Genomic DNA, 242,586 nt, shown 5'->3' with positions numbered 1-242,586 from the left:
AGATTGAAAATTGAAAGAAACATTGCTGACTTACTGTCCGAGGCCTGCCTCTTGCTATTTTTAGGCCGTGAACCCTGGAGCAGGCAAAGAGGCCTGATGAATTTATTTACATTGAGTTCCTGAGACATAATTTGAGCACGGAAGGTATCTGCAGGGAATTGTGACCTGAAATGACTCGTTCCAGTGATAAAAAAGAGACACAATAGCCTGTTGTAATTTAAATTCCTATAGGCAACTTGCTGTTATTTCTCATTATTTCTGGGTGCAGATTTGTTAAGTTTTTTTTGTTTGCAGTGGGTAGATGGCAATCACAAAGCTTGAAGTCAGGAACAACCACTGGCTTTTTCTGAAAATAGGAATCCCTTTTCAACATTTATTCTAACTAGATGAAGAGGAACTTCAGCAACAGGCGTAAGGACCACATGTGCAAGATTGTGGAAATCTTTATCCTCCATTACGTGGATAATAGATTCAGAATAACGTACGTGCACTTCTCAGAGCAGCAAATGTTTAAGGAGGTTCTGCTTAATCAGGAGGGCTGTCACAGACCCGTGCTACCACCTACTACTAGATCACTGAATATTGCCGCAGCTGGCAGTACATATGACAAAGTCACTATATTGCTCTGAACATCTTTGCCTCCAGCTCCGTCCAGGTTGCAATCGTTAATATCAGCAACATCAGTTTGCAGTTCATGTCTACATTAGGCAAGAGATTGATGTCATGTTTGCTAAAACAAATATTTTCACCATGTTCCCAATAGATATCTGAAAACAGCAACAGATGCAACACTTGGCTCAGAACGTTTCTTTGGAGATGAATGTAGCTCTAGCTTAAGGCTCCAACTAAATCCTATCACTTGTAGATAGGTCAAATTCATAGCCTGTAGCAGTTATCATGTTTTCCGGACATACAGAGGATCTTTTGTTCAAAACCTGGAAAATATGTTCTTAAAAACAGACACAGATGAAATAGGAACATAAGAATTTGGAGCAGAAGTAGGCAAATTCAGTCCTTCGGGCCTGCTCCGCCATTTAATCAGATCACGGCTGATCTCTCCCTGGTCTCAAATCCACCTCCCCATTTGTTCCCCATATCCCCTTATCCCTTTTTTTTATTAGAAATGTATCTGTCCTTCTTGAAACCATTCAACAATTCAGACTCCACCATGATATGGGCCAACGAGTTCCACAAATTCACCACCCTCTGTGATAAGTAGTTCCTCCTCATCGCAGTTTAAAATCTACCACCTTTCAACCTATACCTGTGACCTCTTGTTCTAGATTGCCCCATAAGAGGAAACATTTGGTCTACATTTACTTTTTCAATCCATTTTAGAATTTTATATACCCCAATCAGATCCCCTCTCATCCTTCTAAACTCCAGCGAGTATAAGCCCAAACTGTTCAACTTCTCCTCGTATGCCAATCCTGTCATCCCTGGAATCAATCTGGTGAACCTCCTCTGAACTGCCTCCAATGCCACCACATCTTTCCTCAAATAAGGAGGCCAAAACTGGACACAATACTTCAGATGTGGTCTCACCATCACCCTGTACAATTACAACACTTCACTACTTTTATATTCCAGTCCCTTTGCAATAAATGCCAACATCCCATTTTCCTTTTTTATTACCTGCTGCATCTGCATACCAACCTTCTATGATTCATGAACATAGACACCCAGATCCCTCTGCCCAGATGCATTTTGAAGCTGCTTTCCATTTCGGTAATAATTTGCCATTCTATTTTTTCTGCCAAAATAGATAACCTCACTCTTATCTACATTAAACTCCACCTGCCAAACTTTGGCCCATTCTCCGTGCCTATTTATATCCGTCTGTAAAATCTTTACATAAGGAAATAGAAGACTTTTAAATAATTAATTGCAGAGGAAGAGGACAAATTAGCAGCAAAGTAGCAATAAAGAGTTTTGAAAACAAGTAAAGTGAATGGGGGAGTTTTCATGTAAAGAATGCATGCATTCTTCGCTGCTAATTTGTCCTCTTCCTCTGCAGTTAATGATTTAAAAGTCTGCCATTTCCTTATTTTCAAATATAATTTCCAGAAGGCGTTTGGCAAGGTGCCACGTGTAAGACTGATCCAGAAGGTGAGATAGTAGAGGATTGATCTGGGTGTCTATGTTCATGAATCACAGAAAGTCGATATGCAGGGGCAGCATATAATAAAAAAGGTAAATGGGATGTTGGCATTTATTGCAAAGGGACTGGGGTATAAAAGTAGAGAAGAGGGTTGTTAAATCGACTGAAATGTCAATGTATCTGGGAGCTAGCTTCAAAACATTGACTTTGGGCTTAATTCCAGCCTGTTTCAATTTGTGTGCCAAACCAATCTGGAGAGGCAATTACAAATGAGCAATTACAAGATCTTGTCCATCATATAAATTTGGCATCACATGCTTAGGTTTCTCTGGCATCCTGAAAATTGTGTGGCTTTTGCTACCAAATAAAGCTGTTGGACTTTAACCTGGTGTTGTTAAACTTCTTATCCTGAAAATTGCCATTGGAGAAGGTTGTAAAGCAATTCATGAAGCTAATTAAAAGTTACAATTGGGAGCATCAATTAATTCTCAATACTCACTGATGCTTCATTACTCCCAACAAGAAGGAGTTCAATGAGAATGCTTGTATTGAGAGACTAATTTGTGGACTTTGGGAGGTAATGGAACTTTCAAGATGAGGATAGGAACCACCAGATCTGGCTTAGATTGAACGACAGAGAGCAAATTGTCCATCCAGAGCAAACACTGCACATTCAGATAACTGTCATGACAGGCAAAGTTGACATAATTGCCAGCTGTGGCAACACTCAGTCAATCAGTCAACAAAGTCATGCAATCATAGGTCGAAACAGGGTTGCTATGGAGATATTAGCAGTTGATCAGCAGGGAGCAGAGCAACAACTGAGAGGAAAGCAGCAGGAAGGGTCAGGTTACAGGGAAGATACAACCCACAAAAAACAGTGAGAAAACTGTAGGCATTGAAAAGCAGTGAGAGTTCCAGAGATTGGTTTATTTCACACACACATGCGCACGCAAGAGAGGTGTTTCGCAACGGCTACCCCTTTTTGTATTCACACGATAAAGGTATAAGGGAAGTAAGGAGGTTCAGGGTCAGAGTTCCAGAGATTGAAAAGCAGTGAGAGTTCTGGAGATTAAGGGGGCGATCTTACGAAAATATTTCTAAGTCCAGGACGAGTGTGAAAACAGGAGATTTTCTGATCCGTCTTTTAGGCAAGTCCAAATCTGCGATCTTATGCACTTAGACAAAAAAACCTCAAAAACTGCTTCTTATCTGTAGAGTGAGGGAGCAGGGCTTAAATCCCTCAAACGCTGGCAGAGGGCACCATTGTGCATGTGCAGGCCCCTCTGATGTGAGAACAAAGAAGCCTGTCACTCAGCCTCTGCTGCTCTCAGCCATGCCTAAACACAGCAACCCTCAGCTACCGCGGGGACCTGCGGCTTATCTTGAGTTCCGCCACCCGCCTGGACTGAGCTACCCCTGCGGCCCCCCCACTCCCCCCCCCACCCACCCACCCAGACTGACTGACCCTGCAACCCCCCCACCCCACCTGGACCGATTTCGCCCACACCCCCACTTCCTCACACCCCCACTTCCTCTCTCCCCCCGCCAATCACAACTGCAGAGTGCGCAGCGCCCCCCGCCCCCCCACCGATCGGCCAACTCTAGTCTGGCCCTACTCCCAATAGGCCCTGCCCCTTATGCTCCACTCCATGGCACTGCCCATCGGCTGAGCATTCCAGAGATGATTTGTGCATGATGTTGCCCACAGCATTATCCTTGTTGTTTATGAAACTAATTTTTATTTATTTATTTTCTTTCTTTCCTACCTTTTCTTGTTATTGACAGAAAAATACATTTCTAGTCTGTAGATGTGTAAAATGATTTTTATCAATTCAAGGAATTAATGGCCTTGTGTCAATTTTTTTGCCTACTTTGAGAATGGTGCATAAGTAACATGCCGAACATACTGATTAGTGAATCCAATTTGTTACGGGCTTGAAGGGGGTTAATTTAAACAACCCTGATAAACAGAAAGGTGTTTTGTGATTTTGATTTCCCCCTTTATAAGTGGTGGTGTGTGTTCAATCTGGTGGAGTTTTTTGAGGAAGTGACAAAAACGGTTGATGAAGGAAGGGCCGTGGATGTCGTCTATATGGATTTCAGTAAGGCATTTGACAAAGTCCCACATGGCAGGTTGGTTAAGAAGGTTAAGGCTCATGGGATACAAGGAGAAGTGGCTAGATGGGTGGAGAACTGGCTTGGCCATAGGAGACAGAGGGTAGTGGTCGAAGGGTCTTTTTCCGGCTGGAGGTCTGTGACCAGTGGTGTTCCGCAGGGCTCTGTACTGGGACCTCTGCTATTTGTGATATATATAAATGATTTGGAAGAAGGTGTAACTGGTGTAATCAGCAAGTTTGCGGATGACACGAAGATGGCTGGACTTGCGGATAGCGAAGAGCATTGTCGGGCAATACAGCAGGATATAGATAGACTGGAAAATTGGGCGGAGAGGTGGCAGATGGAGTTTAATCGGATAAATGCGAAGTGATGCATTTTGGAAGAAATAATGTAGGGAGGAGTTATACAATAAATGGCAGAGTCATCAGGAGTATAGAAACACAGATGTGCAAGTCCACAAATCCTTGAAGGTGGCAACACAGGTGGAGAAGGTGGTGAAGAAGGCATATGGTATGCTTGCCTTTATAGGACGGGGTATAGAGTATAAAAGCTGGAGTCTGATGATGCAGCTGTATAGAACGCTGGTTAGGCCACATTTGGAGTACTGCGTCCAGTTCTGGTCGCCGCACTACCAGAAGGACATGGAGGCGTTAGAGAGAGTGCAGAGAAGGTTTACCAGGATGTTGCCTGGTATGGAGGGTCTTAGCTATGAGGAGAGATTGGGTAAACTGGGGTTGTTCTCCCTGGAAAGATGGAGAATGAGGGGAGATCTAATAGAGGTGTACAAGATTATGAAGCGGATAGATAGGGTGAACGGTGGGAAGCTTTTTCCCAGATCAGAAGTGACGTTCACGAGGGGTCATGGGCTCAAGGTGAGAGGGGCGAAGTATAACTCAGATATTAGAGGGATGTTTTTTACACAGAGGGTGGTGGGGGCCTGGAATGCGCTGCCAAGTAGGGTGGTGGAGGCAGGCACGCTGACATCGTTTAAGACTTACCTGGATAGTCACATGAGCAGCCTGGGAATGGAGGGATACAAACAATTGGTCTAGTTAGACCAAGGAGCGGCACAGGCTTGGAGGGCCGAAGGGCCTGTTTCCTGTGCTGTACTGTTCTTTGTTCTTTGTAACCTTTAAATTTGGAGTGTTCCAATCCTCTATGAATAACGTGCTGCAAACTCAAGCTAAGATAAAACAAAACAGGTTGGTTTGTTTCACACACACATGCGCGCGCAAGAGAGGTGTTTCGCAACGGTTCCCCCTTTTTGTATTCACACGATAAAGGTATAAGGGAAGTAAGGAGGTTCAGGGCCAGAACCACTAAAAAGTACACATTAGGGTTACGTACGCCCCGAATCCTGAATTAAAAGTGATGGTATATTTCTTTTGAGGGCTGGATGACTCTTGCTAGGTGATCCGTCTTTCCAGAAGTGAGACCTCCCTGATTGGAAAAGACACGTAGAGTTGAGGTAGTCTTGAAGGCATGAGTTCCAATGTTCCAGTAGTTTTCAATTTTGATGAGGGCCAGAGTTCTTTCTGCTACAACCTGCTTGATGGCAGGATGGTCCACAGTGCAGGCTGCTTGCACGGAGCTGCTGATTCCTCTGGAGGTCAAATCGCTGTATAATTGAAGGAGTCCAGACAGCGCAAGTCTCGGTCATGTGATACTAGTTTCAAGTTGTTAAGGAAGGCCCCCTGGTTGAAAACCACTGTGTGTTGGAACAAGTAATGCTCAGACCATTAGCAGATTAGAGACGAGGAGTTGCAAACCACTGCCTTTGTCCATAGCTGGGATAGACAGCTCATCTGCGAAGCCATTTGTGTTGGTGAGACTGAAATGTTTTTATGAAGCAAGGAATGTTACATTCCAGGGCCTTTGTTTGCTTTAAACTGCTCAGAAACTTCCAGAAGCCAGCATGTAACCAGCTGAAGCCACCCTTTCAACCCAACAATAATCCATTTGGAAAACAGAGAAAAAATAATAATTTTATAAAGAAGTCAGGCCGATGGATGTGTATATATAAAATGTATACTATTCCCATTTGCAGTGAATTCCAGTCTGCCAAATCCAGTAAAATGTCACCAGAGGCCTACATCAATGTCCTGACCAGACACGATCAAAAGTTCAATATTTATCAGAGGTGTGGAATGAATGTTTTGGTTCTTTTGAAGATTTGCAATATCTAAAATCCAGGTCACTGATCCTGCACCCAATGCCTGTGTTTTAAAGGGTCCCAATGATGGCAAGATTCTTGTGGCTTTCAAGTGAGGTGTATAACCTAGATGATTTTAATTGTCTGATGCCCAGTTTCCTCCAATAAAGTTGGGTTAAAATCAACTCCAATACTCAGCTTCACCGATCCAAAGGAGCATGTGTAAAAGTAACCTCTTTTTCATCTTTACACTACAATGCGGTTGCCACTGAGGCAGCTTTCATGCCTATTTGACTGTTCATTGATGGATAGGGACCATTTACCTCAAACCACAAGATTAAGGAGATTAGAAACATGTTTTGATACATTGCTGTCAAGGATTATGTATCCATACTAGACTTCCAGGAAGTTCATTTTTCCATTAGCTCACTAAGAATGAGATCATTCCTCCCCCTCAGTTAGGCCAGCTGTGTCTTAGCTGGTAGCACTCTTGCCTCTAAGTCAGAAGGTTGTGGCTTCAAATTCCAATCCAGGACTTGATCAGAAGAATGAGGGTGCTCACTCTGGAGTGCTGTTGGTGGTGCTATTTTTTTTGGATGAGCTGTTGAACCTAGGCCACCTCTGTCCTCTCAGTAGATGTAAAAGATCCTGTGGCACTGTTTTGAAGAAGTGCAGGTGACCTATTCAGTTGGCTAGACAAACAGCAAGTAGACCAGATTAATGTCAACATCGAGGTCTTCCATCCCAATGCCGGCTGAGGTAGACTCAAAGTTTGCCTCCTTAGCCTACCCAGAGTAAGGATCACGGCACTTTGTCCTTATTCAGCTACTAATTGCCAAAGACCTGCATTCAAGAAGAAAAAGGGGAGTTGTCTCACAGTTTCCTAGCCAATATTTATCCTGCAATCAACATCACAAAAACAGATTAATTGGTCTGATTAATTGGCATGGTGGCGCAGTGGTTAGCACTGCTGCCTCACAGCACCAGAGATCCGGATTCGATTCCCGACTTGGATCACTGTCTGTGCGGAACCTGCACATTCGCATGCCTGCGTGGGATTCCTCCGGGTGCTACAGTTTCCTCCCACTTTACCGTGCTGGTTAGGTGCATTGGCCATGCTAAATTCTCCCTCAGGCGAGGCGCCGGAGTGTGGCGACGAGGGGATTTTCACAGTAACTTCATTGCAGTGTTAATGTAAGCCTACCTGTCACTAATGAAAAAACTTTTTTCACGTTACTATTTGTGGGAGCTTGTGCACCTTGGCTATCACATTTCCCACAACAATTACGGCACTTCAAAAGTACTTCATTAGCTGAAAAGCGCTTTTGAAAGTCCTGTGGTCTTTGGAGGAACCATATAAATGCAAGAGGGGATCTCATAGAAACATAAAATTCTAACAGGGTTAGACAGGGTAGATTCAGAAAGAATGCTCCTAATGGTGGGGGAGTCCAGAACTATGGGCCATAGTTTGAGGGGTAAACTTTTAGAACTGAGGTGAGAAGAAATTTCTTCACCCAGAGGGTGGTGGATGTGTGGAATTCACTACCACAGAAAGTACTTGAGACCAACACGTTGTCTGATTTCAAGAAGAAATTAGATATAGCTCTAAGGACTAAAAGGATCAAGGGATAGGGGAGGGAAGGGGGAATAAGGATATTGAATTTGATGATCAGCCATGATCAAAATGAATAGCAGAGCAGACTCGAAGGGCCGAATGGCATACTCCTGCTTCTAGTTTCTATGCTTCTATGTTTTTAAGTCTTTTTTCAATGCATAGGGTGTCAGGTGTAAGGCAAGGTATCATTTGGAAGAATGGACATGTTTTGTGAATAATCCACCTTTTTGCTTTAGCATATATTTTAGGCTTTTAAGCATTGAAACCAATGGCTGACAGGGCAGTAAGGATGAAAGCGGAAGGAAGAAGTGCCTACTTTACAGAAAGGTACAGGAAAGGAATCTGGAAACATGTGACTATGCAGATTCTGCCATGTTACCTTGTAAATAATTAGTCAAGACAGACAGGGAAGAAGATTATTGCAAAATTTTGCTATTTGATCTTCATTTACAGAAAGTGTCAACCAGACAATTCCAGAGAGTTTGAGGTCAAAAAAGAAGAGTGCAGGAGGGCATGCCAGGAGCAGCATGAGGCATACCTAAAAATGAGGTGTCAACCTGGTGAAGCTGCAACACAGGGTTACTTGCGCGCCAAACAATGGAAGCAGCAAGTAATAGACAAAGCTAAGCAATTCCACAATCAACGGATCAGATCTAAGCTCTGCAGTCCTGCCACATCCAGTCATAAATGATGGTGGACAATTAAATAACTCACTGGAGGAGGAGGCTCCACAAATATCCCCATCCTCAACGATGAGGGAGCCCAGCACCTTAGTGTAAAAGACAAAGCTGAAGCATTTGCAATAATCTTCAGCCTTCAGTGGATGATTCATCTCCACCTCCTCCTGATGTCCACAGTATGGGTAGGCTTGGTGGATTAGCCATGGTAATTGCATTGGATTACAGACAGAGATAGGGCAGGGAATTGGTCATGGGTAAGATGCATTTTCACAGAGTCGGTGCAGACTCAATGGGCCAAATGAATCAATTGAAATCACTACACATGATATCAAGACACAGCAGTATGAAGGCACTGGATACTTATGGGTCCCAAAAACATTCTGGCAATAGTACTGAAGACTTCTCTACAGAACTAACTGCGCCTCAAACCAAGGTGTTCCTATAACGCTGGTATCTACCTGGCAAAGTAGAAATTTTCCCAGGTATGTCCTGTCCACAGAAAGCAGATCAAATCCATCCCGGCCAATTACCGCCCATCAGTCCAATCATGATCATCAGCAAAGTGATGGAAAGTTTTATTCACAGCACTTACTCAGCAATAACCTGGGAACGCCACCACCTGGAAGTTCCTCGACAAGGCTTTCATCATCTTGACTCAGAAATATATCGCGGTTCGTTCCTTGTCACTGGGACAAAATCCTGGAACTCCCTACTGCTCAGAGATGTGTAGTTTGGGTTCGCCAAAGCTACTCAACTCCTGACCGCATTATAGCCTTGGTCTAAACATTATCAAAAGAACTGAACTCCAGAGGTGGGGTGAGGGTGACTGCCCTTGGCACCAAGGCAGCACTTGACTGAGAGCGGCATCAAAAAGCTGTAGCAAAACTGGGGTAAATGGGGATCAGTCAGGGGGAAATCTCTCTACTGGTTGGAGTCATATGTTGCACAAAGGAAGTTAGTTGTTGTTGGAGACCAATCAGCTCAATCCCAGGACATCACTGCAGGAGTTCCTCAGGGTAGTGTCCGAGGCACAACCATCCTCAGATGTTTCGCCAATGGCCTCCCTTCCATCATATGGTCCGAAGTTGGAATGTTCACTAGTGACTGCACAATGCTCAGCATCATTTGCGATTCCTCAGATACTGAAGCAGTCTGTGTCCATATGCAGCAAGACTGGGACAATATTCAGGCTTGAGCTAATAATTGACAATATTCAGGCTGTGCAAGTACCAGGCAATAACCATTTGCCTGAAGAGAGAATCTGACCATCGCCCCTTGACATTCAATGCCATTGCCATTGCTGAATCCCCCACTATCAACAACCAGGGGGTTGACCAGAAACTAAATGTTCATTTGCATGTGTTGACCAGAAACTGAACTGGACCAGCCACTTAAATACTGTGGCTACAAGAGCAGGTCAGAGGCTGGGAATTTTGCGGTTAGTAACTCACCTCCTGACCCCCCAAAGCCTGTCCACCATCTACAAGGCACAAGTCAGGAGTATGATGGAATATTCTCCATTTGCTTGGATGAGTACAGCTCCAACAACACTGACAAAGCTTTACACAATCCAGGACAAAGCAGCCCGCTTGATTGTAACCACATCCACCACCTTAAACATTCACTTCCACCACCACTAATACACAGAGGGAATTTTACTGGGTCGCCCCGCCCTTTGATAGACAGAGTGAGCCAGTAAAATCGCACGAGAGCCAAGAAATCAGAAACACGCCTGATTTCTCAAGCTCTCGCGATTTTATGAGAGCTAGATTTCTGGTGAGGTTAGCCTCTCACTGGAAATGGGAGAGAGGCTGAATAATTCATTTAAATACAGTGGAGCCCCGTTGTAACGCGATGGTTGGGGTCCATAAAATGTTATCGCGAATGTTATCGGGGGTCGCGCTAAATCACTAAACCGGAAATAGTAAAAAAAAGGGTCCAATGATTCATCGCGTCATATCCGATTTTGCGCTAAATCGGGGCGCGTTACAACAGGGCTCCACTGTATATTGTAATATTCATACATTGTGTGTAGTGAGCCCGGCACTCAATCATCTGGGCTTACTTGCCTTTATGGCCTCGCCAGGAGAGGTTCTCTCTGGCAAGGAAAACTCCTGCTCCTCACAAATGGGGAACAGTCCAGTTGACCTCGTGGGTGAAACTAGAGACCATTGAGGCCCCCCGGGGAGGCCGAGGGCAAGGGGGGATGTTCTTTGCGCAGTGCCAGCCAGGCAGTGCCAGCCTGACACCTGGGCAATGCCAGTCTGGCACCTGGGCAATGCCCAGTGGGCACCTTGGCGATATCCAATGGGCAGTGCTGGGGAGAGGCCTATGGGGGTGGGACCTGGGGTGAGGCATATGGGAGCAGGGCCTATGGGAGCAGGGCCTATGGGGTGTGGGGCATGAAGTGGGGCCTGATCGGTGGGGAGGGGAGCCTGCTGCACACTCTGCAATGGGATCAGATGGGGGGGAGGATGCCTGCTCTGGTGGGGAAGGGGGGGCTCATTGGTCTGGGCAGTGGGAGTGGGCAGCAGGGGCTAGAAGTGTTGTGGGACTTGTGATCAGCCACGGGCCCTCGTGGGCAGGGAGCTGTGTTCAGGGTGGCTGCAGTAGCAGGGGCCTGACAGCTCTCTCTGTCGTCAGACCTCTGCAATTGCTATTGAGTACATGCAGAATCAGAGGTCTGCACATGCGCAGGAGCTCCCTCTAAGGCTAGCTGATGAATTAAGTCCAGCCCACTGCCTGCAGCAGCTGGAAACAGTCTTGACCATTTTTTCAATGCCCAAATGCATAAGATTGGGTGTGAAAACCCACCCAAAAAACAGATCAGGAACTCTCCCATTTTCACGGTAGCTGGACACTTAGAATCAATCTCGTGTAATTCCGCCCACAGTGGCAGGAGTATGTACCATCTACAAGATGCGCTGCAGCAACTTACCAACTCAACTCCTTCCAAACCCACAACCCTTACCACCTAGAATGACAAATGCAGAAGATACATGGGAGCACCACCACCTGCAAGTATCCCTCCAAGCCACACATCATCCTGACTTGCTTCACTGTAGCTGGGTCTAAATCCTGGAACTCCCTTATTAATGATATTGTGGGTGCTGCTGCCTCGCATGGACTGCAGCAGTTCAGTAAAACAGCTCACCACCATCTTCTTGTGGGAAATTAAAGATAGGCAGTAAATACTTCTTTAGCCACTGGTACCCACACTCCAGGATCAAATATTTAAAAAATACAAGCATCAAAAAGGAAAAGATTAAATCATAGTTAATATTTGAAGACAAATGTATCATAGCCAGAAAAATCACAAGATAGCTGCCTTTACTCATGTGGCTAACCGTAATTCACTTTTGACCTTGTTGCTTCTTATTTCACTTCCTGGTTAAAGATTCATTCTGTGCCTTTACAATTAGAAATAACATTATGCGAACCAGAGTACATCGAAGCTAGGTTAGTCAGCAAATGCAGCTGTCAGGTGATCATAAGAATGTCACCAGAAAGGGATATGAAAAAGCAATTTAGGCTGCACAGTTATGTTCCTTCCCCATTACACAGCTTAATCACAGGCCAAGTAAGTGGATAATTACAGAGGATAACCTAAGCAATCCGTTTTTATTTAATTCAGCATCTACATTTCCTCAATATTCATTTACTCTTCCGCTGCCTTGTATCATCACTGTGCATTCTCCTTCAATCACATTGGAAATTTACTCTTGGAACAGTGAAACATTGAAGGGATCAAATCTAAAATATCCCCTTTAAAGGTTGACATAGACCTAGAATCTACAGTGCAGAAAGAGGCCATTTGGCCCATTGAGCCTGCACCGACAACAATCCCACCCAGCTCCCATCTCAATAACCCTCAATATTTACAGTCCAAATCCCTCTGACACTGAGGGGCAATTTTAACACGGCCAATCCAACTAACCCGCACATCTTTAGACCGTGGGAAGAAACCGGAGCACCCGGAGGAAACCCACACAGACACAGGGAGAACGTGCAAACTCCACACACCAAGATAGTGACCCAAGCTGGGAATTGAACCTGGGACCCTGGGTGTTGTGAGGCAGCAGTGCTAACCACTGTGCTCCCTTCATGCCCTGTGCCCTTTATCATTGGTAAAGCATAACTGGGTAAGAATTCATACACGACTACAAAATGAAGGAAAGGAGAGAAAGGGAACTAAAACTTAGCAGCAAAAATAGAGAGAAGTAAGTTCAATAGGCAAACATTTCCAGAAAAAACATGGTGAGTTTGTGAATGATCAAAGTTTGCATTTTTGAATAGCTATGAAACCAAGTGAATAATTCAGCATATATTTATTTCTTGAGTTTATTGCAAATTTTTGTAGCATTTTTAAGGAATTTATCATTTTTGCCCAAGTTACGAAGAGCATGCTTTCACAACCTTTAAAGGGGTGTTTTAAATTTTAACTCCTTTATTGTTTCATCTCCCTTTCCATAAAAGACCATTCAGTTTAGAGTATGCTGCCACGTCTTGAAAAGTTTAGATAAAGTTTACTCTCCTCCTGCAAAGATGCAGGCTAATGAAATCATTTTCATTGATTTGACATCATTCGGGTTGGTAATATTGTGCTCATAAAATCTACAGATAATGCTTCTGATCTTCATAACTCCCTCCCTGATCTGCATCGAAATCTCAGTCTTGTGTACATGTTGGGCATCCTGAAGGTTGGCTGGTAATGTCTGTGATAGCCAGCTCTGTGAAATGGTGTACACATCTGTCCTGAGTATTTAAAATAAACTCAATTTATTTGATCTCACGAATGAGCAAACACCAATTAATTAATGAGATGTTGGTTATCGAAAGGTGTCTACAGAGTGCTGCTGTGAGCAGTAGAATTCCCAGAAGATGCACTACTGCTGCCCCTGCTGATCTATGGCAAGAATGACCCTTTGCTTGTTTGACACTAATATTTAACTTTCACTAACATTCTTGTCCCAGTTTTATAAAATCAGCCAGAAGTGGTGGGAGCAAAAGCATGAGGGGGAAAAGAAACTTGAAGCAAGTAACGATGTGACCTACAGTACGATGTGTTGCCCACTTGAAAGGTTAAGTTTCTTTATGACTTAAAGTTTAAAACACACAGAAACAGCGACTAGATTTTTTTCCAGATTGGTTTAAATTCCCCACAGGAACTGAACTATGAGAAGAATTTGAACCCGGAACACTGGAGCAGGTTGACAACTTCAATTACATTTTGGTTGAAATTGAGCTTGTTATTAAAATGATTATATATTTGCGAAAGAAAATTGGAAATGTTATGATAATACTTCACTTTAATTTCCCTTTTGCCAAATTGTTTGATGTTTTTTAAAAAAGGTTTTGGCCATTGCTTGAAATGATTCACGACTCAAGAAACTGTTGGAACATCAGAAAATAACTGAATAAGTGAAAAAGTATTTTGAACAAATAAAAAACACTATTATTGGAAGTCTATATTATAATTTCTGATAAACTAAGCAAAATATAAGATTTTGTTAATACTTTAGGGAATCATTGCTTCACTGCAGTTTGTTACTGAATAATACAATACCATATTGGGACAGTAGGCATGAAGGAATCTCCATGGTAAGTCATGATTTCAAAAACCTATCATAAGGTTTAAAAAAAATCCTGGGATGTGGGTAGGTAGGCTTGCATTTATTGCCCACGGGCCTAACTCCAAGGGTGGCACAGTGGTTAGCACTGCTGCCTCACAGCACCATGGACCCAGGTTCGATTCCTGGCTTGGGTCACTGTCTGTGCGGAGTCTGCACGTTCTCCCCGTGTCTGCGTAGGTTTCCTCTGGGTGCTCTGGTTTCCTCCCACAGTCCAAAAGACATGCTGGTTAGGTGCATCGGCCATGCTAAATTCTCCCTCAGTGTACCCGAACAGGCACCGGAGTGTGGCGACTAGGGGATTTTCACAGTAACTTCATTGCAGTGTGAATGTAAGCCTACCAGTAACAATAATAAATAAACATTAAAAACTTAATTGTCCTTGAGAAGGTGGTGATGAGCGGGTATAGCAGGGATAAATCCAAACCAGTCAAACTGGTCTTTGGAAATGTACGGGTTAATAAAGGAAAGCCAGAAAGATCTTGTTGGAGGCAAATCGTGTTTGACCATCTTAATTAAATCCTTTGATGAAGTAAGGGAGAGGATTGACGATGTTTGTATGAACTTTCAAGAGATTTGACAAAGTAACACTTAATAAATCTGTTATCAAAGTTAAAGGATCAGTGTCAGTGTGGATACAAAGTTTAGCTGAGGGACACAAAACTGCGAGTAGTGGTAAAAGATTGTTTTTCAGACTGGAGGAATTTGTACAGTGGTATTTATTCCCTTGGAGTTATGTTTTTCTGAATTAGTGTTAGGACCAATGGTCTTTCTGATAAATACTAATGTCCTGGACTTTGGTATACAAGACACAAATTCAAAGTTTGCAGATGACAGAAAGCTTGGGAATATAGTAAACAACGTAGTAACAGATTTCAGGAGGATATAGACAGACCAGTGAAATGAGCAGACAAATGGCAGATGCAACTTAATGTAGGGAAGTGGGAAAAAATTAAGTTTTTTAAGGAAGAATGAAGAGAGGGAATGTAAACTAAATGATGTAATTTTAAAAGCGATGCAGGAACGGAGAGACTCGGGGTACATTTACCCCAATATTTGAAGGTGGCAGGATAAGATAAGAAGATTGTTCTAAAGCATATAGGATCCTTGGCTTTATTAATAGCGGTATAGGGCCCGAATGATAAGTGGGTGGGTTTTGAAGGGGTTAAAATCCAACCTGAAAGTAAGGAGGTCATGTTAAATATTTATGAGATACTGGTTAGGGCTCAACTGGAGTATTGTATTTAATTCCAGGCACTAAATTTTAGAAAGGATGCCAAAGGCTTTGAGTAGATGCAGAAGAGAGAATTACCCCAGTTCAGGAATGGTTTGGGATAAAAGACTTCACTAATGTGGAGTGGCTGGAGAAACTGGGATTTGCCCCTTAGAGCGAAAAAGATGTAAAGGAGATTTGTTGGAGCTGTTCAAAATTGTGAATGGTTTCGTTAAAAAACTGTATCCAGCGGCGGAAAGATCAATAACCAGAGGACACAAATTTAAGAAACCCATGGCGAGAGATCCCACCAGTGAGACAGCCAGAAAACTTTGGCCATTGTATTTGACACGCAATTGGTGATAAGGCTTTCATTGTGAACTGCTTAAACCAATGGAAATTGTATTAGATGGTGGATTGACATTTTTTTAGGAGCTTTTAGAGAGAAAAGGTTTTTGCTAGAGGGTCATTCAGTTGGAGACAATATGAGGTGTGCCTCAATTTATTATGTTGTATAAAGGTATGCCGTAACATTGAAAAGGATGGGAACTAATAATATACAAGAATGTTGCATAATATAGAGAAATGAAACACATCTAGATTTTCAAACTTTACAATTAGCCCTCTCATGCTATAATATATTGCACTGTGTATTCCATTCAACTGGTGTAGGACTTAAATAAATAAGAGAACTGCACAAGATATGTGTAATTTAGATATTGCATTCTAGGAGTGGTTCATGGTCCATAACTAAGTAATAACTTCAAAACTGACAATGTAATGTACATATGTAACCTATCAATTAGAGATAGATGATGCAAAATTCGAATCATTCTATAGCACAGGAAGATCCCACCGCATTGCTCACCGTCAGTTTTATCACAACAAAAAGGTTAAATCTCACCGGATCCAGGGTATGGTAGTCAAATGGATACAAAATTGGCTTGATGACAGAAGAAAGGTGGTTGCAGAGGGTTTTTTCAAACTGGAGGCTTGTGATTAGTGGTGTGCCTCAGGGATAGGCACTGGGTCCACTGTTGTTTGTCATTTATATTAATGATTTGGATGAGAATTTAGTAGGCATGGTTAGTAAGTTTGCAGATGACACCAAGATTGGTGGCATAGTGGACAGTGAAAAAGGTTATCTTGGATTGCAATGGGATCTTGATCAATTGGGCCAGTGGGCTGATGAATGGCAGATGGAGTTTAATTTAGATAAATGCGAGGTGATGCATTTTGTTGAAGTTGTACAAGACATTGGTAAGGCCACACTTGGAATACTGTGTACAGTTCTGGTCACCCTATTATAGAAAGGATATTATTAAACTAGAAAGAGTGCAGAAAATATTTACTAGGATGCTACTGGGATTTGGTGGTTTGAGTTATAAGGAGAAGCTGGATAGACTGGGACTTCTTTCTCTGGAGCACAGGAGGCTTAAGGGTGATCTTATAGAAGTCTATAAAATAATGAGGGGCATAGATCTGCTAGATAATCAATATCTTTTCCAAAAGGTAGTCTAAAACTAGAGGGCATAGGTTTAAGGTGAAGGGGAGAGATACAAAAGGGTCCAGAGGGGCAATTTTTTCACACAGAGAGTGGTGAGTGTCTGGAACAAGCTGCCAGAGGTAGTAAAGAGGGGGGTACAATTTTGTCTTTTATGGGTAAGACGGGTATGGAGGGATATGGGCCAAACATGGGCAATTGGGACTGGCTTAGGGGTTTTAAAAAGGGGTAGCATGGACAAGTTGGGCCGAAGGGCCTGTTTTCATGCTGTAAACGTTTATGACTCTTTAAAATTTAAATTCAGGATCATAACAGTCACAATGCATTGTGGCTGCAGGGAAGGCAACCAAAACAGCAAATGAAGAATCAATTTATTATCAAGGCACAATAATCAGAACCCCCCAAGACTCCATCCCTCACCAGAACTATGCAAAATCCATTACAAAGTTGTCAATTGGAGCTTTATTACAAGTGTGGATCAAGTTAGAGACCATGTACATGTAAGATTAGGTCCCATAGAAATCATAGAATAGAAATCATAGAAATCTTGACATAATGCGGATAGAGCAACAGTGTCATCAAATAAACATTTAACAAATATTATAATGTTGCTGTAAAATTGATTAAAAGAAAGGAATTTTGATTGGATATATGTTGAATGTGGAAAACAATGCACATTAATTATCAGATTGCAGTTCAAACCAAGAAATTCTACCTAAACCAGGAAAATTAGAAAATAATGCAAATGAAGCACAGAAAAACCTTCGGCAATTGTGTTGAAATCATAGAAACCCTACAGTACAGAAAGAGGCCATTCGGCCCATCGAGTCTGCACCGACCACAATCCCACCCAGACCCTACCCCCATATCCCTACATATTTTATCCACTAATCCCTCTAACCTATGCATCTCAGGACACTAAAGGGGCAATTTTTAGCATGGCCAATCAACCTAACCCGCACATCTTTGGACTGTGGGAGGAAACCGGAGCACCTGGAGGAAACCCACGCAGACACGAGGAGAACGTGCAAACTCCACACAGGCAGTGACCCAAGCCGGGAATCGAACCCAGGTCCCTGGAGCTGTGAAGCAGCAGTGCTAACCACTGTGCTACCGTGCCGCCCCTGAAATGAAGATTGATTGTCCCAGAACGCTTAAGATTAGAAATGCGACAATATAAATTGCTTCAAGGCAAAAGAAAACAGGCAAAACAACTCAATGTAAAAATGTACTATGCAGTAAATCACAAGGAGACAAGTCCTTTTGAATTCTCTTAGACATCTCAATGGAAATTATATTGCAGCAAGTTGAAACACAAAAAATACCTTCTATGCATAAGTTTCATGATTATTATGTGAATTATTTTGCACCCTTTTTATTTTAGAAACTTACTAAATATTTTAGATTCAGTGAGAAACCAAGATGTCTTCTGAAATCAGCTTCAAAATATGTTTCAAAACTGAAGAAAGGTAATTGACCTGAAACATTAACTCTCTTTTTCTCCACAGAAGCTGCCTGACCTGCTGAGCTTTTCCAGCATTTTTTGTTCTGATTTCAGATTTCCAGTACTTTGCTGTTGTGTCAAAATCTGTTTCAAAGTATTCCACAGGTGGCTTGTTCCTTATTCATTGTGATTCTTTTTGCATTTCCATGTTAATTTTCTTTTTTGAGTAGTGGTCATGTTATATGTGACAGACAGTGATAAGTTTCACTTTGACAGATCTGTGTTAGGTATCAAACTTGGATGGATGGATGTAAAGCTAATTTTTTTTTGTTCATTCATGGGACATGGGTGTCACTGGCTAGTCAGCATTTATTGCCCATCCCTAGTTGCCCGAGGGCAGTCGAGAGTCAACCACATTGATGTGGCTCTGAAGTCACATGTAGGCCAGACCAGGTTAGGATGGCAGATTTCCTTCCCTAAAGGGCATTAGTGAACCAGATGGTTTTTTTCCCGACAATCGGCAATGGTTTCATGGTCATCAGTAGATTCTTAATTCCACGTATTTTTTATTGAATTCAAATTCCACCATCTGCCATGGAAGCTGAATTTCAGGATTAATTGTCTAGCAATAATACCTCTAGGCCATCACCTATTGCTTATCTTCCAATATCAGGTGTTCAGAACCAGATGAAGCTTCACTTTAGATCCTCCTGTCATTTCCCTCTGGAAACTGTCTTATTTTTAGTTAGTAATGAATGGAATTGCCACACTCAGTTGAAAGGGAACATCTGACAATCCCTGTCCCCTTGTCAAACTGCCGGTGACTGGTGAATGTCAAGAATAGGAATGGTGTATATTTTAACTTTATGAATGTGTAATCACAAAATTGTAGAGCAGCAGAATTTTGTGAATTAGTTTTTAAAAAGATGACTGCATATTTTCAAAAACACAAAAGAACCCACACTGAATGTTATTTCGCTCACTCACTCACTTAACTCACTTAACTCACTCGCTCACTCACTCACTCACTCATTCACTCACTCACTCACTCACTCACTCACTCACTCACTCACTCACTCACCTAACTCACTCACCTAACTCACTCACTCACTCACTCACTCACTCACTCACATAAACTCGAGACAAGTTACAGGGATTAAAGATAGTGTGCTGTTACAACTTACAAACCAAAAAGGAAATGTACACTTATCATTTGCCTGATGGTAATCAGAAAATCAAGGTCACGGGCATGATGAGAGTTCTTAATTAGTTGAAGAGTCAGTTAAGGGACTTCAACAGCTGGGGTAGAAGAGGTTTGTAGGAAGGGATGAAGTTGCTATCTGGTCATTTCTTCGACTGATGAGCAGTCAGTCCTTGTGAAGGGGTTAAAATCAGATCCAAAAGTAAGGAGGTTATGCTATTTATTAGACAGTGGGTAGGACTCAGCTGGAATGTTGCATTTAATTCCAGGCACAAAATTTTAGGAAGGATGCCAAAGGCTTAGAGAGGATGCAGAAGCGATTTACCCAGTGAATGCTCTGGGATTAAAGACTTCACTTATGTGGAGTGGCTGGAGAACCATAGAACCGTAGAGTCTCAGCAGTGCAGAAGAAAGCCATCTGACCAATCAAGTCTGCACCAACTCTCCAAAAGGGCATCCCACCCAAGCCCCCCTCGTGCCCTATCCTCATGACGCCACACATTTATCATGGCTAATCCCCCTGACACTAAGAGGTAAATACAGTAAGAGTTTTAACAACACCAGGTTAAAGTCCAACAGGTTTATTTGGTAGCAAATACCATTAGCTTTTGGAGCGCTGCTCCTTCGTCAGATGGAGTGGAAATCTGCTCTCAAACAGGGCACAGAGGCACAAAATCAAGTTACAGAATACTGATTAGAATGTGAATCCCTACAGCCAACCAGGTCTTAAAGATACAGACAATGTGAGTGGAGGGAGCATTAAGCACAGGTTAAAGAGATGTGTATTGTCTCCAGACAGGACAGCCAGTGAGATTCTGCAAGTCCAGGAGGCAAGCTGTGGGGGTTACTGATAGTGTGACATAAATCCAACATCCCGGTTTAGGCCGTCCTCATGTGTGCGGAACTTGGCTATCAGTTTCTGCTCAGTGACTCTACGCTGTCGTGTGTCGTGAAGGCCGCCTTGGAGAACGCTTACCTGAAGATCAGAGGCTGAATGCCCGTGACCGCTGAAGTGCTCCCCGACAGGAAGAGAACAGTCTTGCCTGGTGATTGTCGAGCGGTGTTCATTCATCCGTTGTCGTAGCGTCTGCATGGTTTCCCCAATGTACCATGCCTCGGGACATCCTTTCCTGACGACGAAGGGTACTCTGAATAGGATATGGCGCTTGAGTCATCGATCGACAGTTCCGACACGCCACAGCGAAAAACCTCACCGACCTCCTCAGAAGACAAACATGGGACACGGTGGACAGAGTACCCTTCGTCGTCCAGTACTTCCCCGGAGCGGAGAAGCTACGGCATCTCCTCCGGAGCCTTCAACATGTCATTGATGAAGACGAACATCTTGCCAAGGCCATCCCCACACCCCTACTTCTTGCCTTCAAACAACCGCACAACCTCAAACAGACCATTGTCCGCAGCAAACTATGCAGCCTTCAGGAGAACAGTGACCACGACACTACACAATCCTGCCACAGCAACCTCTGCAAGACGTGCCGGACCATCGACACGGATGCCATCATCTCACGTGAGAACACCATCTACCAGGTACACGGTACCTACTCTTGCAACTCGGCCAACGTTGTCTACCTGATACGCTGCAGGAAAGGATGTCCCGAGCATGGTACATTGGGGAAACCATGCAGACACTACGACAACGGATGAATGAACACCGCTCGACAATCATCAGGCAAGACTGTTGTCTCCCTGTGGGGGAGCACTTCAGCGGTCACGGGCATTCAGCCTCTGATCTTCGGGTAAGCGTTCTCCAAGGCGGCCTTCACGACACACGACAGCACAGAGTCACTGTGCAGAAACTGATAGCCAAGTTCCGCACACATGAGGACGGCCTAAACCGGGATGTTGGATTTATGTCACACTATCAGTAACCCCCACAGCTTGCCTCCTGGACTTGCAGAATCTCACTGGCTGTCCTGTCTGGAGACAATACGCATCTCTTTAACCTGTGCTTAATGCTCCCTCCCCTCACCTTGTCTGTATCTTTAAGACCTGGTTGGCTGTAGGGATTCGCATTCTAATCAGTATTCTGTAACTTGATTTTGTGTCTCTGTGCCCTGTTTGAGAGCAGATATCCACTCCATCTGACGAAGGAGCAGCGCTCCGAAAGCGAATGGTATTTGCTATCAAATATACCTGTTGGACTTTAACCTGGTGTTGTTAAAACTCTTACTGTGTTTACCCCAGTCCAACGCCGGCATCTCCACACTAAGAGGTAATCCAGATACCCTGCACATCTTTAGACTGGGAGGAAACCGGAACACCAGGAGGAAACCCTCGCAGACTCAGCGAGAACGTGCAAACTCCACACAGACAGTGACCCAAGGCCGGAATCAAACCCGGGTCCCTGGCGCTGTGAGGGACCGTGGAGAAGCTGGTTTGCTCCTTGGAGCACTCCCCTCACATCTTAAAACACTACAAAAGAAGTTCAAATGCTCCTTCCCCTTCCGAAGGGAAGTCAAGAAGACTTTGTGTGGGATTTCCATCCCCATGCAGGGTGATTTATGGATGCGGAGATGGCTAGCTATTGGCCGCCAGTGGGAGTTTCAGGTCCTGCTGATGTCTATGCCATTTTACCTGGCTCACCCACCCCACCCCCAGGGAACCTGCCATTGGAGGGGTCGACTTTGGTGCGACTAGAAGATCCCAATGGTGGGAAGGGGCAGAAAATCCTGCCCTTTGATTGGGTAAGTGATCCATTTAATTCACTTTCTTTTGACTCGTCAAAGAAATTGTCATTAAGAGAACAGGAGGAATTTGCAGAGTTCAGGCTGGATGATACACGGAAATTAACGTTTGCAGAGGTGCTTCTGTACAATCTTGGTTGCTGGTGGAACAAGAACGTCCAGCTATTTCAGATTGTGCTGAACTGGATAAGAATTTAGTAGGCATGGTTAGTAAATTTGCAGATGACAACAAGATTGGTGGCATAGTGGACAGTGAAGAAGGTTATCCAGGATTGCAATGAGATCTTGATCAATTGGGCCAGTGGGCTGATGAATGGCAGGTGGAGTTTAATTTAGGTAAATGTGAGGCGATGCATTTTGGTAGATCGAATCAAGGCAGGACTTACTCAGTTAATGGTAGGGTGTTGGGAAGAGTTATAGAACAAAGAGATCTAGGGGTACAGAGTCATAGTTCCTTGAAAGTGGAGTCACAGGTGGATAGAGTAATTAATTGAGTGGAATTTTTTGAATCTGCATTCTTGCTCCTGTTTGGTGAGCTTTTATTTCTGTTCTCTGGTACTTATTGGTTATGTGGATTGTACTATTCTTTTTCCCCCATCCTTGCTGCAATTTTGAGGATAACTAGTGTCCTTCCACTATTCTGCTGAATGTTTGTTTCTGACTTACCAGTCCCCACATCCAGCCTGTGATAAAGCATGCTTGGTTTCATTGGGCAGAATATTGAATACAGGAGTTGGGACGTCTTGTTGAAGTTGTACAAGACATTGGTAAGAGCACACTTGGAATACTGTGTACAGTTCTAGTCACCTTATTATAGAAAGGATATTATTAAACTAGAAAGAGTGCAAAAATATTTACTAGGATGCTACCGGGACTTGATGGTTTGAGTTATAAGGAGAGGCTGGATAGACTGAGACTTTTTTCTCTGGAGCATAGAAGACTTAAGGGTGATCTTATAGAGGTGTATAAAAAATTGAGGGACATAGATCAGCTAGATAGTCAACATCTTTCCCCAACAATAGGGGAGTCTAAAACTAGAGGGCATAGGTTTAGGGTAAGAGGGGAGAGATACAAAAGGGTCCAGAGGGCCAATTATTTCACACAGAGGGTGGTGAGTGTCTGGAATGACCTGCCAGAGGTGGTAGTAGAGGCGGGTACAATTTTGTCTTTTTAAAAGCATTTAGACAGTCACATGGATAAGATGGGTATAGAGGGATATGGGCAAAACACGGGCAATTGGGACTAGCTTAGTGGTTAAAAATAAAGGCGGCATGGAAAAGTTGGGCCGAAGGGCCTGTTTCCATGCTGTAAACCTCTATGATCCTACAGTACTCCACCCATTTCCCACAAACTGTGCAACATGGCGTTCTTCAAACTGGCTGATGTGAAAAGCAAAAGGATGAAGCACCTGTCAGTGGAATAAGCTCTGCGTGTTTCTTTCTATCGCTTCTCCCTGGATCAAGAGACTCTGCTCACAGAGGCAGGTCCACATGTCACACTAATGTTGCCAGCAAGATGCTGCTCACAGTATTATCTTCATTTGCATTTTGCTCTGATTCAAATGTAATTACATTTTTCATTTTTCAGATATCGATTTGATTTATTATTGTCACATATGTTAGGATACAGTGAAAAGTATTGTTTCTTGCGCGTTATATAGACAAAACATACTGTTCATAGAGTACATGGTGGAGAAGGAAAGGAGAGGGTGCAGAATATAGTGTAACAGCGTCATCAGCAAACTTGAAAATGGAGTTGGAGGGGAATTTGGCCACACAGTCATAAGGTTTAAGGAGTACAGTAAGGGGCTGGGGACTCAGCCTTGCTGGGCACCAGTGTCGAGGATAATTGTGGAGGAGGTGTCATTAACTACCCTTACTGATCTTTTTTATTTGTTCATGGGATGTGGGCGTCGCTGGCTGGGTCAGCATTTATTGCCCATCCCTGAAGGCATTTAAGAGTCAACCACATTGCTGTGGGTCTGTAGTCACATGTAGGCCAGATCAGGTAAGGATGGTAGATTTCTAAAGGACATAAGTGAACCAGATGGTTTTTACAACAATTGACAATGGTTTCATGGTCATCATTTTAATTCCAGATATTTATTGAATTCAAATTTCCCCATCTGCCATGGTGGGATTCGAATCAGGGTCCCCAGAGCATTACCCTGGGTCTATGAATTACCAGTCCAGTGACAATACCACTGCGCCACTGCATTGTGGTCTGCGACTGACCCTGTTGTGTACCTCCAGCATTTCCTTTTTATTGCAGATTTCCAGCATTTGCAGTTTTCTATTTTGTATCTGTATGGTAAGTACCAGCCTGTAGTTCACTGGAAACCATATCAAAATTGGAGCACTTAACCATCTCGTTACGTATGAAGCTGTGCCCTTTCCTGACGTAGCAGGGGGTAAGTATCAGTTGTCCCAATCCTGCTTTCTTTCCTTTACGGAAATCTACCTCCCCGTCATGCGATAAGCCAGTTATCATAATCTGTTCATGAAATAAGTGATGTTGTGCAAGTGGCAAGTCACATTACCATAACTGTCTAAATCTCTTTACTAAAGCTCTTTCCTATGAATCCTGGTTAGAAGTTCGATTATCATCAGTTGTGGAGCTCAAACCTCATTTCAAATCACTGAGAACAGTTGTCCCAGGAGGTCTGTAATAATGTAGCTGCATGTTAATACTATACAACACGAGTCTTCACCAAGAGCTGACACTTTGATTGATTGTGCAGTACTCATTATTGCATAAATTGATCCTTATCAATGGATCAATATAAGACCACAGCAATAACTGGTGACATCTTCAGGCAGCTGAGGCTCCAAAAGTTTGGCTCAGATTGGGCCCAGGATCAGGTGCACTGCCTTCTCCTTTCAGTTTGGATCGTGTACGTCTCACTTGTGGGAAGAAAGAAAACCCATATTCAGTAAGGACATTCAAAAAACATGGTAGCAACTATAGTTTAGAGAAATTTCATGTTTTATGCTCTGAATAGATGAATAAATGTGAGAGTATGAAGTGGTAATGACCTAAATTGGACCCATGGTCTGCAGCTCAACAAAGTCCTGCACAAGACCAATCCCCCCCCCCATAATATATAGTAGGATATAAAGTTCGATAACAATTCTCCGCCCATCCAGAAAATATTGCAACCTCCTGGAGATTGGAAAGTGACACAATTTTTTTTACATACTTTTGTCAGCTTCTGAAACTTTGAAGAAGAAAAGGTTGCAAAAGACAAACAATTATAGTTTTTTCTGTGAACAGCTGCTGTTTAAATATGTTTCTGTATCATACTGGCCAGTGACTGTCCTACTTTGGAGCATCTATTATTTCCCATGGAGATAATGAGAGATGTCTGCTTGGTGAGGAAGCTCCATTTAGTAGTTTGGCTGCTAATGTTTCCCTTGTTGTTAGCAGTATGGAAGACAAATTGTAAAGCTAATGGTGAAGCAATGATGAATGCAGACCCCCCGCAGTGCGTAAGGCAACATTTTGTGGAGACTATCAGCCATCCATCAAACAAGTGTAATTGAAAGATATGAGGAAGGAAATCCACTGCATTATAATCCAAACAAATGATTCTATGGCCTGGACTTTCTGGTTATCACTAGGTTCCCATTGTCGATCCCATTTGGAGATCCCACAGCCGACGTCATCGGTGTTCCTGCCAGTGTAACTTTCAGGGAGCGACTTCCTAACCATCTGTATAGATGGGGTTAGGCTGGGGGGCTGTGCCTGGGTAAGACGTGGTTTTGGAGAGTCGGTGCAGACCTGATAGGCCGAATGGACTTCTTCTGTAACTGTAACTCCACATTCCTGCCTGCCCCCAATAATCTATCTACCTCTTCCTTAAAAATGTTCAAAGATCCCACTTCCACTGCATTTTCAGGAAGAAAGCTCCAAAGACTCACAATCCTCTGAGAAACAAATGTTCTTCTCATCTCTGTCCTAAATGACAATTCCTTCTTATTACACAGTGACCCCGAGTACACACTGACCCTGTCAAGATCCTTCAGGATCTTGTGTTTCAATCAAATTACCTCTTATTCTTCATAATTCCTGTGGATGCAGGTTTAGCCTGTCTAACCTTTCCTCCTAAGACAACCCACCTATTCTAGATGTCAGCTTAGTAAATCTTCTTTGAACTGCTTCCAACGCAGTTTCATCTTTCCTTAAATAAGAGTACCTTACACATTCCAGATTTTCCGGCCTCGCTCATTCCGAAACCGTAAATCCCGCCCGAGGTCAGCAGACCTTCCCATGCTCCGCTCCTCGCCAGCTCGGATTCCCGGGCAGGCTGGTAAAATTCCAGCTGTGGTCTCACCAATACCTTGTATAACTGAAGCATGATCTCCCTATTTTTGTATTCAATTCCCCTCACAATAAACAATAGCATTTTATAAGCTTTCCTAATTACTTGCTGTACCTGCATACAAGCCTTTTGCATTCATGCTCTAGAACTCCCAGATCCCTCTGCTTTCAGAGCTCTGCAGCCTCTCGCCATATAGATAATATACTTTTAATTTTTTTTCTCTGCCAAAATGGACAAAAGGAGCAGGGCTCCTTGATACCACAGCTAGTCAAACCTTGCCTTGATGTCAAGAGCCGTCACTCTCACCTCACCTCTTGAGTTCACCTCTTTTGTCAGTACTTGGACCAAGGCTGTCAGGAGATAAGGAGCTGAGTGATGCTGGTGAGCAGCTGCTGCTTGATAGCACTTTTGACGACATCTTCCATTACTTTACTGATGATGGAGAGTAGACTGATGGGACAGTAATTGGCCAAGTTGGATTTGTCCTACTTTTTGTGTACAGGACATACCTGGATAATTTTCCCCACTGCTGTGTAGACACCAGTGTTGTAGCTGCACTTAAGCAGCTTGGCTAGGGGTGTGACTAGTTCTACAGCACAAGTCTTCAGCACTATTGCCGGAATGTTGCAGTACCTGATGCATTCAGTTGTTTCTTGATATCATGTAGAGTGATGTCAGGGAGTTCAGGTGTGAGCGGGGATGAGTCACCCACCCCACACTTATGGCTGAAGATGGCTACAAATGCTTCAACCTTAGGTGGGATTTGTTGGCTGTTGCTGTTGGTGGGATCGTCTGGTCCTGCCAATGGCCACCACGCTCCATGGGTTCCCTAGTGACAGATGGTGTGGAGAGCAGGAAACTCTGTTGACAGCTGCAGGACTGGAAGACTCTCCGCCATCGTGAAACATGCCGTGGGAAGGGGGTTGGGAGTAGGTGTGGGGGTGTTGAAAACACTGCCCCTTATCTTTTGTACTGAAGTTCTCAGCTCCCATTATTGTGGTTGGGGATATCTGTGGAGCCTCCTCCAGTAGTTAGTTACTTAGTTGTCCATCATTGAGCAAACCCACGCAGACTCGTCACAAACAGTGACCCAAGCCGGGAATTGAACCAGGTCCCTGGCACTGTGAAGCAGCCGTGCTAACCACTGTGCCACCATACCACCCAAAACATATTGGGGATAAGCCAGGAAATGAGATCGCAGAGTACAATTCTGCGGCTGTTGATGGTCACAATGCCTCATGGATGCCCAGATTTGAGTTGCTAGATCTGTTCGAAATCTATCCCATTTAGCTTGGTGGTCATGCTACACAACACAACGGAGAGTATTCTCAATGGGGAGACAAAGTCCAGTCTCTTCAAGGACTGTACAATGGTCACTCCTCCCAGTACTGTCATGGACAGAATCATTTGCAACAGGTAGACTGCTAAGGATGAGATCAAGCAGATTGTTCCCCTTTATGAAGGGCCACTTCTCTACTGTATGATTCTATGATTCAATTGGTTCCCTCACCACCTGCCACAGACCCAGTCTAGCAGATATGTGCTTTAGGATACAGCCTGTTCAGTAAGTAATGGTGCTACTTAGGTGAGGCAGCAGCGCAGTGGTATTGCCACTGGCCTCGTGATCCAGAGACCCAGAGAAAGATCTGGAGGACCTGGGTTCAAATCCTGCCTTGGCAGATGGTGAAATTTGAATTCAACAAAAATCTGAAATTAAACGTCTAACGGTGACCATGAAAACACTGTCTATTGTTGTAAAAACCCATCTGGTTCACTAATGTCCTTTAGGGAATGTCCTTACCTGGTCTGGCCTACACGTGACTCCAGGTTCATAGTAATGTTATTGACTTTCAAGTGCCCTCTGTTTGGGATGGGCAAGTAATGCAGGCCCAACCAGCCATTGAAGCTCCCCACCCAGAATTGTGCTCTTGTCTTTGCTTCCTCCAAGTAATGCTCAATATGTAGTACTGATTCATCAGCTGAGGGTGGGAGGTAAGTGTTAATTAGGAGGGGGTGTCCTTGCTTGATTGACCTGTCTACATCAAAAGTGATTGAGTGGAAATGGTCAAGAGCTTCTAGTTTCTAGGTGACCAGATCACCTACAACCTGTCCTGGTCCCTCCACGCTAATGCTATAGTTAAGAAAGCCCACCAGTACCTCTACTTTCTCAAGAGGCTAAGGAAATTTGGCATGTCCACTACGACTGTCACCAATTTTTACAGATGCACCATAGAAAACATTCTTTCTGGATGTATCAAAGCTTGGTATTGCTGCTGCTCTGATCAAGACAGCAAGAAACTGCAAAGGATTGTGAACGTAGCCCAATCCATCACGCAAACCACCCTCCCATCCATTGACTCTGTCTACACTTCCCACTGCCTCGGAAAAGCATAATCAAGGACCCCACGTACCCCGTCAGGAAAAGGATACAAAAGCCTGAGGTCACGTACCAACCGATTCAACAGCTTCATCCCTGCTGCCATCAGACTTTTGAATGGACCTTCCATATATTAAGCTGATCTTTCAGAAAGTTTGCCCCCTGTTGTCAAGTATTTATCTAACTCTGCCTTAAAAATACTCAATGGCCCTCCCTATTTTTAAACTGTATCTCTTAGTTCCAGTCTCTCCCCAAATGGAAAAATCCTCCTAGCATCCACCCTGTCAATTTCAGGATCTTATATGCTTCAATCAAGTTACCTTTTACTCTTCTAAGCTGCAGCTTAGACACAGACTGGCCTGTCCAACCTTTCTTCAAAAGACAACCCGTCCATTCCAGGTATTAGTCTAGTAAACCTTCTCAGAACTGCTTCCAACACATTTATATTCTTCATTAAATAAGGAGACCAATACTGTATACAGTCATCCAGATGTTGTCTCATCAATGCCCTGCCTAACTGAAGCAGAACAACCCTATTTTGTAATCAATTTCCCTCATTATAAATGATAACATTCTATTAGCTTTCCTAATTACTTGCTATACCTACATACTAACCCTCATTATAGACCTCAGAAGAAGTTGTATTGTGGGTGATAGGAATAAGGTATAGCATTGAGTTTTAGCTTTAAGTTTAAGTGTGTCAGAACAGACAGGACATGAAAAGGGACAAATAACAAGCCCCAAACTAAAGAAAAGTCCAGAAGTCCAGAAGTAGGACAAAAATAAAGTCCCAGGAAAACATTTAAGTCAAGGAACGAGAACAGGAATTTGAACAAGGTCCTGTTAAGTGAAGTCAAGAATGGGGAGCAGAGGAAACGGTTCCAAGGTATAAGACAGAGTTTCAGGAAGCAGATGTGAAGCAAAATAAGCTTGCGAGAAGCCAGGAGATCTGAGGAGACAACAAAAGGTGGGTGACTCCTTCTCTTGGCACGGCTGAGTATCCCGAGAGAGGTGGGCGGTATCTTAGCATCTTAGGGGCGGCACGGTGACCCAGTGGTTAGCACTGCTGCCTCACTGCACCAGGGTCCCAGGGTCGATTCTAGCCTCGGGTGACTGTGTGGAGTTTGTATGTTCTCCCTGTGTTTCCTCCGGGTGTTCCGATTTCCTCCCACACTCCAAAGATGTGCGAGTTAGGTTGATTGGCCATGCTAAATTGACACTTAGTGTCAGGTGTATTAGCAGGGTAAATATGTGGGGTTACAGGATAGGGCCTGGGTAGGATTGTTGACAGTGCAGGCTCGATGGGCCAAATGGCTTGCTTCTGCTCTGTGGGGATTATATGATTCTATCAGAATTTGTGCAAGGTGAAGTCTGAACGCACGTGGCGATCCAGGGGAGAGGAACATCAAAAACTAAAAGGCAGAGCTCCTGTGAGACCAGTTGCTCCAGACCAGAAACCAGATGCTGCCAGACCTGCTGAGATTTTCCAGCATTTTCTCTTTTGGTTTCAGATTCCGGCATCCGCAGTAATTTGCTTTTATTAATAAATGTGTTTCATTACTTTGCTACAAGTTCATCAGCAGCCCCTGTGATTCTGTTCAGTTGCTGCCCTACACATTTCTAGATTAAAAAATAAAAGTTAGGATCTATCAGGCCGGGTTCCACCCTGTGATCTGACTTGTCCAATAGTAACATCAGCTGGGATCAGAACACTTTTTGCAATTCATTCACTGGGACAACCTACAGCTCTCTGCGACTCAGAGCTCACCAAATAGATAATTATTTTTCTTTAAATCTTCCTGCCAAAATGGACAATTTCACATTGTACTCCTTTTACTTAACCTTTGCCTACTCACATAACTGACCTACATCCCTTTGTGGGGCTTGGCAGTGTTGGCAGGGCTGGGTGTGCCATTGTTGTTTCCAGTAGCGAGGTCGATGCTGGGTTATCCATTCCATTTCATTCCTTTTAAACACTATAGCGCTTTGATACAATTGAGCTGCTTGCTAGGCCATTGCATAAGAGTCAACAACATTGATGATTTATTAGTGAACCAGCTGGTCACTGATTTTTAATTCCAGATTTGTTAATGAATTTAAATTCCACCAGCTGCTGTGGTGGGATTTGAACCCACGTCCCTGGAGCATTAGCCAGGGCCTCTGGATTATTAGTATAGTGACATTACTATGATTTCACTGCCTCCTCTTTGTGAGGGAAGCAGGGCTTTACAGGAGCCTTCAATGTTTCATATGATGCCCAGCTCAGAAACTGCACCATTGGCTGCAAGGGATGGTGTGCGAGTTCTGTCAAAGGGATGTTGTTGCACAGTTATGGGCTCATCCAGTGCAATGTGCTTAACTGTACGTTTGCTGGTGCTTATAATCCTATCAACATTTAAAGGGTGTGAATCTTAAGTCATGTTACTGTCAGCTTTGTGCGCATGGTTTGATTATGCGTGAGGTGGTGGCTTTGGCACCTCATATACAGGCATTGGTGATTTTCTCATGGGGCCAGGTTGTGAGCATTTTTTAACCATCTGTGTTTCGAATACGTTGAGTCCAATGATTATGATGGTGAGGGTTTCAGCCATTTTTATGTAACTGTGTTAAACTCATTGATGCTGATTCTCCCGTTTCCAGCACTCCCCAGAGTAATTGCCATGTCGGGGTAAAGGGTTCTGTGATAACCCCCATGAGATCACAGAGTCAAAGAGTCATAGAGGTTTACAGCATGGAAACAGACCCTTCTGCCCAACTTGTCAATGCCGCCATTTTTTTAAAAACCCTAAACTAATCCCAATTGCCCGCATTTGGCCCATATCCCTCTATACCCATCGTACCCATGTAACTGTCTAAATGCTTTTTAAAAGACAAAATTGTACCCACCTCTACTACTACCTCTGGCAGCTTGTTCCAGACACTCACCACCCTCTGTGTGAAAAAATTGCCCCTCTGGACCCTTTTGTATCTCTCCCCTCTCACTTTAAACCTATGTCCTCTGGTTATTAGACTCCCCTACCTTTGGGAAAAGATATTGACTATCTAGCTGATCTATGCCCCTCATTATTTTATAGATCTCTATAAGATCATCCCTCAGCCTTCTACGTTCCAGAGAAAAAAGTCCCAGTCTATCCAGCCTCTCCTCATAACTCAAACAATCAAGTCCCGGTAAATCTCTTCTGCACTCTTTCTAGTTTAATAATATCCTTTCTATAATAGGGTGACCAGAACTGTACACAGTATTCCAAGTGTGGCCTTACCAATGTCTTGTACAACTTCAACAAGACGTCCCAACTCCTGTATTCAATGTTCTGATCAATGAAACCAAGCATGCCGAATGTCTTTTTCACCACTCTGTCCACCTGTGACTCCACTTTCAAGGAGCTATGAACCTGTACCCCTAGATCTCTTTGTTCTGTAACTCTCCCCAATGCCTTACCATGGGGAATCACTGATTGATCTCCCTGTGGGGCTCATTGAGTATGAGTTCCCTTGGTAACAGGAAATGGCCTGCCCAGCTGGAACTCGTGACCTGAGCCTTTTATAGGGCAGGCCCAGGACTGGGCCTGCTGAATCAGTCCCAAGCAGGAATTATTGTGTGTTTACACCACGGTTATGATTTCACTTTGTATTCTATAATAAACTGTGTTCCTTTCCAATTGTGCTTCCTGGGTCATTACATCGGTGAAAATTGCTGGAGTCAGGCCCATACAGAGGGCTGCCGGACTCAGAAAGGCGATTACGATTGCCAGCTGCCTTAAACAATTCCATGGAAGGGAAACAGAGATAAAAATAATTAAACGGGACAGAGAGGCCAAGTTGAAGGAAGAGAGAGGAAGAGTTTAATCAAATTAAAGAAGACAAGGATAGCCATATAATAAAATTACAGCAGTACCTGGTGGGCGCCACCAAGCACCTCCACCAGCTAGCCGAGATAGCAATGAGAGAGGAACCGTGTCAACCTCATACATACACGTCAATTCCAGGCCCAGTATGACAAGGCGCATCAAAAAACACACCGCGCTATCGGTAGAAAGATGCCGCTGTTGCCCAATTAGAGGAACCAAACTTAAAATGCAACGACCTGCAGGCTGTGGTAAAAGTCTTACACCTAACAGGGAAAGAGAACAGAACCTGCACTGTGAACCATACCAAATGCCTGCGTGAGATAGATTACAATCCCAATTGGCCATTAAAAAAGGAGTAATGTGCGCCTTCACCACATATTCCAGAGACAGTGACTCGGGGTAGAATGACAGGAACTAGAAGAGGATGCCTCTGACTATGCAACGGCAAGTCTCACTGCCGACTGGGGGGCGCCTCCCCTGTTCCAAGAGGCAAAACCAACCACATCTCCTGAACAGACCCCGGAACTGAACCACATCCCTATGAATCCAGTCACCACCCGCAGACAGGACGGAGATAACCCCAATGTCACTGACATAACGCCCTACACCGTGACCTAGCTCACTGACATTGCAAAAGCGAACCCACCAGGGATCCAACTGCTCTTTTCGAGAATGTCGCCCAATACCGTATCCGAAACGGGTTAGACGAGGCAGAGGAGGTCAAACTCATCCTCCTATGCCTAAGCCTCGTAATCCACTCCGCCCCATCCCCAAAATGTAGCAGGGGGAACCTTGCCCCAGTGAATGGCCTCAACAGTTGTCGACAGAAGCAAGGGGAACATCCGACGCCATTCGCAGGTCTGGAACCAGTTTATTGGGTTTTCAGTCAAATAAACAGAGCCTAATTAGACCCACATCCTGAAAACCCACACCACGGACACCAGTCATAAAGCTTGCTAGAATTACGACCCTGAGGATGATACACACGACGACGCCTGGGCTATCCGGAAAAAGTCTCGCGCTTGGGAGTGGGACATCAAACAGATAAACACCCCTAAAGTCACCAAATCAGGAAAAATGAATCCCATCTGCCCCAACCCAAATCCCGGCCAGGTGTGGCGAAACGAGGGGGGAGATAGAATCAGGGGACCCAAAGTCCACACAGGACATACATCCAACTCCCGACACCGGGAAGCGGACAGAGCCAAGCCCAGAGGTCCACCCCCACAAGCACAGTGTTATAACTGCGGGCAACACAACCATTTCACCTGGGACTGCAAGACGCCACCCAACTACCCCACATGACCGTCTCAGCATTTCCCTGACAATCGACCCTGACCCATGCCCCTCAAAGGACCAGCCTGACAAGCCACTATAATCCACATCCTGTACTATAGGCCCCGAACCTCCACCCAATGCCTCCAGAATCGATTCCGGCCCACCCGGTCCCAGCTCCGATTCATCGGATGCCAGGTGGAAGGCTCCGTCTGAGAGGACCTCGACCAAAAGGACTCCGGGGTGCCAGAAAGCCTTACCCGCTATGGCATCCCTGGTACAGAGACTCTCAGAACCGCCTGACCCGGCGCTCGCTAGCAGAGGTGGTGGCATCACAGATACCAGACAGCCAAAGCCCATCCACATATTTTCCCTCCTGAGGAGATATTGGGACACCGCAGTCCTAATGGGGCGGCACGGTGGCACAGTGGCTTGCACTGCTGCCCCAGAGTGCCAAGGACCTGGGTTTGATTCCTGGCTCGGATAACTGTGTGCGGAGTTTGCACGTTTTCCCCGCATCTGCGTGGGTTTCCTCCAGGTGCTCCGGTTTCTTCCACAGTCCAAAAGACGTGCTGATTAGGTGCATTGGTCATGCTAAATTCTCCTTCAGTCTACCCGAACAGGCGCTGGAGTGGCAACTAGGGGATTTTCACAGTAACTTCATAAACTTGAAACGAATGGTAAAAGTTTCCACCCTCTCCCGCATAGACCCAATTGTAAAATCATACTATTACTGTGTCACAACCCCTTGGCCGACAACAGTCTGGTTGTGGAATGAAGGAGGTATTCACGTCTTCCAGCTGTGGAACTCTGTGCCCACTCCCAAGGGCAGTTCCTTAAGCCCCACAGCCCAGCGGCCCAGAACTCCTAACCACTCCCTTGCCTGTGAGTGGCACTCATCCCCACTCCAGGATCCACCTACATCACATTAAATACTAATGTCAAGACAACTTTGACTTTAACCATAAAACAAGAGGGGAATCTGAAAGAAAAAAGGCGGGAGGGAACCAGGTATTCGATAAGAATAACAGACACTACTCTGATCTCTCCAGAATGAATTAAACGTGGCTCTGCTATCTGGGATTAATCACCCCAGCATGGACACAGCAGCCCGGGACTGCAGACTCTACACAGATTGAAGAACAAAAGATCAACCTGCGATACCCAGGATACATGTTGTTCATCCCATCAGCCGCAGGCAAGTGTGATGATGGTATCCTATGGGTACACCCAATAAGAGCATCACCTATGGGTGTAACAATCAGAAGGTGGTGTACAGGAAAGACAATGGGAGCTCCGGTTATTGCACCCTAAGGGCCACCCTGACCAGTGATTGGTGGGCCTATACCAACCATGGGCGCATGGAGCTAACTGGCCTATGACCCGGAGAAAGGCCTAGAATTAGGACAAGAGGTGCCCCTCTTGTAAAATAATTCAGGGTGAATACGTCCACTACGCAATTAAAAATGGATTACGGCCAACAGCCAGCACACCCCTCCCTACTTGTTCTGAAGGCACACCAGGGCTCCAAAATGGGTTGATATTAAATGCACAGGGAAAACACTATTCGACAACACCCACTACGAATTGGTACCAGTAGTGGTGGACCTAGCCAGGACACATTTACAGGACTAGTGTCCCTCCCTACTCAGGAAATTATACCTCCACTTTACCTAAAGATTGTTAAATAAGAAAACTGGGACAGAAGAAACACCCAGGTCAAAGGGGCGCAAGAGGGAAATCCTGAATGATTTAGCAACTGCATACGGGGCAGGGGTATCCACCATTAACACGCGGGATTTGGCTGATATGGACAATAAGCTTAGAGTCTGTTCTGGGACCCTTGCTGTTTGTCATTTTCATAAATGACCTGGATGAGGAAGTGGAGGGATGGGTTGGTAAGTTTGCTGACGACACCAAGGTAGGTGGTGTTGTGGATAGTTTGGAGGGATGTCAGATGTTGCAGCGAGACATAGATAGAATGCAAGACTGGGCGGAGAAGTGGCAGATGGACTTCAACCCGGATAAGTGTGTAGTGATCCATTTTGGCAGATCCAATGGGATGAAGCAGCAGTATAATATGAAGGGTACCATTCTTAGCAGTGTAGAGGATCAGAAGGACCTTGGGGTCCGGGTCCATAGGACTCTTAAATCGGCCTCGCAGGTGGAGGATGCGGTCAAGAAGGCGTACGGCGTACTAGCCTTCATTAATCGAGGGATTGAGTTTAGGAGTCGGGAGATAATGCTGCAGCTTTATAGGACCCTGGTTAGACCCCACTTGGAGTACTGCGCGCAGTTCTGGTCACCTCATTACAGGAAAGATGTTGAAGCCATTGAAAGGGTGCAGAGGAGATTTACAAGGATGTTGCCTGGATTGGGGGGCATGCCTTATGCGGATAGGTTGAGGGAGCTTGGTCTCTTCTCCCTGGAGAGACGAAGGATGAGAGGTGACCTGATAGAGGTTTACAAGATGTTGAGAGGTCTGGATAGGGTAGACTCTCAGAGGCTATTTCCAAGGGCTGAAATGGTTGCTACGAGAGGACACAGGTTTAAGGTGCTGGGGGGTAGGTACAGAGGAGATGTCAGGGGTAGGTTTTTCACTCAGAGGGTGGTGGGTGAGTGGAATCGGCTGACGTCGGTGGTGGTGGAGGCAAACTCGTTGGGGTCTTTTAAGAGACTTCTGGATGAGTACATGGGATTTAATGGGATTGAGGGCTATAGATAGGCCTAGAGGTGGGGATGTGATCGGCGCAACTTGTGGGCCGAAGGGCCTGTTTGTGCTGTGGCTTTCTATGTTCTATGTTCTAGTCCTAACCCAACAAGTTAAATAGACCTTAGACAGTTTAAATAAGAAGACACCAAGGGAGATTTGGCTAGGAACAGGGCCAGTAGCCTACGGTTGCTGTGCCAGAGGCACACACCCAGATGAAGGGAGGGTGGAAGATGATGCCGGGCAACAGAACCGAACCCTGTGTAGTATCTATGGGCAATGGATGGTCGAGCAGTTAAGAGAGACACTCGACCAAGTTAGCGGGGGAAAGTTCCGTCCTGGATCAGTGACGAACAGATTGAACATCTTTACCGGGGACCAAAGCACCCCAATATCAATAACTGCGAATTGCGGCAACTGACCAAGGTCTGGTCTAATGATAGTTGTAGAGGTATCCCAGAAACCGCACGGGGAATGGTATTCTGATCCCAGTAATTTTAAATTAGATTAAGGCTCTTTGAGGCAGAAAACATAGGAATTATCCAAGGAGGGATGTGGATGGGATATCAGGGAACCCTACCCTATGTGGTTCAAAAACGAGGGAAGCTTATAGGCATCAGTCTGGACAAATGTGTACACACAATCAAAACAGTTGTGTGCCCATATCTGGTACACACAAATGAACACCCCCTGTGTGGATTCAGGACAACCACCGATCTAAATTGTACACTGAAGGTTCGCAATCTGGAAAGGGGCATCTCCCGAGTAGCCTACAGGGGGGAGGGAGAATACGGTGTCACCACCTCACTAGCCGAACACCAAAATGGGCAGCAACATGTTGCATTCCCAACTCTACCTTCTGAATTAGGCCACACATTCCTGCCCGGATAGGACTAGTCGAGATGGTAGACGTACATAGAAGAGAACAAACACTGATAAATGCTGGCGAGGAGTGGACGCAAAATTTGGGGACATATTTTGAAAAGTTTGATATCGGGATGACACTTCTGCCCGACAGACTTCCACAAATCCGGACACAATTTAGGACCGCACACAAGACCTTTGTCAAAGTGGTGCAGCAAACAGGGGAAATAAAGCAGAAAAATTATGAGATTAAAGTCACTACAAGGTGGGATTGGGATTCAAATATCCAAATTCGCGCACGGTCCGCCTCCTGTCCCACCTGACTGTAAGAGGCATCCTATTCATGGCAATGTACCTAACCATCCTCACGCTCAAGTTCTCCGATGGAAGAAGGAATTCTTCTGACGCCTGGATTCAGGAAGGGCGATCCAAAACCGTGAAAGACTGCATGATGAGGAACCTTGACACTCCCTCGCATGCACGACCATGTATTTATTTCGAACCACCCTGTATGTGCATATATATATATATATATATGTGTCATTGTATAATATAATGGGCTAGGGAATTAGTATTGTGAACCCAGGATTCAGATACTTGCTCATTTAAGATGGTTTGGTTAGGATTGTGTGATCTGGTTCGCTGAAGCTCACTGGATCAAGAGGAGGGACTGTAGTGCTGAGCCCAAAATAAAATTGGATATTTGAAATTAAAGAATTGGGCACTCTAAATTAAACTACAGTCAGTTCCAGCAAAGAGTCTGCAGAAAATCGTACCTGGCCAGAGTACACAGTACACAGAATTCAGACAGGCTGCGGGGCATGTCTGGATCAGCCCCCCGGTAACCCATCAAGTGATTATCGCTCCTATTTGATATGCATGTGTGTATTATCCACAGCCTAGATGGGGCCAGACTCCAAGGTACCTGGGATGGGTTCAGGTGTCCTGTCAGCAGATCATCAACTAGACCATTGGGCGGTGAGACCCCATTGGCAGAAGGCCAAGGGTAGGTGGAAAAAAAAAGTGCGTGGCCACAGGGAGATAAAATAGGCATTCCGGACATCTTGGGAGTGAAGACTCGATACGGGAGATGACCGAGACCAGACTAGAGAAGAAAGGAAGGAAGCAAGCAAGGAAGAAACAGCCAGTGAGAATCACCTTCGCGAAGACAAACCAGAGAGACTCATGGACAAGATCGCCAGCCTACCAAACCATCTTTATGAGTAGTATAGCTGAATCATGGGTGTTTTCTTGTATACGTAGTGGGTAATTTACAGGTTAACTATATTTAATAAAGTTTGTTGTGTTATATCTGTATCCGTACTTTGTTCTTCTCATAAATAAAGGCACATGGGTTAAACCTTGATTAAGAAGCTGGTTGAAATATCTGATTTGGACAGGTACAACAAAAGGAACATTTGCGGTGCTTGGAGGAGGTCTTACAACTTTCTTCTGATGCTGATGTCTGATTAAAAAGGGAAAAATGTATGTTCCAGGTCAACAAGGTAACATTTGTTTGGGACCAGATCAGAAACTTCAAGGTATTTTATGAAGTTAGCCTCAAAGCTAACATTTACATTTGACTTTGGCATTAGGGTGGGCATAAGATGTTCCACTCCAGGTATAATTCCAGTGACTCACGAGGAAGCTTTTATCATAGTTAGAATATAACAAAAAGAATTAGCATAACATTTACCAATTAAATTACTTAAACATGACAAAGTACAATTCTTAACAACTAGCTATCTCTGCTGTTCCAATTTAGCTGTAACCCCACATAGACATAAATCTCTACTTTAGAAGCAGTTAGCACAGAAAAACAGAAAACAAATATGCTTATGTAGCTCAATTTCTGGCCTTTTTGCACCTCTGGAGTGTGATCCGGACAGACACCTGTCTTTGAATTCTAATGCAGCAACCTCCTGAGAAAGCTCCACTGTCAAACAGTAGAATCACAAAGAGATTTAGACCAAGGGAAGTGAAAGTGGAAATGCAGAGATACAAGAAATGCAGAGAAAGTGGCCGCTCTCCAAAAATCTCAAACAGCAGACTGTATGGAGTTCTCTGTGAAGGCCTAGCCCCACCCAGTCATCTGATCTTACTTGTCAATCAACCTAATCAAGCCTTACTCTGCAATATCCCAGGGGAAGACACAAAACACAGAATGCTGCATTAGTTCAGGTTAAAACAAACATTGCCGCAATCAAGATCAATTATGCTGCTATGGTAACGATAGGGGATACCAATTATAGACAGAAAAAAACTGCTACAACAGATCCTGCACAAAAAACATGATAAAGTGGTACCCTGGCTATCCAAAAAATGCTCAAAGATTAAACCTGTTCCCACCAGGTCTACTCTGCACATGTCATGTTTCAGGCACCTAGGTAATATTTGCAATTCTCCAGTCCTTTTTACCAACCCCAAGCTAAGGAAGACTGAAAAAACTATGGCCAGTACCTCTGCAATTTCCACTTTCACTTCCCTCAGTATTCTTGGATGCATCTCATCCAGTCCTAGTTTAATTACAGATAACCTATAAAATACCTCTTTCTTTTCAATCTAAAATCTATGATCATTTACCTCATCTTTTACCATGGTCTGGGTAGCATTGTCTTCTTTTGTAAAAAGAGATGCAACTTATTCATAGAAGCATAGAATCCCCACAGTAAAGAAGGAGGCTATTAATTCAGTACCTCAGCTATGCCCTCTGCCTTCATGTGTAATTCCCCCTTTTGGTGCTGAATAGGCCCAACTGCTTGACTTACCACCCTTTTACTATTTACATGCCTGTAGACAACTTTGGGCTTCCCTTTACATTAGCTGCCAATCTCTTTTCATATCGCTCTTTGCTTCACTTATTTGCTTTGTCACCCCATCCTTACTTGGTCTGGCCTATATGTGACTCCAGACCAATAACAATATGGCTGACTCTTAACTACCCTCTGGCCTAGCAAACAAGTCAGTTCAAGGGCAATTTGGGATGGGCAACAAATGCTGGCCTTGCCAGCGACGCCCAGATCCCATGAAAGAGTTTAACATTATTTGAACTGAAATTTCACTTTTGTTCATTTCAGATCTATTCCCAGAGCTGCTTTGTTACATAGATAGCAATCTGTATTTTTTAACTGCTTCCCTTAGGGCTCTTCTTGCATCATGTAACTCCTGTGTGAGCTTCCTGTTCTCATGCAGACTTCCTGTAACTTGCTGTCTCAGCTGATATATCAGCACCAAAATGGCTGCCGCGTGCAAACGGCATATGCTCTGTTGTTGCAATAAGATACCTGATTTGTTCAGCTTCTAATTCCAAAGTACAAACCTGCTTCTTTAACCTATCTAACTCCTGCTTCTGTTTAAAGCTTCATCGCTGAGCACAGTACTTTGCTTCGTAATCCATTAGGTCCTTTGCCCTTTTGGCTCTTAGCTTCTTCTCATCCATCTGTCTCTGGATGAATGCAATTATCTCTCCAACAGAGACACGACCCCCCTTTTCAACTTTTCTCGCCTCTCTTGGTAGAGAGAAGAGACCATTTTAACTGACATCTTTGACAGTCGTATCAGTCACTGGTGAGTTCATAATGTTTAAGTTTATTTATTAGTGTTACGGGCGGCACAGTGGCACAGTGCTGCCTCACAGCTCCAGGGACCTGGGTTTGATTCTCGGCTTGGATCACTGTCTGTGTGGAGTTTGCACATTCTCCTCATGTCTGTATGGGTTTCCTCCGGGTGCTGCGGTTTCCTCCCACAGTCCAAAGAGGTGTGGGTTAGGTTGATTGGCCATGCTAAATTGCCCCTTAATGTCCAGGGATGCGTAGGTTAGAGGGATTAGCAGGGTAAATATGTGGGGTTGCGGGGATGGGGCCTGGGTGGGATTGTTGTTGGTGCAGACTCGATGGCCTTCTGCACTGTAGGGATTCTAAGTAGGCTTACATTAGCATTACAATGAAGTTACTGTGAAAATCCCTGAGTCTCCACAATCCTGTTCGGGTACACCGAGGGAGGATTTAGCATGGCAAATTCACCTAACCAGCATGTCTTTCGGACGGTAGGAAGAAATTGGAACATCTGGAGGAAACCCACGCAGACACGGGGAGAATGTACAGACTCTGCACAGACAGTGAGCAGAGCTGGGAATCAAATCCAGGTGCCTGGCGCTGTGAGGCAGCAGTGGTAACCGTGTGCCACCGTGCCGCCCTCCCACAATCCACAACCTTGTGGGCTTCCCCTCTCCAATTGCACTGCAATGGTTCGATTAAGCAGATGCACCATGGATTCATGAGGGGAAAGTCGTGCTTGACGAACTTGTTGGATTTTTATGAAGATGTGACTAGTGCGGTTGATGGAGGGGAACCGGTGGATGCGGTGTTTTTGGATTTCCAAAAGGCGTTTGATAAGGTGCCTCACAAAAGATTGCTGAAGAAGATTGGGTCACACGGAGTTGAGGGTAGGGTGTTAGCTTGGATTGAGGATTGGCTATCCGACAGGAAGCAGAGAGTCGGAATAAATGGGTGCTTTTCTGGTTGGCGGATGGTAACTAGTGGCGTGCCGCAGGGATCGGTACTGGGGCCTCAACTATTTACCATTTATATAGACGATCTGGAGGAGGGGACTGAGTGTAGGGTAACAAAGTTTGCAGACGACACAAAGATAAGTGGAAAAGTGAATCGTGTGGAGGGCGTAGAAGGTCTGCAGAGAGATTTGGACAGGCTGAGTGAGTGAGCGAGGATCTGGCAGATGGAGTATAACGTTAACAAATGCGAGGTTATTCACTTTGGAAGAAATAATAGCAAATTGGATTATTATCTAAATGGAAAGAAATTACAACATGCTGCTGTGCAGAGGGACCTGAGGGTCCTTGTGCATGAGACGCAAAAACCCAGTCTGCAGGTGCAACAGGTGATCAAGAAGGCAAATGGGATGTTGGCCTATATCGCAAGGGGGATAGAATATAAAAGCAGAGATGTCTTGCTGCATCTGTACAGGGCATTGGTGAGGCCGCAGCTGGAATACTGTGTGCAGTATTGGTCCCCTTATTTGCGGAAGGATATATTGGCCTTGGAGGGAGTGCAGAGAAGGTTCACCAGGTTGATACCAGAGATGAGGGGTGTTGATTATGAGGAGAGACTGAGCAGGTTGGGTTTGTATTCGTTGGAATTTAGAAGGCTGATGGGGGATCTTATAGAGATCTATAAGATAATGAAGGGGCTGAATAGGGTAGAGGTGGAGAGATTCTTTCCACTTAGAAAGGAAACTAGAACTACAGGGCACAGCCTCAAAATAAAGGGGGGTCAGTTTAACAAACAAAGAACAAAGAACAATACAGCACAGAAACAGGCCCTTCGGCCCTCCAAGCTCGTGCCGCTCCCTGGTACAAACTGGACCATTCTTTTGTATCCCTCCATTCCCACTCCGTTCATATGGCTGTCTAGATAAGTCTTAAATGTTCCCAGTGTGTCCGCCTCCACCACCTTGCCTGGCAGCACATTCCAGGCCCCCACCACTCTCTGTATAAAATATGTCCTTCTGATATCTGTGTTAAACCTCCCTCCCTTCACCTTGAACCTATGACCCCTCGTGAACGTCACCACCGACCTGGGGAAAAGCTTCCCACCGTTCACCCTATCTATGCCTTTCATAATTTTATACACCTCTATTAAGTCTCCCCTCATCCTCTGTCTTTCCAGGGAGAACAACCCCAGTTTACCCAATCTCTCCTCATAACTAAGCCCCTCCATACCAGGCAACATCCTGGTAAACCTCCTCTGTACTCTCTCCAAAGCCTGCATGTCCTTCTGGTAGTGTGGCGACCAGAACTGGACGCAGTATTCCAAAAGCGGCCGAACCAACGTTCTATACATCTGCAACATCAGACCCCAACTTTTATACTCTATGCCCCGTCATATAAAGGCAAGCATGCCATATGCCTTCTTCACCACCTTCTCCACCTGTGACGTCACCTTCAAGGATCTGTGGACTTGTACACCCAGGTCCCTCTGCGTATCTACACCCTTTATGGTTCTGCCATTTATCGTATAGCTCCTCCCTACATTATTTCTACCAAAATGCATCACTTCGCATTTATCAGGATTGAACTCCATCTGCCATTTCTTTGCCCAAATTTCCAGCCTATCTATATCCTTCTGTAGCCTCTGACAATGGTCCTCACTATCTGCAAGTCCTGCCAATTTTGTGTCATCCGCAAACTTACTGATCACCCCAGTTACACCTTCTTCCAGATTGTTTAGGACAGAGTTGAGGAGGAACTTCTTCTCTCAGAGGGTGGTGAATCTCTGGAATTCTCTGCCCACTGAAGTGGTGGAGGCTACCTCGTTGAATATGTTTAAATCACGGATAGATGGATTCCTGATCGGTAGGGGAATTAGGGGTTATAGGGATCAGGCGGGTAAGTGGAACTGATCCACTTCAGATCAGCCATGATCTTATTGAATGGCGGGGCAGGCTCGAGGGGCTAGATGGCCTACTCCTGCTCCTATTTCTTACGTTGAGCTTGAAAATTCACAAAGATCCTTTGTTACAAACATCTATTCAGTCTCAAAAAAATTACTCTGAGCTCACCAATTTGTAAGTTCTTGGTACTATTTGAACTTAAATTCCACTCTAGTTCATTTGATACAGGCAACAGGAGGAAACTTTAATTGTAATTTAGCACTTATCACAGCCAGTAAGGTGTAACTAATGATCAAACAAGTTTTTTACATTAGGCATTCAGCCAATTTCATCACCACCTTGCTGCTTTGGGCATCCAATGGGTAGAATGCTTAGCATAGCAAAGGGTTGTTGTAGGTCACGCCGGGGGCTTGAACCTCTCAGGAATTGCAAATGCTTGACTGGGTCTGGGAGGAGTCAATAAATGTACATATGGGAACTTTGATTTATGTGTAGAAAGATGCACATAGTTAAAACACAACTCAGTTGGGACGAAATTAAAGGAAACCCAAGTCCAGAGGGATGAGATGGACTAAACTGTAAGAAGGGGTGGCCCGATGGTATAGTGGTTAGCACTGCTGCCTCACAGTGCCCGGAATCCAGGTTCAATTCAGGGTTCGGGTGAATGTCTGTGTGGAGTTTTCACTCTCTCCCTGTGTCTGCATGGGTTTCCTCTGGGTGCTATGGATTCCTCCCATTTTTCTCCGAAGATGTGCAGGTTAGGTTGTTTGGTTATGCTCAATTGACCCTTACGCCGGGAATCTACTGCCTCGCCTGCCACGGAATCGGTAATGTCCGTTGAACTCGGGTGGGAATTTCTGGTCTTGCTTGAATGATCCCGTAAAATCCCACCCTTGGTGTCAGGGGGATTAGCAGGGTAAATACATGAGGTTGTGGGGATAGAGCCTGGGAGGGATTGTTGTCAGTGCAGCCTTGATGGGCCAAATGGCCTCCTTCTGCACTGTAGGGATTCTATGGTTCTAAGCTAAGCGACGTGTTGGGGCGAACCTCAGCAACAAACAGCACAAAGGTCAGAGACGGAGCTGCGCGCTCGGGTCAGAGTGACGATCCCCGAGGCGGAGCTGCACGCTGAGACCACAGGGAATCATCCCAGAGGCGGAGCTGCGCGGTGGGGGCCGCAAGTGATCTCAGAGGCGGAGCTGCACGGTGGGGACCTCCCTGGGGTTTATAACCCAGCGCGGCCGCTGCCGCCGCCCGCTACTCGGTTGAGTGCTGGCAGAAGGGACGGAGCTTGAGAGCTGGCGGCAACATGATAAGCGAAAAATGTGATGTGATTATCATCGGCGGCGGCATCTCAGGTCAGTCTCAACTTGACTCAACCCGCTTGGCTATAAAAAAAAAACCCACATTAGGTTAAAAACAAAACTGCAAACGGCCCCAGCGAAATGAGGTGAAGACGAGATGTGGAAGGAAGTGCAGTGGGAATATCTGTTAATTCCATGGCTTTGCCAGTATTGAATTTACAAACAGAGGGTTTATTATGAAGGCTGAGATTAAGCTCCGAGCTGTCAAATTCCTCCTGTGCTTGGAGAGGGTGGAATTTGGCCAGAAGCTGCTGCTGTGCGGATGGATCCAGCATCTTGCTGCTTTAACATTTCAGCTGGATTGTGTTTTTCATCCTTTCCCCCCCCACCCCCCAGTCTGCTCTGGGCGAGCTGTGTTTATATAGACCTCACTCTTAAAAATAGCGACCAGCAAACTCCCCAGCCGCTGCATTGTATACAAACACTCAGTGTGCCATTATTGATCCTAACCCAGCCCCACACTGGCGGTTTAACATGTCAGATTTGTCTTGTGTGTTTTTTTATTATTAGTTCTAGCTTTTACAATGCGGCCCTTTTTAAGAGGGGTTGTGCAATCAACATGCAGCGCTATTCCTGAGCTTTCATCGCTTCTGATTCGCACTAAACCGCAAAGCCAATATCAGTTTCAATACCAGAGGTGATTGATCAATATTCAATTTGGTTTTTTTTTTAACCGCACATCCTTGTTCATTGCTTCGCATTGATATCCTGTATTGTGGTATTCAGTGGAGGGAGGGGTTGAGGACCGAATGGACTGTTTGCTGAGTTGCATTTTTTAATCCCGTTGTGTTGGTTTCACCGGAGAGTTGGAGACAACTTCCACAATCAACAGGCTATTCAAAGCAAAATCTGGCAGTGTGTAAATAGAACCTAACAATGTAACCTCTGCAGTCATGACCAAAGCTCATCAGTAAGATTATGATTCAGCTTCTGATATCAGAACTACACAAACTAATGTGCCCTTCCAAGAGTATTCCATGTGTGCGACTGCCTCACCACAATGTATTCACACGTTCGGAGTGCGGTGGCCCAAATATTTGCCTTTCTGTCTTTGGAAATGTTTTCATTGGATCTAACCCAAACAAACTTGCAATGAGCACAGTTTCACCTTCTGTCCCCTTAGTCAGTATAGACTGACATGAGTTGGTCGTCAAAAGTTCTTTCAATCCTTACAGCAAGCGTTGCAGTGCCGTTGGAGATCCTGTATTGTAAAATACAATGGTTGCAGAATGAAGGCAGATTCTATCCTAGTTGAGGACATTGCAGCAAATCTAATTATGTGTTCTGATTGTTGGAATATTAATGTGCAGGGGATTGAATGTGGGAGTTTAGTTCTGTCCATGATGGAGCCTAAGAGCCCAGCTGGAGTCATGTGAGCCCTAGAAATTATGCTATTTGGAATAACTTGCAAGTCCCTTAGCTCCAGATTGGTTTTCCATGGAGTGAAAACCGCCAAGCCAATATCAGTTTCAATACCAGGGAAGGTATATGGATACACTTGTGCATGGAGAGCTGCCAGATGCCGCACAGTTCTCCGCTGAAGGTCTGAAAGGACCCGGTGGTAAAGAAGTTGAGGACCATCGTGACCTTCACTGCCAATGGGAGCGGGTGTCCTCTTGTCCCACGAGGTGCCAGGTCCCCGACGACCTGACAAAGGTGCCGCACTGTCTCCTTGTTGAGACACAGCCTGCAGCGATACACAGCATCCGGCAGCCCATCGGAGGACATGCGGGTCCTGTACACCCTGGGCCTCCATCTACGCTGTCCTCTGGGCCCCCTCTCGAGCCCATGGGCAGCCGTGTCCTGGCCCTGGTCAGCAGTCCCCTGCCCTCCTGCTGCATCTGGCCTTGCAGTGGGCGGACCTCTCCCTCCTCCTCTTCAGCAGCCATGAGAATCATTGTCAGGTCCATTGGCCTGGATGCTGTCCGTCTGACACCATTCCCGGTGCCATGTGCCACCTCAATGGGCTGCTGACCATTCCCAAATCTTGGCCATGGTGGGCACGGGGAGCATAAGGGGGGAGGGGTCTCCAAGGGGGGGTTCCCACTGGACACCCTTGCAGCATAGACATGGGTGCATCAATGTGCACATTTAGTGCAGTGACGTCCAGGAATGGCATGCAGTTCAGACAGATGGCCGAGAAGCTCCCTCATGCCTTTCATGTGACAGATTATCATCATAGGGCATGCTGCAGAGTCCAGGCAGTGTGAGGAACTGTGTTAACACCTGTGAGTGGGGTAACAGCTGCCAAACTTGGTTCCTGTCACTGTTAGTGGGCCTTGGGATGGAATGTCAGCAGTAGGCCATAGAGCATGTCCAGCAGACAAATTAAGAAGTCTCACAACACCAGGTTATAGAAACTTGATGTCTGTGTCGATATGCGCGATCTTCTTGGAGATCCTGTCCACTTGGAGCCGGCAGTTTGCGGTGTCGATGGTAGTCATGATGTGGAGATGCCGGCGTTGGACTGGGATGAACACAGTAAGAAGTCTCACAACACCAGGGTGTTGTGAGACTTCTTACTGTGTTCACCCCAGTCCAACGCCGGCATCTCTACAGCAGACAAATGGCAGGGTAACCATTTGTGGGGTTGGTTTCCTCATGTAAAAGGAGGCAGGACTCACAGTGGCCAGGGGGAATGCACGGAACACAAGCCCCAACCCAAAGGGTGACATCTGACTTGAGCACCCCCCAGACTGGCACGAGCCCTGCCAAACCCCTGTACCCATGCAAGACCCCCATCCCAACCTGCACCATGGCAGAGGCTGAGAACCCTCCCCCCTTCCCCTTGCACCCCGGAGGTTGCTGCTTGGTGGTACTCACCCCCTCACTCCCCTTCGTCGCTGCTGTGCCTGACCCACAGTTTATAGAACAGTAGGGATTTGTGCCGGCATCACGTCTTGCCAGAGAGGTGGGAACCATCCAGGAGAAGGGAAGTGTACGTGCTGACTTCGCTAATGATATTGTAATCCATTCAAATGCATGCTAATTAGCTTCACGCCCAAATTCATGGTTCATGCCAGTAAGAAGAGGCTGGGAAGATAGTAAAGCATTTGGTGCCAGTTGTGAATTATTTTAATATCACACGCTAATTTCCCACCTTGCCATGCTGATCAACGGGCGTGACGGGGTGGTAAGATTGTGCTCCCTGGCTGCGATTTTACCGGTTCGCCGCGTCCATCGATGAGCGGAGTGAGCTGGTAAAATCACGCAAGAGCCGAGAAATCAGGATCATGCCGATTTTTCAGCTCTTGCGATATTACTGACACCGGATTCCCGGCGAGAGGCTAAATAAATTACTTCAATCCAGCGAGGAAAACACCTGCCCCCATGAACAGGGAACAGTCGTGCTGCCCTCACCGGTAGAACCGGAGGCAATTGAGGCCGCCGGGGAGGTCAAGGACAAGGGGCTTGCTCCTTGGGCAGTGCCAGCCTGGCACCTCAGCAAAGCCCACCGGGCACATTGGCACTGCCCACCTCGTGTGTCAAAAAATCTGAAAATGGGAGTGTTCCACACCAGTTTTTTGGGTGAGTTTGTCACTGCGGTCTTCTCACACTCAGTTTTTCTGATAGCTGGGAGATTTGCGCTGGTGGGGGGTGGTAGGGGGGTGGGGGTGAACCTAAGTACGCGGGGAAGCCGACTGCAGACTGCCCAGCGCGCCATTGGACATCCCATTTTGAATAACGAGAGGAGATCTTATTGAAGCAGGTAGCAGAAACCTGAGGGATTTGGAAATGAGACCACAATCAGATCTTATTGAATAGTGGAGTGAGGGCTGAATGGCTCCTGCTCTTAGGTCCTGTATTCCTATGCGCCAACGGGCAGCACGGTAGCACAGTTGTTGGCACTGCTGCCTCACAGCACCAGGGATCTGGGTTTGATTCCGGCCTCGGGTGTTCTGTGTGGTGTTTGCACGTTCTCCCTGTGTCTGCGTGGGTTTCCTCCGGGTGCTCCGGTTTTCTCCCACAGTCCAAAGATGTGCAGGGTAGATCGATTGGCCACGCTAAATTGCCCCTTAGTGTCCCAGGATGCGTAGGTTAGATGGATTAACCATGGTAGATGTGTGGTGTTACAGGGATAGGGAGGGGGAGAGGGCCTCGTTCGGACCCTCTGCTGGAGAATTGGTGCAGACTTGATGGGCCGAATGGTCCCCTTCTGCACTGTAGGGATTCTATGATTTATCTACATTAAACCTTCAACTCAAGAGCTACATTCCTAAGACTAAAAAATATATTCTAAAACATATAAACCAGGGGCTAAATATTATTGATAACTGGTCCAAATATAGAGGCTTCTATGAGTTTGCATCTGCTTTCTTTAAAAACAGGCTTGCCAGAGGAATAAATAAAAGCTATTCTCATTCTTAAGGAAAATTACATGCTTCCACCTTCTGTTTAACCCCATATCCTTCCTCTTGCCCACTAAGCAAAACTTCCAATCAGGTTCCCTTTAGCCTTTTGCCTTCTCTCTGAACCTGTGTCTTCCTCACTAATTTTTTATTTTATCTCTCCTCATGCCCCGTCTGAGCCCAATTTGTTCATAAGCCTCCTCCTGTTTCCTTGTCTTCATTCCCAGTAAACAATTGTCCACTCAACTTCCATTCTTCCACCTCATGTAACTGACATTAGTTGGGAGTTGGGGAAAGGTTTTATTTATTAGTGTCACAAGTAAGGCTTACATTAACACTGCAGTGAAGTTACTGTGAAAATCCCCTAGCCGCCACACTCCGGCGCCTGTTCTCACCGGGGGGAGAACTTAGCATGGCCAATGCACCTAACCAGCATGCCTTTCAAATTGTGGGAGGAAACCAGAACACTGGAAGAAACCCACGCAGACACTGAGAGGACATGCAAACTCCGCATAGACAGTGACCCAAGCCAGGAATCGAACCTGGGTCCCTGGCGCTGTGAGGCAGCAGTGCTCACCACTGTGCTACCGTGCTGCCCTGGGGCTCATCTGATCACGACAGCAAGGAGGGCTTGCGACCCGCAGATGGTTCGCTTGAGGGGCTGCTGTCAGCATTCCTGCTGCGCCTGCACCAGATGCATTGCTGTGAAAAGCAGTCGCCTGCCTGATCCAACTGCTCCCACCTCAACTCTGCTGCTGAGTTTTCCAAACCCTGGGAAACCCGGCCAGCTAGTGTTAAATTTTAACCTGACTCCCAACTGCACAGATCTGAATTTTATAACACAGGTCACTATCGTGGCAGATAAACTACGCTTGCATGAAGCAGATCTGCGCTGGGAAATACTGGAACTGACAACTTGACAAGTTGCTGCTCCTGCTGTTTGTCACTTAAAGCCATTCAAGGTAATTTTCCCTTCCTTAGATATTGGTAATCTGCCAACTGAGTTCTTCAAATATTCATGCATCATGAACCAGACGCATCTCGATAGAATACAGTGTTCTAGGGAGAGTATTCATTTTAAACATAAGCAGTTTGCCCAGCAGTGAGTTACTTTAGGTCAAAACCTTATAAATTTAACATGAAATAGGAGAGCAACAATGGGATTAATGTGGGAAATGAGGGCAAAAAGAGATTGTGCTATGTCCAGCTTTATATTTCAAGAACAATGAACCAAGATAAATAGAAAGCCAGGAAAGCAGGCTAAGTAATCGTTGAACAACAACAATAAAAAATGAGGTTAGGATAGTGGGCAACATCACAAACATTTTGCCAAGTATATATTCACAGCGGCTAGCTTAAAAAAAGTTGGCACCATTTAAGATCCCAGAGGCGACATGATATCAAGTCGATAGTGAAGATATGAAAGTATAGATAGCAAAGATATCAAATTACTGATTTCCTGTGATAATGAAGCAATTTACAGGCAGCCTTCGCAACGCAAAAAGTGAGTTTCCTGGGGCTGGAGTTCGAAAATAAAATAAATATTTTCATGCACGTCGATTACTGGTTGAGGAAAATGGAGGACGATCAGTCACAAAACTTTATACAAGAGTATTTAAAGGAATGCCTTGTGAGATTGGCCACGTTTTGTCCAATATCTTTTCGGGATCTTTTAGGATGCTGCAAAGTAGAGGCCCATATACGCGGGAATGAGGAGTTGTGCCCACAGTTGGGTCGGCCCTGAGCGAAAGGCCCCATGACCTGCTGCTGCTCTTAATTCAAATGTTTTTGATGTTCTACTCCTTTAATTTCAATTTGATGCTGGCCGTCATTCACACGTTTTCAGGCTAAAAGCTGGTGTGAAAAGGGGAGTGAATTGTGCTGGTGCTGGGAGCGTCTGTCAGGTGGGATTCACCCACCAAAAGCTGTAAATGTCTGCATCCTGCAGTTCACAGTGAGAGTTTTAACAACACCAGGTTAAAGTCCTGACAGACTCACACCAGCCAGCCCAGCTGTTCAGAGATCGGGGCACTCTTTTTTTTTAAAGGCCTCGATCTCCGTGTTTGCAGACAGGCCCCCCCTCCCAGACCAAAAAACCAACATGGTGCCCCACTCCTGCCGACCAGGGGAGCACCGCCATCCCCGAGGAGGGGCGTCCTCCACCCCACCACCGCTCAGACCCCTTCACATTTCACAGCTGACAGGCTGGAATGAAGATGTTAATCACTGTGCTGCCTGAAATCACCATTGGCATTTGCTACCAAATAAACCTGTTGGACTTCAACCTGGTGTTGTTAAAACTCTTACTGTGAAATCACCATGCCAGAGGTCATCTTCAGGCATGCCAGGGCTAGAAGGGGCAGTCCAGCCCCTGAGACCCCCATCCCGGGAGAGAGTGGTGAGGTCAACCGCTTGCTCCCAGCCAGAGCCCACCCAACCGCCAGGATCCTTGGGGGACTCTTTCTCTGCAGCCTGGCAGTGGCAGAAGGGAAAATGGTCACTGGGTATCTCCTTTAACGACCTCATGGTCCATCCAGCACACCAGTCACCAGGTCTACTTGGTCATGACCAGCACCAAAGTCTGCCCATTGTATGTCCTGTTGGAGAGGCTCGTGAATGGCAGGGGGCGGGGAGGGGTGTTGATGGCGGTTGGTGAATGGAGGGGGTGTGTTTGGAGAATGGATGGGGGGGTTGGTGAATGGGGGGGGCAGTTGGTGAATGGACGGCGGGGTGTTGGTGAGCGGGCCATCAAGCCTGCTAATTGTACTACAATTATCATGTTTGCATAATAATCGGGTTGCTGTCTGCTATGGGCAGGAATCCAATCACGGCTGGCGGGTTGGGTGAATCCCGAAACCTCTCACACCCAGTGGGAATCCTGATTTTTGGCCAACATCCCATTCAGCGGGGTATCGGGATTCCCACTGGCCATCTGACGAGGTCGGTGAATACCCCCCCACCCCTCCACCCCCACTATCTTTAACTTCCCTAGTTAGCCATGATCCTTCGCTTGGAGACTTTCTCAATGGAATGTATTTTTTCTGAGTATTCTGAAATGTATCCTTAAATGTCTGCCACTGCATCTCTACTGACTTATCTCTCAACCTAATTTCCCTGTTCACTTTAGCTACCCCTGTGTTCATGTCCACATAATTGGCCTTCTTTAAGTTCAAGTACTCATCTTGAATCCACTCTTCTTTCCCACAAGCTGAATGTGAAATTCAATCATATTAAGATCACTGTTGCCTAGGGGTGCCTTCGCCATGAGGTTATTAATTAATCCTGCCTCAGTGCACCTTACCAGATCTTGTATAGCTTGCCCTCTGGTTGACTCTAGAAAGTGCTGCTCTGAGAAGCTGTCCCAAAACCATTTTACGAGCTCAGCATTCAGGCTACTTTTGCCAATCTGACTCATCCAATCTATATGTAGATTGAATACACCTATGATTATCACCCTTCTCACAAGTTCCCATTATTTCTTCCTGTATGCCCTGTCCGACAGTGCGATTACTATAAGGGGGCCTATAAGCAACTCGCACAAGAGATTTCAAATGTCTATCTAAACTGATTCTACATCTTGAATTCCAGAACTAAGATAATCTTTCTTTATTGTACCAATGTCATCCTTTATTAACAGAGCTACCCCTCCACCTTTTCCTAGCTTCCTAAATGTCACCTTGAATATTCAGGTCCCAGATTCCTCTGTAATGGCTATCTCTTCACACATATTTTATTTCTATTTGTTCATTTATTTTGTTATGAGTGTTATATGCATTCAGATACAGAGCCCTTAGTTCTGTTTTTTTATTAATTTTGAAACCTCTAGCCTTATCCGTTGGTGCGCTCTGTCCCTTTGCCACATTCTGATCATCATTTCCCTTATTGCTACCTTGCTCTCTTGCCCTGTCTTCACAATTTAATGTATCACATGTTCCCAAACTTGATCCCTCAACCCCACTATTTAGTTTAAAGCTCTCTCTACTGCCCCAGATATATGACTCAGCAGAGGACTTGTCTCAGCATGGTTTAAGTGAAGTCCATCCATCCCAACAGTAGAGCTCCCATTTTGCCCAATACTGCTGCCAGTGCCCCTCAATCAGCGCTCATTTCTCCCATACTAATCCTTGAGCCACGCGTTGGGTCCAGAAGGTTGTAGAATGTCAAAGAGGTACTGCTCCTCAAGCTTGCATTGAGCTTCATTGGAACATTGTAGCTGGCCAAGGAGAGAGAGGTTGGGGTGAGAGCAAGGTGGAGAAGTAAAAGTGACAGGAAGCTCAGGGTCATGAATGGAGGCGTTCCGCAAAGCAGACACCAAGTCTGTAAATGGTTTGCCCGATGCAGAAAAGACCACGTCTTGAGCAGTGAGTTCAGCACACTAAATTGAAAGTACAAGTGAATCGCTGTCATTATTGGAATACCCTTCACCCTCTCACAGACTCCCCCTTTTGTTCTTCCTCCATGCTCCCTGCTATTCTGTTTTTATAGGAGGGATAGCTTGCCTTTGTCATAGTAACATAATATTGTATTAGGCTTAATATCCTAAGCTTTAATATAAGTATATTAGAGGCTGGTGCACTGATATTGCCAAAAGCAATTCCTAATCTTTGGTTAAATCTTGAACTCGCTGCCACTGTTAATGTTTGTTTACTCAGCATAATGCCTGATCAATGTGTTAAATGAAAACCAGCTTCTCTGGAGAAAGGCTGAATTTTCCTCCCCTCCTGTCATTATATGTTGCAAATGTAGTAGAATTGCATTGGCTCAGCTAGATTTGGATGCAGAATTTCTCAATAGCTGTTGTGATTTCTAAACAGAAAAATCACAAACATAAGAATCTTGAAACTGTTTTATTCATCAGTCATGTATCTTGAAATAACATTTATTTGATAAATATCATTAACATTTGACAGTCATGTTAAAGTGTGCAGGGCCAATTTCAGCATTCGGGCTATTCAATTTAAGCATATGGCTATTTTTTTAAGCACAAGCTATGGAATACCTGTACAGTTTATGGATCGATAGGCTGACTATTACCTATTATAATATGCACAGCTCAGAAATTGGTTAATAGGTCTCAACATTTTAACTTCCTGTAGGTCCGGCGTAGCTAAACATTTTTCATATTGAACAAATAACCCAGTTTGTTACCCAGTTCTTCCTCGGTCATTTCTCTTTCAGGTTTTCTAACCTGTTAAGGGTTTTCTATGATTTCCCAATTGCAGCAAAGCGAGGGTTTGTTCATCTTCTGTTTGTTTTCTGGCAGCAATGCTAGGTCCTCAAAATATTTTCAAATTATTTTGTTAAATTCTACAATGTAAGAGCTATTAAACTTGACATCTAGAGCAAGAGAAGGGAAGTATTGCCTGGCTGGTGCCTGCTTTACCCCGCTGCTGATCTTGACAGCCTCTGATTGTACCTGTTGCAACTGTGCAGATTTTCCTGGAAAGAAAAGAAATGACACCCAAGAGTCCAGGAGGGCTCCCTATTTCCCACAGCAGTTTGAAGAATCCATTCCTGATGAGATTGAAGGCCATTATAAGGTCTAAGATGGCAATGCAGAGCAGTCGATGCTGTTTGCGGAACTCCGTTGTAACTGCTGAAATCATAGAAACGCTACAGTGCAGAAGGAGGCCATTCGGCCCATCGAGTCTGCACCGACCACAATCCCACCCAGGCCCTACCCCCACATATTTTACCCGCTAATCCCTCTAACCTACACATCCCAGGACTCTAAGGGGCAATTTTTTAATCTGGCCAATCAACCTAACCCGCACATCTTTGGACTGTGGGAGGAAACCGGAGCACCCGGAGGAAACCCACTCAGACACGAGGAGAATGTGCAAACTCCACACAGACAGTGACCCGAGCCGGGAATCGAACCCGGGACCCTGGAGCTGTGAAGCAGCAGTGCTAACCACTGTGCTACCGTGCCGCCCTGTTGACATGAACTTCTGTTGACTGTCAATCTGCCAGCTCTGAAACTGCAATGAGACTGGGGATAGATGTGTGACAGCAGGAATTGAAATCTGGTCAGAGCAAGACAAAGAACAAAACAAAGAACAAAGAAAAGTACAGCACAGGAACAGGCCCTTCGGCCCCCCAAGCCTGTGCCGATCACGATGCCTGCCTAAACTGAAACCGTATGCACTTACGGAATCTGTATCCTTCCATTCCCATCGTATTCATGTATTTGTCTAGTTGCCCCTTAAATGGCGCTATTGTACCTGCTCCCACCACCTTCCAGACATTCACCACCCTCCGTGTAAAAAAACAGTGCCTCACACGTCTACTCTAAACTTTTCCCCACGCACCTTAAACCTATGTCCCCCAGTACTTGACTTTTCTATCCTAGGAAGGAGCATCTGACTATCCAAGCAAAGACATTCCCCATTGTACTTAGCAAGGAGATACCTTGGTAATTGCTGCAGTCACTGTGGAGGACACAGAAGCTTATGGAAATGCTGCAGCAATGCCAGTTTCCCATTTTTAATGACTGCAGGTGGAATGCCACCATTTTCCTGGCGGGACGGTCGGTCACAAAATTGTCACGTCGAGCTCTGCTATGGTGGGCTTGCGGTTCATCTCCTCCAAGACAAGAAACTATGGAGCGCTGCTGAGGGCTTCCTCAGTGACAATATTCTCCATTGCATAGAATTTGAGGTAATACTCCACTGATTTTTCCACCTGCATGCTAAATTCAGTGATGATCACTACTGTCTTTGCCTTTAAAGGAGCTAATTTTGTTGCTACCCGGCCTGGTGTTTTATAATTCCTTCATACATCCTGCATCCCTGGATTCAGCAACAGAATGTATGCAGTTGCAGAGTTTCAATCAATACAGACTGGCACAGTGTCAAACAGTCTGCTGAGACTTGCTGCTGGCAGCTTCCAGAGCATTTTTGTTTTGTTTGCGGGAGCTTGCTAGTAGTTCATGAGGACTCTTTTCTTGGTTGCTGTAACTGGCACCATTTCAGTGCAATAAGCCTCAAACCAGTCAGCAGTCCTCTGATCTCTTTTCCGATATACAGTGAATGCAGAGTTGTAGACGTTGTCACAGACGATCCCACTATGAAACTGGACTCGAGCCTTGGGAGTTGTTGCCCAAAAATATCTGACCAAGGATACTGAGAAACCGGTTGGTTCTCTTTGGGTCAGTGGTAGGCCAAGTGTTGATCTGAGGATGACCTTTCTTTTTGAATTGGTATACTTTCCTTGGTTGAAGCCTCACCTCACTACACACAGAGAGTGGTCAGTAACACAGTCAGCGCTATGATAACTGTGAGTACTGAGAACACCGTTGAGGGTCGTATGGCTGGTGATGATGAGGTATAGTTGGTGGCAATGGTATGATCTAATCTTCAGCCAATTTCAAAGTCGGTGTGTATAACAACCTGCATTGAAGAAGATGTGAGAAATTGGAGTCTCCAAACGATATAATTTTCCAGTGATTAGTGTAATTATTCATATAATAATTAAAGCTTCCAGTAATTGGGTTACTGCCATTTAATCTTTCATTTAGGTGTTGTTATGCATCAGTTACGGGGTGGTCCATTTAGAACTAGAGTGAATGAAACTTCTTCACTATTCTTTAATTTTCAATGGCATATGGTGAATGTGCTGGACATGACTAGCTAATTCCATTCTATAGCAACCTTTCACCTTACCCTGAGTATATTAAGCTTGCAGTTCCTTGAAGCCTCTCTGGAAGGTGCAGATTGAGCATACTCAAGTGTGGTGAACCAGTGGAGTTCTCTACCATAGACTGATGTGGAGGCCAAATCACTCAATTTATTTAAAGAGGAAATGGATAGATTTCTAGACTCTAAAGGTGTCAAGGGGTATGGGGAGGGTATGGTGTTGAGATAGAGGATCAGCCATGTTCACACTGAATGACAGAGCAGGCTCACAGAAACATACTTAGAAACATGCATAGAAAATAGGAGCAGGAGTAGGCCATTTGACCCTTCGAGCCCGTTCTGCCATTTATTATGATCGTAGCTGATCATTAAATTCAATATCTTGATCCTGCCTTCCTCCCATATCCCTTGATCCCTTTAGCCCCGAGGGCTATATCCAATTCCTTCTTGAAATCACACAACTTTTTGGCCTCAATTACTTTCTGTGGTAGTGAATTCCACAGATTCATCATGGCACGGTGGCACAGTGGTTAGCACTGCTGCCGCACAGCGCCAGGGACTGGGTTTGATTCCTGGCTTTGATTCCTGGCTTAGGTCACATTCCTATTCTTATACAAATCCTCTTGCTGTGAAGGCCAACATACTATTTGTCTTCTTTACAGCCTGCTGTATCTGTGCTCTTACTTTCAGCGACTGATGCACGAGGACACCAAGGACTTGTTGAGTAACCACCTCTCTCAATTTACACCCATTCAAATAATAATTAATGATCAAAAGTATTAATAAGAGTGTTATTGGAGGAATGGGAGATGAATAGTAGATGTTGTTTAGCGAGAAATTCCAGAATGTGAGACCTATTTGGTATTTTTGTTACTAAAGTGGATAACCTCACATTGATCCACATTATACCGCAGCTGCCATGCATATGCCAACTCACTCAGCCTGTCCAAATCATGCTGAAGCATCTCTGCATCCTCGTCACAGCTCACCCTCACTTTGTATCATCTGCAAATTTGGAGATAATACATTTAGCTCCCCCTGCAGTATCCCACTAGTCACTGCCTGCCAATCGGAAAAAGAACTATTTATTCCATCTCTTTGCTTCCTATCTGCTAATCCACTACCCACAATCCCATGCACTTTAACTTTACATAGTAATCTGCTATGCGAGACCTTATTGAAAGCCTTCTGAAGGACTGAATGATCTACTCCTCTTATTTCCTATGTTTCTGTGTCATATTCAGAATCAGCACCCATTTTGTTTGCTGTTCTCTTGGAAGTGGGGAAGGAAAAGAGAGATGAAAGACAAGAAGATGACTCTTCACGACCCTTTAGTGTCACGTAAAAAATGGCTTGCGTTCATTTCTTTTTATTCCTTCGTGGGACATGGGCGTCGTTGGCTGGCCAGCATTTGTTGCCCATCCCTAGTTGCCCAAGGGCAGTTGAGAGTCAACCACATTGCTATGGCTCTGGAGACACATGTAGGGAAGGAGGGCAGATTTCCCTCCCTAAAGGACGTTAGTGAAACAGATGTGGGTTTTTCCGACAATCAACAATGGTTTCATGGTCATCAGTAGATTCTTAATTCTAGATATTTTGTTTTATTGAATTCAAATTCCACCATCTGCCACGGTGGGATTTGAACCCCAGAACATCAGCTGAGCTTCTGGATTAATAGTCTAGCGATAATACCACTGGGCCATCGCCTCCCCATATTGTGCCTTATCACATCTCCAGAAATGTCTCAAAGGGTGTGGTATCCACGCAGTCAAGTTATCCTGCGATTCAGGAGGCCCTTTAAAAGTCTACAGTTTGAGATGTGGAGAGTTATGCAATTTTTAAAGTTTTTAACAGTATTGTGATGACTGTTTATATCCTCCATTTCAGTAAACCATACTAGAGAGAGCTAATACATCAGTGGCCACAAATCAAATGGAGGACTTTGTTTTCTGAATGGTTCAGTTGCTTGGCTACAAAACTGGAATTTGATCAATCATTTCAAATAATCTGACAGTCCCAGAAACCTGCCAACTCAAAACCAGCCTTGAACCTGTTATGGGTGATAAAGTGTAATTACACCACATAAAGCATGGTTTTGTAAATAATTTAAGCTGTAGGTACAGCCAAACTTTATTTTACTGGTATAGAAAGGAGAAAAAAAACCATAAGCACGTGAAGGCTCATTTCTAGGTGACTTGTTGCCAGCTTAACCTTGTCAGAAAATTTAGATTTTCGTGCCTTTTGCAGCACCTCACATTCCCTGATCCACTGCCCTTGCAAATGAAAGCTCAGATCTCCTGAATAGGTATACTATAACGAATAAATGAGCGACATTGAACAGAATATATTTAAACGATTAAAAGTAATAAAATTGCATTGTTTCTATCTCATCATCAATACTACAGAAACACTCATTGATACCTCCATCATACCTCGACTTGACTTCTTTAATCTTCTCCTTCACAGCCCCTTAAGTACAAACTTCAACTCATTTAAAAGTCCATTGTCTGCATTCTCTCATTCTGTCTCTCTTCATCTAACCGCCTCTGCACAACACTGTATTCCCTTCTCACGCCTGTGCTTCCCTCACCTTTAAATGTATCCATGGTGGCACAGTGCTTAGCATTGCTGTCTCACAGAGCCAGGGACCCGGGTTCAGTTCTGGTCGTGGGTGACTGTCTGTGTGGAGTTTGCATATTCTCCCTGTGTCTGCGTGGGTTTCCTCCGGGTGCTCCGATTTCCTCCCACAGTCCAAAGATGTGCGGGTTAGGTTGATTGGCCATGCTAAATTGACCCTTAGTGTCCCAAGACGTGTAGTTTAAGAGGACTAGCAGTGTAAATACATGGGGATAGGGGTTGGGTGGGGTTGTTGTTGGAGCAGGCTCGATGAGCCGAATGGCCTCCTTCTGCACTGTAGGGATTCTATGGTTCCATTCACTTCAACCATTTCCTGTGATAGTGAGTTCCACATTTTTAAAAGTTCTTTCACGGTGAGTGGGCATCACCAGCTAGGCCAGCATTTATTGCTTCTCCCTAATTGCCTTAGTGATGGTGAGCTGCTTTGAACTGCTGTAGGCCATGTGTTGTAGGTGCACCCACAATGTTGTTGGGTGGGGAGTTCCAGGATTTTAACCCAGCGACAGTTGGTTTGAATTACTCGTATTGTTGGAGCTGCCCTTATCCAGGCAAGTGGAGAGTACTCCATCACACTGCTGACTTGTGCCTTTAGATGGTGGACAGGCTTTGGGGAGTCAGGAGGTGAGTTACTTGCCACAAGATTCCTAGCCTCTGGCCTGTTCTTGTAGCCACTGTGTTTATTACCATGTATTAACCATACTAAATAAGATTTTTTCCAATTTGCAGCATTCAACTTGGCAATTGATCTGATGTTCAGCCACCATGTTCCAGAAAGTTTCAGTTAAAATGAGTTTTTAAAGCAGTCATTTAAAACAAGGTCCCATCACGAATTCATGGCTCTTCTTCTGCGTCATCATCATTTCCATTGATGTCTGGTTCGGATTCTGGTCAATGGTAACCCCTAGGATATTGGTAGTGAGGATTCTGGGATGGTAGTGCCATTGAATGTCGAGGGGAGATGGTTGGAACCTCTTTTGTTGGAGGGAGGTGATGGTCATTGCCTGGCACTTGTGTGGCACGAATGTTACTTGCCACTTGTTAGCCCAAGCCTGGATATTATTCAGGTCTTGCTGCATTTGGACATGAACTGTTTCAATGTCTGAGGAGTCTCAAATGAATCACAGAATACTACAGCGCAGAAGAGGCCCTTCGGCCCATCGGGTCTGCACCGATGCATGAAATGCCCTGACCTGCCCACCTAATCCCACTTGCTAGAACTTGGCCCATAGCCTTGAATGTTATGGCGTGCCAAGTACTCATCCAGGTACTTTTTAAAGGATGTGAGGCATCCCGCCTCCACCACTGTCTCAGGCAACGCATTCCAGACCGTCACCACCCCCTAAGTGAAAAGGTTTTTCCTCAAATCCCCTGCAAATCTCCCACCCTTCACTTTTAACTTGTGTCCCCTCTTAACTGACCCTTCAACGAAGGGGAACAGCTACTCCCTATCCACCCAGTCCATGCCCCTCGTAATCTTGAACACCTCAATCAGGTCACCCCCTCAGTCTTCTCTGTTCCAACGAAAACAACCCAAGCCTATCCAATCTCTGTTCATAACTTAAATGTTCCATCCCAGGCAGCGTCCTGGTAAATCTCCTCTGCATCCCCTCCAGTGCGTTCACGTCCTTCCTATAATGTGGCGACCAGAACTGCAGACAGTACTCCAGCTGTGGCCTCACCAAAGTTCTATACAGCTCCATCATGACCTCTCTGCTTTTGTAATCTACACCCCGATTGATAAAGGCGAGTGTGCCGTGTGCCTTTTTAACCATCCTATTAACCTGCCTTTTCGCCTTCAGAGATCAATGGACAAACACGCCAAGGTCCCTTTGTTCTTTGCAACTTCCCAGTGTCAGACTTTTCATAGTATACTTCCTTGTCAAATTACTCCTTCCAAAGTGCATCATCTCACACTTTTCAGGGCTAAATTCCATCTGCCACTTATCAGTCCATTTGACCATCTCATCTATCACTTTCTGTAACCCAAGACACTCAGCGTCACTGTTAACCACCCGGCCATTCTTTGTGTCATTGGCAAACTTACTGATCCTACCCCCCCACAGAGTCATCTATGTCATTTATATAAATGACGAACAATGGGGGCCCAGCACGGATCCCTGTGGGAGGCCACTGGTCACTGGCCTCCAGTCACCATCCTCTGTCTCCTATTGCTAAGCCAATTATGAATCCACCTTATCAGATCATCCTGAATCCCATGTGCATTAGACTCATGTGGGACTTTGTCAAAGGCTTTGCTGAAATCCATTTAAATGACATCAACCGCACTACCCTCATCTACACACTTGGTTACATGCTGAAAAATTTCAATCAAGTTTGTGACCTCCCTCTGACAAAACCATGCTGACTATCCATGATCAAACCTTGCCTCTCCAAATGGAGAGAGATTCTCTCCTTCAGAATCTTCTCCGGTAATTTCCCAACCATAAACGTGAGACTCACTGGTCCTGAACATTGTGTAATCATCAGCAAATTTGCTCACTTTTATCCTTGTGATGGAGGGAAGATAATTGATGAGGCAGTTGAAGAAGGTTGGACCTGTGACACTTTCCAGAGGAATTCCTGCAAAGTTGTCCTGGGACTGAGATGTTTGATCTGCAATAACGACAATCATCTTCCTTTATGTTCGGTATACCTCCAACCAGTGGAGAGCTCTCCCTCTTATTCCCACTGACTCCAGTTTTGCTGGGGCTCTTTGCCACACTCAGTCAAATGCCACCTTGATGTTAAAGACTATTCCTCTCACCTCATCTCATCTCTGCAGTTCCGCTCTTGTGATCATGTCTGAATGAAGGTTGTAATGAGCCTAGGAGCCCAGTGGCCCTGGTGGAACCCAAACTGAGTATCAGTGAATAGGTTATAGCTGAACAAGTGCCATTTGATCTCACAGCCGATAACACCTTCCATCATTTTATTGATGATTGAGAGTAGATATTAGAACATAGAACATAGAAAAACTACAGCACAAATAGGCCCTTTGGCCCACAAGTTGCACCGAACATGTCCCTACCTACTAGGCTTACCAATAACCCTCTATCTTACTAACTTCCATGAACTTATCCAAAAGTCTCTTAAAAGACTTCGAATCCGCCTCCACCACCACTACCGGTAGCCGATTCCACACACTCATCACCCTCTGAGTGAAAAACTTACCCCTAACATCTCCTCTGTACCTACTCCCCAGCACCCTAAACCTGTGACCTCTTGTGGCAACCATTCCAGCCCTGGGTAAAAGCCTCTGAGAATCCACTCTATCAATACCTCTCAACATCTTATACACCTCTATCAGGTCACCTCTCATCCTTCGCCTCTCCAAGGAGAAAAGACCTAGCTCTCTCAACCTATCCTCATAAGGCATGCCATCTAATCCAGGCAACATCCTTGAAAATCTCCTCTGCACCCTTTCTATGGCTTCCACATCCTTTCTGTAATGAGGTGACCAGAACTGGGCACAGTACTCCAGGTGGGGTCTGACCAGGGTCCTATACAGCTGCAGCATTATCTCCCGATTTCTAAACTCAATTCCTCTATTGGGGCAGTAATTGCTGTGCTGGGTTTGCTCTACTTTTTGTGGACAATTCTCGCCACTCTCTGGCTTGATGAGGTTTCCTCTGATCCCCTGGTGACTATTTTACAGTCTCTAGCTCTTTGCTGGAGGTGGAAGCATTCTGTCCTTGTCTATTCTTTGTAATCTATTCAAAATTATGAACCCACCTCAGTAGGTCATCCTTTAGCCTTCTCTTTTCAAGAGAAAAGTGACACGCCTGTTCATCCTTACCTGATACAATAGCAGAAATGTGGCCTCTCCTTCACATAGTCTCAAGTACCTCGATCGTTTTTTTATAATATGGAGACCAGAGGTTTATGCAGTACGTTCTCCAGGTATAGACTAACCAAGGTTATAATGGGCTGTAACGTCCAAGCTCTAGAGTGTCATATTGAGGGGTGCTGGGTGGGGTGCATTGTCTGACTGTCTCCTAATGGCATTCAAAAATCCTCACGTCCTCACGCATCATCCTCTGGAAATGTCTGGGGACATTTTCCTCCATTGAAGGTGCAGCCGGCTTCCCTGGCGTATTAGCCTTTCCCCCCCCACCGCCTTCCCCCCACCCCCCCAGACTGGAGCAAAGCTCCCAGCTGTCAGAAAAAGTAACAATAATCGGAATTCTCCCCCAAAAATTCTAAGTGCCAAATTTGTGTGAAAACTGGAGTAGTTCACGCTGTTTTTATTCAGTGGGAGTTCAGAGAAGAATCTCCCACACTCTGTGCACTGCAGAGGCCACCAGCATGAATATTACTAAATTTCAAGGGGTGGGGCCTATTCCCACTGGAGAGGCTGAAATCAGCGTGCTGAGGGGGCCGCTGCGCTTACACTGATCTGTCAGTGTCGAGATCGGCGCATGTGCAGAGGCCCCGCACGGCCGGCCTCCCGATCGCTGGCCAGTCCCGTGACTCCCACAATGCCGGCTCTCTGCCCACCGCCCCCCCCCCCCCCCCCCCCCAATGGCTCGATTGCTGGCCCCCCCAACGATTCCCAAACTCCCCCCTCCTGGCCCAGCCCAATCTCCAGCCACCCCCCGTCCCCCCACCCAGCATGTCCCGATCGCTGGCCTCCCTCCTTTCCTCACCAATCCCTATGCAGAGTGGCAGCGGGCAACCCCCTAGGCTCCGCCCCATCAAGCCCTGTCCCCCTAAGCCCCACCCCATTGGCACGGCCCCATGCCTGATGGGCAGTGCCACACTGCTCCACAGGCATTGGCATTTGCTCCTTGGGTAGTGCCAGGGGAACAGGCTGGCACTGCCAGGGTGCTGATGCCCAATGGGCACCCCCGCCACCTAACCCTCTGGGGGGCCTTATTGCTGCTCCCTTTCACTCCAGCTGGGTCGGGCCGCTAGTTCCCCGTTAGTGGGGAGCTACTCAAAACCCCGCTGGAGTGAAATACTCTGGCAGGATGGGAGACTTCAGTCCCAGGCCTGCTAATCACATTGAAATTACCATTTAAATGGTCTTTGCGCCTCCCCGCCGATTTTCCGACGCTGGGAGATGCTGGCGGGGTGCGAACGCGCGCGCGAACCCCACGAATCGGCTGACGCGAGAATCTCCCGGCCCGCTGGGCTAAAAAATGAGCACAGTGGGATGGGAGAATCGTGGCCGGTGTGTGGGCTGATTGGACCGTCAAACTTTCCCAAAATACTGGTGTGGAACACTCCTGTTTTCAGACGTCTGTGACAATGTTTTTGGGCAAATTTATCCTGGTTTCATGACGTTGGTATAAAACTGTGGCTTTAGGAGTTGTTCGCTTAAACAATTTTTTGATATTTTTTCAGCCTTTCTGAGTTACAGGAACTCAGCAAATACCTTTGGAAGAGAAAAGTAAGACAAAAAAATCAATGGTTAATTAATTTATGCTGAATATGAGAGTAGCATTAAAGAGCTCATAAATAAAAATAAATGAATTCGAATGATGCACACTAGTCACTTCTACCTCGAATTTCCAATCGCATCCAGTTTGTCTAGTCACACCAAGAGGCTAGTACATAGAATCATGGAATACTACACCTCCGAAAGAGTCCATTCAGCCCTTAAAGTGCATGCTAGTTTTTCTGAAGAACAGGTCAATTAGCTCCACTTACTTCCTCTTTCCACATTTTCCTGCTTTTTTTTTCTCCTTTTAAGTTTTACTCCAATTCCCTTTTGAAGGCTAGTGTTGACTCAGTACCACTATCCTATCAGGTGGTACATTCCAAATCCAAACCATTCATCCATAAAATGGTTTTCACTCATGTTGTGTCTAGTTCTTTTGACAATCATTTTAGATCTGTGCTTTGTTTTTATCAACCCTTCAGCCATTAGAAACAGTTTCTCTTTCTGAACTCTGTGTAAACCATTCCAGATTTTTAAATCACATTTATCAGATCTCTTCTTGGCTTACTCTGCTCTTCCTTGCTGCATGTTATCTGCAATTTCAAAATTGTGCCAAAGTCCAAGTCATTAATCTATATCAATACATATATCAATCCTGGCAGTGGCTCTGTTACTGAACTTGGGAAACTCTACTGTGTATTTCCTGCTGTCCAAAAAAACACCCATTTCATCACAGCACTCTTGTTTTCAATCCCCTAGCCCAGGGTTTCTCAAACTTGACAAGCCATGGAACCCTTTGACCTCCCGTGTTGAACCGCCAACCCACAAAAAATCCCGTCCACTGTGTCTATGCTGGCTCTCAGCAAGAACAATTCCTCTGGGCTTGCTCCCCTGCCTTTTCCCTGTAGCCCTGCAAGTGTCTCTTCAGATAATTATCCAATTCTCTATCGAAAGCCACTATTGAATCTGCCCCCACCACACTCAGGCAAGTGTACTCCGTATCCTAACAGCTCGCTGCATAAAATAATGTTTTCTCATGTCACCTTTAATTCTTAAGCCATTCAACTTAAATTGGTGTCCCTTGGTTCTCGACCCTTCTGACAGTGGCAACAGTTCCACAATAACCACTCTGTCTACACCTCTCATGGTTTTGATTTGATGTATTATTGCCACATGTATTAGTATACACTGAAATGTATTATTTATTGCGTGCCACATAGACAAAGCATACCATTCATAGAGAAGGAAAGGAGAGAGTGCAGAATGTAGTGTTACAGTTACAGCGAGGGTGTAGAGATTTTGAACAACTCTTATGAAATCTCCTTACAATATTCCCTTAGGAGAACAGTTCCAGCTTCTCCAATATATCCTGTTCCTCATCCCTAGAACCATTCTTGTAAATCTTTTCGGCACCTCTATAATACCTACACATCCTCCCTAAAATGTGGTACCTGAAATGAGCTGAGGTCAAACCAGTGTTTTATGAAGGCTCACCATAGCTCCATTGCTTTTATACACTATTCCCTAGTTCCAACATCCTGGATCCCCACCCGTGTACCTTACTGGGAATTCACCACATTTGCAACCTGTTCTGTCATGTTCAATGAAATGTAGAGATATTGTCCCAGGCCCCTATGCTCCTGCATCCCCTTTAAAATTTAATTTGCTAACTCTGAGATAAAACTATCTGTTAAATTAAAGATCTTACATCTGTGTGCACTGCCTGTCTGCAGCATTTGACTTTCTTATCACTTTCACACATTTTTTATTTTATAAATTCTGATATCCATATTTGTATGGGATTAATTCAAGTAAACCTGTTACATTGCATAATTGTGGGTGATTATGTAGATTTTCGTTGCTAGCCTGGCTTGATATTCTTTAGAACGCTTTTAAAAATATTTGTTTAAATACAATTTAACACTAAAATTACAGATTCCAGTATATATGTAGAATATAACACAACAGTTTTTCCCAAGTTAGGGGAGTCTGAAACTAGAGGGCATAGGTTTAAGATGAGAGGGGAGAGATACAAAAGGGTCCAGAGGAGTAATTTTTTCACACAGAGGGTGGTGAATGTCTGGAACCAGCTGCCAGAGGTAGTGGTAGAGATGGGTACAATTTTGTCTTTTAAAAAGCATTTAGACAGTTACATGGGTAGGATGGGTATAGAGGGATATGGGCCAAATGCGGGCAATTGGGACTAGCTTAGTGGTTTTAAAAAAAGGGCAGCATGGACAAGTCAGGCCAAAGGGCCTGTTTCCATGCTGTAAACCTCTATGACTTGCAGGTTTTCCATGAACTGAACATAGTACATTGTAACCTCATGATGTAAGTTTGCGTGCCCACGTGTGTGAGGTGTGTGTGTGTTATTGTTTAATTATCAGTGAACAAATCCAGGCCTCATTTTCAATAGGAGACAACATTTTTGTTTTAGAAGAACAATATAGGAATAAACAGCAACTTAAAAGTTTTTGACAGTTTATTCTATTGAAGGTTTAATGTGTTTCCACATCAAGACCTGTTCTCTGTGATAGTCTTTAAACAAAATTAGAGATTAGCAGAAATACTTTATTCCCAACAGAGTAACGGATAATGTAAGAGATTCCTGGCAAAAGTGATAAGTTTCTTGAAGATTGCATGAGAGATTGTCATTGTATTTGACTGTATTAACCTATACCTTGGTGAGAGACCATTCTTAAGCTGGTGGATAAATATTCTGGAGTTTTGCTTGATGGCCTTTATGGACAGGGGCCATTTGATGCAAAACCTTCCTCGGAACATGAGGGTATCTTGTAGAAGGAAAAAGGAAGATGGAGCCAATCCCTTTTCCATTTTCCACTTTATGCTCCCATAAATGAAGTTATGGACTCACCTGACCACTCCCTGACTCCAACTGAGGTTCCTCCTCGGCCCAGAATGCCCGTCCTTGCTCCCGATCAGCTTGGCTTCCTGCGCTGCCTCTTCTTAGCGTCCAACTCGATCATGTGGCCCTTGGGGTTCGCCCCATAATAGGGACCACACTACCACTAAATATAAATGCATATTTCATGGTGTAAGCACATGCCAAAGCACTTTACAGCCAATTACGTACTTTTGACGTGCAGTCGCTCTTTTCTAATGAATCAACAATGGTCCCTAATCCTAAAGATAATCAAGCAAAACTTCAGAATATCTTGACAGCAGCCTAAGAATTCAGATAAACATCCAAGTTTTGGCTAAGTGGCAAGTAGTGTCTGCACTGCACAAGTTCCGGGCAGTCTCCAGGAGAATGAGCTAGCATACAGACAGCAAGTCATCACTGAATGTGAACTTGGGAATTTGGTGAGTAAGGGGATTTTAAAGGTTAAATGTATGGGTTTACATTTAGAGTTCGACTGTAAGTTACCGCTAAAGTGAAGTTTCTCTCAGCCTTGGTCAGTGATGGACAAGCTCCCTGCAAGAAAGGCAGCTGCAGTTAATAGTTAGCTGTCCAGTTTGTACTAGTTTCTCTAGCCAGCAGTGCTGACACCTCTGTGTAGAGTTTCAGCTGGGGTAAAGAGCGGTGGTTTTGCTAAGTGCACAGTGTAAAGCAGCACAAAGACAGCAGCTCTTCACTGAGTGCAGCTTGTCACAGATTGCGAACTTGGGAATTTGGCGAGTAAGGGATTTTGTTGCATTGAGTGAGGAGGGAAACAGCTAAGTGGTTGGTAAGTATCTTATTTTTCTTTCAAAACCCAGGTAATTCAGCAGTAATTATAAGGTTTTATTCGTATTATAAAGGTTTAGTACAGCTGATTGTGATTAATAGAGTTTATCAATTAAGGGAATAATAAATGAATTAAAACATAAAGATAGCAGGGCAGGTGATGAGTTGAGACTGCAGAATGGGGGAGTTCTTGGATATCAATGTGATCCACGGCAGCCGAGCCTGTCAGTGACCTGAGAAGCTTCAGCTCCGAGTCATTGAGCTGCAGACACTGCAATACATCGGGAGAGGGAAAGCTACCCGGGCACTTTGTTTCAGGAGGTGGTGATCCCTCAGGTTCGCATCTTCTGGCAGGGGGAAATCAAATGTCATCTGGGGAGATTGGAGGTCTTGGGAATGGTGTCTGATTGTATGGTAAGACAGGACTGGCCAGGTGGGTGATAAGGCACTTGCTCCTTGATCCAATGATAGGTTAGCCGATAGACTTCCTGAGGCTTGTGAAATCCTGGTTGGACAGAGTGAAATTTGAAAAGGTGAGTGAGTACAACCTGGGAATGAAGCCTCATTGTAATATCTAAAGTGCTAACTCACTTCCTTGCAGCAAGTTAGACCTGGTTCCACCCCCCTCACTCTTTCCGGCTTTCATTAAATCCGGATATGAGCGAGTTGGCAGCTGGTTGGGGTGTGATTCATGTTTCTAACCCGTTTACATTCCCCATACTGTATAACGGCAGGGCCTATTGTTGAAAACTCAAAACCGATGGCCGGGACCCTCCTGGCCTGAGCACCACTCAGGTAGCGCAGTGAGCCGGGAGACGTGAGCGGTGGCTCTTTATCAGAATATGCGCTGGGGCGCCCGGGCCTCCGCACATCTCCCAATCAAAGTTTTTCAGCACGAATCCGCGTGGCGGCAGTTTAAGTGTGTTTCCATAGCTTACCATATAATTAGCAAGTTTGGGACAGCATTCCCCCTGCCCCCGCTAGCATCTCCCCCCATCCCCGGCGTGACATCACACCGGTATTGTTTACAACCGCTCAATAAAAGTTGGGATCTGGCGTGGCAGCACAGGAGAGGAGCACGGAGGTCAGTGGTATGGAGCTGTAGCCCCCGGAGTGCAGGGGTGGCAGGTGTGGGGGTTGGAGGCAGGGACTGGAAAGTTGGAGTGGGAGTTTATTGAGAGCTGGAAATGGATGTTCCATTGTTCGGGCTGTGGGGTGGGGAATGAGGGAGTTTGCTGAGTTCTGGGCTTTTTGGGAGAGTGCCATGTTCTGCTTGACGGCTCATCAGTTCAGGCAGCTGCTGCTCCAAGCAGGGGGGCTCATGTTAACACAGACACTGCATGGACTCTGCAGTGAGTGAGAACCCACGTTGTGATAATCAAGAGGCTGCCCCGTGTACCTGAACTGCAACACATACCTGGAAGGGAATGCTGTAGCAGCACCCATGGCAATGGCCCAATGGTCGCACCTGCACACCAACCTGTTTGCTCTCTCTGCCTGCCATGGCCATGATGCAAATAGTAAGAGTTTTAACAACACCAGGTGAAAGCCCAACAGGTTTATTTGGTAGCAAACACCATTAGCTTTCGGAGCGCTGCTCCTTCGTCAGATGGAGTGGAAATGTGCTCTCAAACAGGGCACAGAGACACAAAAATCAAGTTACAGAATACTGATTAGAATGCGAATCCCTAAAGCCAGCCAGATCTTAAAGATACAGACAATGTGGGTGGAGGGGGCATTAAGCACAGGTTAAAGAGATGTGTATTGTCTCCAGACTCTCCTGGACTTGCAGGCTGTCCTGTCCTTGTGTAGAACTGATGTGGAGCTTATGGTATTTGCTACCAAATAAACCTGTTGGACTTTAAGCTGGTGTTGTGAGACTTCTTACTTGTGTAGAACAGCAGTCTGCACTTCGCTGTGTGAGATTGGGATACACTCAGCCCTGAGGGGGGAGAATCAGAGACAGATTAGTCACAGCTGTGAGGTGTAAAAAACATTTAATAGTGACTGTAACATTTACAAATACCTCAACCCTGGCTCTTGCTGACCTTCACCTGTGCCCTCTTAGTGACCCTACAGCTTTCTTATCTTACGTGGCCTCTAGCTACACCTAGGTGACCCTCCAAGATGCACATTGGAGATGGAGCTGTCCAGCTGTGATGCCCTTGGCGGCCGTCCCCTGGGGGGCTGAGACCAGGAGGGTCCCGGCTGACTTGCGGATGACACTGTTTCTGTGCCACCCTGTTCATCCAGCTGGCCCTGATATGCCCTGGTGTGAGGAAGGGGGGATTCAGAAGGCCTGGGGATGTCCGGAGTCTCCGGGGTGGAAGGCCCCGGCATGGGGTTAAGCCTTTCCTCCTCCTCAGTGTGTCCATCGGCCCCGGGGACACTCCATGGGATGCCAGGGCAGCTGGACTGAGCTCCAGAAGCTCCAGCATCACCTGGCTCTGCCAGTTCTGGAGGCCCCGATGTGTCTGCCCCATGGTCTACGATCCCTCAAACCTGGCCCTCTGAGACAGGGCCAAGCTCTGGAGCCCCTCTGCAACAGCATTCTGTGAGCAAGCCAGGCTCTGGAGCCCCTCAGCAGTAGCCCTGTGAGCCTGGGCTAAGTTGTTGAGGCTCACAGCCACGGCCTGCTGTGTCTCCAGAATCCCAGCGAGAGCCCCAGCCTTGGCCAGCAATGTCTCCAACATGCCCCCAACGCCCGTGACCATGGACTGATGTGCCTCCAGGATGCCGGCAACACCCTCAGCCATGGCCCGCTGTGTCTCCAGGATGGCCTGGACCCTGTCACCCATGAGGACAGACCCCTGAGCCAGACTTTGCACTGCGGATGCCACCCTTGCAGTGTTGGCCTGGTTTGCTCACTGTGCCGGCACCACTTGCTGCAACAGCACTCTGTTGGACTCCCCTAAACAACCTTGCAGTCGCAGCATGGTTGCTGACAGCCCTTCCACAACTCCCCGGGTTTCCTGATGCATCTCCACCAGCCTTGGGATGAAAGAACCCTGAGGCCCAGCATCTAGCTTGGGGACAGCTGAATCCTCGCCTCCGGCAGACCTCCATGTGCTCGAGCCCTCGGATGTTCCCACTTCCACCCGAAGTGCATCAGTGGCTGGGATGTGCTCACCAGTAAGTGATCCAGAAGCCTCAGCACTAACATGACCCACCGTGGTGATAGTCTCCGTGTTGGTGGGTTGTGTGGTTGATGCCTGTGCCGATTCACTGGTGCTGTCCTCAGAGGATTCCTCAGGGCCTCACTCCGAGGTGTTGTCCGAGGTGTCCTGGGAGCCTCAGCAGGAGGAGCAGGGGGGCAGTGACAATGAAAGGGTCAGCTGCATCAGGATCATCCCCTGTAAGTAAGGACGCACGTTAGTGGAAAGGTGGGAAAAGAGGACTTACTTCAAAGAAGACCTTAGGAACAGGGTTCAGCTGATGCAGATTTACAAGCTGGACGCTGACCTGGCTGTCGGTGACCATTCTCCGCTCCGCTTCCCCTGAGTGAGAGGGAGCAGTGAGGCCAGCGCACTGTGAGTGAGAGAAGCAGTGAGACCAGCGCACTGTGAGTGAGAGGGAGCAGTGAGACCAGCGCACTGTGAGTGAGAGGGAGCAGTGAGACCAGCGCACTGTGAGCGAGAGGGAGCAATGGGACCATCGCACTGTGTGTGAGAGGGAGCAGTGAGAACAACGCACTGAGTGAGAGGGAGCAGTGAGACCAGCGCACTGTGAGTGAGAGGGAGCAGTGAGACCAGCGCACTGAGTGAGAGGGAGCAGTGAGACCAGCGCACTGAGTGAGAGGGAGCAGTGGGGTCAGTGCACTGTGAGTGAGAGGGAGCAGTGAGGCCAGCGCACTGTGTGTGAGAGGGAGCACTGGGGCCAGCGCACTGAGTGAGAGGGAGCAGTGAGACCAGCGCACTGAGTGAGAGGGAGCAGTGAGACCAGTGCACTGAGTGAGAGGGAGCAGTGAGATCAGCGCACTGTGAGTGAGAGGGAGCAGTGAGACCAGCGCACTGTGAGTGAGAGGGAGCAGTGAGACCAGCGCACTGTGTGTGAGAGGGAGCACTGGGGCCAGCGCACTGAGTGAGAGGGAGCAGTGAGACCAGCGCACTGAGTGAGAGGGAGCAGTGAGACCAGTGCACTGAGTGAGAGGGAGCAGTGAGATCAGTGCACTGTGAGTGAGAGGGAGCAGTGAGACCAGCGCACTGTGAGTGAGAGGGAGCAGTGAGACCAGCGCACTGTGAGTGAGAGGGAGCAGTGAGACCAGCGCACTGTGAGCGAGAGGGAGCAATGGGACCAGCGCACTGTGTGTGAGAGGGAGCAGTGAGAACAACGCACTGAGTGAGAGGGAGCAGTGAGACCAGCGCACTGAGTGAGAGGGAGCAGTGAGACCAGCGCACTGTGAGTGAGAGGGAGCAGTGAGACCAGCGCACTGAGTGAGAGGGAGCAGTGGGGTCAGGGCACTGTGAGTGAGAGGGAGCAGTGAGGCCAGCGCACTGTGTGTGAGAGGGAGCACTGGGGCCAGCGCACTGAGTGAGAGGGAGCAGTGAGACCATCGCACTGAGTGAGAGGGAGCAGTGAGACCAGTGCACTGAGTGAGAGGGAGCAGTGAGACCAGCGCACTGTGAGTGAGAGGGAGCAGTGAGACCAGCGCACTGTGAGAGAGAGGGAGCAGTGAGACCAGCGCTCTGAGTGAGAGGGAGCAGTGAGACCAGCGCTCTGAGTGAGAGGGAGCAGTGAGACCAGCGCACTGAGTGAGAGGGAGCAGTGAGACCAGCGCACTGAGTGAGAGGGAGCAGTGAGACCAGCGCACTGAGTGAGAGGGAGCAGTGAGACCAGCGCACTGTGAGGGAGAGGGAGCAGTGAGACCAGCGCACTGAGTGAGAGGGAGCAGTGAGACCAGTGCACTGAGTGAGAGGGAGCAGTGAGACCAGCGCACTGAGTGAGAGGGAGCAGTGGGGCCAGCGCACTGTGAGTGAGAGGGAGCAGTGAGACCAGCGCACTGTGAGTGAGAGGGAGCAGTGAGACCAGCGCACTGAGTGAGAGGGAGCAGTGGGGCCAGCGCACTGAGTGAGAGGGAGCAGTGGGGCCAGTGCACTGTGAGTGAGAGGGAGCAGTGAGACCAGCGCACTGTGAGTGAGAGGGAGCAGTGAGACCAGCGCACTGAGTGAGAGGGAGCAGTGGGGCCAGCGCACTGAGTGAGAGGGAGCAGTGGGGTCAGTGCACTGTGAGTGAGAGGGAGCAGTGGGGCCAGCGCACTGAGTGAGAGGGAGCAGTGGGGCCAGCGCACTGAGTGAGAGGGAACAGTGGGGCCAGCGCACTGAGTGAGAGGGAGCAGTGGGGCCAGCGCACTGTGACTGAGAGGGAGCAGTGAGGCCAGCGCACTGAGTGAGAGCGAGCAGTGAGACCAGCGCACTGAGTGAGAGGGAGCAGTGAGGCCAGCGCACTGAGTGAGAGGGAGCAGTGAGGCCAGCGCACTGAGTGAGAGGGAGCAGTGAGGCCAGCGCACTGAGTGAGAGGGAGCAGTGAAATCAGCGCACTGTGAGTGAGAGGGAGCAGTGAGACCAGCGCACTGAGTGAGAGGGAGCAGTGGGGTCAGGGCACTGTGAGTGAGAGGGAGCAGTGAGGCCAGCGCACTGAGTGAGAGGGAGCAGTGAGACCAGCGCTCTGAGTGAGAGGGAGCAGTGAGATCAGCGCACTGTGAGTGAGAGGGAGCAGTGAGACCAGCGCACTGTGAGTGAGAGGGAGCAGTGAGACCAGCGCTCTGTGAGTGAGAGGGAGCAGTGAGACCAGCGCACTGAGTGAGAGGGAGCAGTGAGACCAGTGCACTGTGTGTGAGAGGGAACACTGGGGCCAGCGCACTGAGTGAGAGGGAGCAGTGAGACCAGCGCACTGAGTGAGAGGGAGCAGTGAGACCAGTGCACTGAGTGAGAGGGAGCAGTGAGATCAGCGCACTGTGAGTGAGAGGGAGCAGTGAGACCAGCGCACTGTGAGTGAGAGGGAGCAGTGAGACCAGCGCTCTGAGTGAGAGGGAGCAGTGAGACCAGCGCACTGAGTGAGAGGGAGCAGTGAGACCAGCGCACTGAGTGAGAGGGAGCAGTGAGACCAGCGCACTGAGTGAGAGGGAGCAGTGAGACCAGCGCACTGAGTGAGAGGGAGCAGTGAGACCAGTGCACTGAGTGAGAGGGAGCAGTGAGACCAGCGCACTGAGTGAGAGGGAGCAGTGGGGCCAGCGCACTGTGAGTGAGAGGGAGCAGTGAGACCAGCGCACTGTGAGTGAGAGGGAGCAGTGAGACCAGCGCACTGAGTGAGAGGGAGCAGTGGGGCCAGCGCACTGAGTGAGAGGGAGCAGTGGGGTCAGTGCACTGTGAGTGAGAGGGAGCAGTGAGGCCAGCACACTGAGTGAGAGGGAGCAGTGGGGCCAGCGCACTGAGTGAGAGGGAGCAGTGAGGCCAGCGCACTGAGTGAGAGGGAGCAGTGGGGCCAGCGCACTGTGAGTGAGAGGGAGCAGTGAGGCCAGCGCACTGAGTGAGAGGGAGCAGTGAGGCCAGCGCACTGAGTGAGAGGGAGCAGTGAGGCCAGCGCACTGAGTGAGAGGGAGCAGTGAGGCCAGCGCACTGAGTGAGAGGGAGCAGTGAGGCCAGCGCACTGAGTGAGAGGGAGCAGTGAGGCCAGCGCACTGAGTGAGAGGGAGCAGTGAGGCCAGCGCACTGAGTGAGAGGGAGCAGTGAGGCCAGCGCACTGAGTGAGAGGGAGCAGTGAGACCAGCACACTGTGAGTGAGAGGAAGCAGTGAGACCAGCGCACTGTGAGTGAGAGGGAGCAGTGAGACCAGCGCACTGTGTGTGAGAGGGAGCAGTGAGGCCAGCGCACTGAGTGAGAGGGAGCAGTGAGACCAGCGCACTGAGTGAGAGGGAGCAGTGAGACCAGTGCACTGAGTGAGAGGGAGCAGTGAGATCAGTGCACTGTGAGTGAGAGGGAGCAGTGAGACCAGCGCACTGTGAGTGAGAGGGAGCAGTGAGACCAGCGCACTGTGAGTGAGAGGGAGCAGTGAGACCAGCGCACTGTGAGCGAGAGGGAGCAATGGGACCAGCGCACTGTGTGTGAGAGGGAGCAGTGAGAACAACGCACTGAGTGAGAGGGAGCAGTGAGACCAGCGCACTGAGTGAGAGGGAGCAGTGAGACCAGCGCACTGTGAGTGAGAGGGAGCAGTGAGACCAGCGCACTGAGTGAGAGGGAGCAGTGGGGTCAGGGCACTGTGAGTGAGAGGGAGCAGTGAGGCCAGCGCACTGTGTGTGAGAGGGAGCACTGGGGCCAGCGCACTGAGTGAGAGGGAGCAGTGAGACCATCGCACTGAGTGAGAGGGAGCAGTGAGACCAGTGCACTGAGTGAGAGGGAGCAGTGAGACCAGCGCACTGTGAGTGAGAGGGAGCAGTGAGACCAGCGCACTGTGAGAGAGAGGGAGCAGTGAGACCAGCGCTCTGAGTGAGAGGGAGCAGTGAGACCAGCGCTCTGAGTGAGAGGGAGCAGTGAGACCAGCGCACTGAGTGAGAGGGAGCAGTGAGACCAGCGCACTGAGTGAGAGGGAGCAGTGAGACCAGCGCACTGAGTGAGAGGGAGCAGTGAGACCAGCGCACTGTGAGGGAGAGGGAGCAGTGAGACCAGCGCACTGAGTGAGAGGGAGCAGTGAGACCAGTGCACTGAGTGAGAGGGAGCAGTGAGACCAGCGCACTGAGTGAGAGGGAGCAGTGGGGCCAGCGCACTGTGAGTGAGAGGGAGCAGTGAGACCAGCGCACTGTGAGTGAGAGGGAGCAGTGAGACCAGCGCACTGAGTGAGAGGGAGCAGTGGGGCCAGCGCACTGAGTGAGAGGGAGCAGTGGGGCCAGTGCACTGTGAGTGAGAGGGAGCAGTGAGACCAGCGCACTGTGAGTGAGAGGGAGCAGTGAGACCAGCGCACTGAGTGAGAGGGAGCAGTGGGGCCAGCGCACTGAGTGAGAGGGAGCAGTGGGGTCAGTGCACTGTGAGTGAGAGGGAGCAGTGGGGCCAGCGCACTGAGTGAGAGGGAGCAGTGGGGCCAGCGCACTGAGTGAGAGGGAACAGTGGGGCCAGCGCACTGAGTGAGAGGGAGCAGTGGGGCCAGCGCACTGTGACTGAGAGGGAGCAGTGAGGCCAGCGCACTGAGTGAGAGCGAGCAGTGAGACCAGCGCACTGAGTGAGAGGGAGCAGTGAGGCCAGCGCACTGAGTGAGAGGGAGCAGTGAGGCCAGCGCACTGAGTGAGAGGGAGCAGTGAGGCCAGCGCACTGAGTGAGAGGGAGCAGTGAAATCAGCGCACTGTGAGTGAGAGGGAGCAGTGAGACCAGCGCACTGAGTGAGAGGGAGCAGTGGGGTCAGGGCACTGTGAGTGAGAGGGAGCAGTGAGGCCAGCGCACTGAGTGAGAGGGAGCAGTGAGACCAGCGCTCTGAGTGAGAGGGAGCAGTGAGATCAGCGCACTGTGAGTGAGAGGGAGCAGTGAGACCAGCGCACTGTGAGTGAGAGGGAGCAGTGAGACCAGCGCTCTGTGAGTGAGAGGGAGCAGTGAGACCAGCGCACTGAGTGAGAGGGAGCAGTGAGACCAGTGCACTGTGTGTGAGAGGGAACACTGGGGCCAGCGCACTGAGTGAGAGGGAGCAGTGAGACCAGCGCACTGAGTGAGAGGGAGCAGTGAGACCAGTGCACTGAGTGAGAGGGAGCAGTGAGATCAGCGCACTGTGAGTGAGAGGGAGCAGTGAGACCAGCGCACTGTGAGTGAGAGGGAGCAGTGAGACCAGCGCTCTGAGTGAGAGGGAGCAGTGAGACCAGCGCACTGAGTGAGAGGGAGCAGTGAGACCAGCGCACTGAGTGAGAGGGAGCAGTGAGACCAGCGCACTGAGTGAGAGGGAGCAGTGAGACCAGCGCACTGAGTGAGAGGGAGCAGTGAGACCAGTGCACTGAGTGAGAGGGAGCAGTGAGACCAGCGCACTGAGTGAGAGGGAGCAGTGGGGCCAGCGCACTGTGAGTGAGAGGGAGCAGTGAGACCAGCGCACTGTGAGTGAGAGGGAGCAGTGAGACCAGCGCACTGAGTGAGAGGGAGCAGTGGGGCCAGCGCACTGAGTGAGAGGGAGCAGTGGGGTCAGTGCACTGTGAGTGAGAGGGAGCAGTGAGGCCAGCACACTGAGTGAGAGGGAGCAGTGGGGCCAGCGCACTGAGTGAGAGGGAGCAGTGAGGCCAGCGCACTGAGTGAGAGGGAGCAGTGGGGCCAGCGCACTGTGAGTGAGAGGGAGCAGTGAGGCCAGCGCACTGAGTGAGAGGGAGCAGTGAGGCCAGCGCACTGAGTGAGAGGGAGCAGTGAGGCCAGCGCACTGAGTGAGAGGGAGCAGTGAGGCCAGCGCACTGAGTGAGAGGGAGCAGTGAGGCCAGCGCACTGAGTGAGAGGGAGCAGTGAGGCCAGCGCACTGAGTGAGAGGGAGCAGTGAGGCCAGCGCACTGAGTGAGAGGGAGCAGTGAGGCCAGCGCACTGAGTGAGAGGGAGCAGTGAGACCAGCACACTGTGAGTGAGAGGAAGCAGTGAGACCAGCGCACTGTGAGTGAGAGGGAGCAGTGAGACCAGCGCACTGTGTGTGAGAGGGAGCAGTGAGGCCAGCGCACTGAGTGAGAGGGAGCAGTGAGACCAGCACACTGTGAGTGAGAGGAAGCAGTGAGGCCAGCGCACTGTGAGTGAGAGGGAGCAGTGGGGTTAGTGCACTGAGTGAGAGGGAGCAGTGGGGTCAGTGCACTGTGAGTGAGAGGGAGCAGTGAGACCAGCGCACTGAGTGAGAGGGAGCAGTGGGGCCAGCGCACTGAGTGAGAGGGAGCAGTGGGGTCAGTGCACTGTGAGTGAGAGGGAGCAGTGAGGCCAGCGCACTGAGTGAGAGGGAGCAGTGAGACCAGCGCTCTGTGAGTGAGAGCGAGCAGTGAGATCAGCGCACTGAGTGAGAGGGAGCAGTGAGGCCAGTGCACTGTGAGTGAGAGGGAGCAGTGGGGTCAGTGCACTGTGAGTGAGAGGGAGCAGTGAGGCCAGCGCACTGAGAGGGAGCAGTGAGACCAGCGCTCTGTGAGTGTGTGAGAGGGAGCAGTGAGGCCAGCGCACTGTGAGTGAGAGGGAGCAGTGGGGTCAGTGCACTGTGTGTGAGAGGGAGCAGTGGGGTCAGTGCACTGAGTGAGAGGGAGCCTGGCAGCACAGTGGTGGGATGGGGGCCTTCGACTCGAAGCATCACGCTCGTGTTTATTTTAATCAACTTTAAAAATTGTTATCTTTATTGATCTATTTGAGGGAACTATAATATCAAGGTTCACCAATGATTACACAACATCTTTTAATGCAACACTAACCTGGGATTGTTGATGGGTCACCATGTTGGCCAAAGTCTTCTTTACAGTCTGACTAAAGTCCTTCATGTTGTAATAATGCTTTTCGTTTCTTGTGTTAAAATTTATTTCTGACCAAAAATAAAACCCTTTGTCTCCACCCAGTTGGAAAGGAGCTATCTTCATCACCCTGAAAGTGGATTTTTTAATATAATTTCTTCATGGGTAGAACACTTTAACTTTAAGCAGTGTTAACAGATTTTGTGCAGTAGCTATATATCTAATAGCGACAATGCTGGAAATCAGGAATGCAAACAGCAATGTTAAGAATACTCAGCAGGATCTTTGGGGAGAGGGAAACTGCTGGTTGACGGCCCTTCATTTGAAGTGGAAAATGTTAGCGATTTTATAATTAGAAGGATAGATAGTGGTCTATGCAGCCATTAAGAAGAGTCCCAAAGGGTGAGAGGGTATGGGGTACAGTGCAGAAGGAGGCCATTCAGCACATCGGGTCTGCACCGACTACAAACCCACCAAGGCTCTATCCCCATAACCCCATGCATTTACCCTACTAGTCCCCCTGACATTAAGGGGCAATTTAACATGGCCAATCCACCTAACCCGCACATCTTTGGACTGTGGGAGGAAACCGGAGCACCCGGAGGAAACCCACGCAGACATGGGGAGAACATGCAAACTCCACACAGACAGTGACCCAAGTCAGGAATCGAACCTGGGTCCCTGGCGCTTCTGTGGTTGTATGGTTGATATTTTCCGTTCTGGGGGAAGGTTTGTAGTGTAGTTCCCCAGGGTTGATACTGAGAGCCTTGTTTTGCCTGATACATATTAATGATCTAGATCTTGGTGTGCAGAGGACAATTTCGAAGTATGCAGATGATACAAAATTTGAAAGCATTGTAAATTGAGGAGGATTGTAGAATTTCAAAAGGGCATGGACAGATGGTGGAGTGGGCAGATGGAGTTCATTGTGGAGAAAAGTGAAGTGATACATTTTGGTAGGAAGACAATGGACAACATAAAATAAGGGGTACAAATCTAAAGGATGTGCAGGAGCAGAGGGACCTGGGTGCATTTGTGCATGAGTCATTAAAGGTGACAGGACAGGTCTTTTGGGGCATGAAACACAAGAACAAGGAGGTCATGCTGAACTTGTATAAGACATTAGTTGGACCTCAGCTGGAGCATTGTGTACAGTTCTGGGTGCCATACTACAGGAAGAATGTGAGCACATTGGAAGAAGTGCAGAAGAGGTTTAAAAGAATGGTCCCAGGGGAGAGAAACTTCAGTTATGAGGATAGATTGGAGAGGTGGGACTGTTCTCCTTGGAGAGGAGAAGACTAAGAGGAGATTTGATAGAGATGTTCAAAATCATGAGGGGACTGGACAGAGTATATCGAGATTGAAAAGGCTTAGGTTTGAAAGTGAGTTGCAAAAGAAGCAAATGCGATGTGAGAAACACTTTTTTCATGCAGTGACTGGTTCGGGTCTGGAATGCACAGTCTGGAAATATGGTGGAGGCAGGTTCAATTGAGGCATTCAAGAGGATATTAGATGATTTTTTTTCTACTCAAACAATGTCCAGGGTATGGGGAAAAAGTTAGCGGCATAGCACTGTCATCTTGCTCTTTTGGAGAGCTGGTGTAGACATGATGGGCCGAACGGCCACATTCTGCACCATAAAAATTCTATGATACACAATGACTGTATTTAAACTGAGGCTCCTGAGACAACAATACATTGTGAGGAGGGGTGAGATACAGTAGGAATTAACTGAGAGATGGCTACAGAAAGTCAAGCCTGGGATTTGAACGTTGCAACGTATGACACATATATATAAGATGGAGAGGAAAAGGGGAGGTGGAGTATCTGTGTTTATTAGAGACTGGCAGTAGAAAAAGAATGATAACCTTCAGTGAGATAAATAGAATCAGATGGATAGAGACCTGCATCTGATTTGCAAACACAAGCAGCCCTTCAGGGAACTTCCTTTTGTGATCAGGAGTGCATCCCATTTCCCTCCTCAAACCAGCTATCCAGCAGTTGCATGGAAGTGAATGTGTGTCTAGGGTGTGTTTTATTTTAAGCTGCGGGCAGTCTGTCTGTATCTGCTGTCCACTGGGTTTAGGTGGGCAGCGTACCAATATTTTTTTTTAGACTGCTGGATATAACAGTATTTGTTGTCTATTCCTGTAAAGGGGGTCATCTAGAACCACTGCAGTTGATCTGGTGTAGGTACACCCATAGTGCTGTTAGGAAAGGGGTTCCAGGATTTTGACCCAGTGACGGCGAAGGAATGGCGTCAGATGTGTGTCAGAGCAAAAACAAAAAAAAAGGGAAATCTCAGCACGTCTGACAGTATCTGTGGAGAGAGAAGTGACCCTGACGAAGGGTCATCCAGACTCCAAACACTGGCTCTAATCTCTCTCCATAGATGCTGTCAGACCTGCTGAGATTTTCCAGCACTTTCTGTTTTTGTTTCAGATTCCAGCACCTGCAGTATTCTGCCTTTATCTTTGTGTATCAGAGCACTTTCCTACTTGAATCCTGATCTGAGTTAAAATCCCCCCCCAATTTCCTCAAACCAAAGGATAAACTTTGATTAAAGCAACGCATGCGCGGAGGTGCATCTCAGCAATGGACTTCTAATGTGAAATAATCCCACTCAAAACCATTGTGAATGTGCTGCCTACCATATGTATTCAGTTCACACGTTTGATTCGTATTAGGAATTGTATCTGCATTATTTTCTCATTCAAAGCTAGAGAGCAGCTAAAATCCAACCCAGACAGACGGACAATAGTTTAGGCGAAGAATTAATAAATAATGGTGAGAGGGTGACGACTGTCAGGATTAATTTTTCAATTCTGTGATGCTAATGACGTTTTCTTTGACTAGCATAGTAAATGCAATAACAAATCTGTTGGTTTTTAGTGATTACTGAGCTCTTAATGTAATTTGCAGTGACTGATAGTTTGAGGAAAGGACAAGATAAAAGAACAGGGTTTGAAATGTCGGGCTCCGGTTATTATTTTAAGGATTACTCTGTCATTGTGTCGCTGACCCTGTTGAAAGGAATGCTGGTTAGAGTTCAGAAGATTGGCCACATCCATTTAACCGTTTCATCATGTAATCAATAACGTATAAACAAAGTTAACCTTCACCAGCCTTAAATTGAATTGTGAAGCAAAGGGACTGATAAACAAATCTACTAAAATAATTTAGAGCAGTTCTTCTCTGTCTGGACTGTTTTGATGAGTCAGTCTTAAGGGTGTAGTGGCTGCTGGATTTATTTGGTGGGCGGTGCCTAGGTACACTCAGAACCTGAACGTTACCATAGAGTTTTAAAATATCAAATTAATCAACTATCGCCCCATAAAACGAGAGAGTTTTGAGAACAACCTCAATAAATATTACGTATTCTGCAAGGGGCGAGCGGGATTAAATGGCAGTTATAGAATGGGGGAGAGGATGGAATGGTTTAAGTTTATTTATTAGTGTCACAAGTAGACCTAAGTTCACACTGCAATGAAGTTACTGTGAAAATCCCCTTGTCACCACACTCCGACGCCTGTTCGGATACGCTGAGGGAGAATTTAGCATGGCCAATGCACCTAACCAGCCACGTCTTTTAGACTGTGGGAGGAAACCGGAGAACCTGGAGGAAACCCACACAGACACAGGGAGAAGGTGCAGACTCCGCACAGGCAGTGACCCAAGCCAGGAATCGAACCCGGGTCCCTGGCGCTGTGAGGCAGCAGTGCTAACCACTGTGCCGTCCATGGGATGTTGATTTAAATAAATTCTGTTGCAATACAGATACTAATTTCATTACAATTGTTCTACAGATCAGAATGTAAGGGGAGCTCAACAAAGTGTTACCCAGATTGGAGGAACTGAGGTGGGTGCAAGGGAGCAGCATGGGTTGGAGGGCGGCTCAGCAGGGCGGGAATGGAGTGGGAAGGGTGGAATGGGTGATGAGGATGGCATAAGAAGGAGGAGTGAAATGCGGGTGATGTAAGAGGGATAAAAAAAATGCAAATGGCATGGGAAGGCTGGAATGGCAGGCGGTGGGGACTCCAAAAGGTATCGTTGCAATAAAGATATTAATTGCCCCGCAAATGTTTGGGAGGTCTCTGCTGTCTATAATATCTTCGAAGTTTTGAGTTCAGCATTCACTTTCTCAGTGTAATAGCTCAGTTACCTCTGTATAATGTCAGAATTGCTTTCAAATTAACTGTGTGCTTTGTACATCTTTCTGTCATTGGCGTTACTCACCTTGCTGGATTAGCTAGATTACCGTCTTCATAAAATTTATTGATTAGTGTGACAAGCAGGCTTACATTAACACTGCAATTAATTTACAGTGAAAATCCCCTAGTCTCCACACTCCACACTGTTCGGGTACACTGAGGGAGAACTTAGCACGGCCGACGCACCTAAACCAGCAAGTCTTTTGGACTGTGGGAGGAAACCCACGCAGACACAGGGACAACGTGCAAACTCCACAGTCAGTGACTCAAGCTAGGAATCAAATCTGGGTCCCTGGCGCTGTGAGGCAGCAGTGCTAACCACTGTACAACCGTGCTGCCCAGTTGAAGGTGACCGGACAGGTGGTACGAGCAGTTAATAAAGTATACAGCATCCCAGGGCATAGATTACTAGAGCAAGGAGATTATGTTGAATTTATACATTAGTTAGACCTCAGCTGGAGTATTGTGTACAGCTCTGGACATCATACTTTAGGAAGATTGTGAACATATTGGAGAGTTTGCAGAAGAGGTTTACAAGACTTAGAGAGGTTAGGACTGTTCTCCTTGGAAAGCTAAGAGGAGATTTGATAGCGGTGTTAAAAAATCATGAGGGGACTGGAAAGAGTAGACAGGGAGAAATTATTCCCGCTCATAAAAGGATCAAGAGCAAGAGGGCACAGACTTAAAGTGATGAGAAAAATAAGCAAATGTGAAGTGAGAAAAAACTTCACCTGACGAGTGGTTGGGATCTGGAATGCACTGTCTGATAGTGCGGTGGAGGTAAGTTCAATTGAGACATTTAAGAGGGCATTAGATGATATAGTTGAATAGAAACAATATGCAGGGTTATGGGGGAAAAGGCAGGAGAATGGCACCAAGTCACAATCCTCGTTTGGAGAGCCAGTGTAGACATGATGGGCTGAATAGACTTCTTCTGTACCATAATGATTCTGAATGAGCTGCATCTCTGCCCATCCCTAATGACCCAACTCCCAAGCAGCACCTTGAGATCTCCACTACGAGGCTATAGATTGTGGCAAGTGGCCATGATGTGTGTAACATTCTATTCCCTTTACCCCATCCCCATAACCATTCATGCTGCAAGTAAAGCATCTGACCTTCCCAAAGATACCCCTCATTCCACCACCACCCTTCCCATCGTCCTGCTGCAGAAACCGCCTCGTCCACTCCAAGATCCCCACAGCATTGCTCTCTTTCCCCTACTCTCCTTAAACGCCACCCCCTCCCCCAACCTCTCTCGACCTCCACATCTACTCCATTCAACTCCTTCCCTTTTAAACCCCAGCCCCAGCACAGACCATCGCTGCCCAACGGTACCACATGCAGCTGTCTACCTCCAGCTAGGACAGCCATGTGACACCCTCTGCACCCACCGCAGCACATGGTGTTCCTGCACCCACCACTCCCATCTTCTGATTTTCAAAGGCCTCCTTCCAGGTGAGTTCCGACATGTCCACATCACATCCGTGTGGAAGTGAGTGTTCCCGACTGACATGATATCCCACTGGCGGCGTAGATGATTGGACTGGGGTGGGGGGAGTCGCCAGTGGAGTGACCTCTGCAAAGTAAATTCATTATTAGAGTCTGAGAGTTTTTTAGTTTCTAAAACATGTAAATAGGTTAAATTCAGGGTGACTTTGAAACCCTGACATTTACTGGGGTGGGTGTACAATGTGGGGGTGGGTGGGTTTGAGTTGTGTGGTAATTCCACCCCCCCCTCTCCCCCAGCCCACCCGCTTGTCTGCCGATTCCCTGGCCTGAAAGCTGGCTTGGCTACCTGGGGATGAGCTGCAGCAAAGGTTTTTTAAAATGTACCTGTTTGAGTTTTAGTTTACTTTTTAAAGTTTCTTTATTAATGTCACAGGCAGATTCACATTCAGACTGCAATGAAGTTACTGTGAAAATCCCCTAGTGGCCACACTCCGGCACCTGTTCAGGCACACTGAGGGAGAATTTAGCAGGGCCAATGCACCCAACCAGCACGTCTTTTGGGCTGTGGGAGGAAACTGGAGCACCCGGAGGAAACCCACGCAGACATGGGGGGAATGTGCAGACTCCACACAGACAACGACCCAAGCCGGGAATCGAACCCAGGTCCCTGGATTGTGAGGCAGCCGTGCTAACCACCGTGCCACCCTGGAAAAATCAGTGTCCTCCATAAATCTGTCAGAACTCTGCTCTGGAGTGCTTGGTGCTCATGCAGCCTGACTAACCATCTTTAAAGTGTTTCAGGGAGGCGACCAGCAAAGAGGTTAAGGCTTCTTCAACGTGGTGTCAGGAGGAGTGGCACTGATTCCCTCAGCCTCTTATGTTTTACTGTTGTTGCAACCCTTACTACTGGTTGCTGATGGCCTGCATTCAATCACTCCCACCCCACCCTGTTACCCTCAGGAGTTAGACTCATTGCTGGTGAGGCAATTTGCCTAACTTGGAGGAAATGAGTTTGTGAAAGCTGATGGGAGTTCAGTTGAATTAATAAAATCTGGCTCTCAGACTAATTTTAGGTGGTCCTTGGGCTGCTCTTGTCTGCCACTTGCAGTGTGCTTGCCGCAAGGTCACTCTCGTGTAAAAGACTAGTGTACAGTACCCTGGGCTTCTTGGGACTCTTTCTGACCATAATACCAGGTTTCACTGGGCATCCAGTAAACGTATTTCCAGTGAATTAAGGTGGGCAAGCACTCCTCCCCGGCCCATTACCCTGTCTGTGTGCCCTGTCGGGGAAGTACGAATGAAACGGGTCTGTGCCCCATTATTCGTGTCTGTGATTGTTGGAATTAGACATTCGCGGGGCAAAGCTGAGAAAAATCGGCCCTCCTTTGCTTTTAGCTTTGTGAAGAGCATTGCACAAATCTGGAGCTGAACCAGGAGGAATGCTGATTGCTCAATTTCCAACGTGCACTCGGGACCTATTTTACGTAAAGGAAGCAAGCTCTCGGTAGCCGAGATTCAGCCTCCCCCAAGCAGTTGGTCGCTGGATTATTGAAACTGCTTTTCAATCTCTCCGTCTGAGACAAAAGGTATCAGTAACAATGCAAGATGTCGAGACTACATTGGATGCTGCTATGCTTTCAAATTTACCACTTTTGTTGGAGAAATTTGAAAGAAAAGGAACAAGCTTGTTACTCTGAAAATGACGGCATATTCTGTGAACTCCAACAGCCTAGGAGAGCTTCCATTGCAATTTTACCTATCTGCAGCCTGTTGCATAGTAATTGGTAACCATGGAAACAACTATAGGCACCAAGTTTATTGTCTGTCCAAAAGTCTAACCTGATCTAATATCTGCCCTGTTACATCCTGCAAATACATAAAATCGTGCCATGAACTGCAGTTTATCATGTCATTATCATTTTTCAGTTTGCAGCCAGGTGATGCATCATTATTTCCCTTGTGAAAACCACATTCAACCAACCACTTGCTTTTTCTTGAAGGTTTCCTTTCAAATACCATTATGTTTGACCATGCTGTATCATTAATAAGTTGTGCAAACCCTGATCCAGGGCCAGGTTACAAATTCTTGGGCACCGAAAGCATTAGATCACCAGGTATATTTCTAAAGAAAATAATAAGTGAAAGGATGGGATTCTCGTCCTTGCCGCCCTGGCCCTGCTCCCAGGTTTTTACTGAAGGTGGACTGGCTGCCAATTCAGACAATGCCAGGTAGGTTATCACAGGCAGCAGCAGGCAGTCAGCGAAACCCTGTAGATGCCTCCTCCATTTATCCCCTCCTTGCCGCTTCCATTACAGGGTTACAGCTGTGGACACAGACCATTCTGTGCAATGAATATCCTCCACGATGATGGATTGGCAGCTTGTGGTTATAAGTAATTTGATTAATTTCATATGTCCTCCAACCTTGAGCCTTCACCTTGAGGCGCCCTCACGTTCCCCTCGTGGTCCCAGTGGTCCCCCACCTCTCCTAGTGGAGCTGCCCGTTCTGCCTGTTCCGTCCATCGGATTGGCCAGACTCCTGGAGGCAGCCATGTATCGGGTGTCTCTGGTAAGATAGTACAGGGGAGGGCCAAGCATCGCCAGCTGGGTGGGGACCCACTTTTTTGGCCCTGACCTCAGGAAATCATCAAAGGTGGCACAGTTGTGTCCACAGATTACCTTTCTCTCAGATTGTAAGCACCGCCGCCCAGGGGACCCAGTCAACAGTTTCGGGAGAATCTTGAGCAGAGTAACAGGGTTGGCAACTGGAAATCCTACCACAGGCAGGAACTTGCGCCTCCTGCAAAACAATCCGAGAACCACGAGGTGTGCAAAAACCACAGGAGTGATGCATGAGTGACGGGAGGCAATGGCCTAGTGGTATTATCGCTAGACTATTAATCCAGAAACTCAGTTAATGTTCTGGCAACCCGGGTTTGAATCCTGCCACGGCGGATGGTGGAATTTGAATTCAATAAAAAATATCTGGCATTAAGAATTTGCTGATGACCATGAAACCATTGTCGAGTGTTTGGAAAAAGCCATCTGGCTCACTAATGTCCTTTAGGAAAGGAAACCTGCCGTCCTTGGTCTGGCCTGCACGTGACTCCAAAGCCACAGCAATGTGATTGACTCTCAACTTTCCTTGGGCAACTAGGGATGGGCAATAAATGCTGGCCAGCTAGCGACGCCCATGTCCCATGAATGAAAAAAAACTTGCGCCTTGTTCCTGAGCTGCTCTTTTACAGCAGTTTCCAAATCATGATGACAGTTATTTGTTATTTTATCCTTGCCTGATTGTTACATCTGATTCATAAGATCTGTCAATTTTGAATTTTGTCTAAACAATTGAAAGTTAAACCTAGTTGATGCTAAGTTAGGAAGTTTTTTGTCCAATCTATTAATAATTTACATGGCGAATTTGACCAGTTTGCAGGAGCTTTAAGCAAACAGTGACATTAACTTCATAAGTATCAAAGTTTGGAGTTGAACCTCGTGAGCTGCAGACCAGCCTTGGCGGGCTTTCTTTCCATAACGTGGGATTAAGCGGCTACTTTAGGGTTGATCAAGATTCATAGCTTTGTCATAGTTTTAGTAATTTTTTTTGAATGAGGGGCTGGATCATTTAAAAGAAAGTTTACAGACACTTTTAGTCTGGAATCAAATTCTACTCCAAAGAGTTGAGCCTGTTGTATAAGCTGGCATTCCAGTGCAGTAGTGAGGGAGTTGCTGCCTAGTCGGAGGTGTCCTCTGTCAGATGAAATGTTAAATTGAGAGCCAACCTACTCCTTCAGTTGCGCATAAAAGATCCCAAGGCATTACATATCCAAGAAGAACAGGGGAGGTTTTCCCTGATATCCTGGCAAACACTTATCTCTCAATCAACCACCAAAAAAAAACACATTTATCTGTTCATTTTTCCATTGTTTGTGGGAACTTGCTGAGCACAAATTGGTTGCAGTATTTCCTATATAACAGCAATGACCACACGTTTTAATATCGTTCTTTACAGGTTGTTTGGCTGCCAAGTGCTTTGGAACATTCTGATGTCATGGAAAATGCTATTTAAATGCAAATCTTTCTTTGTGAGTCAAATAAAGATTTGTATTTACGAAGGCCTCACTTGTCCCGAAACTGTAAAATCCCGCCCGAGGCCAACGGACCTTTCCATGGTCCGCCCCTCGCCCGCTCCAATTCCCTTGCTGGGTGGGGTCTGTAAAGTTCTGGCCATAGTGACTTCCATAACCTCAATGATTAATCACGTTTCATCATCTTGAAGACCATCTCCTAATTGGCTGTTTTGGAGCTCAGTGTTTTTGGAGGTGCTCGATAAATGTAATGTTCTTTTTGATTCTGGCAAGGGTTGACCATATTCTGTTCAGTCCTGAAGACAGCCTCCTAATTGGCTGACTCTGAACTAATTCTACAACCTCAGCAGGCCAGCTAACAGCGGTGCACACTGTTAATGCAGGTCAGGGATTGCGAGGGTTACCTCAGGGAAAAGGCACTCTTGTTGTGCAAGTGGTGTCTGTCCCTTTAAGACAGTATGGTAGAATTGGGTCACCTGACTTGAGGGACCAATAGGAACTGAGAGTGAGTGATCACCGCAGAGGGTGAAGTCCTCTCTGGGGCAGGATACATCTGGCAGCCATGTAATTAACATCATAAAATCTGGAACATGTCTCCAAGGCAACCTAGAGCTGCAATTCCTGTACCTTGTTTCCCTTATCAATAAATACCTTCTTGTTCCTAACAAAGTCTGAAATCTCTTGATGATGCCTGGAATGCCACAACATAGCATATTGGCGACGAGGTGAATAAATTGTGATGGCACAGCCTACCTGTGGGTATTCGGTTTGGCTGAAGCTCGGGAAAGTGGAATTCTAATCCGGCTGCCGGTTTATGGGTGAATAGATTCAGAGAGTTGTTCAGGTAGCGGCAGACCCCAAGGGGCAGAAGAAGTGACGAATCCGGTGCAGCCAATGAGTCAAGAGGCTTGGAAAGAGCTAGAAAATTAAAATGAAAAGAGATTAGCCTTTAGGAGCAAGGAAAGTGAAACCTGAGTAAGAGATACAAGGGTATTTGAAATAAAAGATATACCCAGCTAGAAGAAAGCTGTATTTCAGACTTGGAAAGAAAAACCTGGAAAGAAGGCAAATATTGGCTGCAGTTAAACAAGTTCAGAAATGAAAGGAGAAGAAGACCGGAAATTTTACTGGCACGCCCGCCCGAGGCTCAAGATCACTTCTGAGGCGGGGCGGACATGCTCGTAAAATCAGGGCCAACATGTCAGGGAACTACAAAACTTGGCCCAATAGTGTGACAGAGTAAAAAGCTGAGATTGCAGATCTCCCGATCTAAACAGAGCCTGCAGGAGGAACCATCTCTGCACTAAGGGACTACAGGCAGTGAGGTCTGAAGGTTTTCATATGAGGAGAAGTCCTCCATCTGTATTTTTTTTTATGAAAAGGAAGTTAAAACTTTTTAAGTATATATTATGGTCCTGAAAGGACAGCACCAATCTCTGAGTGAAATTAACAAAGTGAATGGCACATTAGGGGGGAAAAAAAGATTCTCCAGCCAGCCAGGAAAAATGAGAATACTGCAGAAATCAAAGTCTTCAGACAACAAAAAGACAAGTTAACAGTCTTTTAAAAAAAGGGTCCAAGAAAGAGGAGCTGTAGTTCCCACCAAAACTGCTGATGCATGGGAAAAGCACAGACAGACAGAGAGAGAGAGAAAAACAGCAGCTGTGAGCCAAAAAATAAATGACAGTCTTAAAATGGTAATGCATTTAAAGTTGTACAACATTTAAGGAAACAACCACAAGAGAGAACAAAGGACAGGAAAATTAAAGAAGACCTCATATAGAGGGTAACTCAGAAACGGAGGTCCACAAGCAACTGAAAACCTTAAAGGAGGAAATTAAGACCTCAAGAAAGAGGCAAAGCTGGAGCACAGAAGATATAGCCTGAGTCCCCTGAGAGGGGGAGAGCCAGACGGAGGGCAATGGAAGATCACAGGAAAAGGGCAATGGAAGACCCTAAATGACTAAATGAAGAGCTGAAAGCAAGCAAGCCTCAGGTGCAACCTATCCTTTTGTATTATAATGAGAAGTTCCTTGAAGTTTTAGCAATGAACTACAAGCAAACAATAAAGCTGTAATCAGTCAAAAAGCAAGACAAGCCACAACAGAAGAAGTAAGACTGAAGGAAAGAAAGGAGTTGGATAAACCTCACTGAGAACTACAGCAAATAGAAAATGAGGTAAACATTGGTTACCCTTCTCCAAATGCGACGCAGCCCAGCTACATCAAGGCTGAGAAAAAGAACAAGTGAAACTCAGCAACAGAGGTCATAGCATGGTACTCAAGAAGAGCCACGGAAATTCCATGTAATGGATGTTATCAGCTTTGTGATTGGTAAGAGAGCTGCTAATCTCAGGGTGAAGCACCTCAAAGATTTGATCCATGGAGCCCATGTAGGACACCTTGTGTCATCTACTGCAGGAGTCACTCCTGTAAAGGAGAGCTATCATTCACCAGAACCATACTGGGAATCCTTTTGAGATCCAATTGAATGACCAAACTACCAGTCAGCTGGAGTCAGAGCTGAGAGAAAGGAGGAAGACCTCCTTAAGAAGCTAGCCATTGGAAGCCATGCCTTTTGGCTTACAGCAACAGGGAAAGGTAGAATTCACTGGCTTAACATCACAATCACTGCATTCAAAATTAACACCCCCAAATGTCACACCAGCAGGAAATCATGTCGGTCTGAATAACATTTGAGAAAGAGCAGCATGCAGTGATTGGATCTCACTTCGCTTGCGACTTTGAGTGAGTGCAACATACATTGCCCACTCACCAGGGCACTGCACTGATCAAAATTAGAAACAGGTTCTAAGGCAGTTTGGGAGGAGTGCATTGCTGGACTAAGGAGCCCTTTCTGGAGGTGCTCTCCAACTTGTTGGTGCCACAAGAGTAAACTGGAGTCTGAGCTGAGAGAAAGGAGGAAGACCTCCTTGCGAAGCTAGCCATTGGAACCCATGCCTTTTGCCACCCAGTAACAGGGAAAGGTAGAATTCACTAGCTTAACATTACAATCACTGCACTTCAGCATTAACACTCAGGAATGTGAAATTTGGGAATGCGGGCAACAGCTACACAGACACAGGTGCTGCGTATATGGTATCCCATCAATGGAGGACTGTCATGTGCTTTCCAAAATTGGCCTTCATGGACACAGAGGACAGAGACAATTCGCTAGACCAGCGCCCATGTATTTGCTTGTCAGCTAGCCAGTCCGGACGCCTGCCACTCGGGTTGCGCAGTCTGAAATTTGGGTTTTCTAAAGCCCGAGTTCTAAGACCATTTACACTCTTCCTCCATTGAAGACCAGCAATGTTCCACCAACCATGCTGCAGCCACTGGGGTAGCATTAGCTCAGGCAAAGGCATATGTAGGATGGGCACTGGACACAATGCAAACGGTTAAGTTGATTTGTGAATGGATTATGATTGATGAATTTGGTTGGGAGCATTTATTCGATGGTGGCTTTTATTTCAGCCTTGTGGATACTGTGATGGCCCATAACAAATCATAGAAATCATAGAAACCCTACAGTACAGAAAGAGGCCATTCGGCCCTTCGAGTCTGCACCAACCACAATCCCACCCATATTCACCCACTAATCCCTACACTTCTCAGGACACTAAGGGCAATTTTAGCATAGCCAATCAACCTAACCCGCACATCTTTGGACTGTGGGAGGAAACCGGAGCCACCCGGAGGAAACCCACGCAGACACGAGGAGAATGTGCAAACTCCACACAGACAGTGACCCAAGCCGGGAATCGAACCCAGGTCCCTGGAGCTGTGAAGCAGCAGTGCTAACCACTGTGCTACTGTGCCGCCGGGGAGGGGGGATAAGGTGTGGAACGGGATTGTATTCGTTGATAGGCACTCAGATGAGCCAAACACAAACAGCTCAACAAAAAAAGGGAATGTGTTGTCTGCTTCTTCCTTCTCCCACTCTTCAACTGCTCCACATGTGTTGGTAAGGACCTAGCCCTCATGATGGCAAAGTTGTGCAAGATGCTGCAGTCCACACCATATCATCAGATGCATTCTACTGAGTACTGCAGGACTCTTTCAGAATGGTCCAGATAGTGAGGCATTGTTTAAGCCCCGGAGGGGTGATCAATGGTATTTCATGACTCTTGTTATATGCATGCTGCCTACGTATGCTTGGATTGTCCACGAGAGTCAAAGGCAATTAGTGAAAGTTGGAAGGAAACCAAAATAATATAAAGAGGCAAAAATGAGATGCAAGTTGCTGCAAAACTCTGCACTAAACTAAATTTTGAAAAAAGCAAACCACAAAGCTGAACTATCTCTATATTAAGTTATGTTTGGAAAAACAGTCGTGATAGAATAGAACAATACATCACAGAAGGAGGCCATTTAACCTTTCAAATTTGTACTGGCCCTTTCAAAGAGCAATTCAATTAGTCCAACTCCTCCGCTCTTCCCCCATATCCCTGCAGTTTCTACCTCAGTGAGAGAAACAATGAGAGAAAAACCAAAGGACCTTTGTGTATAGTGAAAGGAGATTGAATAGCCAGGGGAAGGGGGTTACCATTGTTTAATAATCATGGCAAAATAGGTTAGGGATAATACAGCTTTATTTTTTTCCCCTTTTTAAATTTGTGTTCCTTCAATCGAGTCTTGGTATCAATCATTAATCAATATGGAGAAAGATTAAAGTTCATTGCAATTTCTGGCTGTGGAAATAACTCAAAACATTTGCTGAAGCAATTGCAATTTAAGCGAAAGTGCTCAAGGCAATAGGCACTACAGGAGATATTGTACATTTACTGTATTTTGTTAGGAGATTTTGTTGTATCAATCTAAGCCAATTAACTATAATTATTTGCATTGTGCCATTGATCATGGAATAATAGTGACAGCACAAATCAATTGTTACTGCAGCAGTTTGCCCAGGAGGTTACATAGACCTGGAGCGCTGGTACTCTTGGTTGGGTGTTCGAAATCTGGTTTGTGATAGAAATACTAACCTTTGTAGTTTGATTATAAATAATCCATCTTGGAGAAGGTTAGCACACAACTGAATGAAATATCCTTCGGTTTTAAGTTAAGATGAACAAAATTGGATTAGGCACGAAGAGTTCATATGATGCTGTGATACATGTGGCGAATATTTAATTTCAAACTGATTATATTTTCTCAATGAGTAGAAAATATTGGTTATCACGGAATGGTCGCCAGCAATAAGAATATATTATGTGCAGAGAAGATTGAGCTATAACAGCCAAGGGTTAGATTCTCCTGCAGTTGTGAGATTAGTGACAATGTATAAACATTAAGGGGCTGCTGTTTTCTTCGAGGCTCTCATTCACAATGGAGGGACGGTTTTGAATGATACTCCTGCTCTTAATAAGGAGGGAAGGAAATGCAGCAACAGTGCTGCCTTGGCTTGGGATTTCTGAAAGAAAGTTATCTGTTATTCAGCCGCAGAAAATGCCAGGTGTTTTGAGAGCGAACAAGCATTCTCCGTTTTTCAGATGCATCTGTATCAAAGTCAAGGTGAAGAAGAAGCGACTTTGAGAATGGAAAGCAGGAAGCTACGTAAGGGTAATACTTACGTTGTGTGGATGGAAGTATTAAAAGCTGTTGTTGAAGTTTGCCTTCTACATATTACCGGAAGTTACTCAATCGCCTCTCCAAGATGGTCAAGACAAGTTCAGACTGGTCATACAACATTTAGTTATCCAGTGATACAGCGTTCAGTTATTCCATCATACAATCTTCCGTTGTTTCCACATTATCTCTTGCCCTTCTGTTCTCCTTAAACCTCTGTCTCCATATAACCTCCCTCAGCCATTTTCATAGCCCCTGTTGTATCTGCCTCCACCACCACCACCCCTGGCAGTTCCAGATACCTACCACTCTCTCTGTGTAAAAAAAAACCAACTTGCCCCTGACATCTCCTTTGAACTTTCCTCCTCTCACCTTAAGTATTAGACATTTCAGTTGACATCGTGTGTGGGATATGGACATAAGAAAAATGTGCTCATGGAAACCAGGTTCAGATTGAGTCACCTCATGTGAAAAGAGTTGCATTTCACTCTGTGGAGATTTGGATGCACGTATACACTTTTTGCTCAAAATAAAGAAAGCAATTGTGTGCCTCAGTTTCTGAGGTGCTGAAAGAATGAACCAAAGAAGTTATGCTTTGTTTTCCTGTACCTTCTATCTATCACACTAGGTGTATGGTGATGCAGGCTTACCAGAACTCATTAGTAAAGCAGCAATGACAGAGCAGTAGGATGCTGGCACCAATCTGCTTTGGTGCTGTGGGGGTGAATTTCCTTGCCATTTCCAGTCTACTCATTATGTGGATGATGCGTCATTCAGCCATTTGTTGATACCCTGCCAATCATGACTGAGCTGTAGCCTAACTTCTGTTACCAGTCTTGGCTCTATATTCTTAATATGCTTGGCTAGCAAAAATCTATTGATCTCCGATCTATAAGTATTAATGGAGCTGTTATCCGAGTTGGACCATTGCTGCACTTCTTAGCTATGCTGGAGTTCTATCAGGCTGGGCACTGCCACCTTGGCTGATGAAGGCGGAAATGAAAACCTCCTGATGTTTTTACATGTTTAAATAATTACTGTTCTTGTTTCCCCCAACTTTGGAATATTTTGTGAAATCACCATGGTTACTGTTTGAAGGTCTCCACTTTGTTTTTCATCCCTCAGGTCTTTCAGCGGCCAAACTGCTAAAAGATTCTGGGCAGAAGGTAGTGGTTCTGGAGGCCCGGGACAGGGTTGGAGGCAGGACATTTACAATCAGGGTGAGTATGAATCATTGCAAGCTCAACTCTCTGCATGTGTTATTATGTTGTGGAGATGCCGGCGTTGGACTGGGGTGAACACAGTAAGAAGTCTCACAACACCAGGTTAAAGTCCAACAGGTTTATTTGGTAGCAAATACCATAAGCTTTCGGAGTGCTGCTCCTTCGTCAGATGGAGTGGAAATGTGCTCTCAAACAGGGCACAGACACAAAATCCATTTTGTGATTGGATTTTGGATTGTGTGTCTGTGCCCTGTTTGAGAGCACATGTCCACTCCATCTGACGAAGGAGCAGTGCTCCGAAAGCTTATGGTATTTGCTACCAAATAAACGTGTTGGACTTTAACCTGGTGTTGTGAGACTTCTTACCGTGTTATTATGTTCCAGTTGCCACCTTTTTAGCAAATTAAAAGTTGGTCTGGGGGCAGGTAAGTGGCAGGAATCATAGCTTGGGTTCTGAAATTTATTTTTCTGCCAGAAAAAAAATTGAAAACTTCAATAAACTTATTAACAGCTGCATATCTTTAGTAGTTTTGAAAATTCTTTAAAAGTCAGACTTTTGATCCAGAGTACTGAGTACCATGTCAAAGATTCCTATAAGCACTGAGTTTTCTTGGGGCTTCCACTTATTTCCAGTAGAGTTATCCCTTCAAACCTCCTCCAACCATCCCATGATTGTTATGTCCTGGTTCAACACCGGTGTTACTGATATCTTAAGCATGGCTGCCTTGGATCAGGACTTTCCTGGTTGTAATGTTCATTAACTCTGGAGTTTCTGCGTTCCTCTTTCTCTCTCTCTCCGCTCAGCTTGGCAATACCTAGAGGATCAACTCGTTGTTAGAAGTCCTCCTTTATTCAGGAAACAAAATTTCAACCGGTTGCTGCTTCCTTGTTCTGGAGCCAAATTGCTATAAACTAAAACTAAACACTGAACCACATCCTACTCACCCTTATAATTAAATCCTGGCTGCCCTTATCTCCTATTGTTTAATCTATCCTTTAGCTTCTTCATTCAACACATGGCTAAACTTCCTTCCCACTTCTATTGGGACCAGTCACCCAATGTTAAAGCTGAAACGAGGCATGCAAGCTGCCTTCTTAACTGCTTAAATTAGGGACCTGCCTGTTGAGAATGAATAGGTCACTCGCTGTCTGACCCTCGCCCCCCTCTACCCTATCTCCGTTAAAACCAGAAGTGGGTTCGTCCCCCAGGCAGGTTGTGTTCAGATTTGGAATTTCTGAAGTTTTAACTTCCCAGCCAATCCAAACCTACCTGTTTTGGGGTTTAAAATTTTCCCCACTATTTCTGCAGCCTTCATCTTCTTTATCGGTTTTTCATTTTCACCTTTTAATACTCATATTGTGAACAAAATCAGCACCTCTTCCACCCTGCTTCTTCTGGTATAGCGCCCCTCTTGGCATCTTCAAATTTAGGGGTCATGAATGTGTCGGGTGCAAAGCTGCTTCACTGATTTTAGTTGGACGATAGTCAGCGTTACTGGGCCTCGTTTTGCTCTGCTAAAACCACAAACTACTCCGGGGTCACCCTGGAGAGCAAAGATAAACTCCTCGGGACATTTTCTGCACTTCTGTCTCCTTTCTATGTCTCACTTCTTATCTATGTTACCCTTCCCTTGGCCCCATCTTTTTTCACATCCCCTCCACCCACCATACAATCTTGAAAGGGTAACTAAAAATTCCTCCAAATTCATTACTGTTGCATGAGGGGGTCCTTGAGGTCAGAGCTCCTACCTCCCTTCAGATAGCCTGCAATTTGGAGGCTTCCTGTCCAAGGTTTGTGCTGTTAATGGTGCTTCAGACATCATTCACCCTTCTTCCTACCTTTCAAAAAGTGTTGCTGCTTTTAATTAGCTGCAACCTTTTCAAGGTCGAACAAGAACTGCATTTCCATCCCTTCCATTGTCAGTAAATCTACCAGGAGTTTTATTAGTGCTCCCAAACTTGCTTGACATGGCAAAGGAGAGAGTCGGGGGAAGAATTGCAGCAGGTTAATGATGGATTTGCATCTGGATGTATTTCTGTTTTGGTGCCGACCACACCAAGAGGTGGAGCATTCAGGGCATCACATTTTTCTTTATTACCCTTCTGAATACCGATTTCTTTAAGTTTCATCCCAACCATTTTTACTGTCATTTCAGAGTCTGACTAAAAACATTTCTCCTCCACAACCATTCATTTTACCCTTTATCACTATTGGAAAGTGTATAACTTCCAACTCTACAGTGCTTCCTGGTGGTTCATGTGGAAACTGCAGTTATGAATTGATACCTTTGTCACAATCACTGGATTGTCCTGTTGCAGATACTTTAATGACACCATCTCAGGTTATAGCCAGAAATAGCATCTCAATTATTAAGAATTATTAAGTGGTTAAGAAAGCGTATGGTGTGCTGGCCTTCATCAATTGAGGGATTGAGTTTAGGAGTCGGGAGATAATGATGCAGCTTTATAAGACCGTCGTCAGACCCCACTTAAAGGACTGTACTCAGTTCTGGTCGCCTCATTACAGGAAGGATGTAGAAATTATTGAAAGGGTGCAGAGAAGATTTACAAGGATGTTGCCTGGATTGGGTGGCATGCCTTATGAGGATAGGTTGAGGGAGCTCGGTCTTTTCTCCTTGGAGAGACGAAGGATGAGAGGTGACCTGATAGAGGTGTACAAGATGTTGAGAGGTATAGATCGGGTGGATTCTCAGAGGCTTTTTCCCAGGGCTGAAATGGCTGCTACGAGAGGACACAGGTTTAAGGTGCTGGGGAGTAGGTACAGAGGAGATGTCAGGGGTAAGTTTTTCACTCAGAGGGTGGTGGGTGAGTGGAATCGGCTGCCGTCAATGGTGTTGGAGGCAAACTCGATAGGGTCTTTTAAGAGACTTCTGGATGAGTACATGGGACTTAATAGGATTGAGGGTTATAGGTAAGCCTACATATAGGCCTAGGTAGGTCGGGACATGACCGGCGCAACTTGTGGGCCGAAGGGCCTGTTTGTGCTGTAGTTTTTCTATGTTCTATTATTATACTGTACTAGTAGTTTAGCCTACTTAAGTCAGTCAGCAGAAAGCATAGATGTCCTTGCAATATTACCATCTTGTACTGCAGTCATTTTGATCTCAATCTGATTCCAATTCAGAGTGTCATGATAATAGAGTTATTGTGGTAGTGGTCTCCTGTATTAGAAACAATATGGGACACTCTGGACTTCAAAGGTCAGATAGCACATGTAAGTGGAGGCTGTAACATGGCTGCAGATGCCTTGCAGTTGTGTGTTTATGTCATGTTAGTAATGAAGTTAGTTTACAGTAATAGTGTCAGTCATCCTGCATCATAAAACCAATGGCGTCAGAAGTGAACTAAATACAATAAAGGAGGTTCTGGAATTCACTGACAGAGCTTAGTTTGGAGAGCAATCTCACCGAAAACTGAGAGGAGATTCCAGCAACACTTCGGCTGGTACCTCACAGCGACGGGCAGTGATAAGAAACATCCACGGGTACTGTCTCCCATCTCTCTTCATGTAATGGGGGAAGAAGCCCGAGAAGATTATAACACATTCACATTTGAAAGTGATTAGAAGCAAAGTGATTTGAAAGAAGTCATGGGAAGATTTGAAGTTTACTGCATCCCTAAGAAAAATGTCATGTAGGAAAGATACAAATTCTTATGTGCATGCAAGGCAGTGAAAACATTAGTCAATAGGTAAGTGAGCTGAGAAAATGAGCTAGATCATGTGAATTTAAAGATCTTGAAGAATTACTCATCCGAGGTAGAATAATTTGCAAGATTGCAAATGATTCTCTGAGAGAACGACTTTTGAGAGAAGTGGATCTCACACAGGAGAATGCAATAAATATCTGCAGAGACAACAAAATGCCAGATTAAACAGATGAGGAAAGCTGTTAAACCGCACATGCTCAAGCAGTTACATGCAATTAAACAGAAACAGCGCTGGTGAAAAACAAATAGACGGCCTGAAGGTAAAAATGACAAAACTGCTATTAAAACATTTCAATGCAGTTGATGTAGCACAGAGCGCTTACTATGTAGTTGTCCAGCTTACCGAAAGTAGTGTACGAACTGAAATAAACTGAATCGCTTTGCTAAGATGCATAAATCAAAGAAAGTGCACACGATTTCAGATGATGACGCAGACACAGCATCTGAACTTTTCATTGCGCAATAGTAGCAAATTCAAAAGAGGACAAATGAAAGGTTGGTTGAAAAATTGCCAACATGATGGTGAATTTTAAGCTTGACATAGCTATAAAGGCAAATGTCATTCCCATAACCTTGTATCATAAGATAAGCAAAGGAAAACAGCTAATTAAAACAAAAGTGAATCTATCCATTACACAGGTGAAGGAAATGCTGTAGAAAGCTAATGCATACTTAAAGTGAATTACAGAGAACAGTCTCCAGCACTTCCATTTTTCGGGGTAGAAAATGATGCAACGCCCATTCTTGGAATCAAAGCTTGTGAAAATCTGGAGTTAATCAAGAGAATAATGACTGTCACCACTGATGACACCCTGAGTGAGTACAAAGATGTGTTCCATGGAATTGGTTGCCGAAAGGAGTACACGCCTTCAAGATTGACAAAACTGTGACAGCCAAAATACACCGACCCAGGAAAGTATCAGCAATGCCGAGAGAGCGACTGAAAGCAGAGCTGGACAGAATGGAAGAACTTCACACCATCAATTGCAATTGGATTAACCCACTTTGTTGGTTCCTCAAGTTTCTTGTAGGAAAATCAGATGGCAATCTGCGAGTCTGCCTGTGTCCCAGCAACCTGAAGCAGGCAGAACAAAGACAGCATTATCAGTCGCCTACAGTAGAAGAGATCACACGTAAGCTGGCTGATTCTAAATACTATTCCATCTTGTGTGCGAGTTTAAGCTTCTGGCAGATCAAGCTGGATGAACACAGCTCCTAGCTCTATACCTTCAACATACCATGCGGGTGTTACAGGTTTTTATGTCTACATTTTGGTATTAATTCAGCTCCTGAGATGTTCCACAGAACAGTGAAGCAGCTGTTTGAAGGGTTAGAGCTTGGAGTTAGTGGACTGATCAGTATTTTAAAACTCTGCCACTAGCCTGAACGAGTATGCCACTACAGTAATTGACTTCATCAGTAAGTGTGTAGAAGACTGTGTGTCAAGGAAGCAAATCTGTGTGTTCCCCAACCAGAAACCATGGATGAACAGGGATATCCACTGCTTGCTGAAGTCCAGGTCTGAGGCGTTCAAGTCAGGCGACACTGACCTATACAAGAAAGCCAGATACGATCCAAAGAGATCCATCAAAGATGCCAAAAGACAGTACCGGACCAAGCTAGAGTCCCAGGCTAGCCACACTGACCTCCGCCGACTATGGCAAGGTCTGCAAGACATAACAGGCTACAAGATGAAGGCATGTAAAATCGCCAGTTCCAACGCACCCCTCCCTGATGAGCTTAATGCATTCTACACCCGTTTTGAGCAAGAGGTCAGCGAGAGCATGCCCTCTACCCTGGAAGCCCTGGATGAACCTGTATCTGGGGTCACCATTGCAGATGTCACAGCAGCTTTCTCGAAGGTCAACCCACAGAAAGCAACTGGCCCAGATGGGGTGCCTGGATGTGCACTCAGATCCTGCGCAGATCAGCTGGTGGGGGTATTCACAGACATCTTCAACCTCTCTTTACAACAATCTGAGGTCCCTATCTGGCTTCAAGAAGACGACCATCATCCCAGTACCTAAGAAAAACCAAGCAGCGTGCCTTAATGACTATTGGCCGGTGGCTCTAACATCCATCATTATGAAGCGCTTCGAAAGATTCGTCATGGCACGAATCAATTCCAGCCTCCCGGACTACCTGGATCCACTACAGTTTGCCTACTGCCGCAACAGGTCCACAGCAGACGCCATTTCCCTGGCCCTGCACTCAATCCTGGAACACCTAGATAACAAGGACACCTATGTCAGACTCCTATTTATTGACTACAGCTCAGCTTTCAACATTATTATTCCCACGAAACTCATCTCCAAACTCCGTAGCCTGGGTCTCAGCACCTCCCTCTCCGACTGGATCCTGAACTTCCTGACTCAGACCACAATCAGTAAGGATAGGCAACAACACCACCTCCACGATAATCCTCAACACCGGTGCCCCACAAGGCTGTGTTCTCAGCCCCCTACTATACTCCTTATACACCTGTGACTGTGCGGCCAAATTCCCCTCCAATTCAATTTTCAAGTTTGCTGACGACACCACCGTAGTGGGTCGGATCTCAAACAGTGATGAGACAGAGTACAGGAATGAGATAGAGAATCTGGTGAACTGGTGCGGCAACAATAATCTCTCCCTCAATGTCAACAAAACGAAAGTGATTGTCATCGACTTCAGGAAGTGTAAAGGAGAACATGCCCCTGTCTACATCAATGGGAACGAAGTAGAAAGGGTTGAGAGCTTCAAGCTTTTAGGTTCCAGATCACCAACAACCTGTCCTGGTCCCCCCCATGCCAACACTACAGTTAAGAAAGCCCACCAATGCTTCTACTTTCTCAGAAGACTAAGGAAATTTGGCATGTCAACTATGACTCTCAGCAACTTTTACAGATGCACCATAGAAAGCATTCTTTCTGGTTGTTCCACAACTGGTATGGCTCCTGCTCTGCTCAAGACCGCAAGAAACAACAGAAGGTCGTGAATGCCCAATCCATCACGCAAACCAGCCTCCCATCGATTGACTCTGTCTACACTTCCCGCTGCCTTGGCAAAGCAGCCAGCATAATTAAGGACCCCACGCACCCCGGACATTCTCTCTTCCACCTTCTTTCGTCGGGAAAAAGTTACAAAGGTCTGAGGTCACGTACCAACCGACTCAACAATAGTTTCTTCCCTGCTGCTGTCAGACTTTTGAATGGACCTACCTCATATTAAGTTGATCTTTCTCTACACCCTAGCTATGGCTTTAACATTACATTCCGCACTCTCTTGTTTACTTCTCTATGAACGGTATGTTTTGGCTGTATAGCGCGCAAGAAACAATACTTTTCACTGTATGTTACAATAATAAATCAAATCAAAATAGAGGGTGTGGAAACCTACATCGATAATGTGCTGGACTGGGTAGTCACACGAGAAGAACATGACCACAGACTGAGACAAGGCGCTGGCAAAAGCTAGAGAAAGAAACCTCAAATTGAAGAAGGAAAAGTGCAAATAGGTCCTTGTGAAATCAGGTACTTGGGACATGTGCTAACAAGTGAGGGAGTGAAGCTGGACCAGGGTAAAATTGAAGCTGTCGTGAACATGCCGCCCTCCAGAATACAGAGGTTTTTGATGTGTAAATCGAAGAAAGTGCACACGATTTCAGATGATGACGCAGACACAGAATCTGAACTTTTCATTGGCGCAATAATAGCAAATTCAAAGAAGATGAATGGAAGGTTGGTTTAAAAATTGTCAACATGGTGGTGAATTTTAAGCTTGACATAGCTGTACAGGCAAGTGTTATTCCCATAAGCCTGTCTCGTAAGATAAGCAAAGAAAAACAGCTAATTAAAACAAAAGTGAATCTATCTATTGCACAGGTGAAGGAACTGCTGTAGAAAGCTAATGCGTACTTAAAGTGAATTACAGAGAATGGTCTCTAACATTTCCATTTTTTGGGGTGGAAAATAATACAACGCTCATTCTTGGAATCAAAGCTTGTGAAAATCTGGAGTTAATCAAGAGAATAATGACTAATAAAGAACATAGATGATGACACCCTGAGTGAGTACAAAGATGTGTTCCATGGAATTGGTTGCCGAAAGGAGTACACGCCTTCAAGATTGACAAAACTGTGACAGCCAAAATACACCGGCCCAGGAAAGTATCAGCAATGCCGAGAGAGCGACTGAAAGCAGAGCTGGACAGAATGGAGGAACTTCACACCATCAATTGCAATCGGATTAACCCACTTTGTCAGTTCCTCAAGTTTCTTATTGGAAAATCAGATGGCAATCTGCGAGTCTGCCTGTGTCCCAGCAACCTGAAGCAGGCAGAACAAAGACAGCATTATCAGTCTGAAGCTGTCGTGAACATGCCACCCTCCAGAGTGTAAGAAAGACTTGGAGAGGGCTTTGGGCATGGTGACCTATTTTGGGAAATTCAGTCTGCACATGTCAGACCTGACAGCATCTCTCCGAGATCATCTACAAAATAATGTGGAATGGCATTGAGAACAAATTCACCAAGAAGCTTCGACCAATCTAAAAACAACACCGATCCAGACACCAGTGTTAAAGTATCACACTCAAAATATAAGCAGCCAATTCAAAAACCAGCCTGGGAGTTGTCCTCCTGCAAAATCATAGAATCATAGAATCCCTACAGTGCAGAAGGAGGCCATTCGGCCCATCAAGTCTGCACTGACCACAATCCCCCCCAGGCCCTATCCCCATAACCCCATGCATTTACCCTAGCTAGTCTCCCTGACACTAAGGGACAAATAAGCATGGCCAATCCACCTAACCCACACATCTTTGGACTGTGGGAGGAAACTGGAGCACCCGGAGGAGACCCACACAGACACGGGGAGAATGTGCAAACTCCACACAGACAGTGACCCAAGCTGGGAATCGAACCCACGTCCCTGGTGCTGTGAGGCAGCAGTGCTAACCACTGTGCCGCCCAGCACCAGTGATGTAGGAAGCACCAATGATGGACCCTTCAAAGGCAGTGACTGAAACACCGCAGTGTTATGCTCAAATAGAGAGAGAAATGCTACCAATTATGTTTGGCTTAGAATGCTTCCAGCAGTTTGTCTATGGCAAAGACATGGAGGTGGAGTCTAATCATAAACTTTTGGAAGCTTTACTTAAAAAAGCCCCTGCACTGAACACCAGCAAGAATCCAAAGATTCATCAGCAAAGATACCAGGTCAGAGTTAAATACAAACTGGGCAAAGAAATGTACTTTGCAGACACTATGGGCAGAATTCTGCCAAAAAATGACTAAGTGTCATAATGGCAAGAATAATGGAGTGATCTGTGCCGGTCTCTCAGGTGCATTCCACAACTCAACCCTCCCACACTCAGTCACTTTTTTGGAGAGTTGGGAGTTCCACGCCAGTAGGTGTCTAAACACGCTGGTGAGCCTGGCTTCAGAGCGCTCGGGCGCCATTTGGCAAGGGAGCCATTATCGCACTGTGCACCCGCCTCAACAATGGCACATTCTCCCACCCCCTACCCGACATGGGTCACCGGCATCGGGGCAACAGGGCCCTTCCGATGGGTCCCCCTGCCTGACCCTCAACATGCCCCCCTCCAGCCCCATCCCCTAGGGTGTCAGGTGGGCAGTGCTCTGGGCACTGCCCAGCCATGCCCATGACCACCTGGGGGCTTCCATGGCCTCCAAATCCCAGCATGGTCATCGCGCCAGGCCTCCTCAGCTGGTGGAGACCATTAGTGATTCTCGCCGTTCTCGCGCCATGCCCGATGGCCGGAGTATCCTGTGCACTAGATGTCAAATGGGCTATAGATATTTAAATGTTTCTTTAAATATGCTAATCAGCCTCACTCCCTTTCTAGGTGTGATCTGGTTCGCAGCATTAGAAAGAGGCTGGGACAATTGCAAACTGTTTGGCGTCGGGCGCGAAGCAGATTTTTAAGCCCTCATGTTATTCCCTGGGACCGGCGCAATCTATGCCAGGTGTGGCAAGGTCGGGGAGTCGCCCCCACTGTCACGTCCATACCTACCCATCACTGAAGAAGAACACAAAGAAACAGAAGCGCGGCTTCACATGCTGACAAAGAACTTACCTGCATCTGTAACCAAACTGGATGAGATCAGGGAACCGACTGAAAACAATGCCGCCCAGAGAGAACTGTGCAAACCGGCTGGCCCACACATCGCAGCGGAGCCCCTTCTGCTGCACAAGACAACTGGAGCTTCGCTGAGGAATTTCATAAAACAGAGGGAATTCTCTTCAAGCAAGAAAGAATAATAATTGCTGCAACACTGAGGAAAGAAATGCTGCAACACATACATGAAAGTCACCTCGGCATAGAAACACGCAGGAGGAGAGCTGGAGATGTAATGTATGGGCCTGGAATGGGAGCACAATTTGGGGAAATGGTGAATGTATGTGCAGTGTGCCAAAAGTACAGTAAGTCACAACAAAAAGAACCACTTCAACCACACAGTCTTCCAGAGAGGCACTGGCAGAAATCTGGTGTGGACGTGTTCACATTTGACAACAGTACCTACTAGCAGTAGATTAATTCTCAAAAGTTTTGAGTCTGTGCCGTGAAGAAAGGACAGTAAGAACATCACTGTAATAAATAATTCTTCAATCAGTTTTTGCTCGCCATGGTATACCTGAAGTGCTCATCTCAGACAACCGTCCACAATTCTCAGGCATGGAGTTTCACAAATTTGCACAGGACTGGGAGTTTTGCCACACTGCATCGAGTCCCAAATATCCACAATCCAACGGAATGGTGGAATGATATTAAAACCTTGCTGAAGAAGGGGAAGGCGGATGGAAGAGACCCCCCCCCCCCCCCCCCCCCCCGGCTCTGCTGCATTTCAGGAATACTCCATTAAAGGAGGATCATCTCCTGCGCAACTCCAGATGGGGAGAAGACTAAGAAAGTTTCCAATTGCTATTTCCACAGTCAGTGAGCTACAACCTACAGCAACTGCTCAAACTGCAGAAGCAGTTCTATGATCGAGGAGCCCAACCTCGGTCTGAGCTGAACATGGGAGAGACAGAGAGGATTCAGCACGAAGGGATCTGGAATCCTGCTGTTGTTACAGGAATCACAGGAGTGCCAAGGTCTTACATTGTACGGACTCCAAATGGACAACAGTACAGGAGAAATCGGAGATTCCTACAGAGAACAAATGAAACATGACCCTGTTCTGAGCCAGAGCGTGTAGTTGAAGATCAAGAACCAGAATCCACCAGTGAAGCAATAGATAACCAGACAAAGCCTGAGAATCCTGAAAACTGTCGAAGGAGTAGGAGTGAAAGGTCCCTTGTCCTCAAAATCACCTTTGTCACCATTCAGAACAGTAAGAAGTTTAACAACACCAGGTTAAAGTTCAACAGGTTTATTTGGTAGCAAAAGCCACACAAGCTTTCGGAGCCCCAAGCTCCGAAAGCTTGTGTGGCTTTTGCTACCAAATAAACCTGTTGGACTTTAACCTGGTGTTGTTAAACTTCTTACTGTGTTTACCCCAGTCCAACGCCAGCATCTCCACATCATGACCATTCAGAACATCCAGTAGACGAATTGTAAAAACAGACAGATTGAACAAAACAAAGTATGAAAGAATTGAGAACAGACTTTGTGAACTTGAGTGGACTACACTTGTAGTCTATTTTAAAATCTGAAGTTTTTATTTGTTTGAAAGAAAAAGGGAAATGTCCTGATAGTAGGGTGATTGTGGTAATGGATTCCTGTATTAGATACAGTAAGGTACACTCTGTGCTTCATTGGACCACTTGGCCTGTGGGGCAAAGGTCAAATGGCACATTTAAGTGAAGGTTGTACTTCATAGGATCACCCGACTTGGGAGTCAAAGGTCAGATAGCACATCTAAGTGTAGGTTGTAACAAGGCTATAGATGTCTTACAGTTGTGTGTTCCTGTTCTATTATTAAGAAAGTTAGTTTAAAGTAATGGTGTCAGTCATCCTGCATCATAAAAACAAGACACAGGTCTTCCTCACATAGCCAATTTCTAAGCTCTCAACATCTCTCCTTAAATATTGTTTCTAACCTTACAATTCCATTGTCTAAACTTAGTCTATTTACATATAAACCACTTGACCAGGAAAGTCTACTCACAATTGCATTCACCAAGGGACCTTTAGTCCCTTTCCCTCAACTCTTCCAGATAAAAAGTCTCCATTAATGTTTTCTCAGCTTAAGGAAATAATTTTCACAGATATATATGTGCACACAGATGGCCTTCTTTATAGAATAACAATTTCCCCCCAAAATATTTAATAATTAACATATATTCACGTGCTTGTTCAATTTTGCTCGCTCCAAAATGTTATTGGTTCTTCGGTTAAAGTAGATGCCAAAGGACTCCATGACCTCTTCAAGATTAGCAGAAGACACATTTATACCTTTCCTGTCAATTATGCTTTTGGCTGTTGGACCGACTGAATATAATGGCGTATTCACTTTTTCCACCTTAATTTTCTCATTCAAGTTTGATGCTATTGTATATCTTAAAAATCTTCTCCATAATGCCCAATTTTGCGCCTGGTCTGACTCGTCGATCTACCTTAATTGGTCTGAAGATGTTGATTTACCATCCGTGGTTTCAGCCAGGGAAATACAGCTTTAATTTTAAATGGCACCACAGTAATCGTTTTATTTCTTCTCGCCATTGTCGAGATTTGGTGGGCTCACATTGCAATTATAGAGACGTTTTAAATTACAGTGAATATATAGGTTTGGCCCAGCCAGTTGCTTTCCTAAGCCTGGAGAATCAATTTTTTTTTCTATTTTGATTTCTCTTTAGCATCTTTTGTTTAATTCAAACATAGTTGTCAAAATTTAGCAGCGTTCTTCAAACTCCGCTCCTTAAAACAATCGGTCTGCCGGCGCTGCCAGATTATTGCTCTACATTTAAAAGCTCATTTCCAGCATTCTTTGGAGTTTGCTCACCCTTTTGCGCTACAGCTAGGTCCATTGACTCTGCTTTTGATCAGGTGTTGTAATGGACCTCCACACATGTAGGTCGAGCCTGTTTACACTGCAGAGTGGATCTTTCCTCTGCCCTTCAGCCTCCGTGCTTGTAATTGCCAGTTGTGTATTTGGGATCTTCAATTTAGGCCAGACAGCAATTTCTTTACTTCTTCATTCTTAGGAATTTTGGGGTCTTTCTCCTGCTGCCACCATAGACCATCATATGTTGTCTCTTGAAAACGTCTAGAAGCTTATATGGTCAAACAATAATTGTTTATTAATAACACATAACTGATGCATATATACAGGATTCAGTGCTGTTTTTATGCCAACTTTTAATAGACTCACCACTACACTCTACACTACACTCCTCTACATCATCATGTGAGTGGTACTCTTTCCCCAATCCCATGTTAACTCTTACAGTCCCAAACATCCTAATTCTGCGTATTCTTCGAGAACCAAAGTAGTAAGTGTAGCTGTAACCAGGTTAGGTTGCTGCTGAATGTGTTCACTTCATGCACTTGCGGGTTGTTACATGGTAATTGTAATTACATGCACAGCTCACACTGCCTGAAAGGCTTACAAATTATGACAGCCTATGCAGCAGTGCAATGCTCATGGGATTATTAATTGTATCTTCAGCAGAATTTTAATTGCATTACTTTTTTATATTTTTTTGCCAGAATAACAATGTAAAGTATGTGGACCTGGGTGGAGCTTACGTGGGCCCAACTCAAAACCGAATCCTACGCCTGTCAAAGGAGTTGGGCATGGAGACCTACAAAGTGAATGAGGTTGAGCGTCTAGTGTACTACAGACAGGTAAGAAAATGTTAGGGTTTGAGTTGATCCATTTTGCTGCAAATAATGCTTCTATCCACATGAAACGCTGCATCATCCGATTTACTGTATTTGCCAATATAGATCTTCCAATATGGAGGTGAGATGCCAGATGTTGTTACAGATGCAAAATAAACTTAAAATGCTGGTTGCTTCTGAGCTTCAAAGGTCCTGGATCAAACTGCGTGACCACAGTCTATAATTTAGATTTTGGTGCAGTTATGGGCCGGAATTCTCCGCTGCCAGTGCCAGCGAGAACAGAGAATTTGGCGCTTGGCCAAATCTCCATTCACAGCAAAGGGACTGGAGAATCCCAGTCGCTGGTGAGGTTGGAGAATTCTGGCCATGGTATACTGCTGCCATCTTATAAAGGTATATCATCGAACTTACCATGAGCTATACAATGGGACATCATAGTTAGATGAAGAGTTAGATGGATAATAGAACGAATGGGTTCTGTGGAAACAGCAAACCTGATGCTTTGGAGGGTTTTTTGCCTTGTTCCAAGGTCTTTCCAATATGGAGTGTTCACTCATCTATTTTGGGTCTGAAGGTGGCACCTACGATGTTGGCATATTTATTGAAATAGTATATTTTAAAAATTTTCTTTCTAGCTTTTACTAAGAATTCTATGTTTATAATTGAGTTTAAAGTACTTATGGATTTAGCCAGCCAAGTGTAAAGACTATGAAAAAATAGCCAGTTATAAATATTCAATTGAACTTGGAAAGTAATTGATGATCATAGCACAAGATCCATTCCAACCTACTCAAATACCCAATCCTATTTGGTAAAAAATAAGGAAGGCTGTATTGTAAATAAGTGCAATATATTTAGGCTTGGGCAATTACTTTCTATTTGTGAGTGGCACTTGGTGCTTTTTGTGAGTCTTTTACTACTGCAGATACAGTTAGGCCTATTAAATAAAGTGATAAATAACACACTCAGATATGAAACAAACGGGATCAAATTCAGTCTGTACAAGCTGAACTCAGGACAGCAGCTTGCGTCATCCTACACCAGAGTCCAGCCTCCCCTAATCAAGTTAAAATGGGGACTCAACATGAAATGGAGCAGTTTAATTTTAACTGCTCCTGCACTCCTTGCCTATCAACCAGAGAGTTAAAATTAGTGAAAGGCAGTCAGTTTGCCAAAATACTTCTGCATCCTCCAAGTGCTGGTTTCTGGGCAATTCCTGAATGTACAGATCTGAAAAGGATAATTTCATTCCATCCAGATTTCAAAAGGAGCATACACAGTTTCACCTGTAACCACTCACTTCCTTTTCTTGTTGAATAAATCTTCAGTTTCTCTTTAAAATGACTGACTGATATTATCAGCCTCAATTTCCTCCCTGGGGTGTACATTCCAAATATTCAGCAAATGCTACCTGAAATAGTGGATTCTAACGAAGTTTTTAAAAATTCTTTCGTGGGACATGGGGGTCGCTGGCTGGCCAGCATTTATTGCCCATCCCTAGTTGCTCTTGGAGGGCAGTTGAGGGTCAACCACATTGCTGTGGCTGTGGAGTCACATGTAGTAAGAAGTTTAACAACACTAGGTTAAAGTCCAACAGGTTTGGTAGCAAAAGCCACACAAGCTTGTAAACCTGTTGGACTTTAACCTGGTGTTATTAAACTTCTTAATCTGTTTACCCCAGTCCAACGCCGGCATCTCCACATCATGAGTCACATGTAGGCCAGACCAGGTAAGGACGGCAGATTTCCTTTCCTAAAGGACATTAGTGAACCAGATGCGTTTTTCCAACAATCGACAATGATTTCATGGTCATCAGTAGATTCTTAATTCCAGATTTTTTTGTATTGAATTCAAATTCCACCATCTGCCATGGCGGGATTTGAACCCGGGTCCCCAGAACATTAGCTGAGTTTCTAGATGAATAGTCTAGTGATAATACCACTAGGTCATCGCCTCCCACTAATAAAGTTTGCATGTGTTAATGTGTTAATGCTTTAAGTTGATAATTAGGAGTCGCTGTCCCCAACTGGGGAAGGATTAGGGCTTTGTTACAAGTGTATAAAAAGATGTTTACATTCGACATAACAAGAACTGGAAGAGTCTGTGGGCGTGATTTTACAGGCTGTTCATGGCACGCTCCCGCTGCAGCGAAGTGACAGAATTTGGCACCCAGCCAAATCTCCATCCACTGCAGAGGGATGGGAAAATACAGGCCGGAATGTTCTGGCTGTTCACACCGGTGGAGTCTTCCAGTCCCGCTGACGGTGCACCTCTCCCACAGGTTTCCTAGTGGTGGGTGGGTGAAGTCACTGCGAAATCCATTGACAGCAGCAGGACCAGAAGATCCACTGTCGCTGGTCAATGGTACATTGCCCCCCACCGCGAGAAACACACTGTATGGAGGCCGGAGGACCCCGTCCTGTGTCTTCACTCTGCAGGTTTGGGAATAATCCTGTCTTAAAGTACAGACTGGCTTCAGACTCATTGTTTCTTCAACAGACGAATATTGGATTTATCATGATAGCAGAGGGGTGGTCAGTAAGCTCTGGTGATTGGTTATGGAATAAAACGTTTTGCCTCTGTTCTCTGAGGGGGACAAAAGAAGAAACATAAATTCCAGTAATATTTGTAAATCGGGAGGTGAAGGGGAGAGAGGAACTTGGTGAAATTACAATCACAAGAGAAGCAGGACTGAGCAAAATGATGGAGCTGCAGGCTGACAAGTCTCCGGGTCCTGATGGACTTCACCCTAGGGTCTTAAAAGAGGTTGCTGATGAGGAGATGCCTTAGATTCTGGAAATGTTCCATCAGGCAGGAAATTGACAAATGTAACCCCTGTATTCAAGAAGAGAGGGAGGCAGAAAACGGTAGGGTCAGTTAGTATTGATGTCTGTCTTGGGGAAGGTGTTAGAATCGATCATGAAAGACGTTACAGCTGGGCACTTGGGGAAACTCAAAGTAATCAGGAAGAGACAGCATAGTTTAATGAAAGGAAAATCATGTTTAACCAATTTGTTACAGTTCTTTAAAGGAGTAACATGCGCTGTGGGTATAGGGGAGCCTGGAGATGTACTGTACTTGGATTTCCAGAGGGCATTTGATAAGGAGCCACATCAAAGGTTTTTGCTGAAAATAAAAGCTCATGGCAGGGGATAACACAGTAGCCTGAATAGTAGATTGGCCGACTGGCAAGAAAACAGAGCGTCATAAATGGTCTTTATCCGATCGAAAGATGTGACAAGTGGAGTCCTGCAGGGCTTTGTGTTGGAGCCTCAAATTTTTACAATTTATATCGCTGACTTGGATGAGGGGAGTGAAGGCATGGCAGCTAAATTGGAAGATGGAAAATTGGAACATAAAGATAGTCAGGAAAGTATGTTGTGAAGTGGATATAAGGAGGTTGCAGACAGATATAGATAGGTTGTGAGAGTGGGCAAAAGTCTGGCAGGTGGAATATTATGTGGGAAAATGTGAAGTAGTTCACTTTGGCAGGAAGAATAAAAAGCAGAGTTTTATTTAAATTGAGAACAGCTACAGAATTCTGAGGTGCAGAGGGATCCAGGCGTTCTTGTGCATGAGTCACAAAATGTTAATCTGCAGGTACATCATGTAATCAAGAAGGCTAATGGAATGCTAACCTTTATTACAAGTGAAATTGATATAAAAGTCAGGATGTTTTGCTTTAGTTATATAAGGCATTGGCAAGACCGCATCTTGAATACTGTGTACACTTTGGTCTCCTTAGTAAGAAGAGATGTAAATGCATTAGAGGTGGTTCAGAGGAGGTTTACGATACCTGGAATGAGCAGATTATCTTATGAGGATAGGTTGGTCAGACTGGGTTTGTTTCCAGTGGAGTTTAGAAGAGTGAGGAGTGACTTGATTGAAGTATATAAGATCCTGAATGGTCTTGGCAAGGTGGACGTGTGTTGAGGGATCCTGTGTATGGTTTGCTTCATTTATGCTAAGACTTCATTTTAAGATACTTCTGCCTATGCAATTACATTTAAATGCTAAGCTTAAAAAATTAACTAACATTTGACTCTATTTTAAAACTCAGAAGGCATGCTGGATTAGCTAGAAATTGACTGCATTTTTGAAAAGTACAATGCCAGCAAAACAGGCTTTTCATAAGCCAAACAAAGTTTTTCATAAACAACATCTGCAAGGCCTGTTTCTCCAAGTTAGAGACAGCATGTGCAAAACAATTTCAATAACAAAGATAATGAATGACATGTATTGTAGTTTCAGCTTTGTGTTTGCAGTTCAGTTCAGCTTTCTTATTGAGTTCTGTATTCAAGATCAGTACAGGCGGTTGGCAGAAAAACCCAGCCTCTCTCTTTCCTCTTTCTTTTCATTTTTGTAATGATTTCTGTTCAATAAAAGAAATTCATTTAAACTCTGTAACAGTGCCGTCTTCGTCTATTCAAAGGAATGAATTGACCCTGCAACGTGGAAAGGATGTTTCCTCATGTTGGTGAATCCAGAACCGGGGGCCATTGTTTTAAAATTAGTGGTCACCCTTTAAGGACTGGGATGAGGAGATTTTTTTCTCTCAGAGGGTAATGCAACTTTGGACCTCTCTGCCTCAGAAGGAGGTGGAAGCCAGATCATTGAATATTTTTAAGGTAGTAGTCAATAGATTCTTGTTAGGCAAGGGAATCAAAGGTTGGTGGGGGTAGATGGGAATGTAGAACTTGAAACTCAAACAGATCAATCATAATCCTATCAAATAGCAGAGCGAGGCGGGGGGTGGGGGGAAATGTCCTACCTCTCCTATTTCATATGCGTGTTCAGATGTTCTGAGGTCCGTTGTTTTAGGAACATGCAAATAGTAGGTGATACACTCTCAATCCAGGGATTTGAGCACCTAATCTAGACTGACAATCCATTACAGTCGTGAGGGAGAACTATATTGTTGGACGACCATGAGACGTTAAACATCTGCTTCTTAGATACTAGGAGCATGCTGCACTCTTTCAGGTTAGGTGTTAAATCAAGGTTCAAGTTATAGGCTGATGTAAATTATCCCATGTTTTTTAATAACCGCAGAGGGGTACCCTCTTTCCATCCTGACCAATGTTTAAATCATTTACTGCATGCAGGATTTTTCTGTGCATAAACTATTGTGTTTCTTACATAACTATGACTGTACTTTACATTGGTTGCTAATACCACAGAAAGGTGACCATCTCAGATGCTAATTCATATGGTTGCCAGTCATTTTAGGGCCAGTAATGTACATAGGACTGACTGTGATTGAATGAATCCACATTGGGTTTGGCTTGGGGTATTTGCACAGTCTGTGGTATTCATTCTGCCTAAACCTAGTCTTGCTATTGACTGTCATTTGTAAAGGATGTATTTGTGGTTTGGTGTGCTTCTGCTTGAAACTATTTTAGATTCCTGCTACATTTAGGGCAAGGTAGAGTGTATATTTGTGCTTGATGAGGTTTGGGGACTAATTTAACCTACATATGGTGGGAGGCCTCTTGTAGAGGCCTGCTGTGCCAAATGACCTTGCAATGTAAAGCAATTTTGATTTGATTTATTATTGTCACATGGATTGATGTAGAGTGAAAAGTATTGTTTCTTGCGCACTATACAGTCAAAGCATTCCATACATAGAGAAGGAAAGGAGAGAGTGCAGAATGTAGTGTTACAGTCATAGTTAGGATGTAGAGAAAGATCAACTTAATGCGAGGTAGGTCTATTCAAAAGTCTGATGGCAGCAGGGAAGAAGCTGTTCTTGAGTCAGTTGTTCTCAGACTTTTGTATCTTCTTCCTGACGGAAGAAGGTGGAAGACAGAATGTCCGGGGTGCGTGGGGTCCTTAATTATGCTGGCTACTTTTCCGAGGCAGTAGCAAGTGTAGACTGGTTTGGATGGGAGGCTGGTTTGAGTGATGGGCTGGGCTTCGATTACAACCCTTTGTATTTTATTGCAGGAGCCATACCAAGCTGCGATAAAACCAGAAAGAACGCTTTTTATGATGCATCTGTAAAAGTTGGTGAGAGTCGTAGTGGACATACCAAATTTCCTTAGTCTTCTGAGAAAGTAGAGGCATGGGGGGCTTTCTTAACTATAGTGTCGGCATGGGGGGGGGACCAGGACAGGTTGTTCGTAATCTGGACACCTAAAAACCTGAAGCTCGCAACCATTTCAACTTTGTTCCCATTGATGTAGACAGGGGCATGTTCTCCTTTACGCTTCCTGAAGTCGATGACAAGCTCCTTCGTTTTGTTGACATTGAGGGAGAGATTATTGTCACCGCACCAGTTCACCAGATTCTCTATCTCATTCCTGTATTCTGTCTCGTCATTGTTTGAGATCTGACCCACTACAGTGGTGTCATCAGCAGACTTGAAAATCGAGTTGGAGGGGAATTTGGCCACACAGTCATAGGTGTATAATGAGTATAGTAGGGGGCTGAAGACACAGCCTTGTGGGGCACTGGTGTTGAAGATAATCATGGAGGAGGTGCTGTTGCCTATCCTTACTGATTGTGGTCTGTGGGTTAGGAAGTTCAGGATCCAGTTGCAGAGTTAGAAGCCTAGCCCCAGGCCACAGAGTTTGGAGATGAGTTTTGTAGGAATTATGGTGTTGAAGGCTGAGCTGTAGTCGATAAATAGGAGTCTGACATAGGTGTCCTTGTTATCTAGGTGTTCCAGGGTTGAGTGCAGGGCCAGGGTCTGCTGTGGACCAGTTGCGGCGGTAGGCAAACTTTAGTGGATCCAGGCAATCTGGGAGGCTGGAATTGATTCGTGTCATGACTAACCTTTCGAAGCGCTTCATAATGATGGATGTCAGAGCCACCGGATGATGGTCATTAAGGCGCGCTGCTTGGTTTTTCTTTTTTACTGGGATGATGGTCGTCTTCTTGAAGCAGATAGGGACCTCAGCTTGTTGTAAAGAGAGGTTGAAGATGTCTGCGAATACCCCCGCCAGCTGGTCCGCGCAAGATCTGAGTGCTCATCCGTGTCCCTATCCGGGCCAGTCGCTTTCCGTGGATTGACCTTTGAGAAAGCTGCTCTGACATCTGCAATGGTGACCCCAGATACAAGTTCATCCAGGGCTTCCAGGGTGGAGGGCATGCTCTCGCTGACCTCTTGCTCAAAACGGGTGCATTGGGCTCATCAGGGAGGGGTGTACTGGTGCTGGCGATTTCACATGCCTTCACCTTGTAGCCTGTTATGTCCTGCAGATTTGCCATAATCAGCGGGGGTCAGCCTGGGACTCTAGCTTGGTCCAGTTTATTTATGTTAATATTTGACACACAGTGTATAATTTACTGGGAGCACCACAGGGTCTAGTATAGACTGTTCACTTTTAATGCTGGCCTGCGACTGTGGAGAAGAAATTGCTGCAATTTAACCAGGAGAGAGAAACTGCTTCACTTACTGACATTGCTCCCAGAACTTATGCTGCAGGTCACCCTATTGAGAAGGGTGCATTATTTTGGAGGTGAGGTTGAACCCACAATAAAGAGCATTGTGAAAGCAGCCTGGGTGGTAAGAGTGAATGTTATTTTGCCTGTGCAATGAACCTGAGAGCAGCTGAGGAAGAAACCTGATGGTTGAGAAATTGTCAATGTCATTGCCCTGATATCTAGATTGATCTTATAATGTTGGCTTACAAAAAACCTCCCAAGTGTTCTACTGTGAACCGTGCACCATTGCAGAAGGAAATTGATATGTGTTTCTGAATGATTTGCTGGATTACTGTTCAGTCTATACAAGGAGGCTTATAATGTGCTTTCCTCAAAGGGTCCCAGGTCCCACCCAAATGCAGCTCTGAGGAGACACCATAGGTACCAGGGAATGAATTCAATTCTCTCCTTGTTATTTATGGAAGGCTGCAGTGTGCCAAATGACTGCCAGCTCTGGCTACAGAATATAACACTAATTGCTCATCAAAGTGGTTCATTGTCCGTGAAGGAAAGCTGCTATCCTTAACCTGGTTTATCCTGTACTCAACCCCAATCCCACCAACGTGGTTAACTTATAACTGCTCTCTAAAATGGACCAGCAGGCGACTCAACTGTATCAAACCGCAGCGATGAATAGGAAGATGTAACCTAAGCACTTTTCGGACATGATCATAAGAAATAAAAGCAAGAGTAGGCCATTCGGCCCATCACACCTGATCCACCATTTGACACAACCATGGCTAATAGGATTGTGACCTTAACTCCACTTTCCTGCCTATCTCCCATCACTGATAACTCCCTTGTCGCTCACAAATCTGTCTAATGCAGCCTTGAATGTATTCAATGACCCAGCCTCAACTATCTGCTGTGGAAGAGAATTGCACAGACTGATGACTTTCTGAGAGAAGAAATTCCTCCTCATCCCCATCTTAAGTGGGAGAGCCCACCATGTGCCCAAACATTTTATGCTTCGTGTACAAGGACACCCAGATCCCTCTGTACTGCAACATTCTGTACTCTTCCTCTATTTAAGTAATGGATTGTAACTCCATACCTACGTATCTGCGATAAAGTGCCTGTCTCATCCAATCTTCCTGACTTATGCTGGATAAGATCCTGACAGCACAGGGATCACCGGATTCCAGTGTCAAAGCCTAAAAGAATTGGAGCAAACGAGGGCACACTCCCTTTTTTGTTTGCAATTCTAGCTGCGGTAACGCAGGTATGTGTAAAGTGCCGTTGAAAATAACAGGCCAGGGAAAAGGTAACTGTCTAAAGTAAGTGTTTAGGATTTTGGGACGGTGGTGGAGTGGGGAGGGGGGGATTAGGGGGTGGGGGGGCAGGGGTGGTTAGACATGGAGGGTGGGTGTGGTGAGGTCAGACATTGGAAGGCAGAAGTAAACATTTCAAGGATTTGATCTCACACACAGAGTTGTGTAACTGACACTGATCCAGGTTCAGAGTTAGTAGGTGAGCCAGTGAAGGTTTATCAGTTACCTTTTAACTGTGGGTGCCCACAGGAGTCTCTGCAGAGTGGCTCGTACTATTGTGAGATCCTATTTCACTAGCCACAATGTGCTATGGAAATCAGATCCTACCCTCAACAAGGTTCAAACCGTGGGTGCTCAGAAGCACCATTTTTGGTTGGAAGATGGATGGGAATTTCAGAGGGTCCATGTCGGAGCCGATTCGGATCTTTACATCTCTGACACTGGATGGGAGCAGGTGCTGCACAGCAGGCAGGTTGGCAACGGGCACGCTCTTCCATGCTCCACAAAATCCTTAAAGGACAAAACTTAAAGGCCAGAATGTTGCGGCTGTTCATGCCGGCGGGATTTTCCCATCCTGCTGTAGTGAATGGAGATTTGGCTGGACACCAAATTCCCTGACCTCGCTGCAGCGGGTTCATGGCGAGAACAGCTGATAAGATTGCGGCCAAAGGGCGGGACTTTCTGGCCATACTCGCCCCAAAACCAGAAAATCCCGCCTGAGGTCAGTGGATCTTTGCAGAGTCCGTCCCCCCCACCTGTTACAATTCCCATGGCGGGCGGGATGGGAAATCTCCCCCCCCCAAAGAGTTTTCTCGGCAGCCTGTTATATTCCCCTTTAAGCACCAATGGGTAAGGCTATTCCATCACAGGCTCAAGCACATTTCAGTTATTAAGGTGGAAACCAACTGTCTTTAAAGATATATTTTTCTCCTATTTTTGAATCTTCTGTGTTGTGTGCCCTCCGCACACAGCCTGAACCTCTGCCAAGCTGCTTGTTGCAATGACCTTGGGTTCCCAACCTCTGATTTTATTTTGTCCTTCCTTTAGCTTGTCAAATTTCAATGTTCTGTGATCCGGAATTTAGCATTGATGTTCTGCTTTGACCAGCTCTTTATTATCCTGCTGCCAGATGTTTTCTTCGTAAAGCAAAGCCTCTTTTATAAAACACAGCTGGTTTTTTTCAAAAAACATGGAGCTTTTTTTTGATAACCAAACATTTTGAATCAAATTTTCTGCCTAACACAGTTAAGCAAATAACTAAATCATCTCTATTATACTAAACTAATGCAATCCCTGGGAACAGCTGAATGGCAAACAAATATGAAGAGAGATTGTGGTCATGTCTTTGAGAAATTAAACATTTAGCTATCAAAACCAGACTCCCACTAGACTGTGACATTATTTGAAGTGGTCCATTCAGAAACTGCTGTGCACACAAAGTATCAAATAATACCACTGCCTCATTATTCCAGCATTATGATTTTGTAAATATAGTTTTTTACATCCACTTTAAAACCGAGGGGAAGGGAAACAGAAGAATAATATAACACACCAAACAATCTGTTAGAAATAGATAAAGTCATACTTGTGAAAATTACGTGTTGTATCAATAAAGAGTGGAACTAAAAGAAAACAATCAATACTAATTTTCAACACTTTTGTATAGAATGCAAACAAATCCTGTTTAAACAAAAACTAATCATTGAAAAATAGGAACATTTTTTAACTCCCGCCATGAGTAGCGGCACGGTGGTACAGTGGTTAGCACTGCCGCCTCACAGCGCCAGGGACCTAGGTTCGATTCCAGCCTTGGGTCACTGTCTGTGTGGAGTTGGCACATTCTCCCCGTGTCTGCGTGGGTTTCCTCCGGGTGCTCCGGTTTCCTCCCACACTCCAGAGATGTGCAGCTTAGGTGGATTGGCCATGCTGAAATTGCCCGTTAATGTTCTAAAATGTGAGGATTAGCTGCATTAGCCATGTTGAATGTGTGGGGTTACAGGGATAGTGTGGGGGAAAGGGCCTGGGTAAGGTACTCTGTGAGAGAGTCGCTGCATACATGATGGTCCTCTTCTTCTGCACTAGGGATTCTATAACATACGGGGGAGTGTGTTTGACAAGTGTGTTTGAAATCCCATACCAGCCTGCCGTGATTGTCCAATCCCGGGTTTGGGTGGGTTGAATAACAAACTCCAGCGAGGTGAGTCTGTGATTACGACCCTCCACGCCTTAGGTTAATTCAGAGATTGCGGCTGGCTTTCCCAGGGTTCCGGAAACTCAGAGCGGAAGGAAGTGGGGAGCTACCAGATCCAGTAGTTAAGTGCTATTCCAGCACCACTGTGGGCCATAGAGGGCCATGTTTCCTCCCAGACCCTGGATCAAGCCTGCTGCAATGTGCCCTTCCCTGCAATTGGTATATCCCCACCTTGAATAAGCCCTCCACTGTGCAGTCTTTCCCCATCTTGTCCGTTTCCCCCAGCCCCACTCCAGCTGCCTTCCATTGCATGTTAAACTTGCCCAGCAATGGGTCAACCTCTCATTCTGGACAGATATATTTAAAAATTGACTGAGATCCAGTTGTAAAACTTGAAGGGACCTTTACATTCTCAGGATTTCTGGCTATCCTAACCAAGATATGTGCCCCACTTTCTCTATGCCTCCTCTTAAATATTGGGTCCATCATTTCCAATCTCGATTTGAATTTTTTTGTAACTGATGACCAGCAGACTTAAACATAGACATTCACAGACAAATGTATCAGTCTTGTACTCTCTTTTTCAGTTTCATTCCCTGCTTGGATGGGGTGCAGATGTGGGAAACTTACACTTCATTATCTGGACCTGCTTTGTGTGTTAGGTGGTGTGCAGCAGATTGGAGTGACTTCATTGGATAGAATCATAGAATTCCTACAGTGCAGAAGAAGGCCATTCGGCCCATCGAATCTGCACCGACCACAATCCCACCCAGGCCCTATTCCTGTAACCCTACATATTTACCCTGCTAATCCCCCTGACACTAGGGTCCACTGAGCATGGCCAATCAACTTAACCCACACATCTTTGGACTTCTCTCTGGTGGTGTGTTTCTCGTTCCAACTTGCTTGACCAAACTCCCCTTTTTCCTCTGTGTGAGAGAGGACCTGTTTATCTTCTGTTCTGTACCTGTCCCATGATGATTGCTAGAATCAGACCACCAACCTGTAACACAGCGTGTTAGACACTGGGACACAAAAATGCTTGTATGTGATCTGCTGTCATAAATGTGTCTGAGAAGGAATCCTGCTATGCTGCTGACCTCTGCTTTAACCTCTGCCAAAGCACACTGTTGTTTTCTTTCATACTTTTGGCAGACATGCACGTCATTCTGAGTGCATCTTGAGAGTTTGCCAGATTGGAGGGTAGGAGAGAAGTTACTGGAAGTTCACAGACAGTCCTTAAGGAATCTCTCATTGTATGTCACAGAAACATCTTGGCACTAATTCTTGTTATTTTGGTACCTTCTCCAGCGCCTTTTTTTGTTTTGTGAAGTCCAGATTGATTCCTAAACATGGCATAATGCCCTGATTTAAATATTTTTGAGATTATTACTAGTTCGAGCAGTACTGCATGTCCATTTAGAGAGTGGTTAAATATTACAGTGGAATTTGGAACTCAATAGAATGAGGAAATTGAAACAGACACACACACACGGACACACACACAGACTGACACAAACACACACACAGACACACACACACGTACAGACACATTTTCACCTCTATTTCCATTTGACCACAAGCAGCTATGCTGACATCATTTTGGTGCACAAACTCTATCACACATTTGGTCACCTCACTTTCTGAAACCCCCCAGTATGCATTGACTAGGTGGGTTCTGTGTCATGAAAAAAGATTCAAAATGCATGTAATTAAACTATTAATTGCCACTTCTCAGCCTAAGCCTCAACATTGAGGGACCTTGAGGGAAGCTAGTGTTGAACTTGCAGGGGCCCTGGCAGACATATTTAAAATGTCAGTATTCACGGGGGAGGTGCCGGATGATTGGAGGGTGGCTCATGTTGTTCCATTGTTTAAAAAAGGTTCCAAAAGAAATCCGGGAAATTATCGGCCAGTAAGTTTGACGTCGGTGGTGGGCAAGTTATTGGAAGGTGTGATAAGGGATAGGATCTACAAATATTTGGATAGACAGGGACTTATTAGGGAGAGTCAACATGGCTTTGTGCGTGGTAGGTCATGTTTGACCAATCTATTAGAGTTTTTCGAGGAGGTTACCAGGAAAGTGGATGAAGGGAAGGCGGTGGATGTTGTCTACCTGGATTTCAGCAAGGCCTTTGACAAGGTCCCTCATGGGAGGTTAGTTAGGAAGGTTCAGTCGCTAGGTATACATGGGGAGGTAGTAAATTGGATAAGACACTGGCTCAATGGAAGAAGCCAGAGAGTGGTTGTGGAGGATTGCTTCTCTGAGTGGAGGCCTGTGACTAGTGGTGTGCCGCAGGGATCGGTGTTGGGTCCATTGTTGTTTGTCATCTATATCAATGATCTGGATGATAATGTGGTAAATTGGATCAGCAAGTTTGCTGATGATACAAAGATTGGAGGTGTAGTGGACAGTGAGGAAGGTTTTCAAAGCTTGCAGAGGGATTTGGACCAACTAGAAAAATGGGCTGAAAAATGGCAAATGGAATTTAACGCAGCCAAGTGTGAGATATTGCACTTTGGAAGGACAAACCAAAGAAGAACGTACAGGGTAAATGGTAGGACTCTGAAGAGTGCAGTTGAACAGAGGGATCTGGGAATACAGGTACAGAATTCCCTAAAAGTGACGTCACAGGTGGATAGGGTCGTAAAGAGTGCCTTTGGTACATTGGCCTTTATAAATCGGAGTATCGAGTATAAAAGTTGGAGTGTTATGGTAAGGTTATATAAGGCATTGGTGAGGCCGAATTTGGAGTATTGTGTACAGTTTTGGTCACCTAGTTACAGGAAGGATGTAAATAAGATTGAAAGAGTGCAGAGAAGGTTCACAAGGATGTTGCCGGGACTTGAGAAGCTGAGTTACAGAGAGAGATTGAATAGGTTGGGACTTTATTCCCTGGAGCGTAGAAGATTGAGGGGAGATTTGATAGAGGTATATAAGATTTTGATGGGTGTAGATAGAGTGAATGCAAGCAGGCTTTTTCCGCTGAGGCTAGGGGAGAAAAAAACCAGAGGGCATGGGTTAAGGGTGAAAGGAGAAAAGTTTAAAGGGAATATTAGGGGGGGCTTCTTCACGCAGAGAGTGGTGGGAGTGTGGAATGAGCTGCCGGATAAAGTGGTAAATGCGGGGTCACTTTTAACATTTAAGAAAAACTTGGACGGGTTCATGGATGAGAGGGGTGTGGAGGGATATGGTCCAAGTGCAGGTCAGTGGGACTAGGCATAAAATGGTTCGGCACAGACAAGAAGGGCCAAAAGGCCTGTTTCTGAGCTGTAATTTTCTATGGTTCAATTGTCTAGGTCTTGCTGCCCGTGAACACAACCTGCTTCAGTATTGCAGCAGTTCAAATTATAGAATCATAGAATAGAATCTTACAGTGCAGAAGGAGGCCATTCAGCCCATCCAGTCTGTGCCGACTATAATCCGACTCCGGCCCCATCCCCACAACCCCATGCATTTACCCTAGCTAGTCCCCCTGACACTAAGGGGCAATTTAACATATGGCCAATCCACCTAACCCGCACATCTTTGGACCGTGGGAGGAAACTGGAGCACCCGCAGGAAACCCACACAGATCCAGGGAGAATGTGCAAATTCCACACAGACAGTGACCCAAGCTGGGCATCGAACCTGGGTCCCTGGCGCTGTGAGGCAGCAGTGCTAACCACTGTGCCACCGCGCCATCCAAATCAAATTGAATGCTATGCAGAAATCATCGACAATCCCTACCTCAGACATTATAATGGAGGGAAGGCCACTGATGAAGCAGTTAGTGATGGTTGAGCTAGGACACTGTCTTGAGAAGCTCCTGCAGTGAAGTCCTAGCATGAGATGATTGACCTCCGATTGACACAACCATTTTCCATTGTGCTGGTTAAGTCTTCAGCTAGTGGAGAGCTCACCCCCCCACCCCGAATCTGAGTGACTCCTTGATGACACTCAATCAAATTCTCTGTGAGATCAAAAACAATCACCCTCGCTGCACCTCTGGAATTTAGCACTTTTGTCTGACTTTGAGGAAAGGCTGTAAAGAGATTTGGAGTTGAGGTGCCCTGGCAGAGTTCAGACTGAGCATCAGTGAGCAGATTGTTGCTAAGTGCTACTTGATAGCACTACCGACAATACCTTCATCACTTTTCTGCTGATTGAGGGTAGACCGTTGGTGTAGAAATTGGCCTGATAGGATTTGCTGTGCCTTTTTGTGAACCGGATATACCTGGATAATTTTCCATTTTGTCGACAGATGCTAGTGTTCAGCTGTGTTGGAATAAGTTGGCTAGAGGCACGGCTAGTTCTGGAGTACAAATCTTTTACACTATAAACGGACTAGTGTCAGGGCCCATCGCATATGCTGCATCCAATATGCTCAGCTCTTTATTATCATCAAGTGGAACAAATTAAATTGACTGCATACTGGCTTTTGTGATGTGTAGGACCCTAGGAAAAGGCTAAAATAGATATTCACTTGGTATTTCTAGCTGATGTTATGACCAACTGAGAAGTGGGGGGAACTGGCTGCCCTGTTTTCAAACTCCTTGGTTGGTTACAATAAAGGTTTATGTTTCTTTTCTATGAGGATATGCCTTTTCTAAATCAGAATTTGCTTAACTATTTAAGCTTTGAGCAATAAGGAGTCAATCAAACGAGGTTTCTTGAGTCAGAGCAAATTTATTAACCACTAAGTCTGAAAAAAATAAAATAAAAACACAACAGCAAGCATTTGGCCCTCATGCCATCATTGGCACGCATGCGTATCAGAAATAATATTAATTAATTTTTTTAAAAGGTTAAAGGATATACAGTTAAATGTCCTTAGATTTTAAACGCTGCAACCAATTTGGGTTTGCTAGTTTCTTGGATGCGGTCAGATGTAAAAGATTTTGCATTACCACAAGATCTCAGTTTGTTGATAGGTTTCTGGTAAAGTTGGCTCCCCAAACCAGGCAATACACTTGTTTCAAAAGAGAGAGAGAGAGAACGCAAGAGAGAGAGAGAGAGCAGCCTTCAGCCTGTTCCCTCCGCTGGAGACTTTCTTAACACTGCCTGTATCACTTGCAATCTCTCTCCAGTGGCTGAATAGTATTGCCATGAAATATTGCACCCATTGTGTATTTCCCAGAGGTTTTGGGTGTTTCTATCTGTGGCAGCCAAGGTTTCAATATCCAGCACTTTGCATTTTTAATATCTCTCTCCTAAAGAGTTACCGGTTCCAATGGGTGTCTGGATTACAGGAAATGTCTCTCTCTTCACACTCCCTGAGGGTGAGACAGGGCATACCCAGGGATGGAGCAATCATCTTCAGCTGTTGGCTGAAAGGCATGATTCATTGAATATGACTGTTAGGCTGTTGCATAACTAGCCTGTGGGACAGTTTTCTCAATTTTAAAGATCAGGAAAGCAGTTGCATAGAATTGAATCCAAAAGAGAAAATGCTGGAAAATCTCAGCAGATCTGGCAGCATCTGTAAGGAGAGAAAAGAGCTGACGTTTCGAGTCCAGATGACCCTTTGTCAAAAATAAAAGGCACAGAAAGTGGGAAATGTTTATACTGCAGGGGGAGGGAATGAAAGATGAGTCATAGCCACAGACATCAGGGAAACCAGCTAATAGCTGTCCACAGAGAGAATGGCCAAACGGCAGAGAAGCTAAAATGAAGATGTTGGGGGAGGTGGGGGGAGGAAAATGGATGGGACAGAGGTAAGATTTAGAAAAGGAGAAGCAAAGGGGGAGAAAAGATAAGGGAAGGGGGATGAAGTAGGGGGAAAAGAGGGGGAGGAAGAAAAATGAAGAAAGGCAATAAAGAAATAAAAGGTAGAGAACAGTAAAAAAATTAAACAAAATAGAATGAAAACAAAGGGGTCGAGGTGGGGTAGAGCAAATCATCTGAAGTTGTTGAATTCGATGTTGAGACTGGAAGACTGTAAAGTGCCTAGTCGGAAGATGAGATGCTGTTCCTCCAGTTTGCGTTGAGCTTCACTGGAACATTGCAGCAAGCCAAGGACAGACATGTGGACATGGGAGCAGGATCGTGTGTTAAAATGGCAAGCAACTGGAAGGTCAGGGTCCTGATTGCACACAGACCGAATGTGCTCAGCAAAGCGATCACCCAGTCTACACTTGGGTTTCTCCGATATAGAGGAGACCACATTGGGAGCAGTGAATGTAATGGACCAAATAGAAAGAGGTGCAAGTTAAACACTGCTTAACCTGGAATGAATGTTTTGGACCTTGGATGGTGAGCATAGAAGAGGTAAAGGAACAGGTGTTACACCTTCTGCGGTTGCATAGGAAGGTGCCATGAGTGACGGGAGAGGTGTTGGGTATGGTGGAGGAGTGGACTAGGTTATCCCGGAGGGAACGGTCTCTGCGGAATGCTGACAGAGGGAGTGAAGGGAAGATGTGTTTGGTGGTGGCATCACGCTGGAGTTGGCTCCACGCTGGAACAACTTCAGATGATTTGCTCTACCCCACCTCAACCCCTTTGTTTTCATTCTATTTTATTTAATTTTTTTACTGTTCTCTACCTTTTATTTCTTTATTGTCTTTCTTCATTTTTCTTACCCTCCCCCCCCCCCCACTTTTCCCTTACTTTACGTTTCCTTACCTTACCTGCCCCTTCCCTTATCTTTTCTCCCCCTTTGCTTCTCCTTTTCTAAATCTTACCTCTGCCCCATCCATTTTCCTCCCCCCCCTCCCCCAACATCTTCATTTTAGTTTCTCTGCCGTTTGGCCATTCACACCCTTTATTCTCTCTGTGGACAGCAATTGGCAGTCTTTTCCCCTGGTTTCTGTGGCTATGACTCATCTTTCATTCCCTCACCCTGCAGTATAAATATCTCCCACTTTCTCTGCCTTTTAGCTTTGACAAAGGGTTATCTGGACTCGAAACGTCAGCTCTTTTCTCACCTTACAGATGCTGCCAGACCTGCTGAGATTTTCCAGCATTTTCTCTTTTGATTTCAGACTCCAGCATCCGCAGTAATTTGCTTTTATCCAGCATAGAACTGAATGATGTAGGAAGCAGGTTGAATTTTGAAAATTTACAGCAATTTAAGAATGAGCTGAGACCAAGGCTGGAGGAACTGGTCGGGATTAGTGGGAATGCCAGGGAGGGCTGTATCAAGGAGCACAGGTGAATGAATGCCTTTAAATAACACACAAACACAAGGAGGATTAAGAATGGAGCTCTGTACTGGTGACAGATTATAATATTATAAGTATTACCGAGCTGTGGCTAAATAAAGGTGGAGTGGGTGGACACAGCTCAGTGGAATGAGCACTGGCTAGAAGATTTTGCATCTTACATAAGAGATACGAAGGGAAATAGTTAAAGCTGCATTTAGTATAGACAAGTCAAATGTATTATTAGTTTGCATTAAATCTCAATAAATAGAAGGAACCACTTATTGATATTTGTTCCACATTACCTGACCAGAGTAAAGCTACAGAGGCTGAACTATACAAACCGATTAGGTAGGAGTGCTTGATTGTTGAATAAAATTAGTTTAGGGAATTTTAATCTGCCAAAAATTAACCAGGAGGACTTTAGAGAAAAAAGTTAATTCCTCAGAAAATGAACTTGCATTTATACACAGCCTGAACCTCCTCATAGTAATGAGAGTTGGGTTGCCACCCAACTCCTACTTTCCTACCTGATAACCTTTTCTCATCCTGTCTTGGCCGACATTCCGGCTCAGGCCGAGCGTGATCCAGGCAGTGAGAGCATTCCTGGGGCCTGGCATCATCAGGATGCACGGAGGTCACGTCCCCTCTATCACAGCACTTTGTTGCCATATACCGGCAGGTTTAAAAGTCATCAGCGGGTGAGTGGGTAGAATTTGAAGTGGGGCTGAGAGGAGGAGCAGGGTGAGATGATGGGCTGGGGGTAGGGGTGGGGCAGTAGGGATGGAGAGGCATGGGGGGGTGGGGGGGGGGCGGTTGTCAGATAACAAACACCATTTGGAGAAAAGCAGTAACAGTTGCGCAAAGATGGTTGGAAAAGCTGACTGAAATCATAGAAATCATAGAAACCCTACAGTACAGAAAGAGGCCATTCGGCCCATCGAGTCTGCACCGACCACAATCCCACCCAGGCCCTACCCCCATATCCCAACATATTTTACCCGCTAATCCCTCCCAGGACACCAAGGGGCAATTTTAGCATAGCCAATCAACCTAACCCACACATCTTTGGACTGTGGGAGGAAACCGGAGCACCCGGAGGAAACCCACGCAGACACGAGGAGAATGTGCAAACTCCACACAGACAGTGACCCAAGCCGGGAATCGAACCCAGGTCCCTGGAGCTGTGAAGCAGCAGTGCTAACCACTGTGCCACCGTGGCACAGGATAAAAGTATTATGATTGGTGCCAGGATGATAGGAATTTAGCAAAATGACATATGGTCACGCATCAACTGCAGCTTTAGGGCATTGGAACCCATTACAATTTGAATACATTTCCCCATTGAGATATCAATTATGTGCACGTGGGCAGCCACATGCATATAATTGATATTTGAGGGTTAAGGACCTCATTGCCCTGCAGCTTCAGGTCCTGTTCAAGAAAGTAACATGGTTTAGTGTACACTGCCTTAGCGCTGTAGCCAGTGCAGACAACGCTGCAGGATTAGTTCTCCAGGCTGTGTTGGAAGTAGAAGTGCTTTCTGAAAACCCTAGGTGTAGATGGGCTTCTGTTGAGAGCCCTCTGTCTCAACTTCCTGTCTCAGCATACCAACCGACTCAAGAATAGCTTCTTTCTGCTGTCTGCTTCATGTTCATGGCATGCTGCTGCTCAAGATAAGCTGTAACCATAGCCCTTTTTGACAGGGAACAGGTTTTCATAGAATCATAGAAACCCTACAGTACAGAAAGAGGCCATTCGGCCCATCGAGTCTGCACCGACCACAATCCCACCCAGGCCCTAGCCCCATATCCCTACATATTTGCCCACTAATCCACGCATCTCAGGACACTAAGGGCAATTTTTAGCATGGCCAATCAACCTAACCCGCACATCTTTGGACTTTTATATGGTTTTATACGGGTTTTCTGCTCATTCCTTCCAAAAGTCCAGTCCCTCTCCCTTCTGATAGAGAACCTGTGTCAACCCCTCTGAGAACACAGAACTTCCACCTAATTCTGTAGCAGCAAGAGGAAGTCAAAAGCCCCTGACTTGAAAACACATCAGTTAGGTTTGTTTGAGGGTCTGTTCAGAGGTCCTGAAAGGATCAGAATGGCAGGTGGTTTGGCAGACGCTGAAGGTTGTTTCTGGTGCATGCACAGCACAGCAGCACCATTGTCCTTGCAAACATGGTGACTGGTGTAGGCTGGACCAGAACCTGTTGAGAACCCAGCCCACTCTCTCCCCCACCGGCCACCCCCCCCCCCCGCCCCCCAACTGCCACCTCCCAAAAGTAATGTAGTGCCAAAACTGGTCAACGCAGCAAAAGAATGAGAAAGGGAAGTATTGTTTTGGGAGAACAGCAGGATCATAGAATCCTACAGTGCAGAAAGAGGCCATTCGGTCCATCGGGGTCTGCACCAACCACAATCCCACCCAGGCCCTATCCCCATATCCCTACATAATTATCCACTAATCCCTCTAACCTATGCATCCCGGGACACTAAGGGGCAATTTAGAATGGCCAATCAACCTAGCCCGCACATCTTTGGACTGGATGTGGGAATGGTTAATATTTCTGGAAATATTTCTGGAGGTTGCTTGAATCTTATTTGGTGACCAGACCAGGTCAGAAACTCCAAGGTGTTTTGTGAAGTCAGCCTAATCCATAAGTTTTGCAGTTTGAAGTTTGGCATGGATAAGCATAAGACATTTCACTCCAGGTAATATTCAAATGACCCACTAGGGAGCTTTTATCAAACAAAGTTTATTGAAGATTACAGTTACCATATAATACGACAATTAGCAGAATCTTTTACCAATTACAAACAAGAAAAAAAAACAACCTTGATATTTGATTTGATTTATTATTGTCACATGTATTAGCATACAGTAAAAAGTATTGTTTCTTGCGCGCTATACAGACAAAGCATACCATACATAGAGAAGGAAAGGAGAGAGTGCAGAATGTAGTGTTACAGTCATAGCTATGGTGTAGAGAAAGATCAACTTAATGCAAGGTAGGTCCATTCAAAAGTCTGATGGCAGCAGGGAAGAAGCTGTTCTTGAGTCAGTTGGGATATGTCCTCAGACTTTTGTATCTTTTTCCTGATGGAAGAAGGTGGAAGAGAGTATGTCTGGGGTGCGTGGGGTCCTTAATCATGCTGGCTGCTTTGCTGAGGCAGCGGGAAGTGTAGACAGTCAATGGATGGGAGGTTGGTTTGAGTGATGGACTGGGCTTCATTTACGACCCTTTGTGGTTTATTGTGGTCTTGGACAGAGCAGGGGCCATACCAAGCTGTAATACAACCGGAAAGAATGCTTTCTATGGTGCATCTGTAAAAGTTGGTGAGAGTTGTCGTGGACATGCCAAATTTCTTTCGCCTCCTGAGAAAGTAGAGGCATTGGTGGACTTTCGTATCTATAGTGTTGGCGTAGAGGGACCAGGAAAGTGACCTGGACACCTAGAAACTTGAAGCTGTCCACCATTTCCACTTCGTCCCCATTGATGGAGACAGGGGCATGTCTTCCACTACGTTTCCTGAAGTCTATGACCATCTCCTTCATTTTGTTGACATTGAGGGAGAGATTATTGTCTTCGCACCAGTTCAGCAGATTCTCTATCTCATTCCTGTACTCCATGTCATCATTGTTTGAGATCACTATGGTGGTATCATCAGCAAACTTGAAAATCGAGTTGGAGGGGAATTTGGCCACACAGGCTGACAACACAGCCTTGCGGGGCACCAGTTTTGAGGATGATCGTTAGGGAGGTGTTGTTGCTTATCCTTACTGATTGCGGTCTGTATGTTAGGAAGTCTAGGATCCAGTCGCAAAGGGAGGAGTTGAGCCCCAGGCTATGGAGTTTGGAGGTGAGTTTTGTAGGAATAATGGTGTTAAAGGCTGAGCTGTAGTCGATAAATAGGAGTCTGACATAGGTGTCTTTGTTATCTATGTGTTCCAGGGTTGAGTGTAGGGCCAGGGAGATGGCGTCTGCTGTGGACCTGTTGCAGTGCTAGGCGAACTGTAGAGAATCCAAGCAATCTGGGAGGCCAGAATTGATTTGTGCCATAGCTAACCTTTCAAAGCACTTCATAATGATAGAACCATCGGACGATAGATATTGTTTACACCTTAACAGCTAAGAATACTGTTCCAACCAAACAAACCCCTACAAACATACACCCATTCTGGGCTGAGCACAGGAAGCAAGTACGCTCACATGATGCTGGATTTTGCAACTTTGCAAAACCTGCTGTGAACCAGTCCTTTGGATGGAGAATTGAAACTCTGACTTCCCCGTCTGGTTTCCACAAGAGAGTAATTAGATAGGATATGGTCCATGATGGGGGTGTTAATTCTGAGATCTGGAAGGAGTGGGCTTCTTGGCACAGTTGATCTTTTGCCAATCTCCCAGTTAAGTGCTATTTCCAGCAGTATGCCAATGAGAGGAGGAGTGATCTCATTTAAATAGGATTCTAGCATAATGACCGCTGTTCTCTCCTTGCCTCCCTCTAAATATTAGAGCTATACTTAAGGAATACAATTGTGTAGAATATATCCTACATCAAGAAATAATGAGGGACGTTAAATACAATATGAGAAGTATATGCACCACAGGATTAGATTATTTTGAATAAACCAAATCTTATCTCAATTATTATTTTGCATATCAGGTCAGTGTGAGAAGTCTGAAAAAAAAACTAGATTTTTTTATTAGTAGGCTTACATTAACACTGCAATGAAGTTACTGTGAAAATCTCCTCGGCGCCACACTCCAGCGCCTGAAATAAATAAAGTGAGAGGAAGGACATACACCGGAATTATACCGCCCCGCCCGCCATGGAATTGGAGCAGGCGAAGGGGGGGACAATGGAAATGTCTGTTGACCTCGGCCGGGATTTTCCAGTCTCGCTCGAGTGAGGCCATAAGATCCCGCCCTGTGTTTCCAATGTCAGTGTCTGAAAAAAGATCTGAAACTATGGTGTTAACAACTTACCCAAACTGGCTAACTGGTGCTAATCTCATCTCCCTTAATGAAGCTACAAGATGAAATAGTATCAGGTGCTCTGTTGTGTGATAAACAGAGGCTCTAAGAAGAAAAGGAAATTTATTTTTTTTTCTCTCTCTCCTTTGTTTAGGTTTTGCCAACAGATTAGATAACACCACTGAATCGTGATAATGAGGGGAAAAAAATCTAATTTTAGCACAAATGAGCTTTGAGCTTTCTTTTAAAAGATTCATGAGAGTTTGATTTGTACCTGAAAATAAAAAAAGGAAATAAACTCTCATACATATTTTGTTTTTATTCTTTCTTGGGATGTGGACATTGCTGACAAGGCCACAATCTTGCAGTCTTGGTCAGAGGAGACATACCAAGCTGTGATATATCTGGAAAGGATGCTTTCTATAGTGCATCTTTAAAAATTGGTGAGAGTCATAGCAGACATGAGAGGAGAGTAACTGCTCTTCAAATCAATAAACTTGAAGGCGATAGGAAACGGGGTAATTGTTAGGAGTCATACACTGCACAGAAGAAGATGGTTGTAGTTGTTGGAGGCCAGTTCCAGGAGCTCCCGGAGTAGTATCCCAGGCCCAACCACCTTCAGTTGCTTCATCAATGACCTTCCTCCATCATAAAGTCAGAAGTGGGGACATTTGCTGATGATTGCACAATGTTCAACACCATTTGCCACTCCTCAGATACTGAAGTGGTCCATGTCTATATGAAGCTAGACTTGGACAACATTCAAAGAACAAAAAAGAGTACAGCACAGGAACAGGCCCTTCAGCCCTCCAAGCCTGTGCCGATCATGATGCCCTAACTAAACTAAAAAAAAACTTCTCCCCTTAGTCGGTTTGTATCCCTCCATTCCCTTCCTATTCATGTACCCATCCAGCCTTGGACTGATAAGCTGCAAGTAACATGCACTCCACGTAAGTGCCAGGCAATGACCACCTTCAACAAGTTTCCACGTGGCTGCGTGAATCCAGCTCTAACAACACTCAAGAAGCTCGACGCTATCCAGGACAAAGCAGTCCACTTGATTGGCACCCCATCCACCAACTTAAACGCTCACTCCCTTCACCACCTATGCACAGTGGCAGCAGTGTGTGCCTCTACAAGATGTGCTGCAGTAATTCACCAAGGTTCCTTAGGCAGCACATTTCAAACCCACATCCTCTACCACCTAGAGGGTCAAGGGCAGCAGACACATGGGCACACCACAACTTGCAGGCTCCCCTGCAAGCCACGCACCATCCTGACTTGGAAATATATCCCCCATTCCTTCACTGTCACTGAATCAAAATCCTGTAGCTCCATTCCTAATAGCACTGTGGGTGGCAGGAGGAGCGCGAAATGGAGCCATGATTTTGCACTTAGCTGAGGAAGTCAGCAGCTCCCCCCACCTTGGATCTGCTGCTGGGCATCCCATAGCCCAGGCCTTCTCCCAACATTGCAGCACTAATAATACCATCTTGGTTCATGACTTTTGCCTGCCTTTTGCAGGAGCTTATTTGATGGCCTTATTTGGGTTGTATTAAATTTAAACTGTCGGGAATAGGGTTAGTGTACTCCATCTTGATTTTGGTGTATGGGCCCCAGACCACAGCAAGTGGCGGCGTTAAAATCAAGGCCAATATATAAATTGTGAAATGAATGCAAATTCAACGTCACTTCCTTGCCTGGATCATCAATTGCAGCTTGATTCAAACCCACAATTTCATTGAGATGAAAGCAGATTACTGCGGGATTTACTCCCACAGGAGCTCTGCGGTCAGACCTGCTGAGATTTTCCAGCATTTTCTGTTTCTGTGCCACAATTGTAGTTGCCTGTTTTATGGAACACACTCTTGCAAAAACACAAGTGCATTCACTGAGAACTGTGCTTTACCCCCTTTTAAAGTTTGATAATACACCATTGGACTTGTACAGATAAAGACTCATGTAGATAAATTATGTGTGCTGATAAAATGCAATTTGGCAGCCTATCTGGACTAGGTCCCTTGTAAACTTTTATTGCATCTGTATGGCATCTACTAAAAGTAGAATCAAGATTTCAGATTGGCTGCTGGGTATCTTAAATTCCACTTTGTTTTCCACAGATCTTGCTCTGTTGCAATCAATATCTTGCTGGAATTTGTATTAAGAGCAAAAGGCAGCATGGAAAAGGTCAAAGCAGAAAATAATTCAGCAAAACTCTCTGATCTAAAGCGTCACAGTTCCACCTCCAGGATTGTGTTTAAATCACACAGGGCACAAAGCATTGGACAAGCCCTTTTGTGGGCTTAACCTGCCTGCCGCAGGTAACTGGTGTACCCACCTCATCTGCATAATTGTAACATCTGGCTGAGCGGGTGCACACTGCTTCCTTCCTTCTACCATTGCTGGCCTTCTCTGTACACAACAGGGGAGCCAAGTACAGTTCTTCACAAACAACGAGGTGCAGCCAGCCTGCTCCTCTTAAAGACGTAGAAAATTAAACACCAGTGAAAGGAAGGCAGGAGCTACCAGCTCCATGAGATAACTACCATTTACAGCCCTCCTTACGAAAATAAAGTGGAGAAGGAGTAGCCATACAGCCCTTTGAGCCTGCTATACCGTGTAGTAAGATAATTTCTGACCTTCAACCTCAAATACACCTTGATTTCCTTAAGAGTCCAAAAATCTATCTATTCCAGCCTTGGTCAGTGACGGAACATCCACAGCCCTCTGTGGCAGAGACTTCACAATCCACTGAGCGGTGACAGTTCTCCTCATCTTAGTCCTAAATGGATGGCACCTTATCCTGAGACCACTGCCCTAGCTATGGGATAGCCTGACAACATTCTTCCTGCTTAGAAAGAAGGCAACAAAGTCTCCTCTTTAGACATTGTGACCTCCTGGATGCACTGATGGATGGTGACCTGAGATTGGTTGTCAAATGACGCTACCAACATTAGTCCCACTCGCCCGCCTCCTCCCGCCCTCCTCCCCCCCCCCCCCCCAATCCCATGGCTATATTCACCTGTGCACCCCGATGGGTTCTGCTCACCAGACACACATCATGGGGGACTGTTGTGATTGATAATTGAATGGACAATGTAATGTGGGATGACTATCAGGGGTAAAGTCCTGATAATGATGCAAATTGATGCAAATGGGAATCCCGACTTTTTATCCGTTCATGGGTTGTAGGTGTTGCCGGCTGGGCCAGCAATTGTTACCCCTCTCTAATTGCCTTTGAGGGGCAGTTAAGAATCAACCACATTGCTGCAGACCTGGAGTTGGAGACAATTGATTGGGGAAATCCTGCTGGCATGAAGCCGTTTTGGGGCTCCCATTCGATTCTCTGCCCCCTCCTCCATTCCTGTCCCCCAAAAGCAGAAGCAGAAACCACCCCCCCCCCCTTCTCACTTCTGTTTTTATGCCATTCTTTATTATCAAGGCTATCTCCAGCTCACCTGATGTCTCTGGAATAGCTATTTTTTTTAATACTTTTCCAATTCAATCAAATCAAGTCCAATTCAGAGTCTCAACAAGTTGAGACATTTCCGATCCAGGCTGACAAGACAGGGTATGCAACCCTTTACCCTGTCTTGGGCCTGATCTACATGAGCCAAGCTGATTGGAGTAGGCAGACATCTCCGCCTCCAAGGTTTGATCTCATTTGCATCTTAGCCAAAAGGCCGAGATGCCGCTTTAAAAAATTGCTTCATATGAAAATGAAGCTTAAATGCAACCCAATTACCCCAACCAAGCGCAGCATCAGCAGACCACACTTGATCTTAGCCAATCTCTGGAATAGCTATTAGATTAAACCCTTTTATCTCTATCAATGCCATTGATGTGTCTAGCTTCTTATGAATGCTTTGTCCGTTTAGACAAAGCACCTTTTAATAACATTTACCAGTCGTCCCTGAGTTGACTGTATTCACTGATTCACTATGACCGTTGGACTTTTGGATTTTCCCTGCTGCACTCTGCTAATCTTTATCCAAATTGCTGCATTGTCCTATGACATTCACTTTTCTCTTTAAATTTGTAAATTCCTGCTCCTCTTAGATTAAAACCTTAGATACAGTTTTATGGTTTCACTAGTCCAGACTGGTTTATGTAGTCTGTCCCAACAGAACAGCTCCCTTTTTCCTCAGTACAGAACCAAAACCTCTGTCTCTCACACCATTCTTTCAGCAACGCATTCTATTCTTTGATCTGTTTGACCACATAACAATTTGCATTTGGCTCAGGTAGTGATCTAGAGATTATTATCGTTGAACTGCTTATTAATTTGGGCCCTTGCTTCCCCAGTGGAATCTCATTCCATTTCTACCATTGACTTCTATGGAGAACATAATAACTAAATACTTCAAGTACTTCTCCAGCTATGAGGATTTCCTTAACACTGGCGTGGAGTAGGCAGTGCAACCTTTGGAACTCCTGGTCAGAGCTGGAGAGACTGATACCTATTCCTCTGATGGTACTGACATCAATCAATACCACATTCCTTTTCACCCACCCCACTTGAATGGCTTCCTGTACCACAGTGCTGTAGAGTTTGCTAATACACCCCGCAGACTTTTCCCTCATCCACCCATGTGGCAAGAACTGGCACCTGTTTGATCAAGACACAGTCTGAGGGTCCACTGGCACTGCACCTAGAGTCCCATTACCTAATGGACTCCATTCATGCCCTTCTGTTCCTGACCACTAACTAGACTCGCACCGTGCCCTAATCCAAAAGTAGTGACTGTCTCCTGCATCAAAAGCCCTGAATTTTATTCGCACATCAGGGGTCTGATACTAGGACAAGATCCCAAGCCTGCGTGAGTGAACGGCAGGGCCACGGAGAGGATTTTAGTAGCAATTAAGAGGTTGCTGCAAGGACCACCATCCAGCAGCTGCCCCTTCAGAGCTGCCAACCCAGGGTCGAAAGCAGCACCTGAGGCTGCAGGGAGGAGGAAAGGATATCTCCATGTTGAAACACCCTTGAGATGCAGGTCATTTGTTTCAATGTGTTGGGGCCAGGGCGACCAATGCTCCATGAGTTTACAAAAGCCGGGATTCTCCGACCTTGTCCACAGCTGGTGTTCTCCGGTCCCGCTGCTGTGAATGGAGATTTGGCTGAGTGCCAAATTTTCCATTCTCGCTGGCAGTGGTGGCATAATGTATGAGACTGGAGAATCCCAGTCAGAATTGGGCCGGGGGTCCCAGCTCGCTCGAGGCTGAGGCAATCTTTTTCCTGTATTTGCAATATTGTAACATTGCACATGTGCAGTAGGCAGTGGTGAAAATTCCTCTGCTGAACTTTGAAGCAGTGCCATTGGATCTTTTTACTTTTACTGCAACAGGCAGGTGTGGAGCCCTCTGTTCAATATCTCATCAAAATACGGCACCTCTGAAAGTGCATCATACTCTCATTACTAAAACTCTGGAGTACGATTTGATCCCTGAACCTGGTGGCTCAGAGGGAAGTGTGTGAGCGACTAAGCCACAGCTTACACCCTGTAGGCAGCTTCTCTGTGACACACTAACCAGATGCTGTTTACTTTTATACGCCTTTGCAAACCGCACCCAAGCTACAAGAGCTTTCTGCTCACAGTAATTCACCCTTATTCAGGCAATCACTTACAACTGATTGACACTTAACCGTTCACCACCACAGAAAAGCAAATATAGTTACATCTTTAAAATATTGCCGTTTCTGTTATAGTTTTACAGTTCTAAGTTAAAGTCAAAAAGTTAAATCTAAGTTTCAGTTTGAAATGATCCAACTTCTTGAAGGGCGTTTAGGGCTGAGTAATAAATGTTGGCCTTGCTCATGAAGCCCACATCCCATGAATGATTTAAAAAAAAAATACTGCTTACCAAGTACGTTCCACTCTCAGCAGATTGCCAACTTTTGAAGATGCACCCTGTTTATTACCACCCTGTGCAACACCAGATACCCCAAACATTTATACACATTTTCAAATCACATCCAAGTTACACGTGCTCACCCAAGTCCCGAGAAGAGACCTTTGAACTTGCCCTGCTGACCGCAACTTATCCTAACACTGACCCCCCCCATCCCATTGCAATAGCTACCTATCCACCCCATCCCTCACCTTTCTGGTCCCAATGACTTCTTTTCACTCCGCCACCCCCATCCCACCTCAACGCTGACCTTCTTATGATCCCGCACGATCTACGCCAGGCGTGGCAAGGCCAGGAAATCGCCCCCCCCACATGTCATGTCTCAGCGCCATCCATGGGTGTTCTGAAGGTACTGCAGGTAATGGTTGACATGGAAATTGTCAAATGGATTATTTGGGCCCACTCTGTGGTTTTAAAATGGTAGATAGAAACTACAATTTTATATAAAATACAGAGAGGCTTCTCTTTGAATTTAACTTATAAGCCAGTTATTTCAGTGGGTAAGGATCCTGTTCACCACAATTCACTCAATTGTTTTGACTGCTAGTAAGTGTAGTTGGTTGCATCCTGAAGTATATTGCTATGTTAAAAATTGTTGAGTTGGATTGCGACATTAGATTTTAAAATGCGTTGAAAGAACTTTTGTAATACAGATACATTATTCAGAATCCAGTTGTGTGAAAACCGGACATTTTCTCTTGGGTGATCTGGGTGCCACTCCCAGAACAAAGTAAGTGTGAGAATGGAGAGGCCATTTTCGGGCTGATCCCCAGAGGATTGAGTCCACCAGAGTTTTCCACACACAGGATCTGAGTCCATTGTGGCACTTTTAAGATCTCCCTCCCTTCCCTCACCCCCTGGCCATTCCTATTCTCCGGACACAAAGGTATTGCTGGGATAGCGTTGGGGATTCTCTCCAATAGGGTCGCAGCTCTGGAGAAGTCACACTTAGAGTCAAAGCGTTGAGGCTGGATCCACTAATTCTTCCAACCAAAACTAGGATCTACCCGCATTTGCAAGTTCCCCTCCAAGCTACACACCATCTTGATCAGGAGATGTATCGTTGTTCCTTCACCGTCGCTGGGTCAAAATCCTGGAACACCTTCCTTACACATCGCTTCAAGAAGGCAGCTCACCGCTACCTTTTTGAGGGCGACAGGAGATAGGCAATAAATACTGGCCTATGGGATGTGAGCAACACCCACATCCTATAAAAAATGAATACATTTTCTTTTAAGTTTCACTAAAGTCCAATGAATGGATCACAGGAGTGGGGGGCGAGATGTCGCATAGCACAATGAACCTTCAACAATGCTGCTTTATGAATTCCAGATCACATCATAGAATCATAGAATCCTACAGTGCAGAAGGAGGCCATTCGGCCCATCGAGTCTGCACTGACCATAATCCCACCCTGGCCCTATCCCCATAACCCCATGCATTTACCCTAGCTAGTACTCCTGACACCAAGGGGCAATTTAGCATGACCAATCCACCTAACCCAAACATCTTTGGACTGTGGGAGGAAACTGGAGCACCCGGAGGAAACCCACGCAGACATGGGGAGAATGTGCAAACTCCACACAGACAGTGACCCGAGCCGGGAATCGAACCCAGGTCCCTGGCGCTGTGAGGCAGCAGGGCTGACCACTGTGCCACCGTGCTGCCCAAATCTAAGTCCTTTGCCACATGACAATGGAAAACGTGTGTCTGCCTCTCTAACCTAAAGGCAGGTAATGCAAAATTCAAAATCCAGCACAGTCCCCATCCCAAGAGTGCCAGACTTGGGATGTCAGACTTGGACTATCAGTGTGAAAATGTGTTGTTGAAGTGTCAACATTTACTTGCAATATTTGTAAGTGGTGTTGTGATTATTATTAAAAATGCCTTATTTTACCAACTGCAACTCACTGGCATCTGCTTGCAAATTTGTAACAGTTCCACTGGGTGCAATTCTCTTACTAAAAGCAGCTGTAGGTATATAAAAGTCTTCCCTGTAAACTGGCTTCTTCAAATCTTGTGAGCCCGCCCCATGAGAGCTCCCCACTGCATGGAAAATTACAACCCTTCCAGCATCTCCCAACAATTGTCCAGATTATCATCAAATCTCTTTACCTAATCGGTAACCAATGGCACATGCAGGTCAGGCAGCAGTCACCATGGCACCATACCATCGAGGTTTCTTCTCAAACTGCAAAAACCACAAACTCCTTCAGTCATTCATTTAGGTTAGCAAGTTCTCTGTCCAGTAACACTTTGCAGAGTATGTGCTCCATTCTCTGAATCCTGACATAGGATCCTTTTGACATTTTTCCTTGTATAATAAAACTATTTTTGCACCCCCCCCCCCTCCCCTCAGTAGGCTCCAGTGATAGCAGAAACAGGACGGGAAGTTGTGCACTCTGATTTTGATCATGCCATTCCAAACCCTACCCTCCAAATAATGGAGATGGAGATCGCGGCCAACGTGTTTCCCCATGTTTTCATTTTTCTGTTCAGACTTCCACTATGCTTCCGCTTCACTAAATGATTTTTTTGTTTCCTCTGTATTTCATGAGCCTGCATAACATAGAAACATGTTTTTAATTTTCCAGACTGGCTGTAAATTGAGTTTGGCAATATCAGGGCTCCACTGTATATCTCCAGTAACTTCCTGCCATTTATGTCTTTGTCAGAATAAAGCTGTTGATTACATCTTGATTACAGTCTCAGTACTCAGTGTGAACAATATTTGATCACGTGTGCAGACTTGAATAATGAGGCCTCTAGTATAGACACAATTTAATTAACTTTGGCTGCGTTCCATGCTACAGCTTCCAAATCAAAACTACGAGCTGTAGCTTTGAGCTCCACTTAGAAACATATTAATTTATTGCAATTTGTTATTTTTCATCCTTCAGCAGTGCTAATTCTCTGCTGCCCCCTTGTGTTCCTTTCGACTTGAGTTAATTGCGGTGTTTAGATACAATCATGGAGAGGGAAGGAAGGGCCTACTGGCCAACCCAGCCGATCCCATACTAAACTCTCCCTTCCCCATCCGAAGCCTTGGAATCTCCTGGGAGAGGAAGGAAAATGGAGAAAATGCCAGACTGATTTGACAGAGAGATTTAGATAATACCTCTCTGATCCACACTAGCCCAGGCGACAGCCATGATCCTGGTTAATTTTTTACGGTACTCTATGTCTCTTGGTGCCTTAAGCCCAGAATGGGAACTAGCGTGAAAGCTGTTTTGGGACACACCTCGTTTCTCCGCCTCCGGCGCCAGTCCCACTGCCAAAAACAGGGTTGGAAAATCCCCCCACTCCATATATCACATTTTGGGGCCAGGTTCTCAAACGTGACGCCTTCCTTGAAAAGGGTATCAATTGGAGAATCGGGTGTGGGGAGCAGGGCCTTTTCAATTTTTGGTGCTTTTGACTTAGTAGAAACTAGGGAGCGGCACTAGTTGGAAGCCTTGGTCTTCACATCTGTTTTTCTCGTAGATTGACTACAGTGTTAACATCACTGGCAAAATCTTCATACAACATTATGTTTTCTATGAAATTCACCTGGAATGTCAAGGGTTTATTTGTAAATATTATAAACTGAAGTCGCTTATGATGGTCGTTTGGTATTACAGAACTTGACTATTGCTGACAAAAGAGATATGTCAAAAGCTCGCCATCTCACACGCATCAGGACATTTTGTAAGAGTACTGATATAAGGGAAAAACAACAATTTATACTTTCTGAGAAGGTGCTGCTGATTGGTGGACAAGTGGACTTTGATTGGTAGAGGAGTTGTCATGGAGAATGAACCAGTTGATGCCTGATGACAGTTAACTGCCAGGCATTGTTCAAAATTTAAACCTGGCAGCTTGATCCTGATGGTCAGAGCATTGTCCTGGGGAATGAACCATCTAATGGCTGTCACTTATTTTGTACAGCTGAGACCAGCACAATGTGTACATGTTCCTTCTGTCTGCAAAGAACAGGGACTTGTGTACCTGAAAATGTGCCACACTATGAGCCCAACTGACAATCTTAAACTGGGTGTGAACTTAATTCTTAGCACACCAAGGATTATTTAGCAAATGTTGTTCAATTGTGGAAGCACTTCCGATGTTGGACACTGTTTTGAATTTTCCGTGCACGGGCTGGTTGGGTACAGTCTATACCGTGCCAGTGAACAGTGGCTGGGACATGCTGTTTGATATGATCTGCCAGTCTTTGGGACATACGGCCTACATACCTAACATCACACTGACACTAGAATTTATATACCACATTACTTATTTGTGTAACAGGCAGAATGTCTTTTTGGCTTGACAGCAGCATCCAGTTAGTAGTGAACACCACTTAAATATTATAGAATCAACACAGTGCAGAAGGAGGCCATTCGGCCCAACCACAGTCCCACCCAGGCCCGATTCCCGTAACCGCTCATATTTATCTGCTAATCCCCTGACACTAGGGTTAATTTAGGCTGGCAATCAACCTAACCTGCACATCTTTGGATTGTGGGAGGAAACCGGAGCACCCGGAGAAAACCCACACGGAGGAAAGACACGGGGAGAATGTGCAAGCTCCACACAGACAGTGACCCAAGACTGGAATTGAACTCGGGTCCCTGGTGCTGGGAGGCAGCAGTGCTAACCACTATGTCACCGCACTGCCCTTGTGTTGCTACTGCATGGTAGCAGCAAGGATCTCCTGTTGCTCAAATGATTGAGATGCCTCATCCTTCCAGGTTATTCTGAGGTAAACCGGGCACTTTTCAGGGCTGAAAGTGATGGCCTTCAGCCCACTCATGCGTTTATGTGATACACAGTGTAAAATGATCTAATCAGGGTATTTATGCAAAATGTCCTGATGATTGCAAGATGAAAAGCTTCAACATATCTCTTTTCCCATAATAACTAGAATTGTAATTAATTTTGAACGTCTATTATACTGTAATTGGTTAGATTCCATGGACATGCAGCTCCTCAAAAGATGCTTTTAATGATAATCAATTCTATTTTTGCTTCATTTCTGTTTACAGGGAAAGTCCTATCCTAGCAAATCTTCTCTTCCACCTACATGGAATCCATTTGTCTATATGGATTACAACAACCTATGGAGAACTCTGGATGACATGGGAAAGGAGGTAAAGAGTCATTTTAAAGGTATTTGATGTGCATTCAACAAATGTTGTGCTGTTAATCTGAGAATTATCCCAGTGATGAAGCCTACCATAAGAAACAGCAGAATTCATAACGGGGAATAAAGAAATGGCTGAGGAATTACATTTGTACTTTATTCATGTCTTCCTTTGTGAAGACTAAAGCAATGTGCCAGAAGTGCTGAGAGCAACATATTTTAGTGAGGAGCTGAAGGAAATCAGTATTAGTAGAGAAATGGTTTTGGGGAAATTGATGGGATTGAAGGTGGATAAATCTCCAGGTCCTGATAATCTTCATCCCAGAGTACTTAAGGAAGTGGCCCTGGAAATAGTAGATCCATTGGTGGTTATTTTCCAAAATTCTTTGGCCTCTGGAATAGTTTCTATAGATTGGAGGGTAGCTAATTTAAACCCGCTATTCAAAAAGAGAGGTAGAGAGAAAACAGGAAACCATAGACCAGTGAGCCTAAAGTCGGTACTGGGGAAGTGCTGGAGTCCATTATCAAGAATTTCACAACTCGACATTTGGAAGGCTGTGGTATAATCAGACAAAGTCAGCATGGATTTACAAAAGGGAAAATCATGCTTGACGAATCTATTGGAATTCTTTGAGGATGTAACTAGTAGAGTTGACTGAGGAGAACCAGTAGATATGGTTTACTTAGACTTTAAGAAAGCTTTCGACTAGGTCTCACATAGCAGACGATGATGTAAAGTTAAAGCACATGGGATTGCAGATAATGTCTTGAGATGGATAGAAAGCTGATTAGCAGATAGGAAGCAAAGAGTTGGCCTAAATGGGTCTTTTTCTGATTGGCAGATAGTGACTAGTGGGGTTCTGCAGGGATCTATGCTAGGACCCCAACTGTTCACATTATATATTAAAGATTTGGAAGAGGGAACTGAATGTATTATCTCCAAATTTGCAGATGATACCAAGTTGGGTGGGAGGGTGAGCTGTGAGGAGGATGCAGAGATGCTTCAGCATGATTTGGACAGGCTGAGTGTGTTGGCATCTTCATGGCAGATGCAGTATAATGTGGGTAACTATGAGGTTATCCACTTTGGTAGCAATAATAGGAAGACAGATTATTACTTGAATGGGTGTAAATTGAGAGAGGTGGATACTCAACGAGACCTTGGAGTCCTTGTGCATCAGTCGCTGAAAATAAGTGCAGGTACAGCTGGCAGTAAAAAAGGCAAATGGTATGTTGGCCTTCACAGCAAGAGGATTTGAGTATAGAGATAGGGATGTTTTGCGGCAATTGTATAGGGCGTTGGTGAGGCCACACCTGGAATATTGTGTGCAGTTTTGGTGTCTTCATCTGAGGAAGGATGCTCTTGTTATAGAGCGAGTACAGTGAAGGTTTACCAGGCTGATTCCTGGGATGGCAGGTCTGTCATATAAGGAGAGTCTAAGTCGGTTAGGATTATATTCACTGGAGTTTAGAAGAGTGAGAGGGGATCTCATAGAAACTTATAAAGTAACAGGGTTTGACAGAGTAGATTCAGAAAGAATGTTCCTAATGGTGGGGGAGTCAGAACTAGGGGTCATAGTTTGAGAATAGTCAGTTTTAGAACTGAGGTGATGAGAAACCTCTTCACCCAGAGAGTGGTGAATCTTTGGAATGCACTACCACAGAATGTAGTTGAGACCAAAACATTGTCTGATTTCAAGAAGAAATGAGATATAGTTTTTGGGGCTCAAGGGATATGGGGGAAGTGGGGATGAAGATATTGAATTCGATGATCAGCCATGATTAAAATAAATGGCGGAGCAGGTTCGAAGGGCCAAATGGCCTCCACCTGCTTCTAGTTTCTGTTACATGTAAAAATGTATATATTGCTTTCCCCTTTTAGCACAAGTAACAGTAATCTTCCGTGATCCTGAAATTGGACATAGTTGTGGTGCTGAATGTTGCAAAACTGAAGCCTGTTGAGACCCCACTACCTACTTGGCAGTTCCCTGCCTTGCACTCACTTAAAATCATCGAAACATAGAAAATAGCTGCAGGAGTAGGCCATTGGCCCTTCGAGCCTGCACCACCATTCAATATGATCATGGCTGATCATGCACTTTCAGTATCCCACTCCCTCTTTCTCTCCATACCCCTTGATCCCTTTAACCACAAGGGCCATGTCCAACTCCCTCTTGAACATATCTAATGAACTGGCTCCAATAGCTTTCTGTGGTACAGAATTCCACAGGTTCATAACTCCCCGAGTGAAAAAGTTCTTCCTCATCTTCTTCCTCCTGAATGGTTTACCCTTTATTCTTAGACTGTCACCCCTAATTATGGACTTCCCCAACATCGGGAACATGCTTCCCTCATCTAGCCTATCCAGTTCCATCAGGATATGTTTCTATGAGATCCCCTCTCATTGTTCTAAATTCCAGTGAGTACAAGCCCAGTTGGACTCATGTTGTTCATTGCTTCCCCACCTGCCTCACGTCAATATTGGAGGGATGTGAGGTGTGGTGTTCTGGGGCCTAATGTTCTGATCGTGTTCCCTGCTCCCTATCAGAAAGGCTACCACTTCACTGGATGGCCATTCAGAAAGTGGTTGTAAGCCCCACAGTGCAACACTAAATAACCAAATGGAGGGAAAGGGCCATCCAACAGCTTCCTTTCTCTCTGTATGGCCTCAGAGACTTACCTACTGAATGGCCTCATTTGGGATGGGCATGGAAAGTCGAGAAGGAGTACCACCCCAATAAAAGTCCACCCTGAAGAGGGACAACCAAGCTAATATCTCTCTAACGTTCTGGGAATTAAAACCATGTGATGCAAGTATAGTGGACAGATCAAACCATGAGGGATTTAACAGAGATGGTGCAGGCTTAGGAAACCAACCCATTCTCAGGAGTCGGGCCATTCACTTCAAAATGACAATGTAGCTGTGTGTCTCGGGAATGAATCACCTTTTGAAATTTATCCCTGATTGGCCAGGTTTCCTGGGCTTGGGAAATGCTAAATGGAGACATGGGAAGCTGGATCTAGGAGGTAACTGTTTTCCCACTTGCCTGCTGGATCCAGTTTAACTGCTTCACCATTCCTACAATCTGACAGCCCAAAACCCTTGTGGATTGCCCCTTTTGGCCTCCGATCTCTCCTCGAGATCCCAAACCTCACAGATCGCGGCCATCAATCTCCCATTTTGCGGTTAATCCTTCCCTGCCTCCCTCCTCTTCACTCATGTTGAAAATTTGGATGGCTGTCGGGATTGCCCGTGCTAGGCTGCAACTGGGGGGAAAAAAGGCACAAAAAGGAGGTCGAGTCCTGCTGTTAAACTTAGCTGGACTGGAGGGAACCACTTCTCCCCCTCCAAGATAGGTTTGGGGGTGGAAGTGTTTGGATCAGGGTGTAAAGTTCTGGCTAGGATAGAATGAGATGGAAGGTAGCTCAGAGTGAGTCCAAGGAGTGGAAGGACCAAACTGAGGCCTGGGTCAGACAGTGGGAAGGAGTGGATGAGAACAGAGCTGGGATATGGATCAGGATGTGGGAAGGGGAAACATGGAGGAAATTAACTCCTTGATCAAGAGAAAGATTAAAGTGGGAAGAGGCAGCCAAGAGTAGAATTGGGACGGTGATCAGAGAGTGGGAAAGGGAGGTAATGAACCTGAAACATGGATCAAAGCAAGGATAAGGATCTGTCATGGAGTGGAAACATGGGTTGGAGGATGGGCAAGAGTAAATCTTGGAAACAGATCAAAGACTGTTTTGGAATGAATGGATTGACATGGAATAAACAGTGTGAAGAGGGAGGTGTGACAATTCAGAGTGGCTTGGGGTAGGAGAGAATGAAGATGACACATGGATCAAGGAGGAGCAGGGAGCCGTATGAAGTGGTGGAGGAAAATGAATCAACAGCATGGATGAAAATGGGATAGGGCAAGAACAGGTCTGGCAAATGGTTCAGAAAGTGGGACGGTGAGGGTGAAAATGGAGTCAGCATGATGCATGTGGACAATAACTTATACAAAGCAAAACTGTTCTCTGAGCCCAGAATCTAACATTTTATCTTAAAGGATAAAAGGTCCTCCTGGTAGGAATACACTTCAATGCAAGTTTTATAATTAATTAATAAAAATATTCCTTTAAAATACAATGAGCCATGTCTTCCCAGATACCAGTGGATGCACCATGGAAAGCACCCCATGCAGACGAATGGGATAAAATAACTATGCAACAGCTGATTGACAAGATTTGTTGGACCAAGTAAGTTTTCTTTAACATTACCCTTTTATTAGTAGTTTGTTCAAGCTCATTGTACACATTCTTCAATCCAGCTGGGTCCTCGCCCTGTTCCAGAGAGTGTAGGCGGATGGCCAGATCTTATACATGTGCCAACATTTGGTCAGTGATTGGGAGATATGAATTAGTGCCCTGGATAGAGCACCCAATCTTGGCTTCCCTCCCCCCATGCTGGGATGCTGAATCGCTCTGCTTGGCACAAGTCCAACTGGGAATTGAGCACAGTCGTGGATTGTATCATCCTGCTCCACCCCAGGGACTTCGGGGGCCAACTTTTTCACGCAGAGAGTGGTGCGTATATGGAGTGAGCTGCCAGAGAAAGTTGTTGAGGCAGGTACAATAGCAACATTTAAGTACATGGATGGGAACGGATTAGAGGGATATGGGCCAAATGTGGGCAATTGGGACTAGCTGGGTAGGGTACTATGGTCGGCATGGACCGGTTGGGCTGAAGGGCCTGTTTCCATGCTGCATTGCTCTATGACTCTATGATGATCTACTGCTGAATCCCGTCACAGTGCGGAAAAGGTAAAACTATCTTCTTCACTCAAATAAACCTAATTCTCCTGAGAATTTCTGACATTACTGTAATTTTACACAGCATTCCTTTACTACTTATCTGATGAGGACCAAATTAATTTAACGATTAGCTGAAAAGGAGCTGTAGTCCCAACATAAATTCTTCTTAAGATATGCAGCATTCAAAATGATTGATAGTCGTGCGCTGTAAGATAGAGTTCCTATCTTATAGATCTTTTTTTCTGTACTGAAGATGTGAAAAGGTTGTCAGCCTGTATACATGCAGTTAAGGATGGCGGATGAGGGAGGTGGTGGTTGGGGGTGTAGGTGCACAGAGGATCAATTCGAAAGAAAGTACCATTTAGGATGATACACAGGGCTGGAAGATATTGTACTAATAAGATGGGACAAGGCCACAGACAGATTTAAAGATAAGGATAAGGATTTTAAATGTGCTGCATGGATTCAGTGCAGATCAATGAAAACAGGGCACAGCTGGACTGGATACAAGGAATAAGGAGGATACAAGGATGATAGAAAGGTGGAGTTAGGGCTAGAACGGGCAGTGCTGCAGAGGTCAAAGTTAGCACTCTTAGTGATGACTAGAATTTGGGCTTAGATTAAGATTCAGCATGTCAATGAGATTACAAATGGTTTTGTGCAACCAGTAATCCGGGGTCTCAGACTTTTTGCCATTAAGCTAATTTTCTGGGACTGTACTTGCTGCAAGAGGTTAACAAGATTCCTAGTTGTCATTGCAACAATACTGGTCTACAGCCTTTCTGGTCAATAATAGGGCATGTGTTTATTGTTGGACTTTAATGTCCCAGTACACTGCAGAAACACCCAAATGCCAAGTGCATCTATGTACACTTAATGTACACGTGCATCTCGGCTTGCACGGTTTATGTACAGAAGTTTAGCAGTGGGCGGCGGTTATCACTACTGCTTCACAGCGCCAGGGACCCGGGTTCAATTCCCAGCTTGGGTCACTGTCTGTGCGGAGCCTGCACATTCTCCCCGTGTCTGCATGGGTTTCCTCCGGGTGCTCTGGTTTCCTCCCACAGTCCAAAGGTATGTGGGTTAGGTTGATTGGCCATGCTAAATTGCCCCTTAGTGTCCCAGGATGTGTAGGTTAGACGTATCAGTGGGGTAACTGTGTGGGGTTGTGGGGATAGGGCCTGGGGTGGGATTGTTGTCGGTGCAGACTCGATGGGCCAAATGGCCTCCTTCTGCACTCTAGGATTTCTGTGAGATTAACACTTTTGTAATGCACCAATGTTGTATGAATACATTATCTGTATATGGACTTTGTCAATCAGAATTTTTATTCCATGGAATATTGTAGTTTAATGTTGAACATTGCATGTTGATTTAGAGGCTTTGCTGTTGTTGCATTTCAAATATTTTGTTGGTATAATAAAATCTTTTGAATATTGATTTATTTATTTAATCTGCATACTTGAGGAATTGCTGCACAAGTCTGTTTTCTGTGAACATCTGAAGAGTTTTCCGAGACATTTTCCTTTTAATTTTCAATCTGTAGGGTTGCCAAGGAGTTTGCGACGATCTTTGTAAATGTAAATGTCACCTCTGAACCACATGAAGTCTCTGCCCTTTGGTTCCTCTGGTATATCAGGCAATGTGGTGGAACATCACGGATATTTTCAACAACCAATGGTGGACAGGTGAACAACCATTTTCAATTCTGGCCCTGATTGATTTGTTCCAGTACAGCTTGTGAAAAGATTTACAATAAATAATGATGGAGAAAGATGGACATTTTTCATATTTGTGTTGTCTGTGTAGAATAGGGCAAGACCTGCATGGATCGAGTGACTTCTAGTAATTGTTGATTGCATTAATCATTGATGATTGCCTCTGAATGCTCATTGATCATTTTTGTATCATGGTGAATAAGTTAATTTGATGATTTGATTTATTATTGTCACATCTATTGGGATACAATAAAAAGTATTGTTTCTTCTGCGCTATACAGACAAAGCATACCGTTCACAGAGTACATAGGGGAGAAGGAAAGAAGAGGATAGAGAACATAGTGTTACAGTCATAGCTAGGATGTAGAGAAAGGTCAGCTTAATATATGGTAGGTCCATTTAAAAGTTTGATGGCAGCAGGGAAGAAGCTGTTCTTGAGTTGCTTGGTATATGATCTTTTTTCCAATGGAAGAAGGTGGAAGAGAGTATGTCCGGAGTACATGGTGTCCCAAGATTATACTGGCTGCTTTTCCAAGGCAGCGGGACGTGTCGACGGAGTCAATGGATGGGAGGCTGGTTCGCATGATGGACTGGGTTTCATCCACAACCCTGTGTAGTTTCTTGCAGTCTTGGTCAGAGCAGGAACCATACCAAGCTGTGATACATCCGGAAAGAATGCTTTCTATGGCATCTGTAAAAATTGGTGAGAGTCATAGTGGACATGCTGAATTTCCTTAGCCTCCTGAGAAAGTAGGAAAGATTTGTTGCCATGGTCGCAGTTCCTGCATCGGAATATTTGGTAAAACATTTGCATATGTGTCTCAGCAGTCTGTAAAATAAGCAATTCTAGTTTCTATAGACATTTCCTTTAAGAAAGCGGTGCTAGTTTGTATGTGTCTCAGCAGTTGGTTAACAGGATGGCAATTGATTCTGTACCAACAGTTTTTGATAGCTGCTTCTGTCTGTATTTGCAAAGGATTGATGAGAAAGATTATTGGATCTGTTTTTCTCCTTATAATTTCCAAATGATCTACTGGTTACAAATCTGACTTAATGGTTCTCTATCTGTGGAATCTTATTTTCCTAGTCTGATATATTTCAGGTTGTAGCATCTTAGTTCCCCATTCATCCAAGTGTGCACATCCATAGGGTGGGATTCTCTAGCCACTCCATACACACCCACCGCTCCCCCCCCCCCCCCCCCCCGCCCCCGCCCCGCACCCCCCATCTAGCGCTGGGTTTTCCCATAGCTGAGATGGCATGCCATTGGCAACTGGTGGGATCTTCCTGTCCTGCCAACGTCAATAGCGATTTGTGTTCCTCGTTCATGCCACTGTCGGGGAACCTGCGGTGGGGGTCGACTTCAGCAGGATTAGAAGATCCTGCCGGTAGCAAGGGCTGGAGAATTCTGCCCGTAGAGTTTGATTTTCTCAGTTTGAAATCCCTGGCAATTTCCATAAAAGGATTAGCGCCCAATCAACAGAAGTCTACACCCTTAAACATGACATGAGAGAGATTGTTTGTTACATGGCTCACATTTGGCCTTTAATTCTGGAATATTACATCAGGATACTTGAGGACTATCCATTTCCTGCCTGCATTCAATTTGATAAAATATTATGCTGTCAAACTGTTGCCTTCAGGGTTAATGGTGAGTCATATTTATTTACAAATAATAGGATTTCATAGAGATAGACAAGAAAGGATATTGATTGATAAGAAAAGAATAAAGATAGGACCAAGCAAAACGTAATTACAATATTTTCATTAGGATGTGCATTTGCACAGCCCTCTGAAAATCAAAAAGACATTTGGGTGAAAGTGTCCTTTGTGTATTCTGTAGATTTACATGCAGATAAAGCGATACTCCTAATTTCCATGAGGATTTTTTCTGCCTAATGCTTACAGAAGCTTTACATATCACACTTACTAATGTATAGATTTTAGCAAAGACAAAAAAATTGTACTCATATAGCAGCTTTCACAATGCCTGAACCTCTCACCATGGTTTACAGCTAATTAAGTACTTTTGAAGTGCAGTCATTATTGAAATATGGAAATGCAGCAGCAAATTGCCAATGTGACAATAACCTGATAATCTGTATTTTGCGATCATAGAAACCCTGCAGAAGGAGACCATTCGGCCCATCGAGTCTGCACCGACCACAATCCCCCCCCCCCCCCCCGGCCCTATTTCTGTAACCCCTCGTATTTACCCTGCTAATACCCCTGACACTAGGATTAATTTATAGAGTCACAGAGGTTTACAGCATGGAAACAGGCCCTTCGGCCCAACTTGTCCATGCCGCCCTTTTTTTTTAAAACCCCTAAACTAATCCTAATTGCCCGCATTTGGCCCATATCCCTCTATACCCATCGTACCCATGTAACAATCTAAATGCCTTTTAAAAGATAAAATTGTACCCGCCTCTACTACCTCTGGCAGCTCGTGCCAGACACTCACCACCCTCTGTGTGAACAAATTGCCCAAGCATGACCAATCAACCTAACCCGCACATCTTTGATGTTGAGGGCTAAATATTTGCCAGGACACCAGGGAATAATTTACCTGCTCTTCTTCAGAATAGCTTTACGTGATCTTTTCTGTCCACCTGAGGGTAGACTGGTCCTGGTTTAGAGTCTCATCCAAAGACAGCACTTCCTACAATGTAAAGCTCCTTCAGTACTACACAAGAGTGTTGGCTTAGATATTTGTACTCAAACCCTGGCATGGACAAGAACTCAGAATCTGAGACTCAGAAACAAGTGTGCTACCAACTGAGTCACAGCTGACACTTGACACCAATGTAATGCCGCTGCATGCTAGGACAGTAGAGGTACAGAGGGATAGAAAGAGCCTGGGCCTCTTCATAGGTTCAGACCCTGCATTGCACAAGAAAATACGATAATGCGTGGAATTTTCAGATCCCATCCGCCTTGGGAATCGTAGCAGGCGGGACACGGACCATGCAAAGGTCGGTTGACCTCAGGCGGGATTTTCCGGTCTTGGGGCGATCGCAGTGGAAAATCCTGCCTTATGGGTTATACTGTTTCTAGGAGAGACATGATAGGCAAGAAGAAAGGAGAAGTGCTCAATTTTGGCTAAAGGAGGATAAACGTTCTCCAAAAAGACTTGGGGTGGGGGGGCGATTCTCCCAAAAGTGCTGAATTGGAGAGAAAACTGGTCTAGATCATGATTGTTTTTTTCAGTGCAACTTCAGACCTGAATCTCTCCACGCTATGCAATGCAGAGGTCACAATCGTGAATATCATTAAAAACACAGGGGCGGGGCCTATTCGCGCCAGCGTCTGACAGCTCTGGAATTCTGCGCATGCACAGTGGCCCCGATCTGTCAGTGGCCCTGTTTGCTGGCCAGCTCGATCGCTGGCCAGCCCAGGACCCCCACAGTGCTGCCCCTTCAACCGCCCCCCACGGCCGATCGCAGCCCGCACAACAATTCCCGGGTCAGCCCCGACCTCCTCCCCTGTCCTGGAGCGCCGCAATGTCCAGCCCATCCCCCCAGCAGTGGCAATTTCCCGTACTCCCCCTCCACCACAGCAGCTCGCCCCAATTGCTGGCCTTCCTCCAGCCCAGACTGATCCCCATGCAGAGTGGCAGCGGGACCCCCCCACCCCCACCAATCGCCCCCAGGCACCACCCACAATAGGCCCAGCCCCTTGGCACTGCCCTATGCCCGGTGGGCAGTGCCAATGTGCCTCTTGACCTGGGCACTTTGCCCCTTGGGCCGTGCCAGGGAGCACTGCCAGGATGTCCATGCCCAGGGGGGGCACCCCCCCCCCCGCCGCCCAACTCCCTGGGGGACCCTGATTGCCTCCCCTTCACTCCAGCAGGGTCTCCTGCTAGTTCCCTGAACGTGGGGAGCTACTCTAAACCCCGCCAGAATGAAATACTCCTGGCAGGGTGGGAGATGCTATCGGGCCCAGCACGGAACTTGCCGAGCCCGATAATGACATTTTAACTACATCTAAAATATGTTTAAAACAGATTAAAATCACTTACCTCTCTTCCTGCTGGTTTCGAGCGCGGTCCCGACTGTGCCTGTTCCCTGGCTGTGGGAGATGCGCATGCGTCGGGAACGCATGCGCGAATCCCGCGAAATGGCTGACATGCGATTCTCCTGACTGGACCCTCCAGAAAATCTGTGGGTCGCAATGGGAGAATCCCCCCCCCGGTTCTATGCAAAAACAAGAGGATTAGACAGAGTCGGTATGGGTAGGGATCAAAGGTTAAAAATTAAAGTGTTGTTGTATCAATGAGATTGTCCAACCTGGACCCCAACTGTGGAAGGAAAGGAAATTTGCAAACTGACTAAAGTTAAGAATAGAGTCTGTAGAGCTCACAAGTATGAGAGAAAAGGTAAAAATAAGAGAAAATATTGTAAAATAAAGGAAAACATTAATAGATTGATAAGTGTTATGGTTCAGATTAGAAACTTTAAAGTGTTTTATGAAACCTGCCTGAATCACAAGTTTTGCATCTTGAGTTTGGCCAGGATAAGCATGATATGTCCCACTTCAGGTATGATTCAAATGGCCCTCGAGTGAGCTTTTATCAAACAAAGATTATTTAAGAATATAGGCGACATGTATAGTAAGAAAATTAGCAATTACAAACAAGAAACAAACAACTACTATAATGTATAACTCTTAATGAATATCTCTAATGTGTTCAATTAAAACCAAAATCCAATTAAAAAATCCTCTTCACAGGTTTATCACAACACAGGCTAAAGCTCACTTAATACTGGAATCCAGTTCCCTGGGTTGAATGCTGATTTCAAACGATCTTGAAAATTTAGAGCAGCTTGTAGTCATCAAAACACCAAAACATAGATTCTTTACTGCAGGATGGCAAACAAGATATGCTTTCAGCTAACTGGTCAAACTTTCAAAATAAAAACAGAGAGAGAAACTTTTTTCACCTATGCTTCTAACACTGCAGCCAAAACGAAACAGAAAACAACCCTTGAAACATGACCGGCACACAGTTTTTTTTCTATTTCTCTTCCCACCAATGAAATCATCTAAGGCCGTGAGCTGCAGAGATCATGATTTTAAAAAAATCTCTTAAAGGAACACTAACGTTACAATAAGGAATCCAAAGAGGAAGCATTAATAGACTATCTTAAAATATTCATAACAACAGTGAAATATTCTACAAATATATCAGTAAAAAGATACTGGGCGGGATTCTACAGCCTCGCTTGTCCCAACACCATAAAATCCCACCCGAGGTCAACGGACCTTTCCCCGATCTGCCCCTTGCCTGTGGCGCGCAGGACGGTAAAATTCCAGTCAATGACTAAATGTGAGGTGGGACCCCGGAAACAGAAAAGTGAATCGATAGAGAATAAATGATTTTTTACTTGTCCAACTAATTTGGTGCCAGTTCCATACACTCCCCCCAACCCCCATCTCCACTCCTGCCATGTCTCCTACATTACATCATTAACTACACTTCAATATGACGCTGCAATGTCTGTCGCCTGCTCTGGGCTGCCCTGAGATCATGAAATGCCATTCCTTCATTCTTTGATCTATGCTTTTTGATGTCTTAAATATCTCATTCATACAGCCATGGTTAATGCACTATTTTAGTGATTTTCAAGTTGTCCATTAATATATATTTTACACTTGCAGGAGCGGAAGTTTGTTGGTGGTTCTGGTCAGATCTGCGAACGATTGATGAACCTTCTTGGAGACTGCGTGAAGCTGAAAAAGCCTGTAATCCGGATTGATCAAACACAAGGTACAGTCATTGTGGAGACATTGGATCATGAGACTTTTGAGGTGAGGAAAATGGACGGCAACAACTGGTAATGTAATTTTCTCCAAAGCACTCCACAAGATTAGGATAGTGACGAGAGGGCCAGAAATTCTTAGGGGGGGAGGGGGTTTCTGTCAGTATAAATGCATGAAAGTCAAAGCCCCATTTGCCTTTCCCCTAGGCCAAAACCTCTCTGCCCAAATCTCAGGGTTGGGGTCATTCTTTGGAGCCAGCTTGCAAGGGTGCGTCATTGACATGTTCACGTTGTAACAAAGAGGCCTGATGTGTCCTTGGATGGATATTGGATTACCTGAAGGTGAGGGAGAGGTAATTAAGGTAGACTATGTAAAAGAGAAGAGAAGACTTCACTGGCCTGTTAAGCCCCTTGCAGCAGTGACAAAGGAGGCCTCATGATGCTCCCCTTTATGCATGGTTGTTTCCAACACAATAATCCAGACCCAAGTTCAGATATAATGGAGTTGTGCATGGCACACGGGACTACAGTTGTGTGGGCTACACAAGTTGGAGCATACCGTCGTTCCATTCTCAACCTGCATTAACATGAAAGCCATCCTTAAGACCCTTAAGAGCACAATGGTCTTCTCAATTACCACTGTGCTGTAAGCTTGTAGCTGTTTGTGCAATTCTTATTGGAGTCATTTTCCATGGCATCAGGGAATGTACATGGTCACCCTCAAGCTATTCACTGACATGATTTTCTTCCTTGAAATACTATGGGACCATTAAATCCTAAAGGATTAATACATCTTGACAACCTCCAGAATTCTTAGTGACATTTAGAATTCTCAAAAGTTTTACCTGCAATCTGCACATTACAGAGTAAAGGCCCATTCTGTTGAGCAACTGGAGCAGAGTGAGTATAGGGCTCACAAATCCGCAGGAGTACCATTGTTGTACGTTGAATATTGGGAAGACACGAAACCCTGTATATAAAGAAAATCTAGCTTCCTGTAGCCTTACGGTGATTCCAAATTGAACAAATCTCTCAACTTTTCTAAAAGATGCATTATCCATTTACCTAATGCATGCTCAAAATGTATTCTGATGTTACAGAGATGGCTGCTGGAAATGACCATAAGGATTGAATGCAGTTGTTAGCTTCACCACTACATAGAGCAGTGAGGGCAGATGACTCTGGCTGAGGCAAGTTGATGTGCCAGCTGATAGGGATCCCTGTTTGTTGAGACACTTTCTAAAACTTCATCCTCATGTGATCTGTGCTGCTTACGTATTCTCTGCGAGTGTAATCGCTGGAAGGCTGCATCCTCCTGAAATGCTTTCCCTCACCCTCCTCCTCCTCCTCACCCTCTCCTATTCTTCCCTTGTTGATAATGATACACAATTGGATGCCAATGGATATGGTCATATCCATCCCTCAGAAACCCTCACCGTGGGTAAGAGGCAAAATCTCCCAGTGTTTTCAAACTCCACAGGAAGACAGGAACAAGTCGAAGGCTGTGCAGGCAGAATCTCCAAAGAAATAATACTCCCAACTTTTCTAATTGCCACTCAAAATTTCAGCAATGTTCAGATTGATCCTGGCTGTAGCTGTACCTCCGTATTTCTCACGCTAACTTATCCTGAGCGCATCATGAGTGTCAAACTTCAAAATTCAGAGTTGTAATGCCACTTGTCCGAATTTTAATCCACATTAATTCTGTAACTGGGAGATTGAAGGGTGAGTGTGGAAAATGCTAAAAGGCATGTGGAAGCTCAGGTCAATTGATTTTGGAATAGAAAACTGACAGAAATGGCTTCTGCCCCCAGTGTGCCTGTTGGGAAAAAGCACTTGCTGTGATTGTACACTCGAGATGTTCTGAAGATAAGGTGTAATTTTGGACTCTTTCTATTTTCTAAAATAGAGAGAATTGTAACACTCTCAAGGGGCTGTTCAAATGCCCTGGGCTGAAATTGCTATGTTATTCCATAAGTGGAATTTGACAAGTGCAACTCCATATCACTCATTTTATAATGTTGGGTGGCACAGTGGTTAGCACTGCTGCCTCACAGCTCCAGGGACCTGGGTTCGATTGGGTCACTGTCTGTGTAGAGTTTGCACGTTCTCCCCATGTCTGCGTGGGTTTCCTCCGGGTGCTCCGGTTTCCTCCCACAGTCCAAAGATGTGCGAGTTTGGTGGATTGGCCATGCTAAATTGCCCCTTAATGTCCCGGGATGCGTATGTTAGAGGGATTAGCAGGGTAAATATGTGGGACCTCGAGGATAGGGCCTAGGTGGGATTGTTGTCGGTGCAGGCTCGATGGGCCAAATAGCCTCCATCTGCACTGTAGGGTTTCTATGATTCTATGAACCCTGGCAAATTTAGGGGAACAGTTCCTAGTAGCCAATTTAACTTTTGTCATGGCGGGGCCCACGTGCAGTTCAGAACTACGTCAATGCCTTTCAGGCATGATGTCTGACTTCATTCCTGAGAATGCTTTCTCGCACTTCTGGACTGAAATTAAAATGTTGAGAGGAAAGGCCGATGAATCATCTACTAATGCCATTCCTACCCCTCCCCCAACGCCAAACATCTCCCGAATTTATCATTTCTGGATCAGTAAAGTATGAAATTGGTAAATCTCAGCTCCCCTGCTGTTCTTATCTCAAAATTCAACCCCACGAAGGAGAGGAATCTCTGATCTTGAATCTGCACAGAGTTGTCTTAATGGGGACTCCTGTTTTCTTGACTGCATAAGATCTTTTGAGGGTGGACTGAGGGGATGGAGGGGGTGAGTGGAATTAACAAAAGAGGGAGGAAAGTTATACTTTTTATTGTCTTTTAGGCCAACTATGTTATCAGCGCCATTCCACCAGCGCTCGGCGCGAAGATTCACTATGAACCACCTTTGCCAACTCTGCGAAACCAACTCATCCAGCGTGTTCCCCTGGGATGTGTGATCAAATGCATGGTATACTACAGAGAGAGTTTTTGGAGGAAGAAAGGTGAGTGTTGTTTTCTGTGTAGGGGTGGGGAGGGATGGGCAGAATTAAAATTGGACATATTAACTTGCCTAGGAAAAGCATTGCCTAGTAGTTTTGTTAGAAGTTTCATATTATATTATAACTAAGTTTTCATTTTTTATTAAATTCTGATTTAGCACCTATCACCATTAAGTATAATTGTTGCTTGTGTGTCCTGCAATGTCAAATATTAAACAACAGATAATAAGCATTGTGACGATACTGTGCCTTTAAGAAATGTACTTTAGTCATGTTTCTGTGCAGGACTTTTTTTCAGTCTATTCCAATCGGTGCTGCTGGGTTTGTAACCAGCGTTCTCTGTTGTTACTGCAGCAGCATAATTGTTTCTAATTGCTCGAATTTTTTTTTGATCTGAACTAATGCTGTTCTGTTATTTTAGTGTTCCCCTGGGGTTTTGCAGAGTAGAGCTTGATTAGGTTGATTGACAGAAAATCATGTGACTGGGTGGAGCTAGGCTTACACAGAGAAATCAAGCTTAGACGCTGCTTGGAGTTGTTAGAGAGCAGTTCCTCTTTTTTCCTCTCTAAAGCTGGAGACTGGAATCCGCCAGGAAATTAGTCTCTTCCTATGAGATTCTGCTGTTTGGGGGTGGATCTTTCTCTGGTGGTTGCTATCTGAGAATTAGAAGACAGATGTCTGGATTTTTGTCCAGAGGTTTTAAAAGTCTGGAAATCTAGCTTCCACGTGAGCATGTCAGTTGTCATGTTTAAGCATTTCCAAATGGTCAAAGTTATGTTAATTCTTTTTGTCATAGAATCTCTACAGTGCAGAAGGAGGCCATTCGGCCCATCAAGTCTTCACCGACCACAATCCCACCTCGACCCTATCCCCGTAACCCCTTATATTTAGCCTGTTAATCCTCCAACACTAGGGTTAATTTAAAATGGGCAATCAACCTAACCCGCACATCTTTGAATTGTGGGAGCAAACTGGAGCACCCAGCGGAAACCCACGCAGACAGGGGGAGAATGTGCAAACTCCACACAGACAATGACCCAAGGCCGGAATTGAACCCGGGTCCCTGGCGCTGTGAGGCAGCAGTGCTAACCATTGTGCTACCGTGCCTCTCATATTTTAACTGCGTGGTTAAAAATAAAGTTTGTCTTGATAAATGTTTCTTAGTGGGTTAATTGAATCATACCTGCAGTGATATACCTTATGCTCACCCTAATGCCAAAATCATAAAAAGTTAGGATCTAGGTTAACTTTAAAATATCCCTCTGAATTTCGCTATCTGGTCCTTAACAGCATGTTGTCAGTCAGTTCAAAACTGCTATCAGAAGGAGATGTGATGTATTTCTCTTTGAATCAGGTTACTGTGGTAGCATGATCATTCAAGATGAGGAGTCCCCTATTGAACTGACGCTGGATGATTGTAAACCAGATGGCTCTGTTCCTGCAATCATGGGGTAAGTGGTATATTGGCTTAGACACCTGTAACTGTCAATAATAACCTCTGGAAGACTGGTAATCAGAAAGAAATAGGAAGATTTCATCCAGGTTCAGATAAAGAGTACACAGCTGAAGCATTGTAGTCAGTCTTTTCACTTTCCGGATACTGACTGACCCATAAATGTTCAGCACTTTCAGTCCTTCTTACAATCTGCAGCATGAACGGACAATGATTATTTCTGCTTGGCAATAGTTTTGGATTTCATTCCATTTGTGTATGATTTTGCTGCGATTCTGTTAGGGACTGTTAACATTTAAAGAAGAAATTCAAACGCACCTTGATTGACAGACAGAGGTGTGCCACACAAATTCACCTTTGTAAACAAAAGCAAACGTTATTGTCTATAAAAATAAATAAAGCAAGTATTACTAACTTAACACTATTGTTCACAACTACTTATGCCATGAACCCCATGGGGGGACAGGAAGTGTTTCCCGCTGCGGAAGTCAGCTGGAAACCGCACTATATTCTCCGGCCCTGATCTCTTTAGTATGCATACAGCGGTTTAGTTAGAAAGAAGTGGGACCTCCTAAAAAAGAAGATGGATTTCCAGGAACACTCTGAGGCTGGAATATGGACCTCCTTGATGACATTGAATCTGGACGATCGACTTGTAGTTGCTCCCCCCACCCACTGCTGTGGTGTTCCAGGGTCCAGGGTTGCTCGCGGCCTCCATCCTGAACTCCGGAGACAGCCCAGACATTGCTTGACACTGCATGCCAGCATTGTTCTAGATATGTTCTGGACCGGTGTGTTGTCCTGCCGGTGTCACAGAGATTTTGATGTGGAGGGAGGAATCCAGTCTGACCTTCACCTGCACCGCATTAGCAGAATGCAAATCCATTTCATACTGTCCTCCAGTGGCTTTCCTGATTCGTGGCAGGCACCAGCAGAAGATCCCATGGGAAATTCATGCCGGCCTGAAACCGATTTTTAGACTCCCACCAAATTCTCACCCCACGCCCAGTGGACCTGCCACTGAACCTGCCGGCGGGGTCATGGGAAAATTCTGCCCTGAGTTTCGTGTTTTACCTCCCCTCCCCAAGAATTCCCTAATACGTTACAAAAATCCTGACAGTTCATTCACTTCTTCAGAAACCAACCCAATGATGTGCTATAGCTTCTGGAATTCACTTTAATTGTCTTTGGTATTCAAGCTATTCCTTACTGTATCATATTTTAATGAGGATCCTTCGATTAACTTTTTGGCTAACTGATCCTCTAACAGTTGCTTAATACCTCCTGACTGTGGATGCCTCAGCTCTTTGTTCTAGGTGCTGGCAGATAGCCATCTAAACTCACACAGCTTTCAAGCTAGCTCTGCTGGCTGCTTTCTGCTACAAGGCTCCGTGAGGACCCATGGAGGTTTCTTCCTTTAGCTGTAAGCTGGCCAAATCTTCCAGTTGCTTTTCACCTCTCAAAATTCAAACTGAACTTGGGCCCTACCCATATTCCCTGCAGTGAACAATAAAGTTAGGATATGTTTTGCTCCAAAGTGCGGACCTGACTAACAATCGCCCACTTTCAGCTCTCTCAATCCAGTGAGCTGCAATCTAACTCCAATCCAAAACTGCGTCTGTCTTCTGTGAGAAACACCCAGCTACATTGAACAAAATAACCTTCTATCCGACAGGCCATCTCCATGGGCAGAAGTTTCCGTTTTTGGAACAAGTGTTGTGGCAGGCAGATTCCATGGCCCGTTCAGGATGGTGGGAAATCGCGGTCAGTTTAGCTCTTGGAAACTCATTAATTATGCATAGGAAACTTATTAATTATGCATAGGAATCTCATTAATTATGCATAGGTGAGTATCTCTCTGAATCACCTGGTAGGTCAGGAGCTGATACATCCACCCCGCCGTTATCTGACAGGGTCGAAGGTCCAGGCAGCACCATACTTAAACACCACCTGAGCACAGACATCTCACTTTCTTCTGCCCAGCTGTATCCAGGAGACTATTAGAGATGTCTGCAAACCAAAAGAAGGTGGCTACACCCCACAACAGCCACAATGCCCTCCAGCCCTTGCTAAGAGCGTAGGGATATACTCTATCCCAGGGGTGGCTCCAGGAAGCATACCAGCCTCATCTCTCCTGTCTGGGAGGCCAGCACAGAAGAGTTCAGAGTAGCTGGCAACCGCACCCGAAATGTCACCCAGTGCAGGAAGAGGATGAATCGTCTCATCCCCTCTGCCAGGTCAAGTCATCCTTCAACTCCCTCTAATATCAAACTATCATCATGGCATCATATACTCGAAGGACTACTTTCTTCAGGGATCTCACACACCATTACCGGGGGACACATATCACTACTGATTGTCTGATGGAAACTTTCACCTCACCACCTATCTAATCTATCATGCTGCTCACACTCTATCCTCAACCCCTTCTGGGGAAAGATTACCACACACAGGGAGAAGGCATCTTCCCCAGCCTATGCTCTCACATGCCTTCCTTTCGTCTTCACCCAGATGCTTGCCTACAACAGATGGGAAAGACTGCAGACCGTGCTGAACGTAGCTGGCTTATTGAGCAGCATGAGGCATTAGGTTTAACCAAAGGCACGGATAATTAAACCACTGTGATTTCCCCATCAGACCAACCTCGTAGGAAGAGTCTGGTGCCAGAAAAAGCCCCAAAAGGTCAGTGTTTTTTCTTACAAGGGTTATTTCCCTTGGTATTCAGTGAGCCTTTTCCACCTGACATTCTGCTCACGCTTGCAAGCCAACTGATGGGGCCTAAGCAAATGAAGCCGAGCAGTTAAAATCTCCTAGGCCTCACGATGCTGAGGTCAGTCCCACCCCTGCCCTCAAAATTTGGGCTTTTATCTTTTAGCTGAAACATTCTCTCCTTTTTTTAGTTGGCTTCCAGCCTTGCTAAATCCAGTTTAATCTTTCTCGATGTGGACATTGATGATAGATTTCTGTTCCATTAATGATTAAATAGGTTAAATCACTTTGGTCATCTGTGTAAACTCTGTATTTGGGGCGGTTGCCGCAGATTGTTACGAATTCAGGTCCGCTATAGATACCCTCTTGGAATAAGAGGCTCACTTGCTTCTGTAAACATTGAGTTACTTCCCTTTTCTGGGGCTGTCCCACGCTGCAACATTTCTGTTTGTCTGCTAGTGGAACTTGGGAATGTAATCCCCTTTTGACCTGAACCAGACATCTGTGTCTTTTACATTTGTATTTCTTCAATCTCTTAGCAAGTTAATTGAATTAACAGATATGGGACAAGATTTGTTCAAATCATTAAGCCACTTCATTCTACAGTCTGTGGAGCCAATGATTATAATCAGATTCATTTAGTTATCCACAAGATATCTTTGTTATAAAATCTCTGACTTCATGAGTTGTCTTGCTTCACCTAAGAAAACAAACTCCTCTGCATTCTGACTTTTGAGCTTGTCTTTTTGGGACCATTCTGCAGCTAGTGTTGCAAAAGCCAGTCTGTTTTCAAGTGGCTATTGTTCTGTTGTATTCTTGACCATTCTAATTGAGGCACGAACCTCCTTTATATTTATGTTCAGCTACAGTTCTAGGATAGCCTAGTGAAATTATCAACCATGTCTGCAGAGGATTATGTTTGCCTGTCAGCAGCTATCCATTCAGGCTCATAAGCCTTCAATAACGCGGGCACAGTCGATTCCTGCTAATGGTAGCATCGTGGGAATATGAACGTTTGCTGGGCCAAAATCCTGGAACTCCTTAACAACACTGTGGGTGTATTTACACCACATGAACTCCAGTGGTTCAAGAAAACAGCTCACCACCACCTTCTCGAGAGCAATTAGGTTTGGGCAACAAATGCTGGCCAAGCCAGCGACGCCCACATTCCATGATAGAGTTTTTTAAAAATTTGCTTATGAAATGATGTTACTCTGGTCACACACAACTGGAACATTAATTGAACATGGATCCTAGGGCTGAATTCCAAAGGAGAGGGAACTGCTCTTGACACCAAGGCAGCATTCAACCAAGTGTGCAACTAAGGAGACCCAGTCAAACTGAAATGACTTGGGAGTCCGCGGGTTATCTCTCAAATGGCTGGAGTCATACCGAGCATAAAGTTGTAGTTGGTGGAGACTGATCTCCACATGAGGACCTGGCAGCAGGAATTTCTCAGGACACGTTCATCTTCATCTATGGCATCCCCTACATCAAAAGATCGGAATTGGGCCTTTTTGCTGAGGAATGCACAGTGCATTGACTGCCAATTCATGGTGAAAGAGAACTGCCCGTGGCAACCTGCAGCAAAGCCTGGACAACATCCAAGCTTGGGCGAACAGGAGCCAACAATGGTCTTTGGGATCATTGTGAGGCTAGATTCCGGTTCAGGTAAGCATCTTTTTTTCAAAAATTACATTTCTGGTGGCAGTCTCCACTCATCCTGTCAGTTAAACATGGTGGGCCTAATTTGTGCTTCTGAGTCAGGAGTACAGGGTCTTCAAAAAGCATCCTGAATGCTCGGATTTTAGTTCTGGAGGAGTGGGCATTAAGTCGGGCCCACTGTCTCCCAGAAATTGCTTGGAGGCAGTCATGGGGGCTGCTGGGTGGCGAGGTAGGCTATTTAGAAGGCTAGCCTTGGTGCTCTGGGACTTTGTCCCAAGTGCAAAATAAAGCAGTAAAACCAAAGCTAGCAAGCCCTTGCCCTCATGCCACATCCATGTCAACTCATACCACCACATGCCCCATCTGCCTGCCATTGCCCTGCATGCCCTCCATGCAAATCTAGTACCAACCTTTGAGCTCCCCCCCATACTCAGCTCCATAACCCTTTGTGGCCCCAATGCAACTTAGTGTCAACCCATGGCCCCAACCAACACCTTTTGTCCTTACACCTCCCTGCCAACACACCCAGTATCCACCGTGTGCAAATCTCAGAAGCTATGCTGAGATGAAATAAAGTTCTAAATATCTATTATGGGCTTCACTAAATTAAGAAAACATTGGATGATTTAAGCCCATCCAATCAAATCAAATCACTACAATTACTTAATTCCTTATTGAAAACAAGTATTTCCTTCCAGCACTTAATCCCACGTTTAAAAAAAATTGTATTCATTGCCCCACACCATCTGTCTATAACCTCTCTGAGCTGTCAATCAAATTGTGAATTTACAAGCCCCCACAGTGTTACTGATAGATTGTGGAAGAAGTCAAGCAGCACTAATCCTATAATGATAACCTTCGGGCTAATGTCAGCAAACATCTATTGAAATTGAAAACACTATTTTTTACAACTGCAGTCTAGCTTTTTTCTCAAAATTTAAAGGAAGGTGTATTTAAATGACTTGACAATTCCAAAGACTTTATCAATTTTTACGCACATTGATGACTACTCTTAATCACATGGACTGCAGCGGTTCAAGAAGGTAGCTCACCACTACCTTTCCAAGGGCAATAAGGGATGGGCAATAAATGTTGACCTAACCAGTGATGCTTACATCTCTCAAAAAAAAATGAAACTAGCAATTCCAAAGCGGCATTTGACCTCTCCCAAAGGATACCTGACTTTTCATAAAAAGGATATCTTACCTCTCCAGAAGGGCACCTTACCTTGGTAGGTTTAGACCTTTTCTGTGATTTGTCTAAACCCAGGAGTCATGTTTCACACACTTGGATGGCCAAACTTTCTTCTGTTCGAAGGTAGCTGCACTTGTAAATGTGCTGCTGTCTCAGTGAATCGTGGATATCTGAAACACCTTCCCCACCATTCTCCCTCCTCCCCACCTCTCGGTGAAAATGGTGGGTGCCAGTTTGGGGCTGGGACATCCGGATACCGGGCTCTGGTGCCATTTTGGCTAAGGCACAGAACTCTTTTGACTTTACTCTGAAAGTTTTGAGCCAATGGCTTCATGGTATCCCACTTTCAGAAAGTGGTCCGCACACAAACTTGTGAAGTCACCAATTGGCATAAGCAAAGGATCTCACACCTTGTAGCAGGCATGGGTCCTGTACATCCGTACTTTAATGTTTATCCCTCCTGGCACAATGTGTGTGATGTGGAGATGCCGGCGTTGGACTGGGGTAAACACAGTAAGAAGTTTAACAACACCAGGTTAAAGTCCAACAGGTTTATTTGGTAGCAAAAGCCACACAAGCTTTCGGAGCTGCAAGCCCCTTCTTCAGGTGAAGGGGCTTGCGGCAATGTGTGTGCACATGCCACTCTACACACTGAATGCTTAGATTTAGTGTCAATGAATTTCTAGGCCTGTGGGTTTTTAAATTTGAAAACTTCTTTCAGTGCAGCCACAAAATGGTTGCTTCCCATAGATAGGTGCTGCATGAAAGGTTGCATTGAAAGCAATTTTTGAATTGTGATTTTAGAAGTATCTAGAGATTTCAGATGCACATATTTCTAAAATTCCTTTTCTTTCAGATTTATCCTTGCTCGAAAAGCACGGCGCCTGGTAAATCTCACAAAGGAAGCTAGGTGAGTGAAGCTCTTTAGAAATTATACATGGTTAATGTCATGTTTTATAATTAGACCTTGGGCCTGTTCCGCCCAACACTCTTTCATCCTCTAAGACCCACCTTAAAACCTGTCCTTTAACCAAGGCCTGAGTCACCTAACCTAATATCTCCTTCTTTGGCTTAGTGTCACCTGTGTAAACATCTAGGGTAGTTCCCTGCAGTACATGTGCTGTTTAAGTGCATGTTATTGTATTTGCCAGTAATCATAAATCGCAAATTATTTTTATAAAAAACACTTGCAGTTAAAACAAACCACACGTTTGTGTTAAACTAGTGCTAAAATAGTGCTTAACTACAAGGCCCAAGACTCCTGGAAATGCCCTCCCTGCGATGTTGCTCCATTGACAGTCAGATATCTGGCTGTTCATCATTAATCAGTACATTAATCTCTGCTTATTTGATCTGCCTGATGCTGAGAGTTTTGGTTTACAGATGCAATGGTGTTCATTCGAAAAGCACTGTATATAAATCACCAACTTTGTAATTTAGCGATTTAACAAGAACGTTATTCACAAGCCTGTGAAAAATTAGTAACTGAAGTGAAAATGTCTGTAGATTGAAGTCATACCACGGAGTATCATAAACCCATGAAACCATGTGTTATATACAGCATCTATTTTACTTGCCGCTGCTTATCTTACAGCACATGACCTGGATTAATTTTTGTTGTGCAGGAAGCAAAAGATCTGTGAAATTTACGCCAAGGTGCTCGAGTCTGAGGAGGCACTGAATGTAAGCTTTTTCTTCTCTCGTTTAGCCTATTTAATCTGATAATATTCAGTCATATTTAGTGCAATGAATTTCCGCAAAACACACTACAGTTTCAAGCGGAGGAACCCATATGATCCTATATTTTGTTTTTCTAGAAAAATAGATGTGTAAGACCATCGCTTTGTGCCAGTGTTCTAAAAGTGCTCCGGTATCAATATCTCCTCTAAACTTAGCAATGTTAAAGACAGCAATCTGCTGGTTAAAGGCCAGTCTTGGCAGAACCAAGATAAACACACAGGCCGTGCCAGGTGTCTTTCAAATCATAATTGTGTTCTTTCACCCATCTTAATGCAGAAGGTTAGAAGGAAGCAGGTGAGCAGCAAGTGGCCAATAGGATGTCCAATAGGAGGTTCAGTGGTCCCAAGCAGCAGATCTGGCATAAACAGTCAGCTAGTTGGACATGACCTGCAAGCAGCACGGTTAGCACTGCCACCTCACAGCGTCAGGGACCCGCGTTCGATTCCCAGCTTGGGTCACTATCTGTATGAAGTTTGCACATTCTCCCCGTGTCTGAGTGGGTTTCCTCCGGGTGCTCCGGTTTCCTCCCACAGTCCAAAAATGTGCAGGTTAGGTGGATTGGCCATGCTAAATTGCCCCTAACTGCCAGGAGGACTAGCTTGGGTAAATATGTGTGGTTACGGAGATAGAGCCTGGGTGGGATTGTAGTTGGTGCAGATTTGATGGGCTGAATAGCCTCCTTCTGCACTGTTGGATTCTATGATTCTAGCAGCATCATGATCAGGTTATTAGGATCCCCTTGCTGAGAATTGCTGACATGAACAGCACACGAGTGATTCACATTTCCTTGTATTATATTTGAAGAAAGCAATTGAAGCCCTGACTGGGGTTTTGTTGATGTGGAGATGCCGGCATTGGACTGGGGTAAACACAGTAAGAAGTCTAACAACACCAGGTTAAAGTCCAACAGGTTTATTTGGTAGCAAAAGCCACTAGCTTTCGGAACAGGCTGTTACTTCGTCAGGTGGGTGGGAGAACTCCTGGGTTTTGCTGCCAGGAGGTAAATCCCGATGTTGGGACCCAGTGTGTGTACTAAGCCAACGCAGAAGGACAGCGGAGCTGTGACCGCAGTCTTGCTAACAGTGGACACTTGGTGACTGTCCGCAGCCTCTCGAAGCTGCTGGCCCAAGCAGAGGGCAGGCAGCTCTGCAACGTGGCAGTGCCACTGATAGGTGTGGCCACTGCTGAGGCTGCAAAGGTAAAGAGAGGCTTATGGTCATCTTGAGGCACCTTACAGCTAAGTAGAAAGCTTGATGACTGTGCCGGGATCAGGTAGGCAGGCACTGGCGATCGGAGGGGGAATAGTGGACAATTGGGCCGATGTGCATCTCTGTGGGCCATAGAAGAGCCAAAAGGGAAGGCCTCCCCAACCCTACAGGAAGCCATTAGAGGGCAGCCTTGATGTACCCAGTGGTCTCCCCACATGGTGAAAGGCCGTCCCAATGGCAGTAAAATGCCAGCAGACCTGTTAAATGGTCTTTAGTTGGCCTGTTAATTGGATTACTTGGCCTCCTGCCTCCAAGCCGCTGTCCTTCCTGACTATGGGAATATCCTGCGATGTCGGGATTCCCTCCTGATGCTTTCTGTTGACATTTTACCATCCCTCCCAATCTCCAGAGGACTTGTGAAATCCTAGCCCCTGCCGTCAAGCGATCACTTACATTGAGTTTGGTAGTGGTGCCCAGTCACAGCAGATGTAGCAGTTATTTTTCAAGTTAGTCCCAACAAGATTCAGGGGAGGTGGCTCTTCTGGCGCACTTGCTTTGTATCTCCGGTGGGAAAATGGCTGGAAATTAGGAAGGGCCCCGGATTGCTGGCCCTGGCTTACTATCAGTGGGTCCTTTGACGAGAAGAACTCCCTCTGCCCTCCCTTTACAGGTCAATGGATGTAGAAAGGAGCAGAACCAGGATGAGTGGGGGTCCCCATGCCTGGAGCTTTCAGACCCCTCGGGGAGACCAGGAATTTTACTGGTAACAATAAATTTCCTATGTCAGGACAAACCAAGCTACCAGTGATACGTATAGGGATGTGCCCTGGACTCCCAAAGATAAATAAATTACTATTTATTCACATTTAAAAATGCCCTCTGCCACTCGGAAGAAGTCGGGAGTTATTTGTAGGAATGGTAAACAGCCATAGTGTACAAAGGACAGTAGCCATCTGTTAGAGAGAGAGACAATTGATTATACAGCCTGAGGTAAACTCAGCATCCAGCATGGGGTAGGATAAGGGGACAGGCCTCCATGAACTGCCACAGTCACTACGGGGCTTCAACTTGTGCCATTGGCATTATTCTGCACCACTCTCCAGACAGCGAGCCAACTGATGGCAAGGAGGCCTAAATTGCAGGCCCCCTTGCCCCTGGCATGGTTGCTCCACTTGGATTGAAGCTGTGTCCTTCTGGGCAGGGGGCTGACTGAGTTGTGACCTTAATGTTACAAGCATCTATCTGGTGTACACCTGTGTTTAAATCACATGAAAATTCCCCCTGCACGTTTGTTGTGCTGACAGAATGACGGAAATGTTGCTTCACAAAATCATTGCCAGCTGCTGAAATCGTGATGGGAATTCTTCACAATGTTCAGGCTCACAAAGACTTCACTTCCACCTGTGTCAGCTAATCCTGACAACAACCACGCATATTGCTTTCAGCTTGACTAAGTCGGGCTGTTTAGTGAGCGTAAATACAGGAGTGTTGGAGCAGCAGTGTAACTGATCCGCATCATAATATCATCATAGAATCCCTACACTGCAGAAGGAGGCCATTCAGCCCACCGAGTCTGCACCAACTGTCTGAAAGAGCATCCCACCCAGGCCCAACCGCCCAACTTGGGTTGTTAAAACAATGTTTCTCATGATTAAGCCTGTCAGGTGGCATAAGAAAACTCAAACCATAGGATATATTGGGTCAGATTTTGCGTATAACTAATGCTAATAGCACTGTTATATGCAGAAATCAGAAATTGATGCCTGAATTAACCTGCTCCTCCAAAAACTGCACAATAAAGATATCTTGCTGATAGGTTTGGCTTTGAAATACATGGAATGGTGTGAAGCTTTTGTACTTGTAATTAAGTATCTACTAAATGTGCCAGAAAAGGGACTTGCAATTTCCAATGTAGGTGAATTTTTAACAGCGCAGTAAGTCTTAATTAACAAAATTTTTCTGGCAGTGAAAATTGGCAAGTGTAAAAGAGATGATGGGGTAGTGGTAATGTCACAAGGCTGGTAATCCAGGGCCCAGGCTAATGCTCCAGGTATGTGATTCTTCAGTCTGATTAGTTAAGGAATACACAGTGGCTTTCGCTGTACAGGTTTCACATGCCCTGTAAAAGATGCTGGCATTGTTTTGACTCCCTAGTTGCAACACATGCTGGTGCAAAATCCTATAGAAACTCTGTGGGTAAATATGATTAACAACTAGTTTGTTGGCCACTGAGAACAATATCCACCTTGTTGAAAATGAAATTCTTCATTCAGTGTACAAGATAATTTGAGTGCACATGGTTGATGTCCCTGTGCTTTTCCATACAAACCATACACTGGATGGCATTTCCTCATTAAGCTGTCCAAGTACAGAACACTAGTCATCTTTGAGCTCAGAATCCCAGGCTCACAGTTGTTTGCAAGCATTACCTGCACCCGTGACGTTCTCTGCCTCCCAGGTTTCCTGGACCAAGTGCTTTTTAGATTGTCTGTTGGAAAGCTTGTCCTCAAAGATCTGTATCCACTGTCAAGAATTTCAGACTTCTTAATGATGTGTTCAAAACATAAAGGTGTAATGTATCACAGAATTGTGTGTTTTTTGTGCCTTTGTCCAGCCTGTTCATTATGAAGAGAAGAACTGGTGTGAAGAGCAGTATTCAGGTGGATGTTACACTGCATACTTCCCTCCAGGAATCCTGACTCAGTATGGCAAGTATGTGCAATCATTTTATTATCTCCATCAGTTTAAAATCTTGCTGAAGTGTGAATGGGTTCAGATTAGGCCTCATAGAGCAGAAGATTGCTAGTTTAATCGGCGTTCTGATATAGGACATTTGTTCATGTTTATATCCACTCTGCAGAGTGAAGTCCTGCTTCTCCATAAGGAGTCAGTAACACTAGCTGTAATATCTATGATCAGGTTAAAAGGCTTTATTATTATCCAAACATGATGGTGATGTGCTCTTTCGAATGTTGTGCCCAGTTACATTGACTTAATAAGTCAGTCGTGCATGTCTTACATATTGACTGCTCCAGTCACCTGCACACCTTCAATTTGGCAGTGCAAAGTGTAGAACAAAGTTTTGTTAATGGGCCAAAGTAGACGGATGGAACTTTAAGCTGTGTTCTGGGATTATATCTGATGCTACTTGAAGGAAAATGAATGACACAAATGCTTTGTAAATGGATTTGAGATAGGTACAGATGAGGTTAAAAGGAACTTGGGGCAGTATTTTATACTCCCTGGTTGGCGGGTAAAATGCAGCATTTAGCTTCCCCGTCCGCCCCAATCTGTCTCCCATTTTACAGGGGGCAGTGGAGTGTTAGATGGCACACCTGCCTTTGAACCTATTGAGGCCCTTAAATAGACAGATGATGGTCACTTAATGGCCTTATGTCATCCCATGGGCAGGGGTGGCCCATGCCAGGTAGGTAGCCTGGCAGTTTTTACTGGATGAGTTGGTGTTGGACAAGTTGTGGTTGGGGGAGGGAGGGATCACCTTTGGAGGAATCCCTGTGCTTCTCAGAGGCTATCCCCCCTCCCCATAAAAGGTCATCCTCTTCCTTCGCCTTCTCAAACGTAAGTGCCCAACCAGTCCCCCCTTGCTGAGGTCTGACTAATTCCCAGACTTACCTGAAATCTGGCCCCCATTAGCTCCTGTTCTTCAGGAGCTGCTTGTAGTCCAAGCGGTGGCCACCACTTCAACTTGGCATCGCTGGAACTACAGTGCTGCTGGTCAGTTGCATTGGCTGACAGCTCTAAGGCAGGACTTTCTCCCCAGATGGGGGGGCGGATGTCTTTAACCACTGAGCACTACATAGCTGTGGAACTGCTAGTATTGGCGGGGGTGCACTCCTTGTCAACTCTTCGGGATGGGGTGGGAAACCCTGCCATCTGAAAAATCCTTCCCCAAGAGTTCTAGTACACTCAATGTTTAACACAGCCAACCACTGCAGAGCAGTGGAGTGGGCAAATAAAGTCAATTGAATGTTGAATTACATATAAAAAAAAGAGTAAAATTCAGGTCTGAAAATCAATATCAAACTACATAACCCGTTGGTGGATCCACATCATAGAATAGAATCATAGAATCCCTACAGTACAGAAAGAGGCCATTCGGCCCATCGAGTCTGCACTGACCACAATCCCACCCAGGCTCTACCCCCATATCCCTACATATTTTACCCACTAATCCCTCTAACCTACGCATCTCAGGACACTAAGGGCAATTTTAGCATGGCCAATCAACCTAACCCGCACATCTTTGGACTGTGGGAGGAAACCGGAGCACCCAGAGGAAACCCACGCAGACACGAGGAGAATATGCAAACTCCACACAGACAGTGACCCAAGCCGGGAATCAAACCCAGGTCCCTGGAGATGTGAAGCAGCAGTGCTAACCACTGTGCTACCGTGCTGCCATCTTGAATAAAGTGTCCCATTCTGATTAGCAAGAAACATGGGAGACATTCAAAAGCTGGAGGCAGTGCAGACTCTCAGTCAGACAGTTGATCTCTTGTGTCAGGAGTCTGAATCGATGAGATGGGTTTTTTATCTTGGATGGGGGCATTGAGAGGTGAACTTTAGAAAGTTATTTATGACAGCAAAATGGAAAAAGGTTGATCTAGAATACCACTTTCAAAATAAATAGATTAGCAAAATAAATAGAAAAGGCAAAGTACTGTCGATGCTGGGAATTTGAAATGAAATACTGCAAGTACTCAGCAGGTCAGGCAACATCTGTGGAGAGAAACGGATTGGAACTCCTGATGAAACGTCATCAATCTGAATGGTTAACTCTACTTCCTTCTCCCCAGACTCAGCCTGACTTGCTGAGTATTTCCAGCATTTTCTGTCTTTTGTCGGGAGGTGATGGCTTAGTGGTATTATCGCTAGACTATTAATCCAGAAACTCAGCAAATGTTCTGGGGACCCGGGTTCAAATCCCGCCAGGAGGTGGAATTTGAATTCAATAAAAATATCTGGAATTAAGAATCTGCTGATGGCCATGAAACCATTGTTGATTGTTGGAAAACCCCATCTGGCTCACTAATATCCTTTTGGGAAGGAAGTCTGTCCTTAACTGGTCTGGCCTACATGTGACTCCAGAGCCACAGCAACATGGTTGACTCTTAATTGCTCTCCAAGGACAACTAGAGATGGGAAATAAATGCTGGCTAGCCAGCCACACCCATGTCCCACGGGTGAATAAAAGAAAAAGTAAATGAATCTAGTAAAAGATAACTTCAGGATTGATATAATTCTCCATGCAAAGTGGAAATCTGGAATTCTACCTGTGATACTTCAGTGGTAAAATTGTGGAAGTCTCCTGGAATCATTAAAGAAAAAGATTGATAGTTCAATGGGAGGAGTGAAGTTGTTCTGGAGACATGAATTAAGATGGCTTAAATGGCCTGTCTCAGCTATAAGCTGATATGCTGCCATTGGATGCCAAAAATGGAATGATGGTCCATTCTTCCCTTTGGAGCACCGAATGGGAAAAACACTCACAAAAATTGGTACCAATTTTTATGATTACAATTACAAATATAGTTGTGCTGGTTGGTGTTGACTAGCTGTACATGTGCACAAACACATTGATTCATTACAGCAGTGTTCAATATTCTAACCATCATGTTGTTGATGAATATCTTTGTCTTTGAAGAATCCTGAGGCAGCCATTTGAGAAGATCTACTTTGCTGGCACTGAGACAGCCACTGAGTGGAGTGGATACATGGAAGGTGCCGTGCAGGCTGGGGAGAGAGCAGCCAGAGAGGTAGGGCAAAAGCAATCCTTTACTGTAATAGGCTAGCATTCCTCATTGTGCAGTTCAGCAATGCTCCAACCAACTAAGAATATATCCTGGTGTTGGGAAGTAAGGGTGACTAAACCGTGCAGTGAAATAAAGATCGCTTTTGCACAAGTGGAATCTTTCCTAGTACCTCATTACTGGGAAGGTGTGTTTGTGTCAGGTGTGCAGCTTGCATCTTTGATACTGGACTCTCACCCGCTGCTGCTTTTGAAGTATTTAACTTCTCAGACTCGATTTGCAGATGGCACATTGAGCCTATGGGAAGTGAAATTTACAACTCTATTGGTAGCTTGATGAGCATTCATGTCTGAGCCTTAGTTCAGTGGTAGCACTCGCCTCTGGTCAGAAGGATGTGGATTCCAGAGACAAGAACATAATCTAGACTGACACTCGGAGGAGTACTAAGGGAACGCTGAAGAGAAGTGCCAGCCTCGATTAAACTGAGACCCTGTCTGTCTCCTCAGATGGAAACAAAACATCCCATGGCATTATCTGAGCTTTCATGATGACATGGCCAAACTTTATCCCTTAATCAACATTATAAAACAAATTAATCTGGCCATTTACCTTGTTATTTGTGGGGTGTTGCTAGGTGCAGGTAGGCTCCGTGACAACTGTGACTACGGGCTGGCTTTTACATTTGCAAATTGGGACTGCTGCTCATGTGTTAAATCCAGTGTGATGACTGTTTCTCAGGAACCTAACATTATGACACTGGTTTCCCATAATATGGTAAGGTCTTACCTACCATGGCACAATCAGTATTCTCATGGACCTGCTTGCAGTCCCAACAGTGCCCACTACTGAGTTCTGGAGCTGCTGGGATTACTAGAGCTCTCGAGGGTGAGAATTCCTGTCCCTCGCGGGGGGGGGGGGGGGGGGGGGGGTAGAAGATGTCCCACTCCCCACTCACGTAAACTACTGGCAATGTGTTATTGCTGTGGGGCCACCTTTTTTTAAGCTGACTGACTTGCAACTGACTTTTTCATGACGGAGCAACAGCTCCCCCTCTGTAAAATCCAGTCGCATGTTTCAAAAGTGCTTCATTGACTCTGAAGCACTTTAGAATGTCATGAAAATATCAAAGGCTCTATACAAAAGCAAGTTCTTTCTTCCATTATTTTCCTTCCCTCCTACCTTCCCTTTTGTTGGGATATCAGCTTAATGGCACTTTGAAAATACATAAATCGTCGCATTTAATCACATTTCACTTCAGCCAGAAGCTTTCTACCATTGCATATGTTCTAAATGCATTTCAACTAGGAATAAAGGAGAATTTCAATGGCTTATATTGAATTTAGAAGCTGAAGCCAAAATAATATATATAATCATTAAAAGAGAATGAATAAAACCATCTTTGAGACATATAGAAAGCAAGTAAAAGAGGACAGAAAGGCAAACAAAAAACAGCAGAGTCGCCAGGTCCAGATGATTTGTATATCAGGAAACTGAAACTGGTCAGGGATGACAGGGGAATAACTGTAAATTAGACACAGGAATTGAACCAAAAGGGCTGGAGAGAAATGTAACACTCCAGTTCAAGAACAGGGAAAGAAATAATGCAGGAAATTCTAGGCCCATGATACGTTAGCTGTGGGTAAAGTTCTACAGTTCATTAAATATGGGATGCATTAGTTAACTATCCCAGTTGAGATGGAAAGGAACATATAAATACATGTCTATGTCAAACGGACTATTCTTTATTTTAAAAAATGGACAAGGCTTTACCTTGACTAGCCATGGCTCATACCTGAGGAATTTCTAACCTTCGGACAAAAGAGCAGAGTCATGTTATCTTTAACTAGGTGCTAATGCCCCTTATTGGAGCAGCACATATCTTCATTGCATTTCTAAAGAAGCATTCTGGCCACCAGAGATGCTGTGTCTCCAAGGACAAAGGCAACTATTAGTGACTCATAATATCTAATGTGGGGTTAATGTCCTGATTGTTGCCTGCTCCAATGGGTTTCAGCTAGGGATCTCGTTAACCAACCCAAAACCAAATTGTCACATGACTGAGACAAGTGCTATTTGAATTCCTTTAACTAATAAGCTGGGATCTTATCTTCAGTCACTGTTTGAACGCTGAAGAGAACAGTAATTCCAGGCAAACAGCCTGTTGCTGTCTACCATCTTACCATCGAACAGGTAGAAGCAGAAGGTACTCTGTCCAGGTACAATTATTTAGGCCGTCATCTACACTGTGAACTACTGGAACATTGTAAGAAGTCTCACAACCATGCCCACCCCAGTCCAACGCTGGCATCTCCACATACAGGAACATTGGAACTGGTGCCTTTGGGTCAAATTCAATTCTACTTCCGTCTCCCCATGTGGAAGTCCCACTTCTGGAAACACAGATCACCCCGCCACAGCCAACTAACCTATCCTCCGATTCTCGATTCTGGACTCGCATAAAACTCTAACTTGTGGTCTGGCCCTATACCCCTTCTTTTCTCTTATCCCTCTTTCATTGTATGAGTGCAAAAGGGGTGGACATTGTGAAACCCCCTCTTCCACGTTTTGTGTGTGTGTTAAATAAACTAGCCTTTTTATTTTGTCTTATCTCAAGCTTGCTGGGTGAGTCATTCAAAGAAGATTGCAACACTCCAAATTTAAGGGTTGGGGAAAATATGCCACTATTTATAAAGGGGGAAATCAAAACCACACCTGTTTCCGGTTCTGTACTGAGAGAAGAAATTAGGGCTCTTTAAGTTTATCCCCCTCCTGTCTGTAACATAACAATTGGAAAAGTGTGCGCTAAAAGGAGCAGTTAGCATGGATTTGTAGAGGATGCATAGTGCTCAATTAAGTTGTGATTTTTTTTGTTGAGGATATCAATATATAGATAAAGAGAATCTGTGATTATAAGGCATTCATAGGAGATCTGTGTAACCATATGGATAGAGAGATGTCTGAAAACAGAGAGCAGCTAAATATGATACATGAATATTTCTGAATTGGCAGAAAGTAGGTAACAATGTGCCTCGGGAAACCTAATGCAAAAGCAAAACACTGAGGATGCTGGAAATGTGAAATCAAAACTGAAATGCTGTAAATACTCAACAGATCTGGCAACATCTGTGTAGAAAGAAACAAGATCAAGGTTTTGTCAGAACCAGTGATAAAGGATCATTAGCCTGAAATCTTAAATTGATTTCTCTATCGCAAATGTTGCCAGACCTACTGACTATTTCCAGTATTTTTTGTTTTTATATGCTGGAACCTATTTTGCTTTCCATTTTAAATAAATTATTCGGACACAGGCACAAGAGGAATTATATTGAAGTTTTTTTTAAATGATGCTAAGAGGAAGAGTGGAGGAGAATGCATCTGAAAAACACAAGTTTTGTTTTCCACAGAGAGCTCAAATTACAATGTTAGAATTGTTCTCAATGCCTCCAATAACGCTCTGTGACTTTAATTAAATAGTCATAAATAAATTCAGTAGGAACATAATGCATGTCAGAATTAATTTAATATTTTACTTGAATTTAATTTGAAACTACCATTAGAGAATGTCAGAATTAATTGTTTTTTATGTAAATTAATTTTGGAGTGCACTTTTCATTAACCTTAAAGTAATTAGAAAATAGAATTTAAGTTAATGCCATGAACATATTTGCTGTCGCCATGTTTGTAGAGTCCTGAGATGGCATGCATTCCAAACAACCAGTCTCCCAAAGGGGAAAAATAGGAGTTTCAAGAGAGAAATTTTCAATCTTCTGATTTCTGAATTCCCTTTACAATTGTATCTGCATGTCTCCTCCTCGCACATACAGACACACATTCATTCCACAGTCTATTCCACCACCCCCCGCACTCCCTCTGTATCTGCCACTAGTGAAAAGAAGTCCAGGCAACAGATGTCCCCATGAAAGCATTTGGTACACAGTGTGTTGGCTAATGAAACTTCTTAGATGGGTTATTTGATTTGAACTATTAATGTCACATGTATTGGGATACAGTGTAAAGCATTGTTTCTTGCGTGCTATACAGACAAAAACATATCGTTTATAGGGGAGAAGGAAAGGAGAGGTGCAGATGTAGTGTTGTAGTTAACGATAGAGAAAGATCAGCTTAATATCTGATAGGTCCATTCAAAAGTCTGATGGCAGCAGGGAAGAAGCCGTTCTTGAGTCGGTTGGTACGTGTTCTCAGACTTTTGTATCTTTTTCCAGACGAAAGAAGGTGGAGTAGAGAATGTCCGGAATGCATGGCGTCCTTGATTATGCTGGCTGCTTTCCCGAGGCAGCGGGAAGTGTAGTTGGAGTCAATGGATGGGAGGCTGGTTTGCGTGATGGACTGGGCTATGTTCGCAATCCTTTGTGGTTTCTTGCGGTCTTGGTCAGAGCAGGAGCCATACCAAGCTGTGATACATCTGGAAATCATGCTTTCTATGGTGTATCTGTAAAAATTGGTGAGGGTCGTAACGAACATACCGAATTTCCTTAGCCTCGTGAGAAAGTAGAGGTGTTGGTGGGCTTTCTTAACTATAGTGTCAGCATGTTGGTGATCTGGACACCTAGAAATTTGAAGCTCTCAACCATTTCCACTTCGTCCCCGTTGATGTAGACAGGGGCATGTCCTCCACTACACTTGCTGAAGTCGATGACGATCTCCTTTGTTTTACTAGGTTATGCTGCTGACCTGAGGCTTTTCACTTTCCAGCTTTGAGGGAAACTAATGGGTCTTATTAAAATTGAAGCTACTAGCCAGTGTGGAACAGGCTAATGTCTTCAAGATTATTGAATCATCTACTATCTAATTTGCAACTCTTGACACATCATCCCTTTCCTTTCCAGCTCTACGTTGTTCTACTCCCATTATTTGTGCCAAATGTCGTTCTCTCTAATGTCTGAATGCTAAATCACATGCAGCAATTGTTAACCTAGCATTCAGAGATATTTTTGACTCAATGGCAGGAATTCTCCCATTAAAATTCTAAGTGTCAAATTTGGAGTAAATTGCGCTGGTTTTTTCAGTGTGTTTCCCGATTAGAACCTCCCACACTCTGTGCACTGCAGAGGGCACTAGCGTGATTATCATTAAAAACCAGGGGGCGGGGCCTGTTTCCACTGAAGAGGCTGAAATCGGCGCAATGAGCGGGACCCCGCGCATGTGCACATCTCTGGGAAATCACTAAAACCCTAACCCGAAAACAACTTCCCAGCATTGAGATCACTGACCTCAAACCCCCACAGACATCGCTGGCCTCACTGCTGGCTTCTCACCCCCCCCCCCCCCCCCCCCCCCGCACCCCCCATACACTGCTGGCCTTTCAGGCACTCCCCCCCCACCCCCCCACAGACATCATGAGCACCCCTTCTCCACCTCCACGGACATCGCTGGCCTCTCACCCCAACCCCCCGCACCAATCCTCCTCCACGGATATCGGTGGCCTCCCCCACCCAACATTGCTGGCCTCTCTCGCACACTGCTGGCCTTCCCTTCCCCCTCCCCGCGCTCCCCCCCCCCAACCCGCGACCCAGATATCTCTGCCCCACGACCCCCATCCGCCCAGTGACCTTTAACTTCTACTGGGAACGGGTGGTCACCCCTCTCCTCAAGTACCAGGTGTGCGAGCACCCCACATAGGTGCTGGACCGTGTCCTTGGATAGTCTGAGCCAGCGACGGCACATAATCTCCGACAGCCCCTCAAATGAATGCCTGGTCCGGTACCGCCTCGGCCTTTGCATCCGCCTTCTCCTGGCCACCCTTTCGAGAGACTGCTCTCCCACCTCATGGCCTTCAGCGGCAGCACCCCCCCCCAACCCCCCACCCCCCGCCTTCCTGAGGGCCTGCCACTGGCTGCTCCTGGAGTAGCCTCTGCACGCCCTCCACCTCCAGAGCCACCTCCTGAGCTGCCACCATGGTGGCCAGCTCCAAATCAATCAGTCCCAGATCCATTCTGCACAGTGCGGGTTAGAAATAGAAAGATCAATAGATATGTAATTGCTGGCACCTACCCCACCCCCCCTCATCCCCCAATCCCTCACTGGGTCCAGTACCCCCACTTGTGGATGCTGGCAACACAATACAGTCTGTAGTGCCATGCATCACCTGATTGGGTTGCCTGCCATTGGCATCATGAACATGGCAGGCAGGGAGAGAATGCAGGGTGGTATGTGGGTGTGACCATTGTGCCCCTTTGAGCCATTGCCAGTAGTGCAACTACAGCATTCCCTTCCAGGAGTGTGTTACACTCAGGCACACGGGGCAGGGACAGACTCCTTATTATCACATGATGGGTTCCCATTCACTGCAGAGTACATGCAGTATGAGTGTTTGTGTTTACCTGAGCATCCCTGCTTGGAGCACCAACTGCCTGAACTGATGAGCCCTCAAGCAGCACATGGTGCACTGCCCCCCCAACTCTCTAAAACCCCAGCACTCAGTCCCTCACCACACCCCACACCCAGAACAAAGGAACAGCCCAGTGGCTGCAGAGAGCAGCCTGGCCAGCACTCAGAGGGCCCTAGCCTGAAAATATATCTTCCCTTGTTCCCCACCCCACAGGGCCACGGCACAGAACCTGAACATCTGCAGGAAGCTCCACACAGAGAGCAGCAAAACTCCAGGCTCTGCCCAGCACTCCAGGGGCTGCAGCTCCATCAAACTTACCTCCTCTCTCTCCTGTTCAACGCTGCCACGCCAACTCCTGACTTTTATATACTGAGTGTAAACCGTGCCAGCGTGACATCACGCCAGAGAGGTGGGAGACACTAATGAGGGCGGGGATTGCTGCCTCGGACCTGCTAATCAGATGCTAATGTATGCAAAAGCATGCAAATGACGGTTACGCTGATTTTTGGCATGGTTCCATTGCTGCCAAAAGACTTGGGTTGGGATACGCAACTGGGGCGCGAACGCTCGCGTGAACCCCGCGAATCGGCCACCGCGGGAATCTCCCGGCCCACTGCGCTGATGAGAGAATCACCCCCAATGTGGCTTCACCACATACTCTAATATTCCATACTCAATGCAACCTCTCAGATTTCTCTTTTTTGCTCGTTCAGCGCTCACTGCACTGGGGAGATAATTCATTCCAGAAACCAATTAGAAAACCCACTGAGGGAAAAAAATACAATTTCTCACTTTGGCAGTGGTTCCCTCAATTTCACCATCTTTCCCCTAATCAGTGTACTGCACGAAAAGTCTTCTAGTATCTATGTGGTTTATCCCCTTAATTGTTTTAAATGCTGAAAATATATCTTCCCTTGTTCCTCTGTTTGTACCGAGGAAAAATAATCCGCACTCTGAGACTGTCATCAATCAGGAATAATCCTTTTTGCCACTTTGTGTAGTCACTGAAAACTGTGAGGTAACCATAGCAATACTATACATCCAGTTACAAACAGTTATCTATTGTTGACAGATTTGCCTTGCATTATAAATAAGGCAGAGGCAGCAATTGGGAATTTGGCATATATTAGAGAATTATTTCTAGATACTTTCACACATCAATGTGCTATTTGAGGTACATGTTTGAGAGCTGCTAACAGTATTCAGCATGTGGTAACACAGTTAATACTCCTGGTATCATCGTCTTAGCTTAGATTGTCTTAGCTTAGGATCGATAGAGGCAATTGGTAAACTTTTTCTAACATATGAAACATATAGAAACATAGAAGATAGGAGTAGGAGGAGGCCACTTGGCCCTTCGAGCCTTCTCCGCCATTCATTACTATCATGGCTGATCATCCAACTCGATAGCCTAATCCTGCTTTTTCCCCATAACCGTTGATCCTATTCGCCCCAAGTGCTATATCCAGCCGTCTCTGGAATACATTCAATGTTTTGGCATCAACTACTTCTTGTGGTAATAAATTCCACAGGCTGGCCACTCTTTGGGTGAAGAAATGTCTCCTCACCTCCATCCTAAATGATCTACTCTGAATCCTCAGACTGTGACTCCTGGTTCTGGACTCCCCCACCATCATAAGACCATAAGACCATAAGACATAGGAGCGGAAGTAAGGCCATTCGGCCCATCGAGTCCACTCCACCATTCAATCATGGTTGATTTCAACTCCATTTACCCGCTCTCTCCCCATAGCCCTTAATTCCTCGAGAAATCAAGAATTTATCAATTTCTGTCTTGAAGACGCTCAACGTCTCGGCCTCCACAGCCCTCTGTGGCAATGAATTCCACAGACCCACCACTCTCTGGCTGAAGAAATTTCTCCTCATCTCTGTTCTAAAGTGACTCCCTTTTATTCTAAGGCTGTGCCCCCGCGTCCTAGTCTCCCCTGTTAATGGAAACAACTTCCCTACGTCCATCCTATCTAAGCCGTTCATTATCTTGTAAGTTTCTATCAGATCTCCCCTCAACCTCCTAAACTCCAATGAATATAATCCCACGATCCTCAGACGTTCATCGTATGTCAGGCCTACCATTCCTGGGATCATCCGTGTGAATCTCCGCTGGACCCGCTCCAGTGCCAGTATGTCCTTCCTGAGGTGTGGGGCCCAAAATTGCTCACAGTACTCCAAATGGGGCCTAACCAGTGCTTTATAAAGCCTCAGAAGTACATCCCTGCTTTTGTATTCCAAGCCTCTTGAGATAAATGACAACATTACATTTGCTTTCTTAATTACGGACTCAACCTGCAAGTTTACCTTTAGAGAATCCTGGACTAGGACTCCCAAGTCCCTTTGCACTTTAGCATTATGAATTTTGTCACCGTTTAGAAAATAGTCCATGCCTCTATTCTTTTTTCCAAAGTGCACGACCTCGCACTTGCCCACGTTGAATTTCATCAGCCACTTCTTGGACCACTCTCCTAAACTGTCTAAATCTTTCTGCAGCCTCCCCACCTCCTCAATACTACCTGCCCCTCCACCTATCTTTGTATCATCGGCAAACTTGGCCAGAATGCTCCCAGTCCCGTCATCTAGATCGTTAATATATAAAGAGAACAGCTGTGGCCCCAACACTGAACCCTGCGGGACACCACTTGTCACCGGTTGCCATTCTGAGAAAGAACCTTTTATCCCAACTCTCTGCCTTCTGTCTGACAGCCAATCGTCAATCCATGTTAGTACCTTGCCTCGAATACCATGGGCCCTTATTTTACTCAGCAGTCTCCCGTGAGGCACCTTGTCAAAGGCCTTTTGGAAGTCAAGATAGATAACATCCATTGGCTCTCCTTGGTCTAACCTATTTGTTATCTCTTCAAAGAACTCTAACAGGTTTGTCAGGCACGACCTCCCCTTACTAAATCCATGCTGACTTGTCTTAATCCGACCCTGCACTTCCAAGAATTTAGAAATCTCATCCTTAACGATGGATTCTAGAATTTTGCCAACAACTGAGGTTAGGCTAATTGGCCTATAATTTTCCATCTTTTTTCTTGTTCCCTTCTTGAACAGTGGGGTTACAACAGCGATTTTCCAATCCTCTGGGACTTTCCCTGACTCCAGTGACTTTTGAAAGATCATAACTAACGCCTCCACTATTTCTTCAGCTATCTCCTTTAGAACTCTAGGATGTAGCCCATCTGGGCCCGGAGATTTATCAATTTTCAGACCTTTTAGTTTCTCTAGCACTTTCTCCTTTGTGATGGCAACCATATTCAACTCTGCCCCCTGACTTTCCTGAATTGTTGGGATATTACCCATCGGGAATATCCTCCCTGCATCTACCCTGTCTAGTCTTGTTAGAATTTTATAAGTCTCTATGAGATTCTCCCTCATCTGTCTGAACTCCAGTGAAAACAATCCTAACCTAGTCAATCTCTCCTCATACATCAGTCTCGCCATCCCTGGAATCAGCTCTTCTGGTTATATGCAGGTCAAGGCTTAGCACAAAGTTTCACACAGAACCATCCCTCTGTTGTCGTGTGATCTTACATCACTAATGATGTAGGCTGTCTGCTGACATATGTAACATTAACCCTTTAACTACATCTGACTGCCTGCGCCCCCCCCCCCAACCTCCGCAACCCCCTAAATCTCTGACTCTATTCAATACATTATTGACATTATCCAACATCTCCTCCCAAAGTCTCTGCCTTCATTCCTTGTTCATAGAGATAAGCATTGTGGTAGTTTCACCAATCTCCCCCACCTTGTTCTCAGTTCCCTCAGAGGATGTATAGGATTCAAGTCCTCCTTCTTCTCTCTCAAACCCAGTAGAGTAGTCTGTGAATCATCAGATACTACCAGCTTGCTGTCCAAGTCACTTCCTGATCTTCTGGGTAACTGGTCCATTCCATTGAAGGTCTTCTTCTTCTTAGAAGTAGATATGATTCGGCCACTATTCGATTTTCAGTCTCCACAAGTTAAGATTTATACTGACCCCTAGCCATGTAGTGTACAATGTGTCTGATGTGCACGATACACATCCCTTCCTCTCCCTCTGTCTGCTGCTTTCAGGAATGGCAAAAGCATCCGCAGAAGGGCAGTAAGTTGAGTTCACAGTTGTCTTCCCATTAGTAGTTTGCACAGAGCCAGATCATTCTGGAGTGGTGCGGAATGATAGCTCAACACTGCCAAGTTAATGTTGTTATTTTTCTTCAACAAAGCCTTCACTTCATCACCCCTTTTTTTTTTGGCCTCCTTACTAACTTGCAGGTGTCTGGCTGGGCTAGTGTTAAGAACAAACTCATCGATTTCTGCAAGTTGCTTAAAACATTTGTGGGCAAACTGGGCCATTGGATGAAGTGACTAGGTCTGAAATGCTGTGCATGGCAAAGATTTATTTCAGTAATGCCATGACAGCTTCCGAGGTGGCACCATGAAGACACTTTGGGTGGGATTTCTGGAGCCCCAGCAGCGTGTTTTTCAGCTTTGGCCGCTGGCAGGATCTATCTGCTGTGTTTTGCATGGCTCTTCCATCCTGGCACCAGGGGAATCCACCCTGAGGTGTCATCTTCAGCGAGACTGGAAGATCCCGCCACAGGAAGAGCTGGAAAATCCTGCCCCTAACCTCCATCCATCTGGAGATCGTTAACATCTATGAGGAATGTCTTCCCTTTGAATACAAAATGATCCATTCCAAAACATTCCAAGCGTCTGGATGGAAATGAGGAGATCATCAGTGTTTTTCATTGCTCCTGGTGATTGAAATGTGAAAGGCACAAAAAGCAGATGAAGATTGTGCTGCTCAACGAGATGGCCAGAACATGTCCCAAATAATTTCATCAAAAAGCAATACTCTGAGCAATGTAGACATCTGTGTCATGGACGACTTGTTGATTCACGATGAGAGTTTGATCATAGAGGTCCTCAGCGAATACACCAGGGACACCGAGGCATTACAAAGTGTCATGCCAGAGCGCAAAATTGTTTATCCAATTCATCCGTGGAACATGGGCATTGCTGGCTGGCCATCCCTAGTTGCCCTTGCGCAGAGGGCAGTTGAGAGTCGACCACATTGCTGTGACTCTGGAGTCATATGTAGGCCAGACCGGGTAAGGACGGCAGATTTCCTTCCCAAAGGACATTAGTGAACCAGATGGGTTTTTACAACAATCAACAATGGTTTCATGGTCATCAGTAGACTTTTAATTCCAGATTTTTTTTATTGAATTCAAATTCCACCATCTGCCGTGGCGGGATTCAAACCCGGGTTCCCAGAACATTAGCTGAGTTTCTGGATTAATAGTCCAGCAATAATAATACCACTAGGCCATTGCCTCTCCTGCAAATCTGAAATCTTATAATGATTTTGAGTTGCCTGGCCACCAAACAGAATTTTGTGTTCTGCTACTCCTCGGCTTGATCTGGGCCTTCCACGTGTTCAAAGCACTCTGAAATGGGGAACAATTTCTCGATGGCTTTTCTTTCTAGCCTTTCTTCAAATTCTGTTGGGTTTTTTGTTGCACTGCTCTCTCCCCACAGTTGCTGCTTTTTCAGTTGCTGGGCATTTTTCTTCTGTCTTCAGTCTTGCTGGTATTTTACTCAGTGATTTTTCCATTGTCTTTAGTGCTGTCAGCATCTATTATCATCATTTTGGGTCTTGGCTTTGATTATCCTTGGTTAGGATCGATAGAAACTGCTGGAGGCAAAGCTATTGGTAAACTTTACCGTTTAATTAACATTCATCTAACTATACATAGAACAAGACTTCACACAGAACCATCCCACATTAGGCTTTTAAATCACTGATGATTTAGACTGTTTATTTACATATTTACCATTAACCCTTTACACACCTCCCCCCATCCCCCCCAAGTCTCTGACTCTATTCAATACATTATTTACGTTATGCTACAATATTCACTTTTATTTAAATTATTACAGTACAGAAGCAAAAACCCAATTAATGAAATTTAAATATTTATCATCTCAGATGAGACAAACTGCAGTTATCTTATGTTCAGCAGTTCAAACCAGCCCATACTAAACAAGTTTTAATATTGAGTTAATGTCAAACATTCTGTTAGGGACCAAGACCTGACCCAGTATATTCTTTTTGTGAACTATATATAGAGGATTGCTCTCTTAAAAAATTCAGACTGGACAAAGACTTAAAATGGCTGAATCTATGTCACCAACCTGGAGACCTAGTGCTAGTGCCCCTGCCCACAAACCCTTTCCGAACCAAGTTCAATGGCCAGTATCAGGTAGCCAAAAAGTTTAGCGAAGTAAACTACCTCATCCACACCCTGGATAGGATGAGAAAGCACCAGCTGTGCCACTTCAACCTTCTGAGCTGCAAAATCTCTGTCTGCTGTTCTACCACCTGACCATCAGCATCACCAACAAGCGAGCTCTGGCTCTGCTTGGAGACCTGGCCCCATCTCGCTGCTTCTGCTGGAAATCCTGTACCATCGCTTACAAGGCTGATTCACCTCCACTTGCCTACCTCATTGTGTGAAGTCAATACCACCACCATCCAGCATCCATTTACTGCTCATTGACCTCCCGTGAAGGAGTACCTCATTGGGCTTTGATTGTGGACTCAAACCCACATGAAACAGTACTTCTGTTGTCTCCACACTGTCAATCTTTCTTTTCTCTATCCCTGTTTTACTGTATGGCAGTCACGGGCATTCAGCCTTGGATCTTCAGGTAAGCGTTCTCCAAGGCAGCCTTCACGACACACGACAGCGTAGAGTCGCTGAGCAGAAACTGATAGCCAAGTTCCGCACACATGAGGACGGCCTAAACCGGGATGTTGGATTTATGTCACATTATCAGTAACCCCCACAGCTTGCCCCTGGTCTTGCATAATCTCACCAGCTGTTCTGTCTGGAGACAATACACATCTCTTTAACCTGTGTTTAATGTTCCCTCCAACCACATTATCTGTACCTTTTAAGACCTGGCTGGCTGTAGAGATTTGCATTCTAATTAGTATTCTGTAACTTGATTTCTGTGTCTGTGCACTGTTGGAGAACAGAGACCACTCCATCTGACGAAGGAGCAGCACGCTCCGAAAGCTTATGGTATTTGCTACCAAATAAACCTGTTGGACTTTAACCTGGTGTTGTGAGACTTCTTACTGTGCTTACCCCAGTCCTACGCCGGCATCTCCACATCATTACTGTATGAGAGCAAAGGAAGCAACATTGTGACCTTCCTCCTGCATTTTGACTGTGTGCCAATAAACTAACACTTTGAATTCATCCTATGTCATGTTTGCTGTAGGGTTATTAATAAAAAATTGGATTGCACAAAAACCCAGGGGTTGGGAAATAGGCCACTCCCCATAAAGGGGGAATTAAATCAAAAATATCATTCTGTTTATGGATGGGTGAAGAAAGGAGAGAAAAGAGCTGTTTAAATTAACCCCCCCCCCTCCATTCGGAACAATTCCTTGATAGTCAGTTGTGTAAGAGGAATTTGATTCACATGTTACTAAAAAGCATGAAAACAAAGTTAACTGCGTGAATGACATTCAGTGAAGAAAGGCTTTAATCCTGCTCTTCATTAAAGAAACAGGTTTGTTCTGCAAAATAACTTGATACAATTCAAGAAAATACATTGTTGAATTCTGTTTCTAGTCCTTTGCTGAAGATGTACAATTTGAATTTTACACATTACTCTTTTAGCTTCCCAATGAATGGAAATATTATCATTACAATTTAATGTGATTATAAATTTTAATGTCAAAATGAAGGATTTTATTAGTGGTTCCTTCACGCTTCTATCAATCTCCTATCATTAGTAGCTTTGATCGCTATTGTAGCCGGTGGACCAAGTTTTTTCTGTGTCAGTGCCTCAACTGAGAGGAAAGGAGATTTTCCAGTTCATTGAGCTGTCTTCAGCCCGCGGATGTGTGGCTGTCAAAGTTACTCCATGGACAAATTCACTGCTAGTTAATCATTGCACAATAAAATTGGAAATTCTACAGTGTTTAATTTGATAGCTATTGAGATGCATTGCATAAAGTCTGACTTCAAGGTGATTCAGGTTCCTGAAAGATGATTTCAGTTTTCATCGCCATTTGCCTTGAAAATAAGATCATTGTCAAATTAAAAAATGAACTTGCCTTAATTTACTCTTCCCATTCTCATAATTTTCCAAAGTGCTTCAGATCCGAAGGATAATTTTTGGAAGGGTGATTAAAATTGTCCTGTGGGCAAATGCAGAGCCCTTGTACACAGCAACGTCCCCGTCAAAAGCAATGAGATAAATGACCAATTAATCTGTTTTGATTATGGCAAAATACTGCGGATAATGGAATCTGAAACAAATTCAGAAAATGCTGGAAAATCTCAGCAGGTCTGACAGCATCTGTGGAGAGAGAATAGAGCCAACGTTTCAAGTCTGACGAAGGGTCATCCCGACTCGAAACGTTGCCTCTATTCTCCCTCTACTGGTGTTGTCAGACCTGCTGAGATTTTCCAGCATTTTCTGTTTCTCATAGTCATAGATGTTGACAGAATGGAAACTCCATGCCGCCCTTTTTTTTTTAACAACTAAGCTAGTCCCAATTGCCCACATTTGGCCCATATCCCTCTATATCCATCTTACCCATGTAACTGTCTAAAAGACAAAATTGTATTCGCCTACCAACTAGTTCGTTCCAGGCACTCACCACCCTGTGTGTGAAAAGAATTGCCCCTTTGGACCCTTCTGCATCTCTCTTTCTGTTTTGATTATGTTTGATGAGGGGCACATGTGGGCCAGCTTGCTCTTCTTTTAATAGAGCCAGGGAATCTTTTACATCCACCTACATAGTTAGATTGGGCTTCACCTTAACATACCGTCCGTAGGCACTTCCACAGTATTGCACTGAAACATCAGCCCAGATTAGATTCTCAAATCCTGTATTGAAGCTTTAATCCATGATCTGCTGACTCGGAGGCCAGAGTGCTACTACTGAGCTAACCTGGCAGAGCTTGACTCATTTTTTTCCAACCTCCAACCGAAATACATTGTATCGAGAATATTTAGGAAAATTTTCTTCTGTTCCGAGGATATAGCCAGTTTTTTTTTAAATAATTACTGCCCTTAGTGATATTGTCCAGTGACAGTGCAGATTAGAACTTGTTACTATTGTCTGATCTGTGCCGGTAGGAGGTGGCACTTCTGCTGCCAGGAGATATTGGAAAATTATCCTCATTTAACCTTGGTGAGGCTCAAGGGGTTGGTCTGAATAGCAGTGTTGTCCTGGTGATAGTTTAAGGGGAGAAGTGTTGTCCTGGTGATGCAGATTGGAGGTTAATGCAGGTGTGTTGATCTAAGTTTCTATTTCAATAGCATTTGATATCAGCAGTTAGTTGGCAAATATCAGATAACTTGTAACTATCAGCCAGTCCTCTTTTACTTAAGAGTACACCCATTGCTGGGAAATATAAGATAACTTGGGGCGGCACGGTGATTAGCACTGCTGCTTCACAGCACCAGGGACCAGGGTTCGGTTCCAGCCTTGGGTGACTGTCTGTGTGGAGTTTGCACATTCTCCCCGTGTCTGCATGGGTTTCCTCCGGGTGCTCCGGTTTCCTCCCACAGTCTAACGATGTGCAGGTTAGGTTGATTGGCCATGTTATATTTCCCCTGAGTGTCCCAGGATGTCTAAGTCAGGGGGATTGGCGGGGTAAATACATGGAGTTACAGGGATAAGGCCTGGGTAAGGTGCTCTGTTGGAGGTACTTGATGGGCCGAATAGCCTCCTTCTGCACTGAAGAGATTCAAACCTATTCTATTTTTATTTTTCCCTTCAGATCCTGCATGAAATGGGAAAGATTTCGAAAGGTGACATCTGGAAAGATGAACCAGCATCTTCGGTAAGTTTCTGAGCATTTCTATGATGTTGCTTCTGTGGTCACATGGACTTGCTGCTAGAGGCCAACTGATAATTGCAACATCATGTTTTATCTGTCAGCCTTTTGTTCATCAACTGGGACCTCCAGCTGCTTTCAAGTAAATTCTTCTGTACATTATTAAAATAATTAGTACTACACTAGCATCCATGCAAATGTAGTGGGTTCAGTTAGTTGTTTTTGTCATGTGCACATGTTTGTGTGCTAATGAGGGGTGATTTTACTATCTATACCACCTCATGATTTCCACATGGAAGACTTCTCAATTCCACTAAAACTGCCATACTTAACCATTCGGCAGTTCTTCTTCCATTGACTCTCCATGTAACGTCTCAGATATTATCTGTATTTCATTCAGAGGAAAGTTTCTAGTGCCTTAGAACATAGTTTCCTTTTTTTATTGTTATTGATAAAAGCAACCTTAATTAAAACTTAAGAAAAGCTTAGTCAGTTAAAAATCTATGCTTATTGGTTGTTCCCTTATCTTGCTGGGACAACATTCAGGCTTGGTTGCTAAGTGGTAGGTAACATTTGCGCCACACAAATGTCAGGCAGTGAGCATCTCCAACAAGAGCGAATCCAACCATCTCCCTTTGACATTCAATGGCATTACCATCACTAAATCCTCCACTATTGACATCTTGGGGGTTACCATTGACCAGAAACTGAACTGAACCAACTATATAAATACTGTAGCTACAAGAGCAGGTTAGGGACTGGGAATTATGTGGTGAGTAACTCACCTCCTGACTCCCCAAAGTCTGTCCACCAGAGTGGCACAGTGGGTAACACTGCTGCCTCACAGCTCCAGGGACTTGGGTTCGATTCCTGGCTTGGATAACTGTCTGTGTGGAGTCTGCACATTCTCCCCGTGTCTGAGTGGGTTTCCTCCAGGTGCTCCAGTTCCCTCCCACAATCCAAAGATGTGCAGGAAGGTGCATTGGCCATGCTAAATTGCCCCTTAGTGTCCCGGGATATGAAGGTTAGAGGGATTAGTGAAGTAAATATGTGGGATTACGGGGATAGTGCCGAGGTGGGATTGTTGTCTGTGCAAACTCGATGGACTGAATGGCCTCCTTCTGCACTGTAGGGATTCTATGAAGTAGTCTGAAATTCTATCCACAAGGCTCAAATCAGGAGTGTGATGGAATACTTTCCAATTTCCTGGATGAGTGCAGCTCCAACTTGTCAATTCAAGAGGCTTGACATCATCCAGTGTGACTCCGGGTCCTCAGTGTCAGGCCCATGGCCATCTACAGCACAGTTTTTCCATCACTAGGAATTGGAACACGGGGATTTGTGCCCCATTCTCTCCGGCACTCCGTTATCATGCCTGCTCCAGGGATCTCCATTAAATTCTGCCTTCTGTTTCCAATTGCAGTACTGACATTAGTAGCAACTTTCTTTCTGCGCCTGCCCTTTAAGAGAGACAGACTACCTTTAAGAGCTTCAGGCTAGCTGGAACACATGCCAGCTTTGCATGCTGTTAGGCCACTTTTTGAATACGTAGCCAGCCAGCAGCTCGGATCATGTCATCTACATGCTAAAATCAGGCAAATGAGGCAGCAACATGAAAACTGCACACAGCAGCTTCAATGAGATGGACGTAGGCAGGTCACATGTTGTGATCCCTGTATCAGAATACAAGCAAGCCAATGTTTGGCTCGAACAATGTTGACAATCTTTTTCCTGCACCAAACTTGATCGTACAAATATTGGTTTTATATCTGATGCCGTTAGCTCCTTCACATTCAGCCGTTTTATACAACAAAACAGGACGTCTGCGACAAGCTGAAACTTTTGCCACAGTTGCATATTTTTCTCACTGTCGGGGCCGATGAGCACATTTGGGAAAGATGAGGTTTGGCACGACAATAAACTGAATTCCAAAAGAAGTTGAGGTTTTAAGGAAAGAAACAATTGCTGAACAAATGTAAAACAACGTCATAGCAATAAATCGCTGAGTTAAAAAAGAGGAAGCAAAAGATACTAGAATGAGTGTGTGTGTGAAAAAACTGAGACTGGGTGTATGGCAGACTCACACTAACCCCCACCCACTCTCACACACTCTGTACGTCCCTCCCTTTCTCTCCCACTCAGTCACCATCTCTTCCCTGGTCCTGCTTAAATGACAAAACTTCAACCTCCCTGGGCCCGACACAACTTTACCCTCTCTGGCCCCGACGTATGTGTCACCAGCCCCAACGTAACTTTACTCCCTGCTCTCCAGTGCTGCCATTTCTTGGCTCCCCGGCCTCCAGTCCCACCGTGCCCGGCTCCCTGGGTTCCTGCCGCAACTTGCCTTTGCTTCTCTCTCCCATGAGCCTTCAGGACACAGTTCATTGCTGCACCAATCAAAGGCTGTTTTGCTCCTTTATTTTTCACACTAACTTCATTGTGGTGTTAATGTAAGCTTGCTCGTGACACTAATAAATCCATAAACTTAAACTCTCCCTTACTTGCTGCTGATAGGCTCACTCGCCAGCATATCAGCAGCAAGCATAGGAGAGAAACAGCCTGTGATTGGAGGAGCAGCTCTAGGCAGAATCAAGCATTGAAACTCAGCTGGTTGACAGGCCACCAGGGCCGTGTAGAGGGGCTCAGGGGGGTGGGGGGTGGGGGGGGGGGCTGTGTAGAGGAGCACCGGGGGGGCCACGTAGAGGGGCTCCGGGGAGGGGGAGGGGCTATGTAGAGGGGCTCTGGGGGGGCCGCATAGAGGGGCTTTGGGGGGGCTGCGTAGAGGGGCTCTGGGGGGGACCGTGTGGAGGGGCTCTGGGGGTGACCGTGTGGAGGGGCTCTGGGGGGGACCGTGTGGAGGGGCTCTGGGGGGCTGTGTAGAGGGGTTCTGGAGGGCTGTGTAGAGAGACTCTGGAAGGCTGCGTAGAGGGACTCTGGGGGGGCTGTGCAGAGGGGCACTGGGGGGGCTGTGCAGAGGGGCACTGGGGGGGGCTGTGTAGAGGGGCTCGGGGGGGGCTGTGTAGAGGGGCTCTGGGGTGCTGTGTAGATGGGCTCTGGGGGGCTGTGTAGATGGGCTCTGGGGGGCTGTGCAGAGGGGCTCTGGGGTGCTGTGTAGATGGGCTCTGGGGGGCTGTGTAGAGGGGCTCTGGGGGGCTGTGTAGAGGGGCTCGGGGGGGCTGTGTAGAGGGGCTCTGGGGGGCTGTATAGAGGGGTTCCAGGGGGCTGTGTAGAGGGGCTCTGGGGGGCTGTGTAGATGGGCTCTGGGGGGCTGTGTAGAGGGGCTCTGGGGGGCTGTGTAGAGGGGCTCGGGGGGGGGGCTGTGTAGAGGGGCTCTGGGGGATGTGTAGAGGGGCTCTGGGGGGCTGTATAGAGGGGTTCCAGGGGGCTGTGTAGAGGGGCTCTGGGGGGCTGTGTAGAGGGGCTCTAGGGGGCTGTGTAGAGGGGCTCTGGGGGGCTGTGTAGAGGGGTTCCAGGGGGCTGTGTAGAGGGGCTCTGGGGGGCTGTGTAGAGGGGCTCTGGGGGGTTGTGTAGAGGGGCTCTGGGGGGTTGTGTAGAGGGGCTCTGGGGGGCTGTGTAGAGGGGCTCTGGGGGGCTGTGTAGAGGGGCTCTGGGGGGCTGTGTAGAGGGGCTCTGGGGGTTGTGTAGAGGGGCTCTGGGGGGCTGTGTAGAGGGGCTCGGGGGGGCTGTATAGAGGGGTTCCAGGGGGCTGTGTAGAGGGGCTCTGGGGGGTTGTGTAGAGGGGCTCTGGGGGGCTGTGTAGAGGGGCTCTGGGGGGCTGTGTAGAGGGGCTCTGGGGGGTTGTGTAGAGGGGCTCTGGGGGGTTGTGTAGAGGGGCTCTGGGGGTTGTGTAGAGGGGCTCTGGGGGGCTGTGTAGAGGGGCTCTGGGGGGCTGTGTAGAGGGGCTCTGGGGGGCTGTGTAGAGGGGCTCTGGGGGGCTGTGTAGAGGGGCTCGGGGGGGGCTGTATAGAGGGTTCCAGGGGGCTGTGTAGAGGGGCTCTGGGGGGCTGTGTAGAGGGGCTCTGGGGGGTTGTGTAGAGGGGCTCTGGGGGGCTGTGTAGAGGGGCTCTGGGGGGCTGTGTAGAGGGGCTCTGGGGGGCTGTGTAGAGGGGCTCTGGGGGGCTGTGTAGAGGGGCTCTGGGGGGCTGTGTAGAGGGGCTCTGGGGGGCTGTGTAGAGGGGCTCTGGGGGGCTGTGTAGAGGGGCTCTGGGGGGCCGTGTAGAGGGGCTCTGGGGGGCCGTGTAGAGGGGCTCTGGGGGGCCGTGTAGAGGGGCTCTGGGGGGCTGTGTAGAGGGGCTCGGGGGGGCTGTATAGAGGGGTTCCAGGGGGCTGTGTAGAGGGGCTCTGGGGGGCTGTGTAGAGGGGCTCTGGGGGGTTGTGTAGAGGGGCTCTGGGGGGTTGTGTAGAGGGGCTCTGGGGGGCTGCGTAGAGGGGCTCTCGGGGGCTGTGTAGAGGAGCTCCGGGGGGCATGTGTAGACGTTCTGTGGGGGCTGTGTAGAGGGGCTCTGCGGGGCCGTGTAGAGGGGCCCTGGGGGGGGCTGTGTAGAGAGGCTTTGGGGGGGCTGTGAAGAGGGGTTCTGGGGGGCTGTGTAGAGGGGCTCCGGGGGGCTGTGTAGAGGGGCTCCGGGGGGCTGTGTAGAGGCGCTCCAGGGGGCAGTGTGGAGGAGCTCCGGGGGGCTGTGTAGAGGGACTCCAGGGGGCCTGTGTAGAGGGACTCCAGGGGGCCTGTGTAGAGGGACTCCAGGGGGCAGTGTGGAGGAGCTCCGGGGGCCTGTGTAGAGGGGCTCCAGGGGACAGTGTGGAGGAGCTCCGGGGGGCTGTGTAGAGGGGCTCCAGGGGACAGTGTGGAGGAGCTCCGGGGGGCTGTGCAGAGGGGCTCCGGGGGGCTGTGTAGAGGGGCTCCGGGGGGCTGTGTAGAGGGGCTCCGGGGGGCTGTGTAGAGGGACTCCGGGGGCTTGTGTAGAGGGACTCCGGTGGGCAGTGTAGAGGAGCTCCGGTGGGCAGTGTAGAGGGGCTCCGGGGGGCTGTGTAGAGGGGCTCCGGGGGCTGTGTAGAGGGACTCCGGGGGCCTGTGTAGAGGCGCTCCAGGGGGCTGTGTAGAGGGACTCCGGGGGCCTGTGTAGAGGGACTCCGGGGGCCTGTGTAGAGGGACTCCAGGGGGCAGTGTGGAGGAGCTCCGGGGGCCTGTGTAGAGGGACTCCAGGGGGCCTGTGTAGAGGGACTCCAGGGGGCAGTGTGGAGGAGCTCCGGGGGCCTGTGGAGAGGGACTCCAGGGGGCCTGTGTAGAGGGACTCCGGGGGGCTGTGTGGAGGAGCTCCGGGGGGCTGTGTAGAGGGGCTCCAGGGGGCTGTGTAGAGGGGCTCCGGGGGAGGGGAGGGTGCTGCGTAGAGGGTCTCGGGGGGGAGGGGGCTGCGTAGAGGGGCTCTGGGGGGGGCTGCATTCGGCATGCGGGTTGTACCTTGGACAAGCCTACTCTGGGAGAACAACAATTTGAGTCTTTGACCATTTTATTCTGTGTGCACGACTCCCTCTCAGAACCCCTGTACACAGTGGAACAACTTGCCTCCTTCAGTTTCAAACCCGGGCTTGCAGGAAAACTGATGAAATTCTGGGATCTCCTTTCCTGTGCGGTTGAGAATTCAAGCATGTAACCTCCGGTTGTTGACTTATCTTTGCAATTCTACCTTTGTCCCTCACGAGTTGAGCCTTCTGTTTGGTTGAAGTCTTGCTTGTGTTTTGAAAGTAGCTTTTCGGTTTGCCGGGTCTCTGATGTCGATCTGTTTATTTCAGGATGTCCCTGCTCAGCCGTTCAAGATGACATTCTGGGAGAGGAACCTGCCTTCAGTTTCAGGAAGTTTCACACTTCTGGGATGGTCAACATTGCTCGTCTCTGCAGCTGCCGCGGGGCTCTTTGCGTATCAGAAGGGACTGCTGAGAAAGAATTAAGTGGGGGATACTTTGGAGCCAGACCCGTCACCTCTTCCTAAGTGCACAGTTTCACAGTCACTATCTGCCAGCTGTGAATCTTCTAAAAATATTTCTGCTCTGCTGATTCATACAATAATTTCATTTCCCATGAGGAAAACTACATACGAAAATGTCATTGTGAATCTTTATTCCTTTGTATGCTCCATGAATTTTACTCTAACCCACTGGGACACAATGAGTCATAATTGAACCGGCTGTTGGTATTAGGAATCCATGCTTTTGCATGTATCTGCTTTCTTTTGATACAATTTATGTTAAATTTTTCTTGATTGCACACTTTACGTTGACAAACTTCAGATTTTTGGGAAGTATCTGATACAATGCGTAGATGGGCTCTGGATCCCCCTCTAAGCTTTTCCTTGATGATTGCATTATTGTGTCCGTGTATTCAGAGATAAATTTCTATCTATAGTTCTGCCTATAGAGTAGCTGAACCTCAATACAGAAACCATTGCATAATATTTAGAACTAAGTATTATTAAAAAACCAACAATCCTCGTGGTTATCCATCTTAGTGATTCCTTTTTAAGCTCCTAAATTGTAATTAATGCCTTTGAGATGCATATAAAATCTAATTAACAAAAATTTGAGAAAATGACACTCAAGTTTTGTACAGGGGTACTTGCTGGTATTATACTTCATCTCCAGCTGGTGCTTTGTCTCCATAGCCGATGTGAAAACCTGATTAATCCAGGCAGTAGACTTGAAGGCAACTAAGGCATTTTCATCTGTATACCATGAGGAGGTGTGGATTTACGGAGCCCTCAAGAGTGGGAAATGTGCTGTGAATTAGTTAGGCAGGATGAAGGTTGAGATGTTGAGGTAAAGTCAGCGGAGTTTTTGTGGTATGTCAAGCCTTAGACAGACCTGTGGTGGGTTCATATTTGTAATACGTTTGCATGCCACAAATCATTAGTGTGAGATAGTTTTTAATAAAACCCTACCCTTGGGGTAAGTCAGCAGTGCCCTTGTGACACCCAGTTCACAATTGTTTAAAGGTAGGGCTTGCACCAATTGGCTTTGTGCGGTTACGTGTAATGTTAGTGGTTGACAGATGTGAGTAATCACATCCTGGGATATACAAGGCCACCTCTGGCGTTGACTTTCACCCATCTCCAGTTAAGAGCATCACCAGTGATACACCCATGGTCAGGCTAATTCTTACCTTTGCAATGGTTCATGTTTGCCAGCTGCTTCTTGACCTTGAGGCCCCAGTGCTTCTTGCTGCTCCAGGTCCTTCCTCCCCCTAGCCCTGTGCCAAGCTGTGAAGGGCCCTCCTCCTTATTTGGATGAGAACAATTACCAAGAGGGTTGCCTGCAGCCTGCATCATCAATGCCTCAGTGGATGTGTGAGTTTGACTTTTTAATGAGCATTCATGAGATGTAAATGATGGCAAATGTGGTTCCCAACACTGATCAGCAGGAAACTTGACCTGCCTTAACCTGCCATCAAAGTCAGAAGAACAAAATTCCAAACTAATTTCCCACCGGTAAAAAAGTGACTTTCTCCATCACTGCCACGATTCCTGCTGCTCGCAGGAGTGGGAACATTTCTGCCCAATATTTCAATTATCCCCGCTGAGAGTGATCTTGGACAATATCCTGTACAGTGCTTAGTAGGGAGGGTCAACTGAGCCTGCAAGTTCAGCCACGTCCCACAGGGCGACGCATACAACATTGAACACTATACGAACATTCAGGAAAGAGTGAACAAAAAACACAACATTGTTTCCGCTAGAAACAATGGAGAATGGGGATGAGAAAAAAAATCAGCCATGATTGAATGGCGGAGCAGACTCGAAGGGCCGAGTGGCCTAATTCTGCTCCTATGTCTTATAAAAGAAACATCTCTAAATCACCATATAATCATAAATACATGCAAAGCATGAGGAGTGCAAGTACGTTTGAGCACTCAACAGTCTCAACAAATAACAAAGATGCACACATGAATAAAGTGAAATCAATGCAATATTTACATGTGAAACTTAAGTTTGAGGAACACCTGTGTCACCTTTCAGCTCTCGAGCCTTATGTTACCAGCAAGGTATTTAGACAGGAAAGTTGTGGCCATGGTGCAAAACCTCCCTGTTTGACCAGGAAGCTCTTTTCTAGCCAGCCTGTACCCGCTGCATCGTCAGCCACAGCAAGTTTCACCACTGAAAAATTCCCCCAACGCTGAACCGTACATGTTTTCCGTGACGGCCACTGGCACTTAGAATTTTAATTATAATCATGTGGGAAATGGGGAAATGAGAACACAAGTGGCGCAAGGTCCCAATTATGATGCTGAAAAGCAGGACACTAACAAAATCCGAACCTCATCTTTCACGAGGAATTCATTTTAAAAAGCGTTGCTCGTGTTCTAATTTATAATTTATATTTAAAAGGTAGATTTATATTTAGATTGATTAAAATAACACCTAACTTTATGCAACTTTAAATATCAAAAGCATGGTTCTGAATTTATTCAATTTTAATAATCAACACTATGGTACTTAGTTACAGATTTTTAAATCAAATGAGCTTATTAAAAGATCATACTGAAATAGACTGATAAGATCTTTGTGATCATGAGTGATTTAATCCTGACTTTCCGATTTACATTTGCGAATGAATTCCCTGGCAATCCTGATGCCCTTTTTTCTTTCAAATGTTCTTCCTTATTCAGATTGCCACATAATTATTGAAAATGAATCTAATTATACCAGAATAAACTAAGTTCTGGTCTAAATCCTAACCAATCATTAATTGGGCAAAAAAATTATTTTGCCCTCTTAATAATTATGGTGGTGCTTTTAAAAATTTAATAATGGAGCAAATTGAGATAGATTGAGAATACATTTACTGATTAAAAATTAGGACGTAGATTGATGCCGCAAAAGTCAAAACAATGAGTTACCATTTTGTTAAACTCCTGTATTAAAAGAAGTGACATTACAGTGCAAATTCATGTCACCACAATTCCAAAATGTTCAGACTATTTGTAAACATCAGTGTAAGTTCAGTGTAATTGTGCTAAAACAGATTTGGAAATACAGTGATGGATAGTACAATTTGGATATCAGTGTCTATGGTGAAATCAGTGTATTTGAACATTCTGCAGTGATGCTGATTCTGTCTCTTTCCCAAAGATATTGTGAGTCTAGTCTTTGTGCCTTATCCTCTTGTGGTGTTATCTTTTCTCAAGTGCCTATGTGACTCTTATCCTTTCAGTGTGCACATTGACCAGCTGTACCATTTGAAGTTTTATATTGTCGATTGTAACATTTTATTCCTGAACAGGTAACAGACAATGTCAACCTGATGACACCTGCATTGTGTAGATAGATGAATAAATCTGATTTTGAATTGTGTGCAAAGCTCACGCTAATGTCCGAACTGCTTGATAGATCTAATGATTTGGTTTTGCATAAGACCAGAATGGCAGGACATAGGTAATGTCTTACTGATCTACAGAATGTTAACGACTAACGCAGATAACTTTGAGAAGTAACGAGTAACTTGTGCTAGCAGGTTTAGCAATAGGTGGTGGCATACACTAAAATATTTGCTGTAAAATCTCGATCAACAAATCATGTGAGATCTAGCGTTTTAAATCAACCTTGTGCTTATATGACATAAAATGAATACTGTTGGTTACTGATCTGATAATAAAACCATGTGAAAATATTGCTGGGTAAAAGTCATTTAAAAGTATCTTTGAAATGTATAGTTCTTCCTCATTGGATCATACTGTATGCACCAAGAGCGTACATGCAACTAAGAAAAATCAATGGTGCAATGAGTTTATACCAGCAGTGTGAAATGGGCTTGAAGAGAATTGCAAACCTTATTTTTCATTGTGCCTGATCTTCTTTCCATTGAAATTTATGGAACAAAGAGACTTTGGCGCCATTTACAACAGATCTACATAAGCATGAACCTGGTGACTTCACCTCTGAGGGGGATATCAGAGGTGAGCAGCTAAGGTAGCCATAACGTCTCAGACAACTCTAGACTCAAGGGGCACCAGGGAGAACACGGGCATCAGAGAACTGCAGCTCAGAGATGGGGGGGCTGAGGGTCACTGTCGCTATCCGGAGGGGAGGCGGGGGACGTTGCAGGTGGGTGGGTTTGGAGGCTTTGGGTGGGTCACTCACAGGCCTTACCTTTTCTTCATATTGGGTCATCCCTAGCTCCAAGGGGATGTGCCGGCTGCCAAGCAGGCATCGCTTCCTGCTTCCTCCATGTTGGATTGTGTTCAAGCAGTAGCTGAAAGTAAAGTTTATTTATTAGTCACAAGTGAGGCTTACATTAACACTGCAATTAAGTTATTGTGAAATTCCCCTAATCGTGCCTGTTTGGGTCAATGCACCTAACCAGCACGTCTTTCAGACTGTGGGAAGAAACTGGAGCACCCGGGGAAACCCACGCAATCATGGGGAGAATGGGCAAACTCCACACAGACAGTGACCCAAGCTGGGAATCGAACCCGGGTTCCTGGCCCTGCGAGGCAGCAGTGCTAACCACTGTGCCACCGTGCCGCTAGTGGGTGCTCTTCCTTATTGGGAGCTGCAAACAAGGTGGGAGGCAGCCACAAGAAGGGGGCAGTACTAGGGGCAACTATGAGGTCCTGTGGTCCTGTTGTATGAGAGGCCAGGCTTCAGGGGCAGTAATGGGGAGCTACCCTGCCTCATGAGGCATGAAGACCATCTCACTCGAGAAGACGAATGCAATGAAACCTACAACCCTCACTGTGTCAATTGTGTGAGGCCAGAGACTGGACAGGAAGGTTAACTGCACTTCTCTGTGAACTCTGACTGTCAGATAGAGCAGTAAAAGGGCACTCATTGTTCCCATGCAAGGCTGTTTAACTAAACAGCTTGAAGACCCCGAAGAATGAGGCTACCCTCACAGGAAATTGCTTGAAATGCTAATTCCACACCTCTCAACAGTCAGCTGCATCTCCTCAAGATGAATGTTGTTGTCAAATCTGACAAATCTTTGTCCAGCATGCCAGTTTAATAGCCAGAGCTAGATCGAGTTGCACAGTCTGGAGATGAAAGGTGACCCTTTGGAACACCAAGCTTCAAGAATGTAGAAGTGTCTTTCAAGTCAAATCTCAGCAGTACACAGCTCACATTGTGGAGAACTCCCAGGCAAGGTATGATGGTGATAGCAGAACCATTTACCCTGTTCAATACCATGTCTGGCACCATTTTTGAGTTGCGCTGACAGCATGCAGACCTTGTTGTCATTCATTCTCTGATGAACTTTAGTGCTATGCTAGGTCGGGATTGATGTTATTTGGCGGGGGAGAGGTTGTGGAATGTGTGGGTCAGATGCATGTCCTGTGCCAAGCTCACCATTCCAGACGCCAACCTCACAGTATCGGCCTCGGTGTGCCGGAATGATGGCACCATCTCCTCAGACAGAAGGCGATGGGATTCCTCCGCTCAACCTTGCAGTCCATTCCTTCCTAACCCTCATGACTCTGCTTTTGTAACTCCAGCAGCTGTGGGATGACCTGATCTAGGGGCATGTCATCGACCAGCGGCCCAGCAGAGTCCAGGCCTCCGGCATCCCTCTGCGTGCTGGTTCCCTGGGACATCCCTGCCTCCACCTGCTGTGGATCTTCAGCCGTGAGGTGCTCACCAGTGAGTGATCCAGAAGCCTGCCTACTTATTGAACCCACTGAGATGTGAGTATCTGTGCGGGTGCCAGGTGTGGGTGACAGCTGTGACACCTCTTCAACAGTAGGGTCCGAGAAGTCTTCCTCGGAGCTGCTGGAGTCTGGTGGGGCCAGAGGGTGCACAGGTAGTTCAGCCGGCTTTGCCTGTAAGAGAACAGAGATTGCATTAGTGCATTACAGAGAAAAAAAAATTGACTATGCACTTGAGACTTGGAGAGTGTCTTGAGGATTCTCACGTTTTTCTGCTGCCCCCACTTCCCCAGGCACAGACACGCTCTTCCTCCTCCCCTGCCAGCTCTCTCCTCAAAACGCATGAAAGCTCTGAGCTCCAGTGTTACTCTGGTCTGCTTGCTCACACTTGTTGTGGTTGAGTTTGTCTTGCAATGACACAGTTGGCGAGAGGGTAGGCGGGATTGTTGATATTTAAGATGGTGATGAAGTGTGGGTCTTCAGTGGGAGCTGGAGTGTGGGGAGCATGGCAGCGAGTAAGGAGGGTCATGGTGATTGGGGGGAGTGGGGGAGGCCTCCTTACAGGTGTTGGCAAAGGCTGAAGTGGCTGAGTGAGAGATGAAGTTGGAGCCGTGAGGGGTGCGTGAGGGGGTCCAGAAAAAGACTGCATGAGGTTCACTTACCCTGCCTGAGCGAAGAAGATTGTTCATCTTCCTGTGGCACTGCTGCCCCATCCTCTTCTGCAGTGAGCTGGCACTCACAACAGCTGCCACTGCATCCCAGGTGGGGGTGGTGACCTTCTTGGAAGGACGCCTTCTGGAACAGGAGTAGAGTGCATCCCGCCTCTGCTGCCCTCCATCCAGCAGTCTGGTCAGGGCTCCCTCTGAGAAACACAGCTTCCTGGCTGCCATCCCCTGCAGTCGCTGTGAAACAAGTGCTGGGTAGCTATTTATATGGAATTCCCCAGTGATTGCAGCGATTAAATTGAGCCAGGCTGGGCAAATCATAGGGAGGCCTCCATGAGTGTGGCGTGATTCTTGTGGTCACAAAAGCTTTGGTTAATCAGGCTCAAGATTCGGTCAGAAATTATGCTGGAGTCATCGGCGGGATTCACTCACCAGAACCGACACATCGCCAAACTCTGATAAGATCTTCCCCCCACCATCCCTGCAATTATTAGTAACCATTTCAACATAAATATCCCTCACATCCTTTGACAGTCGAGGGTATTATTTGCTAACAACACCAGGAAAAAAATTTGAAGATATTCTACTTCCATTTTGGGACAAAAAAATTAAAAACAACAACTTGACTTCATACAGCACTGAGTTGGCAGCAGCCTCCCTGCTGATTGTCATTTCAGTTCACCATCTTGCTCTCATGCTAATATTTCTGACCTCAGCCTGTTACAATGTTTCAGTGAAGTCCAACATAAGCTGAAGGAACAACACCTCATCTTCTAGTTTGGCACTTTACAGTCTTCTGGGCTCAACATTGAGTTCAACAACTTAAAACCATTAACTCTATCTTCCATTTTGATTTTCCACCCCCCCAGGTTCTTCTCCTGTTTTTTTGCTTTTAGGCAGTGCTGACCCTTTTTCTACTATTAACACATTCTGCTCATTTGTTTTCAGACAGCACTGACCTTTATTCTGCTATTAACCATTGCTTTAGTCTTTAACATTATCATTACCACTCCCTTTGTCTTGTGTTCCATGACATTTTAGAATTGTTTTTAGAATCCCTACAGTGCAGAAGGAGGTCATTCGGCCCATCAAGTCTGCACCGACTACAATCCCACCCAGCCCCTATCCCTGTAGCCCCATGTATTTACCCTAGTTAGTCCCCCTGACACTAAGTGGCAATTTAACATGGCCAATCAACCTGACCCGCACATCTTTGTCATTTAATCTGTCATGCCCTCCGATTTATCTCTGATCATTTATTTTCCTCCATCTCCTCCTCCCACCAGCATAGTGGGTCGGATCTCAAACAATGACGAGACAGAGTACAGGAATGAGATAGAGAATCTGGTGAACTGATGTGGTGACAATAATTTCTCCCTCAATGTCAACAAAATTAAGGAGATTGTCATTGACTTCATGAAGCGTAGAGGAGAACATGCCCCTGTCTACAGTAACAGGGACAAAGTAGAAAGGGTCGAGAGCTTCACGTTTTTAGGTGTCCAGATCACCAATAACCTGTCCTGATCCCCCCATGTCAGCTACGACTCTCATCAACTTTTACAAATGCACCATAGAAAGCATTCTTTCTGATTGTATCACAGCTTGGTATGGCTCCTGCTCTGCCCAAGACCGCAAGGAACTACAAAAGGTCGTGAATGTAACCCAATCCATCATGCAAACCAGCCTCCCATCCATTGACTCTGTCTACACTTCCCACTGCTCGTCAAAGCAGCCAGCATAATTAAGGATCCCACACACCCCGGACATTCTCTCTTCCACCTTCTTCCGTTGGGAAAAAGATACAAACGTCTGAGGTCACGTATCAACCGACTCAAGAACAGCTTCGTCCCTGCTGCCACCAGACTTTTGAATGGACCTACTTTGCATTATGCTGATCTTTCTCTACATCCTAGCTATAACTGTAACACTACATCCTGCACTCTCGTTTCCTTCTCTATGAACGGTATGCTTTGTCTGTATAGCACGCAAGAAACAATACTTTTTATTGTATGCTAATATATGTGACAATAATAAAATAAAATCAAAAAATCACTCCCCACTTTTTTGATAGCACAAAAACCCATCACATGTCTACCCCTTTACAGTTCCAAAGAAGAGCCTTATTGGACTCAAAACATTAATTCTGTTTCTCTCTCCACAGATGCTGTCAGATCTGCTGAGTTTTCCAGCATTTTCTGTTTTTGTTTCAGATTTCCAGCATCAGTGGCATTTTGCTTTGATTGATACATTGCCTTTCATGTAGAGAAGACATTACATCGGAAGAATGTTGACCAGATCAAAGAGTTTGTATAGGAATCAAATGACCAGACACATGACGGATGCAATTCAATGAAAGACAAGTGGAGTGTGGTACTTTGGGAGAAACAACATCGATAGGCACCATAATCTAAATGGTAATGCACAGTAAGAAATCTCACAACACCAGGTTAAAGTCCAACAGGTTTATCTGGTAGCACGAGTTTTTAGAGCGCTGCCCCTTCATCAGGTGAGTGGTAATAAATGGTAATGTTTAAAGGAGGATGCAAGAGCAGAGTGATCTGGGAGACCCTTCTCATAATACTTAAAAATGGCAGGACCAATGGACAAAGCAGTTAAGAAAATGTATGCGATGCTTAGCCTTGCAAACAGGACCATTGATTACAAAAGAAGGAAATCATGCTAAACGTTTACAAACCATCAGGTAGACATCAGGTAGAGAATTTTATACAATTCTGGCCATTGCATTTTAGGAATGATACCAAAGCCTGGAGGGGAGTTTCATCAGGATAATACCAGGGACGCGGCATTTCAAATGTGGTCAGGGATTGGAGAAGCTGGGATTCTTCTCTGTGGGGCAGAGACTTCAGAGAGGTGTTCAAGATTATGCAAGGTTTTGACAGAGGAAGTAGAAAGAAACTGTTTCCTCCGACTAGTGAGTTTGTAACCAGATTAAAATAATTAGCCAAAGAACCCAGGGGAAATGAGAATAACTCTTTTTGCACGGAGAGGTGTTACGATGTCAACACTCCCACCTACCCTCTTGCTAACTGTGTCATTGCAAGACAACAAGTGACAAGTAACGTTTGTGTTTCACAAGTGCCAGGCAATGACCATCTCCAAAAGGACAGAATCTATCCATCATCCCTTGACTTTCAATGGCATGACCATCACTGAATCCTCCATTATCAACATTCTGGGGATTACCATTGACCATAAACTGAACTGGACTAGCCATATAAATACTGCAGCTACAAGAGCAGATCAGGGGATAGGAATCCTGTGAAGATTAACTCACTTCCTGACTCTCCAGAGCCTGTTCATCATCTACAAGGCACAAGTCAGGAGTGTGATGGAACACTATCCACTTGCTTGGATGAGTGCAGCTACAATAACACTCCGGAAGCTTAAAATCATCCAGGACAAATCAGCTTACTTGATTGACACCCTATCCTCAAACATTCATTCCCTCCACTACCAATCCACAGTAGCAGCCATTTGTACCATCTACAAGATGGACTGCAGGAACTCACCAAGATTTCTTGGACAGCACCTTCTAAACCCATGACCCCTAACATCTAGAATCTTGATCCCCTAAAATCTCCGGGTGCTCTGGTGTCCTCCCACATTCTGAAAGACGTGCTGGTTAGGTGCATTGACCCAAACAGGCACCGGAGTGTGGTGACTACAGGATTTTCACGGTAACTTCATTGCACTGTAGAAGGAGAAGGGCAGCAGATACACGGCTACAGCACCACCTGGAAGCTCTCCTCCAAGTCACTCACCACCCTGATTGGAAATATATTGCCATCCCTTCACTATTGCTGGGTCAAAATCCCTGAACTCCCTCCCTAACAGCACTCTGAATGTACCAACACCATATGCACCGCAGTGGCTGAAGAAGGCAGGTCGCCACCACCTTCTCAAGGGCAGTTAGGGATGGGCAATAAATGCTGCCATGCCAGCGATGCCCACAGCCCGTAAACGAATGAAGAAAAATAGTCATGTTTAGTTAATAAACAAAGTTTAGAAGTTTTTGTTCTAACGCAGAGTTTGTTAGAAAGTTAAATCTCTTTGAAAAACAGTAAAGTAAAATCCATAATATATTTTGAAAAGGGAATGGATAAATATTTTAAGCAGCAAAAATTAAAAGGGTATTAGGAAAAGGCATCAGAATGGAATTAACTGAAAATTTGTTTCAGAAAATCAGCATTAATTTGTGGAGCTATAAAATGTTGTGTAAGTGAATGGAAATACTAATCAGGAGAGCTGTAAAATGGGCAGCTAACTCAATACCAGCTGTTTTACACTATTGCACAAAGTTAATGTCTAGTCTATATTATTGATCAGCGTTTATTCTTTAGAAAATGGAGCACTTAGAGGCACAACACAAAGCTGGGTTTACAAACTCGAATTATGCAAGCTTTGTTTCTTGGACTATTCTTCAGCATCTGTTCTACCAACTCCTAGCTCGCTCCCACTATTCCTGACATCTTCTGCCAGGAATGATAAATGAGCTTCTGAGATATTTGCCAAAAATATATTCAAATTCCGTGCAAATAGTGGAAGCACATCACGCAATGCACTTTTCATCATACTGGAATCTTACATTCAGTGTGTAAAGTATTGCCATGGCAACAGAGAGATGAAGTTCCCATAGCCTGCACAATCAACAATGTACACGCTGAAGCATTCTGTTATTGATTATTTTTCTCTCCAGACAATGGAGAGACAACGAGCCACGTTACACTGTGTCTATATGTCCTGTTACAGTCATTCTCGCCTGCCCTTCATCTCTCTGGAGGAGCCCACTACAGTTATGAAGAAGACCCTGACAACCTGAATTAGCTGGGATCAGGGGCACACTTGTGTAGCAAGTGTAATCCCAGCTGCATTTAGAATCTGATAATGCTGAAATACCAGTCATCATTCAAATCTGTTACAGGTCCTAGAATATCCACATTGAGATCGTAGAGAGTAAACGATAATAAAGAAACTCTACCACATATTTAGGGCAAAAAGGTGGGCTGCTGTTGGAGGGGGTCAGGAATGGAATGGCTATATTAGCTGCATGATTAGACTGGCATTACATGGTTAACATTGGATGCTAACATATAAAAGGACTACGTCATGACCACCGTTATACCTGCTTGGATTAATTTCAGTCTGGCATTGAGAGATCGCAGCCAATCTCCGCAAATATTCTGCCTCGGCCAAGTATTAATGCTGGATTTCACACATTTAAAGTACTGGGTGTTCCTGCATTTCCCATGCTGGAGGTTTCTAAGCCTGTTTGGTTAGTCCACAATAACAATTTAAGATGATCTTTTGCTCATTTTGCCACAGCTCACCTCTATTTTTTTGTGTAGTTTTGAGCAGGCAGAGTGGAAGAGAATTCAGTTTCATTGAAATGTAGATTAAATTGGAGGGATATTCTGCAAATAGAACCAATAAGATTGAAAGGGTGCAGAGGAGATTTACAAGGATGTTGCCTGGATTGAGTGGCATGCCTTATGAGGATAGGCTGAGGGAGCTTGGTCTTTTCTCCTTGGAGAGACGTAGGATGAGAGGATGAGAGACGTAGGATGAGAGACGTAGGATATAGAGGTATATAAGATGTTGAGAGGCATAGATCAGGTGGACTCTCAGAGGCTTTTTCCCAGGGTGGAAATGGCTGCTACGAGAGGACACAGGTTTAAGGTGCTGGGGGCTAGGTACAGGGGAAATGTTAGGGGGAAGTTTTTCACACAGAGGGTGGTGGGCGAGTGGAATCGGCTGCCGTCAGTAGTGGTGGAGGCAAACTCAATAGGGTCTTTTAAGAGACTCCTGGATGAGTACATGGGACTTAATAGGATGGAGGGTTATAGGTGGGCCTAAAAGGTAGGGATATGTTCGGCACAACTTGTGGGGCCGAAGGGCCTGTTTTGTGCTGTAGTTTTTCTATGTTTCTATGTTAACACTTCCTCGGCCTATGTATCAGAAGCAGGGCTGGTTAGAGTCTGCTTGTATTTCACTTGGCAGTGTTACAGGAATTAATTTAGTTCTTCAGAGGTTTCCTGAGTAAATCTTTCGATTTAGATTTCAACTTGCTGTCGTCAAACCTGATTTGCTGAGCTCTTTTAGGAGTGAACCACCCAAGCAGTGTTTCATCAACATCAGCCACATTACTTTCACACTGCGGTTTCCTATTCCTGCTCTTTTTTTTTTATTTTCCATGTCTTTCAAACTGCTCGCTTCCCTTTTCAGAATTCTAGAAATCTGAGATTCAGGGATGCTACTCACTCCTGTGTTACTATCTTTCTAACCTTCAATTCCTGCAAGCTATCCACTGGGTTCAGAGGCTGACTGATGTAAGTTGTTTTTTTAAATATTTGTTCTTGGAATGGGAGCTTCATTGGCAAGGCCAGCATTTGTAGCCATCCCTAATTGTCCTTGAGAAGGTGGTGGTGAGCCATCCTTTTGAACCTCTGCAGTCCATCTACTGCTAGGATGGCCAGACATCTGGTTTTGTACCAGGTGGTCCAGGTTTAATTGTATCGGGATATGCTCATGTGCTGGGTGGTCTCCTCTCCAGTATTACATAAGCTCATTACTACGCCCACTGCCTCATTGGAACATAGGACGTAGAAGCAGGAGCAGGCCATTCAATCCTTTGAGACTGCTCCGCCACCATTCAATAAGCTCATGGGTGACCTGATTGTGGTCTCAACTCCACTTTCTTGTTTACACCCCGCCATTACCCTTGGCTCCCTTGACTATCCAAAATCCATCTCACTCAGCTTTGAATAAAATCAATGACCCAGCCTCCACAGCTGAGCGGAAATGAGAATTCCACTGATGAATGACCCTCTGGGAGAAAAAACCTCTCATCTTAGTCGTAAAAGGGAGAGCTCTTATTCTTAAATTGTCCCCTCATTCTAATCTTCCCCACAAGTGGAAACATCCCATGTTGAGTCTTCTCGGCATCTTATATCTTTCAATAAGATCATATCTCATTCTTAAACTCCAATGGGTACAGGCCCAATCTGTTCAAGCTTTCTTCATAGGGTAAACTCTTCACCCAGGAATGAATCGAGTGAACCTTCTCTGTATTGATTCTAATGCAATTGTATCCTTTTTCAAATAAGGAGACCAAAACTGTACGCAGTAGTCCAGATGTGATCTCACCAAGGCTCTTAAGAGCTGCAGTAGAAGTTCCTTACTTTAATATTCCATTCCTCTTGCAATAAATGCCAACATTCCATCTGCGTTCCTAATTACTTGCTGTGCCTGCATACTAACTTTTTGTCACCCATGTACCAGGACAACCAGCTTCCTCTACCACTGAGCTCTGCAATCTCTCTCCACTAAATTAGCATAATGCTTTTCTGTTTTCCCACCAAAGTGGAAAAATTCACATTTTTCACATTATACTCCATCTGCCAAATGTTTGCCCACTCAGTTAACCTGTCTATATCTTGACAACATACTTTACTACCTATCTTGGCGTCATCAGTAAATTTAGCTACCATACATTCAGTTTCTTCATCCAAATCCTTGATATAGATTGTAAATAGTTGATCCCCCAGCACTTATTCTGTGGTATTCCACTAGTCACAGCTTGCCAACCAGAAAAGACCCATTTATTCCTACTCTCTGATTTCATTTTTCCATGCTAATATGTTACCCTCTCCACTATGTGCTGTTAGTTTGTGTAGTAATCTTTGATGTGGTACCTTATCAAATGTCTTTTGAAAATCCAAGTATACCGCATCTACATGTTCCCCTTCATCTCTCTTACATGTCACTTACTTAAAATAAATTCCAATAAATTAGTTAAACATGATTTCCCATTCACACAACCACATTTTAAGTGTCTCACCACATTGAGATTTGCTAGGTATCCTGCTATAACCTCCTTAATAATGGATTCTCACCATTTCCCTATGACAGATGTTGGACTAACTGGCCTGCAGTTTCCTGCTTTTTGTTTCCCTCCTTTCTTGGATAAAGGTGTTACATGAGATATTTCTCAATTTGCTGGGATCCTGCCAGAATCTAAGGAATTTTGGAACATTATAACCAATGCATCCACTACCTCCATGGCCAGTTCTTTCAAGACCCTAGGATGCAGGCTATCTGGTCCTGGGGACTTGTCCATCATTAGGTAAAATAGCTTTCCCAGCAGTTCTGCCCTCTTGATGGTGATTGTTTTAAATTTCTCCTTACTGTTCTTTAGACTTTCAAGTATCTTAGGGAGGTTTTCTAAGTCTTCTATAGTGAAGACCGACAAAGAAAGTACCTGTTTAACGTTTCTGCCATTTTCTTGTTTTCCATGATCAATTTCCCAGACTCACTCTCTGCAGGACCAGCACTAGCTCTCTTCATAGTTAAGTACTTGTAGAAACTCTTACTCCCTGTTTTGATATGACGAGCTCGCTTTCTCTCATACTCAACTTTCTCCCTCTTTACTTTTTTTAGTCATTCTTTGCTGGTTCTTAAAACCTGACCTGTCTTCTGACCAACCACAAATCTTTGCAAATGTGTACAATGTTTCTTTCAATTCAATACAATCCTTATCTTGTTTATTCAGTTACAGGGAGAGTATCAAAGGCTTATAGAGATAAATTTTTGTTAAGAATTATTAAACATCTCCTAAAAGTTTGCCACTGCATCTCTACTATCCTACCTTTTAAACTAGTTTCCCTATTCACATTAGTTAGCTCTGCCTTCATAACCTTATAATTCCCTTTATTCAGGTTTAAAATCTTAAAACTAGACTTAAACTCCACCCCTTCAAACTGAACATGAAATTTCATCATGTTATGACCATTGCCATCTGAAGGCTATTTTACCATGAGGTTGTAGATTAATCCTGTTGCTTTGCTCATGACCAGGTCTAGAATAGCCTGCTCCCTGGTTGACTCTAGAACGTACTGCTCTAAGAAATTTTCCCGCTCAATGAACTCAATTTCCAGGCTACCTTTACCAGTCTGTTTGGTACCCAATCTACACATAGATTAAATGTCCCTATGATTATTGTGGTACCTTTCTTACATGCTCCATTTATTTCTTCCTGAATGTTCTGTCTTACAGTCTTCGATCCTTTAAACTACTCCCGTAAGTGACTTCTTACCTTTCCTATTTCTTACCTCAATCTAAATTGATTATATATCTTGCTCTTTTAAACTAGGACAATCGTGCACGACAGTACTAATGACCTCCTAAATTAACAGAGCCAGCCCACCACCTTTTCCTAACTTCCTGTCATTTTGAAATGTCATATATCTCTCAATATTCAGGTCTTGGTCACTCTACAGCCATGTCTCCGTGATGGCTATCAGGTCATAAGTATTTATTTTTATCTGTGCTAACAATTCATCACTTTTGTTCCGAATGCGGCACATATTTGGATACAGAGGGCAGAATTTTCCCATCTTTTGGTTTCGGGTGGGTAAAGTGATGTTTAACCTGGTGGTGGTAGTGGATTTTCACGCCATATTTTGAGGGACTTTGAACAAAATTTTTCTGCACAAGTTTCACACTGCCTCCATGACGAGCGGCCTCCGATCCTCCCACCCCACCATCAGCTGAGCACTTCAATAAGCAGGGCACTCTGTTCAAAGGCCACCCCAGCCACTAGCTCAAGGTCCAGTGCTGAAAATGGCAGCAAAGAAGTTGGTACCTTGATTCACGGAGCCATCCCTTGGCAGATTGTTGGATGCAGTGGCAGAGCGTCACCACATCCTGTACCCACGCACAGGGAGGCGATCCTCAAACAAGGTCACCAATCCTGCATGGGAAGTGGCTGTAGCAGTGGTATGAGTCAGCTCCCAACAGAGGAGGAAAGGCATCCAATGTGGGAAGAGGATGAAAGATCTTCTCTGTTGTGCCACAGTAAGTCACTCTTTTCATCACTCTCGACTCACACACCCATCCCACAGTCACACAGAGCTTATTCACTGCCAGCTCAAGAGACACCACCACTCGTTTGCCCAAATACATCTTCATCTTGCATGCAGTTCCTCATCACCTCACTGTTCCCACTCGCTATCCACACCTGCCAGACATCCTTACCATCTGCCCTGGCACACAGCCTGCTTACACTCTCTCCATCTGTTTTCATGCAGAACAATAACAAAAAAAGGAGGAGTGGAGGAATGCCCGACTTTAAAGTCCTCTCAGTAGTTAAGGAAAGGGCCCTCCAGCTGGGGAGGAAGACAACCACCCTGGCGCCAAGGGCAAGGTGGGTGTGAAAAAGCCAAATGAAGACCCAGAAAACCATCATCCATCACACCAAGCTAATGTGAGTCCTACCTCTTCTACCGTAATGCCCCTGCCATCCATTAATGACATCTCCCTTCCCTTGCAGGTACATTAGGCAAGGGGCCCAGTGCCTCCACCAGCCAGGCGAAGGAAACCACCCCGAGGCCGGTGAGGATGAATTCTCAGACTTTGAGTTTGAAGGGGCATCACAGCATCACCCACGTCCTCCACCAGTGCAGAGGCACACACCTCGGTGGGATTTAATATTAGAGGGGCCTCGGGGGTCACAATTTGGCGAGCACCTCATTCTCTCTGATCCACAGCAGGCAGAGGCAGTGACACACCAGGATTTTGATTTGATTTGATTTGATTTATTATTGTCACATTTATTAGTGTACAATGAAAAGTATTGTTTCTTGCGCACCATACAGGCAAAGCATACCGTTCATAGAGAAGCAGAAGAGAGAGTGGAGAATGTAGTGTTGCAGTCATAACTAGGGTGTAGAGAAAGATCAACTTAATGCAAGGTAAGTTCATTCAAAAGTCTGACAGCAGCAGGGAAGAAGCTGTTCTTGAGTTGGTTGGTACGTGACCTCAGACTTTTGTATCTTTTTCTCGATGGAAGAAGGTGGAAGAGAGAATGTCTGGCGTGCGTGGCGTCCTTGATTATGCTGGCTGCTTTGCCAAGGCAGCGGGAAGTGTAGACAGAGTCAATGGATGGGAGGCTGGTTTGCGTGATGGATTGGGCTACATTCGTGACCTTTTGTAGTTCCTTGCAGTCTTGGGCAGAGCAGGAGCCATACATACCAAGCTGTGATACAACCAGAAAGAATGCTTTCTATGGTGCATTTGTAAAAGTTGGTGAGAGTTGTAGCTGACATGCCTAATTTCTGAGAAAGTAGAGGCATTGGTGGGCTCTCTTAACTATAGGTCGGCAAGGAGGGACCAAGACAGGTTGTTGTGATCTGGACACCTATTAACCTGAAGCTCCCGATCATTTGGATGCCGACACTGGGAGGATTTCTGGAGACCAGGAATCCATTGAGTCCCAGTCAGTTGACATGCCTCTGGACTCGGCTATGCCTCAGTTGTTTCAAAGGGAAAGTTGGGAAGGTCAGGGAGGGATGTCAGCTACACTCCTCGGTTTGCAAGACTGACTGGAGGAGTCCCATTGCCTTCTGTCTGAGGAGATTGTGGAAGCTAGAGAGCTGAACCTGTCACTGTCATTTTTACATTGTTTTATGACTGCAATATTAATTGCCATCTTGGGATGGGGGAGATGACACGGGGTGTGGACACTTCTTCCATCTGCCTCATGCCAACAGCACTTTGGGCATATGTCTGGGAAGGTGGGAGCTGATGGGAAGGAGGAATCTCTGGGTGCACCAGTAAATTCCATTAGATAGGCCAGCAATGCAGTTACCTGTATGTATGCCTTTCGAAAGATGATGTACATATCATTCTACATAAAGGCCAACTAAGAAAAGATCCCAAAATGTTCATGTGCAATTACACTATTGGCACACCAGTAAGGGAACAACAAACCTAAAAGTGTGGAATCCCCGGCATATTAGCTCGGCACAACATCGTGGGCCGAAGGGCCTGTTCTGTGCTGTACTGTTCTATGTTCTATATTAGACCAAACTGATCAGTGACTTTTCCCACATAGGTGCAAGGACCCTTTCTGAGGTTCCCACATGACTGGTATTACCAGACAGCATACTGATGTTAACAGAGATACATTCACACATACGCATCTAAGGTATATGTGAATGATATACAGATGTTACATTTGATATTCAGTCCTTTAATACAGAATTACCAAAAATGTTAGAAATGGAAACCGACTCTTTAGTGAGAATAACGGAATGAACTGTAGTCATGTTGATAAGTATGTACCTGTCAGGCAGGAGGAAGTGGTCGAGTGAGGGAACCGTGGTTTACTAAAGAAGTTGAATCTCTTGTGAAGAGGAAGAAGGAGACTTATGTAAAGATGAGACACGAAGGCTCAGTTAGGGCGCTTGAGAGTTACAAGTTAGCCAGGAAGGACCTAAAGAGAGAGTTAAGAAGAGCCAGGAGGGGACATGAGAAGTCTTTGGCAGGTAGAATCAAGGAAAACCCTAAAGCCTTCTATAGGTATGTCAGGAATAAAAGAATGACTAGGGTAAGATTAGGGCCAGTCAAGGACAGTAGTGGGAAGTTGTGCGTGGAACCTGAAGAGATAGGAGAGGCGCTAAATGAATATTTTTTGTCAGTATTCATGCAGGAAAAAGACAATGTTGTTGAGGAGAATACTGAGATACAGGCTATTGGACTAGACGGGATTGAGGTTAATAAGGAGGAGGTGTTAGCAATTCTGGAAAGTGTGAAAATAGATAAGTCCCCTAGGCCGGATGGGATTTATCCTAGGATTCTCTGGGAGGCTAGGGAGAAGATTGCAGAGCCTTTGGCTTTGATCTTTATGTCGTCATTGTCTACAGGAATAGTGCCAGAAGACTGGAGGATAGCAAATGTTGTCCCCTTATTCAAGAAGGGGAGTAGAGACAACCCTGGTAATTATAGACCAGTGAGCCTTACTTCAGTTGTGGGCAAAGTTTTGGAAAGGATTATAAGAGATAGGATTTATAATCATCTAGAAAGGAATAATTTGATTAGGGATAGTCAACACGGTTTTGTGAAGGGTAGGTTGTGCCTCACAAACCTTATTGAGTTCTTTGAGAAAGTGACAAAAGAGGTGGATGAGGGTAAAGCAGTTGATGTGGTGTATATGGATTTCAGTAAAGCATTTGATAAGGTTCCCCACGGTAAGCTATTGCAGAAGATACGGAGGCATGGGATTGAGGGTGATTTAGCGGTTTGGATCAGGAATTGGCTAGCTGTAAGAAGACAGAGAGTGGTGGTTGATGGGAAATGTTCATCCTGGAGTTCAGTTACTAGTGGTGTACCGCAAGGATCTGTTTGGGGCCACTGCTGTTTGGCATTTTTATAAATGACCTGGATGAGGGCGTAGAAGGATCGGTTAGTAAATTTGCGGATGACACTAAAGTCGGTGGAGTTGTGGACAGTGCGGAAGGTTGTTGCAGGTTACAGAGGGACATAGATAAGCTGCAGAGCTGGGCTGAGAGGTGGCAAATGGAGTTCAATGCGGAAAAGTGTGAGGTGATTCACTTTGGAAGGAGTAACAGGATTACAGAGTACTGTGTTAATGGTAAGATACTTGGTAGTGTGGATGAACAGAGAGATCTCGGTGTCCATGTGCATAGATCCCTGAAACTTGGCACCCAGGTTGATAGGGTTGTTAAGAAGGCGTACGGAGTGTTAGCTTTTATTGGTAGAGGGATTGAGTTTCGGAGCCAGGAGCTCATGTTGCAGCTGTACAAAACTCTGGTGCGGCCGCACTTGGAGTATTGCATACAGTTCTGGTCACCGCATTATAGGAAGGATGTGGAAGCATTGGAAAGGGTGCAGATGAGGTTTACTAGGATGTTGCCTGGTATGGTGGGAAGGTCTTATGAGGAAAGGCTGAGGGACTTGTTTTCGTCAGAGAGAAGAAGGTTAAGAGGTGACTTAATAGAGGCATACAAGATGATCAGAGGATTAGATAGGGTGGATAGTGAGAGCCTTTTTCCTCGATAGTGTAGGTTAGATGGGCTTTAGATTGGTTTCACTGGTCGGCGCAACATCGAGGGCCGAAGGGCCTGTACTGCGCTGTAATGTTCCATGTTCTATGTTATACTTCCTCTGCACAAGACAATCATTCAGTGTAGAAAGCTAATGAATAATTAAAGAAAAGCTGTACTTCCTTTAGGGGATTCATAATTCAAAGATGTGGAGCAAGTGCCAAGATTACACTCCTGAGAAGATAAATAGTTGTCGTGTGTGGAAAGTTCATGTTTGTGATTGGTTCAGTCCATGATATTCTTTAATTAGTGCTGAGAGTAGCTACACTGTGACCGAGATCCTGCTGTATTCTAACGGTTCAAACAGCTGTGTTTCATTAAGGTCGGACGGTCTCACAGCTCCTCGTCCGCATTGTAGTGTCTGGATAATCCTAACTGGGGAAAACAAACTATGCATGTAATGGCTTCGCTGACTAAATGAAAAATGCATCACACTTTTTATTATAAATCATTGCATTCTACTCTCTCCATAATTAATAAGTTAAATCAAAAATCTCCAGATTTATCCTCCCCTGAATCTTACAGCACCGCACTGTTTTCAAGTACCTTACTTAGGCTCAAACAACGAAGAGCTTGTGATATTGTAGTAATGCAGTGTGAGGGAGCAGCAATGATGGTGCAGTTTGCAGAGAATGTGCAAATACTTGCAGAATTGCCAGGAGGTTTTGAGCAGGAGGGTCAGTATCTCACTGCTGGAGATAAATGTCACCAGGATTGTCCAGTCAATTTTTTTTATTCATTCGTAGGACATGGGCGTCACCAATTAGCCAGCATTTATTGACCATCCCTAGTTGCCCGAGACCAATTGAGAGTCAACCACATTGTTGTGGTTCTGGAGTCACATGTAGGCCAGACCAGGTAAGGACGGAAGATTTCCTTCCCTAAAGTACATTAGTGAATCTTTTAGGGTTTAGCTGAGAATAAAATTGGTAAACGCTTGGAAGACATCTGACATGAATCATGAAATTTTTGGAAGTCTATTGAAAAATATCAAAGTTCCGCTAAACAATAACTGTTAGCCAAATAAAGTTTTAAAGTTTATTTATTAGTCAAAAATAAGCTTATATTAACACTGCAATGAAGTTACTGTGAAAAGCCCTTCGCCACCACGCTCTGCCACCTGCTCGGATACACTGAGCTAGAATTTAGCAAGGCCAATGCATCTAACCAGCACGTCTTTCAGACAGTGGGAGGAAACTGGCGCACCCAGAGGAAACCCACACAGACACAGGGAGAATGTGCAGACTCCGCACAGACAGTGACCCAAACGGCAATCGAACCCGGGAATTTGGCGCTGTGAGGCAGCAGTGCTAACCATTGTGCCACTGTGCCGCCCAAGTAGCTGTTTTAGCCACGACATGGAACACAGTGTGGCTAATGAAAATAAATGAGGTTTTTAAAATGGAGATGGGTCTTACCATTGTGCATTGCAAAGTAGATTGGAATAGTGTTCTGGCTGAGATCTTGTGACAAAGGATTGATTCAGTTTTATTTTCAGAAAATGAAGAGAAATATCATTGAAACAGAACTCTGTGGTTTGTAACTGTTATCTTCATTAATTGGGTGTCTTAATAGAGTTGTCAACTTTGGCTGGACATATTCCAGGAAATATCTTCACATGACCTCCGACCTTTAATTGCCCATCTCAGATTCCTGCCACTGGTCACCCCACATGGCAATCAACATGGAGCCCACCTTTTCAAGGCTTTTCAATGTGCCCTGGTTTTAACTTTTGAAAGCTGGTCACCCTGACTCAATAGTATCACATTTGTCAAAATGGCTAAATAATAATAATGGATTAACCCCAGAACACTGACAGAGGTAGGGAGGCAATTGCTGAGGGCTTGAGAGAAATCTTTGTATCCTCACTGGCTACAGGGGAGGTCCCAGAGGATTGGAGAATAGCCAATGTTGTTCCTTTGTTTAAGAAGGGTAGCAAGGATAATGCAGTTAATTACAGGCCGGTGAGCCTTACGTCAGTGGTAGGGAAATTATTGGAGAGGGTTCTTTGAGACAGGATTTACTCCCACTTGGAAATAAGTGGACGTATTAGCGAGGGGCAACATGGTTTTGTGAAGGGGAGGTCGTGTCTCACTAACTTGATCGAGTTTTTTTAAGGAAGTGACGAAGATGATTGATGAGGGTAGGGCAGTGGATGTTGTCTACATGGACTCCTGTAAGGTCTTTGATAAGGACCCTCATGGCAGACTGGTACAGAAGGTGAAGTTACATGGATCAGTGGTGAGCTGATAAGATGGATACAGAACTGGTTTGGTCATAGAAGACAGAGGGTAGCAGTGGAAGGGTACATTTCTGAATGGAGGGCTGTGACAAGTGGCGTTCCTCAGGGATATGTAACCTGCACCAGTTAAAGTTTTGATGTGGAGATGCCGGCGTTGGACTGGGGTAAACACAGTAAGAGTTTTAACAACACCAGGTTAAAGTCCAACAGGTTTATTTGGTAGCAAATGCCATTAGCTTTCGGAGCGCTGCGCCTTCGTCAGATGGAGTGGATATCTGCTCTCAAACAGGGCACACAGAGACACAAAATCAAGTTACAGAATACTGATTAGAATGCGAATCTCTACAGCCACCCAGGTCTTAAAGATACAGACAATGTGAGTGGAGGGAGCATTAAGCACAGGTTAAAGAGATGTGTATTGTCTCCAGGCAGGACAGCCAGTGAGATTCTGCAAGTCCAGGAGGTAAGCTGTGGGGGTTACTGATAGTGTGACGTAAATCCAAGATCCCGGTTTAGGCCGTCCTCATGTGTGCGGAACTTGGCTATTAGTTTCTGCTCAGCGACTCTGCGCTATCGTGTGTTGTGAAGGCTGCCTTGGAGAACGCTTACCCGAAGATCAGAGGCTGAATGCCTGTGACCGCTGAAGTGCTCCCCCACAGGAAGAGAACAGTCTTGTCTGGTGATTGTCGAGCGGTGTTCATTCATCTGTTGTCACAGCGTCTGCATGGTTTCCCCAATGTACCATGCCTTGGGACATCCTTTCCTGCAGCGTATCAGGTAGACAACGTTGGCCGAGTTCCAAGAGTAGGTACCGTGTACCTGATGGTGTTCTCACGTGAGATGATGGCATCCGTGTCAATAATCTGGCACGTCTTGCAGAGGTTGCTGTGGCAGGGTTGTGTAGTGTCGTGGTCACTGTTCTCCTGAAGGCTGGGTAGTTTGCTGCGGACAATGGTCTGTTTGAGGTTGTGCGGTTGTTTGAAGGCAAGAAGTGGGGGTGTGGGGATGGCCTTGGCGAGATGTTCGTCTTCATCAATGACATGTTGAAGGCTCCGGAGGAGATGCCGTAGCTTCTCCGCTCCGGGGAAGTACTGGACGACAATGGGTACTCTGTCCACCGTGTCCCGTGTTTGTCTTCTGAGGAGGTCGGTGCAGTTTTTCGCTGTGGCGCGTCGGAACTGTCGATTGATGAGTCGAGCGCCATATCCTGTTCTTATGAGGGCATCTTTCAGCGTCTGGAGGTGTCTGTTGCGATCCTCCTCATCCGAGCAGATCCTGTATATACGGAGGGCTTGTCCGTAGGGGATGGCTTCTTTAATGTGTGTAGGGTGGAAGCTGGAGAAGTGGAGCATCGTGAGGTTATCCGTGGGCTTGCGGTACAGTGAGGTGCTGAGGTGACCGTCCTTAATGGAGATGCGTGTGTCCAAGAATGCAACCGATTCCGGTGAGTAGTCCATAGTGAGTCTGATGGTGGGATGCAACTTGTTGATATCATCATATAGTTGTTTCAGTGATTGTTCACCATGAGTCCAAAGGAAGAAAATGTCATCGATGTATCTAGTGTATAGCATCGGTTGAAGGCCCTGTGCGGTGAAGACATCTTGTTCGAACCTGTGAATGAAGATGTTGGCATATTGAGGTGCAAATTTGGTCCCCATGGCTGTTCCGTGTGTCTGGATGAAGAACTGGTTGTTGAAGGTGAAGACATTGTGGTCCAGGATGAAGCGAATGAGTTGTAAAATTGCATCTGGAAACTGGCAGTTTTCGGCGTTGAGTACTGAGGCCGTATCCAGCCTTCAAGAGAACAGTGACCACGACACCACACAACCCTGCCACAGCAACCTCTGCAAGACGTGCCAGATTATTGACACGGATGCCATCATCTCACGTGAGAACACCATCAGGTACACGGTACCTACTCTTGGAACTCGGCCAACGTTGTCTACCTGATACGCTGCAGGAAAGGATGTCCCAAGGCATGGTACATTGGGGAAACCATGCAGACGCTGTGACAACAGATGAATGAACACCGCTCGACAATCACCAGACAAGACTGTTCTCTTCCTGTGGGGGAGCACTTCAGCGGTCACAGGTATTCAGCCTCTGATCTTCGGGTAAGCGTTCTCCAAGGCGGCCTTCACGACACACGATAGCGCAGAGTCACTGAGCAGAAACTGATAGCCAAGTTCCGCACACATGAGGACGGCCTAAACTGGGATCTTGGATTTATGTCACACTATCAGTAACCCCCACAGCTTGCCTCCTGGACTTGCAGAATCTCACTGGCTGTCCTGCCTGGAGACAATACACATCTCTTCAATCTGTGCTTAATGCTCCCTCCACTCACATTGTCTGTATCTTTAAGACCTGGTTGGCTGTAGAGATTCGCATTCTAATCAGTATTCTGTAACTTGATTTTGTGTCTCTGTATGCCCTGTTTGAGAGCAGATATCCACTCCATCTGATGAAGGAGCAGCGCTCCGAAAGCTAATGGCATTTGCTACCAAATAAACCTGTTGGACTTTAACCTGGTGTTGTTAAAACTCTTACCCAGTTAAAGTTTGCCAGAGAAACAACCTTTTAGCTATTTCACTACAGGGAACCTCTATGAATCCTTCACTTTACAAGACCCTTGGTTCATCAATTCCATTCAAAAAACCACAAGTTCCCATGTGGAAGACTAGAGATCGAAAATCAGAGACCGAGATAACTGCAACTTGCAAAACTGCATGACCATTATCTGTATCCAATCTTTGTGTGTGTGTGCATAAGTGAGACTGAGTGTGTGTGACATTGCATTTAACCTGGGTAAAAGTGTGAGAGTAAATAACTTTCTTTGTTTTAAACTCACAAAAGCTTGCTGCTGAACTATTTAATTAGAATATGCACACCAAGGGGAAGAGAAGACACCTCTTTCGATGCGGAATATACTGATTACGGGCCATGAGAAAGCAAATACATTCTGTCTGTGACAGAGTACAAACACTTGCAGCAAATGAGGAAAATGAAAGCTCCTTTCAGATCCAAGATCCAATGTAAGAGAAGGCATCTCCCTTCCGATGTCCTTTTGATATGGACACTAGGCATTGTTTGGTCACAAAGTGCAAAGCTAACAAATTTCTGACTTTCTGAGGGGTATACTGAGCCTTGTACATAATAGATCTGCAGGCTTGGAGCACCCCATTAATTCTAGGATTGCGCACATTAAGCACTACATAGGGCTCAGACCTCACTGCCCCACATTGTGGCACAAGGGTGGGGCAAACACTGACGATTGCATTATCTGCCTTGTAGATCTAAATGGAATGTGTACAGGAGGGAGGATCTTCTGAAATTTATGAATGTTACTGGCTCACATTTCTATTTGCAGTCCTTTTTCATTCTGTTTGATGGAGCAATGAATCCGACTGGTCAAATGGTTACTCCTAGGCACCTACTACTGAACAGCAACATACTGATTACAAAGTTGCATCCGTGACTTAACACACTCGGGCTAAATCCCACTAACTTGATTTGTGTAAGTCACATCCTCAGATTTATAGGGTCCTTAAAGCACCGATGTCAGCTTGGTTCAATGCTGCAGTACATCATCTTAGGTTTTTCTGTTGTCCTGAACACTAACATATTTAGGATTGATGTGTAGAGCTTTGGAAATGTTACTATGCTCAACATTCAAAACATAAACCAGATTTATGGAAAGCAATTCTGTGGAAGTATGCAAGATAAAAAGGGTATAAATTGTATTCACAGTTGATTACATCTCTTATCAGCACTGCTTTGATTTGCTGCAAGGTTCCCAGTTATTTACCATGTACACAGGTTTAGCATTAAGCCTCCATTTCTACAAAACACTTGAGAGACTTAATAAGCCAACACATTTGCTTTAAAATAAATTAAATTATGCAATAGGATTAATGAAGGAGCCTTTGTTCAGGTTTAATGTCACATTGTTTTTGGCCTGATTTGAATTAATGAATAGCAGCTTTAGATAATTTTAGCAAATTTAAAATTAAAAGCACTTTCAAAACTATATTACCAGCTTCTTGTGTTATCAAATGGTGTAAAATTAACATCTGTCCTTCCATGTTTAATGACCATTTTATATACTTAATAGTGAGGTGATGGCATAGTCATCTTGTCACTGGACTAGTAATCCAGAGACTCAGGGTAATGTTCTGAGAACTGGGAGTTAAAATCCCACCTCGGCAATTGGTGAAAATTGAATTCAGTAAAAATCTGGAAAAATGTCCAATGATTACCATGAAACGAAAGTTCTTTCAGGAAAGACGTCTGCTGTCCTTACCTGGTCTGGTCTACATGTGACTCCAGACCCACAGCAATGTGGTTGACTCTTAAATGCCCTCTGAAATGGCTGAGCAAGCCACTCAGTTCAAGGGCAATTAGGGATGGGCCCAGCTATTGACACCCACATCCCATGAGTGAATTCAAAAAAATCATACTTTTATACCTAATTATAATGAAGCAATTATAGTAGGGCCTGGCACATAAAGGGTTAATGTGGGATTGAGTACAGTACCACCCACACAGCGATGTAAGAAATGACATGACCCAGAGCCATGATCAGTCTAGAGATGGACAGAGATGGGTAAAGTCCTGGATCGGAGTCACCTCCATACCTGTGCCCACTAATATCATCAGCTCTGACGAAAGGTCACCCAGACTCGAAACGTTGGCTCTATTCTCTCTCCACAGATGCTGCTCGACCTTCTGAGATTTTCCAGCATTTTCTGTTTTTGTTGTGAATATAAATATGTACATAGTTATGAGTTGTTAATAAAGACTTGTTAACATACTCAAAACTACGAGGCCTACTTCATGGTTTCCAAAGCAGGATTCTTCAGGTATTATTTGCTGTAGATTAGGGCCTAGGATTCGGCTGTGCAGCATCTGAATTTCAGATATTAAATGGCCTCCAAAACTTCCAAATGATGCGCAGGAAGGCACACTCATTACAAATCAAAAGTCAACATCTACCATGTTTGTAAAGGCCAAATATTTGGTGTGCGGTTTCTATCCCTTTCTATATGTAAAGAAGGAGCTGATGCTTGTATCAGGTGATTGACATGCTCTTGGCTACAGGTAGAATTGGTTTTGCTATGAGCTACAACCAACAAGGTACGCTTTTAAAAATATCTTCTTGAATGTGGCTCTCGGAGAGCAGGGGGGCTTTTCTCAACCTCAGACACTAAGACCTATAGAAACCCATAGAATCTCCATAGTGCTGAAAGAAGTGATTCAACCCATCGAGTCTGCACTGACTCTCCGAAAGAGGATCCCACTCAGGTCCTCCCCTCCACCTAATTGCCATGACCCCGCACATTTACTATGGCTAATCCCCGTAACCTACACATCTTGGGACACTAATGGACAATTTAGCATGGCCAATGCACCTAACCTGCACATCTTTGGACTGCGGGAGGAAACCGGAGCACCCGGAGGAAACCCACGCAGACATGGGGAGAATGTGCAAACTCCACACAGACTGTGACCCAAGGCCGGAATTGCTCCCGGGTCCCTGGCGCTGTGAGGCAGTAATGTGCCACCATGCTGCTGACCTGGGACACTTTTGGCTGCGGCTGCTCCCTCCACCTGAATACAGCTGGAAACCCTGCCGACCAAAAGCTGCTATTGGCCACGAGGCTGATCAGAGCCATCTTATCTTGATGCACACACCCTCTTCCCAGTCAGCCTCCCTGCCTCATTGACCTCAGGGCAGTGGTGACAGTAGCAACGGCCAATCAAACAGCCCATTCCTCTTGTCGGCTCTGCCTCATTGTAAATGGATTCTCTTTATCGGAGGAGCCTCGAACCTCACTGTTCAGGCAAAAGATTAGAATCTTGTGTGTAATTCCTCCCACCCCTCCATGCCCCCTCCACAGCCCACATTTCACAATCAATAGGTGAAACTGTCCCACAATTTGGTAAAGGCCGATGATGGGTGGGAAAGGCAGCATTGCGCCCACTCATGCCGGTGGCGGGATTTTGCATCATATTGTACAATAGATACTTAGGCAACAAAAGATTTTAGGCCACGGGAGTCACACCAGCTCATTGGCAGGTGGTCTCTGATTCACCTGCTCTCCCATCACCTCATGCTACATTTAAAGGCTGCCCCAGTGCTCAGCTTCTCGTTGGTCAAAGGCGACTGAACACTTCAAGGAAGGTTGCCCCCAGGTTCTCTGATGCCGCCCTCAAGAGACTGCTGAACTGTAGGAGCAGCATGGTGTCCTCTACCCTCACACAGGGAGGAGGCCAGTGAGCCGGGACACCAACCCCCAGCATGAGAGGTGGTGTCAATGCAAATGTATCCAGTGCAGGAAAAGGATGAATGATCTCCTCTGTTTTGCCAGGATAAGTCACCCTTCTCATCACTGTGATATTCACACACCCCATTACATATCCATAGAGGGCTCACTCACTGCCAGCTCTCAGGACACTACCACCTCACCTGCCCATACACATCTCCCTTGTGGCTCTTGTCCTCATCACCTCACTGCTCCCACTCACCATCCACACATGCCAGGCATTCTTATCATCCGTCCTGGCATGAATCCCGCTTACACTCTGTCTGCTTTCACACAGGACAAGCTGGTACATAATAAAAAGGAGAGGTCACAGACAGGGGAAAGGATGTCAGAGATAAAAGTACTCACCAATTTCAAGGAAAGATCCCTCCGGCTGGTTGGGGAGGAAGTCGGCCACTCCTGTGCCAATGGCGAGGTGGGCAACGATAAACTAAGTGGGGATTCAGCGCAGCATCATCTATCACACAACACTGTTGTGAATCATGTCCTCTGTATCCAATCACCCATGCCGCGCACTAATGAAATCTCCTTCTGTCAAAGACACACCAGGGGAACAGCCCATGGAGTCCAACAGTCAGGTCCAAGACAACTCTGAGACCAGCACAGATGGTTTCTGCGAAGCAGCTTTCCCCCACACCCTCCGCCAGCACAGGGACACACACCTCGGTGGGACTTGTATACAAGACTCAGGATCACAATCTGCTGAGTACCTCATTCTCTCTGATCCACAACAGGTGGAAGCAGAGACATCCCAGGGTGCCTCGGGATTGCTGGAGGCCAGGAATCTGCTGACTTCCAGTCAGATGACGAGCCTCTGAACTCGGTCATGCCTCAGTTGCCAGAGTCCTAAAGGCAAAGTCGGGAACATCGGGAAGCAATGTTAGCTATATTCCTCGGATTGAAAGGCAGACTAAGAGTCCTACTGTCTACCGTCTGAGGAGATAGTGCCGGCACTCCAACGTAATGAAGCCAACACAGCAAGGGTGGTAGCTGCCATGGAGACCTTGGTGCAAGGTTTCTGTCCTGCACACACACAGGACATGCACTCCATGGTGCAGGCACTTGTGAATCCACGGAATTAATGAGAGCAGACTGCTGGGTTTCAGTGACAGATTCTATCACAGTGATGTTAGCCTTGAAATAGCCAGCATTTTTCTGCTTTTGCTTTTCATATGTTGAGAGTGCGATTTTGTAGATAGTGTCTCAAAGTATATCCCATTCCACTTCTGCGCGCTTGTGTGGGAAAGTCGGAGAGGGCATGTTCAATTGTGTGGAGGGAGTGTCAGATTTTATCTGGGTGGGAAGTATGGCTGACATTAATATAAGGACTGCATTTCTGCTTTGAAGTAATAAACTGCAAGGGTTGCATCCTAACCCTGACTGTGTGATACAGAATGCTGTTCAGAGAATCACATCTGGAGATGATCAGATCCAGCAGGGGTGCTAATGCTCTGATCTTAGATGTTTCCAGGACGCCTTGTGGCATGGTCCCTTCTGAAAGAAAATGTTTGTTGCGCAAAATTCAGCAGCAAAGCTCAAGTAGCCTCTGTCTACTCTCATTTATCTTTCCTACGCCATTATGTCCGAGACAGGAGGGTCATGCCTCATGGTGAGCATCCACGCTTGCATTGAAATCCTCCAGCTTTTAATAATTCATTCACGGGATGTGGGCATCGCTGGCTCGGCCAGCATTCATTGCCCATACCTAATTGCCCTTGAGCAGGTGGTGGGGAGCTGTCTTCTTAAACCGCTGCAGTCCCTGAGGTGTAGGTACCCCCACAGAGCTGTACAGGAGTGAGTTCCAGGACGTTGACCCAGCGATAGTGAAGGAACGGTGATACACTTCCAATTCAGGACAGTGAGTGACTTGGAGAGGAACCTCCAGGTGGTGGTGTTCCCATATATCTGCTGCTCTTGTCCTTCTAGATGGTAGATGGAAGGCGATGTCGAAGGTGTGTTCCTGCAATGCATCTTGTAGATGCTACACATGGTGTTCATTGGTGATGGAGGGATTGAATATTTGTGGAAGGTGTGTCAATCAAATGGTTTGCTTTGTCCTGGATGGTGTTGAGCTTCATGAGTGTTGTTGGAGCTGCAGCCATCCGGGCAAATGGAGAATATTCTGTCACATTCCTGACTTGTGCTTTGTAGATTGTGGACAGGCTTTGGGGAGTCACCACAGGATTCTGAGCCTCTGATCTGTTCTTGTAACCACAGTATTTATCTAGCCAATCCAGTCCAGTTTCTGGTCAATGTGTTAACTGAGATCCTTGCTCCAGTTAACTCTCCAAAGGTATCCGCAAGGTAGTGAAGCCTTGGTGGTTTGGTTCATGAGTGCCAGGATGTGTCCACGTGGCAATGGGCCTGCACTGACTATTAATAATCATGATTATTAGTGCAAGAGAAAAGACATTGTTCAACTAAAGCAGTTTTCAATCGATTGCTGAAGAACTCTAACTGCAGACAAGGATTGAACACTATTCACGTTCCTCTGTTCTCTGTATGGGAATTAAGAAAAGGGAAATCAATAAAGGACAAAAACAATTTTAAAAATGAAATTAACAATGAATATGACAGCAAGAAATATCAGAATGTTATTCTTCCCCATTGTAGCTAGCCTGTTTGTCATTGCAGTATCCATTTTTCTGTAGTGATGAAGAACGGCCACAAGATGGCACATGGTAGCATTCTGCTAAAGGCCTCTTGGTCCATTAATAAATATCAAAGCTTTAATATTTACATAAATACTTTGCATGATACATTGTATTTAATATATTAAAAGAAACAGTTGCTAGAATGAACATGATCTGAATAATCCTCAAAGATCCAAAACCTGTTTTTGGTGTCCTGACTGCTCCAGTGATAAATATCTCTGGACTCCCGAGCCAGACAGTGTCAGGACGGATTCCAGCTTCCATGACAATCACACTTGAAAATATTTCTTAGTCAACATAGCGGATGGTGCATTTGATGACTAAACGCATACTAAATATACACATCTCAGCGCATCTTTCGGATTGTGGGAGGGAGGAAACCGGAGCACCCGGAGGAAACCCACGCAGACACGGGGAGAATGTGCAGACTGCGCACAGACGGTGACCCAAGCCAGTATGTAAAAGAACATCAGGGAGATGTTAGAAAGGCAAAGGAGGGGGCAGAGAGTGAGGGAGGGGGAAGATTGAACGGAATCAGGCGAAATCCGCCTACAACAAAAACATCAGAAACTATCAGACAGAAAACAAGGAAAAAAAGTGACATGCAGCAGATATGATTCACAGCAAGAGCAAGAGTAAAGAGTACTTTTACAGCAGAATAGTTGGTAAACAGAGAAAGCAAATGCAAACATGCCTGATTAGGAACGGAATTCAAAGTCATGGGAATAAACATGTACAAAGTTAATCAAACACTCCGAGGAATATAAAAGCCAAAATGCTGCGGATGCTGAAAATCTGAAATAAAAAACAGGAAATGCGGGAAAGGCTCAGCAGGTCTGGCAGCATCTGTGGAGAGAGGAACAAAGTTAACGTCTTGGGTTCGTCCGACTCCTCTTCACAACACAAGTTTTATTCCAAGGACTTTGGTGGCTTCTCTGCCAACATGACCAAAGAAGTATAATTAACGGAAAGCAGCTATCTAAAACTGAATAATAGTGATGTGAGAATGGAGATTAAATAAAAAACATCAAGGAGCCAAGGAGAAGTTTGAACTCTTCCCTCGGGAGAGTGTATGAGCGAAGCGACACCACAAAAAGTTTTCAGTTGCACAATTCATTCGATGTGATCTGTGAAAGGGGCAGTTTTTGAAAGTCACATCTGCTTTTACTTATTCTTTTCTGAAGTTCAGCTTTAGTTGCTTTGGTGATTATGAAAGGTGACTGGGCTAGTTGTTGCATTTTATGGTAATAGAGTCACCCACCTCTGCAAAGGGGAGTTAGTATGCAGGGTGACTGATTATATATAATAATAAAAGCAAAATACTACAGACGCTGGGAATCGGAAATAAAAACAAACTGCTGGAAATACTCAGCCAGTCCAGCTGCATCTGTGGACAGAATTAATGTTGAGTCAAATATAATTCCTTTTCAGACCAGAAGTTAGAAATATGATGGTTTTATGCCTTTGAAAGGGAGGAATGGGAGGATGAACAATAGGGGAGGTCTGGGAAAGGACAGAGGATGGAAAGATTGATTTCATTTGGTTTGATTTGATTTATTATTGTCACATGTATTAGTATACAGTGAAAAGTATTGTTTCTTGCGCGCTATACAGACAATGACAAGTCATGGAATAAAAGGTAAAAGGAGTGGTAATGATTAACATACAAACATATAAACATCTACTGGCCTACAATGGCAGGAGTAGGCCATTCGGCCCCTTGAGCCTGCTCCAGCATTTAATAAGATTATGGTTGAGCGATACTAACCTCAAATCTTCATCCCACCTACTCCCAATAACTTATCACCCCCCTCGCTTGCCAAGAATCTATCAAGCTCTACCTTAAGAATATTCAAAGACTCTGCTTCCACCACCTTTTCAAGAAGAGAATTCCAAAGACTCACGAACCTTTGAGAGAAAATGTTTTGCCTAGTCTCCATTTTAAATGAGCAGCCACTTATTTTTAAACAGTGACTCCTTGTTCTAGATTCTTCCACAAGAGGAAAGCAACCTCGCCACATCCACCCTATCAAGACCCCTCAGGATCTTATATGTTACAATCAAGTCGCCTCTTACTGCAACGGATACAAGACTAGACTGTCCAGCCTTTCTTCATAAGACAACCCACCCATTCCAGGTATCAATCTTGTAAACCTTCAATGCATTTACATCCTTAAATAATGTACACAGTACTCCAGATGTGATCTGTGTAACTGAAGCATAACCTCCCTACTTTTGTATTCAATTCCTCTTGCAATAAACAACAACATTCTGTTAGTTTTCCTAATTACTTGCTTACCTGCATTCTAGCCTTTTGTGAGTCATGCATGAAGACAACCAGATCCCTCTATATCTCTGTCATCACTCACCATTTAGATAGTATGCTTTTCTATTCTTCATGCCAAAGTGGACAATTTCACATTTTCCCACATTATATTAGATATTTGCCCATTTAATTAACCTATCTATATTTTTTGTAGCCTCCTTATGTCCACTTCACAACTTGTTTTCCTTCCTATCTTTATGTCATCAACAAATTTGGCAACCATCCCATCCGTCCATTCATCCAAGTCATTGATATAAATTATAAACAGTTCAGGTCCTGGCACCAATCCCTGTGACACACCACTCATTACATCTTGCCAACCTGAAAAAGGCCCATTTATGCCTACTCTCTGCCAATGCATTAACTACCTCACGAGCCACTTCTTTTAATTCCTTAGGATGAAGCCTGTCAGGACCTAGAGATTTGTCAGCCACAGCTCCAACAATTTACTCAGTACAACTTTTCTGATCATAGAAATCATAGAAACCCTACAGTGCAGAAGGAGGCCATTCGGCCCATCGAGTCTGCACCGACCACAATCCCACCCAGGTCCTACCCCCACATATTTACCCGCTAATCCCTCTAACCTACGCATCCCAGGACTCTAAGGGGCAATTTATAACCTGGCCAATCAACCTAACCTGCACATCTTTGGACTGTGGGAGGAAACCGGAGTACCCGGAGGAAACCCACGCAGACACGAGGAGAATGTGCAAACTCCACACAGACAGTGACCCGAGCCGGGAATCGAACCCGGGACCCTGGAGCTGTGAAGCAGCAGTGCTAACCACTGTGCTACCGTGATTGTAAATTTTCTGAGTTCCTCCCTCCCTTCCATTTCCTGCTTTGTAGCTGCTTCTGGGGTGTTTCTTGTATCCTCTATAATGAATTCTGATGCAAAATGCCCATTCAATTCATCTGCCATTTTTTTGTTTCCATTATCAATTCTTCAGACTCACTTTCTATAGGACCAACTATAGAACTTTGTTAACATGTTTCTTTTAAAAATATTCATAGAAACTCATACTGTTTTTATATTTCTGGATAGCTTTCTCTCATACTCTATTTTTTTCCCCCCATCTTTATTTTTTAGTCATTCTTTGCTGTTCCTTATAATCTGTCCAATCTTCTGACCTGCCACTTGTCTTTGCAAAATTATATCCTTTTCCTTTAAGTTTGATACTATTTTTAACTTTTCTAGTTAACCACAGGTAACTTTTTCTTACTCATTGTAATGTACCTATTCTGTGCATTCTGAAATATCCCTTTAAATGTAGCCACTGCATTTTTATAACCTAATCTTTAACCTAATTTGCCAATTCACTGTGATAAAGAAATAGAGTATTTGTCCAAAGTGAATGTGAATGACAGAATAATTAACCAAGGTGACCAACTGTGGTCAAAAAAATATAAGAAACACTTTGCGATGGAGCAACTGCTGAAGAGACCGGAAGATCGACTTGTTCTTGAGGCTTCCACTGTAGCCACTCAACCTGACCCAGGTATGATACTGCCACCACAGGCTGGGACTTCACCTACCCCCCAACCCCTTGCCCCATCCGGACACCCACTGGATAGCCAAGAACCCAAACCACCCACCTACCGAGAGAGGGGAGTGCAGGCTAGTGCTCCCATGTAGCTTTGTGGGCTAGGGTCTACAAATGCGGAGCAGCAATGCACATGCGCTCAGATGCAAGAGATGCAGACACATCCATCCGAGAAGGCCTGACCCGGGACCTGTGACGGAATGCCAATTTAGGGGACAGTGCCAGAAAATCTGGAACATTTGGTTACGTTGTAATTAACAACTCTGTCTGAAAGCGAAACCATTAAAAGTAAGATTCGGACAGCATATGGCAAAAAAGACCCAGAATCAAAATGGGGGCAGAGATTATGATCTGAAATTGTTAACTCGATGTTGTGTCCAGAAAGTTGTAAAGTGCCTAATGTTAAAGTGAGGTGATGTTGTTTGAGCTTGCGGCAAGCTTCACTGGAAACACTGCAGCAAGCTAAGAGTTAAAAGTGAGTGTGAGAGCAAGGCGCTGAATTAAAATGACAAGCAACCGGACTGAACATTGAGTTCAACAATTTCAGACCATGAACACTGTCTCCATTTTGATTCTGGTTTTTTTGCTTGTGGTGGGCTTTTAGGGCCCCTTTGCAATGGTAGCAGGGCCATAAGATGCAGCAAGCCATTCAAAATCCATTGACTTCAGCAGGAACGAAAGACCCCGCCGGCGAGAGGGGCTGTAAAATTCTACCCTTGTTTCTATTTTCAGCTGGCGCTGTTCATTAATCTCTGATTCACATTCACTCTGGATAAATACTTTCTTTCTTTACTACTACCACTCACTTTGCCTTTTGTTCCATGACTTCTTTGTCATTTATTCTCTCCCAAACCTTCCCTTATGTCCTTCCTCCCCCTCCCACCCCATTCAATGGCTACATGAACAGAGTAAGAGTTTGAACAACACCAGGTTAAAGTCCAACAGGTTTATTTGGTAGCAAATACCATTAGCTTTCGGAGTGCTGCTCTTTCGTCAGCTGGAATGGAAATGTGCTCTCAAACAGGGTATAGAGACACAAAATCAAGTTACAGAATACTGATTAGAATGCGAATCCCTCCAGCCAGCCAGATCTTAAAGATACAGACAATGTGGGTGGAGGGAGCATCAGGCACAGGTTAAAGAGTTGTGTATTGTCTCCAGACAGGACAGCTCGTGAGATTCTGCAAGACCAGGAGGCAAGCTGTGGGGGTTACTGATAATGTGACATAAATCCAACATCCTGGTTTAGGCCGTCCTCATGTGTGCGGAACTTGGCTATCAGTTTCTGCTCACGACTCCGCGCTGTCGTGTGTCATGAAGGCCGCCTTGGAGAACGCTTACCCAAAGATCAGAGGCTGAATGCCCATGACTGCTGAAGTGCTCCCCCACAGGAAGAGAACAGTCTTGCCTGGTGATTGTTGAGCGGTGTTCATTCATCCGTTGTCATAGCGTCTGCATGGTCTCCCCAATGTACCATGTCTCGGGACATCCTTTCCTGCAGCGTATGAACAGGTCCGAGGCTAGGAATCCTGCAGTGAGTAACTCACTGCCCGACTCCCCAAAGCCTATCCATCATCTACAAGGCACAAGTCAGGAGTGTGATGGAATACTCCTCACTTGCCTGGTTGGGTGCCACTCCAACAGCACTCAAGGATCTTGACACCATCCAGGACAAAGCAGCCCGTTTGATTGGCACCGCATCTACAAACATCCATTCCCTCCACCACCGACGCTCAGTAGCAGCAGTGTCATTATCTACAAGATGCACTGCAGAAATTTACCAAAGATCCTTCCAAACCCACTTTCATCTAGAAGGACAAGAACAACGGGAACATCACCATCTGCAAGTTCCTCTCCAAGCCACTCGCCATTCTGACTTGGAAATATATCGCCGTTCCTTCGCAGTCGCTGGGTCAAAATCCTGGAATTCCCTCCCCAACAACATTATGGGTCAACCCACAGCACGTAGACTGCAGTGTTTCAAGAAGGCAGCTCACCATCACCTTCTCAAGAGCAACTAGGGATGGGCAATAAATGCAGGCCAGCCAGCGACGCCCATGTCACACAAATGAATATAAAAAAATAAAACCAGCAAACCCGTCCCTCAGTTCTGGCGAAGAGTCATATTTGATTCAACATATTAACTCTGTCTCCACAAATGCTGCCAGATCTGCTGAGTTTTCCCGGCATTTTCTTTTTATTATCATTCATGTCAGCTAATAATTTACCTGAGTCATGGTGCAGAGGTCCAGTGAGCATGTGTAGAACTGCATTATCTTGAATTATTTCAGCACAATAGCATCGATGGGAGTTTACTAATGTTCTTGCCAAGTTCAGATGTTGAGATATTGAAGCTGGCTGGAGCTTTGTTGCTCTTTGCTTGGTTCCTAAGGGAAGCACAAGACTGAGCTCAAAACAGTAAAACAGGGAAATAAGAATACTGGTCTAAACTGGTCTTGTATTCTTTCAAATGGAACACAAGTGAAAAGGGAAATAAGAATACTGATCCAAACTGTTTGTTCCTTCTTGGAGGCTCCTTAAACAAACCACTTATGAGTCTTAGTAGTCACTTCTAAAACATAGTGACTGCGATTCTCCCAAATTGGGACAAAGTGCCCATGCCAACAGGAAAGCCAGGGTGTTTCCTGCTGGCCTACCTGTAATCTGCATTCGCAATTCAGAATGTGTTAATGGGCCAGCTCTCCCCTCGCATGTTTCACGCTGCCTCCCCGATGCCTGGCTCCTGATTCGCTGCAGTCAGGAATCAGTTGTTAGTCCTCTACAACTGGGAGCAGTATTTCAGCACTCCCTTCAGCGGCATTCTCACTTCAGCCGAGGATATGGCAGGGGAAAGGTCTGCTCCCGGATTCCTGGAATCAGAGGTGGAGAGGATCCTGGAAGCTGTGGGGGTGAGGAGGGCCACCCTCTTCCTGAGAGTTAGCAGGAAGCTGCCATCAGCAGAGTCACTGAAGAATGGGAAGCAATGGCGACTCAGTAAGCGGCGAGAGAATCTCCAGGAGGGTGGGCAAGCAATGCCACAAGAAGATGAATGACCTGCTCCGGTCTGCAAGGGTGAGTGCCCACTTCCTTGCCCCCCTGGCATCACTCATGTCCCTAACCGCTGCCATCTCACCTTGAACCCCCTCGATTGAACCCCCCCCCTCACCCCGCAGTCATATCACACCCCCTGATTGTCCAAGCCCCATGCTCACACATGCCACCAGCTATCAACCTCCCCATCCTAGTCAGGCCACCCTCTCACTCTGTCAGCTTTATGTCCCCAGAGGCAAAGATTGTCATCAGCAAGAGGGAGCGGGTGAAGACGGATGGAGGCATCCCCAAGATACGAGTCCTCACCCTCTCTGAGGAGAGGGCCCTGGAAATTGTGGGTGAGATCCAACAGCGAGCTGTCACTAACTGCAAGCTCTGCAGGCCCAGAGCAAGTAAGAGCCCAAAGCACCATGATCCAGATGACCTTTCTCCAATGAGTCTATCTTCCTCCACACTCTTGATATCTCCACCAGGTGACCCCATGGCCTCTATCCTGCAGGATCTCCATCAGATCAGGCCGGGCCATCCGGGGTTACATCCCACCGTCCAATCCCTCTGTGCACCCAGGCCACAGCTCCAGGGAGGACACTGAAATCTCATCACTGCATCCACCAGCACCAAGCACCAGCGCAGAGACACTCGCCTCGGTGGGAAACGCTAGTGGCTTCTGCAGCATCTTACTCTTTGAAACTCTAGAGTACACAAGCCCAGTTTCTTCAATCTCTGTTCATAGCACAGTCCCGCCATTCGGGGAACAAGTCTGGTGAATCTTCAATGCACTCCCTCTGTGGCAATAATATCCTTCCCAAGGAAAGGGGACCAAAACTGCATACAGTACTCAAGTGTGGCCTGACCGAGGTTCTATACAATTAAAGCAAGATTTTGTTACTCCTGTACTCAAATCCTCTTGCAATAATAGTTAACATATCATGAGCATTCCTAATCACTTGCTGCATCTGCATATTAGCTATCAGTGACTTACTGATGGGGTGGCACAGTGGTTAGCGCTGCTGCCTCACAGCGCCAGGGACCTGGGTTCAATTCCTGGCTTGGGTCACTGTCTGTATGGAGTTTGCACGTTCTCCCTGTGTCTGCATGGGTGTCCTCCGGGTGCTCCGGTTTCCTCCCATGGTCCAAAGATGTGCAGGTTAGGTGGATTGGCCATGCTAAATTGCCCCTTAGAGTTAGAGAGACTAGCTAGGGTAAATGCATGGGGTTATGGGATAGGGCCTGGGTGGGATTGTGGTTGGTGCAGACTCGATGGGCCAAATGGCCTCCTTCTGCACTGTAGGGATTCTATGATGATTCACCCAGGTCCCTTTGTCCATCTACATTTTCTAACCTCTCACCCTCTCAGAAATACTCTGCACATCTGTCCTTCCTACCACTACACTGCTGCTATTGCACATCAGGTGGAGACTGGACCATCCAAAGGAGCAGCCAGTCAGAGGCGTTATGGCTTCCCAAGAACCACTGGCCCCAAGGCAGATGTCAGGCGTCTGGAAGCAGTCTCCCAGTAATGGTGAACATGCAAAGGCTGAGCCAGGCTTTACAGGAGGGGGTGTCAGTGACCTTCCAGCAAATGCAGGCACAACTGGAGGGGGCCAGCAGCCTCACCTCTCAGGGAGATGGTGTCGGCTTTGAGAGATACCCAGGCCAACATTGCAAAGGTGGCGTCTGCAGTGGAAAGCCAGGCCAAGATATCCATAACATGATGAATGACTTCCAAGGCAAGGCCCACTCAATGATGTCCAGTGGATTTGTTTGTGGGTTATGCAAACTCGCAGATGTACAGGGTGTATGGCATTATCATTAGGGAAGGAGACATCACAGGTGAGGCATGCAACTGACACCAAGCTACATAATGCCAGGTCAGTTACCCGAGTGGCATCTTAGTGATTTCTTTGAACTCTTCCCCCACAGCATGAGGACTTTCAGCCAAGCCATTCCCGTATCCCGGGAGGGAGGGGAAGAGGTCACCCCTGGAACACGATCAAGGCTGGCAGTGCAGCTTGGGAGGGTCAGAATGGGTTTGGCACCCAGCCCGGAACCCATTTTTCCACCAAATCTTGATTCTTCGAGCCATCGCGATACTCACCGGGAGAAAGCGGACTTGGAGAATCCCCCCCCGTCACAGTAATGGATAGTAAGAAGTCTCACAATACCAGGTTAAAGTCCAACAGGTTCTGTTGGACCTGTAGGTGTACAGGTTGGGCAACCTGTTGGACTTTAACCTGGTGTTGTGAGACTTCTTACTGTGCTTACCCCAGTCCAACGCCGGCATCTCCACAGTAATGGATTACATAGAGTACAGATGAAGCTTTTCATCTCTTTTCAAGTCAGCATGGACTCTGTGCTGCATATTACACTGACTACTCCAAGAATGAATGATGCCTGCATTAAGAAAATTGTCAAGCACGTTATTGGACCTTCTTGATCTCTAACATTTGCATTTTCCACAAAAGGTATATTATTTGTGACACATCTTCTACCCAGACACAAAGGTTTCAGGCCTCAGGTAGCTTGGAAAATACATAGGATCATACAAATATGGAATCATAGAATGTATATTAATGCACAGAAAGAGGTCATTCATGCCCTGCTGGCTCTTTTGAAGAACAATCCAGCCGGTCTCACTTCCCGGCTCTTCCCCAAATCCCTGCAATTCTTTCTCTTTCAAATATTCATTCAATTCTCTTTTGAAGATAGGGGTGCAGCCTCTGAGCCAGAAGCTCTGTGTTTAGGTCCCGTTCCAGGACTTGGTAGCCACGGAAGTTGTGTTCATAATGAGCCCAAACAGGGCTCATCTGTAAATCCTTCTGATATACCTATGGCAGGTGGTAAGAATGGGGGAGTTTGCTGGTCAGCCATGCTTGATGTGGAGTGGTGCCCCTCAAGCTAAAGCCATTGGGCAACATGCTAGCGACCTGTTCCAGGAAAAACTAGCCATAGAAACAGAAGGGTGAATTTTACCGTCCCACCCACCACAGGAATCGGAGCGGGCGAGGGGCGGACCACGGAAAGATCCGTTGACCTCAGGCGGGATTTTCCGGTTTCAGAGGAAGCGAGGCCGGAAAATCCTGCCCAGAGACTTTCTCAGGAGGTTAACGAAATTCAACATGTCTACTACGATTCTCACCAATTTTTACAGATGAACCTTAGAAAGCATCCTTTCCAGTTGTATCACAGCTTGGGACTGCTGCTGCTCTGACCAGGACCGCAAGAAATTACAAAGAGTTGTGAACATAGCCCAATCCATCACGCAAATCAGCCTCCTATCCATTGACTCTGTTTACACTTCCCACTGTCTCGGAAAAGCAGTCAGCATAATTAAGGACCCCACGCACCTCGGACATTTACTCTTCCACCTTCTTCTGTCAGGAAAAAGATACAAAAGTCTGAGATCACGGACCAATCAACTCAAGAACGGCTTCTTCCCTGTTGCCATCAGACTTTTGAATGGATCTGCTTTATATTAAGTTGATCTTGCTCTACACCCTAGCAATGACTGTAACACTACATTCTGCACCCTCTCCTTTCCTTCTCCCCTATGTACTCTATGAACGGTATGCTTTGTCTCATAGTGTGCAAGAAACAATACTTTTCACTGTATCCCAATACCCATGACAATAATAAATCAAATCAAATCAAAGAGACAAGCCCAGCTTCCCCAGTTTTATCTGAGTAATTAATCACTCACCCCAGAACTGCTCTAGTAAATCTCCTCTGTATCATCTCCAAAGCTTTTTTTTCCCTTTCTTAAGTGTGATACCCAGAATTGAACTCAACTTCCAACTGGTGCCAATGTTATTTTTTACATCATTAGCATAAACTCCTGACTTTGGCACTCTGTGCTACTATTTATAAAACTCAGGATCTGATATGTTTTATTAAATGCTTTGTTAATCTGTCCTCTAATTTTCAAAGATTTGTGCACAAACATCCCCAGGTTCCTCTCTTCTTGCTCCGCTTTTAAAATTGTATCGTTTAGATTGTAATGTTTCTCTTCAATCCTCCTACAAAAATGTATCACACCACACTTTACATGTGTTGAATTTTATCCACTTTGTGGCCACCCATTCTACCTGCCTCTCCATATGGGGACATAGGAACAAGAATACACGATCAGTTCCTCCAGCCTATCGCGCTATTCAGTTAGATCACAGCTGATCTGTATCTCAACTCAATTTTCCTGCCTTTATCCATTTCACTTGATACCCTTACTCAACAAAATCCATTATCTACACCCTCTCTCTCTTCTGTATTCCAACCAATTACCAACCCATGTCACAACCTTACTTCTAATTCAATGTGGCCTCGTTTTTGCCAATAGCTACTTGTGTGGAACTTTATAAGATGCCTTCTGAAAGTCTACAAAAACAATACACATAACTACTTTCCTACTGACCACATTTGTGACTTTTTAAAAACAACCAATTTGATTTGTCTGACAGGACCCACCTTCCACAAATTCAAGTTGGCACTCTTTCTCAGTGGATACTTATTTAAGCACTCAAATACTTTGCCTCTAAAAGTAGATTCCAATAACTTTCCTAAAATTAAGAGTAAGTTAACAGGCCTGTAGTTGCGTGGCCTCTCCTGCCTCTCCATGCCTCCCAATTCCTTAAATAGTGATGCAACATTGGCAATTGTTCAATCTAAAGGCATAATTCCTAGATCTAAAGTGCTTTGGAAAATTAGGATCAGTGCAATAGGAATGTCCTCACTTATTTCTTTTAATACCTTGGGAAGGAAACTAGTGAGTCCTGGAATTTAGTCTATCTTAAAGCCCATTATTTTCTCCTTTACAATTGGTTACTTCTGTTATGGTTCAGGTCAGAAACTCCAAAGTGGTTTATGGAGCCCGCCTGGATCATACGTTTTGCATCTTGAATTTAGCTAGAATAAGCATGATAGGTTTCACCTCACGTATGATTCAAATGACCCACTAGGGAGCTTTTATCAAACAAAGTTTATTTAAGACTACAGTTAACATGTATGGAAAGAAAATTAGCAATAACTTTTCTCAATTACAAACAAAAACAACCAAGATAATGTACAACCCTGAATAAATATATCTAAAATGTCCTAGTCAAACAAAACCCTTGCCATAGACAAAACCCTTTAAACAGGTTCAACACAGCAAAGAGCAAAGCTCATGTGATATTCAAACCGAGCCCTTTGGTTGGAGAATTGAAAACTCTCAGTCTTGTAAGTTCCAGCAGTTCCCCTTAATACACCAGAACAGCTTCGCAGAACAGCAGGGAGAGACTCTGGTCCGGCCACCAGCAGCAGATTCTCCACTTCAGGAAGGCAAGAAATCTTGCTTCCAGCTAACAGCAAAATCTCCAAAACCAGGGAGAGAGAGAGACAATTCTTTTCAGCTTGATGCCCCTTCTAAAACAAAATTCTAACTGCAGCCAAACAGAAAATGAAACCTTAAACTCACTGGAAAGGAAAGAAAAACGGTCCAAAAACACATGACTGTCCTCCTAATCGCGCAGGATCATAAAACAACAGAGTTAAAATAAACAGACCCCATTTAAGCTATTGAAGTAGCAATAAAAGGACCCCTCGTAGATAACTCGGCAGCAATGAAACCAAACAAAAAGGTCTGTTTACAACTGCAGAGAACAGGATTTTTAAAAAAACCTTCTTAAAGATACACAAATGTCACACTTCTCATAAGTCCACTTCATCCTCTTGACTTATTTTTATGTTCCATTGCAGCTCTGACATTCCTCTCCCAGTCAGCTTTCCCTTACTTTTGCGTAAGACTTTCCTTTTATTTTCATGCTGTCATAACTTATTTGGTCACAGTTGTTACTTAAGGTCACGAGGAGAGCCGAATGTACGTTTCGTCTTGAAACAAACGTGGTTATTTTTCAGCACCGTATGTACCTCTGTGGTCTACATTGGAAAGTGGAACAATGTTGCTTCTTAGTAATCCTACAAGGAAGTAAATTTGAAAGAATTTTACCGCCTCGCTCACCCAAGGCTTGTAAGATCCCACCCGAGGCCAATGGAGAATGCCGTTCTGCGAGCCTCACCCACCCCGATTCTGGGGCGGGCGTGCCGGTAAAAATTCCGGCCTATGTCCTTAAATATTTATTTACAATGGCACAGTGGTTAGCACTGCTGCCTCACAGCGCCTTGGACGCAGGTCCAATTCTGGCCTTGGGTGACTGTCTGTGTGGAGTTTACACGTTCTCCCTGTACTTGCGTGGGTTTCCTCCGGGTGCTTCGGTTTCCTCCCACCCTCCAAAGATGCGCAGGTTAGGTGGATTGGCCATGCTAAATTGCCCCTTAATGTACCAAGATGTGTAGGTTAGGTGGATCAGCCATGGTGAATATGCAGAGTTACTGTGATGGGGTGGGATACTGTTTTGGACAGTTGCTGCAGACTTGATGGGCTGAATAGTCTCCTTCTGCACTATAGGGATTCTATAGTTCTATGGAAAACATGTCTGCTGTTTTGTTGTTATTTATTAATTATTCCTTGGTACATTTGTCTTGAATAGGCCCACATTCCCATTTACCACTCTTCATTTGTAAAAGCTTTTGTTGCTGACTTTGCCACCACTTTATTTTACATCCCTTTGTTGATTTTATTCCTCTCCCAGTCAGCTTTCCCTTACTTTTGCGTAAGACTTTCCTTTTATTTTCATGCTGTCATAACTTATTTGGTCACAGTTGTTACTTAAGGTCACGAGGAGAGCCGAATGTACGTTTCGTCTTGAAACAAACGTGGTTATTTTTCAGCACCGTATGTACCTCTGTGGTCTACATTGGAAAGTGGAACAATGTTGCTTCTTAGTAATCCTACAAGGAAGTAAATTTGAAAGAACAATGCTGCAAATATCTTTATCCAAGAGTCGAACCGTAATTTCCATTTAGCTTCACCCGGGGGGATCATCGTCACATCTCATTGCTCCACAGGAGTAATCTGCTGTGATGAAAATGGAATTGCAGCCTTTAGAAAGTCAGTTCTGGTTGAAGCGTGCAGCAGAAAGCTGGGGAGCGGCATGTAAGAAAGGAATGTTTTTTTTAGCTCTGCCAGTAGACTGATATTTAGCTGGACTGCATGTCTCCTGACTGCTTTTCTACCACTTTGCCAGCATGTCTAACACAGGATAACCTGGCAGAGACAGCCAAACAAGAAGCGAGTATGTGACACTGCAACAGAGAAGGTGTCATTATTTCATACATTCCAATCTGAAACATTTACAGGCTGCTGGATGCCCACGACAAGTCATTGTACCT

The 242,586-nt window shown here is 45.4% G+C and overlaps 1 protein-coding gene across 1 annotated transcript; it reads left to right on the top strand.

Moving 5' to 3' along the window:
* The first annotated feature begins 45,366 nt into the window (after window positions 1-45,366).
* Window positions 45,367-200,618, top strand: mao (monoamine oxidase). Its single transcript, XM_078232614.1, has 15 exons — window positions 45,367-45,527; window positions 96,094-96,188; window positions 109,574-109,711; window positions 143,642-143,746; window positions 147,890-147,981; window positions 150,083-150,224; window positions 155,916-156,065; window positions 158,847-159,006; window positions 160,358-160,454; window positions 166,881-166,934; window positions 167,650-167,707; window positions 171,587-171,684; window positions 174,638-174,749; window positions 190,908-190,970; window positions 196,752-200,618. Exons 1-15 carry the CDS (start codon window positions 45,479-45,481, stop codon window positions 196,905-196,907), a joined length of 1,569 nt encoding a protein of 522 aa, XP_078088740.1. The 5' UTR covers window positions 45,367-45,478; the 3' UTR covers window positions 196,908-200,618.
* Window positions 200,619-242,586: the final 41,968 nt, after the last annotated feature.

This window comes from Mustelus asterias, chromosome 17 (genome assembly GCF_964213995.1).
Source record: "Mustelus asterias chromosome 17, sMusAst1.hap1.1, whole genome shotgun sequence".
NCBI lineage: Eukaryota > Metazoa > Chordata > Chondrichthyes > Carcharhiniformes > Triakidae > Mustelus > Mustelus asterias.
Note: the sequence above shows the minus strand (reverse complement) of the source record. Positions and strands in the feature narration are given on the sequence as shown.

Coding starts and splice junctions, on each gene's coding strand:
- mao (XM_078232614.1), top strand. CDS start 45,479: ATGATAAGCGAAAAATGTGATGTGATTATCATCGGCGGCGGCATCTCA. Junction 109,712..143,641: donor GTCTAGTGTACTACAGACAG/GTAAGAAAATGT, acceptor TTCTGTTTACAG/GGAAAGTCCTATCCTAGCAA. Junction 166,935..167,649: donor AATCTCACAAAGGAAGCTAG/GTGAGTGAAGCT, acceptor TTTGTTGTGCAG/GAAGCAAAAGATCTGTGAAA.